General features: G+C 59.6%; 4 protein-coding genes and 5 long non-coding RNA genes across 19 annotated transcripts; 5 read left to right on the top strand and 4 right to left on the bottom strand.

Moving 5' to 3' along the window:
* Positions 1–19,573: 19,573 nt before the first annotated feature.
* TMED3 (transmembrane p24 trafficking protein 3) lies at positions 19,574–23,708 on the bottom strand. Of its 3 annotated transcripts, none has more exons than XM_032341900.1 (4): positions 23,449–23,708; positions 21,924–22,172; positions 21,602–21,741; positions 20,196–20,323 (listed from the first exon to the last, which is right to left on the bottom strand). In XM_032341900.1, exons 1-4 carry the CDS (start codon positions 23,620–23,622, stop codon positions 20,305–20,307), a joined length of 582 nt encoding a protein of 193 aa, XP_032197791.1. In that variant the 5' UTR covers positions 23,623–23,708; the 3' UTR covers positions 20,196–20,304. The 3 variants fall into 3 exon arrangements, with proteins under 3 accessions (XP_032197790.1, XP_032197791.1, XP_032197792.1); XM_032341901.1 differs by having other exon boundaries at positions 21,620–21,741; XM_032341899.1 differs by lacking the exon at positions 21,602–21,741 and having other exon boundaries at positions 19,574–20,323.
* A 7,426-nt stretch (positions 23,709–31,134) lies between these two features.
* On the bottom strand, positions 31,135–41,042 carry ANKRD34C (ankyrin repeat domain 34C). Of its 5 annotated transcripts, none has more exons than XM_032341893.1 (5): positions 40,934–41,042; positions 38,478–38,721; positions 37,236–37,548; positions 33,322–33,571; positions 31,135–33,034 (listed from the first exon to the last, which is right to left on the bottom strand). In XM_032341893.1, the coding sequence occupies exon 5, from the start codon at positions 32,990–32,992 to the stop codon at positions 31,385–31,387; it is 1,608 nt and encodes a 535-aa protein (XP_032197784.1). In that variant the 5' UTR covers positions 32,993–33,034; positions 33,322–33,571; positions 37,236–37,548; positions 38,478–38,721; positions 40,934–41,042; the 3' UTR covers positions 31,135–31,384. The 5 variants fall into 5 exon arrangements, with proteins under 5 accessions (XP_032197784.1, XP_032197786.1, XP_032197787.1 ...); XM_032341895.1 differs by lacking the exon at positions 40,934–41,042 and adding an exon at positions 40,549–40,704; XM_032341896.1 differs by lacking the exon at positions 40,934–41,042 and adding an exon at positions 39,800–40,130.
* Positions 40,252–43,400, top strand: LOC116590294. Its single transcript, XR_004285526.1, has 3 exons — positions 40,252–40,512; positions 40,834–41,382; positions 41,852–43,400. It is a non-coding gene; the product is annotated as an uncharacterized LOC116590294 (long non-coding RNA).
* Positions 43,401–48,957: 5,557 nt separating this feature from the next.
* LOC116590291 lies at positions 48,958–50,130 on the top strand. Its single transcript, XR_004285524.1, has 3 exons — positions 48,958–49,411; positions 49,544–49,657; positions 49,979–50,130. It is a non-coding gene; the product is annotated as an uncharacterized LOC116590291 (long non-coding RNA).
* Positions 50,130–53,399, top strand: LOC116590292. Its single transcript, XR_004285525.1, has 3 exons — positions 50,130–50,176; positions 50,289–50,450; positions 50,543–53,399. It is a non-coding gene; the product is annotated as an uncharacterized LOC116590292 (long non-coding RNA).
* A 95,556-nt stretch (positions 53,400–148,955) lies between these two features.
* LOC116590289 lies at positions 148,956–188,526 on the bottom strand. Its single transcript, XR_004285521.1, has 6 exons — positions 188,186–188,526; positions 163,308–163,523; positions 160,808–163,130; positions 159,741–159,906; positions 149,426–149,541; positions 148,956–149,058 (listed from the first exon to the last, which is right to left on the bottom strand). It is a non-coding gene; the product is annotated as an uncharacterized LOC116590289 (long non-coding RNA).
* RASGRF1 (Ras protein specific guanine nucleotide releasing factor 1) lies at positions 155,703–244,124 on the top strand. Of its 3 annotated transcripts, XM_032341889.1 has the most exons (28): positions 155,703–156,408; positions 173,560–173,666; positions 179,659–179,806; positions 186,801–186,893; positions 189,126–189,379; positions 196,530–196,609; positions 198,287–198,480; positions 198,910–199,019; positions 201,749–201,867; positions 203,464–203,624; positions 206,446–206,509; positions 208,152–208,288; positions 210,243–210,325; positions 216,552–216,800; positions 217,462–217,518; positions 219,439–219,812; positions 220,877–221,002; positions 222,203–222,373; positions 222,613–222,719; positions 223,128–223,240; positions 224,626–224,686; positions 227,652–227,755; positions 229,332–229,416; positions 232,352–232,549; positions 236,144–236,223; positions 240,827–240,944; positions 241,336–241,404; positions 242,830–244,124. In XM_032341889.1, the coding sequence occupies exons 1-28, from the start codon at positions 156,133–156,135 to the stop codon at positions 242,920–242,922; spliced, it is 3,831 nt and encodes a 1,276-aa protein (XP_032197780.1). In that variant the 5' UTR covers positions 155,703–156,132; the 3' UTR covers positions 242,923–244,124. The 3 variants fall into 3 exon arrangements, with proteins under 3 accessions (XP_032197780.1, XP_032197781.1, XP_032197783.1); XM_032341890.1 differs by lacking the exon at positions 217,462–217,518 and having other exon boundaries at positions 155,704–156,408; positions 242,830–244,056; XM_032341892.1 differs by lacking the exons at positions 155,703–156,408; positions 173,560–173,666; positions 179,659–179,806 and adding an exon at positions 185,987–186,214.
* Positions 244,125–247,419: 3,295 nt separating this feature from the next.
* LOC116590290 lies at positions 247,420–256,286 on the bottom strand. 2 transcript variants are annotated; one of them, XR_004285522.1, is made up of 3 exons: positions 256,230–256,286; positions 248,579–248,654; positions 247,420–248,108 (listed from the first exon to the last, which is right to left on the bottom strand). It is a non-coding gene; the product is annotated as an uncharacterized LOC116590290 (long non-coding RNA). The 2 variants fall into 2 exon arrangements; XR_004285523.1 differs by lacking the exon at positions 256,230–256,286 and adding an exon at positions 255,743–255,838.
* A 2,772-nt stretch (positions 256,287–259,058) lies between these two features.
* On the top strand, positions 259,059–272,225 carry CTSH (cathepsin H). Of its 2 annotated transcripts, none has more exons than XM_032341888.1 (12): positions 259,059–259,194; positions 262,813–262,844; positions 263,489–263,594; positions 264,037–264,107; positions 264,671–264,775; positions 266,819–266,905; positions 267,579–267,634; positions 268,049–268,130; positions 269,176–269,244; positions 270,085–270,191; positions 270,974–271,133; positions 271,289–271,817. In XM_032341888.1, the coding sequence occupies exons 1-11, from the start codon at positions 259,104–259,106 to the stop codon at positions 271,101–271,103; spliced, it is 936 nt and encodes a 311-aa protein (XP_032197779.1). In that variant the 5' UTR covers positions 259,059–259,103; the 3' UTR covers positions 271,104–271,133; positions 271,289–271,817. The 2 variants fall into 2 exon arrangements, with proteins under 2 accessions (XP_032197779.1, XP_032197778.1); XM_032341887.1 differs by lacking the exon at positions 271,289–271,817 and adding an exon at positions 271,854–272,225 and having other exon boundaries at positions 259,060–259,194; positions 270,974–271,099.
* The last annotated feature ends 5,814 nt before the right edge of the window (positions 272,226–278,039 follow it).

Raw genomic sequence — 278,039 nt, 5'->3', positions numbered from 1 at the left:
GGTAAAAGCTCCCTCCCTGACGAGGGGACTGAGGGTCACTTGGGAAAACCGGCCCGAGCGGACTCGCCTGCAGGGCCCGACTGTGCCGACAGCACCGCTTGCCCTCGCCGCAGCGCGTGGCCGCCTCCCGGCTCCCCCAGCCGTCTCTGGGGAACCGCGACTGAGCGTAATGGAGGCCGCGGGAACGCATTGATTTCCTATAATGGTTTTCATCTATAGAAGCCTGCGAGGACATCTCTGGCCACAAGACTTGGCGTGGAGTATCTGAAAACCTTGAAGGACACGGGATGCCCCAGAGGGAGGCCTCCCCCGCTGTGAACAAGTGCACCTTCGCTCCTCGAGACCAGCCTTCCTCCGCACCTGCGCCCAGGACACCCCGACCTGTCCTCACCACGGGATGCACTGTCAAGTGGGAAGCGGGTTGCTGGGCACTGGGGACACCTCGTTGCCCTCTGAGTAATGAGAGGGAGGGGCTTCAGGGAAAGGACACGATCAGAATCAAGAGAAGCTCTTCACTTACGAAGAGATCCCCACAAGGCCAAGTTCTCTCCTGTCTTTCTAATCCAGGTCACATGAGGACGATGCAATTCCAGAGACCGACAGGGAGCCCGGCAGCCGGATGAGAGCAAACCCAGTGAGGCCGGGCCCCACGCTCCCCTGCCCTGGGAGGATCTGAGCTTCAGAGCCCCGAGTGCAGCGAGACTCCGTCCATTCCCTTTTGACTCTCCTGCGGACCTGGAGGCAGGAATCCCGACCTCTTCCATTTTAAGGGTGAGAAACACGGAAGCACAGAGAAGTCAAGTGACTTACCCAAAGCCACACAGCAGAGGACTGACAACCCCCAAACCAGGCCCAGGGTTTCCAGCTTCCAGGGACCGTCCCCCCGCCCCCCCGCACTGCCCACCCTCTCCAGCTGCTTGGCACAACCCCATCTTCCCTCCACTCACTGAAACGCAGGCGTCCTTCAACTTCCTCTCCTGGCTCACTTCTGTTTTCAGTCCCTTCTGCAGTGTCAGCACCTCCTTGCAGAGCCCCCGTCCCTCCCACGGCCCCCGGCAGCTGTCTGAAGCCCAGAGCTCCCTGCAGAGGGAGCAGGGGAAGCTCACCGGCTTGACTGACAGAGCAAGAGGTCTTGGCCTCGTTCGGAGATGGGGGCCCCTGATGCGGGTGCTAACCGAGGCTCGGACGCTTCTGTCCACACCACACTCGGGGCTGGTCTGAAGGACGTCTGTGCCCAGAGTCCCAGCGAGCAGACCTGCACACACCATGCCTGCCGGGCAACCGAGCACCGAGGGGGAAGCTGATTCAGGAAGAGCAGACGTGAACCTCTGGGGTGCGCCAAGGGGTGCTGGTCAGTGGCCAGGGGTCCGGAGGGAGCAGAACTGGGAGACCAGAGGGCGGAAAGACTGCACGGGGGAGGAGAGGGGTGTACGGACGCCTCCCACCCGGGCGCCGGGAGCACGGAGAGCATCCGGCCGCCTGGTCCTGTGGAGGGCGCAGGGGCCATGGACGGGCAGACTGCAGAAGTGGGGCAGGCTGCTGGGGCCTCTGTCGCCTGCGGGAGTCTAACCACGGCTGCCGCGAACACATGTGAGAACCCTGACCTAGTCGCCGCTCTCTGGCACTCGGGCTTTCACAAGCACGGTACGCATTCTCTGCAGGGAGTGCCCTGTGGGAACCAGACCTACACTCGCCACCGTGAATACAATCGGGCAGAACGGCGACGGGCAACTAGAGAAAGCGTCCATGGACCCCCCAGCACTGCACTGTGCCCCCCACGGCATCCTCACCACTCTGTGTCTCCCATCTAGAGGACACCCGGGCCATCTCTCCCTCGAGACCCAGTTCAAACACTAGTTCTGCTTGAAGCCTTCCCAGCAGTGAGCCCCAGAAGACTTGGTCGGCATCAACACGTAGATGGTTGAGAATGCCTCCCTTCCCACGTGGCGCCGCGCTCCCGCGTCCACGGTGTCGTCCCGGCCCCCGCCTGCCGTGGGCTCTGAGGACGGCCGCTCTGGTTCCTTCCTGTCCACCTGCCCTTCCTGCAATCCAGGCTCAGAAGGACTAATAGCTTCCAAATGGGGTAACTGTGGACAAGATTTTCGGGCCCAACCTTCCAAAGTTTTGCTAGAAAGAGAAAGGGGACTTCCTGACGCCATAAAGAGATTTGAGAAGAAAAAAACAAAACAAAACAAGAAAAAGCCACAGAGAACATTGTACTTGATAATGATAAATTAGTGAAATCTACCTTCTGAAATTGGGAACAAGACAAGAATACCTACCACCACCACTTTACTCAACATCTTGCTGGGGCCTAGCCAGCCCAAAATGGATAAGGGAAAGAAATAAAATACACAAAGATTGCCATGGGAAAAATGCAATTCCTATCATTCCAGGGGTCATGATTACGATCATGAACTATCCAGAACTTCTACAGATCAATCACTAGAACTAATAAGATTAGCCAAAAAGAAAGATTACAGGAGATAAAATCTATTTTATTTCCATTCGCTAGCAACAAACAGAAAATGAATATTTTCAAAAATAAGACTTGTCATAGCACCAAGAAATATCAAGTTTGTAGAAGTAACAGAGAACAACAACAGCCAAAAAAAAAAAAAAAGAAAAAAGAAAACCTACATGGACAGAAATACAGAACTTTGCTGGGAGAAATTCGAGGCAGGCTGTGGCGCGTCCACACTGTTCTGTTCCTCGCGGTGAGACCCTCACGGAGGCTGGGGCCGCCTTCCCAGGAAGAAGTTCCCCCCGGGAGCTGTGCCCACTGGGCTGCCTCACTTCATTCCGGGCTCTTGAGTAAAGAGTTGGATCCCAGCGGTGCTGTGACCCCACAGCCGTGCCGTGTGGCTCTCCCCGGGCAGGCCTGCTGAGGGCGCCAGGCGTTCCCGTGACTGTCACCTCACCCGCTATAGGACACACAACCAGGAAGAGAGGACGCGCCTTCTGGTAACGCCCAAAGAAATCCAAGCCTCAGTCCTAGGGGAGAGGAAGAAAACTCTCCTCCGATACACTGCAGAGAATTTTGCAGGTGGGGAAACTGAGGCACGGGACACTTGAATCACGTCCCGGTGAGTGGCGGTGTTCTGGCTCCAGGGCCGCTGCTCCTAGCATGGTGAGCCGGGTGGGCTCAGGGAGCGAGGAAACAGGGGCTCTGGGGAGGGCAGGTCAGGGAGTCCGGGCTGACTCTGCAGTGACACAGCTCAGGGAGACGTTCGAGCAGTCGAAGAATCAGACAACGAAAGAGCTGGTCACCCCCAAGGGTCAGCAAGCAGCCCCGACAAGGCGGGGGCTGGGCCACGGTGGCTGTGGCCTCGTTTGTATGCTCTTGTCCTCTCCCAAAGCCCGGATGACAAAGACCACATCTGCCCCCCTACCTGGGCACCCCGGTGCCATGGAATGGACCTCGGTGACATTCAGCAGTTGTCCTGGACAGAAGGAGCCCGAGGGAGCCGGGCAGGTGCTAGCCGGGCAGAGCTCGCCCGCAGGGAAGAATTAGGACTGTTCCTGCCGATCACCTGCTCCCTCCCCAACGCCGTGGAGAACCTTCATTTACCCTTCAGCTCTGCTACGTGGGCACCTTCTGAGCGTCTGTGCTGAGCTGAGCAGAAAGTGAGCCCAGACGCGTCCCCCTCGGCTCCCGTCTGTGCTGGGGTCCCTCCTCCTGGTCCGGGGCACCGAGGGCCCTCGGCCTGGGTTCCGAGGCTAAGGAGGTTACAGACCTATGGGTTTCTGCCCCGCTTTGAACTCACCAGCGCCCAGAGACGGCTGCCCCCAACGGCCGGAGCTGTGCGGTGGGAATCAACCCCAGTAAACCCCGGTAAAAGAAGAAAACAGATAAAACTCCCAGAGCAAGAGTGAACGAAGCCGTGAGTCTGCAGGACCAGGCAGAGGTGGTAAAACACATTCAGGTGATGCCCGTTTGGCCGAGAAGCCAACGCTCAGCCGTGCGGGTTTCCGCTCTTCCCGCCGCCCGGTCTCTCCTTCCTCATCGGGATTCGACGGGAACTAGCAGGACCCACGCTCCGACATCTGGAAACTCGGGCGTCCTTGATAGAGCGAAATGGGTGTTTCTTTTAATTAATGCCTCTATGTGATACTGGAATTTAGAAATTCTATTTTGGCTTTGCGGCTTACGTCACGTGGCAGATGCCCTCCGTGACCTTGGCACGGCTAGCTGCGCCCTGGCACGGTTTCACCCGAAGTAAAAAAGTCGTAAAGCGAGCAAAACGAAGAAACCATGTCATAAAATCATACTGTATTGAAAGTTATGTCGAAACAGAAACTGAAATCCTCCCACGGGTTCTGATCCAACAAGGCGCCCGCGAGTGAAGAGGTAGCGGCAGCGGGGCGGGGGGGGCGGCGGGGGGTCAGGAACGGACGCTTCCTACATGTTACAAAGGTCATGTTGGTGATGCTTCCAGACGCTTCAGTAAGGAATAACCATGAATGGGGGACGTCCACCTGCCAGAAAAAAATAAGGGGGGGACTGCAGTGAGTTCGACCCCCACAGCACCCTGCTGGGGCAGAGCCGGGCTGCACGGTCTGCGAGCGGCTGTCGCCACCTGCTGGACGTGACTTGGGATGCAGGGGAGAACGCGCAGGGGTAGGCGGCGTCTCCCTTCCTTTTGAAAAGAGCAGCCGCCCTGACGCCACACGCGGGCCTGGCACCCAGGGCTTTCCCGTGAGCGTGAACGACCCACAGAACACCCGCGTCAGATAAGGCCACTCCTCTAGGCCAGGCTGGGGCAGGACACTCCATGAGCAGGTGTGAACGCAGACCAACCCTGAGCGGCTCCCGGGCCACAGACTGTGGGGCCACCCGCACCCCCTGTGCCAGCCGACACCGTGACCTGACACCGTCGAGGCCTCACGTGCCCTCCTCCAGATCAGACTCGTGGACTCACCCCAGCACGGAATCAGCCCTGCTTCCCGGGAGCACCGGCCCCACAGAAAGGCTCCCTGAGACTCTCCCCAGATCCGCCGGCCGTGACTCCAGACCCTGCCGGGGGTTCTCTCCAACGCCATCTCACTGGGGCGCCCACGTTGCCATCGCGCGCCCTCCCCGCCCTGGGGTGGGTACTGACCCAGCGGGCCAACTCCAGGGGAGTGCCTAGGGGTCTCCCACCCGCCGCCAGTGCGGGCATGGCCACCAGCTCTCAGATCCAGTCTGGACAGCCCAACGAGCGCTGGCCGGAACCAGGGCAGCTAACTGGCCGGCCTGCGGTCTCCGGGTTCCCCGGGCGGCTGTGACTCGCTGGATGGTCCTCCACCTCACCACCTTTCCCCGCATCACCCCTGTCCTTACTCTCTGAGGGCTGAGATAATTTCCACTTGGCTGCTTCAGTCATGTGACCCACCCAGGTGACGATGCCCTAGCCCTGTTGTGACACCTGCGCCCTCTGGGACTCTGCCAAGTGCCAGCCGAGACCCACTGGGTGAGCGAGGTCTCTGACTGCACCGGGGAGGAAAGGCCGCGGCTCTGGGACCCAGAAGCCCGGGGAGTGAAGGTGGAGCCTGACCCCAGCTCTCTCCCTTTACAGCGGCTGCTGCCGGCACCGGGCGCCCAGCTGGGCGTTCCTGCTTCCGTGCCTCCTGCCGCCACGCACACCAGGGCAGACGCCCCCACGCCACGATTCTGCTGGTCACTGTCACCAACATCAGCAGCGACCCAGCTCTGTCACAGTCACTGACGGGTTCCAGAAGGCAGATGCCACCGTGTCCCTCCAGGGTGACAGGTGACAGTCGGGTCTGGCTCTCTCTATATTTGCATATCTTATTTTTGAATGTTTGATCTTTGGGCTTTTAATTCAGAAAAATGTAAAGAACTCTGGAACCCCAGGATAACCCTGGAAAGTTGATGACTGATGAGGGGTCTTTTCCTAGACGTAGGGCAGTATCAAAAACCCCCCTAGCCACGGGACCAAATAATTTGTCTAGGACAACATGGAAGGTTTTATTTTTGTCCTCTTTGTGACAAACACAGAAATTGCAGCAATAACGTCATTTGATCATTACTAGGTATCATTAATATTCATGCGATGCTCCCCAGTTCCTGCTCCAGGACCAAGGACAGCTCACGGTTTCCCTCAAGCTTGGTCCCTGCCCACAGAAGAGGCTAATCGCTTGGGCACTGGGTCCCTCCTGCGTGTCAGGGCGCCGCTCCGGCATGGATGAATTCTGCAGAGAGGGCCCGCTCGTGGACAGCCTGACCCTGGGATGAGCGTGAGGAACGGGTCTTGTTGGGGAAACACACACACACACACACACACAGTCCCCTGCACCATCCTCACCGTGGAGGGGCAGGGTGCTTGCGCACAGGGAAGACCCCCCCCCCAGCCACCCCTCCTGGCAGAGCCAGCATGCAGGAGAGCGGCTCCGCTCACTGCACTGCACCAGCCCTGCTGGGTCCCGGGGAGGCTGCGTGGGGCTACCTTGTTGGCGTGGGACAGAGAAGTCCATGTTGCGAGCTTTGCAAATAATGTATCCCCCACTGATGGAAATATCGGGGGGCAGTGGCCAGAGGCTTGGGGCAGACCCATGATCTCCTTCTGGGCCCAGGTTGGAATAACTTTGTCCTTGACCTCCTGACCTTGAAGCTGGATCCTACAGGAGGTAGTCATGAAAGATGGCTTCCAGCACCCCCATCTGTGGGTTGTTGCCCTGTATACACCCTATAGGTCTGACCCCTATCACCCCAGAAACAGAGAGACACACCTGAAGGTTTATGCTTGCAATGGGGGAAGTGAGTGTCCCCCTGACTCGTTGTGGCTTCTAGTCCCGACCCCTGTCCATCAGGCCAGGCTGCCTCCTCACTGCGCAGGTGTCCTCCTCTCCTGGCTGTTCACCGGGGAGCCCAGACTGACAGGCTCTCGGAGTCTCCTCCAGCAGAGCCTGGCTCCCCTCAGCCTGCCCGCCGGTGCCCTGGGCCTCTGCTCCCCCGGGGTGCCCCCCACCCCAGTCTTCCCACCCTCCCCGTCCACATAAACAGGCACCCTTCAGTGTCTGATCACTGTATGGTTAGTAGAGGAACCAGGGCTCCTGCGCAGCTGGGACAAGGGGGTTAATGAAACCCCGCGTCGCCCCAGAGGACGTGCAGTTCTCAGAGAGGCCAGTCCAAGGCCAGCATCCTGGGCTATGACGGCATGGGCGGACCTGGTGACACCACAGACAGAACAACACACCCATTTCCCAGATGGGGAAGCTGAGGTTCAGAAAGCAGAAGGGGTTTCTGGGTGTTCTGCGATCATTAAGAAGCGGATTCCACGGTTCCTGATGTCCAGGCCCGTGTCCTTCCAGCCACCGTGGACATCAAGGGGACCGTGAGTGCCGGCGCTGCAGTCCCCCCGGCAGGGCTGAGGGCACCTTCAGAGATGGCAGGACCCCGAGCACAAGGACGGACGCGGACGGGAGCCAAGAAGAGCAGCTTCTGGTCATTGTTTTTGGCTTAAAGAGTGTTGAATTGTGAAACGAACAGCACGCTTGTTGTGTTTCCAAGTGGGGAGGAGTGTGACACAGAGCATGGACCCCCTCTCCGGGGTCCTCTCAGACACGTCCCACACACGCATACACAGGCGGGGATGTTTGCTTGTAAGGGTATACGCGCGGGTTTCATACAACGGGGCTCCGAGGATACGTCCGGCTCTGCCGTGTGCTTTCTTCAGTCCGCACACGGGCTCGGCCACGTGTCCACGTCCGGAGTGTAGACGACCCTCTTCCGTGATGTCCACACAGAAATCCATGGTCTTGACATGCCGCACCTTACAGAACTCGGCTGTGGATACTCGGGCTGTCTCCAGCTTGGGGACGTGCCGGGGACGAGCAAACAGGTCACTGGAACATTCTGTCAGGCCACTGCTCCTGACCACGAGGAGGAGCTGGCCGGGAAGACAGCTACCGCGGCTGACATCTCCGACGTTTAGCTCATAACTGACGTTTACTTGGGCCAAAACAGCAAACAGGAAACTCACACCCAAAATGTACAGAGAACATTTTAAGTACTGTCTTCCCTGTCCAGCTCTGATTCTACGACGCAATGACGTTCCCTGTGTAAAGAGCAGGAACAGTGGAGGACGAGCAAAATGCGACCCAAAACCTGCAGCTCACGGGACCCGCCTGCCCTCAAGAAACAGAAGAAACAGAACGTGGTGCTTCCTTGAGGCCACGCTTTCTGGGCTGCTCTCTGTGCAGAACAACGCGTCTGTGTGCACTTTGAACCCGAACTGGGCCCACACCCTGGGCCACGGTTTATATCGTTCTTTTTGGATCTTAAGACAGTTATTTTCTCCATAAAGTTCCTGCACATTTTAGAAAGCTTTTTCCTCTAGTGGTAGAATAGATTTAATTTTTTTTTTCCTTGCTGATAAGTCTTCCAACCAGCCATCCCTGGTTTGTAAGAAGATCCTGATTTTGTATATGTTTTTAAACAACCTCTTTATTCTTGTTAGTTCTGATAGGGTTTTAGTGAATAACCATGGGTTTTCCACATCAAGAATCATCTCAGCTACAAATAAAATTCTCCTGTTTCTCTTGAAATCATGACGCGTACTTTCTTTCCTTTGGAGGCCTTAAGTGCAGAAAGAAAACATCAGTTCTCGAAAGGAGGGTGACCATAAGGAAACGTCTTCTTAGGCGTTCCCCAGCGTGACTGAGTCCGAGACCGCACTGATTCGGGATTGACCACGGGACACCCCACATTCCAGCGCTGCACAGAGTTTGTCTGTTGAAAAATGGCCAGAGACTCGGCGTCAGGTGAGGGCCAAGGCCGGCTGCTCTCCAGGCATCAGAGCGCGATGGTGATGCCAGCTTCCCGGGGGGGCCTCTGGAGAGTCTGGGAATGGGGGTGAAGCCAGGTCAAGGGAAGGTCCACTGACTGTCAGAGTGGAACCAACCGTCTGGGCCACATCACTGTGTCAAAGAGGGTTTTTTTAAAATCAATTTTCCCATTTTACTTCCTGAAGTATCTTTCCAGGGGAAGAGAAGAGAATTAACCTGTTCTGAAGCCCTGGTTACTACAGGCTTGTCCCATCTTTCCGACACGCGGATACGGAAGGTCACAGCTTTGTGTGTGAGCGAGAAGCCCCTTCTCAGGGGGTATCCCTCCCCCAGCAGAGGGTCCTGGGAGTGGGAGGACCGGAGGACCCAGACCTGCTTTTCTATCCACACTCGCCCACAATGGCTGCCGATTCGGCATCTCATTGGCCAGCTCACGGGACCCCCGACACGGGGGTCTGCCCCACCACCCCCACCCGAAAACTCTCCTTCCCACTAACAGGGACCACTTTGCACCCAGTTGCTCGAAGTCTCCTTCTTCGGTGCCTCCAACCCAAGAGCCCACCCCTCAACCCCCACCCCTGCCACTCCAGCTGCTGAGGCCATGGTCACCTCTGCCCGGGTGGTCATGGTGGCTTCACCCACTGCATCCCCCGACAGAGCAGCCAGGGGGACCCCTTGGAATATAATCTCACCCAAAGGGGGATGCTCAGAAAAGCCCAACATTGGAAACAAGCCCAGGGTCTGTCCGTGGGGTACACACGCGCCATGGGACAGACTGCGCAGAACCAGACAGAACGCACTAGTAAGGCACACAGCAACCTTGACGGGTCTCAAGGGCGTTCTGCTGAGTGAGAAAAGCCAGTCTCAGCAAACTGCAGGATTCCACTGATGCAACATCTTCAGAATGACGGGACCACAGGGACGGAGAACAGGGAAGTGGTGGCAGGGGGTTACGGGTGGTGAGGGCACGTGGTGGTGAGGGAACATTCCAGATCGGGGGGGGGGCCCTCTGCGGGGCTGGGGCTGTCCACACAGCACTCGCGTCAACGCCTGCTGCCGAACCCCCCCGTAATTATACGGGATGTGACGACTGACAGAAACTGAGCAAAGGGTGAGGCGCCTGGGTGTCTCAGTGGGTTAGGGCCTCTGCCTTCGGCTTGGGTCATGATCCCAGGGTCCTGGGATCGAGCCCTGCATCAGGCTCTCTGCTTGGCAAGGAGCCTGATTCCCGCACCCCCTCCCCCGCCTGCCTCTCTGCCTGCTTGTGATCTCTGTCAAATAAACAGACAAAATCTTTAAAAAAAAAAAAAAGAAAAGAAAAGAAAAGAAACTGAACAAAGGGGACACCAGGTCGCTCCTAAAACTATATTTTAAGATTTCATTTTTTTAGTGCAATTTTACGTTCACAGCCAAATTGAGAGGGAAATCCAGAGGTTCCCCCAGAGCCTCTGCCTCTATACAAGCTTGGCACCTACACCATCAAATCACTCATCAGAATGACCACACTTTCACCCGGGATGAACCCACACTGACACTTAGCAATCTCCCCAAATCCACATTTTCCCTCAGGGTTCGCTCTCGGTGCTGTATGTACCACGAGTTGAGATAAACACTGGATGGCCTATACCCATCACCATCATATGCTATCTCCACGGCCCTAAAAATCCTCCGTGGTCTGCCTGTTCATGTCCTCCCGGCCCGGCAACAATGTGTCGTTTTATGGTTTCTGGCTTTGTCTTTCCCAGCACGTCCCATGGCTGCGGTCATACAATATGTAGCCTTTTCAGATGGGCTGCTGTCCCCTGGTCACAGGGTCTTAAGGTCTCCTGGCTCGTGTCCTCGTGGTGCGGAATGAAATCCCATCTGGACACACTGGAGTGTGTCTCTCCGTGCCCGCGAAGGGCGTCTTGGTGGTGCCCCAGTTTGGGCAGCTGTGAATAAAGTCCGTGCGCAGGGTTTTGTGTGGACGTAAGTGTTCATTCCTTCGGGTCAATGCCAAGGAGGGATGCTGGATGGGGTGCGTGGTTCTGTGGGGAAGCACCAGCCTGGCTTCCAGGCGGCCGCCGCACACGCGTTCCCACAGCCGCGAACAAGCGTCCCACCCCTCCCCGGCCTCACCAGCGCATGGCGCCCTCAGCCAGATTTGGCCATTCCCACGGGCGTCCTGCACTACTTTTGAAACTTCCTGTGAATTTAAGATCATTTCAAAATAAAAACATTAAAAATGCGAAACTTTAAAAGAACCATTTGCCCATCCTCTTTCTCTGCTGGCTTCCCATCGCAAGCTGGCATAGAATTAAGCAGATAGTCTTACCACAGTCCAGAAACTCCACATGAGCTGGTCCGGGGTGACCTCTCAAAATTCGTTTTTTACCACTGGCCCAGTGGCTCACTGCCATGTCTGTTCTTAAATTCCTGATGTTTCCCAGAACATGCCCTGAAATACCCGCCTCAGGGCCTTTGCACTTGTCTTTCCTTCCAGCTGGAAGCCTGCTGCTCAAACGCCCCCTCGGGAGTGAGCCGGTCCTTACCCCGATCACTAATGCCTTTCTGACTCCGTCTCCGTCTCTGCCCCACACCCAGTGTCGTCTGTCTTCACGGCACCGCGTTTGTCTATGGTGACTGTTTATAGAACGTAAGTCTCAGCAGAACGAGAACTGTGTTTATTCGTTATTTCCTCCCCAGTATTCAGCAGAGCCCAGCACACAGCAGACGTTCAGTAAGTGGTTAGCGGATCGACTACTTAATTAACCAGACTGCTGACTTTGGGGTTGTGAGTTGCAACACGAGCTTTCCCAGTCTCGTATTTGGTCTTGTGTCTCGCGTGTGTTCTAGCGTGTGTATAGGGTACGGAATAATCTAAAATCCCGTGTAGTTGGACTCATTTCTCTCTCCCGGATATTGTCTCGTGTTTAGAAGGGCCCCCCACCAAGGCCAAGCTTAATTTCTTTTCTTTTTAATGTTTAAATTTTTCATCTTCCTGGAAATCTTTTGGCATAAAATAGGAAGCAAAGATGAACTTTCTCTGATCTGGAACTTGTGACCATCACCACCTCCTCCTGCGTGTTTTTATTTACGTGGTACCCTCTGGCAACCTGTCCATTCTCAAGTTTGCAGGGTATGTTTGCTCCAGCTGTGTTTCCGGCCCACATTGTCTACGGTATAAACTATACGAGATGTTTGTTCTGTGCACCAACCTTTGTCTTCACATAGACAAGGTTAGCCCATTTACCTTCATCTGCCGGATGTATGCAATGTTCATTCCTTTAGGCCATTTCGTCGTTTGTATCTCTGCTTCAAACTCTTCTTTTATAAAGGCAACTAATTCATTATTAATTGATGGTGACATATTTGGCCATAATTTTCATCTGCCCCATGCCAACATTTTTGGTGTTTTCCATTTTCAGTGTGTTTTTCCAGGCGTTTCTTCTTTTTATCTCGTTGTTTTCTTTGGCTAGACCAGGGCTTCTCTGCCTGGGCCCCCCCGGCATCTCAAGTCATCCACAGCTTTGCTGCAGGAGCCGTCCTGCGCCCCTTCCCCCGTCCGATGTTCAGCAGCATCTGGGGACCCCAACCACCAGATGCCTCTTCTCCAGTTGCAACAACCAAATATATCTCCAGGCCTTGCCAGACTGTCCCCTGCGGGGCCCCTCCCTATTGGATCAGGAGCTCCTGCCTTCGGTTGCTCATCTCTGAGAAAGAAAAGAGCATTCTGCTTGCATAGGGATGAGCCCTGCTCAGGTCACGGAGGCCCTCCCCTCCACCCTCCAGTGGCACAGGGGAGGGCCAAGCAAGCATCCGTGTGCTCTGCTTCTCCAGCCTGCTGGGCCTGGGAGCTGTTGCTCTGCTCACATGTCTCTCCTCCACCAGCCCCCATCTTCCCAAAGCCTGCCCCAAAAGTCGCTCTGAGGATGAAGCCCAACTCCCCCTTAGGGTAATGACACCGTTCTGCTCACCCCTGCCAGCCTCCTCAGGCCCACTGGTGCCACAGAGCCGTCCCTCTCTCCGCCCACAGTCGAGCCCGCCTTCCTGAAGCACTCAGGATACAGGACACCTCTCTGCCTTGGCTCCCACCTGCTCTCTGCCTTCCCCGCTGGCTCCCCCACCTCAGCCCAGGAGCCACCTTCTCCAGCAAGGTCCTCAGGCTCCCATGCAGTGGGCCCTGCCCTGCCTCCAGCCTGGGTCTCCATGAATCCACGGGTGCGTGTATGAGTGAGCAGGCGTTTGAATGATCTGTTGTTCCTACTGATGTCATTCTTCCCAGTCGCTGGGCGCACTGAGAAATGAATGAATGAATGATGTTGCTTCCAAGTCACATCAAATTGAGAAAAACGATTACATTTAATGCAGAAAAACCTGGGGAAACCACCTTCTTTGTACTGAGCAGCACCGGCCCAGTGATTACAGCCGGCCTGTCGTGGACAGCACGCCCAGCACGTGGGCTAGCTGCCCCTGCGTACGGAGCTGCCCTCCGATTCAGCATCTGCAGACGTGAACATGGGCTCTTGAGCAGGAGCTCAGGGTGACTCAACGGTGAGGTTCTGGCTCAGGAACCATGAAGCCGCCGCCAAGAAGCTGCCCAACGACCCTTCCCCAGACATTCTATGATGCACTGAAAGGCCCAGAATCACGCCCATCCACAAGTCTCTGCAGAGACACAGGGCCCCTGCTCAGAGGCAGACTGGTTTATACCAGCTGGACCCAGAAAGTGAAACGAGCCTCATGGTGTTTCCACACTGTCCTCCTGTGGCCACGTCTCACATGGCTGCAGTTCTAAGAAAAACACGAGGTCCACTTGGTGTTGATGGCAAACACCAGTTAGGTACTCACCGCAGTTCCTTGACAGGGTCTACTGGGCGGTGCAGGGCATGCCCTTGTGCCATTCCCCTTCGGAGAGTTTATTCTCACCGCGAAAGTAAGAAACAGCCCTGAGGGCATGACCCGTGCAGCCATGCGAGGGGGCGTCGAGCCACTCAGAGGTCTGACTCTGCTCCCCACACTTACCGCCCTCACCCCGCCACGACGAAGGGTGAATTTGCTCCTGCTGGAGCTGGGATGCCCCCCGGCCCCTGCCCCCGCCCCCAGACAGGGAGCTCCTGGTCTCAGGCATTCAGACTCATATCAGGGTTCACGACGCCGCTCCCCTGGCCTCAGACTGACCAGCATCCCTTGCTCTCCTGGTTCGGCGGCTCACATCTGGCAGGTCCGGGGACTTTTCAGCCTCCATGGCCATGGGAGCCAATCCCTATAGGAGATCCCCTGTAATAAGTCCTATTGTTTCCATTTCCCTGTTTCTCATGAGTGTCTAGAAGAAATGCCCCGCCTCAGGGGAACTGCAATCACGAAAGACAGAACCAGTAGCTCTCTTAAAAAAAAAAAAAAAAAAAAAAGAATGGATTTTACTAATCCCTTTGTGAATCCAATGTGTTTCTCAGGGTCTCTTGGGTGGACTGAAGCGCATCCCTCATTTCACTCTTACGAGCGAGACGGCCTCGGGGAAAGCTGACTAAATGCCCCGTGCCTCGGTTTCCCCACTATAAAATGGGATGGCCGACAGTCCCCGTCATAGAGCCCTTTGGAGAACTAAAGAGCTTTAAGCGATGGTTGGCCCAGAGTAAGAGTGCCGTGTAGTTCCTTCCGTTGTCATGATTGCGATCGTTTCTTAAGTTCCCAGCAGGGGAAAGAAGGCGTGCACATGTGCCCTCCCTCGGCCCCCGGCTCCCTAGTTCTCGGTCCCCACGGGCTGTGTTGTTGAATCACTGCTGCACCATCGGGAGGACACAGCCCACGCGGAGGAGCAGATTTCCCCGCTCCACAGTCCTGGGTGGGTGTCGTTGCGGACGGAGAGCTCGCAGGAACGCGTGCGCCCTTTCTCTGCTGCTTCTCTCTCCCGCTGGCTCGTGGGGGCTCCTCCCTGGGGTTCCTCCTTATTCCAGAACGGGCACGCTGTCCCCCACGGACCTTCCAGCTCTAATCGTCACCTGCTGCCTTCGTGTCTGGATGGCAGGAAGCAGTTTCTGATCTTCCTGCGCGCTCTTTCCTGCAGCTCCCTGGAGACACCACTCCGCGGTCTTCCCAGCAAATCTGGAAATGTCGGAAATCATGGATTTCTTCTTGGTGTGGCTCACCTGCTCTCTGGTCTTTGCTGTTGTGGCTGTACTTTCTTCTTCAGGGACGCCCAGACCTGCACGATGGACCCGCTCTGCTGTGCAAATCTGTCCCCAGCAACGTCCGGCTCTGGGTTCCTTGTCTGCTCTATCTGGGACACTCTTGGGCTTTCCTCCAGCCTCCCACGCTGGGATCCTGTCGGCACCTTTTCCCGGGCCATCTGCAAACTGATGACCCTTTCTGGGATGGTTTCTTCCTCGTCCGTGTTCCCCGGAATCTTGGCAGCTCTTTCTCACCTTTCCCATCGCAGCAGAACCTCGTCTGATTTCTTGTAACTCTGCTCTGAAACCTTGTTGCCTTGTCCCTATTTTTTTTTTTTTTAAGACTATGGGGAGAAATGGGCGTTTGCGCTGTTCTGCGTCCTGGGGTAACTCTCCCCAGATCGGCCCTCCACGTGCCTTCTGTTGGCTCGCTCTCACACCGGTCCGGGGTGGCCACTCCTGCTCCAGACATCGTGGCCGCCGGCCTGCCGGAAAAGTGTGCGGGGAAGCGGCACGGGGAGCCTGGCCTCCGGTGCCTGATCGCCAGCTCCCTCAGGACAAGCCTCCGCTGGGCAGTCCCTCCGTCCTCAGCATGACCCAGGAGACAGCAGTTTCCAGTGACACCCGGGCGGCCACAGGACTGCCAGGGACAGATCCGGCATGATCCTGGCTACATGGCGGATTCCCCTTCGGGGCTCCACCCTCCGCCTGCCAAGTTTCCTGCCCACCCGTCTGACCAGCTTCTCCTCCGACTCAACCTTCCCCATCCCTGGGAGGAAAGAAGTAGGGTGGGGACTCCCTCTGCTGCCCACACACAGCCCCAGGAAGTACCATTCCAGGCTCCGCAGCTCGGCCATCCACGACAACGCCTCCTTCTCTTAGGAAAGTCTCAGCCCGCTACAACCGCTCTGCGCATCTCCCCCATTCAGGTATCACCGATCTGACAGCCATTCCCTGTAGCTAGTGATTCAGGACTGTGACCTTTCTCTGGTTTCAGGGACTTAAATTCTATTTTACTCTCATCTGCTTGGGTTGGTCTCACTGGACGGGGTGGGAGGGACATGAGGAAGGGGTCTGCCTTCTTGCATCAGGATCCCCTGACCCTTCTCTTAGCAGTTACTGTGACGCCATGACCTCTTCTGAGAGCTCACTCGGCAAAACTGCGTGTCATCTACAGGCCCGCCTCGGACTCGGGATCGTCTCGGAAACGCAAGCACTCAGTGGGACACGGTTCCTCTAGCTTCGGACCGCTGGGGAGAGCGCGCATCCGTGAACCAGACTGGTTCTAAGCCAGACGATGCTTGGAGGAGAGGCTACCTGGACGCCGCCCTGTCTCGCTTCCCTTGACAACGTTCTGTTACCGTTGCTTACGCTCAGTGGGTTTCAAACCCAGGGATTTGGGAGCCTCGGAAACCAGGGGTCTGGCTGGAACACGCTCGGCTGAGCCAGAATTGGTTCCTATGCACCCTCGAAAGCCGAAAATAGACCTACAAACGCTGGAAACAGTCTGATCGCGTTCTTAGAGGATTTCTCCGGGATGTGACAGCAAGTGTGAAGAAGCACGCCATATGTGAAGCCTGTTTTCTCCTGTGGCCAAATATTGGACTGAGAAACACAAACCGGCAGAAGGAACACTGCGTCGAGCTGGGTCAGCATCGGGAGAGCCGCCGCCCGGCAGTTCTGCGGGTGGAAAGGCTGAGTTCAGAGCTACGTGACCCGAAGGGGGTTGCCTACCCCTAACCCGGCAGGCCCGCGGGGCGGGTCCCAGGGAGCAGGGAGGAGCTGAGCCCATGGTTGCCACCAGGGCTAGAAAAGCAGGTGCTCCCCAAACCTGTGCGGAAGCTGTTGTCTGGCTGCGTGAGACCGCACGTGCATGTGGGTTTGGCCAAGGACGTTCTGTCCGTGATCTTACATTTCTGCAGAAAGAGACGTCCCAGGGGGTGACGCATCCCTGCGGGTCCGCTGCAGGGGCAGTCCCAGCGCGCAGCCGGCCTGTGGCTCCGCAGAGATGGGGGTTCTCCTGCCAACAGGAAGGATGGGGCTGCACGGGGCTTAAAGCCGAGACAGAGCACATCGCGGTGCGGTGGTGGCCGGGCAGAGCCGGAGGCCCACGGGCCTCACCTCAGCCGCGGTTCTCCCCGCGACTGGAAGATGGACCGGAAATTCAGACAAGGAGGACATGAAGCCTCTCCCTGCTCCGTGTCACACACTGAGAAAGCCCAGAAGGAAACGCCATGAGAGGCTTTTGCTCAGAACCTCAACCAGGCCCGAGATCGAATCCCTGGGACGCGGGGCTGCAGGAGGCAACCGCTGTCCCCTCGCAGGTTGGTGACGGCCGGGAGCGGGGCGCAGGCTTGGGCTTGTCTGGGGAGCGGCCCGTCCCACCCCAGGCCAGCGGCCAAGCCTCCCCGTGAGGACGACCGACTATCCAACGATTGCCGTCCGTATCTGGGCCTAAAAACCAAGCACTGTCCGTTAGAGAAAATCGATCCTTTGCAAGAGTTCAACGGAGGGAGGTTCTAGTAAATCGGGACCTTCAGTGTCCCGAGTGCCCCCCCACCTCGAGCTCACCCTGTCACGTCCGCGGATGAGCTCCTGCAGGGGCCACTCCAGGGCGTGGGGGCGTCGCCAGCTCTGGCGGGAAAGGCCGGGAGCTTCTCCTTCCGCACCAGCTGAGTCCCCGTGGCCTGGCTGTCGCTGAAGGTGCCTGCTTGCGTCCACAGCCGGTGGACGTCCCGGCGTCCTGTCCTGTCGCGTCTGCTGCGCTCTCACACGAGACCCTCAGGGCACCTTGGACGGCGGGCAGCTCCCCACCAAGCAACTCCACGGCACCAGCCGTCCGACAGCGTCACTTGCCTCTGTCCTCTCCCCGGGGACAGCGTCACATCCCACAGGCCGAGGGCCCAGTCTCCCCAGACTGTCCCCACGTCCCAAGCCGTCACGACCCCAGGCTCTCCCGGCTAGACTTGGAGGCGCCCACGCCCCCTTCTCCGGTTCCACTGGTTCACTGGAGTGGCTCCCGGAGCTTGGGAAGTAGTTCAGCTCCTGACGCCGGTTTGGCATAAAAGGAGAGGATGACGGGGCAGGTGAGCAGCCAGATGGGAGAGGCGTGGGGCGGGGCCTGGGAGGGGTGCAGAGCGCCCGGGCCCTCCCCAGAGGCACCCCCCCATGCAACCCCGCGTGTTTACCAGCCCAGAACCCCCCTGAACCTCGGGATCGTCACGGAGGCTCCACCACGTAGGCCTGGCCCGTCCTCGGAGCGACCCTCTTCCAGCCTCCCCGCACCCTTCTCCTTCCCATTGCGAGGAGGGTATTTCTTAAGATTTATTTGAGAGACAGAGAGCAAGTGTGCAAGCAGGGGAAGGGACAAAGGATGGAGAATCGCAAGCAGACGCCACGCTGAGCGAGGAACCCACCAAGGGGCTGGATCCCAGGACCCCGGGATTGTGATCTGAGCCGAAGGCAGACGCTTAATGACGGAGCCACCCAGGTGCCCCAGGAAGCTATTAATTTTTAAAATAAGGAAGAAGAAAAACCCTCAAACACATATGAACAGATAAGCAGCATTTCTCTCCACTAGGCTAGCAAGCCTCATGGAGGGTCTCTTCCACATGACGTGTCCCCTGTTCCCTTGTCTACGACACATTAGCGACACCTGCCAGGCGGCTCTGGCTTTCAGATCACTCCTAAGAGGTCCCTCAGGGCAGGCGTCAGGTCTCCGGGACCTCCTTCAGAGACACTTGGCCGGCACCAGCTGCTGACAGGGAAGGCTGCTGGCTTGGCCCCCAACCGCATGGAGACCTTAGTGCGTAGCAGGGGTCGTGCTAGGGACCAGTGATGCAGCAGCCCACGTGCCCCATCGTGGAGCTCACATCCAAGGGTATAAGAAGGACAGCAAACAGATGAGTAAAACTACGTATCAGTGGTGATACGTAGCTGAAAAGTAAAACAGGGACAGGGAGACAGGCGGGGGCAGGTGGGCAGGTGCCATCCTGAACAGAGCGGTGAGGGTTAACTCACCAATAACGTGACATCTAGCCACGAGACAGGGGGGATTGTGCAGGTCATCAGGGAGAGGGAGGGGGAGTTCTAATAGGACGTGGCATGTGCAAAGGCCCTGGGGCAGAGGCATGGCCTGGTGTGTTACTTGAATAGTGAGGAGACCTGGGCAGAGGGACAAGAGGACACGGAGCCGAGCAGCCAGCAGCCCGGTGAGGTACAACCTCATGGCCCCCAACAAGGATGGGGCCAGGACCTGAGAACATGTGGAGCCACGGGAGGTGTTGACCGGGGGGACACGGTCTGACCCAGGTTTGACAGAGCCCAGTGTGGCTGCCGTGGACACAGCCCAGGACAGCTGCTGACAGCTCTGTCCCTTCCCATGCTCGGCCCACAGCTTGACTCGACGATGATCAGCTGTTTCAACAGTGACCTCTGGAGTCGGAGAGGAGAGAATGCGCAGTCCCCATGTCACCGCTGTCATTCCACCGGGAGGAGGGCAGCGGAGCCCAGGCCGCGCGCGGGTGTCCACGCACGCCTCGAGGGCAGCGCCTGCTCTCCCGCACACTCTCTGCGGACACCCCGTTCCCTGGGAAGCCGCGCGCTCCTCCAGGGCAGAGAGAGAAAGGCACGGGTCTGCGTGGAGCTCCTGCTTAGCTTTTACTGACCAGAGGGCTGCATCCGGGAGACCCACAGCTCACCACGGGCACCTGGCCTCCGGGCTCCTGCCTCCACAGAGGACACAGCTGCTTACCTGGGGCGGGGGTCTCTGCAAAGCCGCCTCAGGGCCTGTCTCCACAGACCCAGTGAGCCCCACAGAGACAAGCCAGACGACGGCCCCTCCTTGTCCACAGAGGACAGGACACACACAGGCCCGACGACCCATGCACCGTGGACAGAGGGGGTCCCTGCACCACCCCAAGAGGCTTGAGTACCCGGGGTTCCTCCTCCAGCCAGGCTAGGCCCCCCACAGTGGCCAGTCTGAGCCCAACAGCACGCTTTTCTCGGTGTTCCCCACGGAATGTGCCTAGAAGCCTCTGGATCGTCAGGATCGGAGGGCGCCGGCTGCTGGGGTACGAGGAGTAAGCAGCGGGGTGCCCCAGCCCAGGGTCGCCCTTGGGCCCGGCAGGAGCCCGTAACGCAGTGGCCTAGGAGTGCGGCACCCGGGGGCCAGCCCGTTTCTCCGTGAAGAAGCTCTTCAGCAGCAGCACCTGGCTGAAGCTGACCACGAACAGGGCGACGGTCTCGCTGACCGACCAGTACGAGACGCGGCTGTTGAGGTCTTCGGCCCGGGCCCGGTCCTGTGCCTCGCGGAGCCGGTAATGCGTCTGCGAGTCGATCACCGTCTTCAGAGCCTCGTGGATGGTCACGCAGGCCGACTCCATCTGGGCAGGAAGAGGGAGGCGGTCACACTGGGCACTGAAACAGGAGGGACGCGTCCACGTGCGGCCACCGCGGCCCCAGGCGGCACAGGGGGAAGCCGGCGTCTGTGTCTGCCTGGTGGAGGGGCAGGGGAAGGAGGGCAGCGGGCCAACAGAAGGCAGGTGAGGCGCACGGAGGCCCACCGGGATGTGTGGGGGCTCACGGTAAAGGCCTCGGGGTCAACCCTTTGCTGCCACGGCAGGCTGAGAACCCCACTCTGCAAGGCCTCCAGGAGCCAGGATGCCGCGAGGGGCCAGTGGGAGCCGGTCTGGAAGGGGCTGCGCTCTGGGGGGCAAGAGCAGACCTGGGCACGGCCATCCTCGAAATCAGGGGACAGATGGGGACACACACACGTACATGTGTCTGCACGTGTGTGGGCCTACGTACCGACATATGCCATTTAGTACGCATAAATACACACAGACGTTGTTTACAAACAAGAGGAAAGGGCCTGTCTGGGTCTCCAGGCTAGAAGTCTACTCTCCGTTTACTTCTGTCCCGGGCTCATGCAGAAACTCTGCACACGCTGGGCTTACCCGTCGCGGGTGCGCCCTGAGCCCTGGGTCCTGGCCGCAGGGCTCAGCTAGACAGGCTGCCCCTCCAGCCTCCTCCCAAGGCTCCAGAATCACCACAAATGGAGGGAGGCAAAAGGAGGAGAGACACGACACGTCAGAGGTGCCACACAAGGCACCAAAGTCAAGGCCTGGGTCAGAGGCCAGAGGCCCTAGATGGGCACCAGGGTGCTGGAAAGTCTCAGATAAGATCTGTGCCAGGGAAGGAGGCCCAGTCCCAGAGGGCAACAGGCACTAACATGGCCTTCCTGGTGTCCCTCAGGACCTGTGTGGGCACCACGGGAGACCCGAGGGCAATCACGTGGTGGGATTCACAGACCCCTGGGAGCACCCCCTCCTGTGACAGCAGCCTCCGCCCCACTCACTGGGATCTTCCAGTGTCTAACGGGCACCTCCTCGGCCTGTTACAACATCCAAGCTCAGCAACCTGACCAGCCTGCTCCCCCGGGGCCAGGGTGTCTAAGAAACAGGTGAGGCCTTCTCGCTGCCCCTTCTTCTGGTGGCGAGAGGCAGAGGGAGAGCAGACAGGGGACAGGAAAGAGAAACCCCCAATTCCTGATCAGTCCCTGCATGAAAGCTTCCCGCCAACCTAGATTTATCACCCGAGGGACAAAAAACTTCTCATGCTAGGCCATCGACCCTCGGGGCGTAGCTGCCGCAGCGGCTCACATTACCAAGCGAACATGCCTTTGGTCCTTACGACGCAGATGGTGTGAGCAGAGGGGGCTCCGCAAGGCCTTTCCGTAGTGGCGCTGCGTGCAAGCCTGAGCCGGAACCCAGGAATGCCGGAGCAAGGAGCCGCAGGGATCCCACAGGACAGGGCAGGGGGCTCAGAGGGGAAGGTGTCCTTGAGGACTGAATGTGCAAAGAGGTGAAGCCAACCCTGACCCTTCCAGCCCAGGAGCGGGGCCGAGGAGAGGCTGACGCTGAGCACAGCCGAGACAGGACGAGAAAGGCTGAGCCGGCCCGGGGCCGGCCGATGTCCACTCACCTGCGTGAGAGCGGTGACCCTGTTCCCCATGTCTGGCAGAATGGGGGGCTCGTCGCCCACTTGAAAATCAAAGTAGATGGTCTTGTGAGAGAAGGTGGAAAACTCATTACTGAAGCAAAACTGGTAAACGCCCTTGACCTCAGCCCGGTGGGTAAAGCTGTCATACTGCTTCTTGGTCTCCCGGTAGATGGTGTTCCCCAGGGGGTCCTCCACGTAGCAGTCGACATCGTAGTGGCCTCCGGTGATGACCTGCAACCACAAAGACACCCACAGTCTGCTGTGACCGGCGGGGCAGCCACTGGTATGAAATGCCAACCAGACACCGTGATCAGACTTGACAAACTTGGTTTTTTTCGTGTAACCGTCACAGCTTTCTAAGCAGGTGCTAGGACCCTGTTCTACCGGGGAGGAAACTGGGGCTGAGAGAGATCAAGAAAGTCAGCCAGGGTCACGATGCTTGAAAGTGACGGCCAAGATCTGAATCCCTGACCGCCTGACTCCGAAAGGTTTCGTTCTGCAAATGGGGAAGGAGCCTGATCCTTCCCATTCCACAGAAGAGAAGACGGAGGCTCCCAGCTCAAGCAGGTTGCAGAGTGGGTCTCGTGAATGTTCGTGTCACTACTGACCGAATTCACAGATTCAGTGGCCATCAGAAGTGAGAGGGTCCTTGGGAATTACCTAGTTCAAACTCGCTTAAGAAACATGTCATACAGCAGGGTCATACTGGCGGTCAGTGGCTACAACCAAGGTCCACCGAGGGACACAGTCAATGGCCTCCATCTGCTTCCAAACTTCAGAAGGTCCTCTTTGTGCAGATGGGAGAATTTACCTAGTGGCCAGGGCCCCGTTGCTGGAGGCGTTAAAACTGTGCTGGCCGTTCCCTGACAAGAGATTCCTGACCTAGCAGTGCCCAGAGGACCTCCCAGGCCCCTCCAGGCTCACAACAGTCAGTTTGCAGTGACTGTGCTGAGGGGGCCGGTAACCCGGCCATAATTCATATTCACATGTGGTGCCCAGAGAAGTGTAAGCGGCCAAATCGGAGACCCCGAGGCCATCCCACACCGTCCCCCAGCAGACCGCTCCCTCGGTGGCTCTGGACAGCGAGGACCCACGGAAGGGCCGCCCTCCCTCCTGAGGCTCAGGCCACTGCATCTCCGGGGTGTCCGCGAGCAGGAAGGCGGCTGGGGTCCTTCCCGCTCAGTCCGCCCACCAAAATTCAGGGGCAGACCCCCGCCCGGAGACCCGCTCCTGCGCGCGCCCGAGGTCCGCGGGAGGAGCCTGGACCGCGGGCGGGCAGCAGACGGCAGCAGGCTCTGCGCTCACCCCGCGGCCCCCGCAGCGCGGAGAGGGGCGGGGAAGGAACGCGAAGCCCCCTCCTGCCCGCTGACATATGGGTACACCCGGGACTCCGCGGTCCCAGAGGCTTGGGACGGGGCCCGGGGCGCGCCGGCGGCCGCTCCGACCGCGCCCCGGGCCCGGTGCACCTGCGGCGCTCCCCTCCGGCCGGCGAGGGGGCGCGGCCCACCTGGTAGTCCAGGGAGAACCTGGCGCCCTGCTCCACGTCCTCGTGGAAGCACTGCCGGGCGCTGTCGGGCAGCTCGAAGGTGAGCTCGGCGCCCCGCGGCCGCTCGGCCCGCAGCAGCACCAGCAGCAGCAGCAGCAGCAGCGCCGAGGCGGAGCGCGCGCCTGCGCGGCCCATGGCGCTCCGCGGCGGTCGGTGGGTCCCGGCCGGGGGCGGCGGCGGCGGGATGCGGGGCGCGGACGTGGCGCGGCGGCGGCGCTTCCGGGAGGGGCGGGCGATCTGGTGCGCAGGCGCGCGCGGGGAGCCACCCCGCCCCTTCCCGCCGCGCGTGCGCGCTGGCCGAGCGGGCCGGCCACGCCCCCTCCCCCGCGGCGCCCGGCTCGGCGGGGGTCTCCGTGGGGGGGGCCGCCGCCCTGCACTCGGGCCGGCGGGGTCCGGGCCCCTCCCGAGGGGCCCAGGTCCACACGCCCACCGCCGCCGCCGCCACCGCGAGGCACAGCGGCTGCGCGGAGGCCCCGCACCGCGCGGGAGGACCGGCCGGCCCGGGAGCAGCAGAGGGCGCGCCCGCGGCGCCGCGGCTGCCGGAACCGAGCTTGGGACGGCCGCACGCCCGCTCCCCGGCCACCCCTCCGCGGGCGAGAGACTGCCGCGGCGCGGGGAGCTGACCCCGGCTCGCACCCCCGGCTGGCGCGATGCCCCGGGTCGCACCCTCCGCGGTGCACCTGTCCGGGGGTCGGGACGAGGTGAAGGTTCTCCGGGGGCAAAACCCTCGCTCTTTGCCTTCGACTTCGCAAAAGCCCCGGAAGCTGATAAATTGTTTACTGCGTTATCCGTGACCGCTGGCCCGGGAAGGTATTTTGTAGGATCGTGCATAAGGTTTATATTCTATGATCAGGTAGAACAGAGAGAGAAGACGCTGGTTGTGATCTGGCCGCCCGGTAGAGAACGTTCTCGGGACAGCAGGGACCATTTCGGGGAAGACCTACACCGCCCCTACAGAACCCCTTGTGGGCGGGAGGGGCGGGACGGCCTCCAGGCACCTTGGACCAGCACCACGGGCTGAGCAATGTGAAAGCGATCCCTATCGGAAACATCTGCTAGTACGTCTGGTCAGAGACCAGAGAGGTGTGGAGGGCTGTGCCTTGAGGCTCCTTCCCTGACTCTGTACTGATGAGCACTGTCTCCTAGCTCCTGGCTTAAGAAAACAGGTAAGAGGCACCAGGGGAAGCAACAAATGACAGATGGAAGACCATGCAAGAGGAGCACGGCCAGCTGCATGTTAAGCTAAGACTAACGAAAAGGAATTTTGCCGGGTTTACGGTTAAGTCCCATGTTTAAGTTCCAAGAAAACACCTGCTTCGGTTCCGAGGTGGGAAGCCCGACCTGGCAGTCGCTCAAGTCAGAACGCTGGAAGACGGATCATGGACAGGTACCAGGATGCCAGTGCCAGTACCAGACGGCAGAAGCAGAAGAGCTAGAAAAGGAGCCCTGACTTGCATGGGGTTATTAAAGGAAGGGCAGTGTTTCAGCACCTGCTGCTGAAAGGTGGAAGGCGCCACCACTGGAGGTATGATCAGAGCCCACGTGTGGTACTACTTTAGGAGGGATGGTAATAAAGTGGGGGGTGGGTGGTAATTAGGAAGGGGCCGGTATAGTAAATGGCCAGGGAGGCTTCTCAAGTCAAAGGACATGGGATTTAACCTCAAAAAATAAAATCTAAGGGTGAAGAAAGTGTTAACTTCAAAAGTTGGCATTAACAGCAATCATGAGAGCTGCCTCTTACTTAGCACCTACAGTGTCCCCACCGCGGCACTGGCTATGCATGCACTTTACATATTTTGCATTAATTAATCCTCACTAGCAACCGTGTGAAAAAAAGGCATTATTTTTTTCCTTTGATAATAAAGATACAGAAGATGTGTAATGAAATCATGTTCCTGCTTCTGTTCAGCCTTTGCTAGACGACAGACTACCCGGTGGTGTACACTGGCTGCGACTTATAATGTCTCTTGGTTCTGTCAGTTGGCTGGACAGTTCTTCAGCTGGAGAGTCCCTGGGCGGGAGGTCCATGATGGTCCTACTCTCACGTGTACCACTGCTGGGAGCTGTTGGCTAGTGCGCTTAGCCCTCCACGCATCCTGCAACTTCTTGCAATGTACATGATTTCCATGTGGGGCACCATCCCAAGACAGCAGGGCAGAAACAGAAACTACCCTCCAGCATCACTTTTGCCCCATTCTGTTAGCCAAGCAAGTCCCAAGGCCAGCCCAGATTGAAGGTGGAGAATTAACACTCCAGCTCTGGATGGGAGGAGTTCCAAGTCACATTCAGAGGAGGAGGACACTGGATGGCAAGAGTTTATGGCCGTTAAACAAATTGTCATATTTCCCAGACTTACTCAGCTTGTGAACGGGGGAGCCAGCAAATGAACCCAGATCTGCCTGATGTTGTAGCAACATGCTTTCCACGAGCACACTGTGTCCACCCATACTTCGGGATACATCTGTCCTGCGTGTCCCATCTTGTGTAAGTCGGGGCAATGCATGAATCTGACAGTAAGGGACATTTCGACTCAATATAAGAAAGGACTTACTGGCAATTAGGCTTTCCAAAAAGTTATGAATGGAGTACTGATTTTTTTGTCATCATTAAAATATTTAAACAAACTGCAGAAACAACCAATTCATATGGTATCCCAAGTAAATGAAAAGCCAACTGTAACTAGATTAAATGGCACAGGATACCTTATCTCTTGTAACAGAAAGTTTTGAGGTGATGCGGGCTGCAGGCATAACGTGATCAAGGCTCCAATCCATCTTCCTCCAAGTTCCACCCTTCTCTTCATGTTGGCTTTATCCTTAGACTCTGTTCTCTCTTTGTCAAAAGAGGGTTGTCAACCCAAACAAATAAGTTTTGGGGCAACATGTTTGGTCATGTCTAGTGGAAGGAAGAGAAAATCTTTCAGCCATGAGGTGTATGTCCTTTCCTTCAGTCCAGTTGGTCCAGTTAGGCCATGCAGCCATCTCTGGACCTAGGGCAGTGATGAGGCAGCTGGTGGTGGCTGGCTTAGGCTAGATCCTTTACCCAGTCTCTGATAAGGAGAATGGACGTGTCATGATTAACTCAGACCAGTCAGGACTTGCCTTGGAGGGAGCTGGCGACAGAGCAGCTTTGCTCCAGTCAAAAGAGAGGCAAGACTATCGAGTGACTACATGAGCAAAATCAGGATCTAACAGGTGGGCAACCAAGAGTGCCGACAGTGGCCCAAAAAAAAAAAAAAAAAAAAGAATACTTTTAAATTCTAATGGGATAATTAATTAATTTAGACCCTTACCTCTCACCATATGAGAAATCCTCTAGATCAGGAGTGTCTGTGGTTCTGCGTCCTCCCGGGTGAGGCACAGGACTCCAGAATGGAGCTCCCGGGGCTCTTCCTCCACGGGCTGTTGCTCTGGGCTGGTTCGCCCTGGCAGGACCTTGACCTCGTTGGTCCTTTCATTCCCCCTCCCCTCCTGTTCCTCCTCCTTCCCCATCCTTCCCCATAATGCTGACCCTTTTCTCTAGCGCGTGGCACTCCATGTTTACTGTAGGATGTCAAGCCCCGTCCACAGCCGGCGTCGGATCTGTGGACTTGATCTGGTATGAGCACAGCTGCAAAACGGTGACCTCCGTCTTGTTTCCTGAAGTCTGTTCTTTACTCTCGATGACCTCCCCCTGGCAAATTCCAAGTGTGGTGGTGGGTGTTTTCCTTCCTACCCTGTGCACACCATGGGCTATGGGACTGCTGTCCACCTCATTTCATTACCATTGGACGTAAGAAGCATCACACTGCTTTACTTTTTAAATCAATCTAAAATGGGTCGTGTCCCCACCCCCATCCCCCACCAATCTTAACAGAGACAATAAGAATGTCCATCTCGGTCTCGGAGGAGCTCTCCGGCCCTGTTCCGTGGCAGTACCAGCAGCACACAGCATCCGGGCTCACCGCCGTGCTGACGTGGGTGCACTGTCCGAGCTGCCATGTTCCGTCAGGGCAGGCAGCTCTGATGTCCTCCTGCACCATGCAGCCTCTCCCCTCCATAGTTTTGCTCTGGGAGGAGGCAGGTTCCAGTCAAGGGACCCCAAGTTTCTGACCTTCTGTCAGTCTTGGGAGTGCACCCTTCCCCTCCAGGTGGACTCCTGTGGCCTCTTCCTCATCCCTTCTGCCCCGTCAGTCCCATCAGCGTCTCCTCCCCCTCCCCCAGTAGGGTCCCTCATAATCTCTCCTCTAGGGGTTCAGAAACAATGGGGACCTGCCTTTCCTGAAGACAGAGGGGGAAGAGACATACTGAAACTAGTCCTTTCCTTTTTTTCTTTTTGTTAACCTAAGTCATTTCAGTCGTCCAGGGGAGAACCTAAAGGTACGGTTTGCACTGGATCGGGTGCGGATGAAACGTGAGTCACAGATCCCGGTCTCGCAGAGACGATACCTGTGCCCTGTCCTCGAGCAGGAGCGTACGTTACCACTCATCGACGTTAGACCTCGGACCCAAGGAGGGAGGCCCGTGACTGCAGCGTGTGGCGGGTGCAAGCCCCTCCCCACTCAGGAAACCCAAGCAGAGGCGGGCAGGGTGCAGAGACCCACCTCTCGCCATGGAAAGGCACTTTCTTGTCCTCTGCCTCTTGTTTAACCAAGGGTGAAACCATGATACTTGTGTAAGTAAAAGTTAATTTTTAAAATTATGCATGCATGAAATTGGGGTGTCTGCTAAGGTTGACATTCCCAGGCGGTCACGTCAACCCCGTCATAAGGAAAAGGTGATATTTATCATGGAGACTTCGCTACAAAAAAGGGTGTGCTATTGAAGGATTGCCATATATCTTTTTATTGACGTGTTAGAAATATCTAGACGGTTCCGTTACTTGCACGTGGACACGTCTCTGACCTTGCCGTCAGCTTGAGACTAGAGTCCAACACCACAGAGAACCAGTTCAAGCAGGAGGAGGAGTTTAAGGGGAAGGGTCAGACACAGCCTGCCTTTGGCAGGACACGTTTACCTGATGAAATTCTAAGAGACTCTACGACAGGTCTAAATAAACAAACAGAAACCGGCTTCGGGGTGTCTAGAAGATAAACCAAAGTTCCAGACTTTTAAACTTCAGGCTCCTGTTCTAGAATATATTTTGACAAGCATTCCAGAAAGTCTTAACTACAGTCTGCAGCCAACTCCTGTAGTGGCACCAGGATTCGGAAAAGAGAAGCGCCTCTCTGATCTAGAAAGCGCGGTGGAATCTAAAATGTGCGTTTTAGAAGCATCCTTGTGTGGTTCGTTGATGTGGACAAATTGCTTTTTTCTGCACTGACTGACCGTGACGAAGTGTTGTGGTCATACTAGTTTGGAACCCAGCCTAATGCAGCAAATGCATCGTCAAACAGGGATGGAGGACATACCGTCTGGAGAAAGGCCAATAGACGGGTCACCAGGGACAGAGGCAGACCAGGAGTCCCCGCTGCTCCTGCTGTGGGCACGCGTGGGACGGACGGGCTATTCCGGATCTACTAGCAGAGGCTAGCTTTCGCTGGCAGTGCGGACAGTGGGAGGGTGTGGGGGGTGGGGGGGTGGGAGGAGTTAATGAGCTGCTGAGAACAAGGGATGTCCCTAGGATTCTCTCTAATGTGTGGGAACGTGTCCTTGCCTGCAGTCACGTCCATTTGGTAAGAACTGTTCGTGACTCAGTGGTCCAAGAAGCTTATGCATTGTTCACCCTAAACCAAGTTTGTGAGCCCTAGGTTTTCACTAGCTTACATGCTTTTCCTCCCTCCCCACAAAGTACAAAAGGGCACCAGCACTCCCACAGGTGTGTTTGCCAAGAACCCCAAGGGCCCGAGTTATGGATCAATCGATCAGTCATCCTACTAAAGCAGAATTCGATTGGCTTCAGGTCAGTGGGAGGGCTGACGCAGCCAGACCCACACCTCTGTGCGGCTTTGCTGGTCATGACCGATTTCTGCCAGGCACGCTGCCCCCCTCCTGGAGCCGCGGTGATCAGCTGAGGCGGTGTGGGCCCAGGAGATGTCTGGAGATGTTTCTGGTGGTCGCACCCAGGAGGAAGGTGCTACTGGTGTCTGGCGGGCAGAGGGCAGGGCTGCCGCTGAGCCTCCTGCCACGCAAGGTCAGCCCCGATGACAAAGCCTCACCCAGCCTAAAGCTTCAGCAGTGCTGGGACTGAGCACGGACAGGCCCGCCCGGAAGGAATGATGAAAAAGTAAACATTCGGGTTACCTGTAAGCGTCGTCCGCGCTTCTGTCTGGGGTGCTCAGACAACCGCTTAGCAGATGCCATGACGGAAATGCTGTGACCTGGAGAGCCCGACGTGGCGGAAGGCATTTTCCTCGACCAGTGTGCCGAAGGCTCGGTACCACGGCACCCCCGGGGGTCTCAAGGAGACCCTGGAGTTCCTCAGCAGCACTGAAATCCATTTCGTGCAGGATATTATGTATTATCTGAGACGCGGGCGCTTCAGCGGTCTGAAGGTGTCCGTCAGAATCAGCTACCTCCCGTCCAGTCACTGCTCCGTGCCAGGCCCAGCAGCCGGCCCGTCCTTGCCCCCCTTTCAAGGTGGACCACTGCCAAGCCCATCTTGCCCATGAGGGAGTGGAGGCTTCGAGAAGTCACAAAGCTGGTAAATGATGAAAACAGGGGTGCAAACCCCAGTCTCAGAGCCTTTACTCATTCCTCTGTGGGACGCAACCCCCAGGGACTACCGCATTCTTCCAACCCTGGAGCCGGCGTATCCGGGCAGCAGGAGAGGAAGATCACTGGGACGTAACCAGGAGCCCTCATCCGAAATGTGCCTCCAGCCCTGCAGATGTGCCGAGCGTCTGCCTCCCTTCTCCGCTGGGGCAACGTGGCTGGAAAGGGTTGTTCCGGTCACTTCTACAAACCTCCATCATGTGGATAGTTCAGACACAGCAGAAACCAGAATTTTCTTCAATTACCTGGACAGCAGCCCCTGACAGGACGGCCAGCACCCCTTCCCCGTTCAGGCTACGGAACTCAAGGCCGTCCCGCGGCTCCGGCCTGAGAAGCACCGCCTGTGCTCTTCCCCCGTGCCCGTCCCATCGTTACTATCGTCCTGGCTTTGGGGAGTCTCATCAAGTTTTCTCAAGAACAAGCAAGAAAAGGGTCTGTTCTGGAAATTGTATCACATTCACCTCCAAATTCATTAACCGCCCCCGAGGGTCTTTCCACAAGATTCCGACACAGAGCTAGTGTCAGGGCAGGGGGCGGGCCGCGTCTCTGAGGCGCCCCTCAAGGACGGCCCCTCGGGATTCGGGGGACACATGGATACCGTCGCTGGGGACCCGCCGCAGACCCGCAGGTGTGCGTGAACGCAGGTGTGACGGGGGCGGGAGGGGTCTGGGGCTCCGGGTGCTGGACAGCGCCCACCCGCGGGGCCCCTCTGAGCGGGGAGCTCCGCCTCTGCTGCTTGGAAGGGAACACAGCTGCGGGATTCCCGAGCTCCGGGCGCACTGAGCTCCTGCACATCCCGACGAATGTGAAAGCCTCGTCATCCCTGTAGGCACTTTATAGATGGATTACAAAGGGCGTGATCCGAATACCATCTCAGGACCTCCGTGCTCGTCTGCCTGGTGGGCGGAGCTGGGCTCGGGGGGCCGGGATCATTGTACTTGCTGCTGTTCCTTCCCAATCCCAAAGGGAGGACCGTGGGGAAATTTTTGGTTTCGGTGATTTCGTGTCTTGAACCCAATTACCCTGAGCTCTCTGCAGGAAGAACTACATAAACCCAGAGACCACTTCCGCAGGGACACAGCGCCCGGCTCCGTCCCCGCCAGCAGCGCAGAGGGACCCACGGGATGTGCGGCTGTGCTGCTCTAGGTGAGGGTGCCTTCCGGTAACTGCGCAGAGTTCTGTGGTTTACAGCCCGCCGGCTGCTGCTAGGTGACGGTCTGCTCGAAGTCCGACAACTGCCTCATCTGCTCGGCCTGCATGGAGTGCCTCCGCAGGAGCGCCCGTCTGCCTCTCAGGTCTGCTCTCTTGGGTGAACTGGGCGCAACGGGAACCATGGATTTCAAGCCGCTCGCAAGTGGAGAAGACGGTTTGCTGCTGGATCTGATGTCAGGGATAAGTGGGTTCCCACCGACGTTTAAAGGCGGCAGGAAGCCGGGCCTGGTGTGCGAAATTCGGTCAAGCAGCAGAGTCCCAGAACCTCGCCTTTCCAGCAGAGGCGGTGGCCGGCGGCGTGCCGAGCTGGGGGACGTGCTGGGCGCGGCGTCCAGGGACTCCCGCGAGCCGTGGAAGAGAGCCAGGAAGGAGCCGTCGAGCCTCTTCCTGTCCAAGGGCCCTTTGCTTGATTCCAGGGAGACCGAGCTGAGCTGGTCGGCCCCAGTCTGTAAATCTAAGTCGTGCAAATCACTCTCCAGCCACTTGAGGGACACGGGATCTTTGAGAGCAGGGGGGCCTGCTGGACCGATACCCACCTTCTCCTGGTCAGCGGGGAGAGTCCCTCTCCGGGCGAGACGGGGGTGGGAAGCCTGACCCTTCTCGTGGGCGGCCTTCCAGGATGCTGGTCCTGGGGAGGCCGTGATCTTCTGCACCTGCTCGGCGACGGTGGGGAAGAAGGTGGGGTCTTTGCCATCGATGCTGCTGGTTCTGGAGAGCGGCCCCCTCTTGGGGAAGGACACATCACTGAAGCTCTTGACGACCTCACTGTCCGGGCCGGGGCCGTGGGTCTCGTCCTGACGCGCGCCGGCTGCCAGCACGGACGGCGCAATCAGGCCCCAGGGTTCGGACTGCAGCCTCTTCAGCTGGGGCAGGCGGGCCCGCTTGAGGTTCCCCACTTTCCTGAGGGGCGACCCGGGCTCATTGAGAGCCCTGGCCATGTTGCCGGCACTCAGACGCCCTGACTGGAGGCTGAAGAAGTCATCCTCCCTGTCCGTGGGTGGGGCTCCCCGGCCTGGAGCCTTCAGTTCGATGTCCGAGGGGGACGTGCACAGCGGAGGGGACTGGCGGTCTTCCCCTCCGGGCGACGGAGGGGCGTTGAGATACTGCTTGGTGGTTTTGGTGCCTGACGACGACTTAGCGGTTGTTATGATGATCACCTCCTTTCCTTTGGCTTTGCAGGCGTCCAGCAGGTGCCTCAGGGCGTCCTTGTCATCGGCGTTGATGGCGTAGACCAGGGCCGAAGCCCCCGTGCGGTCCTCGAGGCTGGGGTCGGCGCCGTTCTCCAGGAGCAGGGACACCACGTCGCCCCCCGCCTTCCGGATGCAGGCGTGGATGAGAGCCGTCTTGCCGGACTTGTCCTGGATGTTGGGGTCTGCCCTCTGGTCCAGCAGGTACTTCACCATCCTGGGCCGGCTGGTGCTCTGCTGGTCCACGTGCTGGGTGATGCACGCCACCATGAGGGCCGTCTCCCCTTTGTCGTTGCTCTCATTGATGTAAGCGCCCCCTTCCAGGAGGAGCCTGGTCAGCCTGAGCCTCCCCAGCCATACCGCCTTCAGGAGGGAGTTCCCATCTGTCCTCAGCTCCGTGTCGCCGTCCATCATCCTGGCCTCGGCAGCGCCTCCGGGCCACCGCGGCGATCAGACCTAGCGAGGGAGAAGAGAGAGGGATGACGTGTGCTCCGCCGGCGGCCGGAGCGCTGTGGCTGGTGCAGGGGTGCGGGGGTGCGGGGGTGCAGGGCCGCCGGATCCCGCCAGGTCACCCAGCTCGTCCGCATCCATCTGTCACACGCGTGGGGTCGGGGGACGGTGGCCGCCCCTCACAGAGCCAGCACAGAGGTCAGACGAGAGCACGTACGGAGAACCCTTCCCCACAGCAAAGCCGCGGACATAAGCCCAGCGCACAGTAAGCAAGACAGACGGCCGTCACTTACCTCAAATGTCGTGGAGGAAACCACGCTTCGCGCCCGTGGGCCGCGCTGGCTTCCGCACGTGGAAAGGCCCATGTCTGCCTGGTTCGCTGCCCCAGCCCCAGCGTCGAGCGGCGAGGCTGCCTCTCGGGTCACCTCGTAAATAACGGTTCACCCCATTCTTCTTCTAGCAGGAAACACGCCAGGACGGTCATAGAGCGATGGACGGTTTTCACCTTCTCTTTGCCGTACTTCCTGACGTAAGCATGCGTTACTATATAAGAGGGGAGAAATCAGGGCGGAAAATCATCATAAAGCAAAACCAGTCTCGCTACCCCGTCCGGGTTGTTGTAGTCTCTACTTTTCCAGCAGGTGTCAGAATCCCGTCGCCCTCCTGAACGTCTTCCATCACGTTCTCCTGAACATCGTCTTCCAGAACGATGCCGCACCCCTTCCCCCCTGGGAACAGGCGCAGGGCAGAGGATGGGCGAGATCACACGCCTGCCCACACCCCAGCGTCCGCGGCGGAGCCCTGCCAAACCTGGCCCCGTGTCCCTCCCTGAGTTCCTGCACCAGAGCCCCCAAACCCGGCGTCGCTGGAGAGGCCGTCCGCGGATACGGAGAGGTGGGGGCCCCTCCGGGCCCACGTCTGTGCCAGCACAGCCCCTCCAGGGGACTCCGTCCCCCAGGCTCCTGCAGAGCCGACGCTCCTGGCTCCCCACCTCAGGCACATCTGTCCTCCCCAACCCCACTGCCCTGAGCCGTTTCTGATCAGTTTATGACCCTCTGTTAAATGGGAAGTCAGAAGCCTTCCTTGGCTGAAGTTACAGACAATCCCACACCCTTCATCAGTCTCTAAGACGTTAATAGGTACTTGCAGTGTTTGTAAATGCCCAAACTGCACTTAAGGCTGCAACGAAGAAGAGCTCTCCTCGTACGCACGCACGGACACACACACGCACATGCACACGTACACACACACGTGCACACGCGCATGCACACGCCTCGGGGAAGCCACTCCCTTCAGGGAAGTGACTGTGGTTAACCGTCCAGTGTCCCTCTGCTTCCACCAAGGCTTTGTCCTGAGAGCTAGATCTCGGGGGGTCGTGCTGCAGGCGTGTTCGTGGTCCCCCAAGATCTTCTCTAGAAACGCTCCCGCCCAGGGACACCGCATGGCCGCTGTCTCCCCGTCTCCGCGCCTCCTCCTTCAGGCTCCTACTGTGTGTGTGTGCATGTGGGTGTGCGTGTGTGGGTGTGTGTGCGCGTGAGGTATGGCCTTTCTCTTTTTCCACCATCCCCTTATAAGAAGGGCCTGAGAAGGACTATAATAAGATCCCTTTAAGAAGGTCTCTGGGCTAGGTGTGTGCGTCCCCGCACGCTGGACACAATGATGCAGGTCCCACGCCACAAATCAAGGAGAGGGAGTGCGCAGCGAAAACACGGCCTCCTGCTCCCTCAGAGGCCCCTGGTCCCCAGCCCAGCCCCCTAGCTCCCCCGCTGTTGCCCCAGTCGCCCACGCACAGCGTCTCCATCAGATGCCCGCATGTTCGTCCCTTTCAGCACCCCTCGTGCTCCTAACTGCAACGTCTCCCCGCTCTTCCTTCCTGACTCATCGTCCCGCAGACCTCGGCTCAGATGCGACTTCCTTTTTAATCAAGAGGAGAATCACTCAAGACCGAACAGGGAGGGCAGAGGGAGATGACAGCTGAGTCATGCGCGGGCTATATAAAGAACTCCCACAAATCACTTCCTCCGAAAGAGGACCCACAAACCGCCGACGAGCACATAAAAAGGTGCTGAGCCTCATTAGTAGGCAGAGAAAATCAAATTAAGGCACAACGAGAGGCCACTACACATGCTGTGTAATCCGACGCGGCTAAAATTAGACCAGCGGCTCCGAGACCAGGGTCGGACCAGGATTCGAGGCGGCAGGAACCCGCTGGCGGGGCCGAAACCAGCCCTCCGCCCCAGTCACTCCACGCGGGCTTCCGCCTGCGGTGGATGAGAAGCGTGGCCACGACGTCCTCCCCTCCCCGAGCACACGCCTGCGAAGACCCTCGCCCCTCCTCCATGCACCCCTGCCTTGACCAAGAAAGCGCAGCCAGAGCGGCCGTGTGCGACTTGCAAGGCCTCCGTGGACCTTCGTTTGCTGCCTGTAAAGACATGCGGGGTGTCCCGCCGGCAGGGACACACGGAGTCCCAGCAGGCCAGCCCCGCTGACCACCGCAGTGCGAGTGAGGCCGCCTCGGACCAGCCGACCCCCAGCTGGTCACCCCTGCGGGAAGGAACGCAGGTGAGGCTGGCAGAAGTTTCCAGAGCCTGGTCCGCGTTGCAGAAACAATGCACAAACAACTGATTACTGTTCGAAGTCACTCGTTTGGGGGTGAGTCATTCACATCAATAAATTACCCGTAAATCTGTGTAGCCAAACATGTACTGAAACGTTTCCAGCAGCACAATTCATAAAAAGCAAAATCTAGACGCAGCCCACCAAGAAGAAAATAAAGTGTAGGACACGCACACGCTGTAATGCTTGCACTGTCTTGGCCTTCTCTCTTCCTCACACTGACAAAGCACCCAGACGCGCACCCCGCACAGCACACGAACGACCCACCCTCACCGCCGCAGTCACACACACACTACACGACACGAGAAAAACCGGACACGGCATCTCCCGGGCTCCTTGACGCTTTGCAAACTTCTCCGTGGAGCGTCGATGTGTTCGTCTCCTGGGTCGGCCTCCTTGAGCCCCGAGGCAGGGACGCGGTCTTCTCTCCCTCATCAGCGGTGTCGTAATTAGAAGGAGGGTCAAGGAAGATTCGGGGGAAAGCACCAGGAGAGAGGGGACAGGAAGGCAGGACGGGCATGAGGATGGACCGTGGTGTGTCCCTCCGAGTCCCGTGTGGGGCACATCGTATCCCTCCAGACCCCTTCAAGGTCCGGGGCAGGGAGGGAGGGAGGCTGGAAGGGAGGGGAAGGAGGAAGGGCCAGAGGGGACAGGACGGCCTCTCTGGGAGATGCTGCTCTCCCTGAACTTGGGGTCAGCGGCCCCCTGCTCCCCTGAGCGCAGGCCTCGTCCCAAATCCCAGCATCTAAGGAGAGCACAGAATGCAGACGAGGCATGCTGGCAGTCTCCAGCCCATCTGAGGGTACGACTCTGTGTAGGGAGCACTTTCCCTGCTGTCCACAGCCCCTTTTCACTGTGTGCCTCCCGACTGACATTCCTGAATGACAAAAAACGCAGGAGCTCTGAGTGAGGACAGACTCAGACCCTGGGCTCACCCCCGCGGTGGGGGAGACAGCCCTGCCCTTCGCTTTGCACATCCCCCAGACCGACGCGGTCACGTCGACCTGCCCATCTCCGGTGTTGGCCCCCCGCCTGTCTGTCGGGCCCGAGTGGCCTTGGCAGGGCTTGCACCTCTCCCACGTCGTCGGTCAGGCCAGTGCTGCAGGTGAACAGGTGTCCCACGAGTCCCACGCCCCGGCTTCAACCGGCCAGGAGCAGCAGCTTCCCCGAGGCCACCGGGTGCAGACACGCGGGCGCGCTAACCCTTTCTAGAGCAGATGCTGACTAAAGGGAGGTGGTGGGAAACAGACGTCGGGCCACCTCCTCTCCTCGCTGCTGGTGGGCTTCAAGGATTTCGGGGCAGGGGATGCCGCAGAGGACATGCCTTCCGCGAAACAGAGCGGCGGGCGCCTGCTGTCAGGCCGTGGCTGGCTGCGTGTCCCCTTGTACCTGCCTCTCCTTGTTCCCAACCGCCTTCCACTGCCCTCACCCCTACTCCCCAGGGTGTTATCTCCCCATAAAGTGCTGATACACTGACAGGCTTGTGTGGATGAAGCTTGAATATGGCCGCGCAAACCACGTGGGATGCACTGGCGCTGCCGGCCCATTCATCCTTCGTTCACCGCCAAACACGGACTGAGTGTCAACGCACCTGCCGGGCACGAAGGACAAAGAGTGCAGAAGTCGGGCTCGGAAGGGTCTGCTGGAGGCGGGAGGTCACCTAGGAGCCTCTGATGGAGGACGAGGGTCAGGAGCACCGGTGGGACGAGGCGGAGAGGAGCCTCAGGCTGGACAGGCGCTCCGAAGGCAGCACTAAACGTGACCCACGGGAGTGCGGGAGCCAACCGCGGTCTGACGGACTTTGGTTTGGGAATTCATCTCCTGACATGCGTGGCAGAGAACGAAAATGAGGGACAGGGACCCCTAACGCAGGGAGGATGAGACGCCTTTCGTGGTTCCTCAGCCTGTCGGTGGGAAGGAGGCTCCTGAATTTTGGAACCCCAAGCACTTGGCACGAGGCACCACGTTTTAAAATTAGCAACCCCAGAGTGGGTCCCCCACCACGTGTTTCAGAAACAGAGTCAAGAAGTTAAGAAACAGAGTTAAGTTTTTGCTCACTGAGACGTGAGCAAAATTTGCCTGGTTCCTTCCCCGCGGTCTGGCCCCCCTGCCCCTCAGCCCACCCTTCTCCCGTTCACCCCTCAGGGCTGTTTTCTGTCTCCCTCAGAAACGGGGCCACCACAGTGGGGCGAACACACCTTCCAAAGGCGCAGGGACTGACTGCCTCGATGAGGAACCCCAGAAACTAAAACATCACCAACGCCAAAAAAAATACAAGAAAACGATGTTCTCCCTGATGGAGGGGTGGGTGGGTGGAAGTGGTTGCCCTTTTTTGGCCCAGAAACTGCTGGATTCTTTTACTGTCCACGAAACTATTAAAGTCTAAGATTTTTGAAGCTGGGAGGAGGCACCTTGTCCAATGGTGCCCAGTTTAGAAACAGGGGATTTAAAGACAGACAGTCTTTCATCTTGCCGAGTTCAGGCTCTCTCCCTCCCGCGCCTCCCCACACCTGCAGCCTGAGTGACGTCGATCAAGGTTGCCCAGTAAAGGACCGAGGGCCAAATGTGGCTCCCAGGGTCGCCCTGCTTGACGGGCACAGTGCTTTAATTTTTGAAACTTGAATGTTTTAGGATGCATCATTCATTGTTCAGTTTGGCAAAGGCCTTGCCATCCTCTGTCATCCTATGACGGGCCTGACTCCTGCGCTCAGGCTACCTCCCTGGCCTCTGCAGGGATGCGGTTGAGGACACCAGGCATAAAACGAAAATAAACTTGGAATTCAAGTCGGGCTGTTCTGTCTCCGTCCTTTCCCTCGCTCCCCTAGCTTCTTACCTCTACAGGTTTGTTAGAAGCATCCAGTGAGCCAAAAGATGGAGGAACGCTCTTCCTAAACTTCAAAGCACGGTGCGCTTCTGCGAGCCATCGCAACAATGAGTTCGGTGCCACGAAAATCCCATCCGCTTTCTCTCCTCTTCCCCGAGTCACCTTGGCATGGGATTTCCCGTTACACTTCCTTTGTTAGGCAGCACGGTAAATCAGAGGGTCAAGGCATTGCATTTCTTTTCAAGACTGTTTCCTGAAGGAAAAATTGTGCAAAAGTAAGAAGGGCCAGCAGACTCCTGCAAACACCTACAAAGCGGCTCCTATCCCCGAGAAAGACACTGGTCATACACAGTACTTCACTTAGTGACCCGCAGCAAGCCTCTAGGACTCCAGAGCACACGTGCTGTGTATTCGTCTTACTGCTGGTTCTGGCCTGAATCTTGTTTCTTACCTACTTTCTCAGCTTCCTCTCTCCTCCTCCTCCCCCCCCACTTCCTTTTCCTTCTCTTCTTCCTCTACCTCCTCCTCCTCCTCCTCCTGTGGTTGAAGGACATGTTCCACACGTGCAGATTCAACAAAATCAGCTTATGGCTGTTCTTAGGTTTGTACACATCAGTCTGCCCACAGTTACATCTTAATGAATCTCAGCTACTTCCGATGTGTCAAACTGACATCTTGTGGATCTTTATAAATTGCCCGAAAGTCCTTGTGGAACAAAAGAAAATACAGTCGATGACTATGTATGCCGTTGATCATGTATGCCGTTGATCTACATGAGCTTGCTGTTTCCATAGATCGAACAGTGGTTTACAAAATCATGTTCACCTGGTTAGACCTGATCCTTACAGGGCTTCTCTCCACGCCCTGTAGGTCTGTAACCGCTCCACCATCCTAGCCCCTGAGGACGTACAGCTGCGGCAGAAAGACTGCAGAGCAGAGAGGCAGGTGGCCTGGATTCGGATGGCAGTCCTGCTGCTAGGTGGCTGTGTGACTCCCCCAAGCGTTGTTTTGCCACACGCATAGAAGAACTCCAACCCCACCTAACAAGACTGCTGTAAGGCTCAAATGGAGGCCACATGGGAACACTGTACAAAGTCTTGTGAATACCTAAGGTATTATTATCCTGACTCAAACTCATCCAGGATCCTCCCTCTGAGCCCTGCACTGGGGTGCCACTGCCCATCACCCACCCTTTCCCTCTTTCAGTCACCTGTGCCCCCCTTTCCGGCCCCCACCCCCCAACCACAGTCCACAGTCTGCAGAGTTATCCCCCCGGTACACGATCTCTTCGACCATCTTGCCCTGCACTTTTGCAAAGGAAGCATCATTACCCTAATTTTCCAGACACAGAGCTCGGCGTTCAGACAGGTTGGGGGATTGTGCCCAAGCACACAGGTTCCAAGCACACAGGCCCAGCTTTGATTCAAATTCTGCCTCCCTGAACCCAAGTGCGGAGCTTTCGGAGCTTTCGGGGGGACTTGCTCTGGCTCGGGCACACCTACCACTGCTGCAACCCGGCCGGGTGGACAGGAGTGGTACACCACGGCCGGCAGTAGGGACCTGCACAGGTGACGAAGCCCCCCCATCCTCAGCAACAGCACCCAGGCTCTCTGCGTGCCTAAGGACCGCAGAACCGAGCGGAGCGCTCAGCACCCGGCCCGGTGCAGGCGGGCGCTCAGTAAGTGTAGGTTTTGGAGGAGTCTGGGTCGCCTTTCAAAATCCAGGAGGCCACGCGTTCCGCGGTCGTGTTCGCGGAAGCGGGGGGATGTTTATACTCCGCCTCTTCCTTCCGCAGTCACGGGAAGCAGTTCGAGGCGGACCAGAAGCAGAGCTCCACGTCCGCGTTTGCGACCCCGGAGGCCTCTCTCCGGGCGCGGGAGGCGGCGATGCAGGGCGGCCCGGGCGGGGAGCGCGCGGGGCGCGGGGCCGGGTTCGGAGCCCGGCGCTGTCCGAGGTGCTGGACGCCGGCGGCGCGCGCTGCGGCCGCCGCGGTCCCCGGGCATCTCCCCGCAGGCCGAGCGCGGCGTCAGGGGCAACCCGCGCGGTAAGTGCTTCTCCGTCATTGCTCTGAAATGCTCACGTTCGAACTCTTTACAGTTTCTCGAACACTGTCAGGATCACAACCTCTCACCGCCCGATCCTCCTAGGTTCCTGCAAAACTGTAGGCTTTTCTCCCTTTTCGGTCCCTGCAGAAATTCAGACACCTATCACCCCGCCCCGCTCTGCTCCGCAACCATTTCCTACAAAAATCCAGGCCCCTACGCATCTCACCCCCACGCGTCAATGCAAAAATGAAAAAATGTAAATCCATCTTCCACACCCTTCTCCCACAATTTCCTGTGATAAAAGCAGACTTTCCTTCCAGCCTCCCACTCCTGCCTCGGCTAAACGCGTGGACTTACTTCTTGGGAGCTCAAGATCCCTCCCACCCGGTGGACCAGGGCAGACCCCTGCGGTGCGCTTACCTGGTGAGGACGCTCACCAAAGGAGGCCACCTGAGTGCAGGCCTCCGGTAGGGGCATGACTTCAAAAGCAAGATCCGGGGGTGCCTGGCACTCCCGCCCTCCGCTTCGGGCTGGTTACCAAGGGGCACTTCCAGGCTGAACCGCGCCCGGGCGCTGGGATTAGCCCGGGCCCGGATCCAGCTGAGTGACTTGCCCAGAACTTCGCCAAGGTTCCTAAATAAGACCCCTGCGTCAGTGGCTTCCGAGCACCCCTTGCTCCTCCAAGTTCAAGTGAGAACAAGGGAGTTCTTCTTTAAGAGAAGGAAGCGTGGAAGATGAGAACTGCGCCCAGTTCTTCTGCCCTGCAGGTCTCCTGTGCTCCGTCCCGGGCCCCGCCGCCGGCTGGCAAGCGCCGTTGCCCGCCCGCGCCCGGAGCGCGTCTCCAGCCGCGACGCCGGCGGGCTGTGTGGGTGAGTGTGCCGGGGAGGAGCGAGCACCGCCGGGGCAGCGGGGGCGGGGAGAGGCGCCCGTCGCCCCGCCCGCACCCCCGAGGCGCGGTCAGACCGGCCAGACCGCCTCGCGGGAGCCGGCTGGGGACTCCGGGGGTCGGGAGAAGGGCGGCGCGCTCCCCGAACCTGACGCCGCACGTGCGGGACCGGGTAGGGATTTGAACTGGGGTCTCCTTTCCTCTCCACGCGGCTCTGCCTTCCTCGGGTTTCCTTCGTCAAACGCGCTCGGATCCAGAATGTCCGTCCACAGCGTGGGAGGGAGAGGAAGGGAAGAGGGGGGCGGCTGTGGCAGGAAGACTCCAGGGGTGTGGAGGAGTGGGATCGGTTATGGGGTTTCCATCCCGGCCCCTTCCGCGCACCTCCTGTCTATTCCCAGGACTTCCCGAGCAGCCGCAGCCGGCCGCCAACAGCTCTGTTTTCTTTGTAACAGGTGACTCCCGCTTGCTGGGTACCGGCAAAGCCCAAGGCATCAGTCCGCAAAGAAAGTGCCGCCCCCGCCCCAGTCTGGGACCTCCCACCTCCAGCCCAGGAGGAGCCCCGCCTTTCCAAACCACAGTCCTGCGGGAGGGACTGCCCAGGTAAACACGCACACGCATGTTCCAGTTTTCCTTAGAAAAAAGTCCCACCACTTGGGTCGGTTTTAATCATTTACGTTTTCCTAGAAAATTGTCCATCTCATTTACAATTTCAAATTCACAGGTACAGAGTTACAATTCGCTTTACCTTATAATTTTCAACGCCTCTAAATCTCAAGGTCCCCTTTTCATCCCTGAGTTTGCTGCGCTCCCCCCCCCCCCACTATTTTTGGTGTTTAGAGTTGCCCTTACTTTGTTGTGGTTGAGTTATAAGATCTACGATTTCCGTTCTGTGGCCTATTCAATGACTAATTTAAATGCAGAAACCATTTTTCCTCACACTCAGTGAAAGAAAAAAATGAGCATTCTGTGTTTTTGCATACAAACATAAAAATACACTGTGAATTTTGCAGAATTACCCTCCACATCTTTACTAGTCTATGTTGGTTAGGAGCAGAGTCTGAAGTCAGACTGCATGGATTTATTCTTTTTTAATATTTTTTTTATTTATTTGAGAAACCGAGAGTGAGAGGGAGCACAAGCACGGGGAGCAGCGAGGGAGCAGAGAAGCAGAGGACCCCGGGATCACGGCCTGAGCCCAAGGCAGGCTCTGAACTGACTGAGCCCCCCTGGTGTCCCAGACTACGTGGATTTGAATCCCAGCTCAAGCACTTACCAGCCGTGGATCACTGGTGAGTCACTAACTGGTCTGTGCCTCAGCTTCCCTCTCCATAGAATCAGTTAACACTAGTGTCTGCTGCAAGAGGCAGCTACATTTACGCCGAGCCCCGTGTACCTGCAAGCTGTTCCCCCGCTCTGTTGTGTGTCAACCAGGATCCACGTCATGGGACCAGAGACGCACGCAACTGAGTTAACACATGGGCAGTATTTAGTGTGGTGTGCGGTGAGGACTAAACATCATACGTGTCTTCGCTCTGTCACCCGACCTGTCAATATTCACAGGAAACTGTTGAAGTGTTTCAGGATGTTTGGATCCGTTTATTCAAGAAAAACGTATTGGTCTGTGTGACCAGATCTACGTTTTTCTGGCTGTGCGCTAGTCAGCTGTGAACAGGAAAGACCAGTTCTCTGCTTTCGTGGAGGGACCTTCTCAAAATCCGGACTTGTCAGCATCTCTTGGGGGTATGAGCCAGTGTTCTGCTGTTCCGCGACCCCGTTTCATGCAGGAGAACACGAGGTAAACGTTCTGCACCCTCTTCTAAACCCTCCTTCTGGTGGAATCTCAGTCGCGTCCCGGGAGCTGCGCCCTATGTGCCCGACCCACTTGGTCCATAACGATAATCATAATTTTCAAAAATAATCATCGCTTCTAGTAGCGATTAACAGCTTCGAATCGCTGCTGTTGCCAGTACGTTCCCGCCAGAGGCGTCTAGGGACACACCTGCCCGTCACCACCGTACACGGTCACGGCTTGTTTTCCTGTGATGACAACTTTGAAGATGAGCGACTTCCAACATCCAACAGAGAACCTGTTCTCAGTCGTAGTCCCCATGTGACACATTACGTCTCTGTGACTTACGTATCTTATCACGGGGACTTTGTACTGTGTGGTGCCCTTCCCCCATTTTGCCCGCCTCTCCCTCCTGCCTCTGGTGGTCGGCAGTCTCGGTGCGTCTTCTCTCCTCAGCCCGGAGGGGATGGTGTCTGTCTCCCACTCCTGAGCACTTTCCCTGCACAGACCATATTTCTAGTCAGTCACTGTCTGGAGGGAAGACAGACTCAGGGGTCACTACCGAACCGCTGAGCTAGAGCTCTTAGCAAGGGGCCGGGGAGTCATCGGCCGTGTGGTCTCTACACGGACTGGGAGGCCACATTCAGGAACCACGGGGGGCTCTCCCAGGATCGCATAGCGATCCATCCCACGGCTGCCAGGCCTCTCGGGGTCAGCACTGTGGGGTTCGATGTATTCCAGACTATGATACATTTTTAATAACTTTTACTAGATGGTTATTACAAGCGTGTTACAGGTATCGTCTAGGACATACAGGTGAGATGTGATGTGCTCTTCCTGTCCTTGTGGTCCACTTTCTAATGTTAAGCAACGGTTTCTTTCATGGTTTTCCTGCACATTTAAATCAGAGGTGCTTTTTGCTATAAGTATTAGAAAACCCATCTTGGGGCTCCTGGGTGGCTCAGTTGGTTAAATGTCTGCCTTTGGCTCAGGCCATGATCCCAGGGTGCTGGGATCGAGCCCCGCATCGGGCTCTCTGCTCAGCGGGGAGTCTGCTTCTCCCTCTCCCTCTGCCCCAGCTCATGATGTCTTACTGTCTGTCAAATAAATAAAACCTTAAGAAAGAAAGAAAGCCCATCTTAAACAAACAGGGGCCGATCTTCTTACTTTCCAGGATGTCTGAAGGTGGGCCATTGCTGATGGTAGATCAGAGACTCAAACCTTCCAGGACCAGCAGTGAAGCTCATGGCATTTCCCTGGAGTGTTCCAGAAGGCTGCCATCCACTTGAGCCATAGCATCCACTCCCTAGACAGATGACGGGAAGGAGGAGAGCCAGACACATCTGTCCCTTTCACCGAGAGGGCAGGCCAGTCCCCACAGTGCATCACACAGCCAGAGTCTGTGAGGAAGGGGACCTGTGTGGGGACTGCTGGAGAATGAAAAGCCAGATTGCTGCGATTGGCTCAAGACCGAGAAGTGATTCCTTCCCGTGGTCTGGTCCAGTGCACTCCCGTGAGCTGGAATTCTGTTAGCAAGAAAACACGCAGGGGGGGCACCTGGGTGGCTCAGTGGGTTAAGCCGCTGCCTTCGGCTCAGGTCATGATCTCAGGGTCCTGGGATCGAGTCCCACATCGGGCTTTCTGCTCAGCAGGGGGCCTGCTTCCCTTTCTCTCTCTCTGCCTGCCTCTCTGCCTACTTCTGACCTCTCTCTGTCAAATAAATAAATAAAATCTTTAAAAAAAAAACAAAAACGCAGGGAATGAGCGATGTGAGTGTCACAGCGCTTGTGAATGAACAGTTGGGAGATGCAGAGGAGCAGAGAAAGAGGCCGTCGGTATCGTTTATAATCCATCGGTGTAATTTATAGAACTAGAACTGAACCGTAGAGCACGCTGGATTGGTCTTGCAATGCCTTCCTTTTTTCTTAAAAAAAAAAAAAATCAGCCATGAATCTATTGAGTTAGATATTTTTTTGTTCTGTGATTTATTTCCACACCTTTGTACCCGATTCCTCAACTTGATTGTTGATGGCGGCAATATATTCTAGGGCAAGTGTGAGCGAGTTCTCTGTTGAAGATGCAAAGATTTCACACGGCCCCTCCCCACCGTAAATCACACCGCAGCGAAGGTCCCTTAGTTAATCTTCACATTTCAGAATTATGTCCTTAGAGCAAAATATTTGAGGTTTTCAAGTAGAAGGTGGGCAAAATCTTACCATTTTATACACATTTCAAATGTATCCCCTGTGAAGATTGAACCAGTTTTCATTACCCTCGCTCGTAGTTAAGCCCATCGTCAACCACAGGAGATCTCATCATTAAAAAAATGTGCCAGTGCCGGTAGTTAAAAATGGATCGGGTCATTGTTTTCATTTGTGTTTCTTCTAGTACCAGTCAGGTTGAGTCTTTTTTTGAATGTTTATTGCCTACTTTTCTGTAAATTGCTCATTTGTATCTCCTAAATTTTCTCTTGGTGTTGGTGATTCACACTTGAGTAGGAAAGTAAATTAAGGTTGTTCATGATCTCCCGAGATGATCGCTGCTACTCGTCAGTCATGGGGGTCTCGCATTCCTCTCTCCCTGTCTCTCTGTCTCTGTCTCTGTCTCTGTCTCTTTGTCTCTCTCTGTCTTTATCTCTCAGTCTCTGTTTCTTTCTCTGTCTCTGTCTCTCTGTCTCTGTCTCTCTCTGCCTCTCTCTATCTCTCTGTCTCTCTCTCTCTCATGTCTCACAGCTACCTACTTACGTATCTTGTGATTATTTCCCTTTGGATAAATTCCCAAAAGTCAGATTTCTGAATTCATAGATAACAAAAATGTTTAAGTTTTCAATAATAATGGTCAAATTGTTCCCTGAAATGTGGTACTGATGTATCAAATTCATGATACCCCCTCATGAACCCTACAGTAATGCTATTTCTTTTTTAAATAGTTGTCAGTTGGAGAGGCAAGCTTGTAAGTTTTCTCTGTGATCATATCCTCCTTGGGAATTCCCAGGGTTGGCTCTCTGGGGCCTCTTTTCTCTTTTTTTCTTACTAAGACCTGATCAGGGCTTTTCTTCCATGGATCTTTGACATTTGTTAATGGCAGCATTTTTCTATTTTTAGTTCGCCATTCTACTCTCATTCCTATTAAATACTTGCCCTTGTTTTCCTGTTTCTTTTGCTGTCTGTTTCTTAGCTTTGTGAGTTGAATTCATCGTTAGCTCTGTCTTACTCTTCTTTGCACACAATGGAATCCTTTTAAAGGATATAAATTATCCTCAGGGCACAACTTCATCAGGCCTCCTCTCTTTTGTTATGTCCAAACTGAAAATAACTTTTGAAACAAATGATACTTTAATAATATTAGAAATTTTAAAGAAGACAGAAGAGTCAAAAAAACAAAAATCCACAGAGAAACTCATTTGGAAGTCCACAATTCAGTTAACTATTGTTAACATTTTGGGGAGCGTCGTCCCAGAAATTTGTCTTTTATACATATATAAAAATTTTGTGTAAATTTTGTCTACTGGACTTTTTACAATGTAAATGTTTTTCTCTCTTTTTCTTAAAGATTTTATTCATTTATTTGACAGACAGAGACACAGCAACAGAGGGAACACAAGCAGGGGGAGTGGGAGAGGGAGAAGCAGGCTTCCTGCTGAGCAGGGAGCCTGATGCGGGGCTCGATCCCAGGATGCTGGGATCATGACCTGAGCCAAAGGCAGACACTTAAGGACTGAGCCACCCAGGCGCCCTGAAAATGGTTTTTTCTTAATGAATGTAACATGTAATAGCCTTCAATGAGTCCGTCTTATAAATATATCATCGGGGCTCCTGGGTGGCTCCAAGTCTTGATCTTGGCTCAAGCCATGATCTCAGCGTTGTGAGATCGAGCCCTGTGTCTTGCTTCCTTCCCAGCGGGGAGTCTGCTTCTCTCTCCCTCTCCCTCTGCCCCCACCCCTCTCAAATAAATAAAAATAAAATTTTTATTAAAAAAAAAAAGTTATCACTTATTTAACCAACCTACAGGTTGTGCACATTATACGTTATTCCTAATTTTTCACCATGATAACTATCACACCTTAGTCCATTTAGAGTAAATACCTACAAAGAAATTGCAGAGTGAATATAGGGAAAATGTTAAACATTTTAATAAATATTTCTGGACAGTTTTCCAGAAAGATTGTAAAAATTGACACTCCCCCAACAGAGCACGGGACTAGCCATTGTCTTTTACCCTCTTAAGTTCTGGATAGCTTATTAAAAAAAAACTTACCTTTCCTTTTCTCTGCTGACTAAGCGTGTTGATTCACCTGTTGTGTCCATCAGTTGTGTTGTGTGTGTCTGTGTGGGGGCCTGTGTGTGAGCTTGATGAAGTCCCAGAACCTAAGTCAGTTTCGGTGGGATGAGGAGGTTCGGAGCCGACTGACTAAAGAAAGAATTCTTAAGACGTCGTTGGTGCAAAATGGTGGTTTATTAGAGCACGGGGACAGGACCCGTGGGCAGGAAGAGCTGCTGCCCCGGGTTGTGAGGGTCGGCATGTTATATACCCTGCGGTTGGGGGAAGGTGAGGGGAAGGGAGGTTTCAGTGGAGTTTTCATATGCTAAAGAGGGCCTACAAGGTGCCAGGAATTTCCAGGCCTGCTGGAGGCCTTGCCCTGGCGGCTGGATCAATGTTGTCTTTAGACCAGCCATTAACATTAAGATAGTTGGGAGACTTTTTGGTGGGGTGTCACAATCCTGCTATCAATCGTCTTTGTTAGTGAGAATTAGGGCATTTGTAAGCCAAGGGAGACTCCTGTCTAGCAGGATTGTGAGCTCTGCAAGTTAACTATTTGCTTATTGTTCATGGCAGTCAGGGCTGCCTGAGGGATGCTACACTTATGGAGGGGAAAGGGTGAAGAGGGGGTGCAAGGCGCCAGCTTTTGCTTTGTCCTCAGCCAGCCTCCTGCTCCCTCATCAAGCTGACTGGTGATACCCTTTCCCATTTCTCTATCTGACTTGTCTTACGAATTTTTGAAGCTTTCTCATATTTTATGTCTCTGTTCTTAATCTGTCGTACATATCACAAATATTTTCCACTGTTTTATTTTCATTTGAGTTTTATTGTGTTGGCTGTGTCATAAATGAGGTTTTAATTTTTAAATTGTCTACATCTATCTTTATTTTTTTTTTCAATGTCTTGGCTTTAAGGCACCAGGCTTAGAACACTCAGACCTGAAGCTGATGAAAACCCAGCCCTGGGGCACCGGGAGTGGGGGGCTCAGTCGGTGAAGCGTCTGCCTCTGGCTGGGGTCATGATCCAGGGTCCTGGGGTTGAGGCCTGAGCCTGCTTCCCCCTCTCCCTCTCCGCCTCCCCCTGCTTGTGCGTGCTCGCTCTCTGTCAAGTAAGTAAATAAAATCTTTAAACCCAGCCTTCTGCTGCTGCTTGTCGGGTTCGGTAATTCGCAGTTAGACGCTGGCTCCTACGGTCTGTGGTCTGCGCCGTCAGCTAGGTGCGCAGTGAGAGGAGCCGTGTTCCCGGTGACGAACCAATGACCCCAGCGAAATTTTTGAAGAACCTCTCTTCTCCCCATGGCTTTTGAACTGCATTTTTTTTTAAGATTTTATTTATTTATTTGACAGAGATCACAAGCAGGCAAAGCAATAGGCAGAGAGAGAGAGGGAGAAGCAGACTCCCTGCTGAGCAGGGAGCCCGATGTGGGGCTAGATCCCAGGACTCTAGGGTCATGACCCGAGCCGAAGGCAGAGGCTCCAACCCACTGAGCCACCCAGGCGCCCCTTGAACTGCATTTTTATCACGGGCTACGTTGCTGTAAAGACTTGACTTTATCTGTGAACGTCGCTGACCCACCTTTCCCGCGACTTGGGTCCCCGCGTTCTGGTCACTACAAGCCTCTGTCACGGTTTGGGACGAATGGCGTAGGTTCCTCCTTCAAGTACCTCCTCTCCCAATCCCGTAAAAATCCCTGAATTTTACTACAGATTTGCCCTTTCAGATTAACTTTGAAATCTTAGATTCAGAAGATCACGTTTTTTTGTCAAATAGTGTCTTTTTTCCTAATCATCACGACACGACCGAACTGTCTTCTAATTGCTGAAAACAAACGTGAGCTCCATGTTTCCAGGGAAAAAGCCCGTGTTCTTCTTAGACTCACTGCCACACTCTGGTGTACAACTGCACTGCAGACCTCCACACAGAAGCCTAGAAGCCTCCAGGCTCTCTCTGTGCAGCGGGATGGGTGAGGCCCCCTCCCTATTGTTCATATGTTGACACCTAACCCTCAGTGCGAAGTATGTGCGTGTGTGTGTGCGCGCGTGTGTGCTCAGACTGTGCACTCACACTACGTGCGTACACGTACGTCTCTCTACAGTGAGTGTCACTGCAAAGGCTCTGTCTGCACTCTGCACACCTCAGTGGAAATTTGGGACCAGACCTGAAGGCACTCTGGCCCTCTCAAAACTTCTCTCTAATTGTGAGCTCCAAGGTATTGTCACCTGCGCAGCAACTTGGGAAAATATTTTGGGAAACTGTATCTCACACGCAGTGGTGTGCTGGTGAGGACTCTGGCTTTCCGCTGGGAGATGGGGGCATGTTTATAACTACGTGCGGGGGTAGCCGTAGACAGCCACCTATGAGCACACACGTGTAGAAGCTCATTCTAACCTGATTAATAGAAATGACGTGGGCTGCGCTATCTACAAAGAATAAGAAATCATACAGTGTTCTCATGCGAATCCCAGACAGCCGGCTCGTCTTCGCAGAACGGTTTCATTGATTTTTCGCGAACTCTTATCTCCCCATTCAGCCTGTGGACGCAAGTCACCCACGGCTTCACGAAGGAGCTGCATCCCAGGCTTCACGAAGGAGCTGCGTCGCAGCCCGAGTCCTTCCCCCCAGAAGGTCCCGTCGTCCCGTACCACCCGTGATCCCCTGCCCAGCTGGCTCTCACCCCGCGGAAACCACGCTCGTGGAACTGAAGCCTGCCTCGGTTTCCACACTCACGGTAAGTTTGATCTGCTCTGTCGCAAGTTTCCTCCCTCACGTCTATGATCTACGTAATTGCCCCGGGCGCTCTCTTACGTGCGGACACTGAAACGAACCCCGGCCCGTCGCAGCTGCCAGCGGGGCTGCGTCGTCCTCACACCCGGCTGGGTCCGAGCTGTCGTCAGGCTGTCACGGAAGGCAGAGCGGGGACGAGAGGCAAACCTGTAGGCAGTACGCCCGCCACACAGACTCACCAGAGCAAAGAGCCTCACCAGCTCGGATGACAGGAAAAGGTATTAATTAGGAAGGGATGAATCTTAGTGTTCACCACCTTCATTTTTAATGGAATTTAATTGTAAGCTCGTACATTAATTTTGAATCACAGCTGTGTCTGACCAGAGAAATGCAACAGCCCGTCCTTGGGAGCCGGTCCAAGCCGACTCCTGAGCTGGGGCCACACATCCTTGCGCTTGGGGAAGCGTGGCTGGCAGAGGCCTCGGCCACGGCACGTGGTCCCCTCACATCCTATGTGGATGGAGAACCGGCGGCCTTCGGCTTACCCGGGACCAGAGGTGGTGCCCGTCCGAGACAGCGGCGGCTCCCTCTGCATCCTGCTCCCGGAGTGTGGTATCCCCCACGGCCACATGCCCTGGGAGCGTGTTCACAATGCAACGTCTCAGGCCTCTTCCAGACCTGCCCACTCGGGAAACTACAACCTCCAGGTGATTCCCAAGCACAGGAAGGTCGGAAGCTGAATCACCGGGGCCCGACCCCCGAGCACAGCGAGTGGCTTTGAAAGATCTGCAGGTGATTGAACGCAGAACCCAGACCAAGTCACTCGGGTCGACCCCACGCTCTCCGGGACGCCCCCGTCAGAAGGTCACCGTGGACGTCAAGGCTCTGACACCAACTCTCTCTGAGAAGCAGGGTGACGCCAGCTGTGCCTGGAGGGGATGCAGGACAGTGACCCCGGGGGCTGGAAGGGAGCGAGGCCTGCCCGCGTTCTCCCAACAGGAGGAGTGAGGACCCCCTGACCCTGAACTTATGAGCTCTACCCCCCACCTCGTTCTTTGGGGACAGTGGGAGCCATGGGGAAACCAGCAGAGCAGCGAACTCACAGCCTCCGTTTGATGCCGATCATGCGCCAGCTCTGCTCTGCTCCTGACCCCCTGGCCCTGAAGAGCTGGTCTTGAAAGCGACGTTGCCGCAGGAGGCCCCAGCATTGTGATCGCCGGCTCCCTCCACGCCCTCCTTGGGAGCCTCCTGCGGAAACTGTCTTTATCTTTTCCGATGTGAGGTACTTTACAAAAATACTCAGCAAATATTTCAGCAAAACGCAGGTCCCAAAATAGGCACTCTACCCAGTGTAAGTCATGGTCACCAGTGTTCCTCCAAAACGCCCAAAATAGCGTCTGGGTGGCAGTTCTCCGAGCAGCGTCCTTGTTTAGCTAACCTAGTTAGAAGCTGTCAGCTTGTGCCTCGCGTCCTGTGAGCGTCTCGTGGCTCTTTCTCTCCAAACCCTTCTCATCCCCTGGAGGGGCTTCCCCGTGTGCAGGGTTCCGGGGGGCGGGGGGGGGCTGCAACACGTTCATGGATGCCGGGAGAGCAGCATGTGGGCCTGCTTGCACAGGGGCGTCACCGGGGGAGACCCTCCCAGCCCCTCTGAGACCTTTCTCTGGGGCTGCGTCTCTGTGGGAGGGCGGGCAGACTTGCTGCCCCATTTCCTCCGAGGCCCCTCGTCTGGCTCTGACATTTTGTCACCGCCTCTAGGCCCACAGGTATGGAGGGAAGTTCGTGCGTTTGAATCTGGTCCCAGCCATGATCCAGGAGACAAAGGGGCAGCTCTGCACCTGCTGTGGGGAGAGCACACCTGTACCGGAGGGAGGGGGCGTCCCCCGTCCCCGCGACACGCTGCAGGGCATGAAGACAATGGCATGAACATCTCTGGGTAACTGAGGCGGCAGCGCCCAGCTCGGCTGGATTTGTCAGGACTTTCTGGCTCGGCATGAAGAAGGCCCATGTCCCGCAAACCCTCCCGGTCCCGGGCAAGGCAGAACCACTGGTCGTCCTGGGGGACAGCCCAAAGCCACTCCTATGATCTGGCAAAGGAGCCTCAGCTGAGAGTCGTGATGGAATTTGAGAAAATCTAAAATTAAAACAGAGAAGCGGACAGAGCGTACGTGTACATGAGTCAGAGGGGAACAGCCATTCACCGAACCCCCGTTTTAGGAAGAGACAGGGCAGAGCCAGGGCCGTTTCCAGGCCTGTGGAGCTAAGACGAGGGCCCCCCCCAAGTGCCGTCGGGTGCCTGCCAAGGGCTCTGGGGAGCTGAGGCCAGCCCCGGCCAGCCCAGCCAGGGGGAGCCGTGTGGGAGACGGAAGAGGGGCTGAGCCACAGTCAGGAGGGGACCCGCCTGCCGCCGGCCTGCCCCCTGTCCCACCCGGGCGCAGAACCCGTAGGAGGGGAGAGAGGCCCCGGGCAGCGACCAGCGGCCGCACACTCTTCGTGGCTCAAGGGAAAAGAAAACTTTCACGGCACATTTCTCTTTATTATAAAAGGATTACACTGATAATGAGGGAGTGTGGGAAGCCCAGCAGCAGATAAAGAAGCAGCTTAAACCCTCACAGGGCATCGCCGCCCTGAACACAGCACCTGCAGTGTCACCGGACGTTTCCTTCCTGCCAAAGCCGGGGTCTGCCGCCCAGTCCCAGCCCAGTTCTGTTTCGAAAATCACTTTCCAAGAATAATCGAAAGCAGCTGAGATCTTCCCAGGAGAACCTCAGAGTCAAAGGGAATCCAGTTTGCCATCTGCCCAAGCACTTCTTCCCGTCCCGTTCCCAGTCCCTGGTCACCTGCTGGCCTGCTCCTCCCTGTCCCCCCCACCCCCCAGCAGTCTGTCAGCCCCAACCCCAACCCCAAGGGGTCCCCGGGTCTCTCTTCCCCGTCTGACAGGCTCCGCTCCTTTCCCAGCATTAAATTAGGGGGACTTGCTTCACTCTGCGTTCATCCTTTCTTGCCACCCATTTGCCGGCCCTCCCAGGCTGTGCCGGGCTAGCAGACCCCCTCCCTCCCCGGGAGCTTGGGGGAGGGGAAGGCAGAATGTTCCTTCCAGTTCAAGGGGAGGAAAAGTAAGAGTATCATGAAATATGCAAATGCCTGTCATGTAACAGCTTTTACAGAAAAAAAAAACCTAAATATTTTACATACATTTATTTTATCAAACTGCAGTTGTATTACAGGTGCAATTTTATTTTAATTTTGTTGGTTTTTAAAGATTCTATGTTTTTAATTTTTTTTTTATAAACACATATTTTTAACCCCAGGGGTACAGGTCTGTGAATCGCCAGGTTTACACCCTTCACAGCACTCACCAAAGCACACACCCTCCCCAATGTCCATAACCCCACCCCCTTCCCCCAAGCCCCCTCCCCCCAGCAACCCTCAGTTTGTTTTGGGAGATTAAGAGTCACTTATGGTTTGTCTCCCTCCCAATTCCATCTTGTTTCATTGATTCTTCTTCTACCCACTTAACCCCCATGTTGCATCACCACTTCCTCATATCAGGGAGATCATATGATAGTTGTCTTTCTCTGCTTGACTTATTTCGCTAAGCATGATACGCTCTAGTTCCATCCACGTCATCGCAAATGGCAAGATTTCATTTCTTTTGATGGCTGCATAGTATTCCATTGTGTATATATACCACATCTTCTTGATCCATTCATCTGTTGATGGACATCTAGGTTCTTTCCATAGTTTGGCTATGGTGGACATTGCTGCTATAAACATTCGGGTGCACGTGCCCCTTTGGATCACTACGTTTGTATCTTTAGGGTAAATACCCAGTAGTGCAATTGCTGGGTCATAGGGCAGTTCTATTTTCAACACTTTGAGGAACCTCCATGCTGTTTTCCAGAGTGGTTGAACCAGCTTGCATTCCCACCAACAGTGTAGGAGGGTTCCCCTTTAAAGATTCTATTTTTAAGGAATCGCTACACCCCCCACCCCCACCCCACCCCCCCCCACCCCCGTGGGGGCTCAAAGGCACATCCGGGAGATAAGGGTTGCGCGCTCCGCCCACCGTCCAGGGACTATATCGCCCTCGCTAACTTCCCATCGTAATCATGCGTTCCTTCATTCATTCGTTCATTCGGCAAATAGTTTCTGTGGGCTTATGTGCCGGACCTCGTCACTAGGGAAACAACAATGAGAAAAGAGAACACAGAGGAAGATTCATGCCCTCGGGAAGCATAGGCAAGTGACGGGACGTAAGCGCAAATACAAAAGCAAGTCAATCGCAGGCTGCGCTGAAAGGTCACCGGTCCTCTGTCGTGGTCTCCAGGGGCGCGCGTGGGTCAGGAGAGCTGGTTACTTCTCAGTGACGCGATGTTTGGGGGAGGCTCGGCTGAGAAGGGCTGAGATATGCAGCCTGGGGGGGGGGCGTCCCGTGTGCCACAGCACCTCAGCAGCATCCTGGCCCGTCCCCCCTCCGACGCCCGTCGTCCCCCCTCCCCAGGCGTGACAACCAGTAAGGACTCCAGACCTCGCCATGCGTCCGCGCATGCGAACGCGCCCCCCTGACCACCGCCCTGGGCGCCCTCTTCCAGGCCATGCTGACAGTCCGTCGTGCGGACGCTGCCCAGACAGACCCAGCCGGGGTCTCCGGGTGCTGGGGCCCAAGCGAGCCCCTCGGGAGTTTTCTGAAGTCGGCCTTGGCTGTGGGCCCCTGCCTTCAGCCAGGGGTCCTGCCGCCGGTCCTGTGACCGAGGCGGGGTCAGAATCCCGGCCCAGGCGGGCTCACCCCCAGCGCCCCTCATCCAGGCCTGAGAACGTGCATTCCTACATCATTCCTGAGGGCAGCTGGAGGGGCCACCCTGGCGGTGATGCTCAAAGTGGACGTGCCCGGGAAGACGCTGGGCACTCACGGGGTCTGCCGCTGTGCCCGCACTCAGACTCTGCAGCCTGTGCGGGGCCGGCTGTGTCTCTGACCCAGAAAACCCACTCTGGGAAACCACAACCTGTCGCAGCAAAGACGAGGAACACGGTGTGTCCTGCCCCTGTTAGAGAGGCCCCTCCCAGCAGCAGGCTCAGTGGGGCCGGGGGCCGGTGGCCAAGGTCTCACAGCAGAGCAAAGGGCCAGGCCTCGTGCATCACTGACCTAGGAAAGGGGAGGGAAGGGCCTAGGACTGGCCAAGCTACCCACCCAAGGCTCGAAACTTCTAAACTCAGAGGACTGAGGACACTAACTGAAGCCACAAGGTGGCTGGGCCGGGGCCACAGCTTCGCCCCAGACACCCCTCGTCCCCAGACACCTCTTGTTCCCAAGGTGCCTGACCTTCTTTGGTCTCCAGCAGCGTCCCAAGAGGCCTATGTGTGGTCAGAACTCCCCCCGGCAGGGCCAGGCTCACTGCAGGGGAGTTTCCACGCACCCTTCCTTGCTCACGCCTGGTTCCTCCCCACCCCCCATGTGCACCCCACTGTCACCCCACCCCAGTGTCCATCCTTGCTACCTGCATGTCCCCGCCCTCGCCTGGCTCTCCTGAGCATGACGCAGCACAGGGAGGGACTGATGAAGCCTGGGGCCTGCCCGGGTGTGGCCTGCCATGGGGTCCGGCCCCAGCGCCCAGCGGCCCAACTGCGGCTGCCGACGGTGCTCCCACACGCGACAGTCCCCGCACGTGCGGAGGACGCAGACGTCCCTGCCCTCTGCGGTCCTGTGACCTGCACACGCTTGGATCTGAAAACTGGAGTGGGATCGACAGAGGTGAGAAGGAGAAAAGACAGCAGAGCGTACGAAGCTGGATCTCTGGGTCGTGAGTTCGAGCCCCGTGTCCGGCATAAAGGGCACTTAAAAATTTGTTTAAAAAGACAGAAGAAAAGACATGAATGTTGAAGGTCACAGGTGACGCTAACATTAATAAGTCAGCTTCCTGAAACAGTCTCAAACAGCCGCTAACCTGACAGGACAGAAACACGGAACATGGGACCCCGTGTGTGTGTATATGACAGTGGCTCTACCCACGCGACGGCGTTGCGGTGGTTTTCACTTTTGATTCCTCTATATTTTCCGTGGAATGTCACCCTACAATGAACGTGCGCTGGATAATCAAACACAAATGTAAATTACTGTAAAAATACATGGCGGAACGCCCGGTTTGAGCCTCAGACTCTTGATCTCGGCTCAGGTCTTGATCTCAGAGTCGTGGGATCGAGCCCCGCGTGGGACTCTGTGCTGGGCATGGAGTCTGCTCAAACAAACAAACAAATAAATAGAAATAAATGCAAACTGGGGCTTGCTCTGGGTCTCGCGGAGGGAGAAAGCAGACGCAGGCCGACGTGGGTTCCCGGTTCGCCCCAAAGCAGCTGGTAGGCGCAGGTGACCGGCCACGCCCCCTTGAAGAGTGGACTGCGCCGTGTCAGAAGCCACATGACCCGGATCCCAAGCCTTGTCCTCCCGTGTCCCCAGCAAGCAGGGCCGTGTCTCCACGGCGGCAGAACCCGTCACCCCAACTGTCTCCCCCGACACCTCTAGATCCCCCTCCAGGAAACCATTCTTCATCTGGAACGACAGGACTTCGGTATAAAGGGCATCAGGGACCGCGGATCTTGCCGCAATGCTACTCAAGAGGAAACCCAAGCCGACCAGGAGGGGAGGACGATCCTGGGGTCACACAGCAGACGGGCGGCCAGCTCAACGTCCCTGAGTCCTGCCCGTGCCTCTCCTCACAGGCAAGCCTTGCGTTTTCTGCCAGGGGCCCTGGCTCTGCCTCCCCACGCCGTGGGCCCCCAGCGTCCAGCAGGTGGATGGCCACTCAGGAGGCCGGGCGCCCGCGTCTGTAACCTCTCTCTGCAGCGCAGACTTAAGGGATGAGGAGGACGTATGGAGGAGGCTGGAGCCCTCGGGTGCAAGTCAGCAACCGGACGTGAGCCGGGATCCCACACGAGACCGGGCGGGAAGGGCGCCGGTGAGCCGCTGCCGAGTCGGGAGCACCACTGACAGAGTCCTCCCGGCGAGGCCACCAGCAGGAACGGCTGTGGCCCCCATTTTGAGGGTAAGCAAAGCGAGGGCTTGTGCTAGTTGCCAACAGCGGCTGTCACAAATGGCCAAGACTTAGGGCCTTAAAAACAACACAGCTTTATTACCTTATGGTTCCAGAGGGCGGAAGGCAGAAACGGGGCTCCCCTGGCTAAGATCCCGGCATGGGTGGGGCCGTGTTCCTGGTGGCGACTCCGGGGAAAGCAGGTCCCTTGCTGCCTCCTCCTCTCCGGCTGCCCAGGCTCACTGGCCCCTGGTGGCTCTGTTTCCCTCACTCTGACCCCACGCCTCCCTGTTTCTCCGGAAGGATCCTTCTGATTCCACCAGCCAGGGAGGCCGGGCTTCTCCTCCATCTCAGGACCCCTAATCCCAGCTGCAGAGTGGCCACACCGGGGGCCGTTGTCTGCCCGTCACAAGTGGGGAGAGAAGGAAATTCCCGAGACCAGAAGCCACCAGGCCCCGATTGTGCCGGTGGGCAAGTCAGAGGATGACGAGGGACTTGCTCCAAGGAGACGCTCAGCCGTCCATGGTTCCGCCTGAGGGGGTGCCCCCTGCCCAGCACCCACCTCCTGAAGCCCTGGGTGGCCTCCCCTCCCCGCAGCCGTCCCGGGAATGCTCTGGAGCGCCTTCTCTGCTCCCGCCGCACCATGAAGGCGCTTTACTTATGGTATGTCTGGATTTCACATCTTCCTGTCCTGCTGGCCCGTGAGCGGAGACCACACGGACCCTCGCTGTGTTCACAGGCCCAAGACATGTGTGTCAGGTGGTGCCCGCGGCTGTGCACAACCGACGGGGTCCGCACGCCCAGCCCACTGTCTTCACCAAAGACTCTGGCCACACCTTCACCCAGCGCCGTGTGCGGGGGACTCAGCCCGTGGACGAACAGCCATCACCACTGAGCACTCACTCCCCCCCAGTCGTGGTCCAGGAACCACTCACTGCATAGTTAGTGATGGTCCATTCATGGTCTCTCCTTGGCAGAATGTCAACCCCAAGGTGGCGGGACACTTTCCTGCCTCTTTGGAGCTGGACCTGGCATTCGTGACTAAGGCAACCTCCTGTGCACGGGACCTCTGTGGTGCGCGGGACAGTCCATGAACACTGGCAGGAAGGGAGGGGGAGGAGGGGGTGCAGGGAGGAAATGACACAGCAGGAGTGAGAGCATCCCTAGTTAAATCTACACTGAGGCGACCTCCCTTACCTGTTCCATTCCTGCAAACAGAAACGCTGGGTGACAGATGCCAGTGACAGGGCGCAGACAACATGACACAGATTGCCGGTGAGGACATAAAGTGACCCGAGCCCAGGAAGGGGAACTCGGTGACTCTGGCCAGACTCTTCTTGCCACTTTTGTTATAGAAGTTAGTAAATAAAGAGAGAAAAAGAGACGCTTATCCAGCTTCATTCTGTAAGGACAGTATTTCAGGGTAACCAAATAGTTAATCAGGGAAAATTCTTCTTGAGAAAAGTATTCCAGCTAATAAAGACAGAAGCAGGAGATTGAATTAGAAAACAAATCGCCCCTCTTCATCTCCAATGAAACAGTTGACCTGGCAGCGACCATCAGTGGTGGGAAAACTTTAGGAGGGCTGGTGGGGGGGCTTGAAGGGTGGCAGGTTAGGAGGGCCCCACGCCTGACCTCACGGACCAGCGTTCAAGAAACTAAAAGTGGGACAAGCCGTCACTATGTGCCTCCAGAGAAGATGTGCTGAGAAGCGCTCCGAACCACCTCTGACTTACTCCTGCCAAAATAAAACCCAGCCAGAATCTAATTGAGCCTCTAGAGAGCAGTGGTTCTCATCTGGGGGGTGCCTCGTCCCACATGGACAGTGGGAGAAGATGCTCCGGGCATCCCGCGAGGAAAGTCCAGAGATGCTGCTGAACACGTCCTCTATGCCAGGACAGCCCCCACCGCCGAGAACGATCTGGTCCAGGACGTCAGCAGTGAAGGGCTGAGAGGTTCTGCGCCAGGTCTAAGCTGTCTGTAGGAAACACAGGCCAAACAGTAAACTGAGGCCAGGAGGCTGGCATCAGCCGAATCAGGATGCTGAAAATGCCACCGCTCCAATGATACCATTTCTTCCACAGACACGTGGAATAAAAATAGAGGGAGGAAGGGATGCTGGAGTCAACTTTTTAGAAACAAAACCCAAAACACAACGTGTGGCCGAAACTTGGATCCTGATTCAAATAAAGCAACTGTAGGGACACTTGGGAGCTCAGTCATTCAGCGTCTGCCTTCGGCTCAAGTCATGATCCCGGGGTCCTGGAATCGAGCCCTGCGGAGGGCTCCCTGCTCAGCGGGGAGCCTGCTTCTCCCTCTGCCTCTGTCCTTCCCCTGGCTTGTGCTCTCTCTCTGTCAAATAAACAAATAAAATCCTAAAAAAAAAGGGGAACCTGGGTGGCTCAGTGGGTTAAGCCTCTGCCTTCGGCTCAGGTCATTATCTCGGGGTCCTGGGATCGAGCCTGGCATCGGGCTCTCTGCTCAGCAGGGAGCCTGCTTCCTCCTCTCTCTCTCTCTCTCTCTGCCTGCCTCTCTGCCTGCTTGTGATCTCTCTGTCTGTCAAATAAATAAATTTTTAAAAATCTTTAAAAAAATAAAATCTTAAAAAAAGAAAAAGAATGTACGATATGAAGCAATAGAAACTATATTGCTAAATCCCGACCTTCTAGAATACATCGTTTTCATATTCCAGGTGATAACAATGCAAAGTGCAGGGGCGCCTGGGTGGCTCAGTGGGTTAAGCCTCTGCCTTCGGCTCAGGTCCTGATCTCAGGGTCATGGGAACGAGCCCCGCATCGGGCTCTCTCCTCTGCAGGGAGCCTGCTGTCCTCCTCTCTCTCTCTGCCTGCCTCTCTGCCTACTTGTGATCTCTGTCTGTCAAATAAATAAATAAAATCTTAAAAAAAAAAAATGCAAAGTGCAACCGACCTAAAAGTAAAAGAGCCAGTTCCCTTCCCAGCAAAAAGGGTTTGGTTGGGAAGCGCCGCTGGAAGGGGCGGAGCCGGCGGCACCCCAGCTCCTCCCCGGGAGCAGAGCAGAGCAAACCAGGCTGGGCTGCAGAAGGAAGGGGGCGGGGCTGGGAGGCTGCTGTAAACTACAATTCCATTGGCCAACACCCGGAGCTCCAAGTGTAGCGACTTCTCATTGGCTGGGCTGTTGCTGGGAGAGGAGGAAACCTTCTTCCTTCCTCCCAGGTGGGGTCCGCCAAGGGCCCGGGAGTGGCAGGTCCCCGAGCTCCCAGCCGGCCTTCCAGGTCCACGGGAACGAGCTTTCCTTCATTCCGGCTCGCGTACCCAGCGAGCACCTTCTGCTCTGCACCCGAGGGTGATGGTCTCAGGGAGAAGCACTTGGATGATTTACATTTTCAGCTGAACTGGCTGCTGCTTCCACGGAGCATGTTTCCTTGAAAACCGACGAACAGATCCTCTGTTGGGTCTGTTCAGTTATGGTCAGTTCCACCCTACTGGGTATTTGGCAGACGTCTTCCCCAAAATCAGGTATCAGTTTAAGTGAAAAAGTGGACCAAATCTGTTGCCAATCACAAAACGTGAGCTTTCAAGTGAAAATTAGAATTTAGGGGGAACAAAGGCTCTGCCAGCTGTCCAGAACCTGGGGATATCCTGAAAAGCTAGTGATGATATTAACAAATGTAACGTGTTGATATTGCATAATAAAAATATGTCTGCATTTGGAAGAACCACATAACTTAGTAACCAGTGTTTTCCAAATGAAGGAGGCGTGATGAATCAAACAAAATTAGGGATGAGGGAAGACTCAGAGCCCAGGAGAGAACAATGGGTTTAAGGTAAAAAAAAAAAAAAGTACAGAAAGTTTATTGATATAAAGTCAGAGTCCACATTGCAACTAACATCCAAAAGCTAGTGTTTATCAAGTGTGAATAGAGTATCAAAAAACAATATCCACAAATATCTCAAAAGACTTAAAATATACCTTCATTCTCCAAGAGAATCTATACAGGGCCAGATTCCCTTTACGTATTTCCATCAAACAACATAACGTAACCATTGGATGCACAAGCAGGTGCGAAAATTAGCTGGCTTTTACTGAGAGTCCGTGTGCCTCACACCAGCCACTGAAGGGAATCGTGAAAATGTAGAATGTCATTCTTCTTGATTTTTAAATATAGTTATTATTCATTAAAAGTATATACATCAGGGGCGCCTGGGTTGCTCAGTTGGTTAAGCATCTGCCTTCAGCTCTGGTCATGATCCCAGGGTTCTGAACCCATGAAAACAAAACGTTTGAGAACCACAGCTTGAACACGATCTAGAACCAACCAAACACACACACAATACTGTGTCGAGGGAGAAGCAGGCAGGTGCAGCCGAGCTTGGGTTGAAGTCGGGTGGGGATTTATTATATTATTCTCTCCCTTCAAACTACCTATAATAAATCACTTTTTAAAAATTTATTTGACAGACAGAGATCCCAAGTAGGCAGAGAGGCAGGCAGAGAGAGAGGAGGAAGCAGGCTCCCTGCCGAGCAGAGAGCCCGACGCGAGGCTCGATCCCAGGACCCTGAGATCATGACCTGAGCCGAAGGCAGCAGCTTAACCCACTGAGCCACCCAGGTGCCCTCAGCTCTCATTTTTTAAAAACAGTGTCTTAAAGGACAATTCCAAAGGCAGTTTTCAAAATGCCTTTGTAAAGAAGGCATTTCTGGTTGTCCTCTGAGAGCGCTCGAACAGACAGACAGACACGGGGATGCAACAAGGGACCAGAGGCAGGTGCGCAGCAGGCTGGATCTGAAGGAGTGAGAGACCGTGGGAAGGGGTTGGGAGTAGAGACCCAACGACCGGCCATCCAGGAGGAGGGCGCACCACCCAGAACACGCGCAAAACCCAACTTTGTGCTCCTTGTTCGGAGTCGGGCTCTCTGCCCTTTCCCGTGAAGCCCTGCCTGCTGTCCCAGAGACAGCCCCCCTGACTTACTGTGAGTGTGCACCCCACTCCAGCAGGTGGGGGCTGTTCTCTGTGCCACGCTGCTCCCCAGCACCAGCTGGGCGGCCCAGAGTGAAGATCCGTTCTGACACTGTCTACCTGGAGACGCGTCAGGTCCTGCAGGCTAAAAGCTCAATCCTGTAGGACGGTCCCCGCTTCAGACACCAGTCACAAGCCCCAGCCGTCACCTGTGTCTGACCCTCTGGCCGATCTGAGGTTCCCATGGCCCCTCCTAGGACCAGCGAGCAGCCCACAGAGCTCAGAGAAACACCGCCCTTACTGGATCACTGGTTTACTGGAAGAGGTTGTAACTCAGAAGAGCCAGATGGAAGAGGTACAGAGGGTCAGATGGGGGGGAAGGGGGCGGAGCTTTCATTACACCCCCTGCTTCCTGACCCCGCAATGCCAAGTGCTCACCAACCAAGGAGGTCCCGGAAACCTGCCCTTGTTGGGTTGTTCTGGAAGCATGACTGATGGCACCGCTGGCCCCTGGTGACTGAGCTCGGTCTCCAGCCCCTGCCCCTCTCCGAAGTGGGAAGGGTAGATGCTGAAAGTTCCAACCCTCCAATCACACCGGGTTCCTCGGGGACCAGCCCCCATCCTTGGGTGACCCAGAAGTCACCTCGTTAACACAACAACAGAGACATTATCACTCTCACCACTAGGGAAATTTCAAGGGCTTCAGGAGCTCAGTGCTGGACCAGGAATAAGACCAAATACATATTTCTTAGTATGCATCACAATATCACACTCCACTCCCCGCAGGCCCTGCAGTCAACATGCAAGAATCAAGCATCTGTCTCCATCCCCAGGCCCGGGGCACCACACGGAGACACCAGCCCGTGCTCTCTGATGTAGGGACCAGGAAGGGCCGAGGGGTGCTGTGCCCAGCTCTCCCGGGCAGGCAGACGCAGGAGCTGGAAACAGGGCAAGAACATCACCATCTGTCAGTACATGATACCGTCTGCGCTTGCAGATGCCCTGGAAGGCTCACAGACGTCAGCCCGGGAGCCAGACGTGGACGGCCGCAGTGGACACTGGTGTCGCCACGAGGCTTTGGCAACAGAAGCCAGCAGGGACGTGCCGAGACTCTCATGCATTCGTAACACGATTTGACCCCCCAGAGCAGACGCAGGAAGGGAGGTGGTTGCATTCAGTTTGGGTTCGTTTTCACTAAAGCCCCTCCACGGCAGGTGCAGAGGCACACAGCGGGCTGCCCGCGGAAGGCAGGTGTAACGGCCGGTCTGGGTGCCGCACGCAGGGGATTAAGTGAGACAAGTGGGCAGCGGGCGTCTTGAGCACTGTCACAAAGGCCACATCTCTCCCAGCAGTTCTCACGCTGCCATGGCGACAGGCGGTTAAAAATAGTTCAGGCACAAGTTGTGGAGTCAACGCTGGTGACCCTGCCAGGCTGGAGGAATGAGCAGCAGCGGAGGTAGCCTGGGCGTGTCCTGCAGGAAAACAGCAAGCCAGGGGGCCCGGGACAGTTGGAACAACCTCCACCCCAGCCTCCCTGCCTCCCTCCCGCGCTGCCCCTCCCTCCCACTTTGCCGCTCCCCACCGGTAGCTCCCACTGGCGTCCTGGGAGGGGCTGTCCTGGGTTTGCTCCCCAGGGCCCACCCGCAGCTCCCACAGGGCCCGACCTTCAGCAGGTGCCCCGTACATCTCTCGGGAATGAATAAGCAAGATCGCAGAAATTACCGTTTCAGCTCCTCGTTTGGAAGCGCGTTCTGGTTATTTCTGACTCACGCATCGGTAGAGCGTGACACCTTGGTGTTGACTAGAATCATACACCCTGATGGGCCCGGTGGGATATCGGGGCATGCTCCCCCTGCTCCCCTGATATTCCCATTCTACAGAAACCCCAAGAGGGAGGCTTCCTAAGTCACACAGCCCCCACCTTCTGAGGCCCCAGGGCAACACTCCCTCTTTTGCAGTTTTTCTCACTGGAAATAGAACTTGACTCTGAGTGAGCATTCCCGTAGCCAGAACTGTTTGAAGACGGCGCTGCCGATGGAGATCATTGCTTCTGAGAGAGGCTGGGACACAGGCTTTGGGACCCCCGGAGGAAGACAGGGCGGCGCGTGCTGGCCCCGCAGACGGCCCCAGAATCCTGGGTGGGCCGGGAAGGCTGCAGTGCCCAGGGACAGGGCATCTGGGATGAGCCCAGTGCATGCATACATTAGCTCCCAACTCCTCACAGCCCTGAGAGGTGACTGGGTATTATTAGTGACATCTTAGCTGGAACTGGGTCACACGGGAAAGGACAGGCCCCCCAGATGGCTCCCAGCGACCCGACCACTCAGGCAGGCTGAAGACTGCAGCCACCGCCAAGGTACTGGTGGGGCCGGCTCGACCCCCCGGCTCCTCCTCTGGGAAGCGGACAATCAGCCCTCGCCCACCCACCCCTGCCCTGGGGCTGGGGCCTCTCCCTCCCCAGGCCGCCTTGACCCGCAGCCTGCCCCCTGCGTCCAGCAGCATGGAACCTGGAAGGGGAAAGAGCCAGCCCTCCCCGGCCCACGTTCTCTCCCAGCTTCCAGACCCTCGTGTCGCTCTGCCCGGGCGACGTCTCCATCCGAAGGTCCCAGGGCCCACACAGCACATCCAGGACCAGACCCAGTGTGTCCCCCCGAACCCACTTTCCTCCCGAGATCCCGGTCTTGGCGGCTGTCCCTGCACCCGGAGCCTAATGGGCCACCGCTCCAGCCGCAGGCCACCCTCACGCACGGAGCCCTGTCCCTTTCTCCTCCTAACTTGGCTCCCTTCCTCACCAGGGGGGAGCTCACCTCTGCACTCTCCGTCCTCCCGCCGCAGCCCGCGGTGGAGATAGACGGAAACCCCCGGACAGGTTTCCACGATGGCGGCGTATTTCCAAAGTCTGCCCCACGCGTCAGCACCTTGATCCTAGAAGCACCGCGGTCCGCGTCATCTGCGCGGGTCAGAAGACAATGAGCGGGTTTACGGAACACGAATTCGGGCCATGCTGCCGCCTTCGGGTGGAGAGGAGCACCCGTCTCTCTGGGCCTGGCAGGACCGGCGGGTTTCGCAGGAAGCGGGACGGTCAGCGTGGAAATCAGGACAGTCCCGCGGGAGCCAGCGCAAGCTCGTCCCCCTCAGTCTGGAAGAAGAGCCAGGCACATGCACGGGAAGACCGTCTTCTTCCCAGCCGTCCTGGTACCCTTGTGGCTGTCTGTCCCCGTCTGTCTGACGCTGGTGGCTAGAAAGCCATGTGGGATGCGTGTGGGAAAGTTTCCCCTCCAGCCACCAGCCCTCCCTGCCCCTGCACCTGCCGCCGGGGCTGCTGGCCCGCTGACGGCCCCTCCCGTGCCCTCAGCCTCTCTGTACACCTCCCCCGCTGGGGTCGCAGTGCCCTGAGACTGTCTGCGGCCACGTCGTCCGTCCGTGTCCTCCTGGGGGTGAGCATCGGAGGCCAGGCTGGGAAGGGACGCACGAGAGAGCAGAACGCGGCTGCAGAGACCAGGGCTGCCTGCCTGCCACGCAGCAGAGCGCCCTCTGACCTCTGTGGCCTGGGGTCTCACAGGGGGCTCGGGGAGGGCCGCCCAGAACGTGTGCAGTGGTGCAGCAGGCACCTGGGTCCCATGCAAGCGGAGGCGGACCTCCCGTCGTCTGAGGAGAAGCAGCAGCGGAGATGCCAGCTCAGGGAAGCAAACAAGCAGAGCCAAGTTCAGACGCCCCTTCTGCAGACAGAGGGCTGCGCGAGGCGACCCCACGGTCCCTCCGGATCCCGTCACTGAGCCGTCGGCACTGCCAGCTGTGAGGGCGCCGCAGACGCAGGGACTGGGTGGGAGTTTGGGGCGCGGTGACTGTGCTGAGCCCACAGTCGGAGCCGAGGGAGAGGCGTCTGGACCACCAGGTGCCCCAGGGTCACAGGTGAAGCGGTGAGCGTTTCAGAGCTGGGGACACGCTGTGCGCTCTCTCGGGACACGGGAACAAACACAGAATTCGCGTGTGTGGCTGTGGCACCCCTGGGGTCCTCCCCCGCTCTGCTTCGCCCACCCTGGGCTGTCAGGGCAGGGCTTCTAGTCACCACGGAGATGGACGTCAGCTGTGTGTGTCGGGGGTGGGGGGGGTTCCCAGCTAGCTTTCGGCTAGTAGAGCTCGGCTGGGCGAGCACCTGGCTCTGGGGCCACAGTCTGGTTCCCCTCTTCTCTCTGAGCTGGACTTAGCTTCCCCAAACTACAGACAGGCCCGTCGGCCAGAGCACAGACGGCCGCTGTCTGCAGCAGAGAGGAAGGGCACCAGGAGGAAAGCCCGTGCCCACCTGCGGGAAGGTCAAACGGGAGGGCACTTGGGAAGGGCCTGTAGTGGATCCCCAGCAGATCGCCAGTGGGTCAGCCTCTCCCCTCTGCCAGAGGAGCAGCAGTGAGGGGCAGCCTGGGAATGGGGCACAGCCGCAGACCCAGTGGCTCCCTGTCTTTGGAGGGGGCGGGTGCCAGGTCCCCCGTGGGGTCCCCACAGGGTCTTTACGCTGCTGGTGCTCCAGACTCCAGCCTGGCTCTTCCTGTTGGTCCTCCCCTGCCCCACACTGTAGGACGTTGGAGGGGCCTCGTCCGTCTGCTCGGGCTCTCTGTCTATGGGAAGTGAGTAGCCGAGGGGAATTCACGTGCTGGGTCCAGAGCCTTCCGCATGAGTCCTGCCTTCCCGGTGGCAGTCCTAGTCACAGGCTGTGACTCATCTCTCTCGAGAAGGCAGACGGGGTATCAGAGTTCAGCTTGTCACAGGGGCCGGGAGAGAAAGGCCTGGGAGCCTAGTAAACAGAGCGAGGTTCCCGTGTCAGACAACCGCCCACTCTGAGATGCTGTGGGACACGTCAGTCCCCAAGTTTCCGGTCTACCCGCAGCGGAAAGGGAATCAGAGCGATGGGATCACTAGACGCCGCGGGCATCACGGAGAAGGTACGCACACGGCACATAGTAGCTGATCAACAAAGGCCTGGTCGTTCCCCACCTGCATCCCGCGTCTCCAGGTAGATGCCGTCCCCCGCCCCCAGCCCTGGGCTGGACAGATTTGCATTCTCTGGCCACATCTCCAACGGCCCCAGCATAAATACAACCTCCTGCTGTGAGGCCAGGTCCCAGGAAGCCTTGGTCGCGTGAGTCCATGGGATCGAGTCTGCTGTGCTCCTTCTGTCTCCTAACTGGCTCTGAAATGGGGATGGGGTGCGGCCTACGGACGGGACCCTCAGAACCTCACGTGGGGGCCGCGGGGGAGAAAGGCAGACGGAACCAGGCAGGACTCCCCACGGCTTGTCACCCTCCGTGACAAGGTGAACGAGCACGCGTGCGACCTCCTGAAGCCTCCATTCCCTCAGCCGCGAGACAGGACAGCGCGGCCCTCCGGGAAAGCAGGTCCCTTGCGGCCATGGCGTGGAGCCGTTGTCTGAGAGCCGCTGGAGGGGCAGGATCGCGGACTGTCGCTGAGGCCCGTCTGCCGCGGCGGGAGACGGCAGGTGCCGGACCGTTTCCCCGTCTTCCCACAGGTTGCTGGAACCACAACTTGTAATGAATGCACAGTGATGTGTCTTGACCCACTTTCCCGAATTGGAAGGTTTCAGCTACAACAGAAGAAAAGTGTGACATTCTCGTCTTCCCGGCAGAGCTAGAAGAGAGACCCCCTTTCCCCGGGCTTCGAGCCTTCTCCAGAGCCAGTGCGTAAATACATACATTGAGCACATAAACATATTCTCTTGCTCGACAAAGATCTCGACCGAGTCCCTACTCTGCCATCCGCGACGCTTGACGCTTTACCCCGCTGAGTTGTCTCAGGTAACCGGATCACGAGTTCTGCGAGGAGGCGGGGGTTGCTAAGTCTGGGGAGGGGGTTCGGGGGGGCGAGGCTACTAGTCAGGAAGTGGTGGGAGGGCTGTTACCCCGAGCATCCCTACCCCGATGCACCTGCTGGTTTATGACCTCACGTGGGAGCTAGGGCTACGCGGATAGGATTGGAGGCTTAAGGAGCAGAGGGCTGGGCAACAAATTATGGCTCTTAAGTGCCGCCGTGTCCTCATCAACCATCCTCCCCTCTCTGGGGACGCAGCTGCTTGTCCGCGGCCCCGTTCCGGGAAGGTGGCCCCCGGGAAGCAAGTTCTGTCCTCTTCTCCTGGCCAGGCTCATCAAGTCTGTACCACGGGCAGCTTGACCGGAGCTCAGCCTTGGTTCTTGCCTGTCCCACCGCCACTACCCAGGACCGTCCAGCGCTGGAGCAGCACTGAGCGTCCCCTTCTGAATCGGGCAGCCCCATCTCCTTCCTCGGCGGCCCGGGCTGGCGGCCGGGGACGGGCAGTACAGAGCGTGGGTCGGCCAGGGGGAGCGGCTCTTGCTTGCACCCTTCTGACTCCGACCACGCACCCGGATTTCTCTACGCCTCAGTTCCTTGTCTGGAAGCTGGGGGTGAGGGTTGTTGCGAGCCCTAACCCGCTGAGGCAACACCCCTGGAGCCCACGGGGGCCCAGCAGGAGCTGCCCCACCCCCTTCCTACCGCCACAGAAGCATGGCCAATGGCAAATTCTGACCGCTACTTTCTCCTCTATGATTTCTTATTTTGAAAGATTCAACTTTAATTGCGGTGGGTAGAAGAAGGTACGGATGTAAGTCCTCTTCCAAGCTCAGTCCTCAGTGTCTAACAGGAGGGTGTGAGGGACCCTCCCCTCCATGCGGCTCGCGGGTGCCGGGCTCACCACACAGCCGCCGTCCTGGTCTTTGATCCCGCGCCCGCCGTCTTCCACAGGCTCCACAGGCCGTTTCTCTTCACATCTGCACTCCAGATGTTCTGTCACTACGGCTCTGCCATCGCCTTCAATGCAACAGTCTGTCCTCCGAGCCCCGCTGTCCGGCGTCCGTGGTCATGCGCTCTTCTAGCTGTGCTCTCCCGGTAAGGCTCACAAGAAGTTCGGCATTTCGGATGGGGATTTGCTGGGCCAACACTTCGAGAACTTGAGTCTAGATCCCATGAGCTTTGAAATCTCAAGCACTCGGCCACCCATGTGCCCCCAAGGCCAACCCTACTGCCTCCTCGCCCCTCCAACACCTCCCCACCGACAAAGTGTGGGAAGAAAGCAGGAGACAGTGAGAGCCACTTGTCACTCACCACACCCTTGTCAGGCCTGCCTCCCACGGAACGTCCTGGGGATGAAGCTGGACATTGGTCTAGTGATGGGCAGGTCCAGGGGACCCTCAGAGGCCAGAACTGCTTTGCCAGCTTCCGGTTACACTGTCCCCTAAGACATGTGACAAATCCAGTGAGTCTCAAAGGGGAGTCCCCGGATGCGCAGCAGTGGCAGCACCTGTGAACCTGTTAGAAAAGCAAATCCTTGGGCCCCGCCCCAGGTCTCCTGAACCAGAAGCTTCCGGTTTGGAAGTTCCCTGCTGGAACTGGAGAGCTGCTGGACAAAGGGAGCGTAGATTTGCTCAAAGGTGACCCCTTCTCCTTCCTGGGGGACAGCTGTGCTCTTAGTCTGGTGGGCCCCCTGGAAACAGCAGGAAATGTCCCCCAACTGAAGATGCACTGCGGCCAGACCCCGCCTGACCGGGTGTTGATGCACCAAGACCCAGTATCTTCCCGAGGGCCCTCCTGCTCGCTCACCCCTGTCCCAGGTCCTCCGGTGATCAGCTCTCTGCCCAGGTCGCGGGCACCCGTGTCAGGTCTGCTCCCAGGCCCTTGCCATCTTCTGTCACCACGTACGGGATCTTGCTAGCTGTGGCTTTCCTTCCGGACCACGGCAGTCATCCAGGGCCCTGAGTGTCCACCGGTGACCGCTTCTCTGACTGCTTCATCTCTAGTCATTTCTGACAGCCGATTTGTTTGCATGTTTTAAGATGTCTCTGCCTGTGGACACGGCCAGGTTTGGGGTCCTGATCGTTATGTGCGTTTTGTGCCTCCGGTGGCCTTGACACAGGGCGGTGGAAGGAAGGGCGTTTCGGGGCCTCCCCATGTCCTGGAGCCCACTTCCCACCTGCCCACTCCCTGGCCTCGGCTCAGCTTCAGGATTCCCCTGGCTGCAGGCCTGTGACCCCGCGGGCCGCGGGACGACCACACACCTGAAAGGGGCTTCCCTCCTGAGACTCACTCCACTTCACTTTAATCTGTGTTTGAGTCTGTCTGCGCAGCGCGGTTCAGAGTTCTCCATAATTATTCTTTTAATTTAGCTTTTATGGTTCCACTTGTTATATTTAACTCTTGGGTCCATGTAAAGTTTACTGGCACATGAAGAATAAGGTAAGAAATCCAAATTTTTTCTTTCAAATAGTGAACAGGTCTCCCCAAAGATTTAGTAAATAACCCATTCTTGCAGAAAAATTTAACGATGCCATTTTAATTAAATGCCCAATTCCCATACGTACCTGATTCATTTCTGGGCTCCCTATTCTCCGCTGTGATCTCTCCATTTCTCCTGCTCTACAACTATATTGTTTTACATGTCTTAATACTCGATAGCGTCAAGGTCGTGTTCATTACTCTTCTTTGTCAGACCTCTATCTGCTCCCAATCCTGGGTTCATTCCGTCAGATAAAATCTGGTTTTCATTTATCACATTCCAAACAAAATTCTGTTGGAATTAGATAGGGAACACACTGAACTTAGAGATTCAACTCAGGGAGAGTCTCCCAAAGAAAACCAAGGGAGGCTTTTCACTTACTAAAACCATTTTTGTGGCCTTCAATAGGAATTTTCAGTGTTTAGCTCCGAGCCCTAAGATTTATGACACTTGTCCTTCGGGTTTTGTTGTTGTTGTTTTTATCTCAAGGGTATTTTCTTTTTTTTTTTTTAAAGATTTTATTTATTCATTTGACACAGAGAGATCACAAGTAGGCAGAGAGGCAGGCAGAGAGAGAGAGAGAGGAGGAAGCAGGCTCCCCGCGGAGCAGAGAACCCGATGCGGGACTCGATCCCAGGACCCTGAGATCATGACCCGAGCCGAAGGCAGCGGCTTAACCCACTGAGCCACCCAGGCGCCCTCAAGGGTATTTTCTCAGCCATCAATTTTCTGACTGGTTGTTACTCAGGCTGTAGTGAAGGTTTGATGTTGGCTTGAATTTAATAACCACGTGCATCTCCTTGTGCAAGCCCTTCCCCCCTTCCGTTCTCCTGATACATGATAACGGGGGTTCTTGCTTCTGGCTTCAATGGGAAGGCTTCTGTGATGCCTTCTCTTGTGAAGGAATCCTCCGTTAGTATCTATTTCATGATTTAAGGAGACTGAAATGGAGGCTGATTGAGAGCGAATGCATCTGTGTGCCTGAGACGGTCTCAGATTGAACCATCCTTGCCCTCTCGGAACTCATCCCTCCTCACGTGTCTTTCTTTTAACGCTTCCTGCGTGCTCCTTGCCAACATCTTAGGACTTCTGCTTGTGTCATCGTGATGGAGGTTGACCTCCTTCTCAGGAATGAGAAATGCTTCTCATTCTTTCTCTTTCTCCGTTTGTTATCAGGTGTGGTCTGGCGTGGGGTGAGACTCTCCTGTGTCTGGGAACAGCAAGTAGCCGTAATGACCTGTATCGTAGACATTTGAGAGATGTTACCTGTGATCCCTACGGATGTAGAACTTGTAAAGACAGGGGCTTTATTATAATTTTCTGAATGGATTTTAAATCAATTTAAAGGTCTTTAAAAGGTCACCGTGACTCCCCTTTTTCTATTGGTGTGGGAGCCACCTGTGAAGTGTGGGCCGACCCCATGCCACAGGGGAAGGGGATGGGCGGAGGGCGCCTTTCAGATACCTTTCTCGGTTTCTTCCACAGTCTGACATTTTTTAAGGTTTTATGTATGTATTTATTTGTTTATTTATTTCTTAGAGAGAGAGAGAGAGAGTGTGTGTGTGTGTAAGCAGGAGGGAGAAGGAGAGAGAGACCCTGAGGCCGTCTCCACCCTGAGCACAGAGCCCAACACAGGGCTCGGTCCCACAACGGTGAGATCGTGACCTGAGCCAAAACCAGGAGTCAAGAGTCAGACAACCAACTGAGCCCCCCAGGAGCCCCTCCCTCTGACTCTTCTTGAGTAGATTTTGATGCTCTACATTTTTTTTTTTAGAAAATTATACATTTTATCAATTTTCCTAATATTTAAGCAGAGGTTGTGCAAAGCCCTCTGTAATCATTCCCTAAACCTTAAGTTCTCCTCCTCTGCTCAGTTCAAACATCGTTTGGAGACACAGTGTCCACTAAAAAGACAAGAGACAGTCACAGGGATGAAAAGTGTAGCACCGGGAGCATCATGCGGTGACAGACAGTGACCTGGGGACCCCACGACTAGTGAGTCACGCAGAGACGTGTTGAAACCTACAGAGACTTGTGCGCCAGTCATGTTGCAATCGCAATAATAGGGTGGGCTGTGCTTTACCATGTTTCAGTAATTTTTTCAGCAAATCTTGAGTTTATATTCTTGAATCTTTGTATCAGTTTTTATGTTTTGTGTCTACTTAATGCTTCCTGTTTTTTCTTCTTTAGTATTTTCCTTCTGCTTTCCTTAGGTTTGTTATATTATATTTCTTCTATTTCTTCTAAAATCTTCAATTCATTGCTTCTTTGCATTTTATCTCATCCTTACGTAGTAGTGTGCGTATTTAAGCTAATGAATCTTCTTCCAAACTCCGTGTTAGTCCCATTCTATAGAGTTTGATATGTGTTGTTTGCTGTATCTATCTTTATAGATGATTTAGGCAGCTCTACCAATAAAAACATATTAGGACAGGATCTGTCCCTTTTAAGTGGGTAACATCCACATTAAAAAAGTAAAAAAGAAGAAACAGGTAGAATTAATTTTAAGGATATACTTTACATAACCCCAAATGCCCCCAAATATTATCATTTAAGCATATTATCAGTAAAAAATATATTCATGAGATGGTTTATGTTCTGTTTTCATTGTTAAGTCTGGCAAGTCTGGTGCACGCCGTCACAGCATTCTTGGGCTAACTGCTCCCTTATGGGGCCACACAGCTTTAGAAATTTCAGTTTTGCTTTTCTCTTTGACACAGAGTTGTTCAAGAAGGAGATTAAAACAGAAGAGCTAGGCATTTACTTATGTCTTTGCCTCCAACATGCAGTTTGATTGCATTGGGATCGGGGACAATGCTCTGTATTATTTCTTTTTTTCTTTACCATCATATTAATATGAATTGTGTTTTTCAAGAAAAGTTCCATAGGTTCCTGGAAAGAAATGAATTGTCTGTTTTTAGGGTGCGGAGTTCCTATCCATATCCATACTGTTTTATGGAGGGAGGTCTAATAAACCCGCCATGAACTGCGTGAGCATCTCCTCTTACGAGGGACAGAACTCGGAGACATAGCAGGTCCGGTCCCCTACCAACCACCACAGTAAAGTGAATTTCAAGATGAAGAGAGACAGATGAATTTTTTTGGTTTCCCACGTAGGAGTTATGTTTACCTACACTGTAGTCTATTAAGTGTCCAACAACACCGTCTCTGAATAAAAGTACCTAACCCTAATTTAAAAATGCTTTCTTGCTAAAAAATCATCTGAGCTTCCAGTGAGTAGTAGTCATCGTCGTGATCGAATAAGGATGAAAAGTTTGAAATTTCGCGAGAACGACCAGCAGTGCCGCCGACACGCGAGGGGAGCCGACGTCACCGAGGACCATCAGTCCCTGAAATGTGAGATTTCTGTGAACTACAGTAAACGGAAACACCAGGAAACGAGGTGTGCCCGTGTCTTGTTTCTATCCCTCCCCGGCCCCCACGCCACAGGTTTAAAAGAACTTTATGTTGATGTTATTTTACTTCGTCGTTACGGATTTGGAGGAGTTCTGCGTTCATGGGCAATTGTACATTTGATCTTTGTTAAGTGCCCCATTTTGGTCTTTCTCTTTTTGCCTTGAATTAAACATTTATCAGTATTAATATGCAACTCCTGGTTTTGTGTTTGCATTTAGTGACCTGAATTCACCGGCCGTTTAGAGATGAGGCTTTGTCTGTAAGGAGCATATCGCTGGTTTTTCACGGAGCTGGTATACGCTGTTCAGAGAACCAGTTAGACACGGAGGGTGTGGCAAGAGGAAAACGGAATGGCTCCTCCGCTCCCAGGGAGCAGGTTACCTGCGGGAGGAAGGTCAGAGCCTCTCTGTCTGCAGCAGGACCTCAAGCCCAGGCAATCCTTTGTTGAGGCCGTCCCGGGCACCGCACGGTGTCCCGCGCACCCCCAGCCTCTCCCCTCTGGATGCCAGCAGCAGCCCCCCTCCGCCTCCCCCCACCATCCGGCTGCCACAACCAAAATGGCTCCAGACCCTGCCACGCGTCTGTCTGCCGCAGGACAACATCTCCCCCGCTTGGAAGCCCTGATCTGGAAGGTACATTCCACACCCTTCTCCGGGCTTCCCACCCACCGGTCCCCATCTGTTCCCTCCAAATAGACGTGTCAGAGTGAGACGTGTGGCAGACATGCTGCCTCTCGGCGGTGGAGAGAGCCCCGGCTTTGAATTCCAGAAACTTCCATCTCCAGCAACACCTTTCGCGTGTATGGCTGGAGGTCGCCAGCCTTCCTTTCCTCGAGCATGACGACCCTGTCCTTGGCTGGTGCGACCTCGCTCTCTGTGTCTCATTACAACGCTGGAGAAGCAGGCTCTTCTCTGCGGCACCTCACGCACCTGTCTCCCTCCCCCCACCCCCGGCTCCGGTTCCTCTCGCGGCGCGTGTGACAGGGACGCGGCAGGTCTCCGTAAAAGTATAATTAAGTCAACAGTCAGCTCGGATCAGATGGCACCAGAGGAAGCTGGAACAAGGAACAATGTTCTCGGAGGGAGAAATATTTTTACAGGAATATTTTGGTATTTGTTAACGTGCAGCAGCTGAGAGAGACGTGTGGGAGGTCCCGAATAGAAATCCAATTTGTAGTGATTATTTCCAAATTAAGGTTAGCACAGACCTGCGTGCCGTGGGAGGCAGATCTGCGGTTCCCAAGGAGAGGTTTCGAAGGTGTAGGTGGGGGCAGGAGGACAAGCAAAGGGAAGCGCTCCTGACGGCAGCGGGACGGGCGGGCGGGTCTCGGGACAACGCAGGAGTCAGCTTGGAAGCAGGCGGGGTGAGCGGCCCGGAGGGACCCGCAGTGGCCGTGCCCCGGTTCTCACCCAGTGGCATCCCCGAGTGTCAGAGAGCTCATGGCTTGCAAAGAACTTCTCTGAGCTTCGCATTTTAAGTGAAATGGAGAAATACCGGAGACAGCCTGATAAAGGGATTTATTGCGGGATTCCTAACTACATGGAGATTTAACTAACCACAGGAGCTGCCGGGACGATGGCTTCCTCCCTAAATGTCTGCAGGGCACCTCGTGGGTTTCCTACGCTCCGTGTGGCACAGACACGGGAGTTCCACTCCCGCCACTGGCTCGGGATTCTCTGTGGAAGGTTTCGAAGGAGGAGCGCGGCGCACTGCCTGGGGGGCGGGGCAGGGAAAGAGAAGTCCGGGAGGGCTTCCTGGAGAAGCCAGCACCAAGCTGAGCACGGTGGTGAGAAGTCAGCTGGTGAAGCAGCAAAGGCGTTCCTGACCGAGAGGATGCTGGGCAAAGGGACTGAGAGCAGTGCGATGGGCGCTCGAGGGCAAAAGCGGGCTGTTGTGACAGGAGCAGAGAGCCTGGGGCCGGCGTGGCCATGGTGGGCCTTGGGTGCCCTCTTACAAGGCTTGGGGCCCCACCGGACCACTCTTGCCGGATGCCACTCCTCCCCTGGCTTGCGGCCCTGGGCACCCCGGGCTTCCCTCCTCAACCGCAGCTCCGACGGGGTCTGCTCGTCTGTGTCCTTCTCCCGTCCTCTCTGTAAATGCCGGCCTGCCTGCGCCGGTCCCCGTCCGTTCCTCGTCTCTGGGCGCGCACCACCACGGCTCTCGGCACCGCCCGTGCGCCGACGAATCCACAGGGGAACCAGCAGCTCCCACCGCCTGCTCCCTGACCCAGGGCGTCTCTCCCGCTGCCTGCTCCCCGTCGGTATCTGCGACAGAATTAACGTTCAGTTGCAGGTAACCGAGACCCCAAATAACTGTGACTTTAAAAGGACAGAAGCTCAGGTATAAGCCGTCCGTGCCCCTGCGGAAGCTCCACCGTCATCCAGGACGCAGGCTCTGCTAGACCCGCCCGCCGCCCGCAAGCTTGGGGCGCGCCCCCATCCTCGTGGCACCAGCGGGAGTGCCAGCGTCGTCAGTGAGCGCCAAGCAGCGGCACGAAGAAAGGCGGGATGCAGGAGGGGTCGCAGGTGGAGCTCCCGGGAGGCCGACTCGAGACAGACGTTTGCGGGCAGGGATTTGCTGGGAGGGAGGCGTGAGGTCCCGTGTGCGGGAGGGAGGCGGGAGGATGGGCGGAAGGAAGAGCTGCACGGGATGTCCAACGAGAGTCCAGCCAGTCCTGCGGGAAGTTCTGCCGCTCAGACATGCCTCCAGAGTTGTCCCAGACTCGGCCAAAGGGACCAGATTCCCAGCCCCACGTCACCCAGTCACCAGACACAGGCTGCACCGGGAGGAGACGTGATGCTGGGGGAGGTGGCCGTCTGCAGCCGAGGAAACTCTCTGAGAAGAGGGGCTGAGCCCGAAAGCTGCCGCTCCTCGGCGCTGTGCTCTAGCCCTGCAGCGGGGAGACCCGGACGGCGTCCGGTGGGGCCGCCACAGGCCACCCCGTGCCACTCAGACGCATTGCTACGTGCACGTCCTGAGACCAGCTCCTGCACGGTTTTCCGGGGGGACTTCTACGGAGAAGGTAACGGGGTGAGCTACGGCTCTGCCACGGCAGCCGGTCTGGGGGTCGCAGCGGGTCCTCGTCATCGGCTGAGTGCCTGGGCCCCTCGCTCCAGGTGAGCCTCTCCGCCCTGCGGGTTCTCTCACGGGTGGTCTGCGGCCTCCGCCCTGCTCATGCTGTGGCTCCAGCATCTGGCCGTTTGCCATCGAAGTCGGACGAGGGTCCCTGAAGGAGCTCGGGGGAGCGACTCGTGGCACACGTCTTCTCCTCCGTGTCCTTGGATGCAGGGAGCCTGCGCTCCCCTTATGATCAGGGACAATTACCACGGACAAGAGGGTGACTTCCTCTTCCCTGTCAGGGCGAAGACCCCAGAGGGACCAAGCAGCCGCGTGGACTTTCCTGAAACACTCGTCAAGGCCCCTGTAGCATCTTTCCCTCCTCCCAAAGGGCGAATCCCTAGCGGGGAGCTGTGGGAGGGGCTGCACGCGGTGGCAGTGGGACTGGGAGTGACATCAGCGGCGCAGATCCCTCCCCACCTCGGCTCCCGGGCCACAAGCAGGGGGACCCTGAGGCCGCACTGTGGCCGCCCCAAGTGCAGACGTGGACGACAGAGCGTGGAGAGTGTCTGCGGCCGGACGGCCAGCGATGAGGCCTTGGCACTGTCCAGGCAGGAACTTATGTGGCCTAATAACCGAATATTATTAGAAACTGACATTTCCTTCAGCAGGAAAGAGAGCACTTGGCATCCAATTAGTGTCTCTGGGTACGTCAGGAGGCTCACCGTCGGGCGGCAGAGTCATCTGTGGAGCTCTGCCTGCGCGCAGAGGCAGAGCCATCACAGACCGCTCCGAAAATAGCCCAGACAGACAGACCGACTGGGAGCTGCAGCCCGGACGCGTCACCTTCATCAGCAGATGCTCGAGTCTTGCGGCTCAGGAGACGGCGGGCGGCGGGCGGCGGGACGCTGCCTCGGCCGGGCCCATCGTGGGGCGGGGCGCGGCCTCTGCTCGATTCTCTCCCCAGAACTCGTCCCAGCACCCACCTGGAATTCAGTATGGTGGCCTCGTTCTCAAGGCCATCCCGTAGGACAAGAAGACTCGCCACACGCTTTCGTCCCCCGACTCGGAGGACGAGCACGGTAGCTGGAGAGGCCGCCGGGGGCCTTGGCGAGTGAGCGCATCGAAGCACTCCGTGGTCAGCAGTAACACGCACAGGCCCCATTCGAGGGGCTGTGGGGGGAGGCCAGCGGGGGACGCATCACCCACAGACCGTGAGCCAGACCCAGACAGCGAGGTCCCTGAGACACGTAGGCAAGACGGTCCCGTAGGCAGAGCCGTGGAGGCCAGGGAGCAGAGGCTGCCGGGGGACAGCCCGGGGTCGGCAGCAGGAAGGCAGCCACTCGGTTGCGGCAGGTGAGCCAAGTTCCAGAGGGGAGACGCAGAGTAGGAGACTGGCCTACCAGGCCGTGGAAACCCAGTCCTGCCTCCGTGACAAATGATCCCGACAGGATCGTGATCCCGGGGTCCTGGGATCGAGTCCCACATTGGGCTCTCTGCTCAGCTGGAAGCTGCTTCTCCCTCTCCCTCTGCCTCTCCCCTCTGCTCATGCTCCCTTTTCCTCCTGCTCACTCTCTCTCTCTCTCTCTGTCAAATAAATAAATAAAATATTATTTAAAACAATAGTTACCTTCCTCTACACAAGGAACTCCCCTCCCCACCCGCCCTCGCCAGGTGCTGCCTCCGCGTTGCTCCCCCCAAAGCCACCATCAGGAAACCCTCCGGCCGCACCCATGACACAACGAGATGCTCGCTGGAACGCCGGTCTTAGCCGTCCTGGGACGTCCGTCCGCTAAGTCACTTACTAGGTGGTGGCGTTTCCGGTGTGCGGCACCGCAGGCTGGACGAGAGCCGCCTTTTCCAGTAGGAAGAAGGGAACTACCCGGCAGCCCTGGAAGCCCCCTGCACCGCTGGCCGCGTCGTCCAGTTTGGGCCCCGCGCCCCCAACCCCAGGCCCCAACCGCCCGCCGTGTGCTCCTCTGAGAACCTGGCACATCCCTCTTCCGTAGGCATTCATTTTCAAGGAATCGAAGGTGTCATCGCAGGTTCTGTCATCCCACCTCCCCAGCTGTGCCCTCGTCCCACAGAGCTCCCCGCGTGTTGGCACAGGCACAATGCACCTGCCCCTGGGGTTCAAAACCCACAGTTTTTTTTAAAAGGGCAAATGTGAAACTAAGCGAGCGTCGGGTGTGACATTCACTCGCTCTTCACATGTTGCACTTAGACCTGATTAAAAAGCAGGGGTGCGGGGCTCCGGGGCCACTGAGGCTGAGCTACAACTGAACAAAGGAGGCTTCTGTGACACAGAAGAGCCCAGGGATGCAGGCCAAGCGCCCGTCGGGCTTGAAACGGCCTCCAGCGGAGCACCGAGTACTGCTCACCCCAATTCTAGGCACGCCCCTGCACCATTACGAGCTTCCGCAGCAAAGTGCGTTTGCCACGGGGCTGGCGGCGAGGGCCGTGGGCCGTGGCCTGGGGTTGCCGGTCCACGCTGTTCCAGAGGACGTCAGCTCCTGGTGTCCCAGCAGGTCAGGCCGGGGCATGGAGCCACAAACAGAAGGAGATGCGTGTCCTGTAAGCCTGGTCCAGAGGGCATCTGGGTGGCCCTGGACAGAGCGTCTGGGGGGCAAGGGTGCTGAAGGGAGAGAAGCCAGGCCACAGGCACAAGCTGCAGCTGGTTTGGTACGTGAATGGGCAGCTGAAGCCGTCCCGGGGGAGGGGACCAAGGTTTGGGGCAGGGTCCGGGCGCCCACCCAAGAGGGCCGAGGTGGAGGGCGGGGAAGCCAAAGGAGAAGACCAGAGTTCGGGAGCCTTGGGACTCTGCTCCAGACTCCCACACTTCCAGGTGACCAGGGTCAGGAGGGACCCTCGGAGGGAGAGGGTGCCCCGGGGGCCACAGCCAGGAGTCCAGGAGGCACGGTGGCCGCCGGGAGGGTGGACGATGGTCCCACCTGGTTGCAGCTGGTGGCTGCAGTGCCGGCCAGGCGAGGGGACCCCTGCAGTCGTGCTGTGGGAGAACCTCTGTCCTGCCTCTCTGCACCTGCCTGCACTCCAGGGGCCGTGCGGCGGGGGTGCGGGGAGTCAGGCGGACTGCGGCCTGCCCCTCACCCCAGCCGGCCTCCAGCCTCCAGCCCAAACCGTGGCCCTCCCTCTCTCACATGCTCTCTGGGAAGAGGGGAGAAGAGCTTTAAATAGATGTGAGATCAGCATTCTCAACTCAACAGAGCCGAGTCCTAACTGCAAGCGACTGAACTTTCTGGAAGTAGGTTGAGCCATCGCCAGGACAGCTGCTACCCAGGGGGAGAGCCCTTCACCGTAACCCAGCTGGGGCCGCGACTGCGGAAACAGAGCCATCCATTTCGTGCCCATGCCTGGACACGCGCACCGGCTGCAGAAACCAGCTGTGCTAACCAACGCCGGTTGCTGGAAGCTTCCTAACACCTGGAGGCAGGACCACAGGTGTGAGCAGAGAGGAGGCTGTGAGGCCCAGCAGGGGCAGGCCCTGTGGCTAAGGATGGCTGGATCACAGGACCGGGGAGGCAAGAGGCCGGCCGGGCCCGACCTATGTCGTGGGCAAGGAGGAGGCAGGGAGGGGGCTGGTGCCGGCCGAGTGAGAGGGCCGCGTCCTCCAAGTTCGCCTCGCAGAGGTGCTACCCCGTGAGCGCAGGTGTGGGTCCTGCAGGGAAGGGTCTGGAAGTAGGGCGTTCCCTTGGCCCTGCCCGCAGGGCGTGGCCTCCCCGGAGCTCACACCCTCCGGGGCTGCTCTCTTCCACCGCAGCGGTCACAGCGTGTGGTCCCCGGCTGCGCGGGCCGCCCTCCGTCCCTGGATGGAGAGAGTCCCAACGTCAGGGAGGCCGGCCTCACTTCGCTCCCCCGGCACCCATGGAGCAGTCACACTGGGTGCTTCCCACGTGTCGGAGTGTTTCCCAACGAATGGCCAGAGAGGCCACCACGGAAGGCCTGACCGGACGGACGGACGGATGGACGCACGTGTGAGCCTTCACCGGCAGCGCAGGCAGTTTTCCCCGAGCCCGATCCCCCCACGCCTGAGGTGCTGACGGAGGCCACATACAGTGGGACACGTCTCCGCTGTGAGACGTCCGTGACCTTCATTCTGCAGGACAAACCTCACAACAGGCTTGACGGAGGCCCGCAGACTTCCGGAATCATCTCCCAAACAAAGCTTCGAGCGTCCACCCTCTAGTGGTCGGGGCCACGCCTCACCCCTGCCCCCTCTCTGCTGCGGGCTCAGCCGTTTCCACGGCCAGACTGGGCCGCGCTTTCAGAATCGGGGACACAAGGGGTTTGACTGGGGTCATGGCCCCCTTCCTGCCCTCGAGGAGATCCTGACTCAGCACATGGACGGAGAGAGGGGGCCGCAGCCATCCGGAAGCTCTGCTCGCGGGCAGACGACGGGCCCCTCTGCGGTCTCCCCGGCACCGGCAGGCAGGTGACCGCTCTGCCAACGCACACTTGTGCAAAACAGAGCTGCGCCATGATCTCCAGACACGAGGGGTAGAGAACTTGTCTGCATTCAAAGTCCCCGCACGTGAACCACCGCAACAACCGATCCACATCACAGACCCAGGGAAGAAAAGGAAGGAGGCACTCGTATGATTTCCGATACCGAAGCGGCTCTGGAAGGCTCTGGATTTTTTTTTACCGTCTGGGGAAGGCATATTTCTGGTCAGTATATGAGTTTAACAAACCTGATCCGAGGTCCTGTGTGCCGTTTCAGGTATGAAACCTGGTTTTTTTTAAATATAGATGGAAGCAGACGCAAGCGGGTTTCTCACTAAGCAACTGAAAAACATCTTTATCACGAGCTTTTATACGAGTCCAGTATTTCAGGCGCCTGGGTGGCTCCGTCGGTGACGCGGCTGCCTCCGGCTCAGGTCAGGATCCCGGGGTCCTGGATGGAGTCCCTGCTCAGCGGGGAGCCTGCTTCTCCCTCGGACCCTCCCCATCCCCAACCTTGTGCGCTTTGTCTCTCTAATAAAAATCTTTAAAAAAAAAAAAAAATCCAGTATTTTGTATTTTCTCTGACATTTTTATCTTATTTGACTCTTCCAAATTACGTACGATAAAGGAAATAGAGTGACCTTTTCCACCGAGCCCCGTAGATGCCCACACCCCCCGGCGAAGCCTCACATGGACGTCAGAGCGCCTCCCGAGAGACGGCGCCTCGGCCAGCCCCGAAGCACTAACATTCTTCAGGTCCTTGTTGAAAGTATGAAATTCTGGCCTAGGCTTAGGTTTTAATAGCTCCAAGTTCTCTAACTAGAGGAGTCATATCAGAGGTCGGCTCTAGAGAAGCCCTCAAACTGGCTGCCAAGACAGTGTTGGCCTGTAGTTCCCAGGGATGATTCCCTCCCGCGTGACCTTCTCACTCGGCCATGTGGATGTCCCTCCCGAAATGGAATGGGACCCGGGTCTGCTCCTCCTCCAGCCCGCCCTGTGACTGTGGTGGGGCCCCATCGCGGGACCCCAAAGCCGGGCTGTAGAAGGCAAGACTTGGTCTGCCTGGCACGGTTGCCACACCGGCCACGGGGGCCCAGCCACCTTGTCCTGGGGACACCCCAGCAGCCCCACGAGGGCGCGTCGGTGAGGGGTCTCCCAGTGAGCCCCCAGCCGGCAACAAGCACCAGCATGGAGGGGGACACATCTTGAAAGTGGATCCTTTGGGTCCCCCGCCCCCCGACGGTCTCCACCCCCCCACCCGCCACATGGCAGCTTTATGAACAAAACGGGGGGCTGTGCTTGAAGCCGGCAGCCCTGACAGTGATTAGTTACGCAGGAAGAGTTGCCCAATGAGGAAACCTCGTCGTCGGCTGAAATAGGTCAAACAGAGGCTAAATTAGTAACGCTTATAAAAAGCTTCCAAAAAATGTATGTGCCCTTACGACCGACCATTCTGACCTGCAGGATGGAGTCCTAAGGAGCACGTGTTCCTTCTGCTCTAGGATTTCACCGCGGAAACAGCCCTCAAAACAGCAAGATCCTGAAAACGCCCAGACGGTCGACAGAGCATGAGGCTCAGCTCCTCCTGTGGGCCCAGACCCGGTCCTCGGCACCCCCCGGGGACGTCCTAAAAAAGAGATGCTGACCAGCTCCTTCCCCCGTTCCCCTCCTGATGAGCGTGGAGGCTGTCCCCGTCTGGGGCCGAGATGGCGGGAGGCGGGGACACCTGTTCCACAGCCGTCCCTAATCCCTGGCAGATAATTTCCCATGAAACACAAAGCGATCCACACTCCTGTCAGGAGCCCGAGGCTTCCCACCTCTCCACACCCTCGACAGCCCTGGCGGTTCCCGATCTCTTGAACTTTGTCAATGAGACAAGCAAACACGTCTGCATTATCTCGACGGGCGTCTCCCGGACACCAAGTGGGCTTACGCACCTGTCTGCTCTCCACCGTTTCCGGCGTACAGACCCCTTCCGTGGGCGCCTGGTCTCGGCCGTTGAGTGTTTGACTTGACCGTAACCGGCTCAGGTCGTGATCTCAGGGTCCTGGGATGGAGCCCCAGGTCGGGTCGGGCTCCCTGCTCGTCGGGGAGGCTGCTTCTCCCTCTCCTTCTCATGTCTCTCTCTCTCTCTCTCACACAAAAATAAATAATCTAAGACAGACAGACGGGCGGACGGACGGACGGACGGACATTTCTTCCTATGTGCTGCAGCCCTTCCTTTCCTTTCTGAGCTCTTCGTCTTTTTCTTACCGTCTCGGAGGAGTTGGCTGTTTAGGGGTACTGCCCTTGGTCCAGGGTCAGGTGAGTTTTAAGTATTTCCTCTCGGCACCTACGGCTATATACAAACTAATTTTAATTTAATATAATTTCGGATTCATTTCCTCACTCAGACCGGCTCTGAGAAGTGCCCGATCCCTGCCCACAGCGGGCAGCGGCCTTCCCGGACGGCCTGGGATGGGCCACCTCCAACCGCCCCCCAGTTCCGTCAGACCCCGGCCCGGTGCACCCCACAGGCCTCCTCCTCCTGCCGCCGCAGCCCCATCTAGTCCGAGACCTTTACGCCATTTAACCCATCATCTTCTTAGGACGACCAGGTATATCTGTCTTTGCTTAAGAAGACCAACCATATCCCCAGTTTATGTAAAAAAAACAAAACAAAACCCATAAACTTCCGTTTTCACGTCTAATATTTTTATGCTTTTTCTCCTTTGGATCTTCAGCCCACAAAGAATTACTTGGGCGGACGGCGGCGCTGTGTCTCTGGGTTTCTCTTCTTCAGGCGGCGGTGTCGGTGAAGCAGCACTGGCTGCGGAACGGCTGGGTTTCAAGGGTCCGGCTGTGGAATGTCGGCGTCGTCCAGCTCTGCTTTCCGCTTCCTTTTATGACCCGGGCCCGGCTGCTCGCCTCCGGCGGTTCTGGGTTCTGGTCTGTGGCCCCACGGGGACACTCGGCTGCTTTTCACCCGGATCTCAGACTCCCTGCCTTGCCTTCATTAAAGACGGGCCCTGCACCCCGTAGGGAAGCTTTACAAGAGCTGAGACCCAGGCACCAGGCTGGGGCAGGGCGACACAACCCACGGGCGGCCAGTCTAGGGCTGGGGGACCGCGCTGTGCCCACAGCTCCTTGGCCACGTGCCACACATCTGCCCAGTTCCCCGCCCCACCTGATCTGCTCTCACGGGCTCCAGATCCTCCCCCCGCCAATGTCCAGGTGTCCTCAGGGACCAGCCTCTGGGCTTGGCATCTGCCCGACAGAGCTAGCCTGGGCACAGAGATGGGCTCGGCCCTGGGAAAGCACGATCTGACTCAGAGGAGACTTCTGGGGATGGGTCCTCCCTCAGGAGGGTGGGGCAGGACTCACAGTTTGGGGGGCTTGGAGCAAACTAAAGAGGCAGGGCCCCTTGTTAGAAATTAAGATTGCAAGTTGCCGACAGCGGGCTGCTGCCGGGATTCCCGGCCCGGGGAACAGGGGCCCCAGCCAAGCTCCCGGCACTCCGCCGAGAGCTCCCTCCCCGGCACCGGAGCCCAGAGCCCTGCCTGTGCGGCTACCAGCACCCCACCTCCATCCACCCCCAAAGCCCCAGGCTGCCCCCCCCAAATTAGGGGCTCCAGTTAAATTCTCCTCATGCAGAAACTCAGCTCTGCAGAGGACGCAGCCCCAGCCCCGAGCCCCACACCCAGCACACCGAGTCCCCGCTAAGGGTGTGACCTGTGGGTGTGGACACAGCCCTGGGGGCCACCGTGAAGTGAGCAAGAAACCGGCTCCGTGCTCAGCCACCAGACTGCCCCCGGGGGCCACAATCACCTCCCGCGCTCACCGGCTGCCGCGAGGGAGGCGACCGGGTGTTTCGGGAACTCGTGGCCTGAGGCCCAGCGCCTGGCACACTGCAGACTAATGATCGCTTTTAAGGACAGGCCATGTCGCCCTGTGGTGAGAGCCTGGACCTCCTGACCATCTGCCCGCTGCACCTCCCGACCATCTGCCCGCTGCCTGGCCTGGCTCGGCTTCCTGGACTCCCGACCAGGGGAACAGGGCTGTCCCTTGGGCTGTGTTTTGGATTCAGTAAGTTAACCTTTGCTCCGTGGCTTAGAACGCCACCTGGCAGACAGCGAGAGAGGGACGGAAATCTGTCTGTCGATTCGACGAGATCTGGAGGGTTCCGTGATCACGCTGGAGCTGGAGGTTGCAGGGTTCCGTGATCACGTGCCGTCGGAGCTGGAGGCCCTGGTGCAGGCTGCGCCCACTGTTCCCGCAGGGGCCCTGAGAAGCCCACGTCCTAGCCCGCAAGCAGGGTTGATGCCCGGGGCCCACAGGTGGCAGCAGGACTCACAAGACCCCTGGGGCCCAAGTGCTGATAAACAGGAGGCAAATGAGACCCATCGTCCTTACAAGGATTTTTCCAGCCATCAGAGTCCCTGGCCCTGTCCGTATGCCCCCGGGGAAAGCCCGGGACCCACTCAGTGTGTTTTCTGTGAACCTACTGGGTGGCCAGCACGCGGGGCCTGGCCAGGGCTCCCGTCCTCCTGAGTTCACACTGTCCATCTGGGGCCGACAAGCCCCTGGCAGGCTGTGGGGAAGGGGGTGTGCAGGGACAGAGGGAACAGCCGGCGGTGCCGGTGCCGGTGCCGCGGGGACAGAGGGGACGGAGGGGACAGCCGCGGTGCCGCGGGGAGGGCCTCCCAGCTCCGTGTGCTCAGGAGCGCCCGGCACAGCCTCGCTGGCTTCTCTCTGCCGGGGACAGAGACCTCTGGGGGTCTGGCGTCCTCTTCTGAAAAGCGGTTACAACTGAATTAGACAAGGAATGTGCAAGCCGTCCGTGTCCGCGAATGGGGAAGGAACAGGAGACAGTGCCCTCCCCAGCCACGAATACCAGCAGCGGCGGGAATGGGAGGGGTCCTCCACCCAAACCCAAGCTCAGCAAGTTCACCTGCAGGTGGCCGGGGCCAGGGGCGGGGGCAGGCGCGGCCTCGGGGATCCGCCGCTTAGATCCCACATCCAGGATGAAGGGCATTTCCTGAACCTGGCTTTGCTGTCCCTCATTCCTTTTATGAAACCAGGGCTCTTCCTGCATCCATAAAGATGAAGACATTCTTATGCAGGGGATTTAATTTCGGGGCTGCTGCGTGCCTGGCCCCTGAGAAAACCCAGGCTTCCTCCTCCTTTCCAATCTAGCCCAGGCAGCTTTGTGAGCCGCAGACAAGCCTGCATTCCCCTTAATGCCCTGGAATTGCTTACTCACACCGAAATCCGCTGCCTCAGGCCTTTCCAGCCAGGAGTAAGCCTGCTTTTTCATGGGCAATCAGGCAGCGGCCTGGAGCAGAGCGGGGAAGTGGGGGCTCCGGCACGCCTCGCTGGGTCTGCAGACAGCGGGTGGGGGAGGCCTCCCCTGTCCCTGACCCCCGGCGCCCAGCCCCACGCGGAGGCACCCAGGCTGGGGTGGGGTGGGGGTGGGGCAGGGACAGGGGGGAGACCTTCGCTCCGGGAAGGAGGAGACCAGGCAGGAGCGTCTGGGGGGGCTTGAGCCAGAGCTCCTGAATGCCCACCCAGAGTCTTCCCTCCCTGTGGCCACCGGTGCCTCGGAGACTGGCCACGACTGAGCCCTGACTGAGCAGTGGCTGGCCCGGTCTGGGCATGGAAGGCAAACACTGGGGCGGCGGCCCACAGCATGGGACGCGTCCATGACAGACCCTGCACTCCTCTTCCTGGGGGGGGGTGGGGGGCGGGAGTTCCCAGGCTTGGATCTCTGAAGGCCGCCTTGGGCCGGGAAGGGGGCACTGTGGGTTGGCACCGTGCACACATCAGCAGTGTCTGCTGTGAGCCTACACGGGTTGGGCATCGTGCCGGAGGCCAGGGCTTCAGGACTGAACGGAGCGGAGAGCCCACCGAGCGCTCCCCCCCCCCCCCCCGGCACGAGCTGCGGGAGCAGTGTGGGTCCCAGCATCGGCCCCGGGGAGACTCGGTCCCCACCCTTCCACTCCCCGGGCTTGGGTCCGGGCCAGTAACCTGGATGCAGTGTGCTCCCTGCATCCACACCCGGTGGCCAGGGCGGCCAGCCTTGCCTTGGAGCCGGGAGGCCCCCGCGTGAGGGCTCCGGGCCTCGGTGCTCGTTCTGTGGGAGCTTCCCCGCCTTCCCGGCCGCTGCACCCCGGAGGAGCGGATGAAGGCGGGCCCTCGAGGTGGGTCCGTACCCCAGATGTCTGCAGCGCGCAGCTGGCACCGAGCGCCCCTGTTCTAATGCAGCTTCTCCGTCCGACTTTGAGACTCCACCGACTCTAAGGAAAATCGTCCTACTCAATCGTGGCAAAAACCCGGTCCCTGTCGGGTTTCAGTGCGACCCCCCACGCACAGGCCGGCGGACAGAAGCGCTCGTACTGCGGGAACGCCAACCGGAGGGAGAGTCTGACCACGTGGGCGCAGTCAGACCTGGCTCCTGTGTCACCGCGTCCGCCCAGGCCACGGAGATGTCCTGAATTTGCTGTAACCGAAGCAATGACGAATCTAGAAGATCCCTCGGAACCAGCGACATAATAAACAGCAGCTTTCCAGGCAGTGGAAGGAAAGTCAGTTTAGCGAGTGCCCAGGAACGTTCTGCCCTAACATATGGTCCCTATAAGCACAGCGGGTGTCTGTCCTCTGTCGAGGGGACGGTCTGGGATGGGGCTTACACTCGGATCACATGGAGATTCCTGCTCTCTTTTTTTTTTTTTTCAGTTAAAGTAAGATTGCCTAAAATTCTGACCGGTTAGCCTCTTTGTTCACTTCCCAGTGACCAGGAGGGAGCCTCGGGCGTGAGCGCCCCCAGCCCCCTGCCCTGGCTCTCAGACAGAGCCCCCAGCCCCAGATACCCAGAGCACGTTTCCGGTAAACTAGGGGAGGACCTGGCTGAGCACTAAACCCAGACGCTGCGAGGGTAGTTGTGAGCAGGGAGCCCGCGGAGCCGGGGAGCCTCGGGGTTCCGGAGGCGGGTGTCAGTCACCCACCCTTATCAGTTCTCCGTCCAACACTCAGAGTCACAAAGCTGGCTGGAAAAGTGATAAGGGGACGTGACTGGCGGACAGAGGTCTGGCGAGGTATGCAGGACGTCTGGTGTCCCCGCCCGAGCACCGCTGGACCCGCCCGGCCGCTCCTCCTTCCCTGGGGCCTCTCTGTGCGGCTCCGCTCTGCCTGGGCCCAGTGTCCCCTCCGGGCCTCTGGCCGGGCCGGCCGTGTTCCCACCCACGGACACGGAGGTGGGCAGCCCTGCGGAGCTGTGCAACGCAGTGGGTTGCTGACATGAAAAAAAGAAACAACGAACATTTTAAATTAATTGTAAACGTTACAATTAATAAAGGAGCCCAAGTTCTCAAAGTCTTTACCCGAAAGCTCCGCCAGGTCCGAGGCAGGCCCAGCGCGATCTGCTCCTCCCAGGCTCTGGGTCCCGCCACACCCACCAGCCATTCATAAAGCCACAGCGGGGAGTCTCCACCTCCTGCTGGGATTGGTCCTGGGGAGCTGCTGGCCCCAGGCCAGGGCCCATCAGCTCCCAATGCACCCGCAGTGGCCGGGACAGGTCTGGGGGCGGAGTTAGGGGCCATCCCCCCTCCCCCCCCACCCGCCACATCCCTCTTGGAGGTTGACCTGCCACACAGACCCCAGCATGGAGTTTGGGAAACCAAAACTCAGTGACATACACGGCTAATGCCGTAGAGACCTGGACACAGTTCTGTCCATCAGGCCGACTCCCAAGCGTAGCGGCCCAGAGTCCGGGGGTGGGTCTGTATGGAGTGCAGCGTTGTGCAAAGACCGTCCGTCCACTTTGGACCCCACGGGCTGCTACCCACTTCCTCAGTGTCTGACTTTGAGCAAATCACTGAATCCGCTGAGCCTGGGCCCCTGGTCCCCAACGCAGCGAGGACGCCCTGAGAGCGGCGTGAGGGGCAGGACACAGAGACCCGTGCTCAGACCGCGTCCGGCCCTGGGCACGCAGCCTTCAGCCGGACTTGCAGACTCTGGGTCTTAGCTGCGGCTCCGGCAGAAGGGCTGTTAGCCGCCACAGAGAGCTGCGCCGCAGGGTCAACAGGAGAACAGGGTCTGGGAAAAGCACGGCCTGCAGGTGAACCCTGACCTTGCCCTTTCCTGGCTCTGCACACGTCCCCAGCCGCCAGGAGCCTCCCCTTCTGCACCTTCGCGGAGGCTGGGACGACCCCATCCGAACTCCCCGGGCTGTGGCAAGGGCGAACCAAACACCCCCACACAGAGTTCCCCAGACGCGTAGCTGAAGTCACCAACAAGGCGTGGCCATCGTGGACGGTGGCCTTGACCCAGGCAGAAGCTACTTGAGCTATGGTTCCAAACGATGCGTCGCCAGTCCACGTGGGTGGCTTCCCCAGGGTCAGGCCGGGCCGGTCCTAGGGACCAGCAGCTCCTCCGTCTGTGTCTAAAGAGAAGGCACCAATCACCCACAGGGCTCTGGAAACCAGCTCCTTGTTTGGCACCAGCAGACTCTTGAAGGGCAAGCATCAAGTGTCAAGAGAACAGTGGAATCAGGGGCTCTGGCCAGCGGAGCAACACAGCCAGTCGCAGGACTCGGGGGTCCATGTGTGTGGGAGGCAGGAAGACCCTACCCTGAGATAGGTCAGGGTCCCTAAGGCCATGGTCTTGGGGAAGCGGACATACACATGTTCCTACCCAGCGCAACCTCCTTGTCTTGCCTGTGGGAAACCAGAGGCCAGGTTGAAACTCAACCCGAATCCCAAGGATGCAGCTCTCTTGTCCTTGGCAGTGGATCTGACGAGAAAGCAGGTCTTTCCACTCAGGAGACAGGAGGACCAAGCAACGGGAGGAGGGGGCACTGGGGACCAACCAAGCAGTGACCCGCGGGACCCAGTCACCGCCTCCCAAGGACCCAAACTGTCACAGAGAGGACAGGGAAACAACTGTCCTACTCCGGGTCTCCCACCGTCCTGGTCTTCACATCGTGGCCTCCGTCCGTGTAGACGCGGATGGGAGCTCGGAAACGCTGGTCCTCACACCTGGACAGCGTGTCACGGTACGACTCTCCGCTCGGCTCCGTGCCCAGTCTAAGAGCCAGCCCTCCCGCGGGCGCCACGAACTAAATTTCAAAGACCTCTCTCCTCTCATCTGGCATCCCAGGTCTAAAGGACGTTCGTGCTGGGACGTTTAATGAGATAGGTCGCTTACATGCCCATCACGTTTTCATATAATGTTTCCACTGAATTCGTTCACGTGGGCTTTTTCATGCGGACCGAATTCATCCGACGGACACCGACGAGACCGTGTGTTGCTGGGGCTGCTCTGGACCCTGGGGCGAGCGGGACAGGCTCAGCCTCTGGGCTCAAGGCGATGAGACGCTTGTGGGGATACTGACCCACCACAGGGACACGGGGAGACCATTCACACTTCAACTGCGGTCACCGCTAAGCCAGAAGGAGACGCGCGCGACACCACGCCCGGCTCGCGGGGGCCGCCGACACGGCCCACCGATGGCCTCCCAAACCTTTCTCCTCTGACTTCATCTCCGATGCTCCAAACCCGCTCCCACCCGTCTTGCCCGCCAAGTCCTCATCCAAGACCTCGCAGCCGGGCAGAACTCCATCCCAGATGTCGGTCCCCGTTCTGCCTCTCCTACATCAGCCGGCCTGTCCGGGTGCCCGAGCGAGGGAGGGGGCGTCACCGTCAATGCCCGTCACCAAGATTCCAGGTCGTGCCTGCCTGTGAAAGCCATTTACAGTTCATGAGCTCGGGAACCAGGGCACAGTCATGGCCAAGGAGGCCGGCTGGAAGGGACCACGGGGTCATTGCCAAGAAGCCAGACCACGCCCTGTCCGTGTTCCGCCAGCACCCGTCCAAACAGTCCCCTGCAGACCCCGCCTGGGGTTCTGCACGGCCTCTGGCCACGCCTGCTCCTCGCGGGTTACGAAACCCCCATCCTCCCCTTCCTGCGGCCGGCCGGGCTGTCACATCCACTTCACATCCCACATAATCCCTTCCTGCCGGATGACTGGTTCACGGGCAGCCTGTCTGCCCACCAGCGGGCAACATCCTCGCGGGCAGTGCCGACGGCGGTCCCCGGCCAGCCAGCCGCCCTGCCCCAGACCTGGCCCAGACAACGGCCTACAGCAGTGCGTCAGCCTGGCCATGGGGGGACTGGGTCGGGACAGGTGAGGCAGGAGCAGGCCCCGGGCCAGCGCTTCTCCCGGGGAGGCCGCCCTGCCCAGTCATGTTCCAGAGCTGCGGCCTCTGTGTCCTCCGTAGCCTTCATCTGGCTGGGCTCCCTTCACTGGGTTTAATGAGCTCAGGAATGTGCTCCGTGCAGACGCCCAGAGTTTGCTTTGGCCGGTGAGCTGAAATGCGGCCGGGCCGGGCCGGGCTCACCGCCTGCAGGAGTGCCCGGTGCTCCCCCGGGAGCCCCTGTGGCGGCAGGCGGGCCGCAGGACGGGCTCAGCGCCTGCGGGAAGCATCCCCTCGGCCTGGCCCGCAGAGCTTGGCAGACCCGCGGCTGGGAGCTGGGCCCGGGAGAGCATTTCTAGAAGCTGGTTCTGGCTGGAGCTGCCAGCCCGTCTCAGACCGGGGGCAGCAGGTCAAGGACCCACCACTTCCCTCCCCGAACCCCGCCTTGTCCTGGGGGCCTCCGACAGCATCCGCTCCCCTGCTGCCCCCCTGCCTGCCTGGGAGGGAGTCTGGGAAGCACCGAGTGTGGAGGGTGAAGTACTGAGGAGCTTGGAGATGGGACGGCGGTTCTCGAGAGCCGCTCGTGACTGCCCCCGAACGCAGGGCTACGAATGCAGGAAAAGACAGGAAAGTAAGGGTCCTGAGATGGCCCCGGAACCGCCCTGTCCTGCCCCGCATGCGCCCGTCTCTCCAGGCCCCGCTTCCCACCCACGTCCCACGGTGGGTCTCTCCTGCTCTGTCGGTGCTGGAGGCCGGGGCCGCCCCGCTCCTCCAGGCCCTGCCGGCCGAGGGCCCTGCGTGCCCCAGCGGAGGCTCACGGAGGCAGTGGGCGGCGCTGGCTCGCCTTCCTTGCCCCCTCGAGGAGCTCCTTCCCCACAGCGGACGGCGCAGACAGGACGAGGGAGAAAGGGGCGTCTGGGAACAGAAACCCCTCTGCCCTGGCTGGGGGGCGACCGTGGGAAACCATCCGACATCCTCCTCTCCACAACGCCCTGGCCCTCGGGCAGCCGAATTCCACAGTGTCCTGATCTCCGCCCTGAACTCCCCCCCACCCCCCCGCCCGGGGGCCCCATCATTGTTCTCCGCCCGAGCTCAGCCCACACGCGGCAGCTCAGCCAGCACCCTGTGACCTCAGCACAGTCATGGGTCCTGCCCGTGCCTCCAGCGTCTGCCCGACGAGACGCTCCTTCTGGCTCAATACGGAGCGCGGGCATCAGACGAGCCCTCCGTGCGGGGTCAGCAGCGGCAGGCGATGTCACGGCTACCCTCCCCCAGGTCCTCCTGCGCGTGTCCCGTGCCACACGCGCATCTGTTGTTCTCTCCCGGGGGTCTCCTTGGCTTGTGCAGCAAACACCCCAGCTGTGCCACCATCGGGGGCTGACTCTGAGATGGGCTCTGCAAGAAGTGTCCAGCGGGACGGACACTCCTCTCGAGCAACTTCTCTTCCCCGTCTTCCCCATTCAGCCGTCCGAGTAAACCACGTGTCATCAAGTCCTTGTTTCACGGTGCACTTGTGGAAGGTCCCAGCCGGGGACAATCTCCCTGCCATTTTAAACCCCTTTGGCCAAGAACCCAGATGTGACCCCAAGGCCCCATTTGTATCTGGAATCAGCAGAAGGTTGGAAGGAATTCTAAAGACGGAGGATCTCGGAGGCAGACCAGGAATGGTGGTCACACGTCATCAGATTTCAGGGCTGTGGTGTCCGTCGGCGTTGGCCAAGTTCAGCCACGCCCTTCTCAAATAGGGCAGCTAAAGACGCCAAGGGAGACGCCCGCTGCCCAAAGCCACCCAGCAGGTAACGGCGGGGTCAGAGCTGAGGCTGCCGTCTTGACGCTCAAGTCCGGGGCTGGCCCCTGTGAGCCACAGCGCTCTGAAAGGGTTTAACCAAGTGGCAAGTCCCTCCCAAGGTCACTGGCTAAGTTCACAGCCGAAGAATAACACGTTCTGACATTTCCGCTTTCCCACGAACCTTGCAGAAATTCGGAAAAGAAAGTACCCAGCCCTTGCAAAGCCCATGGGTCCGGACGGCAAAAACAATCCGATTCTAAAAGGGATCCTCGACACAACTTGGGGTTAGCGGAGGTTTACAGTAATGATCATTGTCCCAGGAAGAGCCGCATCTCCAGACCTCTTTGCCGTCTTGGCCAAAGAGGCCCAGGACTTACTAGCAGAGAACGGACGTTCTCCAGGTCCAGGTGAGCCGTCCAGTCCTTAAGAAGGGAGGACGGAGCCTGAAATCATCTTGTTCATATGCCCGTGTGTCTCACAGAACCCTCGGCATCGTGGCCTCGCTGCTCAGCCCTCCCCACACTGGGGACACCCCGGTCATCACAAAGGGGTGCCTTCTGCAAAGCCCAGAGCTGTTTCCGGGGCCGTGAGCCCACATGCCCTTCAGCAAAAGCGTCGTGATTGTGCTTCGTGGCGGTGAAATGTAAGCGGGGCGCGAAACACCCACAAAACACCCCCAAAACACCCGCTCAGCCGGGCGCACACACGGCTAAGGTGTGCGAGGTGTGGCTCGGCCTGGGGGCTTTCTCAGAGACATTTAAAACAACATGCCTTATCGAAGCAGAGTCTTTGTATCGGACTTGCTGTGTTCCCGGGACGTCTTCCAGTACATGAAAGACAGTAGAGTTTAACTGGCGGTTACGCGGTTTCTACCTGCAACATAGTTTACAGTGAAAAGTGACAAGTGGGTGACAGTCCCTGCCCTCTGACCCCGCCACCTCCCTTCCAGGGACCCCTCCCGGGAAAGCGGCAGAGTACAGAGAGGGAGGACAAGGCACAAAGAGGGTCCTTCCTGCACCGCGTGACGTCGAAAATGCCAGGAGGTGGGGGCGGGCTCTGTGGCCTCCATGAGCGACGTGAGCCGGCAGTGACCTCGGGGCTGGGTTAGAGAGCGCCTCGCGGCCGTTGCTGCTCTCACGTGGGATATGGGCTCCGGGAGCTTCTGGCCCCCTGCCAGGAGATGGTGCCCTGGGGAGGGCGCGGGAGACCCTGGGGGTCCTGCCCCGTCAGCACGTCCTCCCCAGATCCGGCGCCCCACGTGTGGGTGAGGACGGCTTCCCGTGGACCCCAGCCCCAGCCACCCCCTTGTCTGTGACCCCCAAGAGCCCGCAGTGAGAGCTGCAAGTCACCGCCTCTCGGAACAAAATTAGTGATCGTCCCTGCTTGAAGACACCACGGGACGGGCTGGGACAAGAATCTGGTCTGTCCTGCTCGGACTCATCAGCAGACAGAAGAAAGGTGTCAGCCCACAGCCCAGCTCTCCCTGGTTCCCAGCACGTCAACGTTTGGGGCCGGCAGGTGCACAGAACACTGGACACCAGCGAGCGCTGTGCGCGGCAGCGGACACTGGCTGGCCAGGATGCCCACCATGCTGTCTTCCTCCAGGCTCCGTGTTCCGTGTGCTCTGTGGGAAACGAGTCTCTGGCGTCCGGGTACTTGGCCTTATGTCAGCCTAAGGGGCTCAGCTACTTCAACCCCATGTTCCGTCAGAAGTGCCCGCCCTGCCACCACTGACTCCATGCACAGAGCTGGTACCCAGTGTCCCCACCGGGCCCAAAGCTTCCCCTCCCCTGCCTGCCTGGGTTCCCCTCCCCTCCCCACACGTCCCCCACCCGCCTGCACCCCTCTCCCCCCGCCCCGCACTCCGCCCTCTCTCACCACACAGAGGCTGAGTCTGCAGCCATCCGCTTGAGGTGTAGAGATACTTGTCAGTAGGAAATGCATCGGTCTCCTTGACCCAGCAAGCTCTCCACTGATTTGGACAAGGAACAGAAGGCCCATCACCCTGCCCCTGGGGAAGGCCTGCAGCAGCACCGTCATTCCTAACGAGGCACAATTTAGGGAAACTGGACTATGAGACCAGACAGCTCCAGGGTCTTCTAACCCCAATACGGCACCGGCTTGCCAGCAGCCATAGCCTGGGGAGCTCACGTCCTTCTCCACGTGCCTCGAATCTTCCCAGGACCTCCAGCCCTGTCCCTGGGCTCCAGCTCAGGTGTGACGGCCAGGGAGAGGCTGTGACATCACTGGCCCCACTGTGTCTCCTGCACGAGCGTCTGGAGCCTCATGGCCCTGAGGGGACGGCGTGAGCCACCAACCTAAAGGTCCGAGCACCACCGTCCCCTCCATACGGGACTGGCAAGCGCCGTGTCATCCAACGACCTGTGGGAGTCCGAGAGCAGGCTGGCACCCGCGGGGCTGGAGTTCACGGCACTTGCTCCTGGGAGTGTCCGTCCGGACTCAGGAGTGAGGACTCCACAGCGGGCGGGACTGTGGCCTCAGAAACCAAGATCTGTCCAGGTCCAAACCCCTGGTGTCTGTGAATGTGAACTTCGTCGGAAATAGGGTCTGAACCCAATGACTGGGTCCACGTCAGAGCAAGAAGAGGACGATAAGGAGACACGCGGCGGCGGGGGTGGGGGTGGGGAATGAGGGAAGAATCTCGGTAGCGAAGGGCAAACAGAGCCGCTGTCCCCGGACACCCGGGCCATGGGGCGGAGGAGCTCCTGCAACGGTGAGCCCTGCAGGACGGGGCCGGCCACTTGTCCCGGGCGCCGGAGGGAGGAGGGGCCACCGTGCATGGCAGGGACCAACGCCGCCCTCCACGCAGGCCTGCGACCCGCACTCTAAGGCCCCGCAGAAACGGGGCCACAGGACTCCTTCAGGGCTTGTCCCCGACATCAAGGCCGCAGAGCTTGGCCCTGCTGCAGTCTGAGTGGTTAAGGAGAACATGGCCTTATTCTGTAATCGCAGGCCGGTGAGGCCCGAGACACTGGAGACAGGTGACTGTGCCTGCAGAGTTCCCCAAATAGCCAAGAAGTTAGCACCCCCGAAATAGCGGTGTGAACAGAGAGAGGACAGGGCCTCGCTCTGGAGCGGCCGCGGCCTCCTCGCCGCCTCCGCAGCTCCCCGTCCCGCCCTCCCTCCTGGGACCCCTTCCTCCTTTTCTTGCCTCCGCCCGTCCCTCTCTGGTCTTCCTGCCTCCACTCCCGTCCCCTCCTCTCCTTCCTCCTCCTCCGGCAGGTCCAGCAGCATTTCCCGTGGGCCCTTTCCTGGCCCGTCTCCACCCCCCGAGGGTGTCTGACCACCGGTGCCTACGGCCAAGCCCGCGGCCAGCCCAGCAGAGCCCCTCAGAGGGCATATACTATGGGCAGGGACATGCCCTGGGAGGGGCTGCCCTTATCTTTAAACAAGGTCCTGCGGTTCAACCATACGTTCCTTCCACCAGCAGCCTGGGCTAAGGGACGGGGCACCAGCTGGCAGCGGTACACAGTGTCCTAAGTGCCCAGGAACCTGGGTGAGCACAGCAGGGAGAGGGTCAGCTCCTCTGAGCAGCAGCAGTTGGTGTGGAAGGTGACCGTGTGATTCGCTGCCCAGCCCAGGACACTTTCGAGGGTGAATTTCCTGGGGCAGCAGGTGCAAACCAGAATGGACCCAGGCAAGCAGGGGCATCCAGGCACCCTCACTCTGAAGATGGCTTAGGGGTCCCCGTGGGCAAGGGAAGGGTCCTGAGTTTCAGACAGTGGGCGGCATGAGGGTCACGGAGAGCTCTGCGTGGTTGGGGAGAAGTCGGACTCGGTTGCTGGAGATCCTCAGATATCAAGCCAAAGAGATCTGCTGTCATTCCTCCAGAATCAGGTAAATGCCAGAAAAATCACAGCTGTCCCATCAACAGGACAAAAACAGGGCATTAAAGAAAAGGACAAAAAAAGAGGGGAACATGTATAATCGTATCTGTAGAGGACAAAAGTCACTTGACAAAACCAGCATCTCCACTAACAAAGAAGTATTCTGAGAACTGAGATTAGACTACTTTCTTTCTTTTTTTTTTTTTTAAGGATTTTATTTATTTATTTGACAGAGATTACAAGTAGGCAGAGAGAGAGGGGGAAGCTCCCTGTTGAGCAGAGAGCCCGATGCGGGGCTCGATCTTAGGACCCCAAGATCATGACCTGAGCCGAAGGCAGCGGCTTAATCCACTGAGCCCCCCAGGTGCCCCCAGACTACTTTCTTAACATCATAACACTCTCTCCCCGCAAATGTCAATCCAAGTTAAACTTAACAAACATGGCAGTTAGAAAATATAAAGGGAAAATGTCCTATACACATTTTACACAAATCTAAGTGTACAGGTATATATACACACTCACTGATGTAACGTGCACATATATAATATGTATTTGAAAATAAATTTAATAAGAAACGTAACTTACAAGAAAAGATGCTAACAGTCATTGAGAAACACTGATTTTTTTTTTAAAAGATTTTATTTTAAAGATTTTATTTATTTAACTGTCAGAGAGAGAGAGAAGGAACACAAGCAGGGGGAGGGTCGGGAAGCCCTCCCTGGCCGTTGCGCCCGGACTCCGCAGTGCAGGAGCCACGAACCACGTGTCCCAGGCCTGCCTGGCTGGCTGGACCCACGACCAGTAGAAACACCCACTTTCCGGCAGAGCTCCATGGACCGTGTAGAAGCCCGAACAGCAGCAGGACGCCCACAGCCCGCTGCCCCCAGGCCGGAGACAGAGGCCCGGGTCTTGACCACTGTCTTGGGCCAGCCTGTCTGTCCCCTCCAGAATGGTTGGGTTGGAAGGGGCTGCTGGTCAAATGCTCCCACCGCCGGCCCCGCCCCCGCTTCCCTGTCCCTGCAGAGGGAGGTAGCGGGGACGTGCCACCAGCGATGCCGGGGCCCGCTGGGGAGTGACACAGCCAGCTGCAGCCCCAACCCCAGCGGGGCCTGGTGTGACCTTCGGGCCACCTTCCCCTGCAGCTGAGGAGGCCCTCTGTTGAAAACAGAGCCCCCCACCCTCGCTGGCCAGCGGGGCGGGTCTCCCAGCGAGCGGCAGTGGACGAGCAGAGCGGCGGAGATCCTCACCGTGCTGCGACTCTGGGAGGACCCCGCCTCTGCGGACACAGATGAGGCGTCACCTCCACGTCACTGCTCCAAGCCATGGTTCTCGGCTCGGCCGCCCCGTCACCTGGGAGCTGCGGACCGTGCCCGCCGCACCCAGGCCAGCGTCCCCCAGGGGCTTCTGGTCCCCGAGTGCGGACACCGCACCGCCCCGATGAGCTCCTACGACGAGCTCCCGGCTGGGTGGGTGCGGGCTCCGCTCACCGGGTCACTCCCGCCGCCTGGTTTGTACCGCGGGAGGACCCGGGCCGTCTGGAGCCCGCACACGGCTGCCAATGCGGGAGAGGCTGAGTGCGGTGGGGAGACGCGTCTGCCAACAGGCCGGCAGGGCCTGGTGTGGGAAGTCTACCCTGGACGGTCCAGCCGGGGCTCGCACAGGAAGCTCTTCAGGCCCGAGACCCCCTTGGCTTTGGGGCGCGGGCTGCCACCCTCTGCTGCGTGCCGAGTCAGCTCCCTGCTGGGCTCAGCGGGGCCCCTGGGCAGGAAGTGAGTGAGCCTGTGTTCGGGGCGGGACCCTGAATCCCAGGATGCCAGGCTCACTACACTCTCCCGGGTGGGGGTGGGGGTGTCAGTGGGGCCCCAGACCTGGGGCAGGCCGACCACGGTGGGGAGTGCCCTCCTGTGATGTTAGCCCGAGGCCTCCAAAATGTCCCCTCAGCGAGTCCGGCCTGGTTTCTGCACCGCCCTGGACAATGACGGGTCCTCGTCATAATAAATCCGTCCCCTCTCCAGCTTCCCACCCCGGGCCGGCATGGCCTGAGGGGCCTCAGTGAGCGCGGGAGTCCAGGAGAGGGACAGAGCCCGGCAGGAAACAGCAGAAGCCAAGACCCCACTGGCCCAACACACAGTCCCTGGGAACACCCGGAGAGGAACAAACCAGAGAGGGCTGACCCCTGCAGACCCCTGCCGATGGAGCTCAAAGCCACGGTCATGCGCTTGCACTCAATGTCCGGTCAGGCACACAACCCCAGGATGGAGGTGGCCTCTTGCTCCCGGGCTCCGGTTAGGAGGACTCGGGACCTGGGCGCTGGCCCTGGACCCAGAGCGGAGTGTCAGAGTGGCCTGTGGAGCCTGGACCTGCTGGGGACTCTGCCCGGGGTGGGGCATGGCCTTGCTGGACAGGAGGGTGCTTGGCCGATGGTGGAAGCCTGTGGGCGGGCAGGCTCAGGAGGGGCTGGTGAGGAGCATGGCTGCTCTGTGGGGGACACTAGCTAGAAGTTTGTCCCTTGGGCCCATGCAAGCCGGACGAGGAGCCCGGGTACGGCCAGCCCCAGAGCAGACCACTCCCAGGGGGCAAGCAGGGAACAAGGCCCCTTCCTGCAACAGTGGACAAACGTGCAGGCCTGGGGGAAAGGCTGGTCTGGCTCTGCGTTCCAGAAGGATCCGGGCCGCGCCTCACCAGCAAGAGCAGCTGTTGGATTTTGGAAGTGGGGATGGAAGCCGAGACCAGGTCCCACCTGTGGGGGCCCTGAGGTTTGCCACCAGCATGGGGATTCCCAGCACGGCCTTGGCGGGGGGAAGGCAGCCAGGAGGTACTCCAGGAATGCTCAGGGCCGGGAGACCCACAGGGAGCGTTTGCCGGTGACCCGAAGCAGGCCTCCCGCCACCCCTCCCCCATGCCACCTCCCTCTGCAGACCCGACCTGCACGGCCACCACCCGCCGCTCTGCCACAGGGCTGCCCAGCACCTCAGCCAACGCCTGTCCCCACGTGCTCCTGTCCCTTCCCGGGCTGGGGGCAGATGCCACCTTCCCCACACGCCTGCCCGAGGTGCCTGTGAACCTAGGAATATGCTCCTATTCACAGCAAGGACGGTCAAAACAGGCGTTATCTGAAATGAATCACAGAACGGAAACCCCATCACCGTGGGGGCCGCTAGCAGACACCAGGCCTCGCTAACTCCCGCTCTGAGAAGCCTCGCCGCCCCTCGCTGACCCCTCCCTCCAGCCGGTGCCTCCTCGGGCTCTGGGCCTCCAGCCACAAGGTGTCTGTGCAGGGGACGCCGCCCTCCGCCGGCCTGCAGCACGGGGACGCCGGGGCGGGGCATCCCCAGGAGCCCGTCCAGCTGGCCCCCAGCCCCCCCCAGCATGCCCCCGCCCTGGGCTCAGGCTGGGAGCGATAGAGAAAGGCCCCCAGCACCCCTTCTTCTCCCTCCGCCGGACAGCCCCTGAGTCCTGCCTTCAGAACGCTCTCTCCACCCGTGTCTCCCACCGGGGATGTCCTTGAGCTACTGGGACGCAGACCGCCTGCTCTGTGTACCAGCCGTGCCAGCACCGTCTGCCGCCTTCGCAAGGGCGCCGCATGCATGCGATTGGGAGACTGGGCTAGGAATCGGGGGTCCCTTCCCTCCCGGTTTGCACACGCGCATGCTGCCAGGAACCATTAGGAGACCACAGCCGGTTCTCCCCAGAGGAGAGGCCCAAAGCTGAACCACAGGAAGCGGAGGTGAGACCTCTGTCCCTGCCCAGACGCCCAGACGTGGGAGCCTGGAGAAGACCCATGTGGGTTCCTTCGAGGTCCTCATGCCCCCACCGGCTCCTCCTTCTGGTCATTGTGTGACAACAGCCGGACCCCAGGTGGGTCCACAGCAAGCCCCCAGAAGCTGGGCTTTGTCCTGGCAGGTTCCTGGGGAGGGAGCGTGTACAAACCCCACTTCCTCACATGGGCAACACAGCCACGGGCTGTTCCCAAGTGGACCCTGGCTCCCCCAGCATCTCTTAGAGGCTCTAGGTTGTCCCAGACCAGGCGCCGCAGTGCTCACGGGGTAAGTGGGTTTCGCGAGGGCTCCCCTGCACCCAGAGCTCCTCACGCTGCCTAGCCCATCCCTTCCTGAGGAAACTGCGAGCCACTGGGCCCCCTGTGTCCTCTGGCTGGTGACCCGCCCTGCGCTTTCCCCCCAGTGACCCTACTGTGAACCACGAGTGTAGGAAAGAGTAAGCCTCCCCTGAGTTTTCCCGGTTTTCCCAGTCTGCCGTGGTCTGCTGCTCCGCGTCCGAAGTGAGACGGGCACGATGTTGGAGACCAAGATTTGGGTCACGGAGCTCACTGAGCCACGTACACAGAGCCTAGACAAAGTTCAAGAAAGGAAGGGATGTCCTGGAGAGAGGTCTTCCAAGACTCAGTCCCCCCCCTTGACTTTACAGGGTCAGGATATCTGTTTGGGATTTGCTGGAGGTACTTCCCATCCAGGCTGCAGGGGGGCACGCGTCCGTGACCTCACGAGCACGATGGAGTGATGGCAGGTGGTACTTCCCGGTGGACTGGAAGCTGGCTCAACCGGTCCAAGGGAAGACGGTGACCAATCCTGTCACCGGGAAGGGGGTCAGAGCTGCTCCGTGGACGTGGACTGCGACTTGGACGAAGGTGTAGAAGGCAGACTTCTCTGATAGGCGCACCCCACGGGGCCCAGCGCGGTGCCCAGCAGGTGGGATGGTGCAGTCGGATCCCGGAGACCCGCCTGCATGGCGGCTGAGCCCGGCAGGAAGCGCACAGGCTCCAAGCGGGTCAGACCCTGCCGCACCCCGACCCCGACTTGCTTGGCTCCGATTATTCCTCAAGGGACGCTCTCCCTCGTGACCTCAGCAGGTGGGGGCAGGCACGGGTCTCGGACCTGGTCAGTGGTCAGTGTGGGAAGCGGAGGCCGTGCCCACGGACTCCGGTCCCTCAGCCGCATTTGCAAAGGGAACCTTGACATCTGACAGTTTCCCAAATGCCCAGGCAGACCCAAGTGCAGGAGGCTGGCCGGGGACAACGAGCCGGGTGAGTGGCCTGTGGGCTGGGGGCACAGAGGGGGCTCAGAGGGGCAGGGCTCGGGGCTGGGCCGGCACCTGCCCGGGCTGGGAGGGGCCAGGACAAGGTGTGGGTCTCCGCATGGGTGCACTTCAGAGCCGGCCACCAGCAGAGCGGGGTGCAGGGCAGGCAGCGTCCAGGTCAGACACCCGGTCACCATCACCACCCCTGGGACATGAGACTTCCAGACAGCAAGGTCAGTGGGCAATTTCGGGCTGAGGGGTTGACAAGGAGGCCAGCTGGGAGCTGGGCCACGCCTGCCCCCTCGCAGTGTGGGGGTGGATGAGCTCCTTCTGGTAGAACGCTGAGCCCTGTGCGGCAGCACAGCAGACACCCCGGGGGAGCCTCCCACCTCCTCCTCCAGCCCCCACTGGCGCTCTGCAGAAGGGGCCCGAGTGGGGCACTCAGGGGGCAGCCGTCCTCTGGGGGGAGCCCGCGTCTGGAGCCCATCCCCCACGGCCTAGAGGGGGCGAGATGGGGGACCAGCTGTCCTGCCCGTTGTCAGCCCTCCTCTTGGATATCACCGGGGACTGTGGCCATCCCATCAGGGGCGCCCCTAGCTGGTGGAGGTCTGCAGAGTTCCGGAGCCCAGCTCCCACCTCGGGCCCCTGGGGACTGAACTGCGTGTCCTTACTCGCTGGCATTTACCTGGGCGGTGGGGGGGGGGGGGGGGTTCATCTGCCTTCGGCTTCCTTAGTGGCCCCCACGTCACGGGCAAACTGGGTGCATTTGCCTAACATGGATCTTCTGGGTTGTTGGAACGCACGCGCACTCCAGAGAGAAAGCTTCTAGAACTCCAGAGCCCTGGGCGCCCTTGGGGTTCATCTGGAGCCGGGGCTCCCGGGAGACCTCTCTAAGAAGCGGTTAAGACCGTAGACCTTCGCCCCCACAAATCTGCCCCCCACAGTTTCCTTAGAATCTCAGGGCTTCACGGCATCCCCTGCCTGGCTCCTTCAGCCTCCCACAAAGACCCTCAGTGCAGCCCCGCAGGTTGTTGATGGGGAGCGGACGCCCAAGGGGACGGGGCGGGCCAGGCTCACACAGGGTGTGGCAGACCGGCAGGCACGTTTCTCACCATGCCTGTAACCCCTGTATCAGAGAGGTGAGGCGGCACCCTAGCGGGAAGGCGGGGGCCCCTACAAACAGCCTCACCTTTGCCCACACCTGGAAAGCCTGAGGCAGGGCAGGGGAGGGGGGTCGTGGATTCTCCCAAACAGCTGCCATAGCCACTCCTCACCACTAGGTGGCACTTGCACCATGTGTTTCTGGCTTTACCGCCAAACCCCCTCCAAACTGGGGGGATCCAACGCCCTGCCCCTCCTAATGACAGAGGGGAAACTGAGGCCAAGAGACAGCGTCAGGCTCCGTGAGTTTCCCCACGTTATCGTCCTCCAGTGTGACAGTCCCCCTTCCGATCCCAAAGCCATCTAATTTAAACCAGAGAGCATTTCCACACTGGAACGCGGGTTCCGTGGCTGCTCCTTGGGGACGGGGCGGGGGACAGCCTGCGCCACCCCTGCAGAGCGGGTGATCATGGCATGGGGCTCCGGGATGAAAGGCGGCTGGAGAACCCCTGTCCTGGTGGGCTCCAAGGGTGTCTCTGGCGCAGGAACTCCACGACACCCCTCCAGGAACATGTGGACGTTTCCAGACCGGCCACGGCCCATGCCCTCTGACCACCTGCAGAAACTCTGGGGAGGTGCCCCGCCTTCAGGGGCAGGCCTCCTAACTCAGGAGAGCGCTCGTCCAACAGACCAGATACATGCCCTGCCTGAGGACCTGCCCCACATCCGCCTTGTTAGCTGAGCACCCACCCTACGTCTGCCTTCTTACTTGAACCTGCTTTGTTGAAATGCTTGCTGAGCACCTGCTTTGACCCTGTGCCTGCCGAGCACTTGCTTTGATGAAATGCTTGCTGAGCACCTGCTTTGACCCTGTGCTTGCCGAGCACTTGCTTTGATGCTGTGCTTGCCGAGCACTTACTTTGATGGTGTGCTTGCTGAGCACCTGCTTTGATGCTGTGTTTGCTGAGCACCTGCTTTGATACTGTGTTTGCTGAACATAATTTCATGTCTACTATTTGATAAACTTCTCCCAACATTCAGCACTGTGTGCAAGGATTATCTTCTCACTTTACGGAAGAGGAAACAGAACCCCAAACCATGTTTAAGAGAGAAAAATGAGCCAGATATTCTCAGGGATGAAATTATCCCAGACTCCCAGTCTCTTCAGAAGAAACTAAGAAATGGAAGGCGGAAATGCAGGTGCCCCCATCCCCACCCTCAGGCTCATCTGGTGGCCCCTTCACTGCCCCTGCCACTTGGGGACAGCTCTCCATCTCCTACACACAGTCCTTCCCTCCCTGGCTGCCCCCAGCCTGCCTCTTCCCGACACTAGCTGGCCTGCAGCACGTGGATCCCAGAAGTCTGGGGCCTGGATCTGGCAGAAGAGAGGCGAGGCCCTCCCCACCTCTCCACGCACAGGTCCGCACCAGCCTGAGGCTCCACGCGGTCACACTGAAAGCCTTGGGAAGGGACACGGCTTAAACAAAAGTCAGGCGTTTGAATCTCAGCTAACAAGTATACAGCCTCTTCCAGAGAGCAAGGGGAGAAGAGAGAAATCACAGAGATGCTCCTGGAAAGACAGGGATGGGGGCTGTGGCCAGGGAGCACACAGCGCAGATGCTCTGAGCACAGGGACTGTCACTGCTTCCTCGAGGGGCTCTCTTGCCCCAGACTCTCCTATCTCCAAGCATCTGCTCAGGGCCAGGCCCCGCGCCGCGTGCTGCTAGCGAGACCCACGAGAGACACTTCTCCCGCTGGGGGAGGGTGGAACCCCATAAACACAGCCCCCTTGAGGGGCACGGACAGCGGCGCCTCAGCGGTCCTGGGGGAGCCCAGAGCAGACGGCATTTCCGTCCACGGGGAGTCAGCGAGGCTCTCCAAAGAGGGGATGTTGGCCCGGAATCCGTTCTCGTGGGACCTGATGTTCACACGTGCTGTGCGTGCTCCCGGCAGGGGGAAGTGCGAAGCTTCTCTAGGTAAGAGAATAGGAAGCCAGAATTGAGCACAAAAATCGAACGTTGATTCAGAATGAGAAAAGACATCACAACAATTACAGCATTTCAAAGCTGGAAAACATTACCAGCTTCTCGAAAATCACAAAAGGAACGTAACATTTCTATTAATAGAACGCAACTTACACCTAAAAGGCTTTTCTATTTTTCGCTTGCCCAATACTCGATGGTCCCTGCCTCTGACAAGGAGCTGGGGGCCGTGTAATTTTTTCTGGTCGAGAGAATATAGATAAACCAGTCTTCCCTTCAGCGTGAAGGTTCAGAAGAAAAGAATTGTTGTGATAATGTCACATCCTATTACTTCCAAAGACAAGTAAATTTTTACAATTGCTACCAATTTGGGAAGCCATTGGGATTACTTGTAGCAATTGGTAGCAATTGGGATTGCTAGCCATCCTCTGTCAAGGATCCTTCCTAGGTGAACTCTAAGATTTCAAAGCGTTTCAAAGTGCTTTTTGCAAGGATTTGTCTTCAATGCTCCTTAAGCTGGAGACACACACTGATGCTGTCTTTGTCAACCTTGCATTTATTCCGAATTAACAGGAGACGTCAATCGTTTCCAAACAGGCTCACTCACACACGGGTTCCTCCTCCTTCACCGAATGGCCAAAGCACCCAAGAACCAACTCGTGGAAGGCGCCGCCCTTCTTCTCAAGGGTGTAATTCACCCGCCCCGCAGCCTAGGTCCTGTCCGTTTTGCTGCCCATCTTTAAAGCTTCTGTTCTCTATTCCATTCATTTTTATTTGACTCCCCTCCTGTGCTTCCATTAGTAAACCGAAAGGCAGCCGAAGAAAGACACTTCTGTACGTGTGCAAATCAGTAGCCTGTGATTTCTCATTTGTTTGCAGAAACTTTCCAAAATATCTCTCTGGCTGCTGTTAAAACGGTGTACTTGAGCCTCAATAACTTTCTAAATGAGGGCGCCTGGGTGGCTCAGTTGGTTGGACGACTGCATTCAGCTCAGGTCATGATCCTGGAGTCCCGGGATCGAGTCCCACATCAGGCTCCCAGCTCCATGGGGAGTCTGCTTCTCCCTCTGACCTTCTCCTCGCTCATGCTCTCTCTCACTGTCTCTCTCTCAAATAAATAAAATCTTTAAAAAAAAAAATTCTCTCTCACCCTTTAAAAAAAAAATAATAACTTTCTAAATGAACTTTCAGATTTTGTATCCGTGTTTGAGCTCCTCCTACAACCCAGAACGGATGTGTACAGTCCTTAAAATGCCGTGGGACCACACTGCAGGGCGTGGTCCGTGCCTTCTGGGGCTCCGGCCGCAGGACATGCACTAAGGACACCTGTGGTCCTGCCAGCAAGGTTCAGGCTTCGGGAGCTGGCTCCATGGGTGGGTGGGGGGACATCTGCGAATGTCCCTGCTGCCCCTCACTGTCCTGACCCTCAGGTGCAGGGCCAGGGGCCCTACTGCAGTAGGAAAGTGTCAGGTACGTCTCCAATGCCACGGACACAAGAGTCCATGTGACCAAAGGGCATCAGAGCAGGAAGAGCTGCGGGGCTCGGCCAAGTGCAGACAAAATATCTTACTTTGGCAAATTTCTAAAAAAAATTCATTGTCCTATAAACACATTGCTAGGGTCCCTTGCAGGGTTGGGGGTGCTCAGAAGGGGCTGTGCAGGAGAGACCCTAAGGCTGACGTCCTTTCGCTTCCTGTAAGTCAACCTCAGAGGACGAGAAAGGGTCGTCAAACAGAAAGGGAAGAGAATTCCAGGCAAAGGCAGCAGCACGAGCAAACACAAGGTAGCCAGTCATTCAAAAATGCATAACCCAGTAATAAACCCAGTACCGCTTGGGAGACAGCAGGCTGCTGAGAGAGATGCAGGTCAGATCACGAAAGGCCTGGGCTCCCGCCTGAGGAGGTTAGACCATGCCTGGCTCAGGTGGCCAGCACGGTGACCCCACGTTACACACACTTCCCCTCCACTCTGAAGGGGCTTTTCCCGTGCTTTCTTTCCTTTGTAACTAAGGACGTCTTTTAAGCATGGGAGCAGGTCCTGAAGATACCTGCCTTTTGAGAGCAGGACAGAGTAGAAGTATGCGGAGGGCGGCGCTCTCTCTGAAGACACAGAGAGCGTCCCCCACTTGACAGCTCCTTTCCCCAGAGAGAGGCAGGCAGACAGAAAGCCGAGAGTACATTTGCTACACCAAGCAGTGCCCAGTCCCCCGGGGCACGTGTGGTCCACTGGCCACTGACCCCCGGCCTCTGGCTCATCTTGATTCAGACCTCACCCCTGAGAGGCTGCCGCACCGTTACCATAGGCCTGCGCCCCTCACTGAGGGAGCCAAGGCCCCCAGGGGCCCAAAGGACTTGAAGAAACAGGGCAACAAGGCCCAGCTGCCAAGAATCTGGCCCCCCCGGGACCGCGAGCCGCCGGGCCCCCTGCCATCACGGTCCTAGCCATTGTCACAGGACGCCCTGTCTGGAAAGCCGTGTCGGAGGCGGTCTGAGCCCGACCCCCTGGGGGCCACCGTCCTCCCCACCCCCACTGAGGCCCTTGGCCTCGCATACGGCACTGTCCGTCATGTGCCCTGAGCCCTAACTATGTGCCCCTGCCTGAGGCTCTCAGCCCCTAGAAACGGGGGGTGTCACACCAGGGGTGTCCTCGGAATCACAGGTGAGAGGTGATCCGTCAAATCATGGTGGTTTGACCCCAGCCTTCTGGATCCTGTGAGGCCTCGCTCAGAGCGCCCGAGTCGGTGTCTGGCGGGTCCCCTCTGCGGCCCCCAGACTGAGAGACACTGTGTCCCGGCAGCCTCTCCAGGAAGGGCGGGGGAGGGCGGTTCCCCTGGGAAGTGCACACCCACCGCTCAGCTGCTCTCTGCACACAAGCCCGGCTGTCCCAGCACGCTGGTCCAGAAGCTTCTGTCGCCCGCCCTGACAGATACCAGAGGAGGGGCAGGGTGACCGTCCTGGCCGCTGATGACTGACTTCTGGGGACGTCTCCAGCTGGCGGGTCTGGACAGGGAACGGATGGTCAGACCGCCGTGTCCTGTGTGAGGTCCCAGTGGCCCTGGTTTCTGGGGCACGGGGTCCACCCCAAGTTGGGGGTCTCTACCCCTGCGGCGTCCACAAGGAGGCTCCAGAGTCTCACGCGGCAGGTCTGGGGCGCCCCAAAACGGCTTCATCGAGAGGTCATCGCTCTGCGGCTCTTGACCAGCACCTGCCTTCCCATGTCCTCAGCCCCCAGGCCCCGAGCCGGCAGAAGGCCACCCCCCCTCAGCACCCCGGAATGCGGCCTCAGTCACCCGCCCACGTGCACTGGACCCAGCAGCCTTCTGGGCCCGCCTTTCTGGGCCCTCCCCAGGTTTACCCCCTGCGAGCTGTGAGTCTTAGGGAACCTCTCCGGGCCTCCGTGTCCTCACTAGAGCAACGGGGTTACCCCAGGGTGGTAGCAAGACTGAGTCAGGGGTCTGTAGAGCACCGCACCAGCGGGAAGGGGTGTCCGGACCAACGTTCCAACCGATCCTGAGAACCAGGAGCCGCAGCAAACCTCCGTCTGCCACGGGACGGTTCCCGGCTGCGGGGACCCTGCCTCCCCTCCTGGCCTCTGCCCACCAGCAGCCAGCGACAGAGACAGCAAGGCTTCCCCCTCCTCCTGCCTCCTGCCTTCCTTTGTCACCACACGGTGAACCCCAGGACGCCCGACAGACAACTGCGTTGGGGTTGTGCTCACTGAGCATGTAAACATGGGGGTCTGCACGGGGGTCCTGGGGCTGCCGTGACCGCGCCTTTCCCACCAGGGAGCTCTGGACAGCAGGAACACGCTCTCAGGCCGGAGGCCAGAGGTCTGAGAGCAGGTGTCGGGGGCGTGATCCCTGTGAGGGCTCTGGGGAGACCCCTTCCTTCCCTCTCCAGCTGCCGGCGGCTCCAGCCTGCCCCAGCTTGCGGCCCCGTCCCCCCAGACTGTCTCGGTCCTCCTGCGGACTCCTCAACGGGGGGTCCCTCTGCCTCTCCCCACCTTGTAAGGGCATCTCCCTGGGTCAAAGGTCCTCCCTAAATCTAGGGGGTCTCCCCTGGAGATCTTGAACTGAGGACACCGCAAAGCTCCCATTTCCATATCAGATCACACTCCGAGGTTCAGGAAGACGTGGGTTTCGGGAGGGTCCCATCCCACCCCCGCGGCACAGCCTTCAAAGTGGACGGCACGGCTCACGGCCCCCCTCCCGGTCACCGAAGCCATCCTGAGTGCAGCACTTGGCCACGGCACCTCCGTGCATGCCCGGGGGATGTGGGGGAGGGGGCATCCGCGGGGGAGGGCAGGACCCTCTCCCACCTTTCCCTCCCATGGCCAAAGGGCCACACCCAGGAGAGCGTGGCCTCGGTCACGAGCAGCCTGCAGACATCTCTCACGAACGAGCCGAGGCTCCGGCACGTGTGGCTGCAGGGGTGACGTCTGGGCTGTGGGGCAGCAAAGCTGTGAGGGAACCATCTACAGATGCAGGGAGGCTGGGACCCCACAGGGGCCCCAGAGGCCGGGTCTGCAGGGACACAGAGCTTGAAGAGTCTGGCAAAGGCGTGGCATCCTCCTCACCACCCGCCCGGCTCAGCCCCGACTCCCACTGAGCAGCGGGGGACTCCGCGCGGCCTGAGGCCACAGATGTGTCTGGAAGCTCCCTGTCCTCTTCCCTGAGCTCCGGGGTGTGCCGGTCGCTGGGTGCAGGAGATCTCCCCCAGCGCGCTCACGGGGCCTGCAGCTCCATCCCGTCCACCCGCCCCTCCCTCCAGGGCCCCTACCTCCCTGGCCACACTGGCCCTCGCCCTCCCCGGAGACCCGGGCTGCTCAGCCTCCCCACGGAGAGCACGGTGGGGCCGGGGAGTTCCTCGTCGTGGGCGTCTGTCTGGCAAGCAGTGGCTGTTTGCCTCTACCGTGAGAATCCAGGAGCGCCCACAATCCCACACCTGCGTCATGATAACCAAAAATGTCTCGAGATATGCCCACGTCGCCGGGACCCAAACCGCCATCAGGGAGGCACCGCAGGCCCCAGACCCAGCAGAGCAGCACCCGCACCCCCGCCCCCTCCTGGCCACCGCGCAGTCCCTCCCACCTGCCCTGTCTGCGTTCTCTCCACCCCCTTCCCCGGATCCAGCCCAAACTCTCTGCCTCGGGGTTCAGGGCTCCCCGCTCCACCCAGGCCCTCAGAACAGCCCCCTCAGCATCCCCCCGAGGTCAGTCGGGCTGGCTCACCTCCACCCTATGACAAGCAGAACTTCTCCAAGGCCTGGCCGGCTCCTCGCCCAGCCACCTGGAGTTCACGATGGGCCAGTCCCGTGCGCTCAAGCTTTCCGAGATGATGGCAGTGCTGCGCGTGGTCTGCGACTCCGGGACGGCGGTCGCCAGCCACACGTGGCCGCTGACCGCTTGATGTGGGACCGTGGGACTGAGGAGCTGGATTCTTACTCTCACGGGGAATGAATGAAGCGTCCAACGCAAGCCCCGTGTCCGGAATGCGGCTCCCACTTTCTCGGACTCTCTCCCAGGTCACTGAGCGTCCACGTGGCGTTAGAATCTACCGAAATCGTTCAAAAATCCCACCATCCAGGCAGTCGGGATCTCGGGGGTGGCTCCCAGCCTTAGCCCTCTTACAGCACCGCTTACACCTCACATGCGTGTAGGGTTGGGAACGGCCTGGTAGGCCCTGCTTACCTCCCCACCCCCACGCGCCCCCCCAGCCCCAAAAACTCACCCTATGCCTGTGGGGCCGAGGCCATCTCACCCTCTGCGCCCCAACCCACATCCCAGCTCCTCTGCCCGGAAGGCTCTCATCCACGGAAATTCGCGGCTGAGGCCTGGCTGGTGGCCTCCGGAAGCCACATATGGGACGAGGGCAAAGAGCAGGTTTGGATGATGGGGGGCCGTCCTGGGCTGGGAAGGGTTGCATCCCTCAGAAAAGCCGGGTGGGGGCTCCTTGTCTCCAGACAGGCCGGGGGTGTGTGTCCATGGCAGGGCGGGCTGGGGGACGGCTCACGCGGGGTGGCGGCCTGCGACACGGGCTCGGGTTCCTGGTAACGTCACGGTGCGCCCCACTCCGCCACCCACCTCCGCACCTGCTCCTCCGATGGGCAAGACACGGACGACAGCCCCTCCCTCTGCAGGCTGTCGAGGGGCGAACACCCGGGAAGCGCTGGGAACAGCACCTTGCCATGGCACGCACCCGAGCCGTGTTACCGTCGCACACCGTGTGATTCGCAAAAGCTCCTTCGTGGGCAGAGCGCCGACCCTGGTGTCTCCCATCTTCGCTACAGCCTCTGAGGGGAGCCCCGTCATCTCAGCCCCATTCTACAGGTGAGGGCTGTGGGACTTGCCCCGAGGTCACACCGCCAACAGGTGACGTTCCAGAACGGAACTCGGGCAGCCGGGATCCGGGGTCCCCCCCCCCCCACGCATCCCCTGGCTGAGTCCTCGAGCGCTCGGCCCACCGGGATTTCTCTCCCGTCTTACAGATGGAGAAACAGGCTCAGGGGCGTGCGGGGAGCCGCCAAAGACGGCGCAGCAGGAAACGGGCGGGCCGGGCTCAGCATCAAGGGCCCCCCACGCTGGTCCTCTTCTACGGACAGAGGGCTCTGACAGTTTCGTGAACACAGCTCACCAAACGGACACGTTTCTGACTTGATCGCCCGACTCTGTTCCCACAGTCTCTGGGCTCTTGCCTATTAATGACAGCTATTAATTTCCACTATCTCACGAATCATCGAATTTCTGCTTTTCTACCGGCCCTGGGTCCAAGCGGCAGTTCAGAGAGGGGACGGCGGACCCACCGCAACGGTGCATCCCAGCACAGTCACCCACCTGCCCAGCCCAGTGTCCAAGGAGCCAGCCCGAGGCCCTGGCCCTGGAAGGGCAGCCAAGCAGGGGTGGACTGGATGGCTCTCCAGAAAGAGGCTGCTGTCGGCCCCTTGGAACACTTAGTGCCCCGGCGCGTGCCCGAGGTCTGGACGGGGGTTAGGGACCTCGCTCCGGTCCTCACTGCCAATGACTGTCTGTCCCCGACTAACACCTGCATGGTGAGTGAGCTCCTGGCCTGCCTTGGGATTCGGCACCTGCTCCCGCCAGCTTTGGGGTGGGGGTGGCAGGGAAGCCCGCTGCACGTGTTTGCACCTGCACAGAGGGCTCCCCTGGAGGCCAGCCGCACTGAGTCAGTGCGCCCTGAGAAGCAGGTGCTTTGTTGGGAACCCCTGTATGAGCCCAAGGACAGCCCCAGGCTAAGTGCGACTGTGGGGCTCCGCCCTGCAGGGGAAACGCGGCCTCCACACCCAGCCCCACGCCCCCCCCCACCTCCTCCTGCCACAGGTGCTGGCAGGGGCAGAGCACATTACAGGGGCCACGTGCCCCGGCTCAGAACAGCTGGGGGAGGGGCCGGAAGGGACAGTGTTGTTCAGCCTCAGGCCGACGTGGAGTGAAGGGAAAACCCCAACACCAAAGACAGTGCGGGGCCAGTGGCCACTGTGTCCTCGTCCACCCCAGGGACCCTGGGGGCTCAGGTCAAGGTGGGGCTTGGGGGTGGGGCGTGCAAGGCCTTGGCAACCGCAGCCAAAAGGCCAAGGAGGGAAAGTGGGGAGCATCCCGGACAGAGAGGTCACCTCTCCCCCAGAGTGGCATCTGGGGACGCAGAGACACCCCAGCTGACTCCAGAAGTGTTTGCTGGGACATCCGGCCGGGAGAGGGATGGGGACACCGGTGGCACCAGCCAGCTGCCATCCCAGAAGAGCTAGGAAGGACGATGCGCCCAACCAAAACGGGGAATCTGAAAGCCAAACCCCAGGCCCAGGGGCAGATCCAGGTGGACCTGGGGCTCCGGGCTCTGAGGTCAGTGTGACCCCAGGAATAACTCCGTCAGGGACAGCCAGATGGAGTCCAGTGGTCTCTTGTGCCCCATTGGCTCAGAAATGCAGCCTTCTCCTGGAGCCGGGGGATGGAAAGGGGGCGGCCCTGTCACCTTCCCTCCCGGACACCATGCACAAGGACAGAAGGGTCGGCAGGGACGGGCCCGACAGAAGCATGTCCAGCCCCATGGACATGTGTGCACCTGGCGTGGAGGCGGCCAGTTGAGCTCTGGGACCCGGAGAGCAGCAGGAACCCATCCAGGGTCATCTTGCTGGTAAGCAGCAGGCAGAGTCAGCACCAGAGGCTGGACACCTGTGACCCCACGGGACGGAGGACACACCCTCACTCACACCCTCAGGCTCCCCCGCCAGTCTCACACACAGCCTCTCCCCATCATGCTTCTCGTGTCCTGTCTTCGGAGCCCTGGTGCTACTGCTCAGCAGCTGGGCGCCCTGCAGGCTCGATCTCACAGAATGGAGCCCTCTTTCAGTTACAGGACGGATGCAGAGTCCCTCTCCTACAGGTAAGGGAGCGGAGGCTCAGAGAGGTACGGTAACTCACTCAAGGTCACACAGCCAGTTGACGGAGAACCAGGATTCGACCCCTTTGCTGAGACACCGCCCCTCCCACCGGCAGAACGAGTCTGTGTCTCCACACACCTTCCCCTGGCAGTGAGAGCCTGTGGGTGTCTGTCCTCTCTGGTCCCGGCCGGGAAGGACACACAGCCAGGACGCAGGCTTTCAACCTCCCCCTTGTAAAACTCGCTGACTTCAGCGGTCAGGTGCAAATGCCCCGATGCCCACTCAAGGGAACCCTGAAAATCCAGGGGGGACGGCATGGTCACTCCAGACCTTCATCCGGTTCAAATAAACACCCATGTTCATCCGTCGACAGGGCCACGAGATCAGTGAGGTCACAGCATCCCAAGAGTCTCCGTCATACAAGAACACCAACCGCAAGCAGGTTAATCAGACACAAACTCTGAAGTTTTTAAGTGGGAATATAGAGGCAGAGGCCCCGTCAGCAGCTGGACCCAGCAGAGCCGCGACCCACCTGTGCCCGGGGCGGGGGGGTGGGAGGAGCCACCGGGAGCCACGGGGAGCGGCTATGACTCAGTGTGACCGCTGACCCGGTCGGGCCGGGGAAGGCAGGCAGGAAATGTCAGGAACCCGTCAGGGGAATGTGGCTCATCGATGTGGCATCTGCTTCTGCCTCTGGGGAGCTCCGAGAAGTGCTCTGAACGGAGCTGACAGGTCCGTGCGTCGCCCGCTCTGACCACATCTCCCAGACCGGGCGGCCCCACCCACAGCCGCTGGGACCCACGCCCCGGTCTACGCGGGACCCTGCGGGAGCAACGGGACACGGTACCTTCGCCAGATGATCACCGTCAATGCCCATCACGGAACACCGATGCAAGCCGGGCACCGGTCAGCAGAGTCCCACTTAAACCCCACCACACCCCTGCAAGGTGTCTATCGCCGACCCCACTCAGAGACCGGGAACTGAGGCTGGGGGGAGGGAAGGCACCCCCTCCCCCCGCCGAGATCATCCCGGCCGGGAGAAAGTCGTTTCTGCTCCCACATCCTGCTGTCAGACCTCACCCAGGACGGACTTCCCACACCACCCCTTCAAGAAGATGCTCACCTCCCCACTAGACAGATGGGAAGACTGAGGCCCAGAGGAGTCAAAATCCACAAAATCCCTTCCTTCCTCCTGAGTCCCAGGGCGGGGGCAGCACTGAGAAAATTCAGAGAAGGATATAGGTTGCATAACATCCCTCACTCCCCGCCAGAAGCTGCCAGCGCCCACCTTCCCCATTCACGAATCTGGGCGATGAGTGGTGGGAGTCGGGGAAGGATATTTTAAAAAAAAAAAAAAAAAGTGTCTTCAGTCAGGGAATTTCACAGGATAATTATATAGTGAGGACACAAATTAGCAGAGAGGGGCCCATCAGCCGCAGCAGCCCCACGTCACCGCCTGCGTCCCCACGCGCACAGCCACTCACGGCCTCGGCGGAGCGCGGCCCCTGGAGCCTGGGCACACGCCGGTCTCCCACTCGCGGACACACGCCGTCGGGAGGGTCCTCCGAGGCCGGGACCCTCACGCCCGTGCCCCACGTTTAGGGACCCGGAGGCCCCAGAAGAGAAGTTCTCTGTTTGAAGTCACCCAACAACAGACCTCGGTGGGTCCCCCAGCCCCAGCCCCGTGCCTCCCCGAAGCCCAGAGACAGAAATAGACCGGGCTCGGGCTTCCAGAGTCCAAAATAAAGGCATGCACAGGGCTGCGCATTGTTGCCATGGTTATAGATGAGAAGGGCTCGGTTACAGCACAGCAAATTAGCTAATAACGAGAGAGCAGCTCCCAGCAGGGGCACACGCCGCATGAGCAAATGGTTCTCCTAACACGGTGGCAAGCTGGACCGCAGTGGCAGGGCGAGGGCGGGTAGTCAGTGGGGGTGGGGCTGGTCACGGTGGTGCTGGTGAGAGCTGCCACCACGTGCTCTTCCCAGGCTGTCCCCACCCCTCCCGACTCCCGGAAGGCTCACCGCGGTCAGGCTTGCTTCGGAGGCCAGCAGACAAGGGGGTGGGTTCTCTCCAGGAACCCACAGGGCGGCGGCATCTGGCCCTTTGTGGGATGCATAGTCAGGCCTGGGGAAGTCTGGGGTGCTACCAGAGACAAGCTTCCCATGAGACGCGGGGTGATTGGTCGGGGGCAGGGGGTATTCTCTCCATGTCCTCAAGCTCCCGAGTTACCTGGTTCCTGCCCTTGCTGGGGCGGCTCCCCCCAGCAACACGGCTTCCCAGACCCTCCCAGCAGGAGGGGGAGAGGGTCTCCCTTTGAATGCATTGCTGGGCCATGAGGGTACTAAAGTCCATCGTCTCTGACCCAAGAGACTTGTGTCTCCCCGCAGCGTCCATGAGACAGGCTAACCACCTCCGAGGAAACTGGGTAAAACCCCATCCCGGATCGAGCACCACCAGGCCCGCGCCTCGGGACGCACGCAGGCTCTGTTCCCTCAGCCTGCAACATTTCCCCTTGGCGGTCGCACGGCTCCGTCTCTAACCTCTTCGGATCTGTGTCGCCCCCGTCCTGTAGGCTCCGGAGCTAGGGTTTGTCAGGGGAAACGTCTGCATGAAAGGAAATAGGGTGAGCAGGGGAGGCCGGGGTGACCGAAGTCTGGCCCCACAGCAGGAGAGAAGAGAGAAGACATCATGGGGATGTTAGAGTTCTGGACAGGCTAAGGAAGTTTTGGCAAAATCCCGGAGCCCAAACGTGCCGACAAGGGATCCCAGTCTCTCCGGAGGGGTCAGAAGCGGGCAGGAAGCCGCGTGGGGGAGGCGACTCTCCGAGCAATCACGTCCCCTCTAGCGTCCTTCCCACCTCCCGGCTTTCCGCCTTTTTGACTCTACCTGCCTTTCACTGATCGTACGGTTACTCGCTCACTTGCCAGTTTTCTCTCCTTGCCACCAAAAGGCAAGCTTCATGGTGTGGGTATCTTTTTCCCCCAGAAATGAAGAGCTTTAATCGTTGGCCCACCCAGACGACAGGTCACTGCCAATTGATAAGAACCAAGAGGAAGTGAAATTTGCCGCGGGGGGAAGCGGCAAAGAGGGAAACCAGAAGGAGCCGTGCCTGCTGGGGGGGGCAGGGGTGGGGGGAAGGACTCCACCACCCCAGAGACCTGTCGTCACAAAGGTACAGGAGCGGTCCACACCAGCTTCGGGCTGCTCAGAAGCCAGAAGGACTCCCGGCGTGGGAGTCATGGTCACTGCTGTGTCCTCGGTTGTGGAGTCGTGTGTAGCACTTGCAAACATCGTTAGACGAATGAATGAACCAACGAACGGATGAAATAAGAATGCTTCCTGGTAGGTACTAAAGGGCCACGTCCCGCTTCTTCCCTGTGTTATGGACTAAACATCCGTGGCCACCCCAAAACCACAGTCAGAGCCCCCGAACGTGAATGCATGGGCACCTGTGGCCCCTGGGAGGGAAGGGGGGGCTGGGGTCATGAGGGGGGGACCCCGTGATGGCAGCAGTGCCCCTATGCGAAGAAACACAGAGAGCTTCCTTCCTCCTGCACACCTCGGAGGAAAGGCCATGTGAGCACAGGGTGCCAGGAGCCCGTCCACAAGCCAGGGGCCTCGCGGGAAACCAAATCAGCCAGCACCCCGAGCCTGGATGTCCAGCCCCCAGAACTGTGGGAAACAAGTGCTGGTTGTCTAAGCCACGCAGGCCACGGTATTCTGTTACGCAGCCGGGATGACTGAGACACCCAAGCCCGTGGTCCGCTCACACTGAAGAGTGCTCCAGAGCGAACGTCGTGTTCCCTACAGGTCCGTGTGTCCGTGTTTCTGGCTGCTGCTGATTCACAAGGGGATAGGCATGGCCCGTTTGTGGCTGGCGGTAGCAGGTATACAGGAGGGTGGACAGGGTCAACACCCTGTGGTCACACCTCTACTATCCCACTCACTTCAGTTCCGCCTCAGACATCCCAGGACATTCCAACCCCCAGAGCCCTGATGACGGGGAAAGCGGGCTGGTCCCGTGGTCGAATCAGGCCCTGAGCTGCGGGGCAGTGTTCCCTACCTCGTTGCTATGGCAACAGAAGGCCGCTGCAGGTGCCCCGGTCCCTGACTCCAGGGCTGCACTCCCACTGCATCTGAACGCGGCTGTCGGGCTGGGGACGGGGGAAGCAAACACAGAACGCCCTCTGGAGCCCCAGGGGACTGCAGGTGACAGCCGGCAAACGAGGCTGCTGACTCTCCCTGGGGATGCCGCCCCCCTGCCCCGGGGTGTGTGCTTGAGCCCGGCACTGCCCCCTTCTGGTGCTGGGGCAGCTGGGCACACCAGAGCTCCTGTGACTCCTGCATGGGCAAGCATGGGGGGTTGGGATTCAAGCAGGACGCCTTCTGCAGGCTCCACTCAGCACCCCGCCACCACCAGAAACTCAGGACTAGCCTCGGACCGGAGGCCCAGCGCCCAGACCCGGTACTTGCTCCACGTCCACCTCTAAGTCAAGGGTGGGAGTCAGGCTGTCCTGCATCCCCATCTTCTGGCCCCTGGGCCGCCCCTCAGACCCCACTCTGGGCCCAGCCCGGGGCATCAACAGGACCTCAAGGGTGGGCCGTGAGCACCGCTCCCAGACCGCCTGGCACAGCTCCCAGGCTCTGCGGTCACTCTCCGAGCTGAGGCCTCCAGTGGGCTCTTCCCCTCCTGCCCCCTCCCACCCTGTGGCCCCTGTCCCGGGCTGGGCCGCTTTCTCCTCTCCATTTGGCTTGTCACAGCCGCGTCCCCAACCAGCCCCCGCTGCCTCATGTTCCTCCTGATGGTCCGGGTCATGGTTTGGGCTCAGGGATCCCACTTCGTTCACGGACAGGACCCCTCCGACTCCCGGCCCCACCCTCCCCCGGCCAGACTCACGACCCATTCCTTAGAGCGATCAAGAGTGGGGGAGTTGGAGGGGCACTGCGGCCTGCCCGCACTCCCTGGCTTCCCCGTGACTGCCCCCACCCCGAACCCCCCCTCCTCTAGGCCCCCATGACAAGCCCACACAGGCCAGCACCAGCACACAAATCCTTGCAGAAGCAGCTGTCCCCCTGCCAGATGTGTCCCCGCGGCAGCTCTGCCCGGGCCAGGCCACCTGTCTCGCCGGTAGAGGCCATCCTGGTGTGGTCAGCAGCGGGGCTACCTGTGGCCACAAGCAGCAGAAACCCCGCCCAGAACGAGTCACCCACCTGTGATCCCAGCAGGGCCAGGTAGGGCGGCTCCAGGTGTGATCAGCTCAGCGGCTCAGCATTATCACGGGCCCAGGTTCTTCCTGCCGCGAGCCGAGCCAGCCGGAGTCCTCACCTGCAGCCTTCCCGCCACATCTCACGGGCCTAAGCCGAGCCCTAAAGGGGCGTGGACATAGGTGATTGGCTGACGAAATGAGGGGTCACGCCCCTGGGGCAGGAGCAGGGCCCAGGGTCTGCAGGGGCGGGAGGGGGTGTGGCTGTGGGCGTTCACCGGCTCTGCCAGGTGTCTGGGCTTCAAAGCCCCGGAGCAGGTGTGTTCCTCCCCCCCCCCCCCCCCCCCCGCAGGACAGGCCGGCGCTGAGGGCTAGGGTCGGGGAGCAGGAGACGGGAAGAAAAGGAAAGGTGGCCCCGGACACCGGAGACGTTACATGGAACCGAGAAACGGTGAACGCGGAATAATGGCCTTGGGGTTGGAAATAAAAAGGGAGGACACGTGCAGGAGAAGTTGTAGCCTTAGACTCGGGGAGCCTGGTCTCTGCTTGGACACAGAGGATGTGGGGCGAGGGGGTGACTCATGGCTGGGAGGGGGCCAGCCAGGGCGCTTGGGGGGCAGGGGGCATTGGTCTGCCTGGTGCTGGACATATTCATTCTGGATGACTGAGGGGGGACCAGCATGCCCACGGGACTACACGGCCTGCGAGGCCTTTCCCTGCTCATGGGTCCGGTTTGTTCTGCACAGCGGCACGGCGGGGCTGGTATTGGGGTTCCCCTTGTACAGATGAAGACGCTGGCGCCTCCTGGTAGCATGGGCCTCGGGTCCTCAGGGTGACGGAGCCTGGAGCTGGGACAACATCTGGGCCCCAGGGCTGGGGGAAGTCAGGCTGGTCTGGCCTGGGATCGCCAAACTGATTTCCTGGTCCTCGAACGGTGGCAACCCTGGGTTCTGAAGTCCTCTGGATTGACAGGTCCTGCGCTCCCCGGCCTCGCGTGGGGCTGTGCACACAGCAGACGCCCCATAAGCCTTCAGCCTGACTTCCACTGAGTCGGGGCTCCGCCCTGGCCCCAGAAAATAACCGATTCCCTGAACAAGTAGACAAGGACCCTGGGGCCCCCCAGCCCCAGTGGTGAATCCCACACCCCCGTGTTAAATTCAGCAGGAGCTAGGGATGAAAGGCTGGCATTGCCCCAGCCCGGGAGACCGTTGTCTGGCAGCAGCTCCAAGACAGCCGCCGCACGTGCGCCCTCTGGCCCCACAGTCAGGGTTGGGCACCTGGCATGGAGGCCTCACAGCTCTGCGTGGGGACAGAGAGGCGGTGGCCAGGCATGAGGGTCGCTGTCCGTGTCCTGTGTCTCCTCCCCATCCCCCAGGCGGGCATCCGCCAGCCGGGCATCTGCCACCTGGGCATCCCCCGGGCGGGCAGGTGAGTCTCATCAGCCCCGGATTCCGCCTCTGACAAACACAGACGGAGCTCGCCAAGAGGCCGGATGCAAGTTTAGCAGCGGCCTCAGGGAAACCAGCGCCCCGGCCCCACCGCTGGTGCTCCTAGGCCGTCCTCCTGCCGGGGGGGCCACAGGCAGGCAGGATCCGTGCCTTAAAGACCCTCCTCTGAAAGCCGTTGCCGGCTGGGGGAGGGTACTGGGGTGGGGGTGACACCTCCCAAGGGGGTCTCAGTTCCCGGGGCGTGACCCGTGCCCCCCTCAGCCACATCAGTGCCCTGACTCTGCAGCCCCCCGGGCGGAGCCAAGGCCCACCTGGCTCTACATAGGGATCCTCAGGTCACCTCACTCCATCTTGGTGGCCTTGGGCCGACCGGTGTCCTGGGGTGGGCAATGATGACCCCTTCCCCTTCATCCAGCCGAGACCGCTTTTCACTCAAGAGTGAGTGCCGTGCGTCAGCACAGCTCTTGAATCACAGACTGTGACTGGGCTCTCGAGTCCTTGGGTCGTCTCCTTGAATCCTTGCAAAAACAGTGTGAAGTAGGTACTACCCACTTTTAACCCATTTTGCATATTGGAAAACTGAGGCTTGTAGAGGTTAACTCACAGGACAGTGTGTATCTGCATCTGCACAATACCAGACCCCCTGCTCTGAAAGGGCTCCAGGACCTCCCCGACCCCCCCCCCCCGGATCTGAGGCTGGTGCTACCACTGGCCTCCCATGGTCTGTGCAGTAGAGCCTGGGATGAGCTCAGACTGTCACTGAGTGACCCTTGCTGGCTATGTGGGCCTGTGCATGTTCATCAGCCTCTCTGAGGCTCAGTTTCCCCATCCGTAGGGGAAGAAGGGCGGCTTTGTGATGTGTCCACGTGGCTAGGCTGCATGACATTTCCCAGGATTTGCTTCCTTGTGTGTCTCCAGTTAGGGTGGGCCGCAGGAGCCAGGTCCCAGCTGGGTCTTGCTACCCCCCTATTTCCCCTCCTTCCAGCCCTCTCCCCAGCAGCCTGCTCTGTGGCATTCAAGGCCCAGCACCCGATGTAAATAAAGAGGCTTCCGGAGACTGCTTAACCTGCCCCACATTGGGAAGGTTAAAACCTGTAAGATAGATAGATGATTAGACAGATGGACGATAGACAGACAGAGACAGATGGATGGACAACGGGTAGAAGACTCAACGGATGGATGGGGGACGCGCGGGTGGGTGGTGGGTGGTGGGTGGTGGATACACAAGTGAGTGACCCAAAGGCTTGCCGAGTGGAAAAGGTAAGAAACATAGGAGGAGTGTTAAGTCCGTATCAGGAAAATGAATTGGGAGAGTTTGTGTATTTTTTCCCTCGCTCGTTTGCATTTTCTAATTTTTTTACTCTATACAATAAAAAAAAAAATACTACAGAAATTTTAAACTAGAGAAGGCACGATTTTCAAAGCTATCCTCTCCGTGGGAAGGGGTGACTGCGTTCTGGATCCGGGGCCCCATTCAGCGTAACCTGCTGTCCTGAGTGACGGCCGAGTGGGCAGTCAGCGCACCTGCAGCACCGCGCGGGGCCTGCGGTAGCCCCGTGGCCGCGTCTGGTTTCAGCTCTGAGCCGCAGAAAGCAGGCTTGGCGGGAGGCAGGGAGACCAGGCAGTGGGCTCTGGAGACGGAAGCGCTGTCAGACCCGTTGCCGTAGCAACAGCACAGCCAGCTCCTCTGGTTAACTCCTGCGAGAAAAGGCAGGACCAGAATTAAGGTGAAGTTAGAGTACAATTCGGACTGTGGGCAGAGCCCTCCCTCCCCCACACCCCTGGAGGCGCGCGGCAGGTCCCCGGAGAGCTCCGAGACCCCTCTCTCCGCTAGTCCAGACTCGGAACTTGAACCGGCGAGAGGGCGGTATTTGGGAACGGTCCTTACAGCGGTGCTCGCAAACCCGGCGAAGGGCACCCTGGGCACTTGGCTGACACGCAGGGTCGGCCTCCAAGGCTGGTCTGCGGACCACACTGAGTAGCACAGCCCTTGCCTGGACGGTCGAGCCTTTGCGGAGAAAGAATCCAGAACTCCCGTGCTTTGTTTCCTGCCGTCTCCTCGGGGTCCGGCCCGACACCAGACGCAGGTGGCGAGGGGAAAAGGCAGGAAGGAGGCTCAGGACGTGCTAGTGGACCCCACAAGCACACGGGTGACCGGGTGAGTGCGGGGCCCCCACAGATCGACACGGTCGTCTCAGCTGAAACCTGAGGAAAGAACGGGGCTTTCTTCTTGCCGGGACTCCTGGTTTTACCGACTTTATCCTCCAGAGATCATTGTTAATACAGCCCCATCTTCCTGGCGTAACTGGGAGCCTACTGTTGGCCTTGCTCAGTGTCTTGTGGGCTTATTCCTAATAGTGGACTTTCTTCCCTCTCGGCACTTAGAGATTCCTTTAAACAACCCTATCGCATTCCATTCTGAAAATACATATCATTCCCTCCTGCTGGACATTCCTCATTTGACGCGTCCTGCTGTTTCAAAGCAGGCTGCCCTAAACTCCCTTGTAAATCCGTGTCTGTGCACATGAAAGTTATGTGTTGGGTAAACACCTCGAGGGGTCTAGATGTGGCCGGTCAAAGAGTGGGATCGTGTCTATGATGCTAGAGAGTGTTCAGCTGCCCCCAAGAGAAGTTGCACAGATTTTATTCTAACAATGTCTGTTTCCCTGCGCGTTTGACGGCTGTCCGTGTTTTGACTTCATCCGTCTGGCCAGTGAACAGAGAGTACCTGCTTCCACGTGATTCATTAGGTAGGAATGAGATTATGCAACTTTCCCCCTGTTTCTGTGCATTATATTAACTCGTGAAGTGCTATTTTATTTCAGAAAGTTACCGATTTTTTAATACTGATTGGAAATCAGCAGCCTCCCCGGATTCTCACTGCTGCTAGGAGCTTTTCTCCGTTGATTCCTTGGGTTTTCCAGTTATATAAGCAGAGCGCTTGGAAAATGACCGTTTTGCCTCTTTTTTTATGACCTTTACACCTTGGTGTCTTGTCTTATTGTTGAGTGATGCAGAAAGACTGTCCAGTGGCAATGCTGATGGTGGGCGTTCGTGGTTGTTCTGGACCTCGTGTGTGTCAATCCGTTTCTCGTCAAGAATGATGCTACTTCTGGCTCGAGATGGGGTTTTGTCCTGTTGAGGAAATATCTGTGATTTTACTTTTTCCTCAATTCCTAGTTCATTAAAACATTGTTTAAAGCAGGCTCCACACCCAGCACAAAGCCCAACGTGGGGCTCGAACTCACAACCTTGAGATCAGACCTGAGCTGAGATTGAAATTTCCCCTTTCCCAGAAAGTATCCATTTTTTCATATTTGCCTGCATAGAGGTAAGTAAACACTCCCTTAAAACTTGTCTAATTTCCTCTGCCTATGACTATTTTTCAATTCTCGTTTCTAATGTGGCGTATTTGTGCTTTGCGCCTTTCTGCTCGCGAGGCTTGCTGGCGCTTTACCTTTCTTATCATGAGCGCATTTTTCTCTTAGTTCCCCCAGGTTTGGACTTTCCTGCTAGTGCCCTGTTTTCTGAGCCAGTGCCTTGCGTTCCCGTTTTTGTTTACCTTCTGTGCCTTCTCCTTACCGTTGCTCTCCTGCTGTGTTTCCAACCTCTTGGGTTGTGAGAACCGATTTCCAGCCCTTTGCGTTCCGCCATGGACGGCTCTGAGGCCGGCGACAGCCGGGACCCCGGTCAGTGCCGGCCCACACAGCTCCACCTACACCCACTTCCTCCGCGTGGATGAGGATGAGACGAAGCTCAGAGCTCGGCTCCCGGCGTGTTGGACGCACGCTGACGTCCAGCAGCCCCGGCGGCCAGCGGCGGCTGTGTCCCACATCCCACAGGCAGAACCGTTCCTTCGTGGAACCTCTCCCGGGGCCCTGTGAGTCCCAGGTCTCCGCTCACGCCTGCCACAGCTCCGTGTGGGCTCATTCAGAGCCCCGACGGGCAAACAGTGGCGCTCGGGCCCTGCACACCTGTGGGCGGCTGGCGTCCGTGCCTTGTTTCTCAGCGTCTCGGCTCCTCACATCCCAGCCCACTCCTTCCCTCCGTCGCGCTCTCTCTGCTCGGCTCAGCGAGGCGGCGTCGCCACCGAGTCCCTGCTGCACCGCGGAGATGATCCCGTTCGGGAGCTCTCGGTGTCTGCATCTCCTCCTTTCTCAGACGGGCATACGCGAAAAGCTGCCTCATCCCATCGGTGCCTAGACTAAAGAGATGAGGCGTCACAGCGTCTAGAACAGTGCCTGGTGCTTACTAGGTGCTCAGCAGACTGCAGCTGACGCAGCTGCGGGCCACATTGTCCCGGGTGGCAGGCCGCGTGGCCACGGGCACCTGCGGGCTCACACCACCCACGCCTCGCAGGACAGAGAGGGCCTTTGCCAGGAGCTGAAACACCTTGGGGAGGACTCTGTCGGCCCGATACGGGGCAGGTGCTCACCTCTGAAACAATCACGAGGTCAGGAACTTGCTCACTCGTCATGGCGCTGGCCTGGCCCACGCACCCCAGTTCTGCGGCTGGATAATACCAGCCACCACAGTTCGGAATAAGAAACTCATCAAAACAACGGCATTTGAGGCAGAGATGGTTTCCCAAAGAAAAAGAGGACTTACTCTCCCCAGAGGAAGGATCTGGAACCACGGCGGAGTCGGCTACATGCCAGCCCCTGAACACCCACCGCGTGTACACACACGGGCAACCACTTCTTCCCATACACGTCACTTCTCAGTGCCCAACACCGTGGGACAGTCCTGCACGCACGAAATACACACACACATGTCTGTCGGCTCCCGGCGTGGCCCCCAAGGACCACACAACCCGGGGTTACAGGATACACTGAACCACCGCAAACACACACCGTGTGCAGAGCCGGGGGCTGATGGTGCAGACAGACGCGCGCGCACGCTTGCTGAAAAAAGTGCACACGTGGAGATCAGCAAACGGTCTCCCTTGAGGAGTATGAGCCAGCGCCGCTCCCTGAGGGTCATGAGGACTCCATTCTCCCGTCCGTCCTAACGGGCGCCCCAACGTCTGCAAACTCCCCTTGTCCGTTATTCCCCACGGCCATGTGCTCACGGGGCTTGGGGGACGGCTCCCATTCTGAAGCATGTGTTGCCCTAAAGCCTGCGTCCTGTTGGCATAACTAAGAGGTCCTTGAAGTTACCTTCGGGCTTGAGCAAACACAGACCTACTTTGCCAGTTCTAAGGTATTAGACCACATAAACTCATTGAAAATGCTGATATGTTCAGCCTGAAAAAAAAAAAAATGTTCTGGCGTGTTCTTTGAGCAGGAAATCCCACAATAGAAACCCTGCCGAGTTATGGTCTTTGAACTCAAACCCCTCTCTTGTCATTTCTGTTAGTTAGAAAGAATCCCTCTAGAAATTCTGGACTCAATTCTGACTCAACTTTGGGTACATAGAGCTTTCCTGCATCCTCATACTGAATCCGAGTTTCTTTGGAAATTTTTACAGAACGACTTGATTTAAGAATACTTGAAAATGACACAATGAAAACGTTTTCTGGTATCTCCAAACCTCAGTTCCTTCATAGCCACATGCGAGCTGAAAAACCCACCCATTCTCCAAAAGTTCAGTGGGGACTAGACACCTACTTTTTGTACCACACAAGGTGACCGAGGGGCACGATCATAATTACATTATCAGACACTCCTGCCTCCATAGTTCCGAGTCAACGTCAGCAAGCATTCTGCTTGAAAACCGAAGAAATGCCAGTGTACCGACGCCAGGGCTCTGTCCGAGACCGCAGCTGGGACTTGATTCACGCCTACAGACCAGTCTCCTCACCCATGCTTCTCGTGGGGGGCCCTGTATAGAACAAAGAAATGTGCTGCTTACGACGTAAATTCGCCATGCTTCCGTTGCATGGGTGCGCGCGGCTGGACGGAACAGGCTGGCAGTTACCCGGTTCTTCTGGTCAGCACGGACCACTGTGTCCATCAGGACTCCAGGCTGACGGCACAGCAAAGGGGTTCCTAAGGTCAAGGCCCTGCCCTCTGAGTGGTTGAGAAAGCCAAGACTTGAGTCTAAGGTTCTCAGATCGGGAACCAAAGCCACACCACAGAACTCTTCTTCTGCCGCCCCCACGTGCCGCCACCCCTGAGGCCCCCTCACGCCAACAGTCAGATGCCTGGACGGCACCTGCCTCAGCAGACGGGGTACACCAGAGGCTTCTCCCCAGCTTGCTCTCTCACATCAGAGCCTCAGGAGACACGTCTGGTAGGTTGGTATGTGGTCACGTGCCTGCGTCCTATAGCCAAACTACCTGGGAAGTGGGTCCCCAAGGTCCTTCCTCAGGGAAGCATGGGACTTGGAAGTCTGGAAGTTCTCTGAACTCACAGTGTTCTAAGCACCCATAGATGTGGCCAGTGTCCACTAGAATCATCAGAGGACATTTTCCAGCCAAGAAATCCATATGTGGAAACTTACACTACGTAGGGCCCAAGTTCCAGATCTGTGGGAGGGACAGAGATCGGCTCCCACGTCCGGCAGACTGGCTGGTGGGTAAATGTGATTGGGACCAAGAACCGTGCCTCAGCCTTCTTCCCCGCCAAGTCTCATCAAGTCTTCCCTGAATGACCACTGTTGGATGGACGCGCTCGGCTCAGAAGGATGCTCTGCTCTCTACACGACGACAAGCAGACCCCTGCTCCCGGCAGGGAATGTGGGACTTTCCTTGGCGTTCTGAGCGCCCTGTTTCCCCCTGGCACACCAGGTTGGTTGTTCTCAATGTGACCGGTTGCTGGACTTGGGATCTGCAGGTTCGGGTTAATGGGGCAATTCAGAGGCCCCTTTCTTTGGGCCCCTGCCCCCTGCAGTTCAGGAGGTATGGGGCTATAGTAAAGCCTCGATCTGGATTCCCGGGCTTCATCGGATGAACTACATTGTCCTTAGGTCCTGGACCGCTCACCCCCTCACCCACCAAGACGGCGGCAAAAGAGCGAGCAAGACTCTCCTGGGAGACTCTGGCCGTCCCGGGCACCGCGGAAGCCGCTGTGAGGGGGACGCCGTCTCTGCCCCGTCCCACCCGGCTACCAGCGCCCCCGCAGCCCTGCACCGAAAGTACACGGAGCTGGGGTTGATAACAGGGAACATTTGCCAACCCTCCTACAGAGATCAGACTCAATAAGAAAGAAGGATGTTGTTTGAAAAAGAGTGGGTCTGCATTTGCATACCGTGATCCTGAAGGCTCCCCGGGAGCTTCTGATCCCAATCTGATACGGAGGTTGGAAGAGAACAGGCCAGATTCTGATTCCTCCCCCCGCAGCGCGACACCGTCGGACAAGGCAAAGTGACGCCGAGCCAGTCTGACGGCGGACGCCGGGGGCCTGGACCACACGATCCTGTTTTTCTCTGTGTCTCTGAAACTAACTTCAAAGGGCACGTTCAGTACAAGCCGCAACCTCCTGCCTTTCCTCGTCCGCTTCTGGGCCCCTCGGCACTCACCGCCCCGGCACGGAGCCGCAGGCTTCCAGCATCGTTTCTCGATGTATCCGTTTACGGCGGGTGGAATCCCGCGGCGCTGGGTGAGGAAGGGGCTGTCCGGAGTGCCTCCCCCTCCGCCCTTCCCCAGCGTCCTGCGATCCTTCCTCCTTCCTCTGGGCTACAGCCTGAGCCGGCCACTGGCACCCACGGCACCCGCTTCCTTCCTCCTCGGGCCTCGGAGATCAGAGATTGACAAACGCAGTCGGCTCCCGGCTTTTGCCGACGGGGGCCTGGAGCGCTCCCCATCCCTCAGGGGGCACGGCGGAGCACGGCCCCAGCTTCCTCGTAGTGAGAAGAACCAAGCACTCTGGGGCTCCGGAGTGAGCTCCTGCCGTACGGTCTTGAAAACCAGTCGCTTCTCAGAAGAAAGACTAGTTGGGGAAGAAGTGAAGGTTTAAAATTCTCCCGCAGTATTACAGCTTCTCTGAGTTCCTTTCTTTCTAATAAGAGCTTCAGACAACTTACTTCTCCTGCTTGGTGATGAATTCGATCCTTTATGCTCAAAACATCCCGCACCCCCTCTGGTCCGTGGGCAGGCGGGTACCTCGGGGTCTGGCCAGGAGGATGTCAGCCCAGACGCTCCCCACTGCCCTGAGGGCCCGGGGCCGGGCTAGAGCGGCTTTTTTAAGCTTCATTTTAACCGTAACTCTCACTTCTAGTGGGACTTAAATCCCAGCAGCATGGACTAGTGTCCCTGTTTCTGGAACCTTCTCTGTCTTCCTTCTGAATGCCTGTGACAGGGCAGCTTGGGTCTCGATGGCCCCTTGGTAAGGACCGCACTGGTTTGCGTTTCTGGTGCCATCGTGTTTCCCACAGGCTGGGAAAATGTGCTTCCACCAGGGGACATTCAGAAAGTGGGAAGTGGGACTCCGAGATTAGGTTTTGTTTCAAAGATTCAAAATGACTTTGTTCCGTGTGTATAGAGTCAGAATGGGCCGGCATCGCCTTACAGAAGGGCTCCTTCCGCAGATTCTGAGTCACAGTCCAGGCGGTGGAAGGCAACGGGGCTTGGAGATCCGTCAGGAAGAATTGCTGGGAGACTCGGGGGTTTTCTGTCCGGACCCGTCTCCCAGGCTCTCTCAGGAAGTAGACGGTTCCAGGTCACCTGCACATGGGTTTTCTGGAAGAGACTCTGCCAGGGACACAGACCCAAGGCTGTGACTCACGGAGGCACAGACCGCACATGCCTGGGGCGTCGTCCACACAGGACCTCCCCCGACTTGCGGCAGGCCCCCGTGCCCTAACCTGTGGGAAGTGTTGTTCAAATGGGTCTAAGCGGAGTCTGGAAAATCGATTGATTTTTGGTTTTTCTGAAATGGCAAAAAAAAAAAAAAAAAAAAAAAAAGCAAACGAACAAACAAACAAACAAAAAAACCCTACAACATTATCCGGCCAGAAATTCCTGCGTCCCTCAGGGCTGACATCAGAAGACCCCTTCCAGGGCTGATCCCAAACGGGAGCCTCATCTCCTCGGGCAGACAGCAAGCTACAGGAGAACTTCACACCCTCTCTTTCTCCGGCTCTAACCCCCAGCGCCTCTTCCTCCGGGCGCTGAACAAAGTCTCGTCCCGACACCCTCCGCGAGCGCTGCCGTTAAACGTGTGCTTCGGGGGGCGCAGGGGAAGCGCTGTAAACCAGGAAACCGCCCCACCAAGGTCGAAGAGAAAGAAAATCTTATTATCGGGTAAGCATTAAAGCAGACTATGGTACGCATCTCGGGCAACCCGCCGAGACGCAGACCCAGGAAGGAGCCACACGCTGCACGAGGCCATGCACACCCCCGATGGCGTCCCTGTCCTCGAGAGAAACGCGAGCCAGTCCTCCGGAACAAAGGACAGAGACTGGGGCGCGGGCCACCAACTGTACCAGCCAACGGGCTTCACCCGAACGGAAGACGAACGGCTCGCGTCCTAGGGTCTGGGATGGTTTTACAACGTGGAGGCTCCTGCTGTTCCCCAGAAACCGGGACCGGAGAGCACCGCCTGTCCAGACCATGACCTCTCAGAGTCCATGACCTCCGGGTTCTCCACCAAGACAGGCCTGGACCCTGAAGCTAGCAAGTAGGCGTATCTCGCTTCTAGAAAAGTTCTGCAAACACTTCAAAGAGGCAGAGAAGCAACCTACAAGTCTTCCGAAGCGAAAGCTCCCAGAAACGGGAAGGGGAGAGATGCTCCTCCTGTGTTGAGAACCGAGTCTCCTGGTTTCGGTGTGTACTGACGGTCCCCTCCATGGGCACGAGGAAACAACAGGCAAAACTTTCTTTTTAAATAGTTCTTTTTTAAAAAGTAGATTCTGAGGTGCTCCTAGGTGGGGAGGGCAGGGATAAGTCCTTAAAGCGGCAGCCGAGGGGCGTGGAAGCCCCCACTGCTGGTGACATCCCGCGTTTCATGCGGACTGTTCGCCGATATTCGAGTAGCTTCAAAAGTCAGCGACTGCGTCACCACCGGCAGTTGCCATGGAAGCCGAATTGGTGTTGCCTGATGCGGTGGGTGACGGACAGTCGGGAGCTCGGGTGCGGGAAGCGCGTCTCTGTGGGAGTGGCTCGCTGCCGGGCCGTGTGCGGGCAGAGCTCGGCCGAGCCGACCGTGTGGAATCGGGGTGTGAAAGTCAGGTGGACGCAACCCAGCTCTGGTGGAGCTCTGACCAGCCGAGAGCCGGAAAACAGAGAAACGCTGAAAATTAGGGGGGCTTGGGCATCTCCTCGCTCACGAGTCCTTACGGAGGGCCGGGCTGGGGTCAGCCCAGGCTGGCACAGAGAGGAGTGGTCACCGTGCGCTGCGCAGTTTCGGTGACTGCGCCCACACCACCTGCTCCAAGCCCTCCCTGCGCCGGGGCGCCATTTTGTGCGAGAGCATGGAGGTTGTGGGGGCAGAGGAGGACATCCGAGGTCATGCCAGAGCAGGATCTAGGCTCTCAGCTCCCCCGTGGGAGACGCTGTCAGATCCAAACACACTGGCTTCCCTGGAGGAGCGGGTGGTGGGTGTCCAGCGAGAGGAGACTGGAAGAAGCGTTACCCACCTTGTCTGGTGAGATCCCAAGCAGGGGGAAGGCTGGCGGCACCGGGGGCAGCAGGGTGAGGACCGAGTCCGTTTCTCTTCCACTCTTCCTCCAGGCCCTGGAACAGGGCTGTCCCTGAGACCCCACGTCCGTGTGCTGCACCGCCCACAGCGTCCCCGCTCAGCCTCACGTTGCAAGAATTCATTCAACAACCACTCAACAACTTTTCTCTGGGGGGACCTTCTGAGCGTCCGGCGCTCACGTCTGGTGAGACCGGGATCTGGAGGCGTGCTGCCCTGTCTCCCACTGCCCGTGCTGGGCGGTCTGTGGTCACGAACACACGCACTGGACGGGCCCCCTGATCTGTCCAGCTTTCTTCCCGGAATCCCGCCGAGTTCACTATTCACCTTCAAAGTCTGATCTCCCAGCTTTGCGGGGACCCCAACGAGGACATTTCATCACAGAGGGGTCCTGGGATGCAGCCGCGCCGGCCGGCATTCTGGGATCGAGTCACTCGCTGGCCGGGGGCGTCAGGGATCCTGAAGGCCGTGATAGGTGCCGTGGTGGGAGTCCCTGCCGCAGCATCTCGGGGACGACACAGAGGAAACGGGGCGCACGCTTCAGCGCTGGCTCTGGGGCCCAGAAATTATACTGCTGGTAGCGTCCACAGAAGCCGTGAGCAAAACAACAGCTTCTGACCAGCCTGGAATCAGCCCAGCCAGAGGCGTCCCTGAGACACTAGAAAGGCCGTAGCTCCAAAAGCAAGAGTGCCCAGTGTGCTGAGAATCACGCACCAGCACAGAGCCGAGCGTGCCGCCCGTTGGGGATACTGCGGCTCCTACTTCCAACCCCAGCGCTCCCCGCCCGGGGGCTCCCTCCGGCCCCACGAGCCTGCTCAGCTCCCTCTCTAGGCACAGATGGAGCAGAAGCCCCTGGGCCCTTGCCCCCCTCCACAGACAACTCCGAGGGTGGCCCACGTGCCCCCAGAGGTCCCCAGGAGCCGCCCCCTTTCTATAACACCCTGTGTCGGCTTCCTCCCTCTGTCTGCCTCACTTCCCCATCCCCCACAGTACATCCCAGAGTTATCTCCCAGACAAGCCATCTGCACCCGAATCCCAGGCCAGGGCCAGCTCCTAGGACAAGCCCCTCGAAGACACGGTAGGACACGTTTCTCTGCCTCCTGGTCCGTGGGCATGAGGAGGGTGGCAGCCCAAGTGCCATTCTGTGTCCCCGACGGAGGCGTCCTGCACCTGGGAAGCAGCCTCCCACGGGGTGGGAGCTTACAACCAAGGAAGCCCAGCTTTCATAAGGGCGTCCCTGGGAGCCACGGTGACAGGGACTGAGCCGGCTTCCCAGACCCTTGTCTTGTAGGTCCCTGCAGCACTATCCACCGACGGCTCGTGGGCTCGGGGTGCAGATAGCATCCTGGAGCCTGGTCCCCAGTTTTGGGGGTGGGTCCCAGAGCCCGCACCTTAGCTGAGACTTCCCAGGTCGTTGCGCTGTTTCCTGAGGCCGGCTCCTTCCGGCTGATGGGTACGCAGGAAGCCCCCCGCCGTGTGCCGCCGTCAGCCACCTTCTTCCATGCACGGGACCCCTCGCTTCAAGGCCGCGGTAGTGATAGGAGCAGTGCAGACGGAGCGCGGGCAGCCAAGGCAAGCAGCCTCTGCAGGAGCCAGGAATGCGACAGAACAGACTGCTGCCTCATTAGGAGGGAAGAGGGTCTCCCTTAATCAGCTGTGACCGCCTGGCGGGCAGCTGCCCTCACGCAGGGGTGCCTTACCGGGGGCTCCCTCAGCCCTGCCTCTATCCTCACTGATCTGTGGCAACTCTCGATGCACTGACGACACTCACGAGTCACCATGTGTGTCCTAAATATGTTCCCCAGCTTTACTTCACTTTTAAGCTCATTTTTTATGGGTTTGTAGATACAGAAGTACCTAACTTCTGGTTTCGGTGAAATCCATCCATACTTTCCTTTACGGTCTTTGCCCTTGTGCTTATAAAACGTTTCTCAACCTGAGGTTAAATGCAAGTTTCCCCAGTGGTCTCCAGTCTGCTGGTGACTCTCTCGCTCTGTAAACTTTCAGGTCGTTCGTGTATTTGGTGTGAGGGAGGGATCTGGCTCCCCCGGCAATGAGGGAGCTGTCCTGCCCTCCTGGGGTGCTGCCTTCCCGATCCTGCGTCGCTGGTTTGAGACGCCGCTGCCTCTAGCACTCGGCTCTCTGGGCTCCTGGTCCGTGTTGCCATTTTCTCTTCCGTCCCAGTCCTCCATCAATCCCGGCGCTGGAACTGAACTATTTCAGTTGTCATAGCGTAACGCACGTTAGTACCTGCTTGGGAACGCTCCCTTCTTTACTAACCATCCCTAAAATGTTCCTGTTTTCCTACATCCTTCGACGGGAGGCTTCCTTGGGAGTCAGAGGGAGCTGTCCTGCAGCATCACAGAGGACAGAGGACAGGCTTCCAGGTTCCAGGACCAGCAGGAAGAATATGAGGGTTAAGACCCGAGGGGACAGTGGTCCAAGCACACATGGCTTGTCTTGGTCTAGGACCGGAAATGATCTCGTTGCCGCGGGGGCGGGGGTGGTCTGCGAGCCATCAGGCAAACAGACTCTGACCCAGAGGGAGGGTCTCCGCGTGTACACTGAGAAGCACCGACAAAAATACGCCTGAGGTTCCTCAGTCTGCCAGCAACACGGAGGGCTCAGGAGGCTCTGGACAGCGAGGTCTGCCTACGTCTGTACGGCCGGCTCACTGAGGTGACCAGGGAACGTCCACAGGCTCCCGTGCAGGCCAGGCTCCCGGTGTGGAGCTGCCAGATCTGAACAGGCTCGTGGACCATGAACATCAGGGTCGGGAAAAAGAAGGCAAGAAGACCCTGGAAAGCCCGTCCTCCAGAGCTGTCGGCCGTGTGGACAGGGAAGGGAATTCAGGCTGTCCGAGGTACAGCTTCCCACGGAGACGGCAAGCAGGAGACAGCCGGTGTCCATAGACACATCCAACCTCCTCCCTCTCAAGCAGGAGTTACAGCTGAGAAGAGCAGCAGTGACTGCCGATCGGCGGGTGTGAACAGGGCCGGGCAGCCGCAGACAACGGCCCGTGGATCTCTGGGCCCCGAGACTCAGGGCCCCCCTCCCACAAATCATAACCCTGCTCGGCTGCAGAAGCGCACCATACAAACCTCGGTGGCGTTTCCCAGACGTGTGTGTTTAAGTGGGTCCAACAGATTCACTTCACTTTTTTTTTTTAAGATTTTATTTATTTGACAGAGAAAGAGAGAGAACAAGCAGGGGGAGCAGCCGAGGGAGAAGCAGGCTCCCCGCTGAGCAGGGAGCCCGATGCGGGGCTCGATCCCAGGACCCTGAGATCAAGACCTGAGCTGAAGGCAGAGGCTTAACCCACTGAGCCCCCCAGGCGCCCCCAGATTCGATTTTTTTTAATGTGCTTTTTCATTCATGGGGTATGTTCTGATCAGAAAATAAATTTGTTTCTGAAATTATCCCGTGTTTTCAAAGGTTCCGTGTTGACTGTTTGAGCTCTTAGAGCATTTTCATCATGAGAACAAAGAATTTAAGAATCTAAATTCAGCTTCATAAATCTTATTCACTGGACTTTTTTTTTTTTTTTTTTTTTTTTTTTTTTTTTTTTGCATGAAACTGAAAGGCCTGTGTGGACATATACCGTGGTTTGTGAACAAAATGAACAGACGTTTTTCTCGTCGGGTCTGCAAGGGGTCAGGAGCAAGGACAGGCAGTATGGCACTGGGGACATCGGCCCGGGGTTGGAGGCCAACCAGAGGTCTGTCCCTGGCAGAGCTGACAGCAGTGGGAGAAGCCCATCCAGAATGTTCTACAGCAGTTACCATCAATAGGTTAAATAATGGTCTTCGAGCTATAAAGATCGATCTTGAAACAGAGGGCCACGTGGAGAACCAGCAAGGAACGGTGGGACTTACGCCAACACCAATAACACCGATGACAAAATACACATCCACAAGATAGCCGCGTACGTGGACCAGCAGACACAGAGGACAACGCTCAGGAGACACACGGGGACGCTCTCCCATGGGGAGGATGGTAATGAGCTCGGGGAACCCGGATCAAAAGGAAATAGAAGAATAAAAGACTATTTTAAAACACGTTTCCCGTTTCTTTTTCTTTTATGAGGACTTCGTATTTAAATTGTGGTTTTTTTCCTCTTCTAAATCAGGAAGAAAGCCTTACACCCACAGTACTCTGGAGGGAGATGAGTATTCACCATCTAACTTCTGAAACTGACATTTATTTTGTGATTCAAGAAGAAAAGTTGGTGGGAACAAGTCCATAACTAGGGAATTCAGCCCAGGAAACTGGAAGAACAAATTAGGTTTTATTAATCGAATTTGAACGGGGTCTACCCGTCAGCTTGGGAGATTCCGTACCTGGCGATCTTAACTTGGAGGGGGAGAAATTTTAATCAGTGACTTTGCTTATTTTTATGGGAATTCGTCTTGTGCCCTGCAGCTGGGCTGCGCATTCACCACTGGACAGAAAAGCCTGTCGCCCAGACCTGACATTTCCACCGGCGGTGACTTTCGCCCGCAGACGGCCATGGGACCCACCGAGAAACCCCGCGGGATGGCCAGTCTCCGGCAGCGCACGTTGCTTCTGCTGGTACAAGACGTGGGGACTTGCACGCGGCCGTGTTTTCTGAACCGCTTCTTCGCCGCCAAGACGAGAAGGTTGGCAGCACCCGTTAGCCTCCGACGAGGCCTCCCAGCTCCGAGCGGCTGGGGAGCGACCCTGAGCGGCCCACGGATTACTCGGCGTTCCCTGCGGCCTCCTGGGCCCGTCCACGGAGCTGGGCTCACCCTTCTTGCCCTTGGGGGAGGAGTCAGAAGTCCACGGCCCAGCGGGGAGCCGGCCACAGTCGTTGCTGAGGCGTCCTGCGGCTCTGGTGGGGCACAGACCTCTCTGCCATTCCTGTCAAGCCCCGAAACAGAGGCGGCATGCCTTGCCCCGACTCCCCACTTCCTCCAGCTGGGTGTGGGGGTCTGGGACAGACACTTGAGGAGGCAAGGCCCGGGGCGCTGGCCGGGCCATCCAGGGCTGCGTCACACCCCAAACAGCGGCTTCAGGCAAGAACCATTTTCCTTTGCTGCCATCGCCGAGGGTCAAGAGCGCAGACAGGTGGCAGGTGGGGTGGTCCCTGTGTCCGGGCACTGCCCCTGCCTCCCGCTGGGGACTGGGCTCCCGGGGAGGTCTGGGTAGGCCACGGTCACCCATCCACTGGCTCAGTGCCCCTCAGTGTGGTTGGCCTCTCCCGCATGTGTCCCCCCAGCAGGTCGCGGTGGGGTTCTTTACGGTCCAGTGGCCGTGTCCTGAGAGCAGAAACCAAGGCACTTCACAAACCTCTGCTCTCAGCTCACTGGCTCAGGTCCCCTTGGCCAAAGCGAATCACAGGGCTGAGCTCAGAGTCGCTGTGGCAGTGACAGCAGGGGGACGTCCATCATGGGAGGCACAGTTCCTTGGCAGCCGCCAAAGGGACAGGCTAGCAGGAGACGCAGTCACGGCTCTCACTGCCAGAGGATGCCACTGAGGTTGTGGCCAGCCCAGGGACCCAGGCAGGGAGAGCCAGGGTGGCCCTGAGAAAGTCCGCGGCTGGATCGGCTCCAGGGTGCCCGGGACCACCGGCAGTATGGCCGCTGCAGCCGAGAGACGTGGTGACAAGAGGCCGCCAGAAGTGGGAGTGAATTAGGGTGTCCCAGAGAAGCCCCCCAAAACCCTCCCATGAGCTCCCAAGGGGGGATGGCCCCCAGCCCCCAGCCCCTTGAGTGGGGGGTTCGTGCCACGTCCGAGGCCTCCAGCAAGGCTGGCTGCTCACGTCGTGGTTCCCACCCGCCTCGGTCCAGCCTCCCTCCCAGAGAGACGCAGACACCCAAACAGGACCTCCAGGTCTGCTTACGAGGAAAACCAGGTTAGACGCTGCGGGGTCGGGGCCCACAGAGAACGGCAAGTGTCCCTCCCAGGACCTGACCCATGGTGCCCTGATCCTGTGTGCAAGCCCTGTCTCCTGGGGTGGCCGCCAGCCGTCCCTGTTCGCTGGGGCCAGCGTGTCATTCCTGTCCTGGGAGATGAAGCTGCTCCCTCCTGTCCTTGATGCCACGCGGACCCCAGGGCTGGCTTAGGCCGGGAGAAACGTCCTGTTCTGACTCAAGTCCAGCCCTGAGCGAGCTCGTAGCTTCTGCTCCTCTACTTCTTGGAAATCAGTCTGCCTGGGGAGACCCAGCCAGTCCCCGAGGTCCTGCCAGCCCCGGGGGCCATGGGGGCCCCGGAGATGTCCAGGCGCAGATGCTCAGAGGGCAGTGACATCCAGACAGCTCCCTGAGTCTCTCCGGATAAGAACCAGGCCCTCCTCCAGCCCCTGGGCCAAGAGCTGCGTGCTGCCGTCCGAGGAGGTGCCCGCGTCAATGGTACGTGTGTGCGGCGTGGGGGCTGAGGGCTTGGAACAGGCTGTGCAGGCTCCGTGCCCCTCTGGCCTCCCACCCACAGAGCAGGCCTCAGCCACGCCGGCCCAGGCTGCTGAGTCACCCGCCTCCACTCGGCTGACCCCCCTCCCGCCCCCGCCGTGCCATGTCCAGAGCCACCACCGGCCGCAGGGGAAGCCAGTGCGTGGGGTTCGGCTCAGCGGCCTCGCTGGCTCCGGAGGGCGCCTTCATCCCGGCACACAGACCCCACCCCAAGGGCTGGAAGCCTGGCCACCATCCCTCTGTCCCCAAGGGCTGTGGAGAGGGCGACCTGCCCTGCTCTGGATGCTGGGTGCAGTCAGAGCCATTGGGGGGCTTCTGGAGTCTGGCCAGCGGCTGGGAGGAGCCTCCCCGCCCTCTGTGGGATCCCGGGGTCTGGGAAGGGGGCAGTGGGAAGAACAGGGCTCACCGCCACCGGGCTGGTGGGCTGGGGGGACCCTGGGACGCCGCCACCATCCCGCCGTCCCGGGGGCCGCGCGTTCAGAAGAGGCTCGGGCAGACACATGGACGGACCGTGGTGATATTTGATAGGGGCTCTGCTGACCTGAAAGTTCTAGCTCGGAGCGTCCTATCCCTGAGAGCCTTCTGCCGGCCGGTCAAACTCTGTCCGTCCTCTGTAGTCACCGTAGTCTGATTGTCGGCCGAGGCGGGCCTGGGCTCCTCCCGGCTCCTGAGGCCTCTCCCCGGAACCCACCCTCCCCTGTGCACCCCCGCAGCACCCCTGGGGAGCCCCTGGCTCTCCCTCCGGAAGTCCCAGAACCGGCGGCTGAGGTCGCCGTGGACATGCTGCTGCGCACAGAGGTCTGAGACTCCTGCCCCAGCCCCGTCCCCGCCCTCTCAGTGGACTCGGATTTGACAGCACGCTCCAAGCGTCCCCTTGACGTCAGCACCAGAATAGAAGTCCGTCTCCTGCTCCCTGGGTACAGTTCATCCCGGCCTCCAGAACGCAGCCTCGGAGATGGGCTCGCTGAGCATCGCTTCTAGTAACAGCAGCAGTCACAGGGGCCGGACGGCCAGCCCCTGCCTCCAGGTGAGCAGCAGACACAGGTGTTTCGACACCCGGACGACAGGCAGGTCATCCCCTGGGTCCATGCAGAAAGCAGTCGCCGCCCCGCCGGTGCCGCACTCCGGTTTATCACCTCAGACTCACAGACACTGTCCCTTACAGACGTTTACCGAGCGGGCCCCGTGCTCGCAGCCACTGTGCAGAGTGGAGATCACTGTGTCTGCTCTAGGAGAGGGAACAGAGCCTGGGCCGGATCCGAGGCACCTGAGCTCCCGGTCCTAGGGCTGGGGCAAGCCCAGGTGTCCAGCTGCCCTGCCCAGCTCTGCAGGCAGCACCACGTTGTCTCTGCTTTGGTCACAGGCAGTTCCTGTCCCCGCCCCGCTTCTTGGCCTCCTTGGGTCCTAGCAGGCCCAGCGGGTGCCTGACCCCTTTGAGACCCAGGAAAGGCTGTACCAAGTGTCCCCAGGGCCCCTGCACTCTGTCTCCTGCATCCATGCCAACCTGGTCCCTTCTGTGATGCCTCCTTCTTAGTCTGGCCTTTTCCCTGGTGAGACATCAGCTGTCTGGAACCCTCAAGCTGGAGTCTGCCTGGGGCCTCGGGCAGACCTCTGTGTGCCCATCACCACCCCTCCAGTGCCCTGTCCTTCCGCCTCCCTGCTCCCAGAACGGTCTCCCGCATTGGGCATGACCTGCCCCACCCTTGGAACGCAGGGGCTTAGACCACCCTTCTTTCCTGATTAGAATCAGGATGCCCCCTTTAGAATATCCCCCCTTTCCCAAATATCCAGCCTTCAGGAGTAAAGGCAGGACTCATCACTGCGAGGGTGCTTGGCAAGAAATCACGGTCACCTAGACAGGTTCAAGAAGGGTCACCCCCACGCTGCAGAGGGGAGTCTGAGGCCCAGAGATGGAGGGAGCACAGGTCTGCCAGCCATTGGTGATTAGTACCTGGGATGGTTTATGGGAGATGATGCAATAAAAATGTGGGGCTACGGTCCTGTGGCTATAGCAGAGCTCACCTGTATTTTTCACCACTAGAAAAGGTATCCCTTCCTTGGACAGACCCCACTCTTCACCAGAGCAAAGGCTTGGCCAGCAGACTAAAGGCTAGATTTCAGGTCCCACTTGCCTCTTCAGCTAAGCACATTTGTGCAGTGAAACACCTGAGCAACTGTACATGGCAGCCCCGCACATAGAACTCTGAAATTATTTGCTTAAGTGTCTGCTTCTTCAACCAGACTTAGGGCTCCTTGAGAGTGGGAGTCCTGCTTTATTAATCTTTGTACCTCTCCCAGTCCTGGCAAAAAGCCTGGCAACAAAGGGGCTCACAGAAGCCTATTGAATTAGTGAACGCGTCAATGCATGAATGAGTGATTCTTTCTTCCAACTTCACTACTTTCCTGACACCTATTTGCTTCACTGGCCCTACCTGGATACTGCTTAATTTTCTTGAAGCTGTAACGACTGCTGTGCCTCAGTTGTCCCCATCTGTGACCTGACAGCACTGACTTCTACGCACTATCCTCCTCACAGGGCCACTGAAGCAGCCGCGTGCTCTTACCTCCCTGGAGAAAGGTACAAGCTTTGGCTGGGCTTTGTGGACGAGATCCCCACGGTCCCCGTAAATCCGCGTCTGCGCTCCTCTCTCCCGCACGCCCCGCTGGCTGGCTGGAGTTATTCTGGGCTTTTCCTCAGGTGTCGCGGGTAACGCAGACCTCACCGGTGACAAGCTGGCAGATCCACTTACAGAAAGCTGCTCCTGAAAGCTCCTAATGATGCCATGAAGAGACAGGAGGCAGGAACCGGCAGTATCTGGTCTTCGGTTTAAGGCATAAATATCTGAAAATGAGTGATTCCTTGGAGTCAGCCTCCCAGACGGAACACTTAGTGCCTGGTTACATAAAGAGCTCCCGGAGGCGGGAGGTCGGGGCGGCGCGGCAGCCAGGGGAGCGATGCCCCGTGGGGGTGTGCGTGGGGGCAGGCATGGGGGTGCCCGGGGGACCGGAGTGGGCATGCCAACTTCCGCTCACTCCACTGGGCACCTCCCTTGTGGCAGCACATCCCCAGGAGCTGCAGACACGGCTGGAAGGAAAAGTTGCAGAACCCAGAAGGAGAGGGACCTCCCTCCCCTCTCGAGAGAGCCAGCCAGCCTCGGCAGAGCTGCCCCAGGGCAATGAGGACAGGCGCGGGTTTTCTCAAGTCTGGGCTCAGGACCGAAAGCGCTTGTTGTGCATGGAAAGGGGGCCTGGGAGGCCGGGCAGAGGCTCAGCGCACCACCCCACCCCAGAGACAGGGAGCAGGGGCGGCAGGAGGGGCGCTGGGAACAGCTGGCCGCCTGCTCTCAGCCGCCGGGCGGGTCCTGACTTGCTGGGTGGACCGGTTTCTGTGCTGTGAAGACGCACCGTGCACGGTTTCAGGCACCAAGTAGAAGTTGGGAACGGGGTGCCGACAGCCGGCTCTCACAAGCCGGTACAACACAGCACAGCAGGGACACAGAAGCGTGCGTCCCCTCCGTGCAGCACGTGGGGTGGAGAGGAGCGGGACCTTCCACTGGGCGGCCCGTGGGCACCGGGACCGAAACCCAGCCTGCCGCAAACGGTCTCCAAGCCTGGCTTGGCGTGGAGGCAGAGAAGCCTCCCCCCACGCCGGGCATCAACCACTTGGGCTGTGGCATAAGGCTGCGGGAGTGACCATATGGGACAGAAGAAGACAATTTCTGCTGACGTTTCTGGCCGGTGCAAACCGTCCTTCTCACCCTAACCAGGGCTGCTCCAGGCAGTGACTCAGCCACAGTGACTGGGAGCTCATACCCATTTTTAATTTGGTTTACAAAAATAAAATCCTGGTTGTTCTTACACAAGCCTGCTGGGATGTGAATTCACAGCGCTGCAAAGAATGGGCGAGCCTTCCGATTTCCGGGAGGGGGCAGGGGGGGGTCCTACCTGCAGGCTTCTCAGTCCGGGAGGGACAATGACACGAGCATTCACATGCGCCCCACGGAGCATGATGCGGACCACGGGAAGGAGAGCAAGCACAGCACACGTTTCTGTGGCATCAGATCTGCAAAGAGTTCTCAGGCAGGAGAGCTGTCACTGTCCCCGGGACCTCGCCAGGGTGGCCGCTGTCCCATTTCACAGATTTGGATGCGGAGGGTCAGAGAGGCCCAAGGCCATATGGTCCTTCCGTGCATTCTCCTGCAGCTCTTCTGTCTGCCACGCTCGGTGTTCTTGGCTTTACTGCCAAGAACGCTTCAAAAATAATTTCCGGGACGCCTGGGCAGCTCAGTCATTGAGTGTCTGCCTTCAGCTCAGGTCATGATCCCGGGGTCCTGGGATCAAGTCCCACGTCAGGCTCCCTGCTCAGGGCAGATCTGCTTGTCCCTCTCTCTGGGCCCTTCCCCTCTCCAACCCCGCTTGTGCTTGCTCTCTCAAATAAATAAATATAATTTTTAAAAAAAAAAAATCATTTGCAACCAAGAAGTCTATTCCCAGCCAAATTATCAACAGAGGAATGGCAGATTAAAGGCACTTTCAGACATCCCGAACCTCAAATTTCTTATTTCCTTCACACCGTTTCTTTGGGTATCGAATGTAAAACAAGAAAGAAAAACGCAGGATCCAGAAAGTAGAAGTTCCACCCCAAACGGCATCCCTCCCGCGCACAAACACGGCCACACCCTGTCTCCCACCGCGTCGTTCTGTCACCGTGAGGATGCTCTGCTCGCTCTCTATGGGGACCTTCCGGGACACGACTCAGCCCCGAACTGCTCTCACCCCAGCCGAGCGCCCGCGACGTCCGTCCGGGTCATCGGGTGAATGAACAGCCTGTTGCTCTCACCGGGACAGACCGCCACGGCGGGACCACAGCACTGCTGGCGGGGTCGCAGTCACCGAGGGACATTCTGGTCGTTTCCTGTTTGGACTATGGCAAGAAAGCGGCTGTCAGCGTTTCTGGGCAGAGGTTTATGTGGACTAAGGTTTTCATTTCTCCAGGATGAATGTGCGGAAGTGTGCGTCTGGGTCGCATGGCGAGCACACGCAGAATCTTGTAAGAAGCCGCCACCCTCTCCTCCCCAGGACCCGCACCACTCCCTGTTCCCACCCACAAGGCAGGAGCGAGCCTGGCTTTCCCCGTCCCAGACTCCATTTGGTCTTGTCACTGTTGTGGGAGCCGTGCTGATGCTGCCGGAGGGGAACTCCGCGGGAATCCGCACCCCCCACATGCCCTCTTCAGCTCAGTGTCCCCTCACAGTCCTTGTCCACTTCCCACTTGTGATGTCCCTTGTCTCCTGTCGTAGACGTGAGTCCCTTCTCAGACCCGTGATCTGCAGCTATTTCTCCCCGTTCAGAATTTGTCCTTTTCTCCTCTCGACAGAGTCATCTGTGACTTTGATGCCGTCCAAAGTATTGATTTTTCTGTAATAGATGGTCTTTTGGTTGCCAAACCTGAGAACTGTTCGCCAAACCTGTGTCCTGTTTTCTCCTGAAAGTTTAACCCTTCTAGGGTGATTTTTTTCTACCTATGATCCATTCTTTTGAGTTCATCTTTTTGCACACGACATGAGGTTTAACTCAAAATCAGCATTTTTGCCTACGGCTACCGACGGCCCAGCACCTCGGCCAAAAGTATCACCTGCTTCTGCTGTGTTGCTTCTGCACTTTTCTCAGAAGTCAGTCGACTGAACTCGTTTGGGTCCATTTCTGGATTCTTCTGTTCCGCTCGTCTATGTGGCTCTCCCTCCGCCAACATCACACACCCATACAATGTCTTAAAATGGGGGGGACTGGTGGGGCGCCTGGGTGGCTCAGTGGGTTGGGCCGCTGCCTTCGGCTCGGGTCATGATCTCAGGGTCCTGGGATCGAGTCCCACATCGGGCTCTCTGCTTGGCGGGGAGCCTGCTTCCTCCTCTCTCTCTCTCTCTCTGCCTGCCTCTCTGCCTACTTGTGATCTCTCTCTGTCAAATAAATAAAATCTTTAAAAAAAAAAATGGGGGGGACTGGCTTCCCCACTTTCTTCTTCTTTGTAAAATCGTTTCGGGGATTCTGGGCCCCTCACATTTCTGTGTGAATTTTACGGTGACCTTGTCTGCACTGCAGAAAGTCTTGCTGGAATGCTGATAGGCACGGCACGACACCGGCCCTTGCCAGGCCGGGCGCCCCACGGCCGCTGCTCTGAGAGTCTAGATCCCCATCTGCGGCCTCTGCTGTGCTAAGTGTACAATCCTTTGTGGATCTTGCGAGACTTGTAATGAACGGACGGTTACCCAAAGCTAACTTTCTAGGCTTATAGGCTTAGAGTTTGCTTTGGGGGACAGCCAGACAGCAGGTAAAGCATTATTTCTGGGTGTATCTGCACTGGTGTTTCTGGAAAAGAAGAGCACTTGAGTCAGTGGCCCAAGTGAAGGTGATCACGCTGACCAGCGGGGGTGGGGCCCCTCCAGCCCACGGAGGGTCTAAGTGGGACACGAAGGTGGAGGAAGGGTGACTTTGTTCTCTGCCCAGGCCTGGCCCTCTACCTCCTCCTGCCTCGGACACCGATACTCCTTCCCGGTCCTCGGGCCTTCGGACGCAGACCGGGACTTACACCACCCCCTGCCTGGTTCTCCAAACGAATATGCTCTACCCTCCCCCTCCTCTAGCCAGTGTAAATGGTACCATATTTTCAATTTTGTTCTTCACGTATTTAATGCTATTTTATAGAACTATAATTACTTCTTACAGGTTCGTCTTGGATCATGAAATCTTCATGTACTTCTTGCTTCTAGGATTATTTTTTCTTTATAGGTTCCTTGGGAATTTCTATGCAGACCCCCACGTTGTCTGCAAACGGGTGTGGTTTTCTTTTCTTTTCTTTTTTTTTTTTTAAAGATTTTATTTATTTATTTGACAGACAGAGATCACAAGTAGACAGAGAGGCAGGCAGAGAGTAAGAGGGAAGCAGGCTTCCTGCGGAGCAGAGAGCCCGATGCGGGGCTCGATCCCAGGACCCTGAGATCATGACCTGAGCCGAAGGCAGCAGCCCAAACCACTGAGCCACCCAGGCGCCCCCGGGTGTGGTTTTCTGCCTTCCTTTCTGATCTGTGTGACTTTCTCCTTTTCTGGCCTTCCTGGGCTCTCCAGAACTTCCAGCACTATGTTGATTTGCTAAGAATTAACATCAGTGCTACACAATCTGTTCCAGAAAATAAGAGAGGACACTATACGAGACCAATATTATCCCGATAACAAAATCAGACAATTACAAGTCAGAACAGGAAAACGACAGGTCAGTCTCCTTCGCGAATGTAGACGCGAAAATCCTTAATAAAATATGAACAGCTAGGGACCAGAACTGTATAAAGAGAATGACACACCAGGACCAAATGGGGTGCCCCCAGGGACACAGGTCGGATCAATACGTGAAAGCCCATCATCGGTATTAGCAACCTACCATGTTAATAATGCACCCTAGTGACGGACTCGGAGAAAAATCACATTTTATTGTCAACCCATATGGAAAACTATTTGAAGACATTCTCGGCACTTCGGCACGGCATGACCGAATCCCTCTGAACCCAGGAACCAAGAGGAGCTTCTTCAACCGAATGAAGAACATCCGTGTAAACAACAAATCCACGGCTAACACTAGACTCCAATGGTGAAAGCCTGATTGCTTCCCCCGAGTTCGAGAACATGGTGAGAGCAGCTGTTATTGAAGCTCGTGTACATTTGGGAATATTTTTTCCCGGTATGTAATCCCTGGGCTGGACCACTGGGAGAATCCAGAGGCAAACAGGAGAGTCAAAAAAAGGGAGTGGGTCCCCGAGACAGTGGACATGCGTTCCCCCCCACCCCACTCCTGGCCCGTGAGCTCTCAAAGATGACACAACGGGAATCCTGGGTCTGTCTGAGGGAAACGTTGCCACCCAGGAGCACTAGGCCTCTCTTCCAGGTGGGCTTTGGGAAGAGGCCTGCCTCCCGGAGTTGCACCCCGCCCAGCGTGAGGCCAGGGCAGCAGCACGGGGCTGACTCCATAGGGTCTCTGGGCAACCATCCAAGGAAGCTCAAGGCTCCCCACTCCGCCAAAGCAAAGCAGGGAGGGGTAAGCCAGACCAGCGTCTCCTGCCCGCGGTGGTACAGAGTTGCTAGGAGAAAGATCTGAAAACCCCAGGTACCGGGGATCATGGTGCAAACCCGGCCAACAGCATCTCACCGCCGAGGACCTCCCACCCTCGGGGTCCCCCACCACCCAGCACTCATGCACGGCCCTGAAGAAAAGGGAAGTGGGACTCCAAGAACCGAAAAGGCCAACCCCCCTGGGCGTCCTGTCTGCCTCCCATCAGAATCAGGCTCAAACTAGACACGAAGTTTAGTTCCCGGAAAACACCTGCTTGTCGGTGAGCGCGGGCGGCCTGAGCGCCGGGCAGCTGTGCGCACGGGAACGCCGGTCTGCCGTCACCTCTTGGCCTCCTGGTGGAGGGTGACCAAGAAGGAAACCGAGAAAGCTTGATTTTGAGATGTCAGATTCCTTCGATCCACTTAGGGGACCCTGGGAACGGAGGAGGAGGAGGGCAGGGCAAACCCTCAGGCTGAAGGAAAGCTGTGGCGATGGGAAGACACATTCCGGGCTTCACAAGAACCCAGTGGCGTTCAGGAGCGGACCCCGGGGGCCCACAAACCTGGGATGACAGTGTTGGCCGCGCGAGGAGCACGGGGCTTCCCTCCTCCTGCTCTCACACATCAGCACCCAGAAATGTGGGGTCCAGTCCTTCCCTTAAATCAGAAAGTCCACGCTTACGGTTAAAAGGCCGTGCTCCAGAACTCTTATCTGCAAACGTCACGAGGATTCAGAGGGTTGGAAGAAGCAGAAACCAATGCTTCTTGCCTCCTGTCTGGACCTGTGACAGACTGAGTATGTGGTTAAGAACCGTCGGGCCCCAGGCGCCAGCGAATGTCCCCTCACCCCAGCAAATTAGAACCCCCTGGCAGATTTGACCTTCTTCCTCGACAGAGAGCAGCTGGTGGCCGGCGACCCAAGCTCCGTCTGTTTCCGCCCGGCTCTGGGTTCTGCCCTCAGCTCCCTGCACACCCAGGTCCCTCACTCAGGGCCTCGTGTCTGTCATCCGATGCTAGACAGAGCATCCCACTGCCGGGCTCTGAAATCCTTCCCCAGGAGCTGAGGGCATTTTCCCCACCATATGCCACACCAACCAGGTTGGGGGCAGGGACGCAGCCGGGCAGCCACCGGCACCCGGCACCAGACCCTGAGCACACACCGAAGTTGCTGTGCATGGACACGTGAGCCATTCTGAGTTTGTCCCCCTTCCCAGACTCCGCTGGGCTCAGCAGGGAGAAGGGGCTCCTAGATGGGACTAGACTTCGGCACTTGCTGTCTCCAGATCGAGCCGCACACGGTAAACCCAGAAGGCAGAGCCGTTCTGTGCACTTGCTTTCAGCTCTGCTAACGATGGTTCTTCTGGAGGCGAGTGCCAGAAAATCCAACTGGTCTAGAGGGAAAAAAAGGGAGGGGGGAGTTTGCTGGCTAATTTAACTGAAGAACAGATTCGGCTCCAGCTGGATGCATGTGGTTAAACAACACCATCCAAACCCAGTCTCTTCCCTTCCATCCACCATCTCTGCTTTTCTCACATGGGCTTCAGTCTCACTCATGGTGGCAAGACAGCTGCTGCTGCGCCGGGGCTCACATCACATGGTCTCAGCCTTCCGGGTACCTGGTTGGGGTCACATGACTGTCCCTGGTCCACTCACAAAGGCCAGAGGGATGAAGCCTTCGGATTGGTCAGGCCTGGAGCTGGGGGTGAAGTCACTCTTCCTCTGAACCAGGTGGACGCAGACGTGGGGAAGTGTTGCTGCTGCTGCTACCAGAGGAGGAGATGCGTGGTAGGGGGCGAACAGATGTCCCTTCGTCCATTCCGTTGGCCTTTGCTCGGCAGGAGGATGAAGCCCAGACCTGGAGCCCTGCCCTCTTAGTCTGCTGAAGACCGGCAGTGAATGTACCTGCTCTGGACGTGTCCCAGGCACAGTGTCTGGGATGCTGAGCCCTGCGTCCCCACGAGCAAACAGGGCGAGAGTTGCCGGTGGCCGCCCCCTCCATGAGCGGCCAGTGAAGACCCGACTGCCTGCCTCCCCACCGCATCAGCACCAGAGCAAGGCCAGAGAGGCTGAGGACCCGCGGGCTGGACCAAGGGCGGCGTCGGAGGGACAGGGTGCCCAGCACCCGTTTGAGCCCCTCAGAGGCTTTACCCCTGAGCCCTGGCCCCTTCAGCTCTGGCCAGGGACGTATCACCACTGTGGGACTCCAAAAGGGTGGCCTTCCCTGGGCTCCCTGCTCCCCGCAGACCTCGGAGTCTGAGCTCCCCGTGCAGGCGTGCTCTCACTGGAGGGCCGGCACGTGCGGCGGCTGCTGGACCACCTGCCCCTGCTCCGCCACACCCTCTCCCGCCACCTTTCCCCACCTGCCTCTGCGTCCCCAAAGCTGGCCTTAGGGACCTCACTGGGAGGCTCCCAGCCCTCGGCCTCCCGGCTGGGTTTACCCAATCAGAAGTAAAGCCGCAGATCCCGAGGGAGGGAGAAATGGGGTGTTGATTGCCCCGTTCTCACTCTGCCCCATCTCAGAGGCTGTCTGTGTCCCTGTACGGAAGGCTGCAGCTCCTGCCGCCCGGCCCTGTCTCTGGCTCCAGCCCCGGCCCTTTCCCGCCAGTGTGGAAACAGCGTCCCACTGCTACTGGGCCCAGGACGCCGCCCCACCCCTTGTGGCTTCCCCGCACCCCGACCCTGCTGTGTAAATGGTCTCTCACTGACCTCTCCTGCTACCTGGAACGCGCCATCTGCTTCCCCCCAGCATCCTGTCCTAGGGGCCGGAGGCTGATGAGGCCCAGGCGGCACCCTGAGCCTCAGAGAGAATCATGGCCCTGGATGTCCCTGGAGGAGCGGGAGCAGCCCATGGCCCCGGGACAGGGGGCGGCAGGCATGGTCAGGGCCACGCGGGAAGCCGAGCAAGGAACCACTCAGGGCCAGCGTTTGGCTGAATGGGAAGCAGCTCAACGTCCGGCCTTCACCATAACCCGCATGCTGGCTCCATGACCTTGGACTTCCAGCCTCCGGAACCACGAGGAGTGAGTGAGTGCTGTTGATGACCAGCACCCAGTTGCTAGAAGAACAGCCTGAAGCCAGAGAGCCGCCCTGGGCTGTTGGACAAGCACGAACCAAGCCGCTTCCCAAACCAGAGCCGCCGTCTTCAGGGTTCGCTTGTTCCAGAGTCGGTCTACACCAGCCAAGACCCTCAGCTGACCTGGGGGTTCCCGCAGCACATCTGGGCTCCTTCCCGATGTGCTCGAGGAGCCGGGCCCAGCGTAAGCTCCGGAGGGCGTGCGCACGCTGAGAAGTTGTTCACTAAGCTGCTGCCCGCTGCAGGCACCTCAATCATGAGAAAAAAAACTCCTTCATTGATTTTCCTTTCTGACTGAAAAGAGCAAATCAGCCTGATGAGAATAGATTCATCTTAAAATCCCTCTGAATCCACTTTCTTCAAAGCCTCTCTCATTTCAGCCTCCACGAGAAGCCCGCCCCCGGAGAATCAATACCGGGCCTGGGAACGATTCCTCACCTAGCGACTCAGGAAGCCCTCTCCCCCAGAACGTTCTGGAACTCTCTGTAACCGTGCCACGGGCGGGGGGCAGGGGGAGCTCTGGTAACAGCCGAAGGTCTGCCTTCTCCTGTAAACACCGGAGACTTTGACTGTGAGCGTCTCAGAAGTCTGCACGCGCCCCTGTCCGATCTGTTCACTGTAGTAACTTTTTGTTACGAAAAGTAAAAAAAAAAAAAATAATAAGGATGGGGGAAAAAGGAAAAATATTGAGTTAAAATGAGATGCAGAGCACATATGCCTACTCCCTCCTACTCCCCTAAAATGACTCAAAAGATCAGATTAGCTGGGCCTGATTCCAGGGAAGGGGTGGTAAATCTTTGACTGATTTTTCATATTCTTGCCTGCTTATAAGTCAATTCTAGCTGTAGAAATGTAACAAAATTGGATCCAGAGAGAATGGAGTGGCGAGAAAGGCGAGCCAAGACCCCAGAGACCTGAATTCTGGCTCTGGCTGGCCGTGACCCTCCTGGGTGACTCTGAGCGTGGCACTTCCCGACGGCAAGATGAGGAGGTTGGACTGACTTCTTCCCGTTTCCGACCCGCTCTGCATCTGTTAGGGTCCAGGAAGCAGAGAGAACATTCAAATTGGATCCTTTGAGAGAGACGTATCATAAAGGGACGATTTCCAAGTGCCTGGGCTGGGAGTACGGAAGTCAGCAGTCCTGAGGCGCCAGGGAGGACGTCCGGCCCCCGGGACCTAGAGACCCAGCCGGGCAGGGGAGAGGCGACAGCCCCCTCACTCGCTCTCCCTCCAGGGAAAGGTGTCTCTAGGGCCAAACGCAGGCAGAAGCCCTTGATGGAGCTGGGAGCAGGGACAGCGACGTCTGCCCCCAGCCCCCACCCCAGGGCATGGAGCTGGCAGAGAGGGTCCGGGACATGCCCGGCTCAGACTCCTACACAGGTGGCTGGGCTGTGGTCCTCTGTGCTCTGCTTCTGGTCACTCGCTGTCAACCCTATACTTAGCTCACTCACTCGTGAACATTTCCCCTCTCAATTCTCGATGGGCCAGGAAGCCCAATACCCAAGTGCACTAGAAGGTGCAGGGCGGTGCTCACGCACACGCCGGTGTTGGGATGGGGATGGGAGGTGCAGCACCGGCCACCGGCGGCCCTTCTGGCCACTCAGGGGCCCTTCATGTTCGCTGCTGCTAGTTTAGCCCAGGGGACTGGACCGCACGGGGACACTGCAAACACTGGCTTCCTCAGCCCTGGTACTCATGACTGCAGGTCGCAGCTTCCGTGCACAGCGGCCAGCTCCCCCGAACACAGACGACCGGAATTAGGGATTCGTCCCTGCGGAATACGATCGAGTGAGCCGACCTGCTACACAGTCATCAGACTGAGCGTGCGCCCTCTTTCCCGGGACCCGTGCTAGTTACAAGACTGACCACATACAGGACACGAGAAAAACAGCAATGCGTCTCAAATGTAGGAAGAGTACAAACCATGTATAATTATATGTTATATTTAACATATTTAAATCTGTTATGTATTTTATACAGTATATATATTATGTATAATATGTAGAAAAAATATATTCTATATATGTAACTATATAGCAATGCCATTGAATCTGGAAAACATCTGCACTTAAAGGAAAGGGCATAGTCTTAAATACTAACCAGAAGTAGTAAAAATGAATAAATTAAGCATTCAAGAAGTTGAAGAAAACAACAAACAGATCGGAAAAAAGCGGGAGAAAGAGTTTAGTAAAGACACAGGTGTGTGCGTTAACCAACTACAAAAATAGAGTTAACAAATAAATTTAAAGCTTTCACAACAAGAATAATGAAATTAAAACCCTTGCAAAGAAAGACAGATCATTTAAAACAGAAAATCAGTACCTAAGAAAGGAAAAACACAGATGGAGATAAATCAGAAAACTTGGTAAGTCAGTGTTCAGTCTATATAACAAATTGGAAAATGTAAACAAATGATCTTGGAAATTATAAGTCACCAGGATTGACTCAAGAAGAGATAAACAAACAAAATAAAACAACGATAATGTAAAAAAAAAAAAAAAAAAACAGGGTTAGATGGGAGTTATCTACTGGGAAATGTATTCCAACTGTCCAACTGGCAAGCCCAGCACATAAATTAAAATTTTAGAAGCAGGAAGAATTACGGATAGTAGTGGCTTACAAAATACGTACAGGAATGGTAATAGTTTTCTTACATACTAATCATGTCCAGCCTTTTAAAAATAGAAAATGATCATATTTTTATTGGAAACAACAAAATGCAATACCCAGAAATAAACTAAACAGGAAATGTATAAGAGAAATGTAAAGAAATGTATATAATTCTATCAGAAAAATTTAAAGGACAAAATTTGGAGTGATGCACTCTTTTCTTGAATAAGAAGACAAAATGTCATAAGGTATTAATTATTCCTAAATTAATAAATATTTTCAATGTCATTCCAGTAAAAATCTCAATGAGACTTTTCTGGAACTTGATAAAATTAGTAATGAATTAGCCTCTTTCAGTCAGATATAATTGACATGTAATGAATTAATCTTGAAAAATGAATGCAAGCGTTATTTAGGAACATTTACAAATGTAAAGCCACGGGAATGGTCCTGTTCTACCAGGACTCAAAGTGGTTAGTAAAGCAGTAAGAAATAAAACCAGGTGTCACTGGTATAAGACAGACAGACAAAACAACAGGACAAAAAAATAGCCTCTGAAATTGTCCCAAATATAGTTAAGTATACAGTGAGCGTACAACTTCACATCAGTGGTGGAATTTGGATTATGCAAACGAGTGCTTTGGGGACAACTTACCAGACATTTGGGAAATTAGGAAAAATTAATAAGGAACCAGATCCCAGCCTCACTCTCAAAAATAAACTCCAGGGTGCCTGGGTGGCTCCGTGGGTTAAAGCCTCTGCCTTCGCTCGGGTCATGAATAAAATCGTTTAAAAAAAATAAATAAATAAACTCCAAAGTAAAATTATGTGTGGAAAAGTGAAATATAAAAACCAAGAAATTTTCTCTTTTTTTAAAGATTTTATTTATTTATTTGACAGAGAGAGATCACAAGTAGGCAGAGAGGCAGGCAGAGAGAGAGGAGGAAGCAGGCTCCCCGCCGAGCAGAGAGCCCGACGCGGGGCTCGATCCCAGGACCCTAGGATCATGACCTGAGCCGAAGGCAGAGGCTCAACCCACTGAACCACCCAGGTGCCCCCAAACCAAGAAATTTCTTGAAGGAGCTGGGACACGGTTGTTTGGTGGGAGGGTGCAGAGAGAGTTCAAAGTCAGAAGCCATAAGGAAAAAGATTTGTCCACAATCTGAACCATGATTGAAAGCAAGCAACAGACTGTAGAGATTATCTGCAACGTGCACGGTGGCGATCGCAAGTATCCCTCGTGTATGGAGCACGGTGACAATTCTACAAGAAAAATACTAACACGTCTGAAGAGAGGCGTTAACAAGAAACTCACGAGAGAAGGAATGCAAATGATCATAAACATTTAAAAAGTGTCTAACCTCTCAAGCAATCAAAGAAGTACAACTTAATACAAGAAGGGGATGTCATTTTGCCCTTTCCAAACGGGGAATTCTCATGAGGCAGAGACTGTGGAGCTCCAGGAGGGACAGGTGGCTGAAGTGGGGCAGCTCGTGCCCCCGCGACAGCCACGCACAGAGTAAAACACCTCTCTGGAAATCCAGTATCCCCCGTACCCATGTTTCCCGCGCACACTCCTTAACCTAGAAACGCCCCTTTCAGGAATTCGGCCCGAAGGACCGAAGTGCGTACATGAAGACGTTAAGCACAGTGTTATTCCCCGAAGACCGTGACTGGGAAACAGCCTAAATGCCCAACCATGAGAGAGTGACTCCTCAAATTCGCGGTCATACAAAGACACGGCCCCACACACCGCTAAGTGAAGGGAGCTGGGGGAGATTTCAAATAGCCTGCGCTGCAAGAAGCCCGTTGGGTAAACAGATGAGCGTTGAACTAGGGTTAGCATTGAACTAGATTAGACAGCAAAAATAAGAGGGGGGGAGAGAGAGGAGCTACGCTTTTATTGTCTAGATTATGTTACTTTTTACAAAGAGCCTCATTACACTTACCCTCAGAATAATAGGGCTGTTTCCACTGGCTGGGAGGTCACGGTGCAAAGCCCTAGCGTCTGCCCGAGGAGGCAGGGTGGGCGGCGGCTGACGGAGCTGGCCCAGAAACCTCCGTTTCCAAAAACGCTTCTGACTCCACACTCTTAATTCTTCATTTTTTTAGGTGGTGAGAAGGTTATATATATTTTTAGTATAGTGTCCAAAGAGCAAATTCCCTGTACCACCTGCCACCCCACAGCACACACGGGCTTCCCGTATCCACAGTGCACGGCTGAGCAGCCCCCGCACACATGCCGTGTCCCCACCAGGACTCAGCAGGACTTGCTATTTCTAAGGTGATCAAACCCACCAAAATACTCCTTAATTCTCCTTGTGTCCTTATTTACAGGCACCTGCTCCCCAAACTCGGGGGAAGACGGTCTTCCTCCTGCAGGAAAGGCACCTTGTGCTGGCCTGCGTTCCACACAGCGGAGACTGTGTTCTGTTCCTCACGGGGGCCCCGGTGGCCCAGCCCAAGGCCCGGCACAGACGAGAGGCCCAATGAACCCCGGGGGGACAGCTGCGTGTGAACGAATGAAGGAATGAACACATCCCATCTCTTCCCACCTCCCCAGCGCTCTAAATCCCGCAAAGCCAGTCCGCAGAGGTGCAAGGCCACATCACAGGCGTTTATGCCAAAGTGCCCTCAGACCCCGCTGGCAAGGAGAATCTGCTCCCGACCAACAAGACCCCGGGTGATACGCGGGTATGGACAGAGTCACGGGTTCTGTGGCACGCTCCGCGTTCCCCAACTTTGCTGCACATGAAAATGGACAACCCACTCCAGCACTGCTGTGGGTGCTTGTCAAACGTCCCTGGATGATTCCGAGATGCAGTCCAGGTTCAAAAGGCAGGTACCATCATGGGTTTCTCTGTCATAGCAGCTGCCACCCGCCCAGCCTGGGCTCCTGCACATTGGAGAGGTCCTGCCACCGCTCCACCCCCCAAAAACCCAAGGACCACCCACTCAGCTGTACACAAACCCTGGGGACACACCGCCCAGCTCAAAACCCATCTCTGCCACTTCTGGGGAAGCCCCAACCCCTGCGCGCCTCCTCTTCCGCCACCTGCACAGTGGAGCTGCGGGGGTGGGGCTAGCTAGCCTCCGGCAGGGGTCTAAACAAGAGAGCCCCTGCCCCAGAGCGTTCTCTGCCTCTGTATCCGTCTGCCTAATAAAAGCGTTCCCACGAAGAACCTCACTCCTGGAAACTGCTTCCATAAGGAGGGCCAAAGAGAAGGAAAGGTGGTCGCAGTGTAGGGTCCCCCTGGGGACAACCCCGGCCGAATGTAGAGGCTTAGCCATCTCGCCACTTTGTTTTCATTATACCCGAAGAACAATCAGCCTCGCTGGTTCTTTGCACTGAGGTGCCCCCCCCACCCCGCCCGGAGCCTGGGCACCGAGAGGACAGGCTAAGGTTAACACCATTTCTCCCCAGCGCGCTCCCCGGGGAGGGACACAGGCCCACGCCACTGCGCCCGGACAGGGGCCGCTCCGAGCCCTCCCCCACCGCGGGGTGTCTTCTCCTCGTGGATTCCGCGGGCCTACCCAGGACTACGTGATTCCCTTCCCTTGCGCCACACCAGGGTGTGTGTGTGAGTGTGTGTGCGCGCGCGCGCGTGTGAGCGTGTGTGTGTGTGAGAGAGTGTGTGCGCGCGCGCGCGCCGGGGGAGGGAGCCTGCGGCTTCGCCGCTGAAACATGGTGTCGTTGCTTCCTTCCTCTCCCGGGCCGCGCGGCCGCCCTTCGCCGCTGCGCACGGGCTGGGCCAGGCCGGGCGCCACGCGGGGTCCCAGCGAGGCCGCTGCCCTCTGCGGCAGCCGGCGGTGCGCGCTCCCCGCTCCGGCGCCCAGGCTCGCGCGGAGGCCCGCGCGCCCTCCCGGTGCAGCATGCGGGCGCTGTGACGTTCTCGGATAAATGCCGCGCAACTGTGTAGGCGAATGGGAGCTAAAAATAAGAACGGAAAATCTATCATTAAGGTATCATTGCGCCAGAGCAGCTATTTGAAGGCTCCCGCGGTCCCTGGCGCCTGCGTTTGAAGCCCGCCTTTAGGCTTCGGGGGTATTTGCAGAAAACTCCCGGCAGCGGCTCGCCAGCCAGACCGCAGGGTGCAGGGGGTGGCGCGCGTAATTATGGCAACACTCGAAATAAAATAGAATGAAATAAAATAAGCGCTCACCTAACCCCTCCCCCATCTCACCCCCGGGGCGTCCTCGGGTCGCTGGGGAAGCCGCGGGGAGTGCGGCTGGACGCTGAAATGAATGTGACCCGGCGATTACGCAAAGAATAGGACCGAAAGCTGTTCCGGATCCATTTCGCCAACCGCCCTCCTCGGATTAGAAAAATAAAGTACCGGGAGGCCGCCTTTGGGAGAGCAAACGCCAACCGGGACTTCACCCCCAGTCTATAGTGCGCCGCGGTGGGGCGCAAAGACGCAGAGTCCCAGGGTGGCAAGCCTCCGGGGTGCCCCGGGGTTAAACGAACATTGATCTGATTTAGTTTTTAACACCCGAAGGGGAACATTGGACACCGGGGTAGAGGGGCAGGACTCGTGTGTGTGCGTGTGCGCGTGTGTGCGTCCGGGGCGGGGGAGGGGGCGCCAAGGTGCAGCCTGCGCGCGGCTCTGCGCGGCGGCGGGCTGCGTGCGTGTCTCTGTCCGCGCTGCTGAAACCGGCTCTTCGAGGGATCGGCGTCACATGACTCCGCCTGCCCCTCGCCCGCGCGCAGCTCGCCAGTCCCTCAGTTTGCCCCGCGCCGGGGGAGGGTCGGCCGGCATCTCCTGAGCCCCGGGGCGCTGAGGAGCGGAGAAGAGGTTCCGGCGGGGAATGGTACATCTCGCTTCCAGAAGCCCCGGCTCCGAGCCAGATCCCGGAGTGTAGATATTTGGGGGGAGGGGAGAGCGACCAGGAGCGAGCGAGCGAGCGAGCGCCAGAGAGAGGCAGCGCGCCGCGCGCACGGAAGGGGGGCTGCCGGGTGCCGCGCGGAGAAGATGTAAGCGCGTGGGGTCTAGCTGGCCTCCGAGCACCATGCAGAAGGGGATCCGGCTGAACGATGGCCACGTCGCGTCCCTGGGACTGCTGGCGCGCAAGGACGGCACGCGCAAAGGCTACCTGAGCAAGCGGAGTTCGGACAACACAAAATGGCAAACCAAGTGGTTCGCGCTGCTGCAGAACCTGCTCTTCTACTTCGAGAGCGACTCGAGCTCGCGGCCCTCTGGGCTCTACCTGCTGGAGGGCTGCGTCTGCGACCGCGCGCCCTCCCCCAAGCCTGCGCTCTCCGGCAAGGAGCCGCTGGAGAAACAGGTGAGGCCAGCGCCGCGTCTGACCTCCCAGCTCCCCGGCCGCGGCCCCAGGCACCCCGAGCCCTCCGCCGGCAGATGCTGCCCGAACTTTGGTCCCTCCACTCTGGGCTCCCTCGGCGCGAGAGGAGGCTGGGCTCAAGCGGGCGGGTGACCCCGCCATGGGCAGAGGGGGCAGGGACTGCGGGCAGGAAGTAGGCGCCGGCTGCGGCTGCCCTTCACCGGGCGAGCTCCGTGGGAGGCAGGGACGCAGGGGCCGAGACGCGGAGGTGCCGAGAGCGACCGGGTGCGGGAAGAAAAGGGGCTCTGGGAGACCAGTCATGGGCTGGGAATGTGGACCCACATCCGGCCAAGCATGGTGCCTCCCACCCCGCGACCCCCTCGGCCTCAGACAGCCCTGATCGTCTGCGCCCGGCCGGGGCAGGGTGAGACGGAGGCATCGGAGCGCCGGGCCCCCTGCCCCGCGGCCGCCGGGAGCGAGGAGAGGCTGCGCTAGGGCCGCAGGGGCCGGCGGGGTGCGGTGGAGCAGCGGCGGGCCCCCGGTGGGCCCCCATCCCCAGCACCAGACCGAAGCGTTCCAAGGACCCCTCTGGCGCGCGGAGGCCAGGGCCCGGGGCTGCTGCGGAGGCCGCGGGACAGACGGGCGCTGCTCTCCTCCCCCTCCCCCTGCGCCGCCGCCGCCGCAGTCGCGGCCAACGCGCTGCCCTCGCGTTTCTGGAGCTGCAGGGCTCAGGGGCGGGCCTGGATCTGCCCCGGGGGCGCAGGCGGGGTTGGGGGGGTGCCTCTGGCGTGGAGGGAAGGAGGAGCGACGGAGAGGGAGAGCGATGTTTAAGCTCGATGCGCTCCCCAAAGGCATCTGGTCAGTCTCCATGCCTCCAGGAAAGGAAAGTCAAATATAGTAGGTCCTAAAATGTCATGGCTGGAAGGGACCTGAGATCCATGGTGGGGGGGGGGGGCGAGCTGCAACTAGCTGGTTATTGTCTGAAGAAGGACGCTGAGACCCACAGAGATGGTACTGTCCAGTGTCATACCAGGCGGCCCCTTCGGATTTCCAAAAGACAGCTGAGATCTCAAAGCCCCTGCTGCATGCAGACTGGCGGGGTTGAAACTGGCCAGACTGGAAGCCCCGCTTGAAGTTGGCCACCTTGTTGTCAAGACCGGCCTAAGCCCAGCCTCTGCAGTCCACCTTTGCCTTTCCTGCTCTTGTCTGGTGGGTGCTGAGGGATGATTTCTGGGGACTGGCATATTTGGGGGTGGATCTCTGGGGATGCCAGGACACAGGGCAGGGAGAGGCTCCTTGCTGGCAAAGCCGAGCAAAGAGCAGGCAGGTCCTTCGGCTCATTCGAGAGGAGGACTGACCCGAGAGAGCCAGACCCCGACCAGGCCAGAGTTCTGCTTTCAGCCCCTGCCAAACCACCCTCGCCAGCCTTCCAGAACCTCGCCGACCTTTGCCAGCCCAAGTCCACCTGCACCTCCTGGTGGCCCCAGCCCCAGCCCTCTTGGAGCCCCTCTACCCTCAGTCCCCAGCTCGAGCCCAGAGCTGAGTGCCCAGGGAAGGCAGGGAGAGAGGGAGGCAGGAAGCTGGGTTGCCGCGGGGCTCACGGCACCTGTTCTGAGCCCTTCAGAAGCCAGAGCCGGGCCTGAGACTCCATCTCAGCCCCACGACTGTTGGACTCTCTCTGGGACCTTAGTAAACGCCCTCAACTTTTCTGAGCCTCTGTGTTGTCATCTACAGAATGGGGATAAAAACGCCCCCGAGATTTCCAGAGCACAGTTAGATAACGTACGTGAAAGTGTGCCCAGGACGCACTCGAGCTGGGTCTTGGGAAGCTGTAGCTGATCTGAAGAGCCGGGAACAGAGGCCACACAGAGAGCGTTTCAGCTGAAGGGAAGCTCGGGGAGACCCTACAGCCCATCCTCCCCAGTGCACAGACAGACAGACAGAACGCCAGAGAGGGGAAGTTTGCTGCCTGTGAGCAAAGTAAGTCAGGAGCAGCCTCAGACCAGGAATTCACCCAGTGTCTAAGAATTCCTGAAAAGGGGATCCTACGCTCATCTCAAATCAGTCCTGGCCTGAGTATCAAACCGCACCAGCAGCAGATTTTGGAAGGGACAGGACTGCAGAGCCCACCGGTGGTATGCACACGTTCTCCCCGCCGTCTCCCCAGAACTCCGGGGAGCCCCAGAGGAGAGCAGGACAGGGCAGAGAGGAGCAGCAGACGGCCGGACGCTGCCTGGCTCACGTGCCAATTTCATGAGAGACATCTGCTCTGTCTCGTGCCCTGACATAGACCTTCCTTCCATTTGAGTCCAGAGCCAGGGTCTGGCTAACGTGAAGTACGTCCTGCTTCCTCGGCCCGTGCACATCTATAAGAATCTGTAACATTTCCCTTCTGTATCTTAGAGGAAAAACTTGTCGTCCCGCAGCTGCTCAATATGTCTCATGGGGTTGGGTGCCCCCTGGCAGCCAGGCAGCCCAGACGTTAGAGCCATCCTGTCCCTGGGTCTGCCCTGCGTCTGGGCCCACAGGAAGCCTAAACTGCAGACGTGCTGGCCATGTGCCCTCGCTAGGAGGCCTCGAAGATGCCAGCAGGTCGGCTGCACAGGCCCGGATCTGGTGAAGACCTGCTTGGAGCCGGACGTCGTTTTGTCCAGGTCTAAGCAGGCAGCTTCCCGGTGGAAAGGCCAGGGCCAGGAAACCCCGTCCAGCAGCAGGAGCACGTCAGGGACCGAGCACACAGTAGGTGCGCAGAGTGTGCTTGTAAGATGTTCGTTCCTCCCTTGGCGTGCTGAGGGTTGACAGGGCGCCAGCCCAGGACCCTGAGCCCCAGGCACGTGTTCACATGGCACCCTGATGCCCTCTCTCTGTGGGCCTCTGTGTGAGTCTGACGGCACCTGGCACAGCCCCCTTCCTGGAGCCCCGAGCTGGGATCCCACGTCTCACGCAGGCAGACTGACCCAGCCTGCTCCCGTGCCCAGTGGCCGAAACCTTCTCGGGGCCGCCTCGGGCAGTGGCTGGTGTGAGACTCCTTCCTGGGCTCTCTCGGTCCGCAGCCGCCTTGCCTTCATCACAAAGCACGCCCTCCCGTTGCTCCAGCACATTCCACCCCTCAGCCAATCAGAGAAAGGCAAACCTGAACGGAGGGGGATAAGGTTTTGCTAAAACAGCACCCCTCCGACTGGAGCTGGGGACCCGGACTGCTGCGCTTGTACCTCCCGGAGAGGCTCTGCCTGCCCGACGTGGCCCCCGCAGCAGCGAGGCCCCCAGGATTAACCGTTCCCTCCCCCAAACATTTCTAGAGCTGAAAGGAGGTTGAAGAGACGCAGTAATTATACCTTAATTGGGACAAGGAAATACCAGGTCACCGCCAGTCTGCTCGGTGACAGTGCTGGGAAGGCGGTTCCGGACCGCGCAGGCGCGAGGCCACGCTGAGATCTCACTGCCTTTTTCTGTGCGGCGAACATCGGGCTCTCGGGACCCGGGCTCTGCTAGGTCCTGTGGCTGCGGGGGGAAACAGAGCGATGTCCTCAGGGAGCTGCCAGGGGCTGGGTGGGGAGCCCTCCCCAGGGGTGCCCCTGCAGCTATGGCCAGTCGCTGGGGAGTCTCCCTCCCCGCCCCTGCCTGGGCTCCCCACAGGGCTTGCCCAACACTTTCACGGGGTCCTACCTCCTGCACTCCCGTGCCCCCCTGTACAGCCCCCACTCAAAGGATCTTCCTCGGGCGGGCACACATCCAATCACCACAGCAAGCATCTCAGAGTGACCATGGCTCCCACTGCCTTCAAGGAAAGAGGGGATCTGTCCTGGGGGACCCCCAGGAGCCATGTTCTGCCCTTCCGTGAGCCCTGACCCACTTTCCCATCCTGCTCTTCCTCGCCCTACACAGGCCTCTTTTTCCCTACCCCAGGGCCTTAGCACCTGCTCCCTCTCCCTGGAAGGACCTCCCACCCCATGCATGTCAGTGACCTCGTCCTCCCCACGCCCGAGGTCCCAGCCTTGGCCTCCCGCCCATGGACCCCAGGCTTTTTTTCCTCCACACTGTGGTCACAGTCTGCGATGACCATAAATTTCCAGGTGCAGGAGAGCAGTGAGGGGCACCAGCTGAGGTGGAGATATGGGGCGATTGTAGCTGATCGTCGATGAGAGGGGTCAGAGCCCCGACTGGGCGAAGGAACCGGGTCTTTACGGCACAGACTCCGGTATCACTGCAGGACCCGCCATCCGGCTGGGCAGGAGGGACTTCCACGTCCCTAGACCCATAAATACAGAGGAACAAAAAATGCAGTTTACCAAGCACCTACTGTGTGCCAAGCACCTGCTATGGGCCGGGCACCAGAGTGCCTGCTCTGTGTGAGCTCTCTCCTCAGTCCCCCCAGCAGTCCTGGGAGCTTGTCCCTGCTCACCCATTTTCGAGACCGCAACACTGAGGCTCAGCGCTGTCAGGTAACTTGCTCGAAGCTCCAGAGCATGTGGGGACCGGCGGGCAGGTGACTGCAGAACCTGAGCTGTCCTCCACCGACCGCTGGGCAGTTTGCGTGTGCCGTCCCCCGCCAAGAAAACAGAGCATCACAGCACCTCAAAGTCTGTCACTACCGCTCCAGCGACTTGTGTGAAGGAGCTCTGGTTTCTGCTTGGGTCGGAGACTGGCAAGTCCGATCCCATGAGCATAAAGGGAAGACCTAAAATACAGGCTTCTGTATTTTAGCATACTGTATCTGTACAGTCCGGTTTCCCCAAGATCCAGGGGTGGGCACCTGTGTGCGCATGGCCAGGAATGGGACTCAGCCCCCCGCGTGTGTGCAAGAGTGCTGGTGACGTCTGCACCTGAGGGGGCTGGACCGCTGCCTGCGCCCAGAGGCCTCCGTGAGGGCACCTGTCGTGCCCTTGGACACCTCCACTGCCCACCCCCTCCCATGGAGGAGCTCACAGCCCTTCCAATGCGAAGCCCACTCACCGGGGGGTGAGTTGCCCACCTCTAACAGCAAGGGTTTCTGGCCAAAAGGACAGGCTTTGGACCCCGGCCCCTCTTAGGTGGGGAAGGTTGTCAGGCTCCCCAAGCCTCAGCTGGCACGTCTGTGAGAGTGTAACAGAGCCTCCCCCGCATCCTGTTCTGCAGGCTGCGAACCCCTTGCCCCACATGGTGGGGCTCGTCCCAAAGGGAGGCCCTTCCGACCCCGGCTTTCCCGTCTCTACCCAGACTCCTCCTCACGGAGCTATGGCACGGGTCCCGGGGGCCCTTGGCGGGTTCAGAGCTAGCCGACACCAGGCCCTGGCCCTGGACACTGGGATGGGGTGGTGACTCCTACTTCTGTTTCGGCGGGCTTTGGAAACGTCTTGGCCCCAGCATGCCTCTCTAGTCACTGACGGCCACACCAGCCCCCAAATCTCTCAGGCCCACTCGCCGGTGTCCTCTCTCCCTGTGGCTACAGCGCAGGTGGCCGTCACCCCTCAGCGGGACTTAGGGGGTGGTCCCCCGCCATGCGTTTGTCAGGATAGTCTGGACTAAGCAGCAGCGACAACCAGGACCAGCATTAACACGGCGAGCGTGTTTCTTGTTCGTGTTCGACGAGCTGTGCGGGGGGCGTGGGGATCGCTGGAGAGCCGGGCTGATGGAGATTCATCCTGACACTGGCCTCCACGGTCACCCCAGCTGAGGAGAGGGGTGAGCACAGCTCCCCGGTGACCCTGAGGCTCCCCCAGAAGTGGCCCACTCTGGCCACAGTCCAGTGGACAAGGCACGTCACGTGGCTGGCGTGCAGATGCCACGGGCGAGCACTGACTCTCTGATGCCCGACGGCAGGGCCCGGGGTCCCCGCCATCTCCCTGCATCCTCTGTGTCCTGCAGCCGCACGGCTGTGTGCAGTGAGACCTGTGTTAGAAGCCCGCCTGCCCCCCAGCTCAAACACGCACAGAGCAACGAGGACACAGCAGGGCTCCTGCCCGGGGGCCGTGGGGAGCCACGTGTGCCCACACGGGAAGGGGCAGGTCCAAGCCAGGCCTCCCGTTTCCTCGCACTCAGTGACTCTGTCATCCCTGGCCAGTGTCAGGACCAGCCGTCGGCCACCTGGTTTCCCCCAGAGCAGTGAGGACAAGTCCATCGAGGAGACAGCCTGGCTGGAAACAGTGACCGCCCCAGGCGGCCCGCGCCGCTGCCAAGGAAAGTCCAGGGTCCGAGGGAGTCCAGCAAGCGCAGCCCCGCCGGCCCCGGGGGCATCACAGAAGCTCCACCAGGGGAACACGCAGGATGGGGTATGGGAGTTGCAGGGGCCCCTGAAGCCTGTGGCCCCGCTGCAGGGCCCAGCCTTCCCCCGGAGCAGCATCTAGGTGGGTGTGTGACGGAAGCCAAAGGGCACCCGGGGCCGGCCTGGAGCTCACTCCGCATTCAGCGAGCCTCTCGAGCGGTGAGGCCAGGTCGGAAGAGGTTCCCTCAGGAGCAGCCACGTGGGACCTCTGTGGCCGTGGACCCATGGGCTGGAGTAACTTATCCGAGACAGAGCCATGAGCCATGAGCCGTCATGTTGCCTGTTTCAAACAATCTGTGCGGCGGACGCTACCCTCCCACTTTGTGAAGGAGAGAGCAGACGCTCAGGGGAGACGTCTCAAAGACCCCGAGGCCAGGTAATAAGTGACCCATGTGAACCGAGGTCAGCGGTCTCCAGACCAAGGGGCACCAGGTGAACTCCCCAGAACACAGGTTTTGTGGAATGTGGGTCAATCTTCCAGAAGCTGAAAACAGAAGGACTCCGTGGCAGAAAAAGCCCCAGGAAGGTTCCTGCATGGCAGGAAGGCTCAGAGCCTCCAGGTCTCCCTGAAGAGTCCTGGACAGGATGGCGGGAAGCCAGGCTCCGCCCCCCACCCCGCGCCCCCAGCTCCACGGCCTGAGCCTGAGAAGCAAAGTGTCACCTGTTCGTCGTTTTGCTGCCGCCAGTGAATAAGCCAGGCCCTGTGCCGCGGTGACAGACGCATCCAGTCAGCCGTCCAGCAAGCGGAGGCTGCCCTGTGCCCGGGCCAAGGCACAGTGCCAAGCTCCGGGGGCATTTCTCAGTTGGAGATCCCTGGGTCGAAAGGAAGGAGCTCGCTCAGAGCAGCTTAGCCACGGGGAGGACCCCCTCGGGACACCTGCAGCAGGAATGAAGGGAACACGTGCCGAACCCGTGTGCCCGGCCTCCGCGGCCAGGACCAGGAACCCGCTCCCTGCCCGCCCTCCTAGTCCGACGGTCCCCCGGCCCCGCCTCTCTCGGAGCCACGTCTGCGTCCTTCTCGGTCTTCTTTCTTGGTCTTGGCCTCCACCACACCCGGCCCATGGCTCGCGCCTGTCCGTGTCACCGCTCCAAACACCTGGGGACCTGGGGCGTGACCCGGGGCACATGCCCACCGCTGCTGGGGCCGCTCTCTGGGAGAAGTGCTTCTGCCGCAGGCACTGCCGGAGCATCAGAACCTGCTGGGGGCTCTTAAAAATCCCGGTGCCCGAAACCCATGCCTCGCCCCATTCCTCAGCCCCCGCGTTCTGCTCTCAGGGGTCTGAGGAGGGACACAAGCACCGCAGCCGGGACTGAGCCTGCCGAGCTCCTGGGAAAAGCGCAGAAGGTCACCAGAGAGCAAGTGCGTCATGGCTTTGCCCGGGAAGGGGCGGGGCCGTGGGAACACGTGGCCTCATGCCTAGCAGCGCAGGGGGAGCACTCAGGAGGTGAGCTAAGCTCTGGCTAGGAGGGGCGCCCAGCCTTCCTGGAGGCCCTGTGTTTGTCACTGAGCCGTGAGGGGGCCGGTGTCCAGCTCCGTGGGGACACGGGCTGGAGTCATGCAGAAGCCACTCGGGCAGAGAGTGAAGCGGGAAGAACATCACTTTCTATGACCGATACCAGCTGTGTGCTCCTGGTCCTGGCACCACCCCAGGGGCAGGGCGTGGTCCTGCTTGTGAGGCCGGTGCTCACAGGTCTCCTTTCTGGGTCCGTCCCCCATAACCTGCTGGGGGCAGGTGAAGGTAGACATGAGCCGTTCTCGGGCTTGGCTGCCCCTCCGAGTCCCCGGGAGATGCATGGGTGCACCCAGACCGATCCCATGAGAACGTGGGGTCCAGCCGTGGGGGAGACCCACGGTGACAGGGACACAGCGACCAGTGCTCTGTGGGAACGGTCTGGCCTGGCCGCCCCGTGTGTGCTCCCGGACCCATCCCGGGACTCCTGAGGGGACCTCAAGTCAAGGCACACGGCCCCGACCTCACGCGGGGTAGGCACTGCTCTGTGCCGGGTGTCCGTCGTGCCTCGGGGTCGATGCACAAGCCTTGCTCCCGTACCAAAGTCAGGTGTGGTCCACCGGTGGATTCTGCAGCTGCCACTGCCATCCAGGGTTATTCCAGCAACTCAGGGGGTCTCTTGGGATTCAGACAGAAACGGACTCCCAGAGGCAGCCCCAGATCTGTTTCTGAGTTCATCCTGCATCCCTGACGTATCCTGTAGGATGTGAGTCCTGATCCCGCCCAGGACGCTGGGGGGCCACGGGTGTGGCTCTCTGTTGCCCCAGAGAGTTCCCAGGGGTCCCCATGGTGAATTCTGGAATCGAGCTGCTCTTCCGCCCAGGGAGCCATCCTGCACAACCACGTGGTCATGTAGTCGTGGGAAGTGTGACTCAGGCCCTGTCCCGCAGTCCTGCTGAGGCCCCGTGTTGTTCTGGTCCTGTGGACCCTGAGAAGCCTCGAGGGCATCCTCCATGGTTGGGCATCTTTCCGGGCGCACCCGAGATGTGGTCCAAATGTCATCACGTGACCCCAGGACGTCCACTGTCCCGTCTGCAGCCGTGCCAGGGCCGTCACTTGCCCCTGCACAACCTGGTCATTCTGGGGAGGCCCAGGGGTGGCTCAGCTTCCAAGGTGACCTGGGGTCTGTCTGACACCGTCTGAGGCTGTGGGACCATCTTGAGCTCTGGTGGGACCCAGAGTCACTGTTCCGTCTGATGCTGGCTGTGGGTTTTTCATATATGGCCTTTATTAGCTGGAGGTATAGTCCCTGGAGCCCTCCTTTCTTAAGAGTTTTATCATAAATGGATGTTGAATTTTGTCGAGGGCTTTTCTGCGTCTGTGGAGATGGTCATCTGATCTTTATCCTCATTCTGTTGACATGACATATGACATTGATGGGTCTGTGGATGTCAAACCATCCTTGTATCCCTGGAACAGATCCCACTCGGTCACGGTATATGATCCTTTCAACGCGTTCTTGACTTAGTTTGCTAATATTTTGTGGAGGATTTTTGTATGTAGGTTCATGGGAACATTGGCCTGAAATTTTCTCTTTTCGTGTGTGGTGTCCTTGTTTGGTTTTGGTATCAGGGTAATGCTGGCCTGGGAAACTGAGTTTGGATTCACCCCTCTTCAGTGTTTTGCTCAGAGTTTGAGATGGACCGGTGTGAAATCTCTCCGTGTCCGGGAGCACCCACCAGGGAAGCGGGCTGGCCCTGGACATTTTGTCTTGGGAGGTTTGATTACTGAATCAATATCCTTACTGTGACTGGCCCGTTCAGATTTTCTATCTCTTCATGACTCGGTCTTGGAAGACTGCGTGTTTCTCGGCATTTATCCGGCGTTTCTAAGTCATCCTATTCGCTGGTGTATAATTGCACGCGGTGGTCTCTCGTGATCACTTGTACTTCTTCGGTACCAGTTGTGACTTCTGCTCTCTCATTCCTAGTTTTCTTAATTTGAGCCTTCTCTCTTTTTTCTTACTGAGTCTAGTTAACGGTTTATCAATTTTATTTATCTTTTCAAACAACAATTTTCATTGATTTTTTTCTGTTGCCTTTTTAGTCTGAATTTCCACTTATTTCTGCCGTGACCTTTACTGACTCCTTCCTTCCACGGATGTCGGGCTGTGCTCATTGCTCTTTTTCTAGCTCTTTAGGTGCAAAGTTTCATTGTTTACTTGAGTTTGTCTTGTTTCTTGTCTCATTACGAATTTCCCTCCTGGGACTGCTTTTGCCGCACGCTACAGATTTTGACATGTTGTATCTTCACTTTCATTCATCTCAGGGGTTTTTGTCCTCTTGGGTTTCCTCGTGGATCCACTTGTTCAGTAGTGTTTCATCTCGACGTATTTGTGGTTTTTTTCTCCAGTTTTCTTTTGCAGTTGATTCCCAGCTTCACACCATTGTGATGTCTGGAAAGATGCTCCATGTGCGTTCAGTCTTCTTAAATTCATTGAGACTTGTCTCATGGCCTCACATATGTTCTCCCCTGGAGAATGTTCTGTGCGCACTTGACAAGAATGTGTTTTCCGCTGGTTTGGGGCAGAATGTTCTGTGCAGAGCTGTCAAGTGCATTTGGTCTAACGTGTCCTTTAAGGCCACTGTTTCCTTGTCGGTTTTCTGTCCGGAGGCGCTGCCTGCCGGTGCAGGTGGGGTGCTAGTGTCCCCTGAGCTCTTGTGTTGCTACAGGTTTCTCTTTCTAGGTCTTTAGTATTTACTTTCTATGTCTTGGTGCACTTCTGTTGGGGACATAAATATTTACAAACCTCCCTGCTGGATGAACCCCTTTGTCATCAGTAACGCCCACCTGTGTCTGCTATTGTGGACTTTATTTTGAAGACTTCGGTCTGATGTAAGTGCAGCTACGCCAGCTTTCTCTGGGTTTCCACCTGCACGAAGCATCTCTTCCCATCCCTTCAACTTTCAGTCCACGTGTTCTTATGCCTGTGTGTCCTGACCTGTTGCAGGCAGCATACAGACGGGTCTTGTTTTCTGCGTGAATCCATTCAGCCACTCTGTGTCTTCTGGATGGAGAATCTAGTCCGTTTACACTTAAAGGACTTATAGATAGCTGCGTGTTTATTGCCATTTTCTTCAGTGTTTTCCAGGTGTTTTGTATTTCCTCTGCTGCTTTTCTTGCTCTCTTCCCTTGTGGTTCGATGCCTTTCTTCAGTGTTATGTTTAGATTTCTATCTCACTTACACTTGTGTATCAGCTACAGGTTTTGATTTGTGGTTACCGTATGGCTCACATGCATCAGCCTACAGGCGCACCTCACGGCTGTTGGGGGGTCGGTCCTAGATCCCTACAATAGAGCGAATATCACAATAAAGCAAGTCAAATAAATGTTTTGGTTTCCCACGCATATTAAAGTCATATTTGCCCTATGGTGTTGTCTATTCAGTGTGTGATAGTATGATGTATACAAAAGCAGTGTACCTTCCAGATACTAAAAATACTTTATTGCTAAAAAATGCTAAGCACCATCTGAACCTGCAGCAAGTCAGAATTACTGATCACAGATCACCGTAACAAGTATAACAATAGTGAAAAGCTTGAAATATTGCAGGAATTACCAAAAGGTGACACAGAGACATGGGTGAGCAAATGCTATTGGAAAAATGGTTGATGTGGGGTTGTCACAAACCTTTACTTTGGAAAAATGCAATAGCTGTGACGTGCAGCAAAGCAACGCACAATAAAATGAGGTGTCTGTGTGTGTGTGTGTGTGTGTGTCTGTGTCTGTGTGTCTCTGTGTGTGTCTGTGTCTGCGTGTGTCTGTGTGTCTGTGTCTGTGTTTGTGTGTCTGTGTGTGTGCCTTAATCTGTTTGAAGTCGATAGCAAGTTAAGTTGGAACACATTCTGAAACTTTGCATTTCTTCTCGCTCTCCCCACATCTTACGCTTTGATGTCACATTTTACATCTTCTTATTTTGTGTATCCCTTAACTAATTGTTGTAGTCATAGTCATTTTTTTTAAAGATTTTATTTATTTATTTGAGAGAGAGACAGTGAGAGAGAGCATGAGCGAGGAGAAGGTCAGAGGGAGAAGCAGACTCCCCATGGAGCTGGGAGCCCGATGCGGGACTCGATCCCGGGACTCCGGGATCATGACCCGAGCCGAAGGCAGTCGTCCAACCAACTGAGCCACCCAGGCGTCCCGTCATAGTCATTTTTACTGCTTCTACCTTTAACTTTCCATCTGGCTTCACGAGGAATGTACCCCTTGCCTTTACAACATGTTTACCTTCACCAGTGAGATTCGTGTTGTCATTTCTGCTCTTTCTCTTTTTTTTAAGATTTTATTTACTTACTTGACAGAGATCACAAGTAGGCAGAGAGGCAGGCAGAAAGGGAGGAGGAAGCAGGCTCCCCGCCAAGCAGAGAGCCCGATGCGGGACTCGATCCCAGGACCCTGAGATCATGACCTGAGCCGAAGGCAGAAGCTTAACCCACTGAGCCACCCAGGCGCCCCTCATTTGTGCTCTCGTTCCCAGTTAATGCCCTTTCTTTTCAGCTTCAGGAAGTCCCTTTAGTGGCTCTCATAGTCCTGCTCCATGGTGATGAGCTCCCTTAGCTCCTGCTTATCTGGAAAACTTTCTCTCCCCCTCCGTTCTGAACAATGACCCTCCCAGGTGGAGTAGTCTTGGTTGGAAGTTTTTTTCCCTTCAACACTTGAATATATCCTGCTGCTCCCTCTGGCCCACATAGTTTCTACTGAAAACTCTTCAGATAGTTTTATGAGGATCCCTTGTACCTAAGCAGTTGTTTTCTCTGGATGACTTGAAGGTCCCCCTTATCTTTAACTTTTGATGTTTCTATTATGATGTGTCACGGTGTGGGTCTCCTTGAGTTCCTGTTATTTGGGACTCTCTAGGCTTCCCAGGCCTGGGTGTGTGTTTCCTTCCCCAGGTCAGGGCCATTCTCAGCCATTATTTCTTTAAATACATTTTCTGTGGCTTTCTGGTGGACAGAAGTTTTCTTCTCTTTCTGGCACCTTTATTATGCAAACGTTGTTTCCCTTAATGTTTTTCCATAGGCCTCTTGAGCGGTTTTTGGTTTTTTAAATTCTTTATTCTTTTCACTGCTCTGTTTTAGAGTGTGCTCCCCTGCCCTGTCTTCAGCTGACCGACCCTTTCTTCCACTTCGTCAGCTCTGCTGTTGAAGCCCTTTATGCACTTTTTTTTTTTTCCAGTTCAGTTTTGTATTTTTCACTCTGTGACTTCTGTTTGGTACCTTCTCGTGTTTTCTCTCTGTCCATCTGTTCTTCTCCTGAGATCAGTGAGCTGCTCTGTGACCTTGACTTTGAACTCATTATCAGGTAAATTACCTGTCTCGGTTTCATGAAGGTATTTTTCTAGAGTTTTATCTTGTTCTTTCATTGGGAGCATAATCCTCCGTTTCCTTATTTTGCTTGGCTGTATTGGCTTCCATGTATCAGGTGAAACAGCTCTCTCCCCTCCTCCTAACCCAGTGGCCACAGGAAGCCTGGGGGTGGCTTTCAGTATGCTGTCTGGGCAGCGCCCCGGGGAGGTTGTCTGCCGTGAACTGTCTCTCCAATTGCTTCAGTCCTGTCGGACCCAGAACCACAAGCCCCTGACCACCAGAGCCAGATGTCCAAGGGATGTCCCTTGTGTGGACTGTGCACAGCTGACAGGGGCTGGGCCAGAGGATACCCAGAGCCTCCTGAAGGCTGTCCGGAGAGACGAGGAACCATCCCGAGCCTATCCAGAGCCCCGGGGAAAGACACAGAGCACACATTCTCTTCCTGACGGGGTCTCTCCCTCCCAGTGGGCAGGTGTGGAGGTGGGTAGGTGGGTGGAGCCATGGATGGACAGGCCGGGGGACGGAGCTGTGGATGGACACACTGATTGTGCAGGTGCAGAGAGAGAGAGCGTGGAACTCAGAAAGACCAAGAGCCCGGTGTGTCCGCCCACTACCCACTTCACGGAGGAGGGGCCAAGCATCCCAGAGGAAGGGCCCCAACCACCCCGGGCCGCACTGTGCTCAGACTCCACGCCCAATGCCCTTTCTCTGACCAGGAGGCCACTTGCCCCTCTTAACTCTGGGTCCCCTGGCCCGTTGCTGTGAAAAGAACCCTGGGTGACTGGGGAGCCCAGGCACAGCCCCTGCGGGGCCCACCTCACCTCTCCAACCACAGCCCCTCCGTGAGAGGGCAGTCACCCACTGTACAGGTGCCTGCACCCGCACGGAACACTGGGCCACACCCACAGGGGACTGGCCGCCTTCCTGGGCCTGCCCTGCCGGTGTCTGACTGGGTCTTTCTGCGCGTGGGCCTGAGGACCCAACGTTTTCCTTCCATCTTCCTCAGTTCAAACTGCCTTTTCGTTAGCGTATTCCAGGAGCCTGGAATTCACTCCTTTTCTCTGCATGTGGGGGCTTCGTTCTTTCCCAGCGGATTTTACTTCCTCTCTCTGTTTCTGTGTCTCTGCTGCTCTCCTCTGTCTGTGTCTCTGTCTCCATCTCTGTCTCCGTCTCTGTCTCTGCATCTCTGTCACCAGTGTCTGCCACCATCTCTGTCTCCATTTCTACATCTCTGTCTCTGTCTCTATGTCTCTGTCTCCATCTCTGTCTCTGCATCTCTGTCTCTATCTCCGTGTCTCCTTTCCCTCACCCCCCAGCCCCACACAGAGCAAAGCCTTGCGCATGTGGCCACCGTGGTCAGGATTTGCAGTGACTCAGGAGGGCTGGGAGGAAGTTTACTCTCCCTTCGGGGGCACTAGTCACTTGGCCCCGGGCTCAGGGAGACCAGGTGTTGGGGGAAGTGCACACACAGAGGAAGCCCGCTGTCCCCACGCCCTCTGAGGCCCCCACAGGGCAGCCCGGGCCATGAGCCACCCACTGTTTCCTGGAGGGGACCTTGTGCACTGATGAGCATCTGGCCTCTGCGTCCCTGTGGAAGGGAGGGAATCCGTGTGACTCCTGGGCAGGGAGGGGAGGGGGGCATGCTCCCAGCAAGGCCAGGTGTGCGAAGAGCCCAGGCCCGAGCCTGGGACCCCCCCCCAGTGTCCCCTCTAGTAGAAGCTCCCAAGTGGCCTACCCAGCACACCCCTTGTCCTCTGCCCTGAGGATGCCCCAGCTTTCCTCAGATCTCCCTCCAGCACCACCAGTCTGCTTGCCAGGAGCTGCAGTGACATTTCCAGGTCATGCCCGCCCCCAGACCCCCACACCCACCCCGCCACTAGCCTGTGCTCCCGGACTTCCAGCCACCCATCACCGGCCGGGTGCTGTCTCCAAGAACAAGAGATGCAGGACACTCGTGAGGAGCCTGACCACAGCCACGGCCATGGGCTCAGCCTGGAGCAGGGGTGTCGGAATAGGACGCAGGCTGGGTAGAGGGACAGGTGGGCCAGCCTCGCCCTGGGGAGGTGGCTGGGCGGGAGCAGGGAGGGAACCTCTGGGAGCCGATCCTGCCCTGAGGTGAGGAGAGCTGATGCTTGACCAGGTCTCTGCTGGCGGAGGTCCCTCCGGGCGAGGTTCAGACCTGGAGGCTTCTAAGCCAGCTGCCTGTGGTTCCGTTTCCTGCTGAGGTGGGATTGCAGTGGGGTTTCAGGGGGCCTGGGGGCCAGCAGCCTCGGGCTTCTCCACTATGCTGGCCTGGCCGACTGCGAAGCCCCTCACTCCACACGGCTCAGAAGGGCCAGGCTCAGGGACCCGTGCCCACCCTGCCCCTCCCGGCATGGGCCACTCGGCCCCCTGCCCCGCCCCTGGCAGCTTGGCAGGGAAGGAGATCCCTCGGCAGGGCCCATCCAGCACCAGGACATCCTCCCTGGGGACCCGAGGCAACCCACGGTACAGCTGAGTGTCCCCACTTCGGAGTTAGAACCCAGAGTCCCACCCGTCTGTAGGCTCCGTGGGCTTTCTTCCCACCCCAGTGCCAAGCCCTGGCTGGAGTGGACGGCAGGTGCCTGGGGAAGGTCTGCTTTACAGCCGTGTGACCCTGGGCAAGTGGCAGAACCTCTGTGCAAAACAGATCACACCTGCTCCACCTGTGGAAGGCGGGAACTAGTGAGCTCGTGGGAGATGAGTGCCGGGATGTCCCTCATCTCTCGAGAGGTGGAACGTGCTGGGTACCTGCTGCTTCCAGGGCGGGGCGGCGGGCGCCCACCTGAGCCTTCTGAATTCAGTTATTTGAGGCTGTAGCTGACATTTCGTTCCACAGCCCCAGTTATCTGTTTCCTAGGAAACAAGTGAGAGACGCTGACTCTCCAACCGCACACACACACACACACGCACGCACACCCCGTGGCCGCCACCAAGACTAACAATTAACAGAAATACAGTAAATGTCAGCAGACGCTAAAAATAGTCTACGCGCCGCACCTCGGGGGCTGCTCCCTGCCGCCCGGCGCCGCGGGGGCAGGGACAGGGACGGCACCCCTCCACGACACACCGCCACACCGCGGCCCGGACACACCTCTGAGCGGCGGGCCTGCGGGTCCGTCTCTGCACCCCACCACCTGCCTCTCTCCCACCTCCAGCAGGATGAGACCGGAGGTGTGCACGGACACAGTCCTCCCAGCCCGTCCCCCCTGGACACCACCACCACCGGGACCCTGCCCGCCGTGTGTCTGGCACCCGTGTTCCCGCCGTCCAGCCCCTCACAGCCCAAACACACAGGGCGCTCTGGACACCTGTGCTGCCCCCACATTCCCTGTCCAGCGCACCTCAAACCTGGATGGACCCGCTCTCCGCCGGCGGGGCAGCCATCCTGCACTCCCGGGCTGACCCGACGGGCTTTCTCCGCCCCCACCGCCCTTTGCTCTCACCTCCCTCCCAGCGATGACCGCAGCAAACAGGTGTGCTCGCTGGGCTGCAGGCACCGTGCGGGGAGCTGAGCTGCCTTAACAGGGAGAATATAACAGATGCGTGTGTGCTGTCGGCTGCTCTGCTTCCCGGGAGCCAGCGGGGGTGGCGGGGGTGCTGGCCCCTGGCCCTGGGCTTGAGGCGGGTCCAAGTCACCTGCACCCCACGGCGGGGCTTCCGGGGGTGCTCCTCAGGGCCCTGTGTGTTCATGCTTTCACCGCAGGACCGGAGGAGGGTTTGATACCTTCCTGGGAGCGGAACACAGGCACACGGCCTCAGCGGGAACCCACGTCCCAGAGGCGGTCCCCCGCGGTGCTTTCGCCTTCCTCCCAGCACACCCGATGGTTTAAAACTGGCTTTTTTGCAATTTGTCGACCAATCAGGTTTTGCTTCCTTCCTATCCTAAGTATAGGCTCTGTTCCATGTACAAAGCCTGCCTTAGTCGAGTTTGAAAATGTTTACTGGAATGGCCTTCCCGGGCCCCAGAACGAGTCTGCACCTGGCTGGTGTGGCCGCGAGCGCCCGGCCCGAGAGCCGGACGGAGGGCCGCGCGGACACCCTGGTGACCAGAGCTGTCTTCTTCCCGGTGCAGCATTACTTCACCGTTAACTTCAGCCACGAGAACCAGAAAGCCCTGGAGCTGAGGACGGAGGATGCCAAGGATTGTGACGAGTGGGTGGCGGCCATCGCTCACGCCAGGTACGTCCTGCCCACCCCGCCGCCGCCGCCAAAGAGGCGGAACCCAAGGGCCCTGCCCGGAGCAAACCGCGGCCCCGAGGGGGAGGGCGGGGACGGGAGGAAGGGAGGGAGAAAGCGAGCTGTAAGGAGGGCTCTTGGCAGGGGTCCCCTCGGATCCCAGAGCTCTGGGTCTGTGCCACCCTCGGTGCCCCCGGGAGCAGGGAGACCGGAGCAGCAGCCTCCCGCCAGCTTCAGTGCACCGGCTCCTTCCTCTCCAGTAGGGGAGCTGAGCCCTCTTTGGTTGGGGTCAAGGATCTTACGGCTACCAAAGCCTAAGCCCGGGCTCCAAGCCAGCTGCAGCCACGGATCTGCTGCGTGACCATGAACAGCTCCTGCCTCTCCTCGGAGCCTGTTTCCTGTTCTACAGAGGGAAATCTCTCAGCCTCTCCGAGCTCGGGGGTTCCAGAGCTCCTCCTCATCCCCCGCAGGGCATGCCCCTCCCTGGAGGGGCCAGACGGAGAGAAAAGCGCAGGCCTCTCCGCGTACGCTGCGGAGAAAACAGGGCCCCACCGTGGATCGAGTCTTCCGGGTCGTGGGGACGTGACAGGCTTATGGGCTGGGGTGAGGCTCCCCAGCTCACAACCCCTGACAGAATCAAGTCTCATCCAAGGGCAGGGACCCCCAGAGGCACCCCCTCTCAGCGGGTGATCTCTCCGGCTCAGTGCAGAGTGCTGTGTCTCTGCGTCTCTCTGCTTGTTAAGTGTAAGGTCCTGAGGGCAGAGACCAAGTCTGATTCTTCGGGTCCCCGGGGCTTACAGGAGCCTGAGCAAGTGGACCGGGAGAAATCAAGGGTGAACGACCGGACGAGGGTAGAGGCAAGGTTGGACGCCGAGCGGAAGGTGAAAGATGAATGCGTGGAGGGTAGATGGACGATAAGTGGACGGGTCTCGGGTACGTGTGATGGCGGATGGACAGTGATGATGCGTGGATGGTGTGTGTATGAGTGGATGGATGGATGGATGGACGGACGGATGGATGGATGGATGGATGGATGGACAGATGGATGGATGGATGGACGGATGGACAGATGGATGGACGGATGGACGGATGGACAGATGGATGGGTGGGTGGATGGACGGATGGACAGATGGATGGATGGATGGATGGATGGACGGATGGACAGATGGATGGATGGATGGATGGACAGATGGATGGATGGATGGATGGACGGATGGACGGATGGATGGATGGATGGACAGATGGATGGATGGATGGACGGATGGATGGATGGATGGACAGATGGATGGGTGGGTGGATGGACGGATGGACAGATGGATGGATGGATGGATGGATGGACGGATGGATGGATGGATGGATGGATGGACAGATGGATGGATGGATGGATGGACAGATGGTCGGATGGGTGGGTGAATGGATACCAGGGCCCTTCTTTGAGCCCTGGAACAAACCAGCTGACCAGAAACCCTTTACGATGGCCATAGCACTAACTATGACCTCGAGGTCAGGCCATGTCCTTCCCTGTTCTCAGGGAGTATCCAGTCCAGCCGGTACTCACACGTGCACTTATAGAGTCAGGCTCTGACTGTGGTGCTGGGCAGAGAGGGATGGATGCAGGTGTCCCCCCAGGGACATCGTGTCCACTTAGGAAGACATTAGACATGGTTGCAGCTAGCTCTTGCACACAAAGGCCCTGGTAGGTACAGGGCACCATGGGGGAGAGACACTACTTCCATCTGCAGGCAGATGAGGGAAGCTGGATATAGGGTGACGTCTGACCTGAGCCAGAGGACCAAAGGCGTAATGGGCTTAACTATGAGCGCTTTGGCCCCCAGCCCCAGTCCCACCCCCAAGGCGCCGATGTACGAGAGAGACCTGCAGGATTATTGAAGAGACACAGTGTGGGTTTCAGAAGGTGAAGTGTAATCAGGTCATAACGGGTCTCGAACACCCAGCTGGGGAGTTGGGCCTTTACTCTGTGAACAGCGAGAGCCATCAAAGCTTTTACACCAGGGGAGCAACGCCGTCAGAGCTACAGTTTTGCGTGGAAATTGTCAGTGTTGTGCAGGATGGGTTCACGGCGGAAGGACCCAGCCTCAGGAAGAGCCAGTGGGCCTCTGTCCCCCCACCAGGAGCCAAGAGCTGGGCTGTTCTGAGAACCACAGGAGTCTGCTGACGGGGAGGGGCTTTCTACGTGTTGAAGCGATGCAGAATGCAGAGTTCTCATCGGTTGTACATTCTGAGGACCAGGACTGCGCTGGTTTAGAAAATACATTGATACTAAAGTGTTTCAGAGACCGTGTGAGACCCTGGAGCCTCGCCTGGTGGAGGTGACAGAGACCCAGCGGAGGCCGGGCTGGGGTGGGGCCCCATAAGGCACACATGCAGGCAGGCGCAGAAAGTGGCTTAACCACTTCAGAAAATTGTTAGACAGTTGCTTAAAAAACTGAGCCATTTAAAGATTGCTAGGCCGGCTCCGTGACCAGCAATGTCAACCTTTTGGTGTTTATCTGAGAGAAGCAAAAACATCCACGACCGGTCCTGTGCACACAGCTCTGTGTATAGTAGTCCCCAGACTAGAAAGAGCCGAGGTGTCTGTCCGCAGACAGACAGACGTGCAGACAAGCCCCGGTACGTCTAGGCAACAATACCGCCCAGCACCGGAAAGGTGCCTGCCCGAAACACCTGTCACAAAACGCTGAACAGCAAAGTCAGCGTGCCGAGGAGGAAAAGCCAGATGCAAGCTAGGGCACGCCATCGGAGTCCAGTGACGCGAAGTTGTGTCACAGGCACAGCTCGCTTGTGGCGAAGGACTCTGAGCTGGAGTCGCCTGTGGGGTCGGGCTGGCTGGGGGTGTGAGGGGGCTTGCCGGGGGGATGGAAGGTTCTTTCTCCCAGGTGCGGTACGCGCAGATCAAAGCCCGCCACCATCAACCATACGCTTTTCTCACCTGCACCTTCCAGTCTACGCACATTAAACCTCGAATTTTAACGCGGGGTTCTGCAGCCCCAAACCTCGGACCTCTCCCTTCTGTGACCCGCAGAGAAAACCGCATCTCAGATGCTTCAAGTGATTAGGTCAGGCCCACCAAGATCGTCTCCCCATCTTCAGGCCCGCTGTGTCCTGTAGCACCACGGAGGAGCAGGGGCAGAAGCACATCAGATCTGTGGTCCCAGGGATTCGGAGCGCTTACACCCCCATGCGGGAGAGGCCGTCCTGGGGCTGACTTACACGCATTGTGTCGCTAGGGGGAAAGCGCAGACTGTGAACCCCATGTAGCCTCAAGCCCAGTCCATCGTGAGTGTGCGTGAGTGTGAGGTGCGTGTGTGGGTCAGGAGGGAGCCTGGCTCTTTTCCACAGCTCTGCTGAGCAGTGAGCAGTGTTGCCCGAACCTTATTTGGTTTCTGTTTGCATTTACGTACTAGATACATTGTACATACCGAGGTAGGCGCCATGGGGTCCACAGCGTGCTCTCCCTGCCCGTGCGTGCACCGTCCACACTTCAGGGAGGGCGTGGGGTGTGAGCTGAGCAGCTCCCGCTGTCGGGGACTGGAGCCCTGTTCTAGCTCCAGCTGCCGCGCTCCCAGACTGTCATTTAGGGGAAGGCACGTCCCCTCTCGGGCCTCGGTTTCTTCACGTATAAAATGAGGCCGTGGGTCTTCCGTGGCTCCCAAGTTCCTGTCCAGCTCTGAGTCTGAGTCTCCAAAGGCAGTGCTGCCCAGAGAGGTGCTCCGTACCTCGTTACTGGAGGAGAGGGCGGGGGAGGCGGGGCAGCCCAGATCGGCTGCCCAGGAGATCCTGCTCCACACCGGGCACCAGCATCCGTGACAAACCACCCGAGTCCCGGCTTCCCACAGCCCTGGAGTGTGGAGAAATGCGGCAGTGTGAAGACAGACCCCACCGTCTCTCCACTGAGCTCCCTTTGCAAGCTAAGAGAACGGAGCCTCTTGGGAAGTGGGAGAAACTTCGAAACCTAATATTCTCATTCACACTCATTCTGGTAGGGGAGCCGAGTCCTCGTCTTTGGTGAATGGTCCTGCCAAGCAGAGTCCACTCTCGCAACCTCACTGACCTTTAGACAGGGGGAGGCTGGGACGGAGCTTTGATATTGGGGTCAGGACCCCCCCGCCAGGGATATGCTCCAGGTCCACCCGCCCCACCACCCCCTGCCACCGTCAGGCCAGCAGGAGCCAGCCTCCTCCGACCCCGTCAGGGGACCGGGCTTTCTCAGCCTCCCAAGGGCCCCCACCCCTGCCTCCGTGTGAGGCTGTTCCCACGCACGACTGCCTGGGCTCCCATCATTGAGGCTGAGAGCACGTGTGTGTGGCTCCCGAGCCGGTGACGAAAGCCAGCATTGCTAGCCTGGCGCCCACTGACCAGCCGCGTCCAGGGCCACCAGAAAGCCATGTAAGAAGATGCCAGACGGGAAAGTGCCCCTCGACTGAGCACATGGGGAGCCCATGGATGACCCCCGACAGAGACCCCACTGCTGTGGGTGCGCTGCCACCTCTGGCTGCCCCAGCCTAGAAGCAAGTGGGGGGACAGATGTGAGGACAGGCTACTCTCTGAACAACCCTGCTGCACAGGTAGGAGGGAGCTGGGTGTGTCCCTCACATGGAGGGACTCGGGGCTCCCTATGTGCCGAAGAGAGACAGCCCATGGGACAGGGACCGCCGCTGACGCTGAAGGGACAGGCATTCAGGGGTTCAGGATGGAGCCAGCAGGGCCTCCGCGGTCTGATGGGAGGGGACCATGGTAGTCCCAGCGTGAATGCGTCACGTGTGCTGAACTGTCCCTCACTGGCACAGACCCAGGTCACAGATAAGCAAACTGCGGCATGACTCTGAGGTCCCTGGGCTCCTGGGTATGCGAGGGAGCGAGCGAGGCCGGACCCAGCAAGCGGACTGGGTCTGAGGACCGGGCTTCCACCAGAACCCACACCCGCAGGGCAGCGGTAGCCGCGAGGGGGAGGGGGGTGCTGGCGGGACGCAGCCGGAGGCGAGACGGTGACGTGGCAGGCTGCGAGGCAGAACACCGCCGCCAGCGGGGTGGGGGGCGTGGAGATGGAAGGGGGTGGGGGGCTCTGGCCACTGAGGTTGGCGGCCAGAAACCGTGAAGCCCCGGGTGGGAGGAGGTTGGGGACACAGGGGCGGGGGGCGGGGAGGGGAGGTTCCGAGGGCACCAGGGAGGGGCGGGGAGGGGAGGGGGTGAATGGACGGGTGAGTGGGGGGCAGGGTGGGCTTTCCCTCTGAGTCCCTGCCTGGCTTCCCCGATGGGCCCCGCTGAGAGCTTCCCTTGCGAAGCCCGTGGGGCCTCCTTTACAGAACGGTGTTTCCCCAGCTCTGGCGCCGCCAGTGGCCCTGCCTGTGCTGTGGGGTGTCGGGGAGAACCCTGGCCCAGAACACAGCTGACCCGGCTCCCCCCTCAGAGGCCTGGAACCTGGCTGGTCTTCCAGGTCACCCCCAGCCGTGATGCCCTGCAAGTCTGAGGCCTGTGAACGTACACAATGCTGGGCTATCTCTTTTGCCCTTTGCTTATCCTCTGGGGAAGCCCTCTGACCTGGCTCCCCTAACCCTCCAGCCTTGTTGCCAGTCTCCCCCAACACAAGCCTCCTGGCCAAGGCCACCCTTGGACGGGTGTGTGCCCAGAGCCCTGGGTGTGGCGTCAGAGACCTGGGGTATGGGACATCCCCATGGTCTAGGTCGGAGAAGACAGCATGGCAGTGGAGCCAGAGCCAGGCCAGGAAAGAGGCAGGGGGAATGGGCTTCCGACAAAAGAGCCGCCTGTGCAAAGACCCAGGGGCCTCGGTGGGTGAGAGGGGCCCCCGCAGGACCCACAGGTCTGAGTGCAAGACGGGAGCTGGCAGGGAGGCCTCAGGCGCTGTGTGCGGCAGTGGGACCTTCTCCGGAGTCCCGCCACTGGGGGTCCCACCTGGGGCTGGACCTGCGGCTCTCAGGCCCGCGGCATGGTAACCTGCGTGTCCACCTGCCCGCAGCTACCGGACCCTGGCCACGGAGCACGAGGCGCTGATGCAGAAGTACCTGCACCTGCTGCAGATCGTGGAGACGGAGAAGACGGTGGCCAAGCAGCTGCGGCGGCAGATCGAGGACGGCGAGACCGAGATCGAGCGGCTGAAGGCGGAGGTGACCACCAACTGGGCCCCGACCCCCACACGGGCTCTGGAGGGGCGGGGCAGGGGGACACGTGATGGGCAGAGCGGGATGGTGCACAGTCCGATGGGTGTTCAATCCCACCTCTGCCCCCAAGCCCTGTGCCTCAGTTCGTCTGTCGGTGAGATGGGTTTTTTATCCTCACACGGCAAGGCTGTGAGGCTGGTGCAGGCTGATGGGCAAGCTGCAGAGCGCCTGCCTGGGGCCACGCTGACACAGCAGGGGTGCGAGGCCCCGGAGGGTCGGGGCAGGCAGGGGCTCTCCAGGCAGCCGTGTAGGGGCCGCGCTGTCGTCAGGCTGAGACCGCTAGAACCATGATACTGAGTGTGTCCGTGAAGCCGTATCTCCTGGACCTCCGCGCCGACCTCCAGAGTTGGAACCGCGCTGTCCCGGCCTCCCGAGCCCTCACGCTGTCCCGAGCAGTTCCCTCAACGGGAGAGCGGGCAGTGCTCTCCACCCTATAGGCACCCCTGCCAGCTGTGTGCCCAGCACAGAAGGACCTGACCCCTCGCCCCACGGCGCACGTGGCACCGTCTGGCCATGTCGCCCCAGAGCCATGGGCTCTGCGCTGAGGAGGGGACGGGGAAGCATGGGCTCGGCTGGCAGACTCAGCCGAGTAATTTCCAGGGCCCAACGCAAGGGAAAACGCAAGGCTGCGGCCCAGGCTGGGGAAGTCACCCCCGTCCTCACAGCCCATCACCCCAACCCATGGCAGGCAGGTGACCCACAACTTCAACCCCCACAACCTGTGCACTGGGGTGGGGGTCACCCACCGAGTGCACCCTGCTGTCTTGCACCCTTCCGTGAGACCCCACGGATGCGCCCTGGACCCCCCTCATACCCACACTGGGGCTCCCGCAGGTGGAGTCCAGTGCCCCCGCCTATGCCAGCCTGTAGCCGGACAGAGGGCAGCTGTGGGGGTGGGGAGCGGGCAGCGGGAGCCCGTCCCGGGGCTGGAGAGGGAGAGGGAGAACACACAAGCTAGGGCCCCGGGACCCTTGCACTGCCCCACCAGACGTCACTTACAAAACAGAAAATTCTAAGAGAAAAGCACTAAGAATTTCAGGGTGGAACCCTCGGAGCTGGGAGCCCCAAACGTGGGTCCCGTCCGGCGCTCGGAGGCCAGCTCTGCCGGAAGGGTCAGACCGGAAGTCACCAGTCCCGCCGTGTTACTCCGTCGCAAAGCTGCAATGTCCTCTCGGGAGCTCCGGTTGAAGCAGACGCCAGAACTCCGCATGCCTCCTCCTCTCCTGCGCGGGGCACCTCAGACGGGCCTCCCCAGTCTGCTCTCGACCACCCCGAGAAGATCCAGGCTCAGCAGGCCGCCCGCCAGAGCTCCCACAGCTGGGCGGGGGCCGGGGGGCGCGCTGGGCCGGGGGCCGGGGCTGTCTGTCCGCTCGTCAGTCTTTCCCCTCCGCGCGCAGCTGCGGGACGGGAGCTTGTCCCGCCTGTCAGCACCTGCTTCCTTCTGGCGTCTCACCCAGCCCAGCACACATCCTGGAGTCCGGGCTGCACCCGTGAGGAACCGGGGCCCCGGCCCTGACCCCACGTTATTGGCTTTATGAGCCAGGCTGCCCCGGGGGCCTCTCACGCCCTCACTCCGCCTGCAGCCCCCTGAGCACCGCCCACAGCCTCATCCTCCTCCCCGGGCCTCCTCCTGTCCCCGGCGCTCCAGCCAGAGCTGGGAGCCCTGCGCCCCGCACCCCGCGCCCGGTCATCCCGCCTTCCTGCCTCGTGGAATCCTAGCAGGTCCCGCACCCCCTCCCAGGCCCCCGCCCCGGCCGGGGGTGCTCACTGCCCCGGCTCCCACCACGTCCCCACCCCCGCCTGCCTCATCGGAGCCGCTCCACGCCATCCGCCACCCTACCGGCCTGGTGGGGGCCCCTGGGGGGTCAGACCGCCCTCATGCTCCCTCCTTACGCCTGGCACGAGGTACTTGGTCAGTGAATATGTGGCCTCAGGCTCCGAGCTGGCCCAGAGGGACAGCCGTGCCTACCGCCGGGGTCTGGGTGCGAGGCCATCAGCATCGTGCTGGAGCTCGAGGCGCCAACCCGGGCAGGAGCGAGCTCTTCTACCGCGGGGGAGGCCGTGGGCTCACGTGGCATCCGGCCTGGGAAGTTTCAGGGACGAGTGTGCGAGAGAAGATGAGGGCTGCGGGGTGCCCTGTGTCACTGGGGAGCAGAAGGCAGGTCCGTTGTGTGTGTGTGAGTGTGTGAGTGTGTGAGTGTGTCGGGGGCAGGAGAGGCCGAGTCGGTGGGAATTTGGAGCAGGCGTCGGCCTGAATGCGTTACATCAGGGCAAGAGAGCCTTTAAAGAAGACCAAGAAAGAAAACCGTCTCCGTGGAGCTCTCGGGCTGCAGTCTCTGTGTCGCACGCACACACACACACACCCCTGCGGGGCGGGTGGACACAGCCTGCTCCAGGAAGTAGGCCACGTGGGTGTCAGCAGGCCTTGGAACGTGACCGCTGGAGGGATCTGAAGGCGCTGAGGGCCGCCGCAAAGGGAGGGACTTATGCAAGGTTGCTCCAAGGTCACCTGAGGGATGGAGTCCCTCACGGACTTGGGTCTCCTGGCTCCAGACCCTCGGCCCCGCGCCTAGCCCTGGGAGCCAGGTCTGAGGAAAAGGGGTGTGGTTGCCAACCACGGTGTCGCCTGGATGCCCCGAGCCCCTACAGTCCCCTGCCCTCCGCTAGCCAGACGCAGCTGCTCGAGCCTGTCGTGCACGTCCCCGAGGACACGCAGGGGCTCGCCTTCTGCCCTCCCCCTGCACTGCTTGGTGCCCACGGGAGGCCACCTCGTGCGTCCGTCAGGGTGACGGGGTCCTGCCGCAGGGGCTTCAAGCAGCAAGGGTTGCTTCTGGCCTCACGCGGGGTGTCCACTGGGGGCCTGCTCCCGAACGCTCGCTCGGAGTCGGGGACACAGCCGGCGGACCCCCCAGGCTCACATGCAGGGAAGGGAACTGCGAGCGAGGCCCACCGCGGCTCACGCGACCGTGGACTCAGCGCGTCCCAGGACCAGGCCCACGCTCCAGGGGCTGAGAAGCACAGTCCTGTCTCGTCTGTCTGAGCAGGAGAACCAGAGTCCACAGAAGCCGTAGCAGCTGCCTGACTGGACCTCTCGCTTCCATCCCCGACACGGGCGCTCGTGCACAACATGGAACCGATGTCCCGAAAGGTGTGGACGCAGCAGGGAGCTTCCAGAGCTGAGTCGGAAACCAGCTTACACACAGGACACACCCCCGCCCCCACGTCCCCAGCCCTTCCTACCGCAGGAGTATCTCCCCGGGACCCCACGCGGCGGGGTGCACGGGCGCTGGCTCCTCGTGGCCTGCAGCAACCACCGGCTGACCTTCAGGTGTTCCGCGGGCTGCGCGCTGGACTTGGGGCAGCCGGCCGTGGGCCCGGTGCGACTGCGCACTGTGAACTTGGCAGGTGCTCTCGGCAGGGTCTTTCCTTCAGAGAGCCGGCTGTTAGCATTTCACAGTCTCCTTCTCTTCAGGCCCCACTGCATAATCGGCCGGGCGGGGCACGAGGAAGAGCCCGGGGCCCTCAGAACATCCGGGTGGCTGCAGCCGAGCCCTCGGCCACACCTGGGCCCGCGCGGGTCACGCTCCCAGTCACCAGCCCCGAAGCTGCGGCCTGTGTGCCTCGCGGCTGCCTCTCCCTGTGAACACATGAGATCACTCCCGAAGGAAGTCTGCCCCGTACGGTGCGCCCCCCGCTCTCTGGCTTGCCCAACAGCACCCCCTCAGGCCCCGTGTCTCGTCACCACGCCGCGGGAGACCTACAGCAAAGGGGCGTCCACCTCTGAGAAGACGCGTCCACTCTGGGTGCGCCGCTCGGCAGCATCTTACGGTTTCAGCAGCGACCCTGCTCTGGTTGGGGCTCGGAGGTGAGCGTGCAGGGGTGAGGCAGGCCCGGCAGGGGAGAGTGGGAGCATAGACGCAGCGCTGATACGTCGTTGGCTTGCAGCGCGCTGAGTGACGAGAACCTCAGTGCAGGGTTTAGATCAGTCCTGCAAACCAAGCTTGCCGCGATCCCGGCACGGAAGGTAGAGCCGCGAAGAAACCGCTCCGGAGGGCGCGGGAGAGTGCAGCGGGCCTGCTGTCCGCACCGGGATGCACCTGCACGCCGGAGGCTCGCCTCCCGTGTCCCCTGGGGCCGTGTCCTGCCCCTGCTTCCCTGGAACACCATGTCCTGTGTGCCCCATAGCTCTGTCCACAGCATCGCCTCCGCTGGAAGTCCTCCGTCCCGTAGCCCTCCTGTCGGACTCCCGCTCACCCTTCGCAACCTCTTGCGGACGGCCCTTGCTGCTTCCCTGGCGAGGCCCTCCCACCGCTTGGCTGCACGTCTGCTCTGCCTTGTCCTGTTGGGCTGTCTGAACCCCCTGTTAGCCCGGGAGTGCATCCAGGGAGGGGTCTGGCGCCTCCACCTCCAGCTGCGTCTCGCCGGAGCCCGGCACAGAGACGTCACCAGGATATGCGGACCAGGTGGGCCCAGGAGGATGGAGATGGGCACGTGGATGGCTTGGAAGAGGCCAGAGGGGATCAAACAGGGAGGAGAGGAGGCTGGGCCGTGTGCCGGATGCTTGGATGCAAGGAATACAGAGGTCTTCAGCCAAACCTGGGCTGTTCACAAGAAGGAACACCCGAATAAATTCCCCACCAGCCGCTGCGTGGACTGGGTTCAGGATTAAAGACAGCGTCTCGGGGATGGTGGGCAGCAGCCGGGGCTCTGCCCCAAAGCAGGGTGGCAGCGAAGGTTTGCCTGTGACGAGCCGAGAAAGACTGACCGTGGGTGGCAGGTGGGCAGGGGCCCGCCAAAACACCAGGCGCGGAGCCAGGATGGGCAGCCAGTGCCGGATGCCAACCAGGGGATCCGGCAGGAGCCAGAGTGCCTGCTCCATCATTGACAAGGGTCTACTGAGCCAGCCCTGGGTGCCAGCCGGGCAAACCGGGTGCAAAACCAGTTCCCCCCCCCCACAGAGGGCACCTGCCAGGTTTCGAGAAAGGTGGCTGGTGGGAGCTCCGTGGGGCTGGGGCTCCAGCCACCTCCCGACGCCCGCTCCTGGCAGGAGGGAGCCATGGCCCAAGACCCCAGCACCCTGGAGTCTGCCCACCCAGTAAGCTCCTTAAGTGTGGCCTCCAGGACTTGCGGCGCTGCCCGAGCACGGCGCCTCGCGCCTGACCTAGTTGCATCTATTTTTCGCCCCAGTCCCTGCTGAGGACTTGTGCTGGAAAGCCTCTCTCTGAGAAGGTCGCCGTCAGATCTAAACTCCGGCTGCACACACACACACACACACACACACACACTCACGCGCACACACACCACCATTGCGAAGAGAAGAGGGTTTCGGTGTGCAAAGCTGGGGGAATGCTGACTGTGCACCTCCGCATTCCTCAGCTAAGAGTCTGCCTGTGCGTGTGTGTGTGCACACGTGTGTGTGCACACGTGTGTGTGCACGCGTGTGTGCACGTGTGCCCCTCGTCCCTCTGGAGCACAAAGAGTCAACCTTTATGTCAACCTGCGGATGTTCTCAGAATTGAAAAAGCCCAGGGGGAGGGGGGCGACATGAGAAAGGAGAAAGCTCCGCGGCCCAGCGCTGCTCAGATGTTTTCCGCCACTCTGCGAGCATCGTGGGGGTAATTTTAGCAACCAGGGGAGTGGAGAGCGGGGAACAGTTCCATTTTGCTTTCAAAGTGCTTGATTGTGAGAGCCCATTCATCCTGCGGTTCGGCGAGTGGCCTTGAGGGGACGGAGCCGCGTTCTGCAGTGCCAGCCAGCTAGGCGGCGGCGTCTGGAGGCTCCCGAGCTGCTATCTTTAGCCGCGCGAGGCCCGGCGGGGGCAGAGCGCTCCTGGGGGCCAGCTCTGTGGTGCTGCCGTCGCCCGGGTTCTCCTGGAATCCGCGTCTGTGCCGAGCACCAGGCCCCGGCGAGGCTCCGGGAGCAGGTGGACACGAGCCGCAGCTGGGACGGAGCAGCGAGCAGGCGGCACCTGCTCGGAGTGGCAGGGAGAGCACGACCTGGCCGTCCACTCAGGGAGGCCCAGGGGACCCGCCGCCGTGTCGCCCGGGGCACCCCTTCTCCTGGGCACCGCCCCTCTGTTCTGTCCCTGAGGCTGTGCTGGACTCTGATGCCCACGTCAGACGACGGGAGGCTTTCTAGGGCGGCGCAAGTGTTCCTCCCCACGGCTGGCCCGCGTTTCTAGGCCAGCAGTGTCCACAGGGGGCTCCGGGGCAGAAAAGGGTTTCCGGGCAGCCCAGGGGGGAGGGGACGCCAGGCTAGCAGAGAAACACCGCATTTCTCTAATTCCAGCAGTTTTGTCTGAAAAAAATAAGGGACTGCCAAGTATCTATTTACAGATGAAGGGATTGCAAAACGGTATGTAAATACCATGAAAAATTCCCCGGGCCTAACAAGGAAGGCCTGGTGACCCCCCGCGGCAGCGTGGGCAGAGCTGGAGGGCCGTACCTGCACCGAGTGGGATTCCAGTCCTAGAGGAGGTCGGAGAGGAGTCAAGTTCGTAGTCAGGAAGTCGATGGGGGCTGGGGCCGGGGAGGTGGGGGGGCAGGGAAACGTTGTTTCATGGGGACTGAGAAACATTGTTTCTTGGGAAGAGATGGGAAGTTCTGGAGATGGATGGCAGGGATGGTGGGCACGTATTGTAATGACGGTGGGCACGTACTGTAATGCCACTCAGCCATGCACCAAATGGGTGAAAATGGTTAAGTTTGAGGTTAGCTTGCCAAAGTTAAAAATAAAGGGGCTGATGGTTTGGGGCAAAGGGAGGAGAACCACAGACTGAGGCTTCCTGGGGTACCACAGCCCGGGCGCCGGGGCTCCCAGTCCAGGGCTCCCTCACTGCCTAGCTCTGCAGCCTCGCACAGAGCAGGGGACACACGCCGCGGGGCCCCTGGGGCAGGGGGCAGGGCGCTCGCTCACCCCGCGACGCATGTCTCCGTTACAGATCGCATCCCTGCTCAAGGACAATGAACGCATCCAGTCCACCCAGACCACCACCCCCAACGACGAGGACAGTGACATCAAGAAGATCAAGAAGGTCTGTACCAGCCTTCCTAGAGAGCCTCCTGACACTGTCACCCCTGTCCCCCTGCCCCCTTGGCAGGCCACCCCCACCTCAGCCTGAACAGGTCCCCTGAGCAGCACAGTCGGGCGGGTTCTCTGAGCTGCCCCGAGGTCATGGCTCCACCCTGTTTTGTGGGTAGGACGGGCTCCAAAGCGGAAGGAACCCAGATTGCAGGCTGCAGCTGCGGGATTTCTCACATCACGGGACAGGCCCTGAGGACCCCCTGCCCCCACTCCACTGACACGCCCCCCTGCTCCCTCCTCATGCAGACCCTTCCTCTCACAGCTGCCCCCTCTAGTCCCACACACACCTCGGCAGAGGAGCCTCTGGTCCCCCGAGCTGTCCCTGCTGGTTTGCTCCATGAGAGTCCAGAGGTCGTAGGAGGCCCTGGGGACCCGCCCGGTAGCTGGGGTACCAACCAGTACCTTGGACCAGCCAAGGGCAGCACAGGGAAGGGACACGTGTGCGTGTACAGGCTGCCAGGCTTGAAGCCGGGGAGCCTGAGTCACCGTAAGACAGACCGGTGAAACCTAACAACCCTGCACGTGGAGGGGGGCAGAACGCCTCCGGTGCCCCCCAGACCAGAAACCGCACACAGGCATCCCCCAGGCCGAGTTCAGCCTCCTGGCATGTTTGGGGGTTTGAGCCCACACAGTGTGTTTTTTGTTCTTTTTAATTTGTTGCCAGTGCTTTAAAAGCTAAACATTTCCCATGAAAATCTGGATTTTGTTTCTCAAAAATAGAAATAGCTAACATTCATTAAGCACTTTCTATGTGTCAGACGCTATTCTAGGAGCTGTACGCAGATTAATTCATTCCTAACTGAGAACCCTCTGGGGTTTCGTTATTATCTGCGTTTCACATACGGGGAGACTGAGAGGCAGGGAGGCAAAGGGACGTGCCCAGGTCACACAGGTCGGCGTTGCACGTGACGCTAAGCCCCAGCCCCCCAGCTCCAGAGGCACGTCCTCGGGTCCCCAGACACAGGACCTCCTGGAAAACACGAGGAGGCACAGCCCAGGGCCCGCCTCCCACACAAGCCCCATTAGTCCCACCGGCCGGCCTCCTGCATCTGGAGGACCCGCCAGGTCCCCATGGCCCTTGGAGTTTGCCGCCAGGTCCCAGCCAGGCCCCACCCTGGCAGGGGTACCAGGGCTCTCCCTCTGCCCTCTGGCACCACTGGGCTTCCCAGCCACGACTGAAGCCCTTCTCGCGGGAACATTGTAAGTACCAGCTGAAATCCGCCCCCGTCCCTTGATTCTCACCGTCCTGGGGCCTCAGGGCAAGTGCTCCCGCGTAGAGAGAGCCTCCCTGTCTCGGAAGAGAGGGGTCTGGGCTCGGGGCTGGCCTCCTCCCCGGGGCACACGGCCCCGGCCTCAGACCTGCAGCCTGACCCCTGAACTTGCTGTTCGTGTCCCCCTTTCCGCTGAGACTAACGGCCTCTGTGCCTGGTCCTCAGCGGGTGATCCCAGCACCCCTGGGCGCCCCCCCCCCACAGCAGGAGCCGCCTGAGCTCTGTGGGGCTGGGAGTCAAGCCCCCCCCCCCCGTTCTTGCCGACACACCAGCGGAGCTGAGCAGCCTGACTCCGAGCTCAAGTGTCCGCGTTGATTCCCCCCGGAGGAGGAGGAGAAATCTGGGCAGGCGCTGGAACCTCTCCGAAGCGCTAATGAGGCCCCAAGACCGAGATTAACTCATTCGCCGTGTTCTGTTCACGGCTAATCGCCCTCTCTCCGGAGGAGTGTTCACTGAAACTTCTGGGCTTTCAGGCCAGTCCTTAGCCGAGAGGCGGGGGGAGACTCCAGGTACAGCCGGCAGGCCTCGTCCTCCGGCCCCTCCCACGAGGCAGACTCGGGCCACCCTTTTCCTCCTTCAGAGGGGGCTTCTGCAGCAATCCGGGGGGCTTGTTAAGAGGCAGAGGGCAGGGCGGGGGCCTGGCACCTCCACTTCCGGCAAAAGCTCCCGGCAGATGCTGCCACCACCACCCCCAACCGCCCTGGGGTCCGGGGGCCCCCTCGTTAGCCCCACCTACCGATGGGGAAACCCGCTCGGAGGGACGGGTCAGGTCGCCCAGGACTTCGCAGGCGGCGGTGGCTGGCCAGGCTTCCCTCCCCGCACGCCCAGCCGGCAGAGGGGGCCAGGGTGACCAAGCTTCGGTCTCTGCCCCCCCCACCCCCGTGACAGAGCGCGCCCTCGTCGTCCCGCAGGTGCAGAGCTTCCTGCGGGGCTGGCTGTGCCGGCGCAAGTGGAAGACCATCATCCAGGACTACATACGCTCACCGCACGCCGACAGCATGCGCCGGAGGAACCAGGTGGTGTTCAGCATGCTGGAGGCCGAGGCCGAGTATGTGCAGCAGCTGCACATCCTGGTCAACAACTTCCTGCGCCCGCTGCGGATGGCCGCCAGCTCCAAGAAGCCCCCCATCACGCACGATGACGTCAGCAGCATCTTCCTGAACAGGTGCGCTCCCCGAGGGGCGGGGCCGCGGGGCATGAGACCGCGCACAGCAGAGCCTCCGCCGGTCGCGCCCGGCGCAGTGGAGCCAATGGCACCCGCGGCGTGGAAGCCCACGAGCCACGCGGCTCCGAGCCACCCCCTCACAAGTGTGGGTGTGGGGCACACACAGGCCATGCAGCGGGGGGAGGCATTCCATGCCCCGCGTGTTTGGAGATGCGTCTGATGGTCAGAACCAGCTGGGCTTAGGGGTGCCGTGGGCTGCGAGGGGCCCGAGGCCGGGGCTGCTGGAAACCCCCTGCGGGGCACCAGACCGGCCCCCCAGCAGAGGACCGTGGCTCCCACGGCCTCAGTGCTGACACTGAGAAGCGGAGCGGATTGGTTTCGAGTTTTGAGTCGGGCTCCAAAGGCTAGCAGTGCTCCATTCCTATCTTGACGTGGCCATAATGACCTGGAGGCCGGGCTCTGGGCCGCGGGGTCCACCTGCCCTGCAAATGCACCTACTTTTCCCAAACAGCGACTGCAGGGTCCCTATGGCTCGCGGGGCCCCAGGAGGCTGAGCGGGCGGCTGCTCTTCCTCGGTCAGCATCTTTCTAAAAGGAGTTTAAGAAATGGTTTAAATAATGAGCTTCTCGGTGGGCGTTAAAATTGGGTGGACTGGATGAAAAGCAGCAGACTTGAAACACAGAATCAGAGCACAATGTTCAAGCAACACCCCCACCCCAGGAATTAGGGTGGGCCACCGTGTGCCCCGAGATGGCCCTTCAGCTGTGATCTCACCAAGGTACGCCTCTCTCGGCTGCTTCACTCTGACCGGCCCTCACCCAGGCCCGCCCTGAGACAGGATCCAGGGGTTCCCGGGGCAGGGGGCCTGTGGGGCTGCCCGGAGGTAGGGGAGAGGTGCAGATGCCAGTCAGGGTTCCGGCTGGAGAGGCCCAGAATCGCTGGGGTGGGCAGGCCTGAGGCCGTGGTGTGGACGCCGCTCCACGGTGGGCCAGGAAAGAGACAGGCTGACGGGGAGGGGAACAGCATGTGACCTTATGAGACTTTCTGCAAACAGAACCACGTGCATACATACAAGGTTTGCTTCTTAATATGTTGAAGACAATTTTTAAGCATTATGTAAATGCCTTTATTTCCCAAAGAAAGAAAATCCTTTACATTTTTGTGAAATCAGGTAACGCTTACTCCAGACACGACAGTGGGGTCTTTCCGACACAGCGACAGGACGCGTCCCTTCCTGAGCGCCCTGGGCGGCGCGGTGGGGTCTGCGGACGTGCACACGTGAGCGTGGACATGGGAACCCACCGTGTGCTTCTCTGTTGGGAAGCCTGGGGGAGAACCAGGGAACCGCATCTCCCACAAGTGCCAGGGCCACAGGTCCCGGACCGCACCTGCAGGCAGCACCCTGCCCTGGACAGCTCCAGGGAGAGGGGCACACACTTGAAAATCCACGTGTAACTTTCGACTCCCGAACCTCAGCTCGGACAGCCTTCCTGGTAACATAGTCAACACGCTATCTGCTCGTTAAATGGTTTATAGACCATATCCTACACTAGAGCAAGCTGGAGAGGAGAAAGCGCTTCAGAACATCACAAGGAAAATACATTTTCGGTGCCATTCTGTGTTTATCAAGGAAATCTGCGGGTAACAGCTGTGGAATTGGAACCCAGGCCGTGCGGGGCCCCCTGTGCTGTGGGAGGCCTTAGTAGCCTTCCGTGCTTGCATTTTAGGCCACGATTGCAAGCCTTTGCTGACCCTTCTTACGGCCTCTAAGAAAGCTGGGCTTTGTGTCTCTTGACTCTTTCTACGATTTTCTTACCCTCTTCGTCCATCTCTAACGGAGCTCTTTCTGCCTGGCGTCTGCGGTTACGAGTTTTCAGGCCAGCTCTCAGCCTTTGCTCAAAAGTTGTTTGAAAAAACAGCCCATGGCTTTTATCTTTCAGCGAGTGCACGATCTGGTCGGAGGCCTTTACCTGAGAATAAACAGGAGGGAGGAAGCCCCCTCCTCTCCTGGCACCAACCGCCTGCAAGGGGCAGGGGGCCCACGGCGGACGGGCGCTCGCCGTCGCGGTCTCACTGACCCTGGTCCAGGCCGCGGCAGCCCGAGCAGTTCTCCCGGCCTCCAGGAGCGACACTGCCTCTTACAGGTGTTGGAGGATCCAAAAGGGCTTCACACACAGCCTCTTGCCGGAGCTGTGCGTGCAGCCCTCCGTGGGAGCGCGACGCCAACGGAAGAGTCGAGCCCCGGAGATGCCCCGGGAGAACGGAACCCACACCGAACGTGGAGGCCACGCTTCCCTCCTCCTCTGTGGGGCCAGCATCACTCCAGCGCCTGAAGCAAAGTCTGTCTCCTGTCAGATCTCAGAGACCCAGAACATCACCGGGTTGGATCCAGGAATACATCACGACCCAGTGGAAATTACCCCCAGAATGCAGGGATGGTTTGACAAGGAGAAGCCGTCCACGCCTTCCTGTTTTCTCTCTGATTCAAGTTAGAGAACACGGCGAGCCTATCTGGGGAAGCACATCCTGTGCGCGGCTGGCTCCCTCCCCGGGCTCTGATCTTCAGCAGGAGCAGGCAGAGGGCTTCCCCTCCCCACGTCCAGGCTGCAGAAGGAACAGGCTGGGAGTGGTTGCCCTGCGGTCATCAGCAGGACCTTCACTGTCCCTCCTCTGTGCCCTCAGGTGCACAAGGAACGGAGGGCGGATGCTTCCCCTGCCGTCGTGACAAACCCAGCCAGCACATGGCCGGAGGGAACGTTCTGGACGGCGCTCATCTCGACACGGTGGCGCCTCACAGAACCAGCTCTGCACCTGCGTGCTTTCCAGTCTCCAGAGATGCCCCAAGAGGCTGGAGCTCAGAGAGGTTGCAGGGTGTACTCACGGGCACACAGCCATCGTGTGGGCTGCAGTTTTAGCCCAGCTGTTTCCTTTTAAGCTCCGTGCTTCCCCACCACCCTGCTCAGTAGCAGGCTGGGACCCCATCCCCTGACCCCCCAGCCTTCTCCCTCTGCTCATGGCCGCAAGGGTCTGGATGTGCACTCTGCCTCGCCCCTGCACGGCTGGAGAACCTTCCCTTGACCATGAGCCCCCTGGGACATGGACTGCCTGGCACTCCTGCCTCCGACCAGAGAAGCCACCGCGCCACTTAGCAGAAGACATTCCCACACAAAGCTTTCCCTGGATTTGCTTCCAGGCTGAGCGGTCCGGCACCCTTGGAAACCTGGTGCTAACTTGGTAGTTGCTGGAGCTGCAGAAGGACCCTTTCCAGACTGGCGGATTCCTGGAGGTTGCTGCAGGGCAGGGAGGGGTTCACGGTGTGCCTACCCCCCCAGCAGGGGAAGAAAGATCTGAGTAAACACGTGCGGGAGGTTTTGGTTCACCCCGACAGTAACCTCGCAGACTGGGGCTGGTTCCTGCGGTGGGAACCACGCCCAGCGCCCACGCCCGGTGCTGGCATCACAGGCGTTGCCGGGGACCAGAGGCATCCCTCCGGGGGGCAGGTGGCTTGTACATCGATGCCGCTCTGACCGATGGGCAGGTGCCACTTGCCGTCCTGGGGTGAGTGGGATGGTGAGACTGGGGGTGGGTGTGCAGCATGCCCCCATGAGTTAGTCGTGTCTGCACCAGAGGGAAGGTGGGTAACAGGCCAGAGATGGACCAAGTGTGGGGAGTGCAGGGACCATGTTCTGCCCACCTACCCTGGACTGGCCTTGGGGGGTTCACACTCCTTTCTGGGCTCAGGGAGCACCCAGCAGAATGAGCACGTCCCAGGTGTGCTCTGCAGACAGGTCACTGCCTCTCCCTCCAACGTTTTTCCCACCCTGCCATCCTTGACAGGTGTCTCCCACTCTGTCTTCACATCTTCTCTTGGCTGTCACATCCCTGGTCACCGCATGCTCCACCATAGGCTTAAGTCCCTGCTTGTGTGTTCCCAGGGCCCCCTACTGCCTTTGTGGGACCCGTCACACTTAAATAATGACTTACCCTGTGTCTGGGTCCTTCTTGCTGTGGGTGGGGTCAGGGTCATCATGGACAGCTGCCCCAGCTCCACACTGCACAATTCAGGGACGCTCTTCGCATGGGCCAGGGATCAGCACGGTTTTTCTTTAGAGCGCCAGACGGGAGGTACTTCAGACGTTGTGGGGCATGTGGTCTGTGCTGAAACGAAGCAGTTACAGGCAACCCATGAACGAATGCAAGTGACCATGCTCCAATGAAACTTCACTATGGATGCTAAAACATGAATGTCGCGTATGTTCACGTACGATGAAATGTTCTTTTGTCTTTTTCCAAAGTGTCTCAAGATGTAAAAACGTCTCTGAGCTTGCAGACTGTACAAGAGCAGGGCACGGCCGCCACCTTGGAGGGAAGAGTTCAGTGTTAAAAGTTGCTAGCTTCACCCAAAATAGTCTATGAACGTAATATAGCTCCAGCCAAAGTGCTGCTCAGCTCGATGATCTTGAAGCTGAGCTGAAGGAACAAATACGTAGAAGTGGGTAACAGTGTTTCCAAGCAAGAACAATGAAAGAAACATGCCGCACTTTAATTAAATTGTTATAAAAGTTTATAAATATATTAAAAGGAATGAAAACAGCCTGAGGGTTGTGCGAGAAAGTAAGATGGAAAGTCTAGAAGCAGACCTAAGACCGTGTAAGAAGTCATAAGGGTGAGAAGCAGCGGAGAAAAGCAGCAGAAACGGCAGGCATGTGTGATGGATACGGTCGGCTGACCTCTCTGGGGAGGACTGCGTATCTCGCTCCGGCTGACTGCCGTTGAGCACTTTATGTAAAAATTAAGCAACAAAGTAAAACAGATGAGCGTGTGTGCAGAAGCAGAGGACAGAAAGAAAGGATATGCCTCGCAGGGCAAAATAAGAAAATTCCAAAAAATAAAAAGTTAGAAGAACCAACCCACGACCAGTGGTCCGATCGCTGAGCAAACGTGTCTACAACGTGTACGTTAGGTTGTGCACTTACTATGCAGGGCTATCTAAAATTGAGAAGAGACGAAATAATGACTGGACGTGGCTACAGAATTCCTAAAAGAAGGAATTCGGATGGACGCTACATAGAGAAAATGTTCGGTGAACATGACCGTGATTTTTTTAAAAAAGCAAATCAAATCAAAATGAGATCATTTTATTTTCTTAGAAGATCGGTAATGATAGTAGCTTCTAGAGAGTCACAAGGTTACCAGTGAAATTCGCTCCATTTGTACCTTAAAAAGGGAGGCTTCGTCAACTGTATTTTTATAGTCCCAGCTTACGATGTTCCTATCATGCTACTGCAGTCCTCCGTGCAGTGTTGGAATTTAAGAAAGTTCATTTCCTCCCCGATGCCTCCTGAGAAGGTCTCGCCTGGAGGTGCCTGGGAACGACTCCCTGAGCGTTGCTGGGGCAGTGCTCAGGGTAGCCCAGGGCTGCCTGGCTCCCTCGAGAGCCCCTGAAGCCTCCCCGATGCCCAGTCTGCCGTCCCAGATCGGATCCTCTTCCCCTGGTGCATTCCCACACACACCTGGGTCAGTCTCTTGCCTTTAAACTGTCCAAGTGGTCTTCACACGTGGCCGCCAACGCTCTTGGGATTGGTGTGCGTTTGTCAACTCGACAGACTAGTCGGGCCACAGAGAGACAGAACCTAGCCCTGTCGGAAGTCCCTCTATAGGGGACCTAAAATTGAAAAGGCCTCCAGCCATGTGGGGTGGCCCTGGTCAGGAAATCAGGTGTCTCCACACTGGGGGGACCATTCTTACGTGACTTCAGGGAGAAGACCGCGGAGCCTCCATACCGAGAGGACCCAGGCTCAGAACGGAGCCCAGAACGGCTCCTCCCCTCGGAATCCTGTTCGAGTTCTCCCCGGAATCCTGTTCGAGTTCTCCCCGGAATCCTGTTCGAGTTCTCCCCGGCACTGTTTTCCTTCCATCCTACGTGTCTGGCTGACGTGACCGAGTTACAGGCTTTGCTGTTCAGCCTGGAGGTGTCGTCTGTGTGTGTCTCTCTCCCCGACTCTCCCCTGAGCTTTCCCCTCTTCTCCCCCTGGGGTCTCGGGGCCCCTCCGTGCACAAAGGAGACCCCACGTTCGGCTGCCCACAGGCCCGTGACCCCCGGCACCTTCCACCCCTGCCCAGTCTTGTGGTTTCGAGGGAGTGAGGCTCCAGGGGACATATGGCACTGGGAGGGGGGACAGCCTGGGGGTTGGTGGGGGGTGTGAGAACAGAGGCTTAGAGGCTCAGGCTGCCCCACCCCTTCCTTTGGGGGCTTCACTTTACCCATCTAAGAATAAGGTGCACGACCAGACTCCCTGGTCTGATTCAAGGCAAGCCCCAGACACACGGGGGACCCCCCCCAGGTCTCCAGGTGGCAGGGGCTGGGGTGGTGAGTGGCAGCAGAGAAGGACCAGCTGACAGGGACGAGGGTTGCCGGAGGAGACAGGAAGCTCCCTTGTCCTCAGAGGGTGAGCTGTGGGACCAGACTGGGGCTGTTCTGGGGCCAGCTGCCCGGGGGAGCGCGCATTCCCCGGGCACTCTAGGTGGTGACAGAGCCGGTGCTGGGGGAACGCTAGGATTGCCACTTCCCTAATTGTCGCACAGAGGGTGGTGGGGAGCTAGTGTTTACGGAGCGCCCACTATGCCCCCGGCACGGACATCGTCCTGTTGCTTGCAGGGGTTACCTCCCTTCCCCTTCCTATTTTGTGCAGAAAGATCTGCGGCTCAGAGAGGCACAGCAGCTCGCTCGAGGCCGCACTGCCGGGGTCAGGACATAGGCAGAGCACGGCCCTACATCGTGTGGGTCTGAGGCCGCGGCCCTCTGTGCACGTGTCAGTGGCCTTTACTCCGTGCTCTCCAGAGCCCTGGGCTCCTCTGGGGTCCCCCGGGGTCGCTCCCAGATCCAAGAACTTGGGGAGCCCAGGGAGGCTGGTGACCTCTGACTAGGGGCCATCTTGGAACTCTCCTTGTAACAGAAGGACCTGTGTACTCGTCCAGCCCTGGGCCCCCCGAGCAACACAGGCCATGCTGATGGGCTTTCCCTGGGGGCTCCGTGGAGGAAGCGGCTTGCTACTGGCGTCCGGCCAGCCCCCGGCTGCCGGCTCGGGTGGGGGCCTCCTTCAGGGGCAGGAAATCCCCGGGACACAGCTCACCCCGTGTTTCCCTGCAGCGAGACCATCATGTTCCTGCACCAGATCTTCTACCAAGGCCTGAAGGCCCGCATCTCGAGCTGGCCCACCCTGGTCCTGGGTGAGTAGCCTGCCGCCCGGCGTCCCTCTCCGGGGCCGCCCTCCAAGCCAGCGGCCCTCCCATCCTCCTGGAGCACAGCGGTGGCCCCTTACCAGCCCCCCCAATCCCTCAGGGGGAGAAGGGGAAACACACGATGGCAAAAAAGGTATTTCTAGGAGGAAGCAATATATTTTTACTTATCAACTTTTCCCTCTTAAAAATAATATCGTTTGAGAAAATTTGAGAATCCAGAAAAGTAGAAAAGGTTTAAAAATATCAATCATAATTCTTCCTCCAAAGAAAACTGCCATAAACATCTCAGTGTGTTTTCGTCCAATTTTTTTCTATGCATGAATCTTGGATTTTTTTTCCCCAATTTACATAATTCCAAACATACTGAATTTAGATTTTGAATCTTGCTGTGGGGTGTTGTGTTTTTTGTTTATTTCCTTTTTTTTTTTTTTTTTAACTTACTTGACAGCACAACTGTTTTTGTTATCCTGGGCGCATGCTTTTTGATGACTGCGTAGTTCTCCACAGCCCGTCCCTGGCTCTTTGGAGTCGGTCCCAGTTCTTGGGGCTGGAAATAATAGTCTCTGTGTGTGACATTTCCTCCTGTTTACAGAGCATTTCCTTGGGATTGGTTTCCAGAAGTAGAATTTCTGGAATGAAGAGCTTCTTGGCCCTTAGGTTCTGGAGGCCTCAGGGTGGGAGGCACTTTTGTTTGTTTTTCTCACATCAGAGACCCCCACTTTCCCCAAGGTCAGAATATGAGCACCCCTGGTAGACAGGGCTGCCCCGTGGGGCGGTGGACAGCCCTGCCCAGGAGCTCTCCTTCCCAGTCTGCTTTTCTTTCTTATTGGGGTGTGTAAGCCGTGGGGTCCGAGTTGAAGGGAGAGTTTGGGGAGATTGGTTGGGCTCTGGGGGACTGAAAGGGCAGGAGGACCCTGGGGCCGCAGAGCTGGGAAGGTCTGGAAGGACGGAGGGACAGTTGGGTGAAGGGCCAGACTCAGGAGGGCTTTAGGTGTGGTGGGAAGCCTGGGACCCGGAGTCCAGAGACCTGGTTCCAGGCCCGCTGTGGACCCACCTTGTGACCTCGGTCATCACCTCTGTCACAGGGGGGACACTCTGGGAAGGAGGCCTCTTGGGGGCCCGCCATGTGACCCGGTGAGGGAGCCAGAATGGGGCATTGGGGTCACCACACAGTTACAGCGGGGGTGTCATGGACCCGTCAGGAACTCTGGAGCTGGGCTGGCCCCTCCCAGGTGCTGTGCTTTGAGGCTGGGGGCCGCCTTTACACGCCCGCCTGGGCCAGTCACCCCGTGGGGTGTGACCTGGCCTGGAGGCAGCCTCCCTCTGCGGAGAGGGGTTCCCGGCAGGAAGGACCCAGATGGGGAGCCCTCCAAGTGTCTGCATCTTGGAGGGGCGGGGGCCGCCGCAGTGCCCTCTGCATCGGCTCTCTGGGGCCCTCTGAGACATGGGGCCAGACTGGTCGGGCATCTCTACAATCGTGATTCTGCTGGGACCCGCCCTCTGGCCCTTTGGGGGTTAGGGGTGCCGGAGCCCTCCCCACCACATCGCGCACGGCATGACCGGGGCTCCCCAGGACCGGGACTCCCGCGGGGGGCGGGGCTCCCGCGGGGCGGGGCCGGGCCGGGGGGGCGGAGTCCGACCCCGCTGAGCCCCGCCCCCTTGCAGCGGACCTGTTCGACATCCTGCTGCCCATGCTGAACATCTACCAGGAGTTCGTGCGCAACCACCAGTACAGCCTGCAGATCCTGGCGCACTGCAAGCAGAACCGCGACTTCGACAAGCTGCTCAAGCACTACGAGGCCAAGCCCGACTGCGAGGAGCGCACCCTGGAGACCTTCCTCACCTACCCCATGTTCCAGGTGGGGGGCGGCCGGGGGAGCAGGAGCAGGGAGGGCCGGTCCCCTGCGCGGCGCGGTGCCCCTGGTCCTGAGCCCCCCCGCCCGCCCTGCCCCTGCGGCACCCAGCCTCCCACTCCTCCGGGTTCCGGTCCCCGACGGGCCCCCGCCAGGCTCAGAGGGCGGCCCGTTTCCCTCCTGCGCCCAACTCCTGGGGTCCTCGCAGCTGACGATCGCTCTCAGCTTCCTCCTTTGTCTTCCTGTCCGTCTGTTCCTCCCTGACCCCCCCACCCCCGCCGCGTCCCTCCGTCTCCACCCCTGCCTCTGTCCCTCTGTCATCTCTAACCCTGCCTCTGCCCTTCTGTCCCTCTCTATCCCTGCCTCTGTCCCTCCCCATGCCCCACCCCTCTGTCTGTCCCCATCCCTGTCCCCCGCGCCCCTGCCCCACCCCAGATTCCCAGGTACATCCTGACGCTGCATGAGCTCCTGGCCCACACGCCTCACGAACACGTGGAGCGCAACAGCCTGGACTACGCCAAGTCCAAACTGGAGGAGCTGTCCAGGTGAGCCCCTCCCCTCGCAAGCCCAACCCCCAGCCAACCGGGGAGCCTGACCCCTGGCGAGCCTGAGCTCTGGACACCCCCCCACCCCCCCGTAGCCAGGCCATGGCCAAGGATGCCCCACTGAGAGTTTCAGCTTCAGGTCATGAAAGCTGGTGTGTCCAGGGTAGGAACTGGAGGCAGGGCTCAGCCTATGGCAGCAGGAAGGGGAGACCCTGCAGGCAGGGGTTCATGGCCCGGGGCAGGTTCCTGTGGCTGGTGTGTCCCTGGCACAGAGCCTTCAGAGAAGTACACTCACGTGGGTTCCATTTCCTTGGTCCTCCAGTGCAGTCGTGTCCTCCCCACGGCTCTGCACGCCCAAGGCTGTGGTCAGCAGCCCGTGGTGTCAGTGAGGACACGAACTGGGGGCCTCCAGTCAGGGCCCCACACCTGCCCCTCCCAGTCTCCGGAGCCTGGAGGGGACAGGGGAGCCTTTTCTCTGCAGGCGCAGCAGCCCAGGGGAAGAGCGGGCTGTGCTTTCAGGACCCTGCGGGACAGGGATCAGGTCTCGGGCCAAACGGCTGGGCACCTAGGGGCCGCCCAGCACCCCTGGCAACACCCTGAACAGGCGATGATGGTGGCCGGTGGCAGACAATAGCTGTGGGGTGAGGGGGGAGCTCAGATTCCCGGGCATTTTGAAGGTGGAACCGGCAGGAGTCTCCGGCCTCTTAGCTGGAGGGACGTGGCCGGAGGGGGTGTGGCAGGTCCTGGGCTGAGCTGCCAGGAGGCTGGAGGAAGGTGCGGGAGGTGCGGCACGCAGAGATGTCCTTCCTGTTTCGTGGACCAGAGACGGGCCGCGGTGGCAGAGACAACAGGAAGGGAGCAGGACGTGAGAGTCCGGAGGTCAGGGGAGCGAGATGTTGGGGTCATCACAAGCCCGGGGAGACCACCCGGGGGCTCCCCACTGCAGCGGCAGATGTGAAGAGAGGCCTTGTGCCCAGAGACTGGCTGCCGGAAGCTTCGAAGGAGGGTTGGCCCGCGGGGTGTGGAGCCCGGCACAGCCGTGCCCGGGGCCCTAAGAGGCTTCCTGGGGCCTGTGAGAGGCCACGGGTCAGGCCACGGCTCCCCCAGGGCAGAGGCGGGATCCGGGACCGGGGCGGGCAGAAGGGGTTAGCAGGGGCGTGAGTGCAGATTCACAGAACCTCTGTCCTTCTGAGTCGCCGGCGGCCGAATCCTGCCCCCTCCCCAGGGAGAAGCCCGGGCGCCCCTGTGAGGCAGTGACGCTCTCTTTCACCATGGGGTGCCCTGTTCTGGTGCACACAAGGGTGCAGGGAGGGGGGCACACGTGGGTCCAGGGGCTTGGCCTGAGACCCCGATTGCCATCCCCCAGGGTCCACCTACCCCATCAGCTGGACCTGCCCCAGCTCAAGGCCCTGGTGCACAGCAGCCCTTCCCCCTCTCCCTGCCCAGGGGCCCCAGGAGAGCTTCAGGCCCCTGGCTGTGTTCACAAACACCCTACCTCCCGGGGACTGTCCTCCACCTGCCTCTGGGCCTGCCCCCGTCCTTCTCACCCCTACCCGCCGGGCTCCCAGCTCCGGCATGTGCGTGAGTCCGCATCTGCGCACAGCCTGGGACCCCGAGGCAGACCCCAGCCCGGGACTCACACGGTCTGAGCAGCTGCGGCCCACGCGTGTCTCCCAGCAAGTCCAGGCTCACTGCTTCACGAACGACTACCCTCCTGGGGGGAGCCTCGCCCTCGGCGGGAGGGATGGGTCCCGCCCCCCGTGGCTGCTTCCCCGGTCCCACGTCCCTCCGAGAGGCAGTCTGGGGCTAGGCTCTGAGGACAGACGGCGCCGCGGGGGGTGCCACAGCCGGAAGAAACAACTGATAAAAATACTCTCTAAGTTACGACCCGCCGATCGCTGTCTTTCACCGAATTGCCATGCGCCAGACACAGGCCAGTGCCTGAAGCCCATTATGTGCAAGGGCTCCGCGTGCTGACTCCACCACGCACGCCCAGCCTGAGCGGTGTCCTGGGGTTTGACGGGGTAATGTCCCTGCGGGAACCGCCAGCCCATAAGTCGCAGAAGCAGCCTCTCCTGAAGCAGGAGGGGCACTTCTTCCAGTCGCTCCTCGCCCCTGGACATCCCCGGCCTTTCCCTGACGCCCGCCTGATGCTTCCTTAAAAGCAGGTCGATGGCGCCACCTGCTGGAGGTGAGGGGCGTTGCGGCGGTCCGGACAGGACAGAGTGGTCTTGTCTCAGATCAGTGACCTGCTGTGTCCTGCTTCCCTCCCAGACATAAACAGAAGCCGGTGTCTCCCTGAGCCAGCTGCATTGCCAGTGCCCCTAAATGTAGCCGTTCCATAAAGAAACAACCCTCTAAAGAGCATTCTAGGAAAACAAATGGCAAGTGCAAAGACCCTGAGGCAGGGCCGACCAGGGTCTGGTCTATGGTTGGAAACAAGGCCGTGGTGGGCTGAGAGGAAGAGCAATGGACAGAGGGCGTTGGCCGAGCTCCCCTCTTCCTCCCTGTTCTGTTGCACGCGGCTCGGACTCGGGTCAGACAGACCTGCTTCCTTGGGTTTCCAGAACACAGTGAGACCATGCCTGCCCATAGAGTGTGCGGCACGCAGGGGACCCTCGATTCACGACCGCAGGCTCCGAGAGTCCTGGGGCCAGGCGTTCTCGCTGGGGCTGGCCAGGGACTTGGCGTCCCCTCCTCCTGCCCCAATGGATTTCCCGTCCCCGCAGGATAATGCACGACGAAGTGAGCGAGACAGAGAACATCCGGAAAAACCTCGCCATCGAGCGTATGATCATCGAAGGCTGTGAGATCCTGCTGGACACCAGCCAGACTTTTGTGAGACAAGGTACGCCCCCCCCCCGGGCGCAGGTGGCCCTGCAGCAGGGTGGGCTGCCCCCGGGACCCCTCCAGAGAGTGTGCCTGCAGGGGGTCCCGAGGCCACTGGAGGGCCGTGGGTGTTGCATCCACACATGGATACTGTAGGCCTCACCGCGTCCTTCCCTGCAGAGGTAGACACGCTTCTCCCTAGGTGTCTGGTGTGTCTGTCATGTGTCCCAGCAAACACTGACCCACGCTTTTTGCAGGGGACGAGGCCAGATACAGACTATTGGGTCACAAGCCTTTCCGACAGAGGCAGTGTGGCTCAGGCCCTCTGTCCTCTGCTCATCGTCCGTGGTCCCTTGCCGAGCCGCATCCGGAAGGCTCAGTCCCAAGGAGGGCCAGGGAGACGCTGGCTGCCCATGTGGGGACATTGGAGCTTCGATGTCCCCGAGGGTTCCACCATCCAGAGCCCACATTCTGTGGGCTGCAGCTTCTGCTTGCATTCCCGGGGGTCCTCTACCCAGCCCTGGGACTCTCCGAGCAGAAGAGAGGCCCCACCCCAGCCTGGCCGGCGGGTTTGCATGCGTCCTCAGCTTGGAGTTTTGCTCTGAGCCCCCGTGTGGCCTCTGTGCCCTTCCCCAGGCTCAGCCTGCCCCCCACCCTGAGCCGCTCTGGGCCTGCGCTGGACACGCCCAAAGGATGACCCCTCCTGGCGCAGGCAGCGTCCCCGCAGGCTAGGAAGCCACTCTGTTCCCCAAGCAGAGTGTTTCCTTCCCTCCCTCGGGGCTGTGCCAGACCTGGAACCAGGCAGGGGGATCCAGAAGCGCTTTCTCGCTTGTTCGACACATGCTCGTTCATGCCGGGCCAGCGCCAGGCCGCAGGGACACCCCGGGTTGAGACCTGCCCCACCTTCCGGAAGCAGACTGCAGGGAGAGGGGGCCGCGAGGAGACAGACGCAGGGCGGTGGTCCAGGCCCCGATGGATGCGGGCGGGGTGCAGAGCAGGTGAGGGAGTCAGGGAGGGCTTCCCGGAGGGGAAGGACTAGTGGGAGTTCACGGGCCAGAGAGGAAGGGCTTTCCCACCGGGGAGCAGCTCTCGGAGCCACGGTCGTGAGCTAGAGCTAGGGTGGCCGAGGCAGGACGCGGCGCAGGGGAGGTGTGCACGTGTCTGACCCAGAAGGCCTTGAGCAGGTGGGAACGGAGGCGTGTGGTGTGGGGGTCGGGTGGGGGTCTTCCTCCCTGGGGTCTGCTCCCAGCACAGGGTGTCCGGGATGGGTCCCGTCTGGCTCTGCGGCCCGTGAGCCACGTCTGATTGGTGATGTCTGCGTGGCGCGGGCTGTGCATGGTGCTGATTCGTCTGGGCCAGCCCCAGCTCCCCACGTGGGCTGCCCCCCACGGCCCAGCCCAGCCCCACGTGCCTGCCGCATGGCCCCTGCCCCGAAGGGCTCCTCCACCTGCCAGGGCTCTGGCCGGGGCACTTGGGGGTCCTGCCGGAAGCCCTGCTCCGCGTGCCTCCACCGGGACTGCCCGGGCCTGGCGTTGGGACCCGCCACAGCTGCCGAGCCGGCCAGAGGCGAGCGAGGCCCTGGGAGCAGGGCTCAGGGTGCGTCCTCCGCCCACAGGCTCCCTCATCCAGGTGCCCATGTCCGAGAAAGGCAAGATCACCCGGGGCCGCCTGGGCTCCCTGTCCCTGAAGAAGGAGGGTGAGCGGCAGTGCTTCCTGTTCTCCAAGCACCTCATCATCTGCACCAGAGGCTCGGGGGGGAAGCTGCACCTGACCAAGGTAGGGGCCGCGGGGCCCGGGCTCGTAGGGGCTGACCCGGGGCCGGCCGGTGGGCCAGGGCGTCCGAGACACGGGTTCGCGCGTGCGTGCGCCGGCTCCACGGCGGGCTGGAGTGAGCTGGCCGCAGACGGGTTTTCTAGGGAGATCGCGGGGAGTGGGAGGGTGAGTCGTGTCGGGACCCCCGCGGGAGCCCCCACACGGTACCAGCGCAGAGAAGCCAGGAGGTCCAGTGGAAGCCCTGAGGGGTGCCCCTGTGTGTGTGCGCGTGGGCACGGCTGCGGGGGAGGGGCCGACAGAGCACCCCGGACCCCTTCCCTCCCTCGGGAGGCGCTGACACAGCGGCTCCCAGGCCTGCGCCGGCACGGCGGCGTGGGCACAGGAGCACTGGGCCAGGCCAGGGCTCACACACGGGGCCGGCCCCGCACGAGCCCTGCACACTCAGCTGACTGGCCCATCCGGAAAGGGAAGGGAAACACTTACCAATGCCGAAGCTGGCTTTCCCGGGGCAAGGCCTCTCCGTGGCCCTCCGGGTGAGTGGAGCCCCGCGATTTCCCCAAACGCAGGAAGCTCCGCTGCGTCATTTGTGGTGGGAGGGAACGCATCCCACCTCCCCCCGACAGTGAGATGGTCAAAAGGAAAAAAGAAGGATCAGCACCTCAAACCCCTCCTGCTCGTTCACAGACCGCAGGGCCTTGGCTTATGCTGTCCAGGTCTTTCTTTCCTGGAGGACTGCCTTCTTCTCCCGGTGCCTGCTCACATGCCACTGGCCGTGAGGTGCCCCCGGGCAGCGTGTCCGGCTCCCCAGCCCAGCACGCTGCTTACCTCACGGCTCCAAGCACCATGCTCCGTCTGCAGAGAAGGGCGCCCATCCTCGGCAGGGGCTCTGCGGGCACACGGGCGGCAGGCAGCCGGTGCCGAGTCGAAGCCAAGCACATGTGCCTGTGGGCACAGTATCCGCTACAGGCTTGCTCCGGCGGGTCCTCCGTCCGAACACACCGCGGCCTAGAAGGGACCGTAACCTCCCGCGAGCTGCTACAGCGTCCAGCGCTGGCATCTGGGACGTTCCTGCTCCTGGGGACGTGCGGCGTGGGCCGCGCCGGCGAAAATCGTCCACAGTGAACACAGCAGTGTCCACCGAATTCAGACCAGGCCTTTCCTTACTTCTGAGCGCCGGGGCTTCCACGCGAGGCTCTGGCCGGGCGGGTGGGCGTGCCTCAGCAGGCGGCCAGCCGCGGGCAGGCAGCGCAGACGGAGCCTGAAAGCGCGTGGTTTCCTGTTCGTGGGTTTTCTCCTGTTTGGGTGGGGACGGGAGGCCCCGTGCGACAGACACGGGGCTGCTGCTCGGCCGCCCCCACGCCTCGGAGTACCCAGCGGCACAACAGGACTGGACACACCTGCTTCCGGGGCGCTGCGAGGGTCAGGGGAGCGGGTGCAGAGCAGGCGCGCAGCCCAGGACGCGGCAGGAGCTCGGCGGGCACGGAGCGTGGTCATTCTTGCTGTGGTGACAGACTTAGAGCGGCAACGGCCACGAGCGCTTGCAAGAGAACCACGGCGGGCAGGGTGCTCTCCAGCCTGCTCTGTGGGCCTCCCCCTCCTGGAACCACCCATTGAAGCGGATCCTGGGATGCCCCCATCTGACGGGCGGGGGAATCGGGGCGTCTCGAAGCCGCCCGTGGCAAAGCAGGGATTTGAACCCACGCCGGCCGTCTGGCTCCGGGGCCGATGGTCTGAAACACAGGCGGAGAGACGACTTTCCGACGCCTGGAGACACGTCCGCAAGAGTGAAGACCACGGCAAGGTCTGCGGCAGGAAGAGACTGTCGAGCACCATGGGGCGTGGCAGCTCGTCAAGCCTGGGGGCTGGCCCGAGGGGTTGAGACACAGAGCCAGAACGCAGGGTTTGGGGCTCTGCATCCCAGGGACGGCCTGCTGCAAACGGCACAGCCGGCTCTCTGCAGCCACCGGTCCTTGTTGAGGTGTCCATGCCCGGTGACAAGCTGCCCCCAACAGAGGGCTCACAGCGTTTGTGGTCTCACCTCGGCTGCTGGCAGGGGCGGGGGTCTCATGGGGCCCGGGGCCTGCACCAGCGTTCCCAGGGTGGCCTCCCCACCTGGTCCAAGGGACACCTGGAGAGCAGGCAGGAGGTGCACCCGAGAAGCTGGCCGCCAGCCTGGCCCACACTCAAGAGAGAGGAAAGCCAATACCTTTCCGGGGTGGGTATCGACATCTTCCACCACAGCCCACGTTCATGGCCAGTGTTGTCACAGCACCGGGCGTCTCACACCCAGGAGAGGCTTCCACACTCGAGGAAGAGGGGCACTTTCCCAAGCGTCCCTCAGAATAGGCAGCCAGCAAGCGACCGGGCGAGCTCAGGCCTTGAGTTTCTCCCTGACCCCAGCACTAGCCGCCAGGTGACTGGGGCACCTTGTGGGCAAGACCCCCAGATCTCATCGCCCCTGTAAAATCAGAACGGGACCGTGACGCGTGCGGACAACGGCCCCGTGTCCCTTCCGGCAGTGAGACGGTGTGGCCCAGACTCGGGGGTCCGCACTGTGCAGGCTCAGGGCCCCCCACGGCAGCCCTCCCTGACTCTCACTTGGGGGAGCCCGATGAGACGGTGCCACCTGACCCACTCCACGGGACTTCTTACACGAGGACGACGTCCATCAACACGCAAACCACCACAGCCACGGGGAACACGACACGGGCACACACGTGTGCGTACGCACGTGCACACCTGTAAGGCTGTGTCCCGCCACGGTCCACGGGGCTCTGCCCCCCGTGCGTCCCACTGACTCAGGCCAGCCCCTGCTGTCTTTCAGAACGGGGTCATCTCCCTGATCGACTGCACCCTGCTAGAGGACCCGGAGAACACGGAGGAAGACGGTAGGACACCCGCTCACCCGCCCCATCTGGCTGGGGGGACGGGAGGGTGCTGAGGGGTGGCCGGCAGGTGGGAACCGCCGTCCACTGTCCTGTTTCCCTCCACGCTGCTCGGGCCCCTGGACATGGGCGCCCCATTCAGTTTGGGGTCCCAGCTCCTCCGTGGGCACCCCCATTCACATGTCCACGGGTCCCGCCCACAGTGGCTCCCCTGGGTCCTGGGGAAAGCGCTGCTCTGTCCTCCAGTGGGGGCGTGGGGACACACAGGGTGGCCGCCTGGGCAGGGAGGGCGACTCGTGGGGAAAGGCGGGGGACGGGCCTGCTGGTGTGCAGGGCTTCTGTGGGGTTTCCCTGCCCAGGCGTCACTGGGGGATGGGCTCATTGTTTTAGGTTGGGGGTGGGACCACTACTGTCGATTGATTGGGCGGACGTTGGTCCTCTGTCCCTTCTGCTCTGTCCCCCTGCCCTCTGTGGGGGGACCCCAGCGGGACTCTGCGTCTTCACCCTTCCCCAGACCGGGGATCCTCAGAGCAGGGCTGTGTATGAGCCCTCTCAGATCGGGGGTTTTGCAGAGGGCGTGGGCCCTGTCCATCCACACTCAGTCACATGTGCCCGGTCGGCCTTTCCTGCCCCCGCTCGGGGAGCCGGGTCGCATGGCCCCCAAGGGAAGGACAAACACATCGTGCGGTCACCCAGAGCACTCCTGGTGCCTGACCTGCTCGAATCCCAGCCACGGCGGGGCCACAGGAAAGCCCCGACTCAAGCAGAACGGTCGGACCCCACAGCCCTCTTCCCTCCAGGGCCAAGGGAGATAGAGACTTGGCCCCACGGGACCCCCAGTCCACACGCTCACTCGCAAGCACCCCGCGTCCCAGAGCAGCCAGCCCCGTCCCATCCCTGAGCCACCACCCAGCCCAGCACAGAACCCTAAGACTCTAGAGGGTCAGAACTGGAAGGCTGGGGCGCCAGAGACGTCCCGTCCCCTCTGTACAGGAGGATGTCCGCAGCAGGGGTGGGAAGGGCACCCTCGGGGTCACGTAGCCAGCGACGGCAGAGCAGGGCCCTACCCCCTTTGGCCCCGCGCGGTACCTGAGCTAACGAGAGTGCCCTGGAAGGCACCGTGAACTGCTCTCGCTCAGCCTCCGAGAGTCCGTGAAGTTCTTGGGTTGGGAACAGCATCAAAATTACCCAGGACGTCGCTCTGGGGGGCTCTGCCCTGCGCTGAATGTCCAGTCCAGCCTGTAAACGTTGACGATCGGAAATTCCCCTTCAGGCCCTGGGATCGCCCGAGGGCAGCGGGCGGGCCCGGCGGGGAGGCCGGTTCTAGTCCTGGCTTCCCCGTGGTCTCCGGGACGTCCTTACTCGGAACCTCAGCGGCCCGTTGGCGGGATGACGGCAGAGGCCGACCCTCAACCCAGGCTCCCCAGCTCTGCCGCTGGGACGGCCTCGTGGGTTTTGAGCTACTTCTCAGTCTTTGCTTGTGTCTGGAGTGGGGGTTCCTCCCCGAGGAGGCAGGGGATGTTCTGGTAGCAAGGGGCTCAGTGCCTTCACCCTGGGTAAGACGGGGAGGGGGCATGGTGAAGATGTTTCCCAGCTCAGGAACAGCCCCGCTCATTCTGCTGACTCTGTGTTTTGCAACTGGAAGCCAAAGGAGCCAACCAAGACATAGATCACTTGGATTTTAAGATTGGGGTGGAGCCCAAGGATTCCCCGCCTTTCACCGTCATCCTCGTGGCCTCGTCCAGGCAAGAGAAGGCGGCGTGGACCAGCGACATCAGCCAGGTAAACCAGGTCACCTGTCCCTGGAAGCATGTGGTCCCTTCAAGTCTGAGCTTTCAGAGCCCTGGGGGCAAGGTTCTAATGGAAAGGACACAAGTCTAGCCCTGGCCAAGGCTGAGGCCAGCTGTCCCCTCCCATTGGCAGAGTCTGGAAAACTGGGCAAAGTCTGGGCAGTCTGGGAGCCCCTTGCACTGGGATCATGCCTTACTGTGATTTTTAAAACTCCAGATTCTTGGGCTCCCCTGGGTTTCTTCCCCACAGCCCAAGGGGGAAGTTTCAGGAACCAAGTTTCAGGGACAAAGCCGGGGAATCCACCTTTTAGCACGTATGCCCCAGGACATTGGCACACACAGAAAAGTCTGAGCACCACCCCTGTGGGATGCCGGACATCACAGAGCTTCGGGACACAGGCAGGGCCCTCCAAGGCCTAGTGTCAGCTACGCCGAGAGAAGGCTTGGCCTCTCTCCTTGACTGCACGCCCGTCAGGGACCAGGGACCAGGAAGCACGGGGACCAGTGACCAGCTCCGGAGGGCTGTGGGCTCATGCGGGACTGGGACAGACGGAGTCCGGAAGAGGCTGTCCGTGGCCCCGGGCAGGACCGGCCTCTCCCTGGGTTAGCGCAGCCCTGTCCCCGTAGCAGAGGAGCCCCCCTGGGCCGTCCCTGCAGCTGCCCCTGCAGACTGGGTGAGCCTCCTGGGGAGCAGCGGACAGCGGGAGGAGGGGGATGGCCAAGCTGGGGATTCCCATCATTTGAGGCAGGAGGCCTGGGGCAGAGGCTCTGCTCTATCTAGTGGTGGCCCCCCACCACTGGTTCTTATGCCCCATTTCCAGGCTGCCCAGACGGCCCACTCCCCCAGCCTCTGGCCTGCCTGCCCGTCTGGAAACTCCAGGAGAGCAAGGCACCTCAGGGGAGCATGCGCGGGTATCTGCCCCTTCTGTGTGCAAACACCTGTTCTCAGAGCTCCCAGTGTGCCCTGGAGAAAACCCCAAACCCCGAAACTAGGAAAGAGTGCCGAGGCCAGTGGGGGCCCCCGGTCCTCCCCTGGGGCCCCGATGTCTCCAGTGAGCCCTGTCCACAGCCAGACACCCTGCCTTCCGCTGCTGCAGTAGAACCAGGGCTGAAGGGAACCTCTGAGCCGTGGGCTGGAGACGCTGGGCTGGGAAGCGCAAGGAGCAGGAACCTCCCTCTGGCAGACCCCCTCCCAGAGAACGGGGGGCCTAGCCCTGTCGGGACGCTGGTCCCGCTGCTCCCGGCAGCCCGGGTGGGCCTCCCCCGCCTGGCCAGCTGCCCCGACACACGTGCCCTGGCAACGAGGAGATGCTGAGATGTGCCCGCGGCAGCGATGGGGGCAGGGCGGTGAGAGGGAAAGGGACCCCGGAGAGATGGACTTTCCGTTTGGGAGTACTTCTTACTCAAAGTGAAATGTGGATTTTGAGTTTCTCCGAGGCTGAGGGAAACGTGGGTTCCTGCTCCCCTAGTCCCAGCAGCCCGGCCTCTCCCAGACAGGGTTTCTGATGTGGAAACCGCCCGCAGCCCCAGATTGTGGCCATGAGGGGGCAGAGGACCCAGGGTGCGGGACCGTGGGCACGGGGTGTGGAGGCTGATGCCGGCCGTGGTGGCCTGACCTGGACCTTCACGCCAGACCCCAGAGGTCAGCCACCGAGCGGCCAGGTCGGGCGCCCCCGTTTGCCAACAACTCAGCAAGGTTGGCTTCATCCCTGCTTCGAGGTCAGGGATGGGAAGATCCAGGGAGGCGAGTCCCAAAAGGTCGCCGGGGTCGGAATTGGGCTCCGATGGGAGCGAAGGGAGGCTGTCGCTGACCAGCCCTTGCCGGACGATGCTCCGGTGCGAGAACCCCGCATCCAACTGGGCCCATGAGCCGCTCCCTGGGCGCAGCTGCTGTGGGGCCTGGGGCCATGGCCTCGGCTCTGAACCCGCCCCACCCCCACTTCCAGTGTGTGGACAATATCCGGTGCAACGGGCTGATGATGAATGCGTTCGAGGAGAACTCCAAGGTCACCGTGCCACAGATGATCAAGTAAGTGGTGGCCGACAGCCGGCGGGCTCCCGACCCAGAGGAGACCGTGGCCACAGCCACAGCCCTGTGGGCTTGCAACCTGGGGACGGCCATGGCCACAGCCACAGCCTGGTGCGCATGTGACCTGGGGACGGCCACGGCCACAGCCCGGTGCACGTGTGACCTGGGGACGGCCACGGCCACAGCCCGGTGCGCGTGTGACCTGGGGACGGCCACGGCCACAGCCCGGTGCGCGTGTGGCCTGGGGACGCCACGGCCACAGCCCGGTGCGCGTGTGACCTGGGGACGGCCACGGCCACAGCCCGGTGCGCGAGTGACCTGGGGACGGCCACGGCCACAGCCCGGTGCGCGAGTGACCTGGGGACGGCCACGGCCACAGCCCGGTGCGCGAGTGACCTGGGGAAGGCTACGGCCACAGCCCGGTGCGCGTGTGACCCGGCTACAGCAGGGCACGGGAGCCTCCAGTCACGGGTCTCGCAGACATAACGGCTGCACCTTCAGGCCTTGGAGGCGTCTGTTTGTTTTACTAACGCGCATTCAGACGCGGGCTCCGGCTTCATTTTTGTCGTTTCCAAATGTGGATTTGGGGGGTCGGCTGTCGGCTGTTTAAGTGGGGATAGGAGTGAAACGTGATGCATTTATTTGAATGACTATTTTTTTCCTCATCACAAAATGAGCGCATTTCAGAAACACAGGCTCAAGGACGGCGGCATCTGTCCGAGCGGCTGCAGGGGCGAGGCAGGGCGTCCGCTGAGCCCGTGGTCGGAGCTCCCCGGGACCCCCAGGCCCGCTGCTGGCCCGCGGTGCGCGCTCCCCGCCTCACCCTCCTTCCTGCCCCCGCGCGCTCCGCAGGTGATGGCGGACAGGTCCCTTGGTGTTTCCGAGCTCGGACCCCGCACTGTGAGTGGAAGAGGGTGATGCCTCCCCACCAGGAGGACATGCAGGAGGTCGCGTGTGTGGTTTTTGTTTCCCGCACAAAGAGCCAGCGTTCTGTGCCGTCCGGGGCGATGCCTCCCACGACCCGCTCGGGAAGGCGCACGGGGCAATGTCCGGCGTCACCCGGCGCGTCCTGACCTGCGTCCCCGAGGCGACCGTGCCGGGCTGAGCCCGGGCGGCGGGAGCGGGAACCCGGCTGAATTCTCTCGGCGGCCCCAGTGCCGCTGCAGGCGCCCGTGTCTCTCAGATGCAGCGAGGCCCAGGACCGATTTGTTCGAGCGGGAAAACAACAGCCACGTGTGGGATCACGGTTGAGTGTGAGCCGGGCGCCCCTCGTAGTCTGTCAGGACGCGTCATCCACGCGGCGAAAGGGAGCCAGGCATCCCCTGCGAAGGAAAAAGAGTGCGTTTTAAGCTATGATAGTGGCAGAGTGAAGGGAGTGTCACGGCACAGGGACCGCGCGAGGACCCACCAGCCGCAGGCTCAGGCAGCAGCAACGGAGCGCAGCGTCCTGGTCCCAGGAGCGCCGAGGGAGCAGAAGCCGTCAGGCGTGGTCTCCGCCCTCCCTGACCCTTTAGTAAGAGAAACGCTGTGGGTCTGAGCGGGTCCGGAGGTGAGAGGTGACGGCCCCTGACACAGTGGGACGGACGCCGCAGAGAGGACGCCAGAGCCAACTGTGAAGATAATGGCGGGGAAGGGCGCTCTGGGAGGAGGGAACAGCGTGAACGGAGGTGCAGAGGCAGGAAAGCACAAGTGTTGGGAATGATAATTAGCCCCGTGGGGCAGCAGGGCGGGCAGAGTGGACTGTCGCAGGGGGAGGTGACCGGTCTCCATGTCCACCGCCAGACCCGCCCACCCAGACAAAGGTCCCGGAACAGGAAGGCTCAGGGACCCCGGGAAGGAGCTGAGCCACAGCCCAGCGTGTCTGTTCTGAACACATGTGAGGAGCCGGGGCTGGAGTGGGCGTCACACTTGGTCACTCGGCATCCCTGGCCCCGGCAGCCTTCCCCACCCGTGCATGGCCTGCAGGGACCGGCGGGAGGCCTGACGGGGAGGAAAGCCCCTGGGCCGGCCGCACCCCTGCTGTCCCCACCAAGCTGTCCCGGCAGGTGTGTGGTCCCGGGATGGGTGTCGCAGGCCTGAGCACGGAGTGTCCCCGTGCCTCGCGCACGTTGCGTCCTGAGTGGCGCCCGCCGGGTCCTCCCGTCCGTGGGTTCGGCACTCGTACGCCCGCTGAGTTCGTGTGTCCGCGTGTCCCACATGCTGCCCCCTCGTCTGTCCTGCTCAGAGCTTCTCACTTTTCACAGCGCGCTTGGGATTTCTTACGGGATCCGCATCGTGAACGATGGGGTGGCGGGGCCGGGAGTCAGACGAGGGGAACGCGACGGCGAAGGGTTAGGGTGTCCGCCGGGTGCCACCCTGACAGAGCACATGGGCACCGAGGGCTTGGCTGGACGGCCAGTGGGCGGGGACCGTCCCTGCATCTGTGCCCACAAGCCTCTGCGTCCCCGGCGCAGCCCCCACATCAGACAGACTCGGGAGTGGCCCGATATGGGGTACGAAGCCCCACGCTGCCTCCAGGCACAGCGCGTCCGGCGCTCTGGCGTGTGGACACGGGTGGACACAGGCAAGAGGAGCGTCCAGCCACGCAGAGAGCTGAGGACCCTCGCTGCGCCTGCCTTGGGCCCCAGGGCACTACAGTGGCCCCAGCATGTGGCCTTGGGGACGGTGGTCCCGGGGTCGGTGGGGGAGCGCCCCCCCTGGAATCACAGCAGCTCAGCCACGCCCAGAGGCATCTCGCAACGGACGCCCCTGCAGCACAAGCCCCCGTCTTCCTGACGAGAGCCGCAGTCCAGCATGAGTTCCCACAGGGGACAGAGGCCCTGCGACCAACAGTGGCGGCCGGTTCAGAACGGAGGCGACGGGTGACGGGAGGTGTTTCCAGCCTTCTCTGTCCAGACGCAGAAGGGCCCGGACAGAAGGTGCTGGGAACAAACAGCACCAGAGGGGTCCAACGTGAGCCACGCAGTCCGGCACGGTCCCCGTGAGCATGCCGGGCCCGGACTGGACACGCTGCGGCCCAGGTGCAGAAGGTGTCCCCACTCCGGGGACAGACCGGACCGCCACGTGGCAGTCCCTGGGCCGCGGGCTGGACGCCGCCGACCGGGAGGGCCCCCTCCTGCAGACACGTCTCCTGCCCGGTTTTCTCTCTCGTCCCTTCCTCTGGAGACTCCCGGCACGGAGCTGGTCCCTCTCTGCGTCCCCCGTGGGGCTTACGCTTTCCCTCGCCGGCCTCACCCCGTTGCCGCTGCCTGTTGGAGCCGGGACACTTTCTTGGGCGTGTGTGGGACGTCCCTCCGCTGGCGTCCGAGCGCCCAGGCCTCTGGCTCCTTTGACACCACGATCTTGTCTCCGGCGTCCAGGAAACCTCCGTGATCTCAGATGATCCCGTGCTTTCCTGAGTCACGGCGGACCCAGAAGCCGAGGCCTTGTAAAGCGTCTGTGTCTTACGGCAGTTTCCCTGGAAGGGGTCGTCCTGTCTGTTTCTTCAGGAAGGGCCGTCTGGACGGCAGTGTCTGCCCAGGCTCTGTGGCCCTTTCCTCCTCCTGAGAAGGAGTCTCTGCTCGCTGATGGTTTCCTTGCCCAGGAATGGTTTGAATCCCAGGGATGTGTCCAGAGAGGGCCCTGGGGAGACAGCGCCGGCGCTCCTGGACGGGAGACCCCCCCAGGAGAACGCATGACCCCATTTACCACCCATGCCTGGTCCGGAGGCCACTCACTTTGTTCAGTGTTGGCTAAAGCCTTGTGAGGTAGACCTTCCTTCCTGTTTCCACGTCACAGACCAGGGAAGGGAGGTAAGTCTGGTATCCGATGACACACACGACACGGGGGACAGGTGTCCTTCCAAACCATATATTCTGACTCCAAGCCTCATGTCCTTCAGCAGACCACAGGTAGGACACCCGTTCTTGCCGTGACAACCTGTAGGAGCTGAATTCCTATGTCTTCGGGGCTTTTTCCCCGGAAGCTCATTTTGATAAGGTTTCCAGGCTTGTCCTTTATTTGTTCCTTCTGTGTCCGAGTCGCGTCCCAGCGGCACACGGGAGACGTCAGGCAGCCGCTGCCTGCGTAGGGAAGCACAGTGGCCCGTGTGCGCAGAGGAAGGGCAAAGGGGGCTCGAGGAAGGAGACCTGAGGCCCCAGGGGTGCAGAGCCTTCGCCGGGCGCCCGCTGGGAGTGGGCACCGTGTCCAACGCCGGGCTGCTGGCAGCCGCTGCACCAACACGGAGACCACGATTCCGAGATTCACAACGTCCAGAAGCGAGAGACCACAGCTACCAAGACAGGAGGGGACCGCCCTGTGAGACCGACAGAACGCCCCTCCCGGGGTGTCCCCACCAGCGGGGGCGCGCTGCGTACGGGACAGCGGTCAGAACTGCTAGCCATCACCACGCTGGGAGAGGCGCCTGAACTCAGGCTCCCTGCTGAGAGGCGTGCGGCCGTGCGAGCCCCGCCATGGGGTCATCAGACCTGTGAGGCCAGGGCAGCCGCCCCAGAACCTGTCCCAGAGGTCGGAGGCGCCCGCCACCAGCTCCAACACGGAAGGTCCCAGAAGAGCCAGGCTGCTCTGCTGGGATCCCACGCCATCCGGAAACCACTCTGGCCCAGGATGCAGGACTCAGGAAGGTCCAGGACCCCTGCCCAGCCCTGAGCGTCTTACTGTAGTCCCGTACCTGAGGTCCGGCGATATTCTGCTGGCTGAAGACTGACCTCCGTACTTTAATAGGCAGCTGGGGGACGTCAAGGTGGGCATGACCTCTGCGGAGGCCGGCAGGGTAAAGGGACAGAGCTGCTAGATAGGCCCCTCCTGCCCCTGCCCAGCCTGGGGGCCCCTCAGCAACGGCCGTGGCCGTCGGCTTTGTCCGGAGCTGAAGGGAGGGCAGCCGTGGGTGGCTGCGGGTGGAAAAATCACAGGGAAAGAAGGCAGGACGGTTGTCAGGAAACGTGAGAGCCCTGGGGACCTAACGCGGTGACATCCGTGTGTCGCGCTCGCTCATGCAGGCCTGATTCCTTGTATGGCTCTTTGCTTTGATTTGTGAGCTCATTTTCCAGAGGGATTTATCCGTGAAGGTCTTGCAGAGCCCGGCGGGGCGGTGCTCTGGCGGGCCCACAGCCTGGGACCACTCTTCATACCGGTTGGGGGTCCCTGATAACGACGTGGTACGTGGTCGTGTGCCCAAGCCATGGAGAGACAAAGGGCATGTTCTCAGGAGCGTCTGTGCCCCGTCCTCCCTTCCCTGGAGCCCGGGCTAACCCAGGACACTCCCCCTTCCCTCCCCCAGTGGGTCAAGTTTTCAGGGCCCCCGCCCAGGGCCTCAGCCGTCTGTAAGGTTCTCACCCCAACAAGACCCAGGCCTGGCCCTTCCCAGTGGAAACCCAAGGACTCCGTATGCGGCCGCTGTCCCAAGGACACATGAAGCATCCTCTGGTTTCCAGATTCCTCCAGGAATCTCCTTAGACCTTTCTGTTCCCACTTAGTTTTTCCTGAGATGGAACTCATGTAGCATAAAACTCGGTGTTTTTAAGTGTGCGGTTTGGGATTTTAGCGCATCACTATGTTGTGCGAACCTCACCGCCTCCTGATTGCAGAATGTCTCCGTTCACCCCCCAAACCCCCCTCTGCCCTCCCCCAACCCTCCGGCAGCCGGCCGCCTGCTCTCCGTGTCGGTGGACGGGGCTGTTGGGGACGCGTCGTAGAAAGGAAGTCCTAGGATGTGCGGACTTGGCTCCTGGATTCCCTCACTCGGCGTGTCCTGCAAACCCGCGATGTGGGGCCCTTCCCTGCACACGGCACCCGCTCCCGGCTGAGCCGTCCTCCACACATGGACACACCCCGCCAGGCTGCTCCGTGAGCTGCACGCGGACCCCGGGGTTGCCTCTCCCGTGCGGCGTTAAGAATAGCGGTGCTGCAAACGCTTGAGGACGGGTCGCCCTCCTCTTAGCCCAGCAACATGCCGTCTATGAGTCTGATAGGTTTTGTCCAGAATTTCTAGGCGGATATGGGGCTGTTGCTGGGAGCCAGACCCAGCGTCCCGGCATCCCGTTCCTGCCTAGGGCCACCCTCCCACCTTCCCCAGGTGCCCGAGCAGGCCGGCGGGCCTCTAGCAGGTGTCCGTGAGTCCGTCTGTCCGCCCGCCCGCGGCGGCCGTGCGTCGGGGAGGCAGCGGCGGCCGGAGCGTGGGCTCGCGGGCGCGGACCGCCGTCTCCCCGGGGCCCTGCCTCCCCCGCAGGTCGGACGCCTCCCTCTACTGCGACGACGTGGACATCCGCTTCAGCAAGACCATGAACTCCTGCAAAGTGCTGCAGATCCGCTACGCCAGCGTGGGGCGGCTGCTGGAGAGGCTGACCGACCTGCGCTTCCTGAGCATCGACTTCCTCAACACCTTCCTGCACTCCTACCGCGTCTTCACCACGGCCGTCGTGGTGCTGGACAAGCTCATCACCATCTACCGGAAGCCCATCAGCGCCATCCCCGCCAGGTGGGCAGGCCCCTCCCGCCGCCGGGCCCCGGGCCGTCCGGGCTGGGGGGGGAAGCCGAGCGCGGGGCTCAGGCTGAGGCTGCGACCTGAGTTGGTGGCGGGGGGGGATGCGAGCTCCCCGGAACCAGCCCACCCTCTGTGCAGGGGCAGGGAGGGCTGAGCGGCCCAGGCCCCACTGTCTTCCCCTCTGCCCAGGGGCTCTTGGGGTTGGGGGGGCGTCTCAAGGGTGCACGAGGCTCTCCCCACAGCACAGGGCTTCCCCGCCTTCCCATTTCAGAAAGAAAGGGATGGGGGATGGGTGGAAGGTCACAACGAGAGCCCGAGACCCTCAGCCCTTCTCTGCTGGGACCCCACCCTGCTGTGGAGAGAGGGGGAGCCCCTCGGGTGCACGTGGGCCGGTGCGGCCTCTGGGAGGCAGTCCGCCTTGACCTCGCGTCAAGACCCCCCCGTCCAGCCCCAGCGCCACAGCGCGGCCCTGCCACCGGGCCAGCCGGGACCCGGAGAGGCCGGGAGACTCGTCCCCAGGCCCCCAGGCGTCCGGGGCTGCGTGGGGGCCCGTCCATGAGTCGGTGGAGCGGGCGGCGGCGGTGGTCCTCATTCTCCTTTTCCTCCTGCCCTCCTGCTGCCCTGCTCCGTCCGCTGTTCATCCGCCCGCCCCCAGCTCTGGCCAAGCCTCGAGGGGCCCGGCGGGTCACCGCGAGCCCTGGGTCCCTGCCAGGTGAGAACTCGGACAGGCGCAGCCCACGTCACGGGGTCCGGGCTAGCCTGGCAGAGGCCTGGGGCAGCCCGGAGAGCCGGCCTGGGAGCCGCAGGGTCCGTCCAGCTGCCGGGCACCCAGCCTCTGAGCCCAGCAGGGGCCTCCAGCCCCGCCCCACCAACGAGTTACGCGGGCGAGAGCAGCACGGAGCGAGGCCGGGCAGGGAGTGACCACACGTGGGCCTGTAGCCCACAGAGACGCATGGGGAAGGGAGTTAGCCTGGGGACGGCGAGGCCACGTCGTGAGGGTTGCTCTGTGGTCGTCCGAGTTCAGAGACCCGATCCACCCCCGAGGGAGGTCGCTGCTCTGGGAGTGGGAGGGACCAGCAGGTGACTTCCTTTTCTGCCCAGGCCTGCGCGGTGGCCAGGCCAGCCCATCCCGAGCCTCAGAGCCCCACTGAATGCCCTCCACCCCCGGGGTGAGACTGGGGACAGAGCTGCTACGCCCCACCAGCTTCCCAGGCCACTGGGAAGCCAAGCTGGTCTCAAATGAGAGCCCAGGACGTGAGGAGGGGTCAGGAGGCCTGGAGGCTCTAACCACCCTTCTTCCCTACCCCCGTCTCTGCTGCCAAGCAGTCAGCCACCCAGTGTCCCCACCCCGATGCCCCAGCCCCCACCTGCCCACACTGGCTCCCCGTCTACCTGCTCTGACTGTATCCAGGCGGGGCCGATCTCATTTCTCTGCTCTGAACTTCTGGAACCTTCCCAACCCGAGAAAGCTGGACAGACCCCCCCGTGCAGGCTGGGTTCCCACGCGCAAACTAAGGAAACCCTTCCTGGGGGCGCAGGGGTCTGTCCCACGCAGAACACAGCACAGACACGTTGCACACATGTGAGTGATTGCATGTGTGACGACATGTGTGACGTATCTGCTTCCAGCCTGGCCCTGAGAGGTGGGCCCCTGCGTGCACAGGGAGGGGCCTGACCAGGACGGCCGGGCCACCCACTTTCCACTCCCTGCCCCAGGCCTGCCCCCACTCCCATCACTGAGCCTCGGCCTCCCCATCCGTAAACACGGTCAGGACCTGGGTAAGGGTGAGGTCAGAGCACGGGGACATCCATCAGGCCCCTGTGGACGGAGAGCCGGCATCCCTGCCCAGACCCAAGAGGGGACACTGGCAGGTGCAGACCTCTAGCCACGGGCCGTGTCATCACACTGTCCCCTGCCCCATGCCCCTCAAATGTATCTGGTCAGAGGACCGGCCCAACTGCCAGGGTCCCAAGAGCGTCATTTAAACTGGCTTCGCTTTTTGGGGCACGGAGCCAAAGGACAGAAGCAGCCAGCATGGGAAAGAGAAGGCTTTCCCTTGCAACAAGTAGCAAAACACCAGGGACGTTTCCAGAGCTGCATCCCCCAGAAACAATCTTGGGAGTTTTAGGTTAAGGGCACTTGCATGTAGAGGGAGGGGCTCGTGCGATCCAGAATTCAGCATGGAATTGGGGCAAAGCCGCCCTGAGCAGGCAGAGCGCAGGTCCCAGCTGAGCAAGGTCGCGAGGCTGGCGGGCCGGCATCCGTTGCCCGCGCCTCCCTTAATCCTGGGTGTGGGTGCTCAGCGGGCTTCACTCAGGAATGTGTCAGGTCAGTCTGCACTTCTGAAGGGGCGCTGGCGTATTGCCCCTGAAATAACCGGGCTGTGCGCACCTTCAGCTCCCTCGAGATCCCTCCGCCCTCAGGTCTGTCCTGCAATTTCAGCATCTCCCCGGTGGCTCTGCAAGGACGTGCTCAGGCGAGCGGTGCCGGGTGGGTGCAGACCCCGACGTGGCAGGAGCCCCTGTGTCCTGCTCCCCCTGGAGCCACCCCCGGAGACAGGGGGACCCCAGGCCTGAGAAGGCCACCAGACCCACGCTGACCCTTGGTCGCCGTCCCCCGTCCACCCTGCAGGTCACTGGAGCTCCTGTTCGCCAGTGGCCAGAGCAACAAGCTGCTGTACGGCGACCCCCCCAAGTCCCCGCGCGCCACACGCAAGTTCTCGTCGCCACCGCCCCTGTCCATCACCAAGACGTCGTCGCCGAGCCGCCGGCGGAAGCTGTCCCTGAACATCCCCATCATCACGGGTGGCAAGGCCCTGGACCTGGCCGCCCTCAGCTGCAGCTCCAACGGCTACACCAGCCTGTACTCGGCCGTGTCGCCCTTCAGCAAGGCCACGCTGGACACCAGCAAGCTCTACGTGTCCAGCAGCCTTGCCAACAAGATCCCGGACGAGGGCGACACAGCCGCTGAGAAGCCGGAAGAGCCCGTAGCTCTCAGCAAGCAGAGTGAGTGGATTCTGGAGGCGGGGGGGGGTGGGGCAGCGACCCCCAGACCCCCCGCCTTGCCCCCTCGTCCCCGGCCCCACCTCCCAGCCCTCGCCCAGCCCCCTCGCTCGGCCCCGCCCTACCCCCACAGCCCTGCCCCTGCGAAGTGATCTCACAAGGGGCTTCTCAGCCAGCAATAGAGGAGCCCCTGAACCCGACTGATTGTGCACAGATCGTGCGTGTGCATGTGCGTGCAGACGCTCGTTTCTAAAGAGAAGACCTGCCTGGGTCTCCAAATGGTTGTGTGTAATTTCACTCACTTTCCAGCTGGGGAAGCTGAGGACCAGATAGGTTAAGAGTCTTTGACCAAGATCTCACTTTTAACACAGTTCATCACTTTTCTCCAAAACATGTAAACCACGAGTGTGCTAAGCTTGGGGAGACTGTAAGTTGTTGCCGAAACCAGAACACGTGATCATGACAAGAAGTGCGGGAGCGCGGGCGCGGAGCAGGACTCCCTGGGCCACAGGGCCGATGGTCACCTGAGACGCTTCACACCCATGCACACACGCACAGGTGCACATACGGACACGTGCACACGCGCTCATCCCCAGACACGCGCTCACAGGCACACACACTGAGCAGACACGCAATACACACACGCGTGTGCACACAGGTACACACTCAGACACATGCGGGCACACCGACACACTCATGCACACATGTGGGGGCACAGGGCATGGCCCCTTGCTGCTCAGAGTGTGGTCTGTGACCGGCCTCGTGGGCTTCCCCCGGGGGCGTGTCAGCGCTGTGCAGCCCCTCCAGACCCCCGAGTCCGCACTCGCATCCCAACGAGTCCCCATCAGAGCCCGTGAGAGGCCGACCAGCCCGGGGAGAAAAGCGCCATCTTGGAGACTCCCCACCCCTACAGGCGCAGGAGGGACCCCACAGCCCCCTCCCCCAGAGCCATCCCGCCTCCTCTGGGGTGCAGATCCCGAACCGCTCTGTTCCGCTTCCGCCCGATAGAGGCCTGGACTTCCAGACGAGGGTCTGGCCACACGTGACATCATTTCTTCTCTCTCCAGCCTCGGAAGTCTCGGTGAGGGAAGAGTCCGACAATGACCAAAACCAGAGTGACGATGGGGACCCCGAGGCGTCACCGACCAAATCGCCCACGACGCCAAAGTCGGTCAAAAGCAAAAATTCCTCAGGTACAGCTCAGCCCCGGGACGTTACAGACAGATCCCGGGAGGACGTGCGGAAGGGGGGTGGGCAGCCAGGGGGAGGGGGCGGTCTTGCTAGTGCAGATGAGGGACAAGGGACCCCGCGTGCAGGGCCGCTGCCGAGCGTCACAGCCCACAGGGCGACGGCGGGGCTCGGGCCACTCCGCCCAGCACGGTCACCCAGACTCCAGACCAGACGACGTGGCCGACACCGGAGGGGCCAGCGGGGTGGGTGGGCTCATCCACGGGGCTCAGGGGTCAGGGGGTCCCAGTTCCCGACCAAGGTCCCCACGTGAGCCCTTGCTCGCCTCACATCTCAGGACGGCCCCTCCCGCCCTGGCCCACGGACCCCCTGCCGTCCAGGTTACCCAGGGAGACCCCGCAGGTCCCACGGCCACCCGGCCCTGGGCCCACAGCCATGGCTTCTCAGACTGACCACACTGCAGACATCAGAACGGAGTCTGGAGTGTTTGAAGGAAGCCACTCGCTTCCTGCAGCACCAATACCGCGAGCTCATCCTGACTGTGGCTTGCTGTCCAGAGACCCGAAGAGGACGGGCTGGGTTTCCAGAATCAGGGGCTGTGACTGCTACCGCTAAATACTAAGCGTTATTTGGCCCGAGCGTTTCACGGTGTGAGGCCGTGGACTTGCGGCCACGCCCTCTCCTCTAACGGGACACCCACTGCTCAGAGTGGGTGTTTCTGTCCCTACTGCGCACAGACGAGGGACTCAGGGTATCTGACACATGCGAGGCCACACAGCGAGCCAGGCCTCGCTCCGCCCCATCGTGCCCATGAGCCTGTCAGCCACTGGACAGGTTACGTGTTCATCCCAAATAGCCCAAGAGCGTAAGGAAGCTCATGATGCTGTCCCCAAGCAGCACGGGCCAGCCGGGCCCCAGGGGGTAAAGCAGAGCCGTGGACAGGGCGTGAGCTGGGGGCTTCCACAGACTGGCACGGCTCCATGGAGAAGGCAGAGGGAGGTGGGGGCTTTCCCTACCCCAAGACCGCCCTGGGGTGTCGCTTGTCTCCCATGGGATGTGAGCAGGGGAATGCCCCCCCCCCCCCGCCTGCTAAGCCCTGGGACCTGTGAGGACGGGCTGGCTGTCTTGGGGCTGCTCCGGTGTGGGGACCCCTGGTTCTCTGGCAGCCGAGGGAAGGCTGAGGGTCGGTTCCGTCCCCTCCACAGAGTTCCCCCTCTTCTCCTACAACAACGGTGTCGTCGTGACCTCGTGTCGGGAACTGGACAGTACGCGCAGCGCCCTGTCGGCGGCTTCTGCCTTTGCCATCGCCACGGCAGGAGCCAACGAGGGAGCCCCGAACAAGGAAAAGTACCGCAGGATGTCCCTGGCCAGCGCAGGTACATGGGAGGGGTCTGCTCCCTCTGCGGGCACATTCCGGCCGCAGCCCCAGACACCGCCCCCCCTCTGGGTGTTCAGGGTTTGCTGCCCCCAGTCTTGGCCAGCACTGACCCCCGACCCAAAGGCCCCACCTGCTGGCACCGCAGCGGCCTGGCTGACCCCGGCCCAGGGCTTGGATCCCAACGAGCACCGAGCCCCATTTCTTGTTCTCCTGTACCCTGTGTCCCCTGTGCCGCAGGGTTTCCCCCTGACCAGAGGAACGGGGACAAGGAGTTCGTGATCCGGCGAGCGGCCACCAACCGCGTCCTGAACGTGCTCCGCCACTGGGTCTCCAAACACTCTCAGGTGGGTGGGCACCCCCCGTGCTGGCCCCCGGGAGCCGCTGCCAGGACCGCGAGCAGGATGTCCTCGGGGCAGCGGGAGGGGGCCTAGGGGCTGCTCCGGTGCCTCCCCTGGGAGGGCACCAAGGACATTCCAGGGCCCTGAGGCCTGTGTCCACCCACCTCTCTGCAGAGGGAACCACGTACATCTGCACCCCCAAGGCCAGGACCCTGGGGCACAGCCAGCCAGGAGCTGACCCCTGGTCTTGCCCAGAGTTTTACACCTGAGGGTCTCTAGGCTCCCCTGGTGCCTGCCCACGCAGCCAGGGCAAAGGAAGACAAGACAGGCGGCCCCCCGCGTGTGGCGGGACCGGGGGCCAGCTCCGGGCAGCCCGAGCAATGGCCAGAGCCGCCGCCACGTCTCCCCCCACAGGACTTCGAGACCAACGACGAGCTCAGATGCAAGGTGGTCAGCTTCCTGGAGGAAGTCATGCACGACCCCGAGCTGCTGACCCAGGAGAGGAAGGCCGCAGCCAACATCATCAGGTCTGGGCAGCCCCAGCCCCCTGGGCATGGCTACTGTGTGGGGCCCAGCCCTGTCCCCACACTGCTGGCCAGGGTCAGGGAGCCAGGGGCTTCTCTCCAGGTGGGCTGGCCTCAAGCAGGTGTTCGGGTGTCGGGGGGGCCCTGAGCCACCGGAGGGCCGTGCGCCCCGTTTCTGCAGACGGGTCCCCGGCAGGCATCTGTATGTCCTTCCTCCGCTCGGACCTGGACCTCCCTGAGGCAGGAGCTGCGCCTGCCCCCACCGCACAGCCCCCAGCTCCTGTCTGGTCCCGGTGCCCTTGGTACAGCCGCCAGCCACCCAGGGCTGTTAAATCTTAATGGATTGAGAGTCCGGCTCCTCAGTCACAGAGGCCACGTGGCACCCCCGGCTGCATGTGACGCCCAGAGAGGAGCATGGGCGCCCCTGCCCAGAGCCGAGCAGCCGGTACCGGCTGGCTCTGTCTGCAGGCGTCGGGGGCGAGTGCGGGACTTAAACAGCTACACCGTCCACTTTGCCTGCCCGGGGCCAAGTGTCTCTCCCTCAGGAGGGCGCAGAGCCCCTGAGCCCACGGACGGAGGCTCGTCAGCTCGGGAGCTTGTCCCGGACGCTGCCTCCGCTGCCACGAAGAGAGCAGGCTGGCGTCGGGGGGCCCCGCGTGGAATGGCGCCCTCGCCACGGCCGGCAGTGGCACCCCGGGCCAGACGCTCTGTACACCGTCACCTGGCTGTCAGGTTCTCTGATAATGCCTTCGGCGGGGCGGACTCCTGTTTGTCCAAGCACCCACGGCCGCCTCATCCCCCAGAGGTCACCGTGCTGTCACAGTGTGGGCCACGCACTGTGGTCTGACTCCGGGTCCGTCCTCACGCCCCACCATGGCCCGCTGCCCACTCTGCACTCACCCGCCACCTCCTGCCCCCACACAGGGGCCACCTCTGGGCCTCCCGCTGGCTCTGTTCCTCCGTCTGGAAGGCTCTCCTGCCCACACCGCCCCCAGGCCTGGCGCCGCTTCCCCTCGTTCCTCCTGTCGTGTCACGGGCACTGGCCACAGGCCCAAGCCACGGGGGCTGACAGATCAGACATCAGCCCGCTCTTGGGCTCCTGGCCCTGGGGTGGCAGGGGCCAAGCGTGCACACAGCCTTCCTGACACCAGGACACTGGGGCTGAGGGGGCCCCAGGAGAGGCCTCACCCAGGCCGGAGGGGCAGGGAGCTGAATCCTGAAGGTCAGGCCATCAGGGAGACATCTGTGACCAACGGGCAGTGGGCTCCGGCTCGGGAAAGTGCAGAGCAGAGCCGGGCAGCCCGCAGGGACCTGCGTGGGGAGGGGTGACACCGAGGGGAGGCAGGGGAACCTGCTCACGGGGCTCCCCGTGCTGTCTCGTGCTTTAGGACTCTGACCCAGGAGGACCCGGGTGACAACCAGATCACGCTGGAGGAGATCACGCAGCTGGTGAGCCGCGCCCCACGCACCTCACAGCCCCTCCAGCACGGGTCCCCCGGGTGCGGCCAGAAGACAGTGCCGCTGACGCAGAGCAGCAGATACGTGTCCTCTGCCGGTTCTGCAGGCCGGGGGGTTGAAGTCAGGTGTCAGCAGAAGACGCTCCTGGGGCGGGGTGGGGGGGGGGGCTTCCTGCCTCTTCCAGCTTCCTGGAGCCCTGGGTGGCCCTCGGCGTGTGCCCCTGAACCTCTGCTCTCTGCCTCCTTGTTCCGGGCTATCCTTACCCCTGCGTCACGTGTCTCTCCCTGCGTCCAAGCTCCCTAAGCATGTCTCTCCCTAAGCATGTCTCTCCCTGCGTCCAAGCTCCCCCATCCCGGGGAGACACCGGGTCTGTTGGGACTGGGACCCACCCCAGTGACCTCCTCTTAACCAGGGCATACGTGCAAAGACCCTATTTCCAGATCAGGTGATGTTCCCAGACACCAGGGAGCAGGAATCAGCACCACTTTTTGGAGGGAGGGAACTCACCTCCGCCCCTCCCCACTCATCCTCGGCTCACCGCCCCCCTCCCCGCCCGAGCCCCGCCCCCACCGGCTGGTCTCTGCTCCACGGTCCCTGGAGGAGGCTAGGGGGTTCCGGCTTGGGGGGAGGGGGCTCCTGAGCGCTGATCCCCGGCCAGGCTCTCTTCAACGGAAGCCCATCTACACCTGCAGTCCCATCTACACAGGCAGTCCTGCGCTGGATGAAGCAGCAGGGTCAGGGGCGGTGACGGGCCCCACCTAGGGCCTCAGGGTCCAAGCCTGAGTCCCCACCTGGCTCGGTTCCAACTCCAGAGCAATAGCTCGTCCTGCACTCATGGTGCCTCATCCCCAAGAGTCGGAGCCACCGTCCACCTATGCGGGCGCCCCTGGGGAGCGCTACGCTTGCCTCGAGCCTTTTGAGCTCACAGCAGTGGGGAGCGCAGTGGAGAGGGTGGCGATGTGCTCCCGGGGCCCAGCAGGCCCGCGTCCTCCTCCAGGTCAGCCAGGTGGCCCCGGCATGCCGCCACAAGCCACCCCAGAGACCAGGGCCCCTGCCACCGTGGTGGCAAGGAAGCTGGAGGCCGACGGCCTCTGCCCGCCCCGCAGCCCCATGCTGGCTCACTTCCCGCACTGGCGGCCCGAGCTCTGGGCGCTGCCGTACCCAGGGTGAGGACAGAGGACTCCGGGTTCTGGGCACACTGCCCCCCTCCCCTCTCCTCCCAGCTCTCCGAGGCCTGGGCCCCCATGGGGAGCACCTGGGGTACCTCTGGCCTGCAGCGGGCCGACACCCTGCCCCCCCGCAGCTGGCACGGAGGCTGGGCCCCCGGGCAGGAAAGGTGTTGGTGCAAAGACACCACATGAACCCTTGGGGCAGGAGGTTGGCTGAGCCCTGGGAGTCTGGGCTCCTTCCCTGAGCGGTTCCCGGCAGGGACCAACCACAGTGCTGAGCCCTCGAGAGCATGAGAGCCCCTTGTTTCCGGGCAAACATCCTGAGACTCTTGCGGAACAAAGCACCGCTGAGCAGAGCCGCCCTCCAGCCCGGACTTGTTCCCGGAGCCCCGAGAGCGCGTGGGGGGCACACCTGTGTGCACAGGCCCCAGCGGCCTCACCAGAGAGCCTGAGGGCTGCTCACAGGGACACTCAGACGGGCCCCAAGGCAGGCGGGCAGGCTCTGCTTCCGCCTCTCCTCCGGGGTCACCTTGTCTCCCAGGTGACCCAGAGGGAGCAGGGCAAGCTCCTTGCCTTCTCTGTCTTAGCCTTCTTGTGGCTCACCCCCACGGGCCCTCAGGCCTCGCAGCTGTCCTGGGCCCCCCTTGGTGGCACCTGCTGTTCTTGTCCCCAAGTCACCACTTGTCACTCCCTGATGGTATCGTGCTCCCTGCTGTCAACATCCAGACCTCTGGTCTGGGGTCACCATGCCCAGGACTGTGTGGGAGCTCTTCTTCTGCTTCCCTGCGTGCTGTCCCTGCCCCATCCTGTGGCTGGAGCTCTCTGATGGCCAGGACTGTTTTCTGGTCCTTCTGCGTCCAGTGTCTAGCAGGGACCCTCAGTGGCCGTTTGCTGAGGGAGTGGGGGAGGGACGGAGGGAGGCAGACGGTCTAGGAGAGGGCTTGCCCCCTTGATAGGAGGTGGACCCTGTTCCCTTGTGAGCAGTGCAGGCTTGGGGGGGTTCAGCCCAGCCCCTGAGACCTCTGGGCAGGGAGGCTTGCCCTCTGTCCCATGTGGCCTAGCTAGAGGTTGGGGTGATTCGTGTTCCTGACCCCTCGCTCCTGGATACAGCCCCCCCCACCCCAGGGCCAGCCCTGAGGCTCCTTTGGCTCTCTCCTCCAGCCCCGTCTCGCCCCTCCCAGACACTACAGGGGGCCTCTGTGTCAAAGACACCAGCATTTCCACGTCCACCTTTGATCAAATCCCTGCCACCAGGACCTTGGTCCCCTGGCAAGTGTTTCCCAAGGCTTTCCCCTGGCCGGGGATGCCAGGCGGTGGATAGCCATAAAGGTTGTGCCCACGGTGGTCCTGGGGGCCAGAAACACGGGAACCCCACGACGAGGGCCAGCCAGCCACCTTCTGGGTGCCCCGGGAGGTCATCACCCCTATGAGCCCATACTGCTAATGGGGCTCCAAATGAGACATTCTGGAGCCAGCTATGGGTCCAGACAGAACCTGAGGGGAGGGACAGGTCATGGGGAGCCCGAACTCACAGCCGGGCTCCAGGCCCAGGCAGCCTGTGTCCTGCCGACTGACGTGGGCCAGTTACAGTCCTCCCGACGCCTCTGTGGTCTCGGTCCCGTCCGGGACAAGGTAGCCTCCTTGCGGCGGGAGTGCTGACTCACGGAGCACGGGCCGGCACACGCTCCTGCCGTGCTCTTCCCGCCCCCACCCAGGGCAAGGCCGAGATCGCACCAGAGAGGCAACGGGGAAGCAGGAGGTCCTGACTCAGTACTTGTTCCCCTCAGGCGGAAGGCGTCAAGGCAGAGCCCTTTGAAAACCACTCGGCCCTGGAGATCGCGGAGCAGCTCACCCTGCTGGATCACCTCGTCTTCAAGAAGATCCCCTATGAGTGAGTGGCCGTGGGTGCAGGCCCCCCCCTCCCAGCAGCTGGCTGCACGGACTCCCTGGGACCCACGCCTGGACGTCCTGAGCCACGTGCACCCACCACAAGGGATCAGAAGTGTGTGTGTCCACAGGGATGTGGGACAGGACTGTGCTCTCTTCCCTGGCCCCACGCTCTGCACACACGTGCGCATGCACACTCACGCTTTCCCAGAAGCTCTCCTTTTCCAGAGCTCTAAAAGAGGAGTGTGTGCGCCTGTTAGTGTGCACGCGCGCATGTGTGTGGGTATGCGTGAACGTGTGAGTGCGTGCACGCGTGTGTGAGTGTGCGCGTGGGTGTGGCTGCGTGGGTGTGCAAGGCACGAGTGTAGTTGTGCACTGTAAACGTGTGTGCGTGGGTGAGTGTGTGCACACCTGCTTGTGATTGTGCACACGTGTGCATGGGTATGACTATGTGGGTGTGTGAGCGCAAACACGTGAGTGGTTGTGCGCTGTGTACATGTGCGGGCGTGCAAGGGTACACATGTGTGCGTTGGTGTGTGAATGTGCATACATGAGTGTGCACACCTGTGCTTGGTTGCATGTGAGTGTGCACACACATGTGCCCCCAGAGCAGGGGGCGGGGCCAGCTCTGGATGTCGCAGGAGCCCAGAGGCCTGGCGTCCCCGCTGGGACTGTAGCCCGTCGCCCCAAGTGCCGCTGGTAACTGCACCACTTAGTGAACTCATGCCAGCCTCCCTCCGCGCACAGTGTGCCCGCGGCGTGCATTGACAGCGCCTTCGGCAAGTGCACGGAATTCCCTCGCGAGGCGTGAAGTCGCTACAGTTTTCACGTTTCCATCTAAAGCTGACGTAAACCGCCTTGTAAGGAAGCATTTCTCGGAGTTTCTGACAAGTGTCCGGGAATAGTCTCCCCACATTGGAACCTCGGGATCTGAGGCTCTGACGCATTCTAGGGTGTTTGGTCTCTGCTTCCGGAAACTTCCTCCGGCCGTCAGTGGCTGCATCTCGGGCAGCGGCGGGGTCCGCCGGCGAAGCCCAGTGGCTCTGGGGGGCTCCTCTGGGAGCAGAAGCAGAGAATTGCTCCCGTCCTGTCCACAGCATGCGACCGGGGCCCCTCACCATCCCTACCAAATGCAGAGCTACCCCAAGAGGCCCGGACTGTCTGTAGCCTTCCCACAGGGTCCTCCCAGGACTCACACTGGCCTGCAGGCTCCTTGCCCCGCCGCCCCTAGGCTGCAGACCGGCCTCTCTGCACAGTGAGTCTGAGGCAGGAGTGTTCCCCATCGGGCCCAAGCTCCCGGACAGGGCCCCCTGGACTTTGCCTCCATGGTAGATGCTGAGCCTTCCCACACGGGGCTCTGGCCTCGTCCTGCCAGCAGCCCCGGGGGGAAAGCGGCCACGTTCCCATTTCACAGATGAGGCTACTGAGGCCTTGAGCCAGGCCAAACCAAGCTAGACACCAGCGCAGCTTCCCTTCCTGTCTGGGGCTCTGCGGGAGGTTCCACCCCAAGGGTCAGAGCCCTCACAGCAAAGGGCTAAGTGGGACAGAGCTCATGGCGCGGGTGTCCTCGCTTCCCACAGGGAGTTCTTCGGACAGGGCTGGATGAAACTGGAGAAGAATGAAAGGACCCCCTATATCATGAAGACCACCAAGCATTTCAATGACGTGAGTACGGGGACCAGGGGCAGTGCCTGTGTCTCCCGGTTCTTCTTCACCAGGACCCTCGGGGAGCTGGGTGCACAGCAGACTCCCCACGAGGCATGGGACACCCAGGGTTTGTAGGCGTCATCATCTCACACCAACCCTTAGCCCGTGTGGTGGACACAAGCAGACCTAGGCTCTGAGGACGGATGCCTGCGGTCTCCTGCCGAGCGTCTGACAGGAGGCAGACGTGTCCCGGCGACTCCTCCACGGCCGCCCCGGCTCCAGCCCCACCCACACAGGGCCCCCGTCCGTGCAGCCCCGTACCAGCCCCGAGGGCACTCTGAGCAGTGTTGCGGCACCAGTGAAGGCCCCTGATGGCTGGAGGCAGGAGCGTGCACTCTGCTTGTCCTGACAGCTTGGCCGGGGCTCCCTGGCCAATGCCCGCACCGGGGAGGCTCCGTGGCCCCAGGAGGAAAGGTGGGCGACCCCCCCACTCTGCAGCTCGGGAGGGGAGCCCTGTAGGGAACCCAGCCACGGAGCAGGGGGCCCGTGTCCAAGTGGAGAGAGTAAGTGGAGCAGGTGGGCGGGTCCTCCCGCGCCCTCCCCACCACAGCTGTGCCCGGGACCCAGGGGAGCCAAGGGCCGGGACACAACATCCACGCTGGCTGCCTTTCTGGCTCATGCCGGCCACGGTGCCGCGGGCCCCATCATCACCGGCTTGTTTAAGCCTGTCTCGCTTGCTTTATGATGGGGTGACCGAGGCCTGAGGGGGTTAAGTTCCATCCCCGACATTACACGGTGGGACAGCCTGCTCTGAACCCACGGGGTCCACCTCTGAGGGCTGCCCGCGTCGCCACCTGGCATCTGGCCATGTCTCTTAAAACCCGTCCTTTCTGCCGACACGAACCGTGTGCCTCCCTGAGGAGACCATCACCACCTGCCGCTGTTTCTAGACCTTTCTCTGACCTTTGGCCTGTGATCTCTTTGCCTAGTTGAGTGTACCGACTGGGCTCTCCAGCATCAGGGCTAGAATGAGGGCAAGGGACGGAGGTGCCCGGGTGCACCCGCCCCCATGCCTGCGTCGCCCCTGCAGCCCGCGTGCACCCCTGCGGCCTCTTGGGACGGGCTGGGGTGCGGATGTTGTACTGATCTGGGTGGTGCTTCCAGATCGCCTCTCTGGCTTCCCTGCTTGGGTGACGGTGGTTTGTCGGCTGAAAGAAATTATTTTCCTGGTTTGCTAATGGTGTTTACCGCAGATAAACGATGAATTTTATCAGTGATGCTTTCCGCATCTGTTGAGTTGGGCGAACAGTCTACGCCCTTCAGTCTGCGGAGGCAGGAAGGCAGGTTTCTCTCCGGCAGTCACTAACAGTCGACCACCCCCACGTTCCAGGGACAAAGTAACATGGCCGTGGTGTGTTAAACGAACAGTGTGTGATTCTCCTTCTCGTGTTGCGCATCTCTGGTTTGGGTGTCGAGACTATACTGGGCTCATGGCATAAGTTAGAAGATCTTCTTTTTTCTCTATGTTCTGGGAGATTTCACTGAGCTACTCCTTCAAAAAAATTGTATAACGTATACGTAAAACTGGTTTTGGGTTCAGTGTCTGTGATTGGAGAGAAAAAAACCTTTATCTCTTCAACATACTTAAGAGTTATAATATACAGGGGCTCCTGGCTGGCTCAGTCATTAAGCCTCTGCCTTCAGCTCAGGTCATGATCCCAGGGTCCTGGGATCGAGCCCCGCATTGGGCTCCCTGCTTAGCAGGAAGCCTGCTTCCCCCTCTCCCACTCCCCCCTGCTTGTGTTCCCTCTCTCTCTCTGTCTCTCTCTGTCAAATAAACAAAATCTTTAAAAAGAAGAAGAAGAAGAAGAAGAAGCATTCTAACATATGTACTATTTTGCGTTATCATTCCTTCCTGATTCTCTTCAGCGGTTTCCGTTCTTAAATAGTTTTACAATCCATCCTTCTGATGTACCTCCTTCAGAAATTACTTTTCTTGAGATTTTATTTATTATTTGAGAGAGGGAAAGAGAGCACGAGATGGAGAAGCTCAGAGGGAGAAGCAGACTCCTCGCTGAGCAGAGAGCCCGATGCAGGACTCGATCCCAGGACCCTGGGATCATGACCTGAGCCGAAAGCAGAAACTTCTCCAACTGAGCCACCCAGGTGCCCAAAAATTATTTTGAGAAGAGTTCTTGGCAGTAAGGCCCTACAGTTTTTTATTCATCTGTAAACGTCCTTTTATTACCTTAATTCTTTTAATAAACAGTAGTCTTTTTCTTACCTTTTTTAAGTAATTAGAGATTCATAGGAAATTGCAAAGAATGCTTTGGACCAATGCTTCGGTCCCACGCCCCGGCTCCCTGACCGCCCCCAGCCCCACCCGCATTGGATTTGTGCCCGTGTGCTGGGGAATTTATATGTGAGACCAGGATGCCACAGAGTGAGGGTCCTCACCGAGCCCCAGTTGTATGATGGAGACTCTCGCAGAGCTGGGCTCTCCTGTCTTTTTCCAGGGGAACCGTGGACTTGCTTTGTCGGGTTCTCAGGAAACTCTCGTGGCTCATTTACTGGAGTGCATTAAAGTCACGTGTTAGTATGGAGTATTTATATTCCCATTTGGGAACTGGATCTTTTCCTTCATACTTCAAACCTTTAAAATCTTCGATAGTTTTTTCGTGTAGGATCTTCCAAGGTTCGCATCAGTTTAGGTTCTGAGGTAATTCACACGTTCCCTTTGGGATTGTGAAGGTCTTTGTCATGGTGTTTTCTAGTTGGCACGGCCAATACATAGAAAAACCTCCCATTTTGGTGTGTTGAGTCTTGAAGCAGCCGCCCTAGCGAGTTCCTGTTAGTTGTTCTGGTAATAACGTTTCAGCGCACTCTCAGGATTTGTCAGCCTTGCAATACTTATGCCTCTTGTTTTTTCTTGTCTTATTGCATGGGCTTAAAGATCAGTAACTTGATTGCTTCAGAAATCATCCGCAATGAGGACATCAACGCAAGAGTGAGCGCCATTGAGAAGTGGGTGGCCGTGGCCGACATCTGTCGCTGCTTGCACAACTACAATGCCGTGCTGGAGATCACCTCGTCCATGAACCGCAGCGCGATATTCCGGCTGAAAAAGACGTGGCTCAAAGTCTCCAAGCAGGTGCGGGCGGGAGGCAGGCACCGTGGCCGGCCTGGGGCTGGGCTGGGGCACTGGAGTGCTGACCTCTGGACATCCGTAGGTGGGCAAAGGACAGGGTGAGGGCCAACACTCCCAGCAGAACCTCTTTTCCTGTATCACCAGAACCAGGTATCTGGCCCACAAATGTGGCCCTGGGACCCACGGGACTTTATTGCCACTTAAACAATTAACACTGCAAAGCGGGACATGTAAGACAGTGACGACTGGTCCCCATGCTCTTCTCCTTGAGCTGGGACAAGAGTGGTGGCTTCATGTGGATGCTAGTCCAGATCTACAGGGCTGCCGAGACGGTGGCCAGGTGGTCCTGTAGGTTCCTTCCCGGGACTCGAGACTCACCAGCCCTTCTGGCCACCAGGGAGTCGGTGATCTTAAATGTGGGCTTGATCTTGATCCGTTCAGAGCACAATTCTGAAATGTGGCTTCTTCCTCGGGAATAAAGTTCCCTACACTGAGGTCTGGAGGGGACAGCTCTTCCAAGAGGATCACACGGAGGCCACCTCCTTGGTGCACATGGTGGGCTCCGGGCCCCAGCCCACACATGTGCAGGAGGTGGACAGGCTCAGCTGACGCACGGAACAAGCCTCTTCAGGCATGGATACCTTGGCAGCGGTGTCTGTTGCCCTGCTGCTGGCTGGGCTCTGGGGGGCACAGGGTCTCCAAGGGGCCTGTCTCATCTGGGCGGCTCTAGATTTGCACACCGAGTGCCTCTCATGTTCTCTTTATTACCTGCCGCCGTATCCTCATGCCAACAGCAGGGCACGATCCTGTGCCCCCCAGGCAGCCATCAGGTCCTTCCGTTCCTCAAGCCTGGGGCTCTTGTCTCCCCAAACACAGACACGCCAGGGCCAGGACAAGAACAGGGGCTCCTGGAGAGCAGAGGCTGGAGCTCAGGAGCTCAGGCGTGTAGGCCCATCTGGCCATGCATGGCCCAGCGGCGCTGTGACCTCCTGTGGCAGGGGACCAAGCAGGCGGCTATCGGACCCCGGAGTCATCCAAGCTGGCTTGGCCTGTCAGGGTTCAGGCAGGGCTGTCGGTGGAGTCGGATGGCCCAGTCTGGTTCTGTGGCTCTCTTCTCCTGCCCTCAGACCAGCCCCGCTTTCCCTCCACACGGGGGGCTCCGAGCCTCTCTTGCCTCGTTTTCGAGCATCACCCTTGGTCTGGAGTTGGGAGGGAGCCACTTTGACCATCCCAGAGCCTTCTGTTCTCTTAGGGGAATGCAAATGGAAGGCAGTTAGAGGTCAAGGTGCATGGCCTGTCCTGCATTCTTGGATGCCATTCAGGACCTGGGTCCGAACATCACAGGTGCATCGGAAAGCGCATGCAGGCCTGCACACTCTGTGGCCAGCAGGCCCTGCTGGCTTCTCCCAGCCCTTCTGTGGGCCCCGTGCATCTACACAGCACCTGGCCAGCCCCAGCCAGGGACGGTCGCTGTCCCTCTGCCGGTGTCCCCTCGATGCTTGAGACCAGAAGGGCCTGAAACGCAGGCCCAGCAGCAGGCTTCTGTTGTCGGCTTGAAGGTGCTGACCCAAAGCCAGACAGCATTCTGCCCAAGCCCAGGCCAGCCCACACCAGAGCCAAGCAGCCAGGCTGAGGTGGGGACCTCTGGCTCGGTTCACCATCTTCTCCCATCCTCCGCCCCATCCTCATGAAAGCCCCCCCCCCAAGTGCAGTTGAGCATCGGATGTGTGTGTCCCCTCCGGAGGATGGTCACACTCTCGCAGGGATGGACGTCTCTTTGGCCAACGATAGATACCTTGGGCCTCCTTGGGAGGGAGCAGCCTTGGCCGTCCTGAAGCGTTCGGATGGTGGACAGGAAGGGATGACTTTCAGGGGGCACCGTGTTCATCTTTGTCCTCAACACCACGTCCAAGGCAGGCCCCTCGCTTGGCCTCTGGCTTTAGTGACCTAATCCAGGGGCCCCTCTTTTCTGCTCATAGGCAGAGATGCCCCAGATCCCAGGGCCCTGTGTCCCCTTGAGTTCCTGGCCCCGCCAGGAGGTGCAGGAGCTGCTTCAAGTCAGAACTCACTCTTTTAAGCAGTGACTTGGGAAATGTAGTGGGTCTCAGGCTGCAAAATCCTTCCTGGACAGAACAACACCCCGGAAAAACACAGATGTGGGAGGAATCAAAGTGCCCATGTCAGAGCCACAGATTGGCCCCAAGTGTATACCCCAAACCCCCAGAATATCCTCCCTGGGTTCTCACAACCACTGGCGGGGGATCCTTCCCCTGGAGCTCCGTGGCCCCCAGGGCCTCCGGAGCTCGATTTTGTGGGGCCCACAGTCCCAGGATATCTTACTGTTGTTGCCCTTAGGGAATACCCGGGCCTCCCCTCCCATTCTCCAGATGTGAGCGTGGACACCCAGCGCTCTGCGGGTGCTGTCTGGCCCATGGGCTCACTGAGGGGGTCACAGCACCCAGCCAGGCTCCCGTCCAGGACTCTCAGCCCCACATCTGGCCCCACACCTCAGGTCCTTCCTCCAGAGGCGAGTGGGGCAGTAGAAAATTCTGGAATTCAGGACACTGAGAGGCCAGAACGGAGGTGGCCTGGGCATCCGGGCTCCAGGACAGATAGGTGAGGGCAGCCATCCTGGGAGAAAGCGGAGACCTGTGCCCTTGGCTGCATGTGTCGCTTTCACCAGATCCAGAACACACTTCTGCTTTGAGCGGGGTTGGTGTAAACCGGTGATTGACTCTTCCCGTCAGTCTGAACGGGGTGCCCTGCCCACTGCGCCTCTAGGGGAGCACATATGGGTCTCTTCACCCATCAGAAGGAACATGCTGTCGTTTTCTGTGGGCAGATTGCTCAGAAAATTCTGGCCCAAAGCATATGGGTGCGGCCAGTGTGCCCTCGGCCACGGTCTGGACTGGGGGGACGGGAGCTGGAAAGAGGGCTCACTAGTCCACCGCCTGCCGTGTAAATGAGGGAGCTGGAGGCTGCCAAGGCACGGGCTCCCCAGCCCCACAGGGAAGGGAGTGCCAAGCCAGACCCAGGCCGGACATGCTTCAACCGATGCCGGTATCCGGCTGGACGAGCAGCGGACAGGACCCTCGACCGGCAGAGGGGAAGGGGGTCTTCCCCTGGAAGTCCTGTTTTTCTAGAGGATCAGCCCATCTGCCATTGACTTTCTTGATTCTTACACTGGCGTGGGGTCCTGAGAGCTACAGGTGAAGGGGAATCCCTTGTCCGCAGCCCTGGGCTTCCGTGCGCGAGAGAGGCTGTGCTCTGGAGGGGGGGATCCTTGCAGTGGCCGCGTCCAACCCCCACCCCCCAGGCTCAGGGTGCCCAGGGTTCCCGCCAGGTCCCCCACGCCCCACTTCTGTGTTCCTGAAGGGTACGTGGACACTGACGGATGCGTAGGACGTGGGTCTGTGTCTGAGTCTTCAGGAGGTGGGGGGTGAGCTTCCAGACTCCAGGGGTCCCCGGCAACGCCCCGTCCCATGACGGGCAGAGTGGCTGGGGTCCTGGAGCCCCAAGGGCAGCCCGTGGAGCTTGGGCTGGCCCGTGGGCCTCGGGGCATGTTGTGTGTTAGTAAATGCTTCTCATTCTTTCTAGACGAAAGCTTTGATTGATAAGCTCCAAAAGCTTGTGTCATCAGAGGGCAGATTTAAGAATCTGAGAGAAGCTCTGAAAAAGTAAGTGTGTGTCATTGTGTCGCCGTTACCGTCTAAATCGCAGAACCGCATGGCAGACACATTCACCGGCCACAGTGGCTGGAGCAGATCTGTCTGTCTGTCCGTCCATCTCCCCACAAGACCCCCAGGCAGCCCAGACTGTCAAGGGTGGGTCAGCTCTGGCCTCCGTAGTCTGCGGAGAAATCCCGGAGTCGTGGTGGCATTTCCTGGGAGAAAGAGAGAGGAGGGGGCCCTGGAAGGGGGTTGCTGTCCCCAGGAGCCACCAGCCGTGACCCCAGACGCCTCCAGGCCAACACGCCCCCTGGCCCCACCGTTCAGTATTTCTGACATCAGGATGTGCCCTGAAGTCAATGTGTTTGTTTCATGGGATTCCCAATACCTGCTGCTCACTGTTGGCAGAGCTCCCCCCAGCCGCCTACCGTTTGCAGAGCCTCCCCACCTCGGCCCTTAGACAGGATCGTCCTGCGTGGATGGCTGTCTCATGCCCGCAGGGTGTCAACCGCAGCCCCGGCCTCCGTCCACGAGATGGACATTCTGACCCGCAGAACTCCCGCGCTTATTGCCACTGTCCCTGCGGGGTGGTACCACCCCCCGGAGATCACCGCGGCACGGAGAGTCTCGGGTCCTGCTCCTCCAGATGCGGACATGGAGGCCCTGGGGCCATGGCACGGAGTGGCCTGCGAGGCCTGCACTCCGTGGTTTGCCCATGGCCGCTTCCAGGCGAACTCTCCCAGCACAGGAGAGCCCCAGCCCCTGGTGCCCACTTGGCCACACACTCCCGTGAGACAGGCTTACCGTCACCCCCATAGCTGTGCGCTTTGGGCCACCGGGCTGGCCTCACCCCTTCTTCCCTGAACACCGTGGAGAGACCCCGGGCCACCCCTAGGGTCCTGGCTACTTACAGAGCCCACGAGCGCTGTCCTGCCGTCATGCCAGATCGCATGGTCACTGCCCCCCAGCCTGGGGACGGAGCAAACCCTCCTCCCCGGCAGGTCCGCACACCAAGCTGCCAGCCCCAGCCCCCTCCCCACCGGTCCCCCCGGCCCTGGCCCGCCCCTCGCCAGCTCCGTGTGCCGTTGCTGTACTCACCTCCACGTCCTCATTCAGATGTCCCACCCACATGTGCCGTCTCTCTGGTGCCCCCGGGCTGTGCTTGTGGGGGTCGCCCCACTGTGCATTCCCTAGCCTGTCTGCCCGCCCGGGCACCCCTGCATCCACCTCCCTCCCATGGCTTCCTCGTCCGTCCGCCACCTCCATGTCTCCATGGCTCCTGTCCTGTCTCAGTGACCCTGTGCTGTCTTCCCTCGTCCACATGGGCCTGTGTCAGTGCCTGGCCCAGGTGCCTCTGCTCCCATCATGCAGGGCAGCGGGGACATGGGGTCCCCGGGCATCCTGGGGACTGACGCCTTCGTGCAAACCAGGTTCTTGTTTCATGGGTGCGGGGGCCAAGCACTGCAAGGGAAAGAGGTTGGGGAGACCCGGGGCAGAGGTGCCCTGCATGCCTTCTCTGGAGGCACTGTGGTTTCCCCATAGAGCTGTGCCGTGTGAAACCCTGGGGTCCGTCTCACCAGGCAGGGGGCAGTGGCGGCACGAGGAGCCGTGTGGAGCCTTACCGAGTCCGTCCCAGCCCGCAGCACTATTTAACGGATGGCCTTATTACTCTTACCAGCCAAGGCTTCACCCCTGCCTCCAACGCCTCTTTGCCTCACCCACCTTTTCATAACCTCCCTGGTGCACCCGCAGCACTTGCCCTGGGCACCTGTCAGTCCCCGCCCAGACACCCTGAGCACAGCTGCAGCCGCCCTGTTCGTTCCCCAAACCCACACCCTAGCGGGCCCCGTGAGGCTGTCCCCTCCTGTCAGCCCTCAGGGCCTCCCAAAGCTCCAGGCCGCAGCGTTTGGCTGAGATCTAAATTTGTCAGGAAAACTTTGTCCCCAGCCCTTTTGGGGGTCACTTCTGGTCTTAACCCAGCCTGCATTTGTCTTTCCACACATCGGCTGTAATTTGAACAGGCAGCCGTCCGTTAGAGGAGCCGGGGCTGGGCTTACTCTGTGGGCGGCTGCCCGTGCGCGGACAGGAACAGCCATGGGGGCACCAGGCGGCTAGGTGGCCCAGCCCTTCCCCAGACCCCCTTCACGGGGGTGGAAATCCATCTGTCTGCGGGCCTATGCAGCGTCCAAGGGCTCCAACATACCAAATACCTCTTCCCACTTTGATTTTCTGCCCGTGACCACCCAGCAAACCCTGGTCTCCTGCTAATGAGACAGAGCAGTTTGTGTCCAGGTGGCAAAAAACAGGACTGGACTCTGAGCCCCACCCCCACTCCTGCCCCACGGACTGCCCCCAAATCTGAGTACCTAATTCACTTGATCTGCATGCCGGAGGCTTGGACCCTGGCCCCAGGGGCTCGGGAACAAACAGCCCAGCCGGAATGGCCCTCACACCCTCCCTGGGGAGGAGCGGAGATCCTCAGCTGGAGGCAGCAGAGCGTGTGGGAGAGAGGCCCGGCCCCTGCCGGGGCAGGGCAGAGGAGGGAGAAGGGACAGGTGACCCCACAGTGGCAAGCCCACCAGGCAGACACATCTGACCTTCAGTTGCTGGTACCCTGTGGTCAGAGGAACCCCCGACCTTTTCCACTGGTCTGAGGCCTCCAGGAACACTGTGGCCACTTGCTTCCCCTCCCTACCCCCAACCCAGACAAGAGGTGCTTCCCGGCCTCGGATTACCAAGTTCCTGGGTCAAGTGTGGACCCAGCAGGGCGAGCTGGGAAGCCCCATCAGAGACTGCCGGCCCGCAAGCTGCCAGCCCCCGGCGGCCCCAGATTTCCTTCTCTATCTTTGAACTCTGTCCCTGTCCGCCCCCGAGCCTGGGCCTCAGGCTCACAGCGTGACAGGTGGGGTGTGGAAAGCCTGGCCTCGAACAGTCCCAGACCGTGTGTCCGATGGGACCCAGAGATGCCTGCCGGTGACCTGCTCGGGTCTGGGTTGTTTTTTTTTTTTTTTTTTTTTCGCAACCCACAGTAAAAACATACATACATATATGTTTAGAAATGTGTGTGCACATAACAGGAACAAAACTTCACAAAACAACGTATACTTTTGGTCCAGGCAATGAACTCAGATTTTTTTTTATTCTACTTCTGATTTTTTTTTCATTTAAAAAAAAAAATCTGATCAACACTTGCTAAATTATTTTCAATGCCCAAGAAAGAGTCAAGACCTACATCTCAAAAACCATTTGTCCTGTGCCCGCTCTCCGCATCTCCAAGGGCACGCCTCCCACCCACATTCACTGAGCGGGTTTCCCTCTAAGTAATTCCATTTTCCCCAAAATAAATGTGAAGAAGAAGGAAAGAGGTAGCAAGGCAGTAAATGGAAAATCACCCTACTGGTGGTGATACAAAGTTACTGCCAAAAATAGATACAATGTTGCTGAGCTCTGGCGGGATTGTGGTGTTTGCCCACACTCACCCTGAGACCAGCTGCTACTTGTTTAAAAAAGAAAGAAGTGGGGGAGGAAATGGACCATCTACGAAAGCGTACTACCCCAGATGAAAATCGGGTGTTTCTTACCGCAAGAATCAATGTGATTTGATAGTGTCCAGGCATCCCCTAAACTCAACTTCTGAGCTCCTAAAACTGCTTTCCCGACCCGCTCCACAGTGTGAGGGGAGCCCCAGGACCCAGACACCCGGCTGGCTGGGCTTCCACAACCAGCAGGCTCAGGGGAGGCTGGGTTTCTGTTCTTGCCCCACCTCCACCGTTCTGCCTGCCACCCCTGGTTCTAGAGGAACTAGAGCGATGGGTGTCATGTGGCCTCAAGGAGACCAAGGTCAGAGGGTCTAGGGAGGGGTCAGTTGTCCCTGCAGGTACATGCAGAGAGCCCCCGGCATCTGTGTGCTGAGCTGAGAGGCACCGTGGGACACAGTGAGGGTCCCCTGAGGGCATTCCCTGGGGCTCTGCCAGAAGATGGGGGCCCCAGGACCCACCCCAAAATCAGCCCCACCCGGGGGCACCACCATAGGGCCGCACCCAAAGCCATGGATCAGAGTGGTGTGGTCCACTACCCAAAAATGTCCCCCCAGAATCACCTGTCATGGACACTGTCCCCCAATCCCCTGCCCAGAAGCCACCTGCAGGAGGGTGACCTCAGAGGACCAGGGTTTCTTGCTCGGGTGCCCCAGGGCTTGGGCAGCAGGACATCCTGCAGGGCCTGATGTGGAGGCAGAGAAATCTCAAGGAGCAGAAGGACGCTGGGGGCTGGGTCCATGGCTGACGGAATGGGGTGACGGCTGCAGGGCTCTCGGGGAGGTGACCCCAGAGCAGGATCGGTTGGAGAGTTTCACTGGGGAGATGGGGAGGGGGCTCTTCCAGGACAGGGCAGAGAGGTAGGGGAGGCCGTTCTGGCTCAGGGAGGGAGGGGACTGTTGGTGGAGAGGCTCCAGGCCCCGCTGGGACCATATCACCCATCACCCCAGAGGACTGAGCCTCGCAGCCAGCTGACTCTATAGGCCTGAGAGTTCCTAGGATTCTCGGTGAAGAGAAACCACTTAGCCTCATGTTTCTAAATGAAAAACTTCTGTTTAATGCTGTTCGCTTTGAAGTTGTGACCCTCCCTGTGTCCCTTACCTGGGGATGTACCTCACCGACCTGGCCTTCATCGAAGAGGGGACGCCCAATTACACGGAGGACGGCCTGGTCAACTTCTCCAAGATGAGAATGGTGAGTTTCGCGGGACAGTCCAGGGGCCTCCGAGCCCAGACCCGAGTCCCGGACCACCAGGCCTGCTCCGTTGGGCATGTGCTCCCCGGAGAGCCAGGGGCTCCCCCCGAGGTGCAGGCCGCATCCGGCAGGCCCTCAGATGAGGCCGACAGGCTGAGGGGTAGGTGCCCGTGACAGGGTACATCCCACAAGCCAGAGGAGAAGCCCGAGGCTCGGGGGGGGGGAGGGAGGTGTCAGCGACCCAGCACGGTCACCCCGTGGGGGAAGGGCAGAGCTGGGACTAGAACCGTGGCTGTTGGTGCCCCTTCTGTGCTGTGAAGTGGAGGGGCTTGGGGGGGCGGGGGGCACGGAGACAGCAAACTGTCTTCTTAAACTGCCCACCTTCCCACAGATATCTCATATTATCCGAGAGATTCGCCAGTTTCAACAAACCGCGTATAAAATAGAGCACCAGGTGAAGGTAAGCGCCCGCCCGGCCTTCGGCGCTCACTCAGGGGCTCCGTCTGGACCATCCTCGTCGCTCCCGGGCTCCCCTGGGCTTCACGCCTCGCCTCTGGTACAGCTCTGGGCTGATTTGGGCCTCCCCACCCCCATTGATGATCCTGTCCAATACCCACCCCCACCCTCCAGGCAAGGGAGGCAGCGTTTACAACATCTTTGTGGAAAGGAATACGTCCCCTAGTCACACAGCTCACGGTTGGGAAGGACAGGCATTGAAAAGTCCCCCGCGGGGGCAGCGGGATCCCCATCTCTGGGCAAAAGTGATCAGAGCCGAGACTTTTCCCTGTGACGTCACAGCCTAGCATATGCTCCAAGCCTCCCTTCCTTCCTTGACAGCATATCTCTGAGAGCGTTCTGTCGGACAGCGGCAGAGAGACCTGTCTACACAGCTCTCCGCCGTGACGGACGCGTGGGTCGGTCCGCCTTGGCCGGAACCGCCAGGCTGAGAGGGAGCACACGCAGGTCCCGGCAGGACGGCGCTGCCCCTGCGGGCAAGACTGGCTCCAGGGGGCAGGGGGGTACCTGCCGGGGGGTGGCTGCAGCAGGCGGGCCTGAACCATGCGAGCCCAGGCTCCTGGAAGGATCCGGAACCTGGTCCTAAGGACTGTGGGAAGCCAGGAAACAAGCTTATGGAACTAGTCGAATTTGCACGTGGAGCCCGAGCTTCCCTGCCCCGGGGAGGTCTGGGCTCTGGTCGCTCGGGCAGCTCTGACTGTAGGAGCCCAGCCGCTCGTGCGGGGAGGGAGGAGGGAAGAGACGTGGGCCTCCGACTGTGCACAAGGAGGCTTTGCCCCAGAGTGAGCCGCGCGAGGCCAGACAGGGAGGCCCGGCCCTCACACAGCGCGTTTCCACTTTCCTCTCTCGGGGTGAACGCGGCATGGTGCTTTGTCAGCCGGTGTTCAGACCTGTCTGCAACATGTGAACCCCCAGACACCCACTATTAGATTCTACACTTGACATGGCCAATTTTTTTTTTCAAAATTGGGGCGCCGAAAACTGTGGCACCTGGGTGGCTCCGTTGGTAAAGCGTCTGCCTCAGCTCAGGTCATGATCCCAGGGTCCTGGGTTCAAGCCCCACGTCGGGCTCCCCACTTTGCATGGAGTCTGTTTCTCTCTCTACCTCTCCCTCCCCCTGTTCATGTTTTCCTCTCTCAAATAAATATATGGAATCTTAAAAAAAAATTTTAAAGCCCCAAGTGTCTGCCAGGGCAACGGCAGTCAAGGGTCATGCTGACCGCTGTGACTTTGCCTTACCATCAGGACGCTGTCAAACGACACCACCGAGACACCGGTGTAAGGCCCATGAGCCGGCCGGCCGCCCCTTGGAGGACCTGCTTCCCGGGGTCCTGCGGCCGCTTCTCCTTCTGTGTCTTCCTCCCCTCAGGTGACCCAGTACCTGCTGGACCGGTCCTTCGTGATGGATGAGGACAGCCTGTACGAGTCGTCCCTGCGCATGGAGCCGAAGCTGCCCACCTGAGGCCACGGCCGCGCCACGGACACGCGCTGCAGGCCACGGGCGCGCCACGGACACGCGCTGTGTGCCGCTGTACATAGTCGCCTGGTTCCTGGACTTTCCTCTTTAGTATGTGCTTCTCCAAGAACACCAGTCCGTTCTCCTTCTTAGATTCCCGTAGACCGGAATAGGCGTCTCGGCTCCGTTTCCGACGTCGGCCCTCCCCGCGTCCCGCAGCGCCTGGCTCCTTCCGGCGACGGCGTCCGAGTCTTCCCGGCCCCTCGGTCTCTCGGAAGGGGGCACAGACTGCGTGCGGACGCGAGCCCGGGCGCCACCCTGCTTCCGGCCCCGCCCCGGGCCGCCGCGCCCCCCGCCCCCCGCCCCGGGCGCCCTCCCAGCATGTTTCATGTCGTTGTTCTAACTGGGGGGTGGGGGGAGGCGGGAGGGCCGCACCCTGAAGTCCAGTCGTTCACAGATCTTCCCGCTGACGGTGATGCCAATTTCCAAAGCAGCTTTTTCAGCCGAAATCCCAGGGGTCCGAGCTCCCCCGTGTCCCAGTCACCCGGACAGAGGGGCGTCCTCGGCACCGAGAACCACGCCCCGCGACACCAGCGCCGCCACCTCGTGCCGGCACCGCGCGCTCCTCGCTCTAGGACTCTCAGCAGGTAGCATGAGTAGCGTCTCTGTGACCCCGGCCGAGGCCCCGACACGTCCCCGGGGACACGGAGTCACCACACGAGGTCGCGCCCGCCGGCGCAGACCGCGGCCCAGCCTCCGCGGCAAGTCGGGGACACAGAACACGTCGCTCCTCCTCTCTTAGCTGCCTAACGGTCTCTACAAGCTTACGTTGAGATGCCCTGAGTCCGTCTGCTTCGTGAAGCTCGTACACCGTAGAGCCAGGGGGCCGGTAACCGAGTGTTCTCCTCGCGCCCCCCGTGGTCCTGAGCGCCCTCCCGCGGGTGCGGTGCCATCATGCTCACTCTGTAAACGCCACCACCAACTTCCTGCACCGCACAGCGGGGAGAACACGGGCTCACCCGAGCGGCAGGCGGGCTCACGACGACAGACAGTTTTGCTGTAAGCAATACCTAGTGGTGTGAGAATTCTATTTCAAGTCCTACAATATTTCAACTTACGGCTTGTTTGGAAAAAAAAAAAGATATTTCCATTTTTGTAAAAATATATGTTTCCTGATTACCTCTTGCTAATAAATCTCTTCTATCTCAGGGTGAACAGTGTGTTTTGATGGGTTCATTCATTCACTCACAGGGTATCTGAGGAGCCCCCTGCTCCTTACCAGACCCCTGGTGGGGGCCGGAGATCTGGACAAGGACACGGACCTGCCCTTGGGGACTCGCAGTCTGATGAGGGAGATCGTTTCCGTGATCTGCTGTCCCTGGGACAAATCACCCCAACGTGTGAACAGCTTGGGACAGTTTCTGCGAGCTTTCTGAGTCCTGGGGGTTGAGGACGGGGCTCTCCTGAGGTCACGGCCACAGCAGCTTGGGTTACCCAAAGGCTCAACTGGGCGGGGCGTCCAGGAGTGGACGCTGGCTGGGGCTGAGCTGGGGCTGTCCACCCAGCATCCTCACCCGGCCTCTCCCTGCGGCTTGGGCTCCCCGGGGCAGTCACTGGGTCCCAAAAGCCACCTTCCAAGAGACTTGGGCAAAAGCTACAAGGCTGCTTACAAGCTGCCCTCAGACTTCCCGAAACATCCCAGGGACCCGGCATGTCGCCAAGGCCAGCTGGGTCACAGGGGGAAGGGGACCAAGCTCTCCTCCTAATGGGAAGAGGAGCAAAAGGTCGGCATCATCTTTTGGTCCGTGAAGACAGACGGCTTCAGTGTCTGTCAGATGGGGCCGGGAGGGCCTTGGGGACCCCGAGGAGGAGAGGGCACATGGTGGGGGGTTGGAGAAAGCAGCACAGGGTTACGAGGAGGTGGGATAGGCGAGGGTGACTTCCCAGGCAGTGCCGGTGGGAGGGTGCCCCAGGCCCCAAGACCCGCAGAAGCGCAGAAGCATGAGAGAGTGTGCTTGCTCCAGAACGGCAAGCGTGAGCGTGCAATACAGGGGTAGAGGTGAGATGCGGACGTCGGGCCACAGGAAGCCCTGGGAATGAGAATTCTCAGAGGGGAGGACAGCTCCTGGCTGGGGCCAGCGGAGCCCATGGGGTGCGGCCATGGCCCAGCTACCACCCAAAGGAGGGCGAGCCAGAATGGGCCAAGGAAGAGGGGTCTGAGCCCCAGGAGAGCAGCTGGGAGCACCCCCGACTGTCTCCCACGGGGGTTGGGGCCAGCACGCTGCCCTCCGTTATAGGCACGAAGCCCGGAGTCAGGCAAGACCCACTTGCGGACCCTCCCAGGGCCGCCTTCCCTGGGACCCGTAGCCCGCGGGCGCCCCTGCCCTTCCCGCCTCGGCCCCGCACTCTTTATCCCACTTCTGCAGTGACCCGAGGAGGACAGCTCCACGGGGACCCGGCTCCTGTGGCTGCCCGCCGCACCACTCACCTGCCGGTGAGCCCAGCCAAGTCCCTCAACCTCTCTGAGCCTCGATGTCTTTCTCTGAAGAGGGGGGTGAGAATACTTCCTCCTAGAACAGGACGAACGCGCGCACACGGGGAGTGCGCTTAGCACGGGATGCATCGCTCACTGGGGGAAGAGCGAGCCCCTCCTGGGCCCACAGGAGGATGGCTGGGAAACGGACCTCTTTAAATCCGCGCCGGCAGCCGTTACTCCTTCTGCCGTCAGAGGCCGCACTGGGCTCCATGGGCCTTGTCCACAGGGGCGTCCCTGAGGTCCAGGCTGCTGCCTTCCTCTGTGTCCTGCAAAGAAAGGCAAAAGCACAACTGGGGTGTCCTCGGCCTCCGGGCTTCAGACAGGGACCTTACCCTCCTCCCGCTGAGAGCAGACCCTGAGACGGCGGCTGCTCTGGACCGGGGCTCGGAGTGGGTCCGTCCCTGCGGGGAAGGCGGCTTGCTGCAGGAGTACTGCCCCCAGGGATGTCACTGTGGGTCCCGGGCGTGGGTCGAGAGGAGGGCAGCAGCTCTCATGGCACGGTGCTCTGCTCCCCACAGTTACCCGGATCGCCCCATGCACTGCCAGACTGCCCAGGTTCAATCCCCCCCCACACCCGGTCCCTCACCAGCCGCAGGACTTGGGCAGGTTATATAGCGCTCTGTGCCTTGGTTTCCCCTTCTGTAAAACGGGTCAACGCTACCGTCTGCCTGGCAGTGTTGCTGGGAAGACTCGGCGAGATGGCGAGCACAAGGCCAGCCCGTGCCCCACAGCCCCAGCCGTTGGCCCTTCCTGAAATAGTCACAGAACGCTCGGACTCCGCGAGCTTGGGGAGGAGCCATGCAGCGGCGTCCCCAGCCCCCACCAGGCGCATGTTCTGCTGGGCGGGGGCAGTGGACAAGTCCTGGAAATGCCCAGGGCACGGTGGTAAGCGCCATGAGGACGGTTAGGCAGGGGGTGGTGAGGAGGCAGAGATGCCTGACCTGACCTGGATGACACAAGGGGTGACATCGTGGTTCCAGCCGCCACTTGTCACCACTCCCATGAAGGCAGTCACTGGGGCAGTCGGGCACTGGGCAGCGCTCAGAGCAGTTTCGGGGCAGAACTAAAGAACGGCCAGAGGAACACCTCCCCCACCAGGTGTCAGATTTAAGGGGCTGCCAAAAACGTCTGCAGGAAAGGTAATATTCGAATGCTTTTAAAACGTCAAAAGCAACGTGAACATCTGTGATTGACAGCATGTGGGCGTCTGCAATGCAGACCAGGTCAGTGTCACGGATCCCTCCAGCGGCCCCGGGCTCCCAAGGGCTGGGAGCGGCAGCCCCGAGGGCGGCGGGGGCGGCAGCCTGAAGAGACCGGCTGTCATCACAGGACACCACGGTGCCACCCAGACCCACGCACCCTCCAGGCATTCATCACAACTCCTCAAGCGCATACCTGGGGAGCAGCCCCCCACCCTATCCCCGACCTCCTGGAGCTCCTGACCCCGCTGGGACAGGACGCCCACAGCCGATAACCCGCAGGTCTCCAGCGACAGCCTCGCCTTCCTGCTTCAGACCCTGCGGCTGACCACCTGGAAGCCGGCACCCTGGGGGTCACCCACTGCCACCTGGAACTCAACTGGACCAAACCGACCTCAGCAGCTTCCCGCCCCACCCCGGCCTCCTCAGCACCCCACCCGTTTTGCAAGCCGGAAACCCAGAGGTCACCCCTGACTCCCACTTACACAGGGTTACAGTCCCGTCCTGGTTAACCTCCTAATTACCTTCCAGGCGGTGGGAGCTCGTCCCCTTCCCTGCCAGCCTCCTGGGCCAGCGTTCTCCAACCACGGGACCCCCCATGCTCTTCAAAACTGCTGAGAACTCTGGGGCACCTCAGGGGCTCAGTCTGTGAAGCGTCTGCCTTCAGCTCAGGTCCTGATCTCAGCGTCCCGGGATTGAGCCCCACATCGGGCTCTCTGCTCGGCGGGGAGCCTGCTTCCCCCTCTGTCTGCTGCTCCTCCACTTGTGTTCTCCCCCGCTCTCTCGCAAATAAATAAATACCTTATTTTTAAAAACTCCTTTGAGAATGTCCCCCCAAAACCCACGTAAGTTGTTTCTATCAGGCGCTATAATTTTAGTTACTGATTAGTGCATTCAAGACTAAAACTTCAGGGAAGTCTTTCAACATGATTTGTTAAATCCCTTTAAAAATACCAACACCACAGCCATCCCACGCCCGGCGGGAGCGCAGAGAGCAGTAAGCAGGTTCTCGAAGATAAACCACACCCGCGTTCCCAGCAGCCGGCAGGAGTCGGCGGCCGCGTGCCCGTCGGTGGATGTACACACGCGTGCTCTACGTGCAAGACAGCCTCGAAAGGCAAGCGTGGCCGGGGCGCTGGGGTGGGGTCCCCGATGGACCAGGTCAGCCACGCGCCGCTGGCAGCATCAAAGGCAGGGAGACGGCGGGGGTGAGACAGGACAGGCGTTCGTTTCGCGGAGCCAGGCCCGGGAAGCCCGCGGACCAGCGCCTCAAAGACCGTCCCCCAAGGGTGGAAAACAGCTCCAGGCCTACAGGAGGAGGACGTGGGCAGGTAGGCGGTGAAGGTCAGGTCCGTCACTGTCTCGGGGTCAGTCACGGGGTCTCACGGGCCTAGGGCCGTCCTGGCTGCTCGAGGGTGCGGTTTCTGTTCCCACCACAGGATGCTCTGGTCTTTTTCCTGAGTTAAGAGATAAGCCGGAAAGAGGAACATAACCGGCAAATACAGACCAAGCTCAGAATGGAGGCGGCTGAGGTCCTCGCTCAGAAGGACCCCGGACACCTGCTGCAACAGGGTTGCCCGTGAGATGAGCCGGTCACAGAAGAAGGACAGATGCTGTTGGATGCCTCTCATGAGGCACCGGGGTCCCAGGCTCACAGAGACAGAGAGTCCATGGTGGGGCCGGGGGGGCCAGGGGCTGGGGGCTGGGGGCCTGCTGTGTGGTGGGGACAGAGCCTCGGCTTCCCAGGGTGAGGAGAGTCCAGGGGTCGGGGACGGTGGCACTCGGTCTGCATGTGTTTCCTACCGCTGGGCTCCCGGGGGTCAGGACGGTAAGGTCGGTGTTGTGTGTGTTTTACCGCAATCTGTAGGATTCCACTAAATAACAAGAAACCGTGATGGATTTACACGTTAAAGCAGAAACAACGCACCCAAAAGACAGTCACTCATCTGTAGGACTTGACCCAGTTTCCTCCCTTCCCCAGAACGTCACCTTCTGTTTTTGCCCTGAAACAACAGAAATGTGTTTGCCCACAGTTACGGGGACATCAAGTCCCACCCAAAGTCTCGGTGTCTGTCCGCAGGGTCGCTGTGCCCCGGGGGCTCGGGGGACGGTCCGCTCTCGCCCGCCGGCGGCTGCCCGCACCCTCTCGCCTCGGCCCCGTGCTGCCCCGTGTTCACGGCTGCGGCTCAGACACACGGACCAGGTGCCTCCCTCGGCGCCCCTCTCAGAGGAGTTCGGCTAAGTGAGCTCCGGCCGCTGGGCCGAGCCAGACCGTCTCCCGAAACCAAGACCCTTAGCTGAAGCCCATCTACAAAGAACCTCTTCCCGACAAAGACCATACGCCCTCGCTCACACGTGGAGTTGAAGACAAGAGACACACGACCATACGGGCGGGGGGGAAGAGGAGAGAGGGAGGCAAACCAAGAGACGGCGAACTGCAGAGAACCGCTGACGGATGGTGGAGGGAGGCGGTGGGGGATGGGCGGGGGGGGGATGGGCGTCCACGAGGGCACCTGCTGTCACGGGCCCTGGGCTTTGCAGGCAGGTGACGAACCACTGAGTTCCGCTCCAGAAACCAGCACTGCACGGTACGTCCACCAAGGAAGATGCAAACCAAACTTCATTTATTTATTTACTTGAAAAGATTTGCATTTGGTCGTTTGAGAGAGAGAGAGCGTGAGCAGGGGAGGGGGCGAGACAGGTTCTCTGCTGAGCGGGGAGCCCAACCCGGGGCTCGATCCCCGGATCCCCGGGATCGGGACCTGAGCCGAAGGCGGACGCTTGCTCCGCAGAGCCCCCAGGCATCCTAAATAAAGACTTAAAGAAAAACAAACACAAAGGAATTTCCCTGCAAGTGACACTGACAGGCTCTAGGGACCAGGGCCTGGTATCTTTTGGGGACTCTCATCCCGCACCCCTCCATTTCTGTCTCTAACTTCCGGAACAATCAAGTGGCTTTGATGGGACAGTCCTCTTCGTAAATGGAGACACGATTCAGCGGGATCACATTTTATGAGCTCCAGGCCGAGCAAAGGTCGGAACTACGTTGTGTAAAGTAGATGGTTCCTTGGTGCTCAGGGGTTCGCGTCACCGAGCGCGTCTGTTTTGCTAACCCAGGGGCGTCATGATAGCCTAAATCACACGATTCCACTACGTGGAACTTGGAGTTGAAGCTGCGACATCGCTGAGACACGAGCCTGATCTTCGCATCCTCATCACCGTTTCTGTCAGACGACAGGACACTCGGGAAGGTTTAACAGAAGCTCACATTTTCAACCAGCTCAACGGACCACAAGCGACAGACAGAGCCGGTTCTGACCCCCGCTTTGCCACTGGCCGGCTGCGTCCCCGTGGGGGACAGACCCGGGGGCTCTGGGACCCACAGCTTACCCCACCCTGGAGTTCCCAAGAGGGCCAGGGTGAGCGTGGACCAGCGCGGAATGGGCGCCTGTGAGCGGGCAGTGGGTTTTCAATCTGACGACTCCACAAGCCCACACATGCGACACGTACACAGGTAGCCCGGCACGAAGCACCAACCCGAGGGGTGTGAGCCCCGCTTCCTTCTGTCCCTGACTCTGTGTCCTGAAAATCACCCCAACTGCGTCCTGGGATTTGACGCCTGAGGCCCCTCGGGGTCAGGGAAGAGGCACGAGCCAGACTGTGATGGAAACCTTGGCAGAGAGCGGGCCCTCCGTTGGGCACCTGCTGGTCAGCAGAGCTCTGTGCCGTGTTCAGGGCGTGCAGGCTGGCCGGGGGGCAGGGGAAGGTGTCATCGAACTGCACCGGGGACAGACTGCACGTGGACGACCAGGCTTCCCTCAAGGGGAACGGACCACCTGTGGGGTGAGGGTCTGGGGACACGGCTTCCTCACCACTCTCTCCCATGGGCTCGCCATCTAGTCCCTAGACAAGAACGTCACCCGTGAACAGGCTGAAAGTTCCAGACCAGCAGGACGGGGGGCCTCTGTGGGATGAACACGCCGCCGGTCCCTGGTCCAGAGAAACGGGTGCCAGCCCTAAACCGCACGTCCTTCCCTGCCACTGACTTCCTGGCTCTCCCTCCTGCCACAGCCCCCATCCTGCTGGAGAGTGGGGACACGTGCCCCACGCAGGAGTCTCCGCAGAAACCCTAAATCTTCACATTTGCTCAGTTGACTTCTGTGTTTCAACAGATGTAAAAACCCTGTGTTTTAATGAAAAAAAAATCACTGGATTTAAAAGAAAAATTCAGTGAGAGGAAAAATGGCATCCTACGTGTTTGCAATTCTCTTTCATGTCTGGCTGAAACAGAAACATCGCTTTTCCGTATCTGCCTCTGCATTCAATCTGCCGCATGTGATGTGGACGCCGGGGGGACCCTTGCAGTGCAGGCATGAGACGTCACAGTGGAAAGGCACACGGGATGTTAGTGCTACCGATGTGGGAACAGAGGCAGAAGGAAAATGATGAAATCTGCTGCCTACCTACAGCCCATCGACAAGTCCTTGAAACGGGCAGAGTGACATTCCTCTAGGGACTCAGCTGCCTCGATGTTGACACTTGGCTGAGGGCCACAGGCAAGCCTAGCTCCACCCCTGGGATCCCGTAAGTCTCCGTGAACACAGAAGTTTCCTTTGGAAACTTCCTTTATGTCTACCCCTCCCCGATACATGTTGGCAATCATCCCTCAAGCATATGACCCCCGATACGCATCTGAAGGGTCTCATGACTTTTTTGGGGTTTTTTTGTTTTGTTTTTTAAGATTTTATTTACTTATTTGATCACAAGAGATCACAAGCGGGCAGAGAGGCAGGCAGAGGGGGTTGGGGGGGGAGCAGGCTCCCCGCTGAGCAGAGAGCCCGATGCCGGGCTCGATTCCAGGACCCTGAGATCATGACCCGAGCTGAAAGCAGAGGCTTTAACCCACTGAGCCCCTCAGGCGCCCCATGACTGAGTTTTTACTGAACAGTAATATACGACCTTTTCCCAACAACAGCTAGCCCCTCAAGGCCCTGGAAACCTTGCTTCCAAAATCCCTTAGAGACCTACGCTCTCTCTAACCCCAACTTGAAAGTACGTAACACCCAGTCCTTTCTGCCCCCGGGTCCTGCCCCTGTGCTTTATTTTTTTATTTTTTTATTTTTTTTTTTTTGCCCCTGTGCTTTCATAAAACCACCTTTTTGCACCAAAGACATCTCAAGAATTCTTTCTCGGCCGTGGGCTTGGAACCCTAAGGTTCTTTCCTACAGCATCACTAGGAAGACTGTTTCTGCTCCCATCACCCACTTGTTGGTACGTCCCTGTCCTTCCCCCAGACCTGGGAGCTGCGCAAGGCTGAACACAGTCATCGCTACCCCCCAGCGCCCGGCCCAGTGGAGCAGCTGGAGGAGTGAACTAGACGTGTGCCACTCAGAATGGGGCCCCCAGGCCGGCAGCTTCGGTACTGCCAGGGACTCGGTCACAAACGCAGGATCCCGGGCCCTCCCCTAGGCCTCCTGGCTCAGAATCTACATTTTAACAACAGCCCCGGGATGTGTGTGTACCCCCAGCTGATCTGTCTCAGGGCACTGGACCAGAGAGTAACACCGAAGCCTCGCCAAGCAAATGTCCTTCCTGCCCCAGCTACGACCTGTTACCCCCGTTCCCACACGTGCCCCCCAGGACCGCACAGCCGGCTGGCATCAGTCACAGTTCCCGCATCGGGAACACGGATCCTGCTCCAAAGAAGACGGACAGCAGCCAACAGGCACGTGAGAACACGTTTGACAACATTAGTCACAAAGAAAATGCAAACATCACAGACACAACGAGACTGCGCTTCGCACTACGGAGACGGTCCAGAAATCCCGGGGCCCCGCAAGAGAAAGGGGGTCCCGTGCCCTCTGCCAGGCACTGAGAGGGGACGCAGCCTCCAGGGGAAACAGTCCAGCAGACGCTCAGGGAGTTAACACAGGGTTCCCACGGGATCTGGGGGCGCCCCAGCCAGGGGTCTCCCCCCGACGTTCACAGCAGCTGCGTCCATAGCCACCAGAAGGCAGAAACAGCCCGAGTGTCCACCAGCAGAGGAATGAGCACACAAGATGGGGTCCACCCATACTGCAACTGTTACTCAGCCTCAAACAGGAAATAGGGCGCCCAGCGGGCTCAGGTGGCAGAGTGAGGGGCTCTGGGTTTCAGCTCAGGGCAGGATCTCAGGGTGGTGAGGTCGAGGCCCATGTCGGACTCCCGGCTCAGTGGGGAGCCTGCTTCTCCTTCTCCCTCTGCACCATCCCCCGCACCACTTGCGAACGCGCTCTCTCTCTCTCTCTCTCTCTCTCTGGAGAATCAAATTAAACATAGGGATACATGCTATAATTTGGATGAACTTCAAAAACATGAAACTAAGAAGACACAAAACGTCCCCTGGTATACGATTCCCTTTATGTAAAGTGTCCAGAACAGGCAAATCCCCAGAGACGGGGAGCAGCTCAGTGGCCACGGGGCAGGAATGAGCAGTGGTTCCCTCACCGGGACGAGGACGTTCTGAAGCCAGACGGAGCCGGGGTTGCGCAACGCCGTGAACGGGCCAAGTGCCCCTGAACTACACACCTCAAATGCTTCATTTCATTTTATTTGAATTTTGGCTCAAAAAAATGAGAGTGAGACAGGGCACCTGCCCGGCTCGGTCGGGAGAGCAGCTGGCTCTCGGGGTCACGAGTTCAAGCCCCACGCTGGGCGTGCAGCCTATTAACAAATAGAGAGAGCGAGACCGAATGCCCGAGTCCGTCGGGAAGGCCCCCAGCTGCGATCGGAATGCTTCAGGCCGGTTAGCGGCGGGCCGCCGAGGGGACACGGAGCCGGGGGTCGTGGGCTCCCTGGGTGGAGGCCGGAAGACACCAGAGAGGGGGTCTAGTCAGAGAGCTTCTCGGGGGAAGTATCTCCAACGGGACCTTCCAGGGGAGGGAACGCAAGGGGTCTGGCTGGGGGGGGGGGGGTGTCAGAGGAGGAAGGGTCCGAGTGATGGCTGGAGGGCCCCGGGGACCGGGCAGGTGCTGGGGGGGGGTACCGGGGGTCACCCGGACGCAACAAGCAGGGCCGCCGTCTCGCCCCGCGGGTCCCCTCCCTCGGCAGCCCCGCGTGTGCCCTCGCGCACCTGCAAGCCCACGCTTCCTGTGCAGTCGTGGCCCACACTCGAGCCAAGTGACTCATGCCAGAAGCAGGCAAGGCTGCCTCTCGCTGCCGGGAAGGGAGGGCAGGAATGTTCTGCTCACACGGCCAGGGCCCGGCCGACCCGTGGGTCCTCTTCTGGGCCTGCGGCCTCTGCCAGGCCCACCTGCCGCTTCCTCTCCCTCTGTCCACTGAGCCTCAAGCCCAACCACAAACCCATACGCCCATTCTCATTCCTCCTGTGGGGACTGCAAGCCCCCAGGGGGTGAGCCCAGCACCTCCAGCCTCCCTCATCTGGGACCAACAGCCCTTTCAGTGTCACCTTTAATGCCCCAGCCTGTCACCACCAGACTCAGGATAATGATGTCAGCTCTAGCTGCTGTGGCTGCATTTACGTTGTGCTTGCTGTATGCCGGGCCCTGAGCTCAGGCTCTAGGACCTGGCATTTTTACCACAGAGGGCAAGATACAGCAAACCTGACTTTCAAAATCTTTAAGCACCAGTACAGCATGGGCACTGACCCCTCGGACCAACAGCCTCGGGGACAAGCTGCCCGAAAATCAACCAGCTCTGCAAGATGCTCTCCAGAACAGTAAGGGAGAAAGCAGAACCGTGTGTGGTGCAGACTATTAATTCGGGGGTCCTGGAAAAGAATACTTCTGTACAGGAGGAAGGACAACACAGGAGCACAGAGAGGGAGCTGGGGGTTGTGCCTGACAAGGAGCTCACCTATGGTGTGCAGTGGTGGAGACATTACAAACAGAATAGGGACGTATCACAGGAGGTCTTAAGTGATAGGCAAAGGAGTGTACACAGTGAGAGTATGTGGACAAGAGACTGAAGGAGGCTCTGTAGGAGAAACGGCTGGAGGCAGACACACTCCGGGCTCCAGCTGCTGAGCTCCTGCCTCCCCCAGATGCAAGAGGAAAGCCAACCGAGCAGAGGGAAGCTCTCACTGCACATAAGTGTCGGAGATTGTAGAAAAGTCCAGAAACTGCTGCTCCCTCCCAGGGCAGGACTAGGGTGAACAAAGTGAGACATACCCCTTGGGTGCAAAACGGAAGGGAGTGCCAAAAAAAACAGAGTAGTCAAGATAAATTATACTTGAGTGCAATATTTTTAAAAATAAAAAATTAATGCAGAAAATCTATGACAAATGAAGTATCACTAATAACTAAAACAACGAAGAGATCTAACCCTTCCTTCCACAGCGTAACCCACTGCTTCACCCCTGTCCTGGCCTTGATGAGACGCGGCTTCTGGAGTTTTCTGCAAGCCTGCACACTTCTCCTGGCTGTGGCTGCGGCATCTCCGGGGCCTAGCCAAGAGTGCGCGCTGACGTCTCAGCACAGAAACAGTGACTTCTCTTACAGTCAGAGGACATTTCCTGGACCCATAGCACAGGAAATAACCAAGAGGACTAAGCAGAGTGTCTCCTGATGGAGAATGGAACAAGCAAGAGGTCTGAGCTCCTGGTGAATCTCCTGATGTGGACGTACACTCCTCCTATATCCGTTACCTTTCCCACTCAACAGGCCTTTGGGTCACTCACCTGTATATCTACCCATCCATCCATCCAACCACCATCCATCCACCATCAACCGTCCAACCACCCACCCCTTCCTTACCATCCAGCCATGCATCCTTCCATCCATCCGTCCATCCAAATGTCCATCCATCCATGCATCTTTCCGTCCAGCCAGCCAGCCAGCCGTGCATCCGTCCATCCGTCCGTCCATCCGTCCATCCGTCCATCTTCCTTCCTTCCATCCAGGCATCCATGAATCCTTTCATCCAGCCAGCAGTGGCCCCTTCTACCCACTCAGCCGTCATACACGTACCTCTACAGTCACCCACCCAAGCACTCAGCCAACCAGCCCTCTGTCTTTCTACTGCAGAAAATCAGCACATGGCTGTGGGGGAAGCTCCAGCACTGCCAGCGCACCTCCTGAACTCCACGCCTCACCTTCTTTATCTGGGAAGTGGGTACATGTACATCCGACAAACGTCACGGGGTTGCCGTGAGCGTGGGACAACAGGACCCGTGTCAGCGGCAGCTGTGGGATCATATTGTTAACACAGTTTCTACTCTTACAAGATGCCAGAGGCGGGGCACAGAGATTTATCTGGCGAGGGCCCCGCATATCTGCTAAGAGGTTGACTCGGACAGATGATCTGGAAAACCAGTTAAACCTGTAGCTAACAGCTGGGGATGAGCAGCAGATTCGAGCTAAAGAAAAGGGATAAACAGAGGTGGGGCCAGCAGGCAGCAATCCCAGGAACAGGAGGTGGGAGGCTTGAGGCAGCAGGTGGTCACCCCAGAATGGGGAAGTTGTGGTTTGGTTGGGCTCCTGGCCCTGCTGGCGCCTGCGGGGAGTGCAGACCTGGACGGACAGGAAAGCAGGCCTGGGGTTCTCTGTCGCCCACCTGCCCCCGCGGGGCCCGATGCCTACCTCTGAGGAGCAGGACTCTGGATTCAGCTGGCCAGCAGTTCAAACCACAGCTCTGTCTGTTGCCTACGTGCCTCAGTCATTTCATCTGTAGAATGGGGACACATAGTGAGCACCGAGAAAAGTCTGCTCACCTCAAGCAGCTGGCACTGGGTCTGCCACGTCCACGAAGGCAGTAATGACTCCTGAGTGCGGAGGGTACAAGCTGCTCCCCTTCTCCTAGCCTCCCAGGCCCCAGAAGTGCGAAAACGTCCCAGCCTCCTCACCTGTCACCCGCGGCGTTGGTGTCGCCCTGCTGCGCACCAATTACCTCAACCTTAGGGGCTTAACACGACACGAATACACAACCTCACAGCTCAGACGGTCAGAAGTCCTCGAGGCTTCGGCGGGCTCCTCCACTCCCGCCTCACATGGCCAGGTTCATGGGGTCAGCCACACTGTCCTCCTTCGGGGGGTTGTGGGAACGAGTCGGCTCCCCAGCTGACTCAGGTTGGTGACAGAGGTGTCGGCAGGTGGGACTGAGGTCCCGTCTTCCCCGCAGGCCACAGGCCGTTCTGTTTCCGGAGGGCCGCCCATGTGCCTTGGCCCTTGACCCCTTCGAAGCCAGCGATGGCAGGCAAAGCCCTTCTCGGGATTCAGGCTCCTGGCCCTCCTCTGGCTCATCTCGCTGACTCTCCCGCCTTCCTCTTTGGCTTTGAAGGACCCACGTGACGGAACTGGAGGCCTCCGACCACCCAAGACCACCAGTTAAAGCCAGCTGACTCAAAACCTAATTTCCCTTGCAAAGTCCCTTCCCGGCAGTGCCCAGACTGTGCCGAATTGATAGCCCAGGACAGAACCTTCCGGCTTCCGCCCACCACCCCGGCCCAGTAGGGCTGTGTCTCCAGCGCCAGTCTTCAGCCTCACCTCTGTGGGAGCACAGAGCACCAGAACTATGGAGAAGCCCTCACACGCGTGGGCACAAGACTGAGCCCAGGTTTCGGGTACGTCACTGCTGTGGTGCGAACCACAGCTTAGGTCCCACAGCAAATCTGCAGTAGGGCGAGAGCCGAATGCGAGTCTCCAGCTGACCAAGCCAGTGCCCACCACACCGCAGCTTAGACCCTCTGGAGTGACCCACACAAGAGGGTCATGGGGGACCCAGCACAGGGGCAAGCCTGGGGTCAGAGACTATGCTCTCTCTGCAAAGACAGCCTCTGAGCATGGACTGCTGGTTCTCCAGCGGGGTCAGTGCCCAAGGGCTGCACAGAGAGATCACCCAGAGGCCCTTTAAGTGGGCATTCCTGGGCCCTATCCTCCAGTCAGATCCCAGGAGAGAGCCTGGAGAACCTGCTCCCCAGGGGCCTCAGAGGCAGGGCAGGAAAGAAAACCTCTGTTGGAGGGTGGGGGGAGGGGCGGAGAATGGAGACAGGACAAGTGGCCCCAAGGGCTCCAACCACCTCACCAAAATGCCTCTGGCTGCAGAAAAGCAGAAAGATCACACCTGGCTCAGCCCGTCTGCACACTTACTAGGGAAGTTAAGCTTATTGGAAGATATTGGGGTTCAGAGCCCATGGCCAAGAAAGAATTCTTGAGACGTCTTTGGTACGAAAAGCAGGTTTTGTGAAAGCGCAGGGGCAGGACCTGTGGGCAGAAAGAGCTGCGTGGGGTCTTGAGGAATGGCCTATTATACACTTCCAATTTGGGAGGGGTTAGGGACCATGTATGTCACTAAGGATTTTGGAAGCAAGGTTTCCAGGACCTTCGGGGAGGCCAGCTATTGTCAGAAAAGGTCATTTATTACTGTCTAGTGAAAGCCCAGTCATGGGACCCTGCAGATGTGTATCAGGGCCATATGCTTAAGGGATGATTGGTAACATATATCTTGGAGGGTTGAGATAAAGGAAGTTTCGAATAGAATCTCTCTGTTTAAAGGAGACTCACAGGCCCCTGTGGGGTCGTGATAATGTTAAGCTAAGATTGCCTTTTGCCCTTAGCAGAGTGTCTATGTGAGGCCGCGGGCTCCCAGAGGGCGCCCCCTGCTTGTTTCCAGCATCAGTTACCATGGCCTCTGGAGCCTCAGTTTCCTCATCTGCAAAATGGGAGTGGGGGTGAGGGGTCAGCCACCTGCGCTCTGCTGGGTGAGGATGTCGGTGAACAGCCCGGCCCTGGGTGTTGATCTGAACAGCCCACCCCCTCCACCCCCCACCCTTAGCCAGAAGGGTTGGTTCCTCCTTCTCTGCTTCTGTCACACGCAAACTCGGACCTGGTCTTCCTCCTTTCTGCAGATTTACCCAACAGCCCCGAAGCCGATCACAGGACTTTCTCATCAGAAAGACGAAGATGCCTGTTGCGGCTCAGGGGGCTCAGGGGGCGCTTCACCAAAAAACCGGCCGTCTCCTTCCTCTACCTCTAAGTTCATTCCAAGGCACAAGGGACAAGGGACAACAGGAACATGCTTAAGGAGGACCAGAGATGGGGGCTCGGGGGCGTGGGCGGAAGCAGGCAGGGAGAAGGCGGCTCCGGGGGTTGGAGCGGGAAGGGAGAGGGCGACACCGGGGACGGGGGCCAGGGTGGGCAGGGAGAGCGAGGTCAGGCCGTGACCGCCCCCGCAGCACCCGGGCCCGCCCGCGGCGCGCTTTTCTGGCACCGCAGCAGGAGCAGACGGCGGAGCGCAGGTGGGGCCCCGCGCGCAGGTGTGTCCGGGAGCCCAGCCCCGCCCCGGAGCCCCGCCCCGCCCCGGAGCCCCGCCCCCGCAGCCGCGGAGCCCCGCCCCCGGAGTTCCGTCCCCGCCCCCGCAGCCGCGGAGCCCCGCCCCCCGGCTCCCCGTCCCGCCCCCGCCGCCGCCTTGGCCTGGCTCCCCGCGCTCGCAGCCAGTCCGCGGGCCGAGCCGCCAGGATGTGGTTCTTGTTGCTGCTGCTGTGGTTGGCCGAGGGGCTCCAGGGACCCCCGGTCAGCTACGCCACCGACGTCTACGCGAGCTCCTTAGGTACGGGGAGGGGGCGCCGCGGGAAAACAGCCTCGCCGGGCGGCTCGGTCCTTGGAGGACTGCGGGGTGGGGGTCACCCGGCTGCGCGCAGCGGGGCAGGGCCTTTCCGCGGCCCCACGACAGGGGCCTCCGCGCGTGGGGACCCGGGAGGGTGAGCCGCCTCACAGGAGGGGTCGGGAGGAGGGGGAGGTGTCCGTCGGCGTCTTGCATGACCCGAGGAAGGGGGGGTTGGGAGCGGGGGAGGTGAGGGGGTCCGGGGTCCCACCGGCGCAGGCGGCTGCAGGGCCTGGAATGCCAGAGAAGCCCGCAGCCCCCGCTGCGTCCTCGCGCAGCCTGGGGACATAGAGGGCTTTGATGACCCCTGCCAGAGTGAGCAGGGGCTTTCCGGGCTTTCGGGCAGGTCCCTGGGGATCCCCATGGGCGCCGCCAGAGTTTTTCTGTGAAATGGGTTGTCTGGACTGTTGCGGGAGCCACATCTGTTCTGAGGGCGTTTTCCCAAGTGCCCCTGAGTGAGTTCAGACACCAGGAATCCCCTCGGGCCACCTGCGCCCTGTGCGGTCCAGCTGTCCCTGCACCCCTTCCCCTGCTGGGCTTTAGGCACCACCCCCCCCAGCCTGGAGGCTCTTCCTGTGGGTCTTCCTCCTTCGCAGCTGCTACCCACCTTTGGCCCCCACCCGCAGGCTCTGAGTTCACAAGACCACCGCCCTACTCACCCTGGGCACCGACAAGGCTTGTCAGAGAACAGCCTGTGGACAGGACGGAGGTCACTGAGGTTCAGAATCCCCTCCCCCCTACTCACTGGTACAAGAAAGCTGCCCAGTCTTGCAGACCTGAGGGGCAGGAGGCGGGCAGCTCCAGGCCGGCCCCAACCTAAGGGAAGCCCAGTGCCCCGGCTTCACCCCGGGTGTGTCGGCGCCAAAGGCATCCTGACTCCAGAGCAGGGCTCCGGAACCTTCTCTGGCTGGGCCATGGTCAGCATTGTCCCACCTTCTGGGCCCCAGGGGGTGCATAGCAGCTCCCCACCTGCACACTGAGAGCAGCCACAAAGAGTGCAAACCAGGGAGCGAGGCCATTTCCGCAAAACCTGTATTTGTGGACCCTGATATTTCAATGCAGGTTGTTCTCCGGTTTTACCAAAGGTTCCCTGTTTTCCTCCATCTTTGGAAAGTATAAAGAAAACCATTTTTCAGCTTGCTGTCGTTTGCCGACCCCGGTCTCCGCGCTGCCGACCCAGTCCCCCAGACCAGGCATCCACAAATATCCTCCTTCCAGAAGTTCCTGTGGATTTAGTGGGTCTGTCCGAGGCCGGGGCCCTGGGCCACCAGCAGATCCTTCTGGTCCCCAGGAGCATCTCCGGCTCTTCCTTCCACTGACCTCCTGGGAATGGGAAATAGTCCAGGCTTGTCATCTGCTTGTGGCTTTTGAAATATCCCAGAGGTGAAGGCTAGCCGGTTGCCTGAAATCCCGCTGGGTTGAGGTCTGTCCTCCTCTGCAGCCATCGGCCGCGGCAGGGCCCGGTAACCGGGGTTGGGGACCCGAGGATCTCCGGAGGATCGTACTCTGGGTAGGGCCTTTCTTTCCCGGGGTGAACGGATGCAGCTTGGTTCCCGGGATGGATGGGTGACCCGCAAAGGGAAATCAGGGTGCTGAGTGCATGAACTCCAGCCTGGGGAGCAGGGGGAGCCCCTGGGGAAACACAGAGAGACTCCAAGTGACTGTGGACACAGAGAGGGGATTCGTGTCCGGCCCCTTCACAAACATCCTCTGCTAAACCCGCTCTGTGCCTCTCTTTCCTCCTAAATCTGAGCGTGGTTCTGAGCACATCAGAGGCGGCAAGAAAGACAGACGGTGATAGTCTTTGAAACTGTGATCAGTTCTTCAAGGAAACTGAAAATGAGGGAGAGGACCTCCCCGAGGGATCAGCTGATGGGGTTTCAGGGCGTCATGTGCTCGAGGCGTAGGAATGGAGAAACCTTGCTCTAAAAATCACCTCCTGTTCCCGGAAGCAATAAGTAATTAGGGATCTGCTTATTTAGCAGGATTTCTGAGTCCTTTGACCTGCCAAAAAACAAAGACTGGGGCGCCTGGTGGCTCCGTGAAGCATCTGCCTTCGGCTCAGGTCATAATGCCCGGGTCCTGGGATGGGGCTCCCTGCTCAGCCGGGAGCCTGCTTCTCCTGCTGACCCTCCCCTCCCCCTCACTTATGCGCGCACGCTCGTGTGTGCTATCTCTCTCTCAAATCTTAAAAAAAAAAAAAAAGCAAAGACCAGAATTAATGCTGACCCATTAAAAAAATAGGGAATATTCACCCATGAATCCTGATGTCTGTGAAGGTTTAGTCATAAAGTCATGTTGACCTTATTAAAAGATGCATTGTTTTCTTCTTTTAAAGATTTATTTCTTTATTTTAGAAAGAGAGTATGGGGGGGATGGGGGAGGGCCAGAGGCAAAGGGAGAGAGAAACTCCCAAGCAGACTCCACCCTGAGCACGAGGCTGACCTCGACTCCGTGACCTTGACATCGGGACCTGAGCCTGAAAGGAGTCAGACACTCGGCAGAGAGAGCCCCCAGGCCCCAGGGATGTGTTCCCAGTAAAAGTTTCCTTTTTATGTTTGACCATTACTTTTCATAACGTAGAATATATTGAAATACTTTAATCAGCCGGGTGTTCACGGTGGGTATTCAGTTCAGGACGAATTCATACAATGTTCAGAGATGCGTGACTCGCAGGAAGTAAGAATAATTTCTGTGTCTACTTTTTGCCTCTGTGTTTGTGTGAAAGGGTAGTAGGGCGGCAGGTGTGAACGCACGCTCCCTGACGTCCCTGTTCCTGACCGTGGGTGTCGGACCAGAGCCCCCCCCCCCCCCCCCCGCTGGCTTCAAGAGGAGGATGTGGCCGTCTTATTTTAAAGTGACAGTGTTTAGGGGGCATGTGCCAGGCTCAGTCAACGTGCGACTCTTAATCTTAGGATTGTGAGATCAAGCCCCACAGTGGGCGTGGAGCCTACTTTAAAAATTTTTTTTTGAATTTTTAATTAAAATGACAGTATTCCCGTAAACTGGAGTACATTCTTTGTGGCCGTGGAAATTGAGCGTGAAGTTTTAGATAAGTCAGAACTACACAAGGGCAGGTAACCAGGGGCCCATCCACAAGCGGCCGGCCAGCCCGCTGCTGCGACCCGTCTCTCTGCCGGGACAGAGGGCCCCGACACTGGACACCGGGAAGTCTAAGAACTTCTTATCTGTCCCTCGGGGTTTAGGTTTTTAAACTGACTTTGCACTGAAATAGATCGTACAGAAAGCTACCCGGTGGTTGAATACACACGCCAGTGAATTTGAGCTGTCCTGGCGCCGTCGCGTGGGCAGTGGTAGACGAAGGTGCGGGGCGCTGGGGGCCCCCGGCCTGCTGTCCGTAGTCATCTTCGCTCCCACCGCCCCCGCGGGACGGCCGGGCCCCCCTGCATTCTACACCAGACGACACCGTTTTCAGTGCCTTCCGCGTCGCCCTGTTTCCTGAGATGCAAATCAGCTCCAAGGTGCCTGCTTGGCGGAAGGTCCCATTTCGTGGCCAGGCGCCCTGGCCTCATTTCATTCTTCTTTTCTCTTTCTTTTCCACAGAGAAAGTCCACTTTAAGTCGTGGATGGCGCAGGTCAGTGCTCTGCTTCCTCCTGACGCTTTCCATGCCCCGCTGCGCACGTCGGACCCGACTGGGCCGGATTGGAGATGGGGTGGGGGGGCGGGGAGGCTTTTCCCACCACACGGCTCTGGGGCTTTGGGGACCGGGAATTGGCCCGAGCGGGCAGGGTCCGGTTGGGTCGGCGCCCTCCGCACCGTTGTCCCTGGTGATGAAGCCAGCTGGCAGCCTTCCCGGCCTGGGATCCGCGTCCATACTTTGTATTCAGGGACACCGCATGCTGGCGCGGAATTAGCTGGAGGACACGGGTGCTTTCGCGAAAGGGGGTTTCGCCCAAGAGTGGAGCCGTGCCCCGACGCGGCCTGCACTTGGCATATGTCTCTCCACCAGGGGCTGTGGGACCGCCGGGCGACTGCGGGCACCTGCGTGCGTGGTGTCTTGGTGTCGGCTGCCCGCGGGTCCCCGGAGGCGGGCGTGGGCTTTGTAACCGCCTGACTTCCGCAGCCGACACCCGCCACTGTGTCCTACGTCCTGACGCGGCTTGGGCTCCAGAACAGGGCCCGGAAGGAGCGCCTCCGTCCCTGCTCTTAGAGAACGCCCTGTCTCCCGGTGAGCTGGACCTTGCTTCCACGACTTACCGCCGCTGTGTTCTGTTTTAGCACCAAAAGAAATACAGCTCAGAGGAGTACCAGCACAGGCTGCAGACCTTTGTCGGCAACTGGAGGAGGATAAGGGCCCACAACGCTGGGAACCACACGTTCAAAAGTACCGTGGGCTTGCCCTTCCTCCGGGCTCCTCGAGGCCGCGTCTCAGAGCTGGAAGGACACCAGCCGTGACTGCGGGCGCGCCAGGGACTTAGGGTGGAGGGGCGGTCAGAGCCCCGGCCCGAGGCCGGCCCGAGCTGACCTTGCCTCTGGCCCTGCTGCTCTCCTCTGAGGCTCAGTGTAGCTGGTAGGGCTCTGGGCGGTGGCGGAGTTCACAGGACACCCCGGACCAGCCCCGCCGTGTGTACTTCTGAAGCCCAGAGAGCACTGGCCTTGGCGCACTCATTAAATTCCGTGTAAGACTGTGAGGGGGCCGGGGCCGCAGCCAGGAGTAGGACACAGGTCGGCCTGGGGGTTCTTGGTTTTCCCTGTTTCTTCAGGGCGGCATCACTGAGCGCTTCTTTTCCTCTTTTGGTTTTTTTGTTTTTCCTTCTCTGTTTCAGTGGGGCTGAACCAGTTTTCGGACCTGAGCTTTGCGGAAATAAAAAGCAAGTACCTTTGGTCGGAGCCTCAGGTAGGTGTCATTTCCTGTGAGCAAATCTGGCTCTTTCCACCCGGACCTTTGGGACAAGTTCAGAGTCCGCCCGGCTTCCAGCCAGACGGCGTCCCGCCCGGCTTCAGGGGGCCCGGGTTCTTGGGGGGCCAGAGGCGGCTCCCAGCGGTTCCTCAGTCCACGCCCCTGGCCTCAGCCATGGGTGCCCCGAACTTAGGGTGGCCAGAGAAAATACAGATGCACAATTAAAACAATTTCCGAAACAGAAGTGGGTTTCAGGTGAACGACAGGTAGCCTTTTCGGGTAGATCCACCGTAAATACCGTGCGGGGAGTAGTCCTGCTGCAGTCACCCGCTGTTTGTGTGACATTAAAATCGAGCGGGTGAATGTGTTCTGACTTGTCAAATCTGGCTCCCGGCCCTCAGCCCCGAGCGGGGCTCCCAGAGCTTCTGACCCGCAGGTGGGGGCTCCGTGGTTCTTAGAGCCACGGGTTCTCCGAAGCTCTCATGATGGCTCTGTTTTAGTTGCACACTTTTCTGTCAAAACAGTTTTCGTTCCCCTGAAATTGTATTCGGTCCTTCCAGAACTGCTCTGCCACCAGAGGTAACTACCTTCGGGGGAGGGGTCCCTACCCGCCGTCCGTGGACTGGAGGAAGAAAGGAAAGTTCGTGTCGCCAGTGAAAAATCAGGTAAGGGCAGCCACCCTAGTCCTTCCCCGTAAAATAGCCGCGTTCGCAGACCACACAGCGGGAGGCGAAGCCCAGAAGACCCCCGGCTGCCTTACCTCATCATCCCTCCGGCTGCCGCTGCCTCGGCAAGGTGGGAGGTTTTGCCCCCATGCTCTGGGGGAAGAGACCCCCGTATTGGACTACAGCTCACCCCCGTGCTCACCGTTCCCACTGGCCCCCGGTCTCAGGGTCACCCGAAACGTCCTCCTCCCTGTGCCCGTCAGAGATGGGGCCCCAGGCCCCTCCCGGTGGCTTCCCCCCGGAGGGTGGCCGGTGTTCAGTGAGCAGAGACGCCCGCCGTTGAGATGCGCTATGGCCACCGGGAACAGCGTGTGTCCCGTGTTCGGCACCCACAAACTGCGGAACAGGCGGCTGGCTCTGCTCTCGGTCTGAGCGCCCCCAGCTGCCCCCTGCCCACTGAGTCCCTCCCCTAGAAGGCAGAGGGCAGCGGCCTTCTCCAGAACACCTCCATGCTCTCACCCCCAGAAAATGCGAGGTGAGGGTTAACCTTCCTTCCCACTGAGAGTCTCCCCGAGAAGCGTGTTCTCCTTGACCTTGACCTTCAAGCTGGGGCACAGTGTCCTATCCTCCCAGGCTCAGGGTTTCCTGGAGCCCGCGAGAGAGCTGGATGCTTACACCAGCGCTGGAGCCACCGTGAATGTCCCTGCCAGCGTCGGGGCAGGACAGAGCCGCCCTCTCCCCTGTTCCCCAGCCATAGTTTTTAGACCATTTAAGAATCTCAGGACAGTTTTGGGGGGCAGTTTTTGTTTAAGATATTATTTATTTGGGAGAGAGGGAGAATCCCAAGTAGACTCCTGCTGAGTGGGGAGCCTGACCGGGGCTCAATCTCACAACCCTGAGATCATGATGTGAGCTGAAATCAGGAGTCAGCCATTTAACCGACCAAGCCCCCCGGCGCCCCAGGGATCCTGCGACACTTTAAAGCAGTGGGTTTTCAGTGAGGACGCCTGAACCTGCTCACTGCTGGGCAGGGAGGCGGGGATGTCCGTCAGGAATGTTCCCAGGGGCCACCCAGGGGCAGGGGCTGGACAGAGGCCCATGGGGCATCTCGCCGTGGCCACCGTCAGGGGCACACAGAGCAGCAGGACCCTCTGTCAGCCTAGCGGGCCCTCGGGGACTTCTCATGTCACGGGGGCAAAGGAGGGTGAGGCGTGGCCCAGCGTCCAGGAGACAGGACACAGGGGACTCCAGCGGGGGGGGCTCTGCTCCCGGTCCAGTGCCAAGCACTCGGCCTGCTCTGCCTCCTTCGGCCGGGCCAGGCCCACGGCTTGACCGTTCGGAGACCCTGGTGCAAGGCTGTCCCCGTACTGACGAAGAGACCAGGAGGAGGCCAGCAGGCTGAGAACACAGACCTCCTGAGGGCAGGGAAGGGTGGTGGTGACGGGGATTCGGGAGGCAGAACGGGCGGGCGAAGGGACAGATGAGTGGGCAGGACCACATCTGGGCCTCGAATGGCCCTGGGAGGCAGGCACGTGGCCCCGCTCTCCAGATGCTGTTGCAGAGGGTGGAGGCTGGAGGGGACCTCCTGGCTTGCACAGCTGGCACGTGGCAGAGCAGTGACCGGAACCGGGCAGGTGGGCTCCAGAGCCTGGCCCTGGACGGCGGCGGGAGGAGGGCGGGCCCGGCCGAGGCAGGTGTCGGGCTCGAGGAGGTGCGGGTGGAGTGAAGTTGGTGCAGGGGCCGTGGCAGAGACGGCTCTGGAAACGGGACTCGATGAGTGAGTCCTTCCAAGAAACCTTGGGGAGCAGAGGAGCCGACATAACGTTCAGACACAGAGGGAAAGCGGGCAGCCCCCGGGATGGGCGCTGGGCTTGGTCCGCGAGGGGCCGGGACGGGGTGGGCGCTGGTAAAGCAGGTCACCTCCGCCACAACACAGAGGGCCCTGGCCGCACAGGCCCACGTGTGGACGGGAGCCTGGGGCTCTCCCGGGCCTGCGTCCAGGTGTCCCCGCGACCAACCCAACCCTGACCCCGGCCTCTCTAGGGCGGCTGCGGCAGCTGCTGGACCTTCTCCACCACGGGGGCCCTGGAGTCCGCCATCGCCATCCAGACTGGGAAGCTACTGTCTCTGGTAAGCAGTCTGGCACCGGGGTCACCTGCTGCGGTCGCTGCTCTGCCCCCCGCCTGACAGGGCTGGGTGGGCCCTCGGGCTCCTTCAGGGCTTCAGGCAGGGAGGCCGTTTCGGCAGAATCAGGCACCCCTGCCTCGTGGCTGTGAAACCTTACACACGCTTTCCTGCAAAGAGACAAGGCCGTTGAGGGGGCAGCCCAGGGCTCGCTCCCGGGGGGTCCAGCTGGTCTGCGTTGGGCCCCTGGGGCCTTGACAGAGCAGAGCCTGGCAGTCAGGCCTCTAGGAGCTGTGCCCTGCCCCCCCTGCCCTGAGAGAGGGGCCGGGGCCTGTGTGTCCAGCTCCTGACCCCAGAGCAAGGGAAGGTAGTGGACGAGGGCCGTGGAGGGGGGGAGCAGGGTCTCCCGCTGGGCCTGTCTGCTGCCGCCCCTGCCGGCCTCCCCGGGCACGAGAGCCCCCACCCGTGCCCCGCGACTGGCAGCACTCGACACGGAGGCCGGCCGCGCCCTCACCCACCACCGAGCCCCTCCCGCCACACGACGGCCGCGGCGGCGTCCTCGGGGCCCTGACCTCTGGGTGTCTTGACGCGGTGCTGTCAGGGCCGGGTACGTGCCTGCAGGGACGGCTCAGTGCCCGGTGCCCGAGCCCCCGTTCACGGCCTCCGTGCGCCCCTGCAGGCCGAGCAGCAGCTGGTGGACTGTGCCCAGGACTTCAACAATCATGGCTGCCAAGGGTACGTCCCTGAGAGGGGGATGGCCGGAGCCTCTCTCCTGCCCACAGATCACCCCCGTCCAGTCTAGCCACAGACCTGCCCCACCGCTGCCCCGTCCTGCTGCCCTACAGCAGTCCCCTCACATGCCTGGGGTCTGCTGAGTGGCCCTGGGCAAGTTCAGCCTTTTTGAGCCCCAAGAAATGACGGCATCGGCCCCGCAGGGTGGACCTGAAGGTCGGCAGGCAGGTCTGTCGAGGGCCTGCTGGGCGGGGCCCAGTGGTGGAGAAACCCCGTTGCGGGGCAGGTCCGTGCGGCCATCCGGAAACTCCAGTGTCTCTCCGGGGTCTGTGGGGTGCGGCCCCGGTCAAGACCTCCAGCCCCTGCAGCCGCCACGACCCGGGCCAGCACAGGGGGGCGTGTCTGTGCTTCTTGCAGGGGCCTCCCCAGCCAGGCCTTCGAGTACATCCGCTACAACAAGGGCATCATGGGGGAAGACAGCTACCCCTACGAGGGCCAGGTAATCCTGGACAGCTGCGGCTTCACGGCCTCGGCCTGCGGGGCTGCCCAGCACCTTCCTCCTCGTCCCCGTGAGCAGCACGGCCCCTCCCACCAGAACCGTCCCCTAGTTCGCTCTTCGTCTCCTTGGCTCGCCGGAGCCCACCCCCTCACCAGCCCTGCGGCCTCCCGTCCGCCTGTGGCTCCCGTTCTCCTGGGTGCCCTCCTGCCGGGTGCACCGAGCGACCAGCGTCCACCGCCCTCCCCATCCGTCAGCACTGCCCGTGCGGTCACTCTCATGCTGACCGTGCCTTCCAGCACCTGCACCCTCTCTGTCCCAGGCCTGTTGTCGCCTCACCCCGGCCTGTCCACGGCCCTGTCTGTCCCCCCAAATCCACGGTTCCACCAGCATTTCCCCTTGGTAATGAGCCCCACCGGCCCCCACAGAACCTGCTGGCCACAGTCTGGGGTGGTCCAGACCCTCCCTTGAGTTCTGCCCGTCAGCCCCCAGAGACCCATACCTGCTCCTTCGGTCCGTCCGTGACCCTGCCTCCTTCATCCTGCTCTCCCGGGGCCTCCACTTGGCCTCCTGGACCTCGCTCTGACCACTCACCTGCCTTGTGCGGCCCCCATAAATCCTGGGCTCCAGCCCAGCTGCTGGCTCACTCCCAGACACCAGGCCATGCCTCTCGCCATCCCCACCGTCTCTCCTGTCTCAGGGGTACATCCTCTTGCCCCCGTGTACCTGCTCTGCACCTGCCTGGTGTCTGCGCACGTCCGCACCCCGAGACTAGTGCTCCCTTCGCCCACCGGGCAGGCTCCCGCCCACCTGCAGTTCTCACCGGTCTCCCAGGCTCCGCGAGCCCCCCTCCACGGGAGCCAGAGCCAGGCCAGGTCGCCCCTGTGAGCGCCTTGAGAACAAGGATGACTCTGACCCCCTTCTGAGTGACCCCATCACCTGGCCCCACACTCAGCGCTTCGGCTCCGCCGACATCACCCGAAGGCACGGGGTAGGCCCGAGGTCTCAGCCCGGGGCCAAGCCTCCCTGACTTGTGCCCCCTGGACAGGACAGTAACTGCAAGTTCCAGCCCAGCAAGGCCATCGCTTTCGTGAAGGACGTGGCCAACATCACCATCGTGAGTAACGCGCCTTCCGTGACGGGTCATGTGCTCCTGCGAGGAGCCCGGCGTCCACTGCTGTCGGATGGCCAGTGGGCGCGGCAGGGCAGCCTGTCCCGGCGGCAGCTCGCCGGGACTGGAAGGTCTTGGACAATCGTGGGGTCCCGAGGCAGCAGGCGGGAGGGACAGAGTGCAGGGCGAGCACCGGGCAGTCGGGCTCAGACCTGGGTCTGGGCAGGCTCCGGTCGGGTCCGTGTTCTCCCTTGTGAAATGCAAGCAGCAGGGCCGCCCCGCGGGGGAGGGTGTGAACACGGGTGTGATGTCGGCGTGTGTGGAAGGGACTGACTGCAAACTCACCGCATGTGAATGCAGGGTTACGCTGCAGTAACCAACAGCCCCGAGTGTGGCGTTCAGGCTCCCGCGTGCCGGGGCCGTCAGCAAGTGTGGCTGCGCTCCACGAGGCTGGCTTCCGTCTAGGACGCCACCAGGGGGACAGATTGGTTGACTTTGCTGGCTCTGTGGGGGCAGGGGTGTTGGGGGCAGGGCAGGGGAGACCACAGGGGGCTCTGTGGGGGCAGGGGTGTCCCTGGGAAGAGAGGGCCTGCAGACGGGCACAGCAGGGGAGGTCACAGGGGGGCCAGGTTTCAGAGGAGGGACCCGTAGCCACATAAGGAACCCAAAGGAGCCTGTCCACCCCACACTGCCCCGCACCTGCTCTGAGGAGGGGGCGGCTGCCCGGTGGACACAGCCCTCTCTCCCTTCCTTCTGGGCGCCCATCCCTGCCTCAGGGCAAAGGGTCGTCCTTGGGGGCGGGGGCAGCAGTGGCAGGGGCAGCGGTGACGGGGCTGTGTGTCGCAGAATGACGAGGAGGCCATGGTGGAAGCCGTGGCCCTGTACAACCCCGTGAGCTTCGCCTTCGAGGTCACCAGCGACTTCATGATGTACAAGAAAGGCGTCTACTCCAGGTGAGCCGGGGTCCCTATAGCGACCCTGGGCTGGGCAGGGCTGGCCCCACACGCCCCTCGTGTTGACCCCACGGCCACCTGGCCAGGCGAGGAGGGCGGGAGGACCCGGCCTGCAGGGCCGCGGCCACCTCGGTTGTGCGTAGCAGGTGGGTGGGCAGGAGGACGGAGTAGCCGCTCCCGGGGTCTGGGCTGGGGCTTCCCCACCGCGGCTCTGGAATGGGCATGCCTCCCCCTCGCCCCCCGGGCCCTCGCCTGTCCCGCATCATGAGTGTGGCCCCCGAGTCCCAGGCCTGTCCCGCGGAGGGTCCTCCCCATCCCGTGCTGCCCGAGACCCGCCACCCAGAGGTGTGCGCTCACCCGCGTGTCCTTGTGCCGCCCCCGCCAGTGTGTGCTCCGTGCCAAGCTCTCCGGCCGTGCCGGCCTCTGCCGCGCCCCCGGGTCCAGGGTCAGCTGGGTGGGGGGCCCTGGCGATCGGGGCCTTCTTTCTCCGAGCCCATTTCCCAGGGAAACAGCCCCCACCCCCGATGGGCCGCCCCCGCCACACTGAGGGGCCCTCCCAGGGACCCCCATTCCTGCTGGGCAGACCCCCTCCTGGGGGCACCTCAGCCCCCAGTCGCGGCCCCACATGGGCGGCCTCCGCAGGTCACTCCCCACCAGACGCAGCTTCCCGTCCTCAGAGCCTGGGGATGGGGTGACCGGGGAGGACCTCTGGGGGAGGGGCCGAGCCCTCGGGGTGCAGCCTCCGTCCCGCGTCTCCCACCCCCTCTGCTCCCCGTTCCCAGCACTTCCTGTCATAAAACTCCGGATAAAGTAAACCACGCGGTCCTGGCTGTCGGGTACGGAGAGCAAAACGGGATACCCTACTGGATCGTGAAGAACTCCTGGGGTCCCCAGTGGGGGACAAACGGGTAAGCGGCTTCTGGGCCCCGCGCTCGGATGGGGCATCATCGCTCAGGTCCGGGGGCCCCGCGCTCGGAGGGGGCAGCATCGCTCAGGTCCGGGGGCCCCGCGCTCGGAGGGGGCAGCATCGCTCAGGTCCGGGGGCCCCGCGCTCGGAGGGGGCATCATCGCTCAGGTCTGGGGGCCCCGCGCTCGGAGGGGGCATCATCGCTCAGGTCCGGGGGCCTGGGGGTCCTCTCCCGCTTACACACAGGGCGTCTGAGCCGGGGTTCAGCCGGGCCCCCCATGGAGCCCTGGGGGAGGAGCCCGAGGCTGAACCCCCACACCCCTGAGACACCCCCGTGCCGGCCTCTCCTGTCCTGGGCCCCACATCCCAACGATACCGTGTCGGGAACGGGGTCCGTTGTCCCAGAAGGGTCAGTGGGCGGCTCAGCCCGGAGCCAGCCCTGCGGGACGGAGCGGGCAGCTGGGAGGGCAGGGCAGCCGAGATCAAGCCACGTGCTTCCCGTGGACCCCGGGGCCAGGGGCTGGAACGGGGGACCCTGGTGCACACCCTCGAGGGGCTCCACCGCATGGGGCTAAGAGGGAGCCCCGGTAAATTGTGGGGACCGTGGGAGTGCACACAGTGTGGCAGCCAGAGGGAGGGGAGGGAAAGCTGTTCCGAGTCAGGCCATCGGTTTCCTGGCCCTCAGCCCTGGAGTCAGGTTGGGAGGCAGCAGGGGACGGAGCCCGGCCAGGCCCCAGCTCGCTCTGCCCGCCCAGGTACTTCCTCATCGAGCGCGGAAAGAACATGTGCGGCCTGGCGGCCTGCGCCTCCTACCCCGTCCCCCTGGTGTGAGCGGCCGCTGGCTGGCGCAGGCGGAGCGGGGCCACGGTTGAAGTCCTGCCCTGAAGGAAGGGGGACCCTCGCCCCCATCGGGCCGTGAGGAAATGAGGAAGAGGAGTCGTCCCCTCCCCCCAGCAACAAGCCTCCCTGTGGCGGCCGCCAGCTGTGCCTTAAACGTGCCTTTAACTCATCGAACCCACATGGCCGAGAATATTCCTGATTTCCCACAGGGCCGCTTCTCCTGAGTGGAGAGCGCCCACGGCCATCGTTTCTGTGATCTTTATCCAATAAACACGTGGTAAACTCCTCCCCGGGCCAGGCCTGTGTGTGTGCTGGGCCCCTCAGGACTCGGGCCGGCCGGCCTGCAGGCCCCCGTCCCCTGGGAGGGCGGCGTCCAGGGGCTGCCTGGCGGGAAGGAGGGTGTGAGGGCAGGGGTCACTGTCCGCCAGAGACGCCCGGGAGGAGGAGCAGGCGGGCGCCGACAGCTTGGCAGGTTGCGCCCCGGGGGTGTGGGGGAGACGTGCCAGGCTCGACAGTCAGGATCCAGACCCAGACGTCAGCCTGGAAGCTTGGACTTGCCTGTGTGGCCTCCATCCCCACACACGGGCCGTCCGCCCAGGACTGCCCACCCCGTCCTCATCAACCCTCCCCTGAACGTGCCCGATGCCCCCCGCTCCCGCCACCCCTTCCCTCCTGGGAGCTCTGGGCGTCCATGCTGAAGGCGGCCCCAGGCATCTGGGCTCCGGGAGCAGGGTCCACGGGCCAAACTGGGGCTCTGCTTTGTCCTAAACTTCACAGTTCCCTTCAGGGGAAGGCTCTCGTGTCACTCGGGCCTCCTGGACAACTAAAGGCTTAGCAACATTTGGAAAAGAAAAAAAAAAAGTTTTTGTGGGGACGCCTGGGTGGCTCAGTTGGTTAAGCGGCTGCCTTCAGCTCGTGTCATGATCCCAGTGTCCTGGGATCGAGTCCCACAGAGGGCCCCTTGCTTGGCGGGGAGCCTGCTTCTCCCTCTCCCTCTGCCTCTGCCTGCCACGCTGTCTGCTTGTGCTTGCTCTTGCTTCTCTCTCTATGACAAATAAATAAATAAAATATTTTTTAAAAAAAGTTTTTGTGATAAGGTTCACTTAGAAAATAACCGCATGGTTTTAATCTGTTGGAAAATTCCAGTCACTTTCGACACGGCAACACAGACAAAGAGTTGTAAAACACAGGCATGTTCCTTGACACATAGACGCCTAGACCCTCGGTCAGTGGCACTGAAGGCTGACGCGTGACCCACAGGCCCGGGACCCGCGCGGTTGCTTGACACCAACCTGCAAGGTCCGGCCGCGGCAGCTTGGGGGTAAACCCGCCCGGCGTCTGCGGACGGTGTGACTCCGTGGCTTAGAGACCCCCAGGAGTGTCTGATGAAGTCCAGAAGGCACTGGTGACCAGACACAGAAAACACAGAAAGTCAACAAAACCCAGAAAAAAACACGTCCCGCGACAGCAACAAAGCCAGTGGCCAAGAGTCCCCACCAGAAAACCGATACAAGTGTGCGTACGAGGGAACGACGGGACTGTTCGGAGCGAAGGCAGAGCTTGAATACGGCGAGCGGACGCCGACTTTGCGCGGGGGAAGGCCCACACAGAGCCGCCGGGTCTCGTCGGGGCTTTTCCAAACAAATGTCAGTGCAATAGTTTGATACTTTTCTATTTGTCTGAAAGAGCAAGGCTAAGAGGGTTAAGAAAACTCGATGAACGAGCGACGGGACGGGTGTCCGCGCTGCACGGTGCCCCCAGCTAGGAACCGGCAGCTCCGTGTCCCCGAGCCACAGAATGAGAACTCGGGGTGCGCAGGTGGCGAACTGGGCTTCAGTACTCAGTGAAGGGGGCTGGGAAGCTGGGCGGCTATTGGAGCAGTGACCGGACCTAAATCATCATCCACTCTTTTCTAAAATTAACTTTTAGGGGCGCCTGGGGGGCTCCGTGGGTTAAAGCCTCTGCCTTTGGCTCAGGTCATGATCTCAGGGTCCTGGGATAGAGCCCGGCATCAGGCTCTCTGCTCAGCGGGAAGCCTGCTTCCTCCTCTCTCTCTCTGCCTGCCTCTCTGCCTACTTGTGATCTCTGTCGGTCAAATGAATAGATAAAATCTTTTTAAAAATTAAAAAAAAAAAAAAAGGTAAGAACAGTCTCACCGTGTGACCCAGCAATCCCGCTCAGACAACGGAGAGCACGTCCACCTGGAGTGCGTAGACGCGTCCTCAGAGCGGCTCTGCTCGTAGCTGCCGAGACGTGGAAACAAGCACGTGTCCGTCTCCTGAAGCAGATGCACCACTGAGGTCTGTGCGTGCGATGGCTGTGATTCAGAGCAATGACCGCTGACACCGGCTGCCGCAGGGTGAATTCTGGAAACACTGCCCTCGGCCAAAGGACCCACGCATGAAAGACCACGTACTGTCTACTTCCATCTGTGTGAAATGTCCTAAACAGGCAAAGCCGCAGAAACGGAAGGAGACTGGTAGCTGCCGGGGGCGGGGGTAGGCAGGGTCGGGGAGGGACTGCTTCTGGGTCTGGGCTCTCTTTGGGGGGTCTGAGAATGTTCTGGAATCAGACCGTGCTGACGGTCTGTGCCTCTGCTGTCATGTGCACTGTGTGCGGGAGAAGGGGGTTCACGGTAGGTGAACGGTATCGAAAACCACAGTCCGGGAGGAGTGTTGGAGGGTTTGCCCAGGACACCCCCGAGACAGACGGGTGCCGTCTCTGCCGCCAGGACCCCGGGGGTTCTGCGGATGGGAAGACATTCAAGCCGAGGGAGGAGGGATGAGGGGGCCTCCACGGAGGACAGAGAGGACACTCCCCTCCACGGGAGGAGCGTGTGGAAAGCCCAGGGCGGGGGCTCCCATGACATGACCCCCGCTGACTTCCGGTGGGCAAGGTGGCCCAGTCTGCAGAGGGGAACCCGAGGCTGTGGCCCGGGGCACCAGCTATGGTCCCGGGAGAGGAAGCGGCGTGAGTGCGTCCGCCCAGCATCCGTGGGAAGCGCCGCGCTCGTCACCAGAGGAACTTCCCCTTCAGAACAAGTGGGTGCCACCTGCAAAGCAACCTCGAGCACGTGGACGCCGGCTCCCGGGGCTGGGGGCAGGGGTGGTGCAGGGAGAGTGGAGGAGCACAGGGGGTGGGGGCGGGCATCTGCCTCCTCCAAGTCCCCTGCCTCCGGACAGCAGTGTCCACGCACAGAAGCCGCCCTTCTGGGGGCCGAGATGAAGCCCCTGGGCGGCCCCAGTCCTGAAAGTGTGGAGCCCCTCCTCCTCCCCCTCCCCAGATATGTGTGTGTGTGTGTGTGAGAGAGAGAGAGAGAGAGACACGGATGGACATGCATACACAAATCAAAGCAGCTTCCTTCTGGGTTGTCGGTTCTCACGTGGGGGCACTGAGGGGCCCTACCTCGAGGGGGCCCTGCCTGCTTTCCATGTCAGCTGACCGATTGTCCCAGTCGGCCCACACCGCGACGTTCCCGAGACTGGCGATTTTCAGCCAAAGTGACGACATTCCCAGGAAGACAGGCAGGTCCAGCTTGCTGGGTGGGTGGCCGGCGGCCGCCGGGGTGAGTCCCCACGCTTGCTAAGTGTCCTGACGCACTCACCACGTTCACGCGCCCGTGGGGCCACCAGCCTGGCTCCTGGTGGCCCCTGCATGCGTGATCTGGGCCTGGGGAAGGTGCAGGGGAAGGCCCAGAGACGGAGCTCACACCCCCACCTGCAGCCGGGAGCGGCCGGCGTTGGGGCCAGTGCACGGGGCCTGCTCGGGTCGGCCGTCCCCAGAACACAGGACGGCGGGCCGCAGTGTGGGTCTCGGGGTAGGCGGGCTCCGACCCCAGCTCAGCTGTGTCTTTGACCACCTTGGGCAGACAGAAGCAGAGGTGGACCCACACACGCTCTGCCACACGTGTGACCCACAAACCACCGCCCGGGGGGTCGCCGTCGCCCACACCTCGCAGGTAGAGCACGACCCGACACCAACAATGTGACGGCGCCGGGATTCAAACCGGGTCCCGCTCTGAGCCCCAGAAATGGGAACGACACCCCTTCCCCGTGGGGTCCCAGCGGCTCCGGGACACAGTCTGCGAGCCACCAGCTCCGCGCCGTCCGCAGTAAGATGGGAGAGAACAGCTCACCCTCCTCCCCTCGTTGACGTACAAACTGTCCGTTCAAGGTCGGGGTGATTTTCTTAAAGATGCCGCGGCATCGCTCAAGAGTTTCCAGGCAAACCGGCGGCTCGTCCGCTGGGGCGGTTACAAACACCACAGACCTGCACTGCTCAGCGTGCCGGGGCGGCGCGGTGGGGCGAGGGCCCACGTCCTGCTGCCCTGTGGGCCCCAGTGCACCCCGGGCACCCCACAGGCCCTCTCCTGATGCCCTCACGTCGGGGATCAGTTTCCCAGATGAACTTGGGGGATCGAGGGCACTGAGAGCCCAGCACAGCCCACAGTGTTTCTGGCTGCGGGATTAGAGCCACAACAGCAGTGGGGCAGGGGCCTGACCTCCCTAAAACCCCGGCGCCAGCCAACACGCTCACCCCAGTCATCCTTAGAACAGGGCTCCCCGTGCCCTATGAACTAAGACTTGAACAAGGCTGTGAGCTCCTCCGGTTGGGACAACCCCGGGGTCCTCCGGCGCCGGCAGGAAACACCACGCAAGGGTTCCACACCGTCAAGCTGAGCGCAAGGTTCCCCTGATGCCCCAAAGCCACCACCTCACCCACCGACAGTTTTCAACTCCCAACGCAGTTTTAACCCTTTCGTAGTTGCCCTTAGCTCCGAAGAGCAACACACGAGTGTGGGCTGGAAGCTGCGTCTGCCCGTCCGCAGGGACTGATGGAGGCGGTCGGGGCCAGAGGACCCCCGGGGGACAGCCACCATGAGGGACAGGGAGGGAGAGGGTCCGCCGCTGTCGGGAAGTCCCGGGGCCCCTAACCCGGGGCCAGGCGCAGCGGGAAAGGCGGCGGGAGGACCAGGACTCCCTCCCCTGTCGCCCTTGTCCGAGGGCCCCGGACCAGCCAGCGCGTGGCCTGGGACGAGGCCGATGCGGGCCCTCCCTTCCAGAACACAGCGGCTTCCCTCAGCCCTGCGCCCTGACGCACTCAGCTGCCAGGGTCACTGCCGGACCCTGTGAGCAGGCCTCTGTCAGGACCCGTCTTTAGATGGGGAAACTGAGGAACAGGCTGGTTCAGCAACGTCCCCCGTCACAAATCAGTAGGTGAGGAGCCCAGCTCCCATGCCGCTCCCGGCCCTGGGGTTCTACTGCCTTTCCAGGGTTTACGGTCCTTCGCAAGAATTCCTCAAACCTTCCACAGTCCTGCCGCGTCCCTGGGATGTGCCCGGCCTCCTCCTGTGACTCCAAAACCCTGGCTGCTCCAGGGCTGTTTCTGGAGGGTGATATTGAAGAAATCATTGTTTTCTCCCCATGGTCCTTGGTAGGTGACTCAAGGATTTCCAAGGAAGTAGTCTAATGTTGGGCTCCGTCGAGTGTGCAAACACACAAGATTCTGGGAACCCTGCGCGGCCTCTCACACGCCTGCGCAGCGAAGCCGGCAGCTGTGCTGGGAGCGGGGGACACAGTCTGCCTGGCGGTGCCCTCCTGGGGGACCAGAGGACGGGGTCAGGGACAGCCAGCGGGCTGGTCTGGGTGGTTTTGAAGCAGGCTCGTGGCAGAAAGAAGGGCACACTGAGAGGGGAAGGGAGGAGGCCCTGGCAGCTGTCCCCGCTCAGAACAGAAGGGCTCCTGGGACAGGTCCCCCACCAGAAGGGGCTGAGCGAAGCCCCAAGGACTTGGGAGCGAGGGGGGCATCGTTTCAGGGCATTTGGGGTGCCAGCCTCCACCGGAGCAGGTGCCCCCCAAATGGGCCCAGCCCTGGGCTCTGGAGAGATCCGAGGTCACAGCAGATCAGTGTCGCGTCTGACTTTGAGAAACTGTAGAGCTCCTGGACGGCAGGGCAGGGTGGTCACGAGGGGGTCACCGGGGGGCAGCGCTCCTCGCTCGTGCTGAAGGCTGGAGCAGTCACCCACGAGAGGGAGTGCAGGCCGGTCCCGCACAGACACAGGCCCCACGGCCCGCCCACGGCCCGTCCACACCCCTCCCCCG

The sequence above is a fragment of the Mustela erminea genome, chromosome 5 (assembly GCF_009829155.1).
Source record: "Mustela erminea isolate mMusErm1 chromosome 5, mMusErm1.Pri, whole genome shotgun sequence".
Lineage (NCBI taxonomy): Eukaryota > Metazoa > Chordata > Mammalia > Carnivora > Mustelidae > Mustela > Mustela erminea.
The sequence above is the reverse complement of the archived record's forward strand: the minus strand, read 5'-3'. Positions and strand labels throughout refer to the sequence as shown.

Coding starts and splice junctions, on each gene's coding strand:
- TMED3 (XM_032341899.1), bottom strand. CDS start 23,622: ATGGGCCGCGCAGGCGCGCGCTCCGCCTCGGCGCTGCTGCTGCTGCTG. Junction 22,173..23,448: donor GGTTCTCCCTGGACTACCAG/GTGGGCCGCGCC, acceptor TTGTGGTTGCAG/GTCATCACCGGAGGCCACTA. Junction 20,324..21,923: donor GGGTCACCGCTCTCACGCAG/GTGAGTGGACAT, acceptor CTTCCTGCCCAG/ATGGAGTCGGCCTGCGTGAC.
- ANKRD34C (XM_032341893.1), bottom strand. CDS start 32,992: ATGATGGACGGCGACACGGAGCTGAGGACAGATGGGAACTCCCTCCTG.
- RASGRF1 (XM_032341889.1), top strand. CDS start 156,133: ATGCAGAAGGGGATCCGGCTGAACGATGGCCACGTCGCGTCCCTGGGA. Junction 173,667..179,658: donor GCGGCCATCGCTCACGCCAG/GTACGTCCTGCC, acceptor ACCTGCCCGCAG/CTACCGGACCCTGGCCACGG. Junction 240,945..241,335: donor ACTTCTCCAAGATGAGAATG/GTGAGTTTCGCG, acceptor ACCTTCCCACAG/ATATCTCATATTATCCGAGA.
- CTSH (XM_032341887.1), top strand. CDS start 259,104: ATGTGGTTCTTGTTGCTGCTGCTGTGGTTGGCCGAGGGGCTCCAGGGA. Junction 268,131..269,175: donor GCTACCCCTACGAGGGCCAG/GTAATCCTGGAC, acceptor CCCCCTGGACAG/GACAGTAACTGCAAGTTCCA. Junction 271,100..271,853: donor CCCCAGTGGGGGACAAACGG/GTAAGCGGCTTC, acceptor CTGCCCGCCCAG/GTACTTCCTCATCGAGCGCG.